The 288,358-nt window shown below is 32.9% G+C and overlaps 1 protein-coding gene across 1 annotated transcript; it reads right to left on the bottom strand.

Annotated features, from left to right (window-relative positions):
- Window positions 1-151,631: 151,631 nt before the first annotated feature.
- On the bottom strand, window positions 151,632-283,148 carry LOC148280131 (telomerase-binding protein EST1A-like). Its single transcript, XM_088228879.1, has 10 exons — window positions 283,004-283,148; window positions 250,965-251,152; window positions 234,718-234,791; window positions 215,074-215,171; window positions 194,249-194,520; window positions 192,057-192,269; window positions 173,193-173,349; window positions 156,359-156,589; window positions 155,048-155,238; window positions 151,632-154,339 (listed from the first exon to the last, which is right to left on the bottom strand). Exons 1-9 carry the CDS (start codon window positions 283,146-283,148, stop codon window positions 155,066-155,068), a joined length of 1,551 nt encoding a protein of 516 aa, XP_088085005.1. The 3' UTR covers window positions 151,632-154,339; window positions 155,048-155,065.
- Between the last annotated feature and the right edge of the window lie 5,210 nt (window positions 283,149-288,358).

The following is a 288,358-nucleotide window of genomic DNA, read 5'->3' as shown; positions in this document are numbered from 1 at the left end:
TACTCATTAATTACAAAACAGAGTGCAACTCACGCCCTTAGCTGCTTATTTTATAAGGTTTAATGCACATGATAGAATTTGATCAGACTGATTTTCTTACTTAAATACGAAATGACATCCGATTTAGCAACCAAAAAAACATACGGCAAAGCAAAATCGAAATTAAAACTTGGCATAATAAAAAAAGAGAAAAATATGTTTATAATATAACATTAATAGTTAGGTAAAAAAAATACGTTAAAAAAAATTATGATGAAAACTACAGGTTTTTTAATATTATCACATATTAAAATAAAAATGTTCTCCCAGAATGAGCTCTAAGTTTTATTTTTTTGTTAAAATCGTGGATCTTCGACTTTAAGAAATTTGTTAACCCACTGCTCCCAACGGCACAAATTTGTCCAAATGTAATTTAACTCATATGTTATCTCTTTTATGAGAATGCATTTGATGCAGGTAAACACTGTTGTTACATATTTGGACATTTTTTTGGTCGTTTCGGCTATTTTGAAGTAATAAGTTGCAAAAAATGACTCCTTGTGATCAGTTTTGCGAAGAGCTGTCACGTTTGGTTGTGTAAAATTACTACTCTTAATTATTACACACCTCAAAATTATAATTATGATACCTAGTTCTTTCTTTTTTTAATTTATAAATTGTCAATAGACATTATTAATAAAAATATTCTAACTTTAAGCATAGTTTTCTTTATTTGCTATAGAAATTTTAGTATGACTAATAATATCATAATGCAAAATATATTATTACTTTTTTTCATATTTCAATTTTTCACTTGTTGAAGGATCTATTTTAATTAAATTTTCGTAAAAAATGTGTATTTTTTACGATTCCAAAGTCTGGACAAAATATACCTATAAAGTTTGTAAATAAGTTAGGTTATTTACCAATTTAATCAGCGAGTACATACGTATTATTATGAATATTATATGATAATTTATTATCCAGAGAAATATATTGCAACAAACATAATATCGTAAAAAGTCAATAAAAAGTAAATTTTAGAACGTAATTTGTTCAATAACCATTATTTTTATTATTACCATTTTATAAAATCTCCGATGTGACCGGGTAAACAGGTAAATAGGAAATCTATTATTCATTACATTAAAAATGTTATTGAATTTAAAATAAATCATAAAAAGAGGCGTTTATAATATAGGTATTCATGTTATGGTTAGTTATAAAATCGGGTACCAATTATATAATCTGTTCAGTATTTTATTAATTTTTATTAAATTTACTTTAAACTGGATATTCTTATCTACGAGTTTTTTTTAAAAACACGTCGTAAAAATATTAATTCAAGACTAAATTTTAAGGATGTAGTAATGTGAAAAAAAAATACTTCGATTTTCCAAATATCGCTTCACTTAATTTCAAAATCATTTTCAATAAATAAAAAATAAATATAAAGTTTATATTTGAAGCACTAACTTTGTGGTTATTCATTATAATAAAATAAATAAAACAACTTTGTTTTTAACCACTAATTTTTATTTTCCACCGACCGGTTTCAAAGCAAACAAGCTTCTTTGTCAAGGTTTACGTAACTAATGAAGAAATCAATTCATTGGTTACGTAAACCTTGACAAGGAAGCTTGTTTGCTTTGAAACCGGTCGGTGAAAAATTAAAATTAGTGGTTAAAAACAAAGTTATTTTATTATAAAAAATAAAAAAAACTTACTAGGAAATGAAAACAAAGTATGCGGGACAACCACGGGACAACAACCCGGCCATAATTATTTTATTTCGATATAACAATAAATATGAATACAAAATCTTAATCAATATGACAATTAAATAATCAAAATGCTAATCAATATGACGAATAAAATACTATAAAATACAATATTGCATTCAATATAAAGGTCAATATGTAAATCAGTATGATCAGAGTTAATAATTTTTAATTTTAAAACAATATGAATTAATCAATATGATAGTCAATATGAATCTATATGATCATCAATACAATCAATATGACTAGCGGTAAGAAAAACGTGTCCAAAATGTTCCTTTTAAAGAGAATTGATATTTAATGTATAACAAATCATATTTTTTTGATAATTCAACTAGTTTTAAAAAGTGAAATCATTTTTCTATCTACCACAATTCATCAAGTAGTGTTATTATTCAAAATAACACTACTTGATGAATTGTGGTATGTAAGAACGTGTTACCACAAGCAAAAGACAGAATATTTGCAAGTTCAGACATTTGAAAAAAATAGCATGGAGACATATTATAAAATAATTATTTTTCTATAGTTTACAAAAATAAACAGAATCGTTGGCCCTGTTGTAGCGAAATAAATTATATTTCGCTCATTTCAGATGCGTGCGTCCCCCATCACTGTCAATAACCGACTGAATTTGTTCAACACAAACCCTGCCCACAGAACAGTTTCTTTGTCTTCCTTGTTTTGGGGTCTATCTTAGCATCAGAGTAATATTTCTACAAAAACGTTCCAAATTTTTGGTTTGGTTTTTAGTTTAATAGCAAACGTATAATGGACAGTTTCGGTTAGCGCTCGCAATTCTCAACCTTAGTATTTACGACCCGTTGTATTGCAGTAATGTGTAGCTTACTTCGTGGTCAATAATCGTAGAATGAGGTTTCTCCGTATGGGAAACTCTATTAGGTTATTACTCTAAGATCTTAGTGCTATTGTGTACAGATTAATTGCAGCATTAGCGGGCATTCGTTCTTCGCGTAGCAATGATAAATATTTTTTGTATTAAAATCCAGCGTAGTTATACAAAAATTAGTTTGCGAATCCGGTGCTAAAATGACCATTTGTAGATACCATTTTTTTTTAATTATTAAAAAATAAGAGAGATATATCAAGTATTATATCGTATGTAATGTAGGCTAGTGTGATATCACAACCACACTTAAAATTGGCACTTGGGACTTACATATTATAGGACGTAGGTATTGGAATGTCAGTTATTGAAAATGACTATTATTATTTCTGGGCTGTCGATATAAAATTAATGTATTTGCATTGTTAGCGAGTTAGAAACTGTAAGTTTTATTTCATTATACGCCCCTTTTCCCATGAGCTATGGATTTATTACATATGGGTTTGTGCAGTATCAGGAATAGACGTATCTACATCTCCATAGGGTCAAGTCGTGCTACTCTTTGATAATCTTCTTGACCAAGACCCATATTTCCATACTAACTTACAATATCCCTCACAGCTTCAAATTAAACATTATAAATTATGTGCCTACATTTGAGTAAACAGTCTTAAGCATTGCTCATACTTGCAACAGTGTTTCAATTGTTTATCCGTTTTATAAAATAAACAAAAAATACAACTGTATTTTTTACCTCAATTAAGTTTTTTCGCTTAATTTAAGAATACTTTTTATCAAATTGATACCTACGTTGGTAGTATTTTTTTACCATATTTTTTACTCTGTTGTCAGCTTTTGTGGTGTCGTGAAATATTATGCATTATGCATACATTTGTTTTTTTATTATTTATTTATTTATTAACCCTTACACATTACATTAATTCCATTAAATTATTTTTATTTTTCGAATTCACATTCTATTTTTAATGGCAGTATTTTTAACATATTTTGTAAAGATTGTCCAAGTCTTTTAAGTTTTGTCTGGTAGTTTATTGTAAAATTTCAGTCTCTGGTTTATTTTATTTTTAACAATGTTTGATTATGTCCAAATGCTTGCAGACTAGCTGGATTTCCTCCCTAGGGAGTTGTTCATATTTAAATTTATTTCAACAGAGAGGGAAAACATTTTTGAGAAGGGAATATGGAAGTCTAGGCATTTACAGGGCTTATGACCTAACATTGGCTGGTTTAAGTGGCCACTTTACACACTGTATAACATTCACTGTCAATGCCTTGACTTCCATATTCCCTTCTCAAAAAAGTTTTTCCTCTCTGTTGAAATAAATTTAAATATTTTATTTTTATTTATTTTATTTAGTGCACAAAACACACAATTTCATCATAGTGCACAATTTTATTTTTTTATGTCCCGACTTGTTAGAAAATTCTGTGTTAAGTCGGGACTCTTCTATATGTAAATCGATAGTTGGATTTAGGTTGTCACGTTTTAGTATATTGTGTATAATATTAATTTGATGTTCTCGTATTAAGTCCGTGTTTACTACACTCAGGCACTTCAGCCCTACGGGAAATTGGTGATGTCACGAGTTGTTCTCTATAAGTTGTGTTGCCTTTTAAAAGTAGATCCTTGTAGCGTCAAAATACACTGAACGTTAAAGAAAATGACTGCCTAGGCTTCTAGAAGCCAGAAATCTAACACAACACATAACAACGCTGTAATTGATGGGTTGATTCTTAAGAACTTATAAAGTAGTTAATTTTCTCGAGTATGCCTCTTCTGTTTGGTCTCCACAATATGTCACACATAAAGAAAGGTTCGAGAAAATTCAATGGACTTTTCTTAGACATCTTAACTGGAGATGCAGGACTACCGATCTCAATTATGTCTTCCTGCAAAAAGCACCACTCGATTAGTTTTGAAGATCGCCGTCTACTATTATACATAGGGGTCCTACATGACATACTCAGTGGACGCATTGATAGTACGGCTCTTATGTCAGAGTTATCATTAAATGTCCCCGGTTACCGCACCCGTCACATGTTGAGTTCTCTATTTCATGTGTCAGCAGTTAGTACGAACTATGCCCAGAACTCTCCACTTATACGTTTTGCTCGTGAATATAATTTGAATTTTCCCCTTATTGATCCATTTGATTGTAAAAAAATAACATTTAAAATGCTCGTCTTAAAACATACTTTTTTGTCTTATACTTAGTTTCAATAATAAAGTCTTATTTTATCACGTCTTATTTTATTTTATTTCTTATTCTTAAAATTTTGTATTTATTTATATTTTCCACACTTGTGCAATAATATTTACACACATTTCCACCCTCATTCCAATATAACACCCACTCACTCACCCTCTCACACACTTACACTCACACAAACACACTTGTATGTATTGAACGTGTATTTAATGTATTTCTGTGGATATCTGTCATTGGTTTTATTCTCTGTATATTTTTTTAGTTATATTTTTTTACATGTTTTACTGTTTATATCGCCAATAAATAAAAATTAAAATCAGAGATATTTCTCCAACGAGAATAGTCGGGACATCAATTAAACTTTGAAGTATTTTAAACATGCAAATTAAATCTGCATTGAATCGACGTTGTGAAAGACTGGATATATCCAGGAAAAGTTCCATGTCGGCATAGTTATAGTGATCTCTTGTGATTCCTAGTTTATTTTTTGATTGATCTGAATAACCAAAAAAAATCATTATGAGGTCCAAAGAGCCGAATTTTCTTGGTCTCCGAGACACTAATAAACTGAATCCCGTAGGGTTAATAAAAACCAAATTCTCTAGCATACAGCAATCGGTGATAGCCAACGTAACAATAATTTGTATTCTCGCAACAGGGCAATATACTGCTCTAAATATTCCTGTGCAAGATTGGAATTTTGACTTATTTTCTAGAAAGAGAAAGATAAAATAATGCTGCGGGTTTGCAAAGTGCGCGCCCCCTGAGGGTTGCGCGCCCGCCCGGCCAGCCCCTAGCTCCGACGCTTCGCTGACGCTACGAGCTAGATACTCCAATCACAGTGTATCTCAAAACATTTAAGTTTGTAAGTGAAAATTCTTGATGGAAGTTCATTGTAATTTATCATATAAATAAAACACGAGTGATACTTTAATCCACAAATTTTTTGGATTAAAGTATCACTCGTGTTTTTTTTAATTAAAATTTTTTTTGACTAAAATTTGTGGATTAAAGTATCACTCGTGTTTTATTTATGTAATAAAACAGTGTATCTCGATTATTACTTGTTATTTGAAAGCAAGGTGATCAGACTTACACTTCAAAGAGAAGTTGACTTGTCAAAAATAGATGGGTACATCTTTTCGTCATAGTACCGATATTTATTCAGCTAGGTAAATGAAACGTTTATAAAATATTCGTTAAATAATTTGAAAAGAAAACGATTTACAAATGTTTGTTGGAAACAAATTGTATTTTTCAATCCTTAACACTTCATGTTAATACAATATTATTTTTGGTATGTATATATATTAACATATTTATACACACACATAGATGGCGCTCCAAACGCGCTAGCGAAAGCTTTCCCTGTTTCATGACATATATACTAAAACCAAAAATGTCACCGATATGGATATTCGCTAATAAGCGGAATGGGGAATGTTGTAGAATTCTACATAAAAGTGGCCACTTGAACCCAACCTATGACAGGTCATAAGCCCTGTAAACGCTCGAATATCCATAATCTTGAAACAAAAATTCTACCCATCTCTGTAGTGATATAAATAATAATATACTTCATGTTAAGCTTGTCGAGAGTCGTACCTGATATCTCTTACATTTGCCTTGTAAATGCACCTACCACTAGACCGCAAGGTAGACAACGTTTATATTTTGATATCGTACCTAACTGCTTTATGCATTTAAACTGTACTTCTTTATTTTTCAATAAATTAATTCATACATTTTTCCATAATTCACTACGATTAATAATAAAAATAATGTGACCTCACAGAAGTTACCCGTACCGAGGACACTTAATTATGTAACATGTGTTTATATTTTATTTGTTTATCTAACTTTTTATTTTTAATATCTCATTTTTCTGTTTTACAGCTTCTTTATATTTTTCTATACCTACTGTATTTTTCAACCCTGTTCTTTCTTTTTATTTCTTTATACTCGATTTATTTATATACTCGTGTTATATGTTAAAGCCTTAAGGGCGTAAAAAGTTAATAAAATTAAATTAAAATAACTTGTGATAAAATAATCTCTAGAATAATACGTGGCTTTGCCCTTTTAAAGGGTCACAGCGTGAAGGATTAATTAAATATCATCTCATAATAAAGTCAATACATTTATCGTTGCACAACTTTTATTGTTTCGATAAGACTCTTAAATGAAGCGAAGGTGACTGCACTTGTGACGTCACGATTATGACTTCATACAAATGGAAAAGCCCTGTCTCATATTAATACTGCAATGAAAGGGGAGAATCAAAACAATTAATTTAAATTGAGTTTTATATTTTTCACTTTATTGACCTGTTATCAAACAATATTAAAAACAGTAAGTTAAATACACGAGTGAGACGTATGCTAAAATTATGGCTAACGAAAAAAAGTTTTTTGTTGTAAAATTAATGATAGTTTTTAATTAAAAAAATCGTAGGTAGTAAAATGTGGTATAATATGCAAGGTTTTTAAAATAGAATTGTGATTAATTTAGGTTAAGTGTGAAAAATCGAAACAATATATTGCAACAATACCAACAAATCAATGATTTATGATTTTTGCTATTTCGAATATACCGCGTTATCTTTATTTTTATTATTTTTCTACCTAAGTATGTTAAGTATTAAAATCTCGAAGTTATTATATAGAACATTTATAAAACAACTGTGTAATATGTATAGATATATTTATTTATTTATTTATTAACGGACATTGTCCTTGTATACAATTAATAAGGTTTAAATATTACAATAAAAGAATAGTTTAAAACATTTTTAAAAAAAGAAAGAAGCATTGACAAACTGGACAAGATTTGGACTATTTATTTAATGCTCGTTTAAATCGTTGTAAACTTAAACCAAAAAAGTCCAGATCTTGTCTTGAGTTAACAATACGACAAAGACGGGTCATTGGAGAATTTAGGCCATAGTTTGTTCTATGCTGATCGATGAACAGTACTTCATTGTTTCTAAATCTACGAGTCGGAATATTGAATTTTACTTGTCCCTGTAATGATGGAACACCGATTATACCATTTAGTATGCCGAACATATATATGGAGTCAATATTAGTTCTACGTTTTTGTAGACTAGAAATATTTAACATTGACTCTATTTCAGCATAAGAATAATTATCTCTCTCTAGTCTGAGCATCCACGCTATTTTTCGAAGCCAGTGATGTTGGACTGATTCAATGTGATTTATGCGATTGACATAGTATGGAGACCAGACCACGGAGACATATTCTAGAAGAGGGCGAACAGTTGAGCAATAAAGAGTTTTGATTGTACGGACATGAGTAAAATCAGAGGATATTCTGTTAATGAAGCCAAGTAATTTCAGTGATTTATTTACTGTATTATCTATATGCTCGTTGTATGTCAGTTTATAGTCCAAAACAACTCCTAAATCTCTGATGGACTTGACTACATCAGTTTTGGAGTTTTCTAATAGGTACTCGAATGAAATTGGTTGTTTTGTTCTATGAAATGACATTATTTAGCATTTTTTAATATTTAGTTCTAATTTATTGACTTTACACCATCGGTTAAAAGAGTTAATGTCTGATTGAAGAAGAAAGCAGTCTTGTAAAGTTTGAATTATTTTGAGAATTTTGTTGTCGTCCGCGAAGAGCCAAAAACGAGAGTAAGAGAATGATTTAGCAACATCATTAATAAACAAATTGAAAAGCAGGGGTGCCAAATGAGCACCCTGAGGTACACCCGATGTAACATCAATACTGGTTGATAAATAGTTATTTATCCGAACATTTTGTGTCCTACTAGTTAGATACGATTTAATAAATGAGAGTAATGGATCTCTTATTCCCAAGGCATGTAATTTATACTTGAGAATTTTATGATCTACTTTGTCAGATGCCTTAGAAAAATCTGTATAAAGAACGTCAATCTGCTGACCATTTTCGAGTGCTTTGACAATAACCTGGGTATAATCTACCAGGTTAGAGGTGGTTGATCTGGCAGATCTAAATCCATGCTGTTCATCGATCAGTATATTCTTAAACATGGGCGTGATTTTGCTAGCAATTAAAGCCTCAAACATTTTAGGGATACAAGATAAAGTTGAAATAGGCCTATAATTGCTAACATTAGATTTATCGCCTGATTTAAAAATAGGCCTTATATAACTTATCTTCCATAAGGATGGAAACTCGCCGGATAACAGAGAGAGATTAAACATGAATGAAATTGGTTTAGAGAGAGTGTAGCTACAATTTTTTAATAATAAATCTGGAATATTGTTATTATATTATTTCATAATTTTGTAATAGAACACTGTTTGTTAATTGTATTTATGATTATGTTTATAAAAGGCGTTTGTGCCGTGTATACACTAATAAATAAATAAGAACCTGCTGACGAATTGTATGCTTACAATTCAGCAGGACTTTATTTTTAAAACTATTGGGTAAATATTTTTGAAAAATAAACAAAAAATAAATCAATCATGCCATGTATTTCACTGTCTTCTTCTTTTTCTGCATCCATCAACATTCGAATAAAAGAATATTTTAGCCGTTCTTTCACTGTCCAAACGCTCTACATGTCCGAACCGGCGCAGCACTCTTTTTTTGATTTTGTCGATAATGCTAGTCTCAGCCTTACATAATGCACAGATCACAACTTTTCTGCATCTATCATACATTATTTTACTTCACAGAAAATTAATTACTGCAAACTGTAGCTAACTTCGTGATTAATAATACTAGAACGGATTTTGTCCGAATGGGCGACTCTATAAGCGGTAGCGCGTTATTACTCTGAGATTGTTTCTATTGATCTAGTTATTTACTGCCAGTTTAATGTTAATATTGTATGACTATGATGGTTTCATTAAATAAATAAATTTAAATTAAAAACTTTCCGCATCCGCCCGGACACAGTGACAAATTGAAATATACAATAACAATATTTAACAGAAAAGTCGTTAATTACATTTCTAACGTAATATTTTGTGTAAATCGTACAATTACGAAGGTATTTTATTACACACAATTGATGACCTTTGCGAAGCAACCGGAAATACAACCTTCAAACAAAATTTTGAAAAAAAATCCCAAAGTGCAAAATTTAGTCATGATTTAATAACTTTATTTCCTTGCCTATAGTCACGACTTTTTGGATAATGAGAATTTAAATTATAAAAATTATATTTATTTAATTCGACGTTTATGGATTTGAGCTCATCAACGAACTGTTTTGTAATCAAAATAATACGCACTTCGTAATAAATAGACCTGTTTTTTTTTAAATTTTACTTTTTTGATTTCAACCGTATTTTTAGTTCGCTTTAATTTGTTAGATTTTCGCCGCCATTTAAATGCGTAATTGAAAGCATCCACCACATACCCGAATCCGTTTTAAAAACAAAACTTATTTATTCGGATTCACTCATACAAGCAAGCAAACTTTTTTTTCATGACGAATTTTACAACTTCCAATATTCCTTTCATTTTCGCTCTAAACCATTCCTCATCAAAGGAAGGTAGGGACAAAGAAAGGTTTAAATAAAATAAATAAATAAATCCATCACCCAATTCAAACTCTCTATGTTAGTGATTGGAAATATTAGTACTCGTATCTACTCTCTGGAGCACCAGAACGCCCCCAATTTACCCTCAAGGCCAATCACCGGTGGCGTACCCAAAAGCAGTAGACTTACTCTAATACTAGTGGTTGCAAACCAACTTGTGCCATCACTCATACCTGCTCAAACTGTGATTATTGAAGAATATTACCTTTTCAATTGAAAGCAATAAAAGAGACGTATAATTCACGCTCAGGGAAGTCCTTAGCAAAAAATGTCCACTGACAGAGGTACCCGCAATCAAAAACCTTAGGCCCCAGACACGTCCGGTGACTCCTGTTTAGTAAAAGATTTTAAACCTCCACCATCTCTTAGATCGGAACAAAAACAGCACAGACATGAGTCCCGCACCTCATCCAGTATGGATCCATTTCTCCCTGTATCGGTTATCTACAGGTGCAATAAGCCAGGGGGTTACCTTGGTCAAGATCAAGGAGCTCCCAACAATTCCCACTTTTAAACCCACCCCTCCACAGATGCAGAAAAAACGCTCAAGATGCTCCTATTTGCCACTAGCTCGGTACACCAATCAGGTATTGGCACATTGCTCAGACTACGAAATATCATGTTCCTCTTCGTGTTCAGAAATGGGCAGTCCCATAGAATATGGGACGCTATTTGGCGGGGTTTATTAAGAGTAAGCGCTGCACAATGTGGCAGTCTTAAATCAAAAAGTTTTGTGCAAAAACTCGCCGTGTCTTGATAGCATATGAACCGTGTTCTGGTTCAAGCAACTCGTACCCAACTTTACTATAATCGAGATTTCTGGAAAAAACAAAAATGTCCACCTTGCCGTGATTACAGCGTCCCATCTATTCTGCCAGACCTCTATTATCCTCATCTTTATTCGTTAATTCAAGTATGTTAGTTTTTCTCCCTCTTAAAACTGTGAAGTTGTGTCAAAGTAATCCACCACCTCACCCTTTTTTAGTAATTTCACCACCGTTGACTCCATAACCTCAAAATCTGCGGGAAGTTTTTCAGCTAAAACTGGTACGGTATAATGAGTCGTTCGCGGTTGTTATGCTGTGTGCAACGAAAAACGCAAGGCATAAGTCTAAAAGCTAGATCAGAAATAAAGAAATCAGACGCCGGACCAAAGTTGTCGATATTTTAATAAATCTTATTGGTAAATTGAACTGATAATAGGCAGTAGCAGCCGACCGAAACAAAACAGAAACCAAGGCTTATTTAAATAAGTCAAAGTCTTTTCAAAACGCTTAAAATTAGGCGTTTTGTTCTTACAAGTTCATTAAAACAAGTGCTTAATAAAATACACAGTGAAGTTCGTTGTTGCAAGGAGTGCGGATTAATCACTATGGAGGGTTGGTACTTTACAACACAACACGAGCCTAACAAGATCCAAACTTTGAGTTTTTCTACTGACGTTTCTTGGTGGAACTGCATTTTAATTTTAAAAATACGGAAATAATTTTATTCCTCTTTTATTTATAGTTTTTACCAATGACCGGGTTGCAGGCCAGTCTGACTTTGTCGGTCACGACGAAACCCGGTTCCGGTTAAAAATATAAATAAAAGTGGAATAAAACTAGATACGTAGTTTTATTACTTTCATGGATCAGAGGTCCGAGGTTCGCACCCCGCTCTACGACAACTTGGTTCCCATTTTTAAATTTAATCTTACTCTTTAAATTAAATTTAATAATTTAACTCGTTAAAAATGACCCCCAAAAAAGAAGTATTTGGGTAAATCATAAGAACGCGAATATTCCTTTTTTTTAATTAAAAAAACGATAAGACCCAAACTGTTTGCCCAGCCAAATTGGGCCCGTGACAGTCGTGTTGTATGTTGTACATTATATTATATTATTTAATAAAAAGTTTACCTTGGCTCTAAATATGCTAAAAAGTATAATTTGTTCGTACTGAGCTACAACAAATCGATGCACGCACTATTAAATCGTCAGTTAAAGTTGTTCATAATTTACGGAAATACTCGCATATGTAATGAGATTAATTAATTTAAACGCATGTATGTACTTGTACTACAATAATTATAAACAAAAAATGTGTCAATCTTGGAAAATAAACACGTGAAAAAAAATAAGAATTTTTCGTAAATAAAAACAAACTTTTGAATGAAGTGTTTTAAAATATTGTAGTCAAATAAATAAATAAAAGGAATAAATTAATGTGTAAATTGTTTTTTTACGCTTTTGGTTCGTTGTTATGTAATATATATATATATATATATCAATGTACGCTATAGGAACTTAAACTTGTTAACTATAAGGAAATGATTTTTTTTTAAATATGTAAAATCTTATAGCGCACAATAACCTGATCACCTAATTATACAGACTTATCTAGTGAAGTAGTTAATTACAAAATCAATGTCTTATTGTAAGTATGAGAGTATTCAATCGAAACATATAAAAGTTTTAAAACTAAATAAACGAATTTAATACATCCTCGAATTGTAAATTCATATAAATGCGAGATAAAAACGTTCATCAAGATTAAATTACACCTAAGCAAATTACTTTTATTATAAGTAGGTAAGATATATTGAAGCTTAATTTGATGCGTATGTTCAAAATTTACGATACCGTAAATTTTAATTCTTTTAAAAGTGAAATTACAGCCAAGTATTGTTAAGTCTGTTGAGTTCGGTCAGTTGTTAGTTTTTTATATTCTTAACCTTGCTAGTTTTTTTATATTACGAGTATTATTCACTATAAAAAAGTTAATTACGTCATCATTATTTAAATACGATGAATATTTCTAGAACCGCCTCATCACAGCATAAATACACCGGATACATTCGAGTAAATTCAATTGAATTTTTTTTTATTTATTTAAAAAATTTACGTCGACTTACAAACATAACTCATATAAAATATGAATCCTTAAGCAACCTATTTTTTTTTAAAATACAACAGAAAGAAATAAATAAAGCAATGTACGTATTTAAAATACCCAATATAATAACGGAATAATAAATAAATATGAGAATCACAAATAATATAAGATAACAATAAATAATTATTAGAATAACTATGAATAAAGCCAGCATAACACCTAGTCTACTCTACGGATGCGAATCGCGGCACCTCACTAGTGAGGCCATAGGGCCCAAATCAGCAATTTAAAAAAAAAAAAAAACAGAGTTTCAAGAATAGATGTCTAAGAAAAATCTTGGGTGTGCGGTGGTTTGACTTTGTAAGGAATGAAGTTATAAGATAAAAGACGCAGCAAACTCTGGTGACAACTGTCATCAATCTGAGGCGATACGCCCGGCTTAGCCATGTACTGTGGATGTCTCATGAGAACCTCAACCACGCTTGCCTATTTTTCAAAGCATCGGGTTCTTGACGTCCTGAACGTCCACTGCTGACTGTTTGTCAGCAGTTCATGTTAGAACTACGGGACGTGAACCTGATTTTGGAGGATGCACAGAAGCTGGTAGCCTGGAGGATCTTCTTGGACACCATATGATCCAACTATAAAGCGGGCATAGAATGATACATTTAAAAATAGAGTATGAGCGAAAAATGCAGTCTAAAAAATACTTTAAAAATGCTTGATAAACAAATAAAATTGAAAGAAATGCAAACATATTTAATGTTGACTAATCGAATGTGATGGTTTTTAAAAGAGATGAATGTATGACTTAATATGAAAGCACTGTGAATGAGGTTATACTGAAATAGAAGTAGAGTAATTCATGCATCTGGGAATTATGTTTACTAGGGATGGAATAACAGAGAAAGTTATTAAAAGGATGGTGAATGCCGAGAACAGAGTGAAGGGCGCACTTAAATCAACCTTAATAATTAAATATTTGTGGCAGGAGGCAAAATTAGCTGTTCACAATGGAGCACTGTGGCCAACCCTCATTCATGGGAGCAAATGACGGAATTGGAAAAACAACGATGAAAGTATGCTGAATGCTGTTGCAATGTGATCTCTCTATGCACAATAGGTGCACAAATGTCGCGATCCGAATACTACTTAAAGACGAGATAAGCATTATTGACAAAATAAAAAGGGGTGCTTCGTTGGTTTGGACATGTAGAGCGAATAGACAGGCAAAGAAGGTACAAAAATCAAAGACCAAAAAAACAAATACCTGAAGATGGACGTGTCCAAAGTTGGACTAATTGGCGCGCGTGCATCAGAAGATGTATAAATGTAGAGGAAGCAAGATCTGTATTGAAAAACGGATTAATATGGCATTTTATCTTCTCTGCCTACTCTTACCGGGAAATCGCCTGATGGTTTGTTTGTTTATTTTGTATTTGCGTTGCATTTTTTAAAATAACTTATTGAGTACCTCTTCTGTTGTTATTGAACATATTGTTACTTACCATATTTGTATGGTGGACACGATCGTGCTTGTCTAAATCTGGTCATTTGACATCAGTTCTTCTGTTGGACCTTGGAGTAGGTACCTTATAAATATTAGTTCAATAACAGTATATGCAGTTCCATACACTTACCGGGAGATTTATGTACAGAAATTCAAATGTGCCACTCAATGATAATGAGATCGTATCTTATAAGATAAACGATTAAATACTAGTGGAAGTGAAAAAATGCATGTTTTACAAGCCACATTTTGTGCATTTATGTTTTCTTTCAGCTTTTAGCGGATGCGTGCATTTCGATGACTAAGGAAAACACGCCATTAATTTACTCTGGTGATAATTCATTCATATATGCTATTCATGATGGTTTTTTTTCAATAGACAAAACTGATTATGTTGGTAATCGGTATTTATATAAATGTTTTTTCACCTCAATCGGATAGATAAATTGAATGTTAACATAAGTTGTGTCTGTTTTTTTTCCAAATTAAGAAAACAAGAAGATACAACAAAAAAAATCACAACAAATTACTCAATAATGTATCCCGTTCATTATTTTACAACAAATAAATTAATAATTCATAGCATCTTCATTGTACACTGCGCAATTGTCGCGAGCAGTTTTATTCTCTCGATAGAATGCGAACAGAAGGTGTGAAAATGCTCACTTTTGTGTACTTGACATTTAATTTTCTTCAAATAATATTTTGTTCAACAATATTTTTTAATTTGGTCATTCGTTTGAAAATGCCCTAATAAGGCGAAACAATTGTCACGAAGTTTTTATTTTTATATGTTTATATTTGTAAAAATAAAATAAAGTGTTCAGTAGACTCAAATCAGTGTTTGATTTCTAATTATAAGTTTGAATATGGAGTTCTACAAAATAAAAACCAAATCAATCAATATATTTTTTTCATTTCAGATCATTTTTGTTACATGAAGGTAAGATGATCAGTCTTACGCTTCAGGTACCAGTCCAGGAACTATGAAGTATTTTAGTCTAAAAACACCCTTCTAAATTAATATTTAATATCGACCACGTCGGGAATCGAACCCGAGACCTCTTGCCTGGTAGCCAAACGCGCTGACCATCATTACGAGGCTGACTTTTTTTTAAAATTATGTTAATTACAAATTACCACACTTATTTATTAACAGGTTTTATACAAATTTTATTAATATTTTCAAAGACGTCATTTTTACATTTTTGTAAGAAACGGCCGATATTATAAAAATTAATGAAAATTGTAAAAAGTTTTACGTTTCACCGCGCGTTGATGTAATTTAGAAGCAGCGACGAAAAATCTACGATCATTTTAACGTGGACAGACAATATTGAATGTAAGGAGACACTCCTATTATTTTTTTATTTAAAAAAAATCTTTGTGTTCTCAAGAAAAAAAAATATATTGAAAATCGTTTAATCTCATAGCAAAAAATATAAAGTGTCAATTTTAAACGTCACGCAACTTGTAAAATGATCTCCTGAACAAGCTTAAGAAGAAATGCAAATCATCGCACGTTAGTGTTGGCTATTAACTGCATGTGTATTATATTTTTGTTCGACTTCTACTATGGTGAAGATGTATATTGGGATTCGCATGTTAGTGTAATTCATGTCCCGACGAAGAGACGGGTAGGTACGTCTCGAAACCGGTAGACATACGGTTAGTGTTTATGTACAGTTATTAACTAACATTAAACATAATGATTTGCCCAGTCTGTATGAGCCGCGCCACGGCGAATGTTTTATAGAAATTCTAGGTTTAAACACAATATTACTTAATTACTTCATGGAATAAATTTCCCCAGAGGGTGGAATACAAACTCTGTTGGTTTATGTATAGTCACTGCACAAGTTTACTCTAGAATATTTGAAAAATCTTTACATTCTACATCAACTAATTTATTTATTCTTTATTCTTTATTTGGATAACCAACAGCTACAATTATTTTATATAAAAAACAAATACGTCTTACGCTTAGATCAGGGCTTCGATTACAATGGGAAGTTAACTGAGTTATTTTCGACTGTCTATAAAGAAAAACCAATATTTGTGTATGAAAATAAGTATATTTGCATGAACATTTAAAGTTTCTTCGTCGGTAACCAATAATTGAACATGTTTAGAAGAAAAAAATATATGTCTATAAAGAAAAAGCGATATTTGTGTCAAGACGAAACCCAGTCACTGGTAAAAAAAATATAAAATAATTATAAATAAAAGTGGAATAAAACTAAAAAGTATTTTTAGAAAAAAAAAAGAAACATTAAAATACAAAAAATAATTCAAATGCAGTTCCACCAAGAAATGCAGTAGAAAAACTAAATATATTAAAATAGAGTTTATTTAAATAAACATTTTAAACATTTTTGTTGATAACCCATAATCAAATATGTTTGAAAGAAAACATTGTATGCATATTCTGCATTTCATACAGAAAACTTAATTTTACTTTGTAGAAATTTTTTAAAATTTGTGTAGTTAATGAATATGTGTATTTATGCATTATTATTGATAATCCTTTTAAATGGGATAAACATATTACCAAATTATGTAAAAGATGAAGGACAGTTTTTTGTCGGCCTCGTAGTGTAATGGTAAGCTCGTTTACCTACTATGCGAGAGGTCTTGGGTTCAATTCCTGACATGGTTGATATGAAATATTTATTTAAAAAGGTGTTTTCACACCAGAATATTGCGTAGTCCATAGACTGGTTACCTGAAGCGTAAAACTAATCATCTTACGTTCATGTAACAAAAAAAGTTTCGAGAAACGCTGCGGTTGGTTTAACAATGCAATGCCCTACGCACCATTAGGTGCGGAAAGGAAATGATGATGATGATGAGTTTGATAGTCTATTAAACAATAATAAAAAATAAAATAACCACTGAACTTCCTCGTTAAATAAATTCGTTGCACGTGATAACAAAACATTTTACTAATATGTTTAGTCAAATTAAAATTGATATTAAAATCACTTTGTAAAGCGCCCTTGAGGTATTATATAAGTTTTTCATAATAATTAGCAATTTGTTTGGACAAGTTCTCAGACACAGTTAAAATTTCCAAATCTCTATATTTATTTTTTTATTTTAGGGAGGAAATAGTATACAGCTGTTAAATAAAATACTATTTAAACACACATAGATTATTCGTTGTCTATCCTCGGTGACCTGTAAACATACAGGGTGTTAAATATAGACATTGCTAGTTTGTAATGTATACCATTTGTAAGTATGTGTTAGTGAGCGGATAAATCAATATGATTGCTCAATACATTGCGGCAGTTATTCCGCGCCAGATAATAAGTCATAGTACTGTACGCAGCATCTATGGCGCCATAGTCTCCTTGCAGATCCTGAGACATGCTCTTCAATCAAAACGAAGAAACAGCCAAACTAAAATAAAACAAAAAATCAAACTAAATTAAAATCGGGTTTTGGTCCTTTGATGAGTGTATCGGACTCACGAATCAAAGGTCCGTGGTTCGAATCCCACTCTACATCAACTTTATTCAAATTTTTTAATAGTTAATTATTCACAACTCGTTGAAAATGGTCCTCAGAATTAAATATTTGAGTAAATCATAAGAAAACGCAAATATTTGTTAAAAAATGTATATATTATCAATAATAATGAAAAAAATAACTTTGTTGTCAATTTTAGTCAATGTTATTAAATGTTTTTATTCAAGCACTTGCACACTTTTCCATTTCTACTAGTTTCGAGACGTGCTCGTCTCTTCGCCAAGACACTTATTAAACTAACATGAACACCAATTTTTTTTCTCTTAAAATCATAATGTATATCATCATCATTCTCTTTCCGCACCTAATGGTGCATAGGGCACTGCATTGGTACACCAAGCGCAGCGTATCTTGATCATTACAATGTGTATACTGCTTATTAAATTTTAGAAAGTCAAATATTTTAAATTGTTTAATCTGTTTTTTTTTAATTTATTTTTCATACTATTTCATACTTCGATTTTTTTTAAGTATCAAAAATCAAATAAATATACGTTCACTTTTAATATGTATTCAATACAATGTCTTATGAGTTATACACGTGCTATAAGCGTCTGTGACGCGTTTTATTATATTCAATTTTTGGTTTATTCAGTTAAGGAAAATATTTTATTTGAATCCATAGATTTTTTGTGGTTGTTACTTTGTTTTGATGCGGGGTTACCTATATTTATGATATACGAGTACATTGGTACAATACATTAACACAACGTAATCTTATAACCTAAGCTATATTATGCTCTCCCGGTCCGTCCTTGGAACAGGGTGGTTAATTGTAATGGCTGTAGTTATTAATTTGCAGGATACTTTATGTTAAAAGGTCACGTAAGATATTATTTACTTTTCCAGCTTTAGTCATTCATTTTTATAAATTATCTGCTAATGTGCAAACATTAATTATGAGATTTTGATGCAGGATCTTATCGCGAGATTATATCAAAAAGCGTTCAGTCAGTCTGGACTATGATTTATTTAAGTACTTTTTATGTATTGATTGATTTGGTGTTTATTTTGTAGAATTCCATATTTAAACTTATAATATAAGAAATCAAACACTGGTTTGAATCTTCTGAAAACTTTTTTTAAATTTTACAAATATAAAAGCTCTTATTATGTAAATAGAATAGTAAATCTACGACAAATATGTTTTTATTATATATTTTTGTTGTAAAATATGTACTATCAAGGTTTTGGGTGTTTTTCGTTTTTTTCTTAATAATGCATATTTTTATTGCGATTTTTGTTTTATTTCCAATTGTTGTAGTTCTAATTTTAAGATCTATTATGTTCCATGTATGTTAAAAATGTATAAGATTTATCTGTTTTTCTGTCTTGTCTGTAATATTGTTTTGCTCCCATTTAACACATGTAAACACTATTTGTTTCTAGCTAGTATTACCAAGAATGGTAAAGGCCATTAGAAGGAAAAAAAACTATATACATATATAAAAACAAAAATTTCGTGACAGTTGTTTGGCCTTGTTAGGGCAATTTTTTGTGCAACAACTATGGTATACATAGAAAAGTTAGTAAGTGTTTATATTTAAATATTTGATCATATTTGCAATATACTTTTAAAAATTACATTTTTGTGAGCACAGATAGTTATTTTAGCATCATACTTTCGGACACGCATAGTTCACAGACGTGTCATTATACTCGTATATATATAAACGCTCAATAACTTAGGAAGCTGTTAAAATACTTGGAAGGTTATTTTAATCATCGATAAATTAGTAATCACCTTATCTTTAATGGTTTTAATTGCTTGTTAGAAGGTAGATATTAGTATCATTATTACAAAGTTATTAATGTTTCGTTAGTCAGTCATTTAAATAAACTTTTAACAAAATAAATAACAAATGTTTATTACTTTTATCGTAGATAAAATATAATTTTATAGGTGCAAATTAAAAGCATTTTTAATTTGATAAAAAAACGTTTTTTAATATGTATACGAGCTGTAAGACTAGCAAAATACGAAATTTATCATCATCTTAATAATTATTTAATTATCCTACTTAATACTTCACAGGACACTGAATGAGGAACTTCATCCTTACGGGGAATTGAATACAATAAATATTATCTTGCACGCGGTAAAAATTGGAGCAAAAAATTGTACTTCCAAGTATCCTGTAAATGTACGAAAAAATTAATAAAAAAATATTTGAATTTAAACGGACTACTTTGAACGACGTCACTGGTTCATATGAATCAACCGATGATACGAAAGTTATGGAAGATATTACCTTCCTCATCTCTGTTGTAATATGTTAATATAAACAGCTCCCCAGGGAGTTGAATCCAGTCCTTGTCTACAAAAATTTGGACAAACTCAAAACATTTTTAGGTGTTACAATAACTCAATTCGGAACATAAATAATATTAACATTTAGAAATTAACACACAATGAGAGCAACAAAGAAACAAAGCAAGTTTAGCACCTTTATAACTAAATATAGTATCTTTCCTTATAATAATATCTCTCCTTTTTCCTCTTTCCTCTTTTTTCCTTTTTCCCATTGAGTAATAGTTTTGATTTAAGGTAATTTATAAACAAATACGTTTATTTCTATTTTTATATATTTTTAACTTTTTAATATTTTTTTTTCTATTGAATATTTTCTGTAACCTGAATTATAAAAATAAAACTTTTATTTTATTGGTTGGTTGGAAGAAATTGCCATTTGGCAATAAGCCCGCCAATATACAAATAACATTATGTACAAAAAGTTAAATAAATAAATATAGCACAACAGTATATACGCCAAAAACCTTTTCTTACACAAGCTGAATAAATATATTAAAAAAACGCTTTTAAGAATAAAAAAAATAGTGAATCTACTAAGGGAGATAAGGTCATTAACATCACATGTTATGCAGATGATGCTGCCATAGTGATGATGAGAACATATCCATCGCAGTTAGTAAACATCTGGATGCCTAAGAAATGTCGTATAGTACAATGAACACATGATTATTGAAAACATAATTCGGATATACAAAACATGTGTCAGACCAAATCATGGTGTATACAACAGAGGTGAGGATAGATAGAGAGAAAATGAAAAATACGAAAAACCAAGTAGACAAACTAAGTAGAAAAACTAAATAGAAAAACCAAATAAACGTTAGAGATGAAAATACTAAAGGCAATCCCAGGGAAACTCAAAAGAGGCAGAATTCACTACGACCTGTGAGGATCTATGGTAACGAATGTGAAGTTAACGTTTATCTCTAATATTATCTTCGAAGTAAAACTAGTTCGTATTCTTAATTGATAGAAAATATGTCAATCTAATTATTTTTATCTCATTAGAATACATAAGATAGGCGGGATCAGGACCCGTTTCACAAAGGAAAGTTAACATTTATTTTAAATTTTAATTATTTACATTTAAAAAAAATATTTTTTTTTTGTTTATCTTTATATATATAATTCCTCTGTATGTGTGATGTCACTGAACTCCTAAACGGCTAAACCGATTTACGTGCGGTTTTCAAAAAAATATAGATCTTTGCGCTGTGCGTGTTTGTAAATATTAAAATCTTCAATCTAATGTTTAAAAAAGAAGTAAAAAGCATAAATGTTTTATTTATCAACCGACCAGGGTTGCATTCGAGGAGAACGCATTGACAAAAAAATGGAAATATATTGTTTTTTTTGTGTTTAAAAAAAGTTTGTTTTTTAATGTTTACAAACAGCATTTGTTTTTTGAGGATCTCCATCAAATTTTCTCCTTAAATTCTTTATAATTTCAATCTATTTATTCCTTTTTACTGGATTTTCGGTAATACTAAAATAAAAATAAATTCCATACATTTTTAAAAACAGTATTCCCACATAAGTAAAAGAATTCCATATTTGAAAAACTTACGTTTTGGAATTCAACCATAAATAAGTACCTACTTAAATTTGATATTTTAATATTGTCAATTTTTAGTTTTGGAATTTAATCACAAACAAGTACCTAGGTACCTACTTATCAATAAAAAGTATTTTTCCAAGGTAAGCTAACGTTCGGGCAGGACAACGTCTGTCGGGTTAGCTAGTTCAAATACATATTGACTTTCAATAGCGTGTAAATTATATCTACATTGAATAAAACTTAAACAATAAAAAATAAATAATAATATCTATAAAGAAAAATTAAGTTTTCTCCGTGAAAAATAGAATACGCCTACATTTTTTTTTCTAAACATGTTCAATTACCGGTTAGCAACGAAGATACTTTCATTTTTCATACAAATATACACATTTTCGTCCATAAATATAAATTTGAATTTATACCGTCTCTATATGTACCGATGAAGATAGCGTTTATAATCGCGACCGCGGTTTAATTACCATATTTTGTTTTTCCTAATGTTTGTAGACAAAAGATTTGGTTTCTTCCCTAAAAAGACGCAATCAACGAACTACAACCGAGATGGATAAAGTTTAGCCCTTTAAATCACTTAAATCAACGGATGGAATAGTTGAGGAAATGTGGATATTTAAACATAGGTAGTATAGTGTCTAAAATATGGTCACTCAAACTGACCAACGACAGGTTGTAAGCCCTGAAAATGCCTAGACTTCCATATTTCAATCTTAAAAATGTTAACCCTCTCTGTCGTAATAAATTTCAATACAACACCGTTTTTGTATAAATCACCCTAAGGGCTTTTTTTAAACTTTTTTTGACAGCCGTTCCACTTGCAACATTATCAAACAATATTTTGTTTATAATATTGATTAATACCACAAAAAAGCGCCATGAAGTAATCAATAGAATCTTTAATTCAACATAAATTTATCATCAATGATACCGATAAATTTTTAATAAGTACAAATGCACACCGTTAATTTTTCCATTTGTTTCGCTTAATTATGTATTCGATACGTTTTTTTGAAGTAAAAAATGGCTCGCATGTATCTTACTCTTCTGGTTATTTTTAATTGGAAATGATTCATTGATAAAGATTCTCCCAAAGCAAATAATACAGTATGTCGCGTCGTGACAAACAGATTTATTTAATCATAAAATCATATATTGCTATTATTACATATTTTTCATATCAGTATATGTATTCCACAGGCAATTTGTGAAGAGTTTACACACGCTCATAAAATTCTGTAAATAGTCGCTTCGTCACAATATAGCTCGTTTTTTCAACTGTGAGACAGCCTGTTATCTGTCATGATGCCAAAAACATCTACGTAATGCAGTGTCCATGACTACGTGCAATTTTCAATCCCTATTCCAAGAATTTTTGTTAAAAAAACTTCCTAATATTTTCTGATCAATGCTCAAACCAGCTTCATTAAAAAATCATTTTTATAATTTAGTTTAATATTTCTTAAATAATTTGATTCTGAAATGACATCTTAATGTTATCTCTTTTTTTTAACATTGAGAACATTACAGAGTATCCAATTTATTATAATTACATCATCATCATTCCCTTTCCGCACCTAATGGTCTATACGCCACTGCATTGGTACACCAATCGCAGCGTATCTTAATCAATTTTGTTACATGAAGGTAAGATTATAAGTCTTGCGCTTCAGGTACCAGTACGGAGACTATGAAATATTCTAGTGTAAAAACACCCTTTTATATAAATATTTCATATCAATAATGTCGGGAATGGAATCAGAGACCTTTTGCACGGTAAGCAAACGCGCTGACTATTACACCACGAGGCTGACAAACTATACATAGACTACAAATGTACATAACAGATTGATTGAATAGGAAATAGAAAAAAAATCGTGTAAAATAAACATACATATTACAATTTAGAAATTGCCTTTCTAAAAGAAATCCGACTGTCATGAAATATATCAACATCCAAAGCGATACAATTGAATAACACGGTTACTTTACCTACCGGCATAACTATAGCAAGGTTCATTCTACATCGTGGTAGGTAGAACACCCTGCCTTGCTTTTGTCGAATCAGGGACAAATAGACCAATTTTTTTCAGAATATCGGAAATATGTATGCGACCACCAAAAAGGGAACACTCAAATGAATATCCCTTCTCCTCAACAATGATTGGTAGCCCAGCATTCCTAATAAGAAGTCAGTCGGGAAATGCCACGAGTAATATCCATACTCACTCAAGAAAAATGTGGTTTCATTTGGCGACCAAATAATTCCTAGTGACTTCTTACCAAGGAATTATACAATATTCTCAGAACCTGAATATTTGAAAAAAATCTTGGCATTTCTAAGAACAAATCTAAGCATTTTAAGGGAGTTACTGCACAATGATATTATATATATGTAGATTAAATAATAACTTAGCGTCAAACAGCACCCCGAGATCCCTGGGCATCGACGTTTGTTCAAGCTTCACTCCTTGCATGATATAACAGAAATAAATTGTTTTGCACACTCTTGACATGACAAAACATTTAGAGACATTGAAGAACAATTTGTTTAATTTACTCCATTGTATAATATTTTTAATGTCATTTCTGAGGCTTCAAACAATTCAAAGGAGTTCGTATTTCACAGGAAAAATTCAAATTGTCAGCAAATAATAAAAATTTGGAAAATTTTATTTTATTGCTAATGTCATTTATAAATATATTAAGAACAACATTGGTCCTAAATAAGATCCCTGCGATACTCCCGAGGAGATGTAAAAAACTGCAAAGTCCATATGGCAAATACTGCTTTTGGTCTATAAGATAGCTCGAGAAAAATCTCAGAAAGATGTCACTGAAACCAATATTATGAATAATAAAATTAAAGTATTCAATAAATAAACGCTTCTTTTCTGACAATACATAAGTTTGTATGAAAAACAAGAGACCTCACAAAAAGTAATACTAAAAAAATTTGCATAGCAATGTACATTTTTTCATAAAATTCATTGTTTCAAATAAAACTTTGTATCACGTTTCCTTTGAGAATGCCATATCGTTTGTATTTTGTTATTTAATTTTATGCCAAACCGGTTAGGAATCGAATTTAATACATAAAAAATAATAATGCACATTTTATATCATAATAACACAAAACACTATAAAATAATTTACTGTACTTATGGATAGAATTTCAGATTTTGGATCAAATAATACATGACGTAAATTTAAAATTTAATTTATGTAATTTGATTGTTACTTTGACTAACGTGACACTTTATTGTTAACTCGATAACAGTCGTGACATATGGGATAAAAACAAGAACTGACACACCCAGGATAAATAATCTGCTTAGAACATCAGAAATGAAAACTTTAAGGGCAATCAAAGGGAGAATACTAAGAAACTGAATCCGCAATGAAAAAAATAAGACAGATTTTAGAGAGACTATGTTAACTGAATGGACAACTTCAGAATTCCTTAAATTGGAGCTAAGAAAATTTCATCGGGTCATCGTTTTCCTAGTAGTTCGTTTAAAAGATGGAGAGACAGTTGGATCTAAACGTCCTAGCAGCTTTCTGCCAAAACAGATCAACAGATCTAAACAAAAGGGAAAACTTATTTTTGTGGACTCCCACCATCCTGGAAAACCATATATGACGATGTTTCATCAGTTTTTGGGGGGATGGAGTTGACGTGAGAGAAGGCGAGGGTACTGGCTGAGAATAAGGTCTTCTTAAAACATCTGTTAATGTTTCAGGTTCAATTTCCGTCAGTTGCAAAAAAAAAATTGATCTGGGTGTTATGGTATATTTTTTACAACTTCGTAAACTCTCTTTCTAACCTGCTGGCTAGCATATAAAATTAAGGCTTAGCTTGTTATTGTTTCTTTAAAAAATATATAAACAAACTTGCAAATAAGCTAGATACTACCTATATTGTGGATTACAGAATTATCACTGACAAATGCCTACAAAAGAGCACAAGACCGTTCCAGGTGGAGGGAGACTGTTCACAGGCGAGCCATGCCTGGAGTCAGGTTTAATCACCATCTTCAGACATGAGGCACGGATTTAAGAGAGAGATTGTGGATTATGATATATTATCCCAACATCCATGGTGTAGTGGTTAAAATACTTGACTCCTTCGTTATAGCGGTTCGTTTTGTTCGGCTTGTATGCCTTAAATAATAATTTTACGTTGCAACCAACAACTTCAATGAGAAACTTCATATTTTATAAAAAATCTCGCATACATCGTTTTGTTCTTGCATTTTCGTGTTTTTGTTTAGCGCATTTTGTTGACAGGAGATCCGTGCATTTTTTAAATGAACAAACGAGTATCAAACGGATGTAAGGTCAAAATGAGAATATCCTATGACGTCATAATTACAGTGTTTTTTACTGCTGTCTCATCTTAATATTTTGTTGCAAAAATTCATAGAATTTATGTTTGACAGATCTTTTATTCAAAAGATTATAAGGGTTTCTGATTGTACTAAATGTAATGATACATGTTTTTGTACGGCAATCTTCAAAACATTGATCACTATTCTATGTTCCTTTTTATTTATTTTTTACCACATCCGCTCCTAGGTGGAGTACGTAGACACCACCAGACGCTTCCTGAGATCCTATCCTTTATTCCGCGTCCCTTAAATCTGCCGAATGAAGCCAAAAGATCCTCATCAAAGCCCACAGGCTACAAAAGAGGCCACGTGTGTTTAAGTTCTCCTAGGACATGAGCAGCACGAGTCCAAGCCAGATCGCCGCGTCCTCAAATTCATACTCTACTAAGTAAGTTCATAACATCTTATGAACTGATCTTACATTATAATTATTATATTTAATGTATAACCTGTTGTTTATAATAAATCGTGACACGTATTCAAAGGGTCAAATTTTTGTATGATTTCTTCTAGTATTAGCTTTAATTTGCTGACACCTCTCCGGAATTTGACGTCGGCGTCGCTAAGATTTATTTTATTTTTATTTATTTATTTATTTATTTAGTATTTCACAGTTTTAAAATGTACAGAGTTTATTTGTTTCAGGTCCCGACTACCTAGGAAATTCCTGTGTTTAGGAAGGACCTTATTTTTTTCATGTGTTTTTTTTAAATTTCATTAAATGATGCTTAATACATTCAAAGAATAATAATAACATTAGAAAAAATCAATATAAATATAAATTAGAAAACATGCAAGTAATAATAATAAAAATTGAATCATAAAAATAAATTAGAAAATATGCCGTTAATAGTAAATAAATGAGACACAATTATTATAAATTATAAAACATACCGATAATAATAAAAATTGAACCACAAATACACATTATAAAATATAAAATTAGTAATAAAGAAATTGAACAAAAATATAAATTAGAAAACATACCGATAATAATAAAAATTGAAGCTTAAATACAAATTTGAAAATACATCGTTGGTAATTAAAAATTGAAGAACAAAAATAAATTACAGAATATACCATTTATATATTTTTTTTAAAATAAGATACGTGTAAAATATTAGTATTAAAAAGATAAAAAAACATATGTAAATAAATAAACATAGAAAGTAAAAATGAAATATACATAAAAACAATAAAAGATTTTTTCCAATTAAAAGCAACACAATTTTTAGTCATGAAAATAATTACAGGATATAAAAAGGTCTACCCCTAATCCACTTGCTCACCTTCTTCTTATAAACATTGTAACTGACAGACGCCTTATAAAGGATAATCATTTAGAGGTTTAAGAACTAAGCAATTAAATGTAACTAAACTTTTTCAAAATTCATAAAAATTATTCATAAATTAGCCACTGATACAATGACAAAGAACTAAAATTTGGAAAAAAAAGTAAACTCAGAAACAATATCACATATAACATTTTAAAAATAGACAAAAACAATTTAGACCGACAAACCTGGGACTGAAATTATACTACGAACTACCAGTCAAAACTTAACAATTATACTTTTTTGTTTAGTTTTGGCTGAAGAACCTTTTCAAAAGATGTTAAAAATATTAGTAATTCAACAGAGTATGAACTGAAAATTATTTTCTTGAATGAAAGCAAATAATCCGTCAGGATGTATAATTTTTTTTTTTTATAAAAAATACATATACTTATAAAGGATATACACAGATATATAAAACTTTGATCTCAAAGTTCGAAAGTCGTTATTATATTACATTTTATACCGTCGGCTTCGTGGTGTAATGGTCATGCAAGAGGTCTCGGGTAGGATTCCCAACATGGTTGACATGAAATATTTATTATAATTTTAGTTTCTACATTGGAATATTTCATAGTCTCTGGACTGACATCTGAAGCGTACGGCTGATCATCTTACCTTCATGTGACAAAAAAGATCAAGATACGCTGTGATTAGTGTGCCAATGCAATGCCCTGTGAACCATTAAGTGCAATAAAGGAAATGATGATAATATAAGAGTCTTTTTGATGATAATACATATTTCAAATTAACTCTGTATGAATTTATTCAAATAAAATATCAAGAATACAAAATTTCGAATAAATGCAGAGTAAACCTATTTTTATATATATATTACGTGTCTACTATATCGGGAATTGAACCTGAAATCTTTTGCAGGGTAAGCAAAACGGTCTTTTAAATATGTTGTTTAAACGTTAGAGTAGTTTTTGTTTAAAAACTTGCGTGAGACGCCCTTTTTTCACAGCTAAATCAAGTTTTGTTTTATATCAATGATGGTAGCATTTTTTACTGGATTAAATGCGCTGGAACATTAGAATCTACATAACAAGCTTCTAGAATATTCTTCGTCTCGTGATTCATCCTCGTGTTAGAAGATGATCTCATAGCTCAGTTATCCGATCCAAGTCCTGTTCCTCATATTACCTTCCCTTCGCCATGGCACATCACTAATCAGCCGCCACGAATCACCAGTCACCGTTCAAAGTCCTCCCAAATAGATCTTCCATCCGGGATCCCAAAGGGTCGCACGCGTTGCGGTTACATTGGATCATATTCCGTTCCCGTTAATTGATCCGATTGCGTAATCATTGAACGGGTCGTGAAAATCGGATCCGGATCAATCATAGGATTGTTTTAACTACGTAGTACATAAATTTAAATCGCACGCTAAAAATAATAATACGTTTGTATGTGTATAATCAATATATTGTTTGCATATTTTATTTTTAAATATCTACCCAGAATCAAGACGTATATTCGAAATTAACTCTGTAAAAATGTCCCTTTTGCATGGTAGGCAAACGCGCTGACCAATTACCTCACGAAGAGGACAAACGTATAAAGGTTCGATTCCTGACATGACAGACCTGAAATAATTAATTCTGAACTCCATACATCGGAAAATTGTGTATCTTTGAGAATATAATTATCTCATTTTAAGGAACCTGTTTGACAAAATAAAAATAATATGTGAATAAAACATAATACGAATAAATATATATAAAAATTAATGTAAAGCGGATTCCCTCTCTAAATATGAGTTTTCACTCTATCAGAGATGTAGAAACGTTATTAATAATTATTTATGTATGTACAAAACATTTGTTATTTTGTAAACAGTTTTTTCAATAAATAAAACTAATTTGAGTTTAAAACGGTGTTTTTACACTAGAATATTGCACAAATGATTGGTGTATCCCAATGCGGTACCCGGTGCACCATTAGGTGTAGAACGGGAATATTGATGATGGTAAAAAATATCCCTTACAAATACAGTATTCTCTATTAATTTTTATTTAAATATAAAAAAAACTAGCTTCTGAATTAAAGTGGCTATCTTTCATAAGAAAACTAATTAGAACATATGCCGCTATTATTATAATTTCTATATCTACACCTGATGTTGCAAAAGGCACTGCATTGCAATTCCTATTTCAGTATATATATATGAATATGTGTTGTTACAATTATTATAAACAGGTACATCGGCATATTTGTAAGTATATAATTTTAGACACTTTTTTATTTACTTGTTACTATTGTTATAGTTATGCAATTTTATCAATTTCATTATGTGTTTTAAATATACTTTTAATAGATTGACATTTCTACTGGCATTTCTTGGTGTAACTGCATTTTAATTATAATAATTAAAATACCCATATAGTTTTATTCCACTTTTATTCATAATTTTGACCGGTAAAAAATTTATTCTTTATGTACGTATTTTTATTATTATAATATATACTATTGTTATGAAAATACATATATATTTTTATTTTTCATATTTATGTTAAATTTATATGTTAAAGGCAATTTATGCCATTAACGTCAAATAAATAATTCATTTGTATTTGTATATCAAGTGTTAAAATAAATAAACATACTTTGTCGGCCCAGACACAGACAATAGTTTATTTTAAAGCCACAATATTTATTGTTTGATACCAATATAAAAAATGACAGCATATTTTTACTAGAGCCACAATTACATTGTGAAGTCTAAAAACTATTTTTTGTGTGCACTACTGAATAACTTAAAATACCTCTACATATATTTAACCGAGCTTCAGTCTAATTATAATGTCGCAGACTCGCGAATCAGAGGTCGAATTTTGCATTTATCTAACACAGTTTTGAACTACTTCAAAAATTGAAAATATTAAAGTAAATGACACATTTAATTTATTATCTTCTTCCGCTATAACAAAATCTACCACAGGTTTAACAATCCAAGAAATATAGGGATTTCTTACTCTCTCACGTGTGTAATAAATTAATACTAGCAATATTATTTAATATTAGTACATTTAAAAAATAGCTATCCGTCATAGCTTTAAACGCTTTCATTTTAAATGTACACTCACATACAAGTCATGCCTTTTGTCGTATTTATATGATAGGGTATTTTGTATTTGTAATATGTTTATTTATTTTTTAAATGGGAGTCGCAGTATGATTGACCTTGATTATAATGTAAAGGATGGTCCAAACATATTGCACGATGTTATTTGTAAATATAACAAAAAGTTTTCAAAGAATTATTATAATTGAAAAATCTATGACAATTATGTATGAAACAAAATACTGGCCAAATACTCGCCACGGCTTCAATGGCATAATTTTATCTGATGGTCCATATTTTCAAAGACGCTGAGGCATAATTGAGGTTCAATGTCGTTAATGAGCTGAATTATCTCATTCTTTAGCTCTTGAATTGTTCTTGGCTTAATGACGAACATTTTCTCTTTCAAACATCTCCAAAGAAAGAAGTCCAGCGGTGTCAAATCACATGATCGTGGCGGCCAATTGACATCGCTACGACGTGAGATAACACGGCCATTTAATTTCTCGAAAGAGCTATTGTTTCGTTGGCTGTGTGGCAAGTGGCACCGTCCTGTTGGAACCACATATTGTCTAGCTCCATATTCCATATATCGATTTTGTTTCCAGGCTATTTATATAAATATTTAAGAAGTTTTGGGAAAGGGGGGGAATTTCGGCTGCGGACCTTTACAGAACCTTCTCGGCATTTGCTTAAATGAAAAGAAAACCACACAAAACTCTTTCAAAAGAAGCCGGACTATTGCCAGACATCAGAAGGTTTTCCGTTTCATTTGAAGAGATCACAGCATTTAGTGTTCTGTTAACCTTTATTATTCTTATTACCTGTACCCTTCTAATCATGAAAGATACTACTTTTTGTCGTAAATTATTGTGACTTATTACGAAATAGATTTTCCATATTTTGACGATGAAAAGGGGGCAATACATAAACAAGTGGGGAACATCTTGAGAGGTTTTATCATCACATAGACAGCAGTTGATCGGAAAGTTGAAAACGGTGCTGGTAATTCATAAACCCGCCATGGCCCGTGATGATTTGTGTAAGTTCGAAGCTCATACATAACGTTTACCTGAAATCTAAATGAATATTTATTGTAAAAATCAACAAAAAAAGTGTTTTAACTAATTAAAAATAAAATTAGGATGTTGACAATAGTGTGATTGGCAAAAAAATGGACTGCGTTTTATAAAAATGAATATTTTCAGCTTTTTGTAAGGCTGGAAGTATTTGAGATAGAGGAAAGGAGCGCGGGAGTGGGCATATCTTTAATATTTAAACCAAGTTATGGTCCCGTGGCTAGATTCTCTGACTTAGGATCGGATGTCCGTAGTTCGAACCCCACTCTACGAGTTTCTACCCCACCCAACTCTATGAGTTATTTATAACTCGTTGAAAATGGCCCTCAAATTGAAATATTTCGGTATATTAATTATAAGAACGCAAATATTTCTTTTTGTCCAAAAATATAAAAACGATGCATTTTTTTTTCAGTTTATGCACTTGAGGATGATTTTTTTAAAAACATTTTTACATGTCGTTTTTGCGTAGGCAATATCTGTTTTATTTTTTTTACTATTTATGTCAACATTTTTTTGACAAGCGTTCTTAATTTCTCATTAAAATTACACAATTTCATGCCAGCAAAATAAACATAAATATATTCTTTCCGAATAAAATTGCCTATTTTTCCTTTTTTTTATTAAAAAAAAAATGTGTCAAAAAACTTTCATCAAAAGGTACATTGTTTAAATCATCTCCTTAGGATATTTTAAATATCACCTTACAGATATTGCCGGCACGACGACGATATATTAATTTTCACTACGATTTTTTTACTTCCACTATCAATGACGATTCCAAAAGTTCTGACATGTCAAATTTCGAATGCATTCCAAATCCAAAGTCATTTTTTTCTATCTAATTCTATCTAGATATAAAGGTGTACCATGAAGATGGATCAAGGGAAGGATCGGAACTGGCCAGGAATTGTATCAAAAAATTATGTTTTGTAGTAAACAGTGGATTCGAATATTTGTACAATTAATCTATCTTACATTATCCACAAGCTTTTTGATAATTTATCAAAATTGAAAAGAGGATGTAAAAAGTTTGTGATCATGGCGGGGTTTTTGATCATCTGAACACATTACCATATTGATGACCTCAGTAGAGAGAACGGTAAACTGTGTATGATTGATTACTATATGCAAAATAATTCAAGTGTTAAAAACAGTTTTCAGTAGATTGGGGTCAAGCTTACTTAATTACTATTTTTTAAACCCGATATTTCGTCAGAATACATAATAGTATTCTTATGTAGTACAGATAATCATATCGAAAGTGGTTATTATGATGCATATATTGGATAGCGCTATTTTTGTAATATCATTTGTAATACTTTAAGGGCTGTTTACAAAAGGGATTTTTTTGTCAATTTATAGTAAACTTTTGTACGTGGCTTAAGCTAGGGTTTCCTAGGACAGCGGCGCCCGTAGTTTAACGGCCGTAGTGAACGGTGATGCAGTGGACAGCCGTCGTAAAGGTGATTAGAGAGTGGTTTCCTAGGAAAACGGTGTTAAATGGTGTTGATAACACCGTTTTCCTAGAAAACCACACTCTAGTCACCTTTACGACGGCTGTCCATTGCATCACCGTTCACTACGGCCGTTAAAATACGGGCACCGCTGTCCTAGGAAACCCTAGCTTTACTGCCAAATGTCAAATTCTTCAATTTTTTTGTTTAATTTTAGTTCCAAACGTACGCTACAATAATAAATTCAATTTTTTTTAAACTAAATTTGTTAAAATATAGGTGGAAAACATCTTTGAGAAGGGAATATGGAAGTCTAGGCATTTACAAGGCTTACGATCTGTCGTTGGCTAGTTAAAGTGGCCATTAACACACTGGGTAACATTTTCGATTGAGGAATAATTTACCCACTAATATTAGAGAAGCCCTTTGTTTACTTACATTCAAATCAAGATTGAAATGTCACTATCTCAATATTTCAGATGTTTTTTTTTTCCTTCTTCTCTCCTCTTTTCATTTTTATAAAGGTGACAACTTTGGATGATTTTTATCTTCTCCAAGCAGATGTATCTAATATATGTGAATGGGGAAGGCGTAACAAACATAGGTTTAATTATTCCAAGTGTTTGGTCACGTATTTCACTAGAGCCCAAAAAACTCTATTTTTTCGCTACAAAATGAATGACCAGAATCTGATACGAACATCAAATGTTTAGGATCTGGGCGTTAGATTTGTGAGTACCCTGACATTTCATGAACACATAGAGACAATCAGTGGTAATGCATTGAAGATGTTAGGATTCGTTCTGCGTACTGCCAGGGTTTTTGAAAATACCCGCGTACTGAGAACTCTTTACAACTCCTCGGTGCGAAGTAGACTCGAGAGTGGCTCGATAATTTGGGGGCCACATGAACTGAAGAACTCTCTTATGATAGAGAAAATCCAAAAGAAGTTTCTGAAATATCTCTACATGAGAGAGTGCGGGTATTATCCTTGGTTCTATCAGACTGAGTTTCTCCAGGGTATGCTTGGCTACAACAGTTTAGAGACTAGAACGAATGTGTGACTACACATTTTTATCGATTGTTGCGCGGTATTGTCGATAATCCTGAGATTATGATAAGCATTGGTTTGTATATTCCTTATATGTATGTTCCATAATTACCTAAGACAGCGTCAGCAGAGATTGTTTCATATTCCGATATACAGGACCAACCTGCCGATGGTTATGCCTGTTGGAAAGGCTATCGCTATGTTGAAAGACATTGCTCTGGATATTGATCTGTTCCATGTATCCGAAGGGGTATGACATGAATCTCTTTCATGTATTTTTTTTTTCTTTTTTATATAATATGTACGTATTTAATATATGTTTGTATTGTATATGTTAGATTTAAATTAATTAATTGCATTGAATAGTGTTAATTTTTTAAATTTAATTTTTGTTTTTAATTTTGTATGAAATTATAAGATTCAGTATAATTCCTTGGAGTATGTCCATGCACTTGTTATTTTCTCAAACTGAACGGTTTGGGTAGGTAGGAAGAAATTGCCTTCAGGCAATATTCCCGCCCTTATACGTATATATATTGTTTATGTATATAAAGTGTTAAAATAAAAATAAATAATAATATCACTATTCTGTTTAAGTTTAAACATCCTAATTTCCTCAACTCTTCCATTTGTTGACTTTTACGAAGTAAAAGAGCTAAAACCTTTATCATGTAGGTGAGATTCATCCGGCTGAAACAATTCACCTACTAGGCAACGTCTGAAAATAATTTTCCTTTTTTTTTACCAGTTTAGAGGAAAAAAAACAGCCTGCTTGCAAACATTTGTTTATACTCAAAATATTTTTGATATTTTTATTTGTTTATTTAGGCATTAAAAACTTCAAAACCCTCCATAGGGAATCAAGAAAATAAAAGACATAATTGAGAATTGGAGATAAATGTAAGTTACGTATATTTAATTTGATATAGCGTTATACTAATAAATAAATTTACGTTATGATGTAAATTAACAAACTAAATTAATGAATACAAATAAATAAAGTAATAAAAATCAAGTTGTGATAGAGAAAAGAGTAAACTTCGTATTTTTTTGTTTAATACATTAATTCAACTAGAACATGCGAGTAGTCTTCTACAAAATTATAATCCAGTCATTACCTTATTGCAAACCAAATTCCACGATGCTGTGTGTATAGTTATATTTTTGTATTAATTAAAAAATGGTAGATTAATAAGCACTTACATGTCAATCGACAAAAGAAAATATTAATTAACCTTTATACCTATTCGAAATATATAATTAATATTTACTTAACTAACATTATAACAAATAATGAACTATAACCCGCCATGCTAATAAAATTCAATAAAAATATTCACCGATGAATGGTTTTAACTGAGGTGATTCCAATACAAAGCCTTCAAGGACGAGTACCTGCAAATGTTGGGAACATTTCGACACATTTTCCCTGATGATTCACGTTTACATCCTGCGTGAGTCACTTCCAAACGTAAATAATTGTAGCCAGACTGGTCGTTAATCCCGAATCAACTAAATATGTACATACAATTAACAATATTTTGAGTTTGTCCAAACTCCTGCAGACAAGGACTCGATTCAACCTCCGAGGGAGGCGTAAATATTATTTACATATTACAACTGATATGAAGGAAGGTAATATAGAATTCATGGCAACATCAGGGCTTATGACCTGTCATTGGCCACTTTACTCACTGTGTAACATTCACCATTCTGCCTTTATTTAAACATCTGTATTCCTTCAAATTTGAACAAACTCAATATATTGTTGATAAATCCACTTGGTCCAAAAAGAAGTATAACATTTTTAAAATGTTTTCAGGCATTGTCGAATCGTCGCTTCGGTTTGTTTTTAGCCAACAGACCAAAACACAAATCTGAAGAAATAGAGTTTTAATTTTTTTCAAAATAAAATAGGCATAAATAATGACCACAACTTAAGATAAAATTCGTTTAAAAAACCCGTGAAACAATTTTTTTTTAAATGATTTTTATTGGAATTTTATAACTAAAAGTTTTCTTCGAACTTCCGTACCACTTAACTCAATTTCGTTAAAAATGGTATGTTGGACAAAAACGAACTAAAGCGACGTAGTTTACAGGTTAAATAATTTAATCAGATAAATCTCACCCATATTTTCAGTGTACAATACAAAATTTAAAAATATAGATTACACAAACATCACTCTGTCAGATTTAAAATTTACACTAAAAATGCATTATGTAACTTAGCAGACATTATAATAATAAATATGTACATCTCCCTTCCCCTCCTTATCCTCTCTTCAAGCATTCTTGTCCTAATCCCACCCAATTTACAGTAACTTGATGTTCTTAAAATAAATATTAAAAATTCTTTGATTATTGAAAAATACTTACGAGTACATGAAAATAACATTTTTATATGTATAAATTATATGTATTTATTTGATATGTAATATATTTTTATTACTAACGTTGTATACTATGTGGAAATCTGTTATTAGTTCTAAGTTTATACACTATATCTGTTTGTTTACTATAAATATGTATGTAGAACTGTTGATTTCCCAAATAAAATAAAATAAAATATCAGTAAAGGTTTCAGCTTTTTAACTTCACAAACATCAACAGATGGAATAATTTTGTGTCTGTTTTCCACACTCCAAAATTGAACCGATTTGGTCATTTTTTCAAAGAAACAATTTATCAAAAACGCAAAACGACGGAGACACGTCAATGATAAATATCTATGGTGTGTAAAAAGAACACTTCTCTAGTGCCATAATTCTCGAAGAAAATAAGGGAATACGTTTGTATGAATAAAAGTGGGACCGCGATTGTTCCCAATACTCTGAGGACACAAATACATAATACATGTCAGTCCATTAGACATGCAGATAATACTCATACCAACATTTTTGTGATTTTGGGGTTGTGCAGTGATTGAAAGTTAAATTCAGTACCATAAATCCTACATGTTGTGTCCATAAATTGCCATTCCATTATCATAATTATTATTAGTATTTGGTACATCGGGCACTGTATTGGTGTTTTAATGGCAGCGTATCTCTATCTTTTTTACTAACGCTTCAACTGCCAGTCCAGGGACTACGGAATATTGCCCTGGATGAACACTTTTTTTAATTTTATTTTTTTTTCCGGTCAACCATACCGGGAATTGTATCTAAAACCTCTTGCATGGTAGGCAAACCCTCTGACCATTGTACTACTTGTCAATAATTATCTTTTATGGTACTTAAACAACATAGTACAAACATGTTATGTAAATTAGTCTAGTATTATGTTTCATTTATATGCATATCAAATATTTAATTTGTTTAAAAATGTGAATAAAATCTGTGGGAACATCTCGAATCAAAAATATAAATATTTTTGTTTATTGTTCAAGTCTATGGTCAGGATCAAAACATTTACGTCATGAGTCATATTTTCATAACTCTAAATCTCTTTGTCTGATTAGTGTGAAATAGTCAGAACCCTGGACGAGTCGACTTCTCTCAAGTAAAAATTCTGGATGAGGATTTGTTGATGCATTTTTTAATTTTTAGCTTAGAGCGAATGCAGCTAGAGGCGAAATGTAAAAGTCTGGATGAGGACCTAAAAGATATCGTAACAGGAATAAGTCATAAAGACTTATCGCGTGAGGTAATATCATACATGGCAAAAATATACATGGTAAATGTTGAAATAAATAAAAATAAAAATAAATATTTCTAAATGTATTTAAATATAAAATGTTTGATGTTTAACACTTACAAACGTTTTATCTCAAAACTTCGTTTGTTTTCATTCATCCTTTTTATATCCTGTATCGTTATATGATAACTTGTTACGCACACATAAGCAAAGGTCATTAAAGATTATAATACTAACATATTACAACAGAGATGAAGAACATTTTAGAGAAGATAATATAGAAACCTAGGCATCTACAGGGCTTATGACCTGTCATTAGACAAGTGCTTATGACAAGTGCTTATGACTTGTCTAATGACAGGTCATAAGCCCTGTGGATAACAAGTCATTAGCCCTGTGGATGCCTAGACTTATATATTATCTTCTCTAAAATGTTATTTATCTCTGTTGTAATATGTTAATATTGACAGCTTCTTAGGGAGTTGAATCCAGTCCTGTCTATTAAAATCTACAATATTTTGACAAACTCAAAATATTGTCGATTCCAATGGAATGTACGTTATGTGTTTTATAAAAGAATTTTAATGAAACTAAACTGTTTTTAATATATTTTTGATACGTTTATATTGAAACACCTTTTCGTAGTCAGTAAACAAGATTGCCAAGGACATTCAAGGTCGTTCAGGCTACTGCCCTGAACATCGTGCTGTAATCAACGTTCAAACCTACCTTGGCAAATAAAACTGATAGCTATTTCTAAATCTTCCTCAAGTAGAAAAGACCACAATTACATCCCACAATAATTATCAATATATAAGTACAAATCGGATGTTTTTACATGGTGCATCGATATAAAATGATGATTGGAAGGTGTATTTATTAAGTGTAGATATATTGTGGAAGTTATGACCAAGAGAATCAATTTTTTGCTTCTATCTATGTATCGCGTTTTACATAATATAAGCAGGTATCCAGCTAATACTAAACTTCTCGTAAACAAAATATTATTTTCATAAACCCACATACATACATATACATCTGTTTTTTTTTAATTATTGTTGTTGTCTTAATTTAAATAGAATTATCTGGGCCTTAATAACAATGAAAAATTAACAAAATTTATCATCAATATAAAAAGAAATATTTTATCGAAAAATTTTATATCTTCCAATAATTAAACATGTTTGGAAGAAAAAAATATTAAAATACTCACATTTTTGTACTGAAAAGTCGATTTTACTTAAGACAATTAAAGGTAACTCTGTTAACTTCCATTTAATTAAGTTTTTTAAATTATTTTTTTTCTTCAATTTTTTTTCCGTTCATTTTTTTTTATTCTTACATTATAACAGTACGTACGAGTATACAAAGAGTATTTTGAGCTTGTCCCATTTTTATAGACAAGAACTGGATTATAAACTGCCAATTGTATATAAAGTCAAATTGAATTTGATGTATGGAAATGTAAACGTCAATATCATCAAATGGAACATGTTTCTAAATAAAATTAAAAAATACATTTTCGAACAGAAAATCCAATTCTGCTCACAGGCAACTAAAGATAAATCTGTTACTTCACTTTATAACTGCCCCCGGGGCCCCGATTACAATGGTCAGATATTACTTCGCATCATTCCTACAGAAGCAATATTACTGATGATTGAACTGTTATTTCTATGCTATTAAAGATAACACTCCAAACCATAGGTTCTCAAACTGATTCGCCCACCGCCCACTTTAAGAATGAAAAACTATTTAGAGCATCCCAAAGAATTCAAAGCAATTATAATAATTTAAAAACGAGTTTTACCCCTTTTTTTCATGTTTAAAGTATTAATTTTGGGGTAAATTCTTTAAATTAATTTTTATAAATATTAGCAAATATCCGCATACTGACTTTTTATGTCTAATTATACTAACATGCAAATTTCACTATATAGTGAACGTGAACAGAGCATTTTTGTACGTGGTGGTGTTAGCATCCCCCTATGCATGTATTTTATGTATTTTTTCCTTAATACTGTATATACTACGGGGAAGGCGAATGTGTAATTTATTTTTTGCTTGTTGGTGTAATAATTTTCCGACGAAGAGACGGGGATCTCTCAAAACCGGTAGTCATAAAAATCCGGTGAAATACTAATATTCACTAACATTAATATCATACCCTAATTCTGCGTTCAAACTTACATTTTAAAGGAGCATTTTTTATAAGATCAATAAAACCGCATACTTAATCTTAATATTAAGAAGTGTTTTTATTTTTAATTTGTTTATTTATTCATTTAAAATAAAATTTGTGTACATATTCACCAACATACTATGGATTTTTAAAACAAAGCATTTGAAAACTTATCTTAGTAGGATGAAGAATGAATCGGATACACTTAAACGAGTTTGTCAATATCATTAACTTTAACGAGTTTTAGTCCCAACACTTATGTATGGAAGTGAAACGTGGAACTGGTAGAGGAAGGATGAAAACCGAGTGAACGCGGTTGAAATGCGATCTTTTAGACGAATGTGTGGGAAATCAATGTATGACAGGGTTACGAAAGATGAAATCAGGCGAGAGTGTAAATCTGAGTCAAGTATAATTGATAAGATTAATAAAGGGTTTCTGAGATGATTTGGTCACGTAGAACGAATGGACCACGAAAGAATGGTAAAATAAGTATATATGACGAAAATGAACGGCAACGTGAGACGGAGACGACCAAGGAAGACGTAGCATGATCAGATAAACCAAAATCTTAAGTCTGGTCATGTCAAAAGCAGACAGAACCGAAGGACATGTATGACAAGATGTATGAATGTGGAAGAAGCTCGGATTGTACGCCAGGATAGACGTGTGTGGCGGTCCATTCACTCTGCCAACCCTTACGGAAAAATGGCGTGATGGTGGTAGTAGTATTAGTAATTAACTTTAACAAAAACAGTTTTAAACTTTATTGCTATGAACACGGTACACGGACTAAGAAAGCCGTGATAAATAAAACGAAAACAGGGTAGGAATAAAAACTAAATTAATATTAGTTTTTAATTTCAGGAAAAAAATTCTTTTCGCCTTTTCTTGAAATCTTCTATCGCCCCCTAGACTGCCTCAACGCCCCCCAACTTTCTCTGGGCCTTCCACCACCCCTCTTTAAGATCTTCAGCGCCCACCGGGGGACGTTATCGCTTACATTAAGAAAGACTTCTCTAAACTGTTGTCTCAGCTTTGCACTCTGCACAAAAAGTGTCGTAATTTTTTTGTGATACTGAATGTTGAACGAACAGTATCTGATCACTAAATCCAACCTTGAAGTCTCTTAGCAAAAATGTTTTCCATCTTAGTTGCAATAGCAGTAATCAATGTTTTGATTTGTTTATAATTTATTCCTCATCGGGAAAACCGATACGAGAAACGTGTCTCGCAGATTTTTTCGACACATTATTTTTCTTAGAGAGTTTTTTATTTTATTATATTTTAATTTAGTTTATCAATTAAGTTTAACATATTTTTGTATGCAAATACAAACTACAATGTTATATTTAACGTTTTTACTTCTCTAATGGAGCAAGATACTCGAGTAACTGCGTTTAGAGAGGGAGTTTGTTTTACAATTATTTCTTTTATACACCTTTTTTGTAATATTTGTGTAAAAAAATCGATCTATACGGCATGAAAATTAGAATTAAGTGGGTTTCATATAACTCTTTAGTTTGGATATGAACAAAACACTTTTCATTTCTAAAGGTACTTTTTAATATATTTAATTTATCAATTTAAATTTTTAAAAAATGTTTATTTTATTTTATCTTTTATTTATATTTAAGTTTTAGGTTGCATTTATAAACACACACCATTTTTCTTTCTAAAAGCATTTAATCAAAATCAATTCGTATGTTAATTCTTTCATTTCACTGTATTTTTTTCCTCTCTTTTTTTATACTTATCATCAATTATTTTATCTTCTTTAGGTTGAGTTTTCATTTGTGTCTGAACTTTTTTATTTCAATTAACACTAACGTTTGAACACCCGCTTAAAACTTTAGTTCACAGCTTATCGGGACAATTCTTGTTGAATATTTTATATTTTACAATGTAAAATAATATTGTTGGTTACGCCACATTTCTCTTTGTGTGTATAGCACATTGACTAAGTTGAGGTGTTCAAATTTATTTGCTACCTACTGGGCCCTGGTTAAGATGTTGCAATGCCTACCATGGGTACCAATTATTGTCCCGGCTCCATAATAGCTGTCATCGTGTGTGCATTTGTATTTTATATTCCCACCGCGATCGCGATCAATAACTCATTTAATCCACTGTGTCGAGTAATCGTCAAGTGCCTCTCCTTTCTAACCACATATCTGATCTGATCCTGACTGTTGCGACAGAAAATCTAGACAATAAAGTGCGTAAACCCCAGTACAAAGTAGATAATTGCTTTCATTGTAGGTATTAGGGTTCAGTGGCAAAGTAAATAAGGATAACACATCCTGCAACCTAAACCATTTCGAGCTTTCATCTACCAAAAGGCAAGTAGCGCGATCAATTATTATAAAACATTTAAATTTTGTTTTAAATAAAGACTCAGGTTAAAATTATATTTCAAAGAATATGTAATATTATGTTTCTGAAATACTGCGCTTAGCTTAAAAAGTGTCATATTGCGCATTTGCTAAAAAGTTGAAAAAAAAATTACTAGTAATATTTTGAAAATAAGTTATTTAAGAAATACTATAGAATTATAAATTATTCTCATTTCTGGAAAATTACTTAAGGGTTATACGCAATGAATTGTGCAAATGACGTCATCGATATTTAAGAATCATCCGGTGAATTCTTGCGGTCAGTTGGTCAAAAGATTAACGAGCAAGGCATTTTTAATATCGATTTCACGTAATTTGTGGTTTGGCTTTCTTTGTTATCACTTCTGAGTATCGCTTATGAGACTCACCTCAGAAAGACGAGACGATTTTTAACAAGTGAAACCCTGATATGCAATTCAGGATTTCACTAGTTGTTAAGATTCATTTCTCAGTCTGGGGGCACAATGTTTTGTATTTTTTATGCAAATTATTACAAGGTCACGTAGATTTTTGCAGTGTTTTTGACTACAGGTGTCATGAGTGTTTTAAGCGAAATTGCACACAGCGGGTGAATCAAATTCACGGTCAAAAATTTATTTTTGTTCTTACTATATTATTTTACACTCTTTTTAATTTAGATGGCTGTTTCTACTTGTATTCGTATTTTTTTACACCACATCAGGTCAGAAAGCCCAATCGCAGTTCAGTTTTGTTCAGTGCCAAAAATCGTATTCGTAATCGGTCATTGTAGTAAATAATACAAGTATACAATATGATCTGTTTGAAAAACAGTAACAAAGGTATCTAATACAATTTTAAAAATAATTTGTTTACAAACGTATTAGACACTGTCTATCCTCACTATGTATTTATAAATACCTGTTCTGAGGTAGCAGCATTTACTTATTTTTAATATCTAAAGAAAAAGGTGTTTTTTTTTTAAATATATAAATCCTATGAAAAGGTGAATTACAAAAGAGAATACCCTGACAAGAGATTTTTTTTAAACGGGTGTCAAAGCTGGAACCTTCCGTGCTTGAGTCAAGTATCTGCGTCATTACACTTTAAGGGTCGCTTTAAATATTAATTTCAAATTGTGATTTTCATTGCAATATTTTATAGTTCCTGGACTGGATCTGGAGCGTAAGACTCTTTCATAATCATCATCTTATTCATGTCTTCAATGATCGAGATACGCTGCAATTGTAATTTACCAATATAATGCCCTATGCAGCACAAGTTATAACTAGTGAAATTATGATTAACCTCCAAAATTTGTGTAAGGTTCGACATACACAAAATTATATATGTCATACGCAGTGCGTAAACCAGTCACTCAAACCAACTAATAACGTAAATGTAAACGTAAATGTAAATACGAGAAGATTCATAATTGCTCCTCTGCGGTGCTTTTCTAAACCACTCTCGCAGCCGTAGACAACATTTTCTGCGTATTTACGCAAGATAAAAGCTTTTTCTACGGCCGCAAAAGCATTTGGCTAGGCTTTTATTTTCACTTTCATATGAATTTCTATATTTATGTTGAGATGTCTGTCTTATAAGACCCTTAATTTTCATTATGTCAAAAGTGTACTTTTGTTATACTGACGGAATCCAGTAAGCTTTTGTAAAGCAGGCTTTTATAAGTGACGCAGGCTTTTGAAAGTATCTTAAGCTTTTGTAAGTACCGCAGGCTTTTGTAAGTGTTTAGTTTAATTTAATATAATGTTATTTAATTTAATTGAATTTAATCTAATTTAATTTTATTTAATATAATTTTATTTTATTAAATTTTTTTGAATTTTTATTATTTTTTTATTATTATTCTTTTTTTTTTTTTTTTTACAACATATGTATAATATATACTACAAAACATACGATTTGATGATATTAGTAAATACAAGGTTTTTGTAAGTACTGAAGGCTGTTGTAAGTTCTGACGGTGTTTGTAAGTACCACAGACTTTTGTAAATACCACAGACTCATTTCAGACGGATCATTTACCAAAATAAACCCGCACAGCACGGTACAATTACCCTGCGTGGATTTATTTTTATTTTCTTATTTTGTGTAAATCTTTTTTTTGTGGAGGGCAAACGCTAAAACCACTTCACTATGTGGCCTACAAATATCCATTCGGTTTCCATTTGCAGGATGCAGATTACCTGAGAGTAGTCACTAAATAAATAAAAAATATAATAATGTTTAACAATAGCACAATAAAAATCGGTCCACCCTAATTTTACCGTGGCGTGTGGGTTTGTACCTTTATAATACTACCGACCGGTGTGAAATAAGCCTTTTTATATAGAATGGTTGTTAACAACAATATACAGTATGTAAAATTGCATTTATTTTAAGATTAAGTATTTCTGGAGGCGTCCGTAACGCTCACGCAACTATATTTGCAAATCGTGGGTAGTAAACAAAAGTAAAAGGAATGTTTCTTATATAAGATAAATATATTATTATACGAGTATAATCACGGGTCTAAGTCGTAGGTTTACTATCGAGAGATATCGTTTTTATTTTTTTCATTGTTTTTTTCAAGATTAACATGTCAACAGAAATGGAAAATATTTATTCTCATAAAGCTGCAGTCTTCTCAGACAAAATGGAAGTCTTGGAATTGACAAGGCTTATGACCTGTCATTGACTGGTTTAAGTGTCCATTTCACATACTGCGTAACATTACCATTATTGTCCCTATGTTTAAACACCCATATTTCTTCGTTAACTCGTAAGTTAAAAAGCTAAAATCGGACCCTAAAAAAAGAGAGTTTATCTGGCTGAATTATTCCACCTACTAGGCAATGCCTAAAACCACCTTTTAATTTTTATACTTCTTTATATACCAGTTAGTTCAATCAATAATGTTTTAAGTATGTCCAAATATTTGTAGACTGACTCAATTTCACGCCTTATAGAGTTATTCAGATCTAAATTTATTGTGACAGAGATGTAAAAAGGTTTTTGTGAAAGGGATATGGAAGTCTAGGTGTAAGTGATCACTTTACGCGCTATGTAACACTCACCATTCTGCCTATATTTAATCACCCGTATTGTTTTAATTCTTTCGTATGTTGATTTCTGTGACGTAAATGAGCTAAAACCTTTATTGATCCAGGTGAGATTCATCTGACCGGATTATTTCACCGTACTTATTCTCGGACTAGTTCATGAACGTTTTTTATATCTGTTGAATGACTAACATAAACATACAACGAGCATATTGATTTACGGTTGTGAGACATGATGCAATTCCAAAAGAGATAAAAATAGACGAGAAGCCTTTGAGATTTGGTGTTACAGAAGAATATTAGAAATTTCCTGGAGATACCATGAGACCGTAATGATGAGGTTCTCAGTAGAATTGAAGAAGGGAGGCACTTATCAAAATCTTTCGCTCTCATCTCAGAGACCAAGCCCAATGAATCGGACACATTAAGTCCCATGAGCGTTTCCTGCATGACATAACAGAGGAAATGGCTGAGGGGACAAATCACAGAGGGCGCCCCCGACGGGAATGTTTGAAGCAAGTGCGCGTGGATTTGAACTGCGCCTCATATGTTGAGCTGAAAAGGGCTGCAGTGAATAGAAAGCAGTGGAAGTTGAGATGCAGGACTTTACTGCAAAACCAATCCCCAGGGTTGAAACTGCAAAGACGAAGATCTATTGAATAATCTATTGAAAGCAAACCCGGAGCTTTCCGTTCGTGAGTCAAGCGTCTTCACCGTTATACCACGAAAGCGGCTAATTTTAATTAATAACTAAATACAGTGGAATCCCATCAAGGATTGTCAATTAATAGCAAAATGATTCATAAATGCGTGGGATGAATTTTAAACATAGCAAGGATGTTCGGAGATACAAATTTTCTGTTATTGCTTAACCTAGAGTCACATTAATCGTATGAAATAAACCGAATATTATGATCAAAACTCAAGGGAATCATTTACAAAATAAATTAACAGGTAATAATTTAATTTAATTAATAAGTTTAATTTTAATTTTTAAATTTAATTTTAATTCTTAATTTTAACTTTTAATTTAAACTTTTAACTTAATTTTAATTTAAACTTTTCATTTTAATTTTAACTTTTACTTTTAATTTTAATCATTTGATTTCAACTCTTAATTTATACTTACCTACATCTACTACCTGCATCGAATAATTTATTGTAAGTTGTGATTTTTTTTACAATTAAATTGAAATGTTCATGGAAGCAGAGAGAGAGATAGGAAAGTAGAGTAGCTTTACAATGTCTTCTCCTTTTTATGAACTTTTTATGTAATATTTTTATTTTTACTTTTTTAGAATTAAATTATTTTTCCCCTCTCCTCCTGCATTCATTAGTGTGAAATCTGTAATTGGTCTTACTTTTGAAAATTGTTCTTTGTACCTTGTTTTATATAAAGACTGTATGATTTCATTTATAAATAAATAAATCAATAATGAGTATCTTTACATCATAATTGATAGAAGTTATTGTAATTTGGCTATTATAGGCTTTAATCACGCAACAGCACATGAAACGAATATACAATCATTTCAGAAGGAATAATACAATGATAAAAAGTAATAACATAATATCTACGTGACTAATCCTTTGTCTATGCAAAGCAAAAGAAACTTCAAATTAAAAGTGTACTCAATAGCAAAACTATTTGTGACTCTGTATAAACTTCAATCTTAATTTGCCAACAAACAAGAATTCTGACTTGGCCAGTTTTCCTTGTATGCTCGTGGTATTGTATAGTTCCATTTTTGTAACTGGGGCCAGTGCCAAACAAGCTTCCGATTTCAATCAGATTTTTAGTCAGAGCTTTCTGCGAATATGTTGCCAGACGAATGTTTTGAAAGATTTATTAAATAATATTTCAATGGAAGAATCGGTTGGTTGCAAATATAATTTAAATCGGGTAGCTTATTTTAATTTACATTTTGTTAATCACTATTGATAAAGAGATGGTGAAATACCATCTTAGTCTTTGGAAAGCCGCAGCCCGGATATTGAACGGAGGATACTCAATACTCATATATATATTGCTCAATCACTTCCATCAAGCCTAAGTCCTTCGGTTTTGGGCTATTAGGTATAGTGCGAAGGCTCTCACATTATCAGGCGGACTAATGGTGCACGGAAGATGCGACTTATTTTGTGGTATAAAAATTAAGGTGTTTCATCATATTTCAACACACTGCAGAACCTACATCTAGAAATTTCAGAAAGATTTATTCTAGCAAGCTGTTTATTCAATCTTCGGTGCTTTTGTGATTACCCTCACTTTGTTTTAGCTTATTAATTTTAAAAAAAACTTATAAAACACATTAAAACAAAATGTGACTAATTATATTTTAGTAACCTTACTAAAAATGCAAACATAAAAGTGACAATAATTCTCAAAATAAAAAAAAGAACATTGTAACTTTTTCAAAAAAAAATTGTCCGTAAATCATATAATACGAAATGTTTTACAAAGTGTGGTTCCCATGAGTTAATATAACTCGATTCAGAACTTAAATATAGTTTGTTTTTCTTCAATTACGTGTTTTAGAACAACAAAGAAACAAAGCGAGTTGAACAGTTTTTCAATAAAAAAATTCACAACATATATAAACCAAAAAACTTTTCTTACACAAAGACAATACATAAATAAAAACGCATTGAAGAATGGAGTAAAAATAAGTCGCATGGAAAAAATAAATATCCCCAAATTAACCACACTCTAGGCCCTAGAGTCTAGGGGATAGAGGAGATTCATAATTGCACCCCTGGTGGTCTTCTGCTGTTAGGGTTTTCAGACTTAGTAATTTTAGCAAGCATCGTATCTTCCATGCGGTTCACATGGTCCCTCTAAAACAGCCTTCTGCTTCTTCCCTACCTCACCATGTCTTCAACACCACAGACATACCTGATCGTCTCATTCCTGATCCGATCTCTAAGAGTTCTGCCTGCGACGGAGCGTAGGGTTCTCATTTCCGCTTCTCTGGGAAGACTTTTTGTCCTGTTAGTGTCGGATGCCACTTCCATCCCCCGGGTCATGATGGGGTGGACTCTTATATATCGTATCCGTCTTATACATATAAATAATATTTTGAGTTTGTCCAAGGACTGGATTCACTCCCTGGGGAGCTGTTCATATCAACATATTACAACAGAGATGAAGAACATTAAGGAGAAGGTAATATAAAAGTCTAGGCATTTACAGGACTTATGACCTGCCAATGGCTGGTTTAAGTGGCCACTTTACACACTGTTTAACATTCACCATTCTGCCCATATTTGAACATATATATTCCTTCAATTCTTTCATCTGTTTATGCATGTGAAGTTAAAGAGCTGAAACCTTTATTTATGTGAGAAATTCATCTAATTGAATTATTTCACTTACATACTAGGCAATGCCTAAAAATGTTATTTCTATGTTATCTGTAGATGCCTAGACTTCAATATTACCTTCTCTCAAATGTTCTTCATCTCTGTTGTGATATGTAATACATGTAAATTTATTTATCTTGTATAATAAGGCCACACTGTAATTTCTTATTCAAAAAATGATAAAACATTTTTTTTTTAATGTTTGAAGCACTTACTTATAATAATAATGCCAAAAATAAATCTTCAATTTCTTTATTTTGGACGTTTATGTAAATTACAAAAATATTTTAAGACATACATAACACGAAAAAAATTATATTCAAATTTAAATATACAAAGATGGTAAAATAAAAATACCCAGCAATTAAAGAAAAAGATCTATCCTCTCTGAACTTTTTTTCACTAATATGAAAGATATCGATATCCGAAGAGATACGGTTGAGTAAAGACATTGCTCTTCCTACTGGCATTACCATCGGCAGGTTGGTTCTGCAAGCAGGAAGATAAAACAGCTTAAGCTGCCTATGTCTAAAGTAGTCATTGGGAATATCAAAAAAAATACTCTCGATTACGCCTTTGTTGGTCGTTATACCACGGATCTTATCGCTCTAAGTAGAATAAGATTCTATGTCGAAGTATTTGACAAATTGTTATTAATTTATTTTTAAAACTCCGTGGATTAGGTTGGTTCTGGTTAGGCACCCAAAACCAGGTAAAACCCGAAATAGTTTAAAATTAAGTTAAGCGGATAAAAACAAAAGAATTTGTTTTCGTGCAAGAATTCGCCGGGAGTCGAACGTAAACCAGGAAAATTGGAAGTCTGTGAAGAATCCGAACAAAAACTGTCGACTGAGAGTTCAATGATTCTGTCAAAATTTGAGGCAAATTACCTTTGGCGTAGTTTGAAATTTAATCCTAAATTTAAAAAATGAATCATTTGATTGTAAATAAGGTAAAAAGATTTCTCAACCGAAAAAAACACATTATGAGACAGGATTATATATAAATGTGAATTAACGCAGTTTTTGCTACCGTTAAAGTTATCTTTAAAAAAAAAGAGTTGCGTTATTGTTAGAGGGACTAAATCAATGGTTTTTTTTTTCATCCAGCCTTTTTTCAATTTCGTCCGTTTTGACGAAAACGAAACATTAAATTTACTCAACTTTTTAAAAATAGTCTTTAAATATTTGCAACAATGTTTTGAATTTGTCCAAATTTTTGTAGACAAGGACTGGATTCAACTCCCTGGGGAGCTGTTTATATTAACATTTTACAACAACACGCGATCTAGTGTATCTCTCTTTTTTTTTTTTTTTTTTTTTTTTTTTTTTTTTTTTTTTTTTTTTTTTATTTTTTTTTTTTTTTTTTTTTTGAAACCGATCCGCATATCAAATATATTTAGTGATTTTTTATAAAAAGTAAATGCATGTTTTATTATTTAAAATGGAAAATCACAAAGTTACTACTTTAATAATATTTTTATAATGAAATATGGAAGTCTAGGCACAAGGCTTATAGCCTGTCATGGACTAGTTTTAGGATGCTACTGTACATACTGTTACATACACCATTTTGCCTATGTATACACATTTCTTTTAATATTATATCAGTTATTTTTGCAAAGATAACGCTCATAAGAGCTGTAACCTATTTTTATTTGAGTTAGATTCATCTGGCTGAATTATTTCACCTAGGCAGCGTTTGAAAACGTCCTTCTCTACAAACATTTGAGCAAACCAAAAATATCGTCCTCCACCATAATATAAAGTTTCGGAAAGCACAAATCTTTTGTATATATACGCATATCTTCAAAGAATAACAATAAATTATGCATAAATAAGTTAGACATATAATAAATAATACCGTCATTCTTACTGTGAATAGTTTTCATACATTATACGTTTTCGTAACAATGACAAGATTGTTTAAACTAAAATATGATTAAACTAAAGAATGTCGTATTCTCTGAGGTTGATACTTTTCAATAAGGTTTTCCTCTCCACTAAGTTGAGTAATAAAATAACGATGAATACCCTTTTTCATTGCCATCTTCTTAGAATTTCACAAGTGCAAGGAATTTGCATGTAAATTCATATATTTATTTGCAAAGAAATAAACTCTTTTATTGCTTAGGATGACATGCTTTGCGTTTAAAAAAAGACCACTCCGGATTTTCAAAACATTTATTAGAAAATTATGGTTTAAATTTTTTTTAAACTATAATTACAACAATATTCAATTAGATGAATCTCACCCGCATAAATAAAGATTTCAGCTCTTTAACTTCACAAACATCAACAGATGAAAGAATTTAAAGGATACAGATGTTCAAATATGGGCAAATGGTGAATGTCACACAGTGTGTAAAGTGGCTACATAAACCAACCAATGAAAGGTCATAAGCATTATAGATGCTTAGACTTCTATATTATACTATAAAGTTTTCTTCATTCCTATTGTAATATATAAGAATCTCATATTAAGCATTTCAGCGTTTAATTATTTTTGAAATATTTTTTATATGGAGTTTATTAAATACAGATAAAAATTCACTACAGATGTATGTATATAATTTAGCAAATACAATTATCTTAAACAATGATTCGACTCTCATAAAATATACAAATTCTTCAAAATAAGGCGATGAGGATTATACTTAAAAGAAATATCTATTCTAATGAAGAAAGAATGCACAAATAAATTGGCTTACTTACAGTAAAGCAGCAAATTAAATATAATGTGACATTTTTTTTACATAAAATAATTAATGGAATAAATAAAATAAAAACAATAGTAAAATTTAACCAACAATGTCATACATATGAAACAAGGGGTAAAAAAAAGATAAGATTACCAATGAGGAGAAAAAGATAATCTCAAAACTCATTGCACAAGGGATTAAAGCTGTACAATGAGTTACCTGAAGAAATAAGGAATTAAAAAATAACGAAATATGTCGAATTAATTTGAAAAACAAATTAATTTGAAAAAATATGTTATTGAGAAATTTTGATAAAAAAATTGTAATATTATTAAAAGTTTATATTAGTTCTTAAGATGTTATGAACTAACTTAATAAAGCATAAATAAAATAAATAAATAAAAGAGTACTTATTTTGATGCGTCTACACACGCTAGGCATTCCAAACCAACATTTTTTGCTTAATAAAATTTAAAAATTTGCTTTTTTAAATTTATTTGTGAAAAAAATATTTTGAATATGCGAAACTGAAGAAAGAAACTAGAAACCCGAAGTTTCGGGAATTAGTAGGTGCGTATTACCCTCAGTTGTCCCTCAATTGTCCCTCAAATCTTATACCTATGAGTAAATAAGATATTTTTACTCTTTATTTTTATTCTCTTATTTACACCCTACCAAGATTTGAGACTGAAAGTATAATTATTAGCATATTACGACAGAGATGAAGAACATTTTAGAGAAGGTAAAATATAAGTCTAGGCATCTACAGGGCTTATGACCTGTCATTGGCTGGTTTAAGTGGCCGCTTTTCACACTGCGTAACATTCACCATTCTGCCCATATTAAATCATCTCATTCCTTCAATTCTTTCATCTGTTGATGTTTGTAAAGTTGAATTTTTTCACCTACATACTAGGCAACGCCTGAACATTTTATTTTTTCAATTTCTATACTTCTTCATGGACCAGGTGGATTTATCAATAATATTTTGAATTTGTCCAAATTTTTGTAGACAAGGACTGGATTCAACTCCCTGGGGAGCTGTTAATATTAAAATTTTGCGCGAATTCGTTCGCGCGTTAGCGAGATACTAGGCGCCAATACATCGCGTCCACAAGCATCGCGCGAATCCAAAATACGCGCGTAAATCGCGTGCACTTCGCCAGGCTCTCGACTCGCGCTTGTTTCGCGATTCCGTATTTACGCACGAGAGAATCGCGGCGAATACGCCCTTTCTAAACAAGCTCTAAGGAACCTCTGATTCCAGCCAATTATACCATTTTTCAAGTCAATATAAAATAATGAAGTAATCAATGTTTTTATCACGTAGTTATTAATAGACAAAAAATATAATAAACTGCATTTCAAAGTAGTCGTGTACACACGTAATGCAAAATACAACACGGCGCCACTTAGTTAAAAGTATTATTTATGATAACCTCTTGTTTGTATCAAAACATGTGTTTGCTGTAATTTTATAATAAGCCAGGTCCATTAAGATGATTGCAAACAGCGGATGACTGGCTGTCTTGAGTGGGTTAGAAGAGTTGAGTGAAGATGTTTACAAAGTCCATCAATGTGTTATAGAGGGAAGGACGAGTTGACATCCTCCTCTGGTGTTTGTGTGAAGTCTCGAGAGGTGTTTCGCTTGATGGTACTTCCATCTTCCATTTAAAGAAAAAAAAGTTTAGCATAGATCCATTGCCAAGCATAAGAAAATATCCTTAAATTTAAACACTTAATATATTGAGTTTTTCTACTGACATTTCTTGGTGAAACTGCATTTTAATTATAATAATAAAAATACGTTTATAGTTTCATTCCACTTTTATTTATAATTTTTTATCAGTGACCGGGTTTCGTCGTGACCGACATCGTCAGACTGGTGGGACACTAATTAAATTTCTATGTTATATACAAGTGCAAGTAGTTTTATATAATTATGGAAATAAAAGAATTTAAATTAAAATCAGTTAAGTATAAGGTAATAACCATTATATTAATATATGTTTTTTTTTATGTATATAATAAAAACTAGTGTAAAATGTATAATTTTATGAAGTTTTATAATTAAAATGTATTTGAATTACATGTATTTAAATTTAATTAAAACTATAACAGAGGCCGCTGGTTGGTAGTTCTATAGACAGCTATGTCTCCGGACCCGGGGGTAATTAAGTGATTCTCTGAAAGCAAAAATTCCCGGTGGTTAATTATTATCGATTGGTTTCATTGTTTGCATTTTAATGTATACAATAATGGAGAATGCACGTGTGTTACTTGATTGTATAATATTTTTTTATCAGGGCAATTCTTTAAGCGGTTTATTCCTAAAATTTCAAGTTATTTAATTTTTGGCCTTTGCTGCATGTGTGAAGGAATTGAACATTTGTATTTTTACCAAAAACATGATTTGACTCAATGACGATCTACAACCCCTGCTTACACTTTTATATAGCATAAAAATTCGTTTACTCTCCAACCAGCCTGACGATGTTGGTCACGACGAAACCCGGTCACTGGCAAAAAAATTATAAATAGAAGTGGAATTAAACTATTTATTATTATTATTATAATTAAACACTTAATATGTTTTATCCTTTTGGTACAAGATTAAAAAAGAAAATTGTTAGAAAAAAAATTGAAATAAATAGAATAAAAATTTCATTTGAATTTTCCAAATTATGTAGCTTCTTTAAAATTTCATAACCTTGATTCATTAGCACTCGAAAGAAATATTTTCGATCAGACCCGGCTTTACGAAATTAAAAATAATAAATTTGATTCCCCAGAACTAATTCATCTACTTGCTTACCGTGTCCTCTCCAGGCCAACTAGACTCTCTGATATTTTCTATATTCGTAATATTAAAACTAATCATCGGAATTATTCTACGACCCCTCGTATATGTGAAGCTTTTAACAAGAATTTTAATAGTCTTGATATATTTGACACTCTATATAATAGATACAGAAGAAAACAAATAGGCTTGATTCAGAATAACAGAGCATAGACGTTTTGTCTCTTGCTCTTAATCATTAAATCAAATGCAATTTTCCACTCCTACTTTCCTTTAATTATCCTTCACACTCCTTATCAATTTCCTTATTTTTCTTCCCACTATCTCCTTGTTTTGTATATATATATTTTATTTCAATATATCGAATATTTATTATTTGTATAGTTTAAACCGTCAGCGTCGTCGCTTTATTGTAGTATAATTAAGTGAATACATATTATTAGATGGCAGGCCCTACCATGTATACTTTTTTTAAATAGTTTTTATTTATATTCATTTAACCGGTACATCGGTTTGTATTCGAATAAAAAATTACTGGAAACACCAAATACTCGCAAATTAAATTACATTCGTTTAAATTTGTTGCAACAGAGAGAGAAAACAATTTTTGAGAAGGTAGTACGGAAGTCTAGGCATTTACAGGACTTATGATCTGTCGTTGGCTGGTTTAAGTGGCCACTTTACACACTGTATAACATTCACTATTCGCTTCTCGAAAATGTTTTCCCTCTCTGTTGCAACAAATTTAAATATGAATAACTCTCTAGGGAGAAAATCCAGCCAGTCTGCAAACATTTGGAGATACTCAAAAATATTGTTTAATTACTGTCAATTATACAAGATTAGCGTAATAAAAAAATTTCGACAGAAAATGTATTGTGATGTAAAGAGTATTATAAAATGATTTTTAAGACAATGATTATAATTTTGTTTTTTAAATGCTTACGAAACTTCAGAATAACATAATGTGATAAAAAAAATACTCACCAAATAATTATTATTTTATTTATTTCTTTACTCGAAATTCATTACAATTACTGATTACATTCATTTAACAAAATAATTTTTCCTTTTAACATCTTTTGTAAATGTTGTCTGAGTCTTCTGTTTAGTTTTGTCTGGTAGTTTATTGTATAATTTCAGTCCCTGGTTTACTTGTCTCGACTGTCCTTGTCTCGTTTTAGAATGTTGTAATTATATCGAGGCTTTACTGACAGAATACATTAAGTCATTAAAACCAGTTACGGGATAATCGCATTTAAAGCTTTTTGATTCTTTCAACGCAATATTTCTCGAACATATTTCTTTTTTTTTAAGCTTTTAACGATTAATCTTTAATATTGGCGTAGCATAAAATTTAGATTCAACATCTTGCACCTATATTTCAAAACATTTTAAATATGTTGAGGCTGACTGAATGCATTAAGTCAACATTTTTGGTGTTTAGTATATCTTTCTTGGAGAGCAGAAATTGTTAACGTGTGATATTCAGTAACTTTAGTTAATTTACTTCAGCGGAAGTAAATTTGATGGTGATTGCACTTTCATTGAGATATCGTTTTTTAGCTTTCTTGACAATTTTTTAATATGAAAATATGCATTTCTCATATGATTTTAGGCTTTCATTATTATGAAAAAAGCTTCATCAATCGTCAGCTGTTGTATTTTGCATTTTTCGTGGTCTGCAAATGATTTTTTGTTTTTCAATGCTTTTTTTGGAGAAACCTAATTTTTTAAAGCTATTTCGACACTTCAATTTACATACCAGAAGATTGAATACTCATTTATGTTGCAAATAACTAACTATTTTATTTTTAGACCTCCTCGATCGCTCACTGCTTTCAGAATAAGCAGTAGTCGTGCAGTTTATATTTTTCTGAATCTGAATTGCATACTTCGATTCAAAAACAAGAGAATTAGAATTCCTATTTTCTTTAAGAATTTGACAATTCAAATTTACATAGGGAATTAAAATGGTGACTTTCGTCGGAGATGTAACGTTCTGCATGTTTCGGGCAATCTGATAACTCAATGGAATATATCATTTAAAACTGGCATTGGCTATTACAGGTTCTATTAGCCAGTCTTCTTCACAATGTCATATTATAACTCATGTCTTATTAAAATCGAATCCTTCGCAGTGAATCCTGCAAAAAAATAAAAGTAAAATTTCTGCCAATCAAAGAAAAGATTAAAAAATAAACGTACTTTGAAAAGGTCAATTTATTTCTTAAACCGCAAAACTGCAATTTTTTTATGCATTCTTCTGTTATACGAATAGTTATACTATACAACCTGATTAAAATTGTAGGTGAGGCATGCTGAAGTAGACACTAAAAGTTTCGATGAATTTTTTTTTTAATAAATTTTTACCAGTTTCTAAATCTTTCTAGAAATATATAAAATGACAATAAAAAACATAGAAAAATATTTTTTACAAAAGTATATACCTGCAAGTATTGGATCCATTTGCCTTTTTTAAGAGAGCGTGTCTTAAACAATTTTATCACAAACTATCGCTTGATTTTACGGGAGCGATGAAAAAGATCGTGCAAACTCCACGGTTGGTAGTTTTAGATTGACCTTGTTCCGTGGCGCGTTAACAGAGAGGAAAACGGGGGATGGGAGTTTGTCCACTAATATATGTACTATCAGTAAATAATACCAAATTATTTCAAATTATTATTTTAGAATACGACTTTTGGCCAAGTTTGCTCATACCAGGACCCTTGTGTGCGCTGCATAAAAATTCATGCAAATAAAATACAGTAATTATGAACAATCAAAAAATAAAAGTATGTTAGAGCACAAAACAATTGTATTTCATTTAGTTAATTTTCATTATTTTACTGTTTTTATTTCACGTTCTATTTTGATATTAAACTTTATGAATTTATCACAATCCATAAAAATTAAGCATAAAAATATATTTCTTGTGTTGTTTTTATTCTACAGCAACCATAAATACATTTTCTATAAGTTCTGTCAAATAACTACATTACTCAACCCACCCTGAGCTGAGTAATCGGATTTGCAGATTTAATGAGCGGAACGGGAGAGTATTGACACTTGACAAGTTCAGATGTATTGCGTCTTCTGTGGGACAAAATCACTTAGATCAAAGCAAAGATCAAAGGACCGACAAAAAGTTCTCATTACGTAATGTTAATGTCGTACTTCTTGGAAAGATCACTTCGAATTATTAAATCATTCGAAATATTAGGTTATTGGTAGGATAGTGGGAAATGTGTTAAAAATAAATATCCGTTTTCAGAATTAATTTAAGATTACTTGTTGAAATCAAAGTTTTTAAATATTACGGTTTTAATGTCATAAAAATTGTCTTAAATTCAGTAATGACAAAAAGCAAACATTTTAATTCAAAGATTATTGCAACAGAGAGGAAAAACATTTTTGAGAAGGGAATCTGTGGCTATTTTACAGGGCTTATGACATTGGCCGCTTCAAATAACCACTTTGCACACACTATAATATTCAATATTCTGCCTATATTCAACATCCGTATTTCCTCAACTCAACTCGTTGACTTTTGTGAAATAAAAGAGCTGGTGGAGTGTGGACCATAATATGATCTTGCTAAAAATAAATGCGCCGATCGCTTTGTTCGAATTCTTGAAGTTTTAGTTTATAAATTGTAACTTTACAACGATTTACCTCATTACTGTATTAATAACTGGTATTATTATAATACGATTAAAATGGTGGCTAACTTTGTCTTAGCTAATAGTTAAAAAACAACGAACTTTAGATTGATAAGATAATTTGCAGAAACGAGACGTGAACGTTTTAGCGCTTCTTTTTATGATATCTGAATTCACTCTGAACATAGCCGCGAATTCGATGTGTCTAATACTAGAAAAACCAATAATAAATAAGTTCTTAAATTTTTAAATACTACGAGGGGAGGTGAAGGTTTTAGACTTCCCAAAACAAGAATCCAGGCAACTCAGAACAATATGTATCATGAAGGAATTAAGATGTTTAATGATTTGCCAAAAGAGATTAGGGACGCTGGGTCTATCGCATCGTTTCGTGGGATGGCGGTGGTTTTTGTTTAAAACAAACATATATGTAGACAAATATAATGTCATTGGCATATAATTATAAAAATCCAGAAACCGCTTACGCGCATCAAACTAAAGCGGACTAAACTACTCATTAATGAATATTTTTACGCTTCGGCCATTAGTAACTCTGTAGACGATGCTCAGTACGCAATTGCCAATTTAAATTCAATTATGCCGTTTTGTGTCATTTTTAATTCACAAATAGTTTTATTAAAGAATTCAATTGTTTTGCCGTCTGTCAGATTGTTAAATAAAACAAGGTAGACATTTAGTTCGTGTTACCAGGGTAGTCGATTCTTTTACCCGGCGTTCTATTTATAAACCTTAGTATTTTTATATTAAACGGTATTAATTTACTTAATCACCAATTATTTAATGTTTTTTTTACGTTTGTCTAATAAAAGTGTTTTTTTTTCATAGTCCAGTCAGAAAAATATTTTTCTGGTAAAACATAACGTTAAATTTCACAAAATTATCCTATTCAACGTTTTTTTTTTTCGCGGTCTGGTAACATTACGCGGTCACTTCACGCTTGCGCGCAGAACGGGATGTCAGGCTTTTGGACACAGTGCGATGTGTGCAAACATGATTATACGCGTCTTCTTTTGTTACACGAAGGTAAGGTACGTACGAACTATGCCCAGAACTCTCCACTTATACATTTAGCTCGTCAATATAATTTAAACTTTCCCCTCATTGATCCGTTTGATTGTCACAAATTAACATTTAAAATGCGCTTTTAAAAACAAACTGTTTTTTCTTATACTTAGATTCTAATGTACAATCTTATTTTATCTCTAAATCTTAATATTTTATATACTTTTAATTTGTTGACACTTGTGCAATAATATTTACACACATGTCCACCCTCATTCCATTATAACACCCATTCACCCGACCTCTCACACACTTACACTAACACAAACACACTAGCATGTATTGTACAAGTATTTAATGTATTCCTGTGGATATCTGTCATTGGTTTTATTCTTTGTATATTTTATTTGTCATATTTTTTTTACATGTATTACTGTTGATATCCCTAATAAATAAATAAAAAAAATAAAAAAAGATGATTAATCTTACGCTTCAGGCGCTAGTCCAGAGACTATAAAATATTATATACCTTTGTAAATATATATTGCGTGTCAACCATGTCCGCAATTGAACCCGAGACCTCTTGTTTGACAGGCAAATGCGCTGACCAACTGACCAGGAGGTGGGCAAAAGTATGATTTAGGACAATGTTATTTTTGTACTATTTAAACCCGGATGTTACACAGTGTGTAAAGTGGCCACTTAAGCCAGACAATGACAGGTCATATGCAATGTAAATACGTTGACTTCCGTATTCTCATCCCTAAAATGTTTTCCATGTCTGTTGTAATTTGTTAATCTTAATGACTCCCTAGGGGGTGAAATCCAGTCTTTTGTCTACAAAAATTCCGACAAACTCAACATTTTGTAATGAAAAAGTTCAGTCCTATGGGAAGTTGGATATAAAAAATGTTTTTTACGTGCAGTAAAAATTAGAGCATTAAATTTTACTGTGAAATTTATTGAAAATGTACGAATAAAATAATAAAAATCATTTTTATAAAAGCCAACTTCATTGAATTACGTCACTAATTCATATAAATCAACCAATGATAAGAGTTAAGATAGATTTCCGGTTTACTTTAAATCAACTGACGAATCAGCCGATCTCGTCGAGAAGAAAGGGAAAAGAACTTGAGACGTCACACGCGAAGTAGTTTTATAAATAAAAAACTTTAAAAATCATGGCGCTGATTATACGGTACTTTTGTTATTAGGTTATTAATTTATGACATAGGTATATTAACAAATAAAAAAACCAAAAAAAAAACCACTGAACTTCCTCATTATATAGCATTAACAAACACAATAAACGTATACTTAATAATATATTTTTTATTAAAAATATACTTACGTTATAAATTTTTTTAGGGTTGCCAGTTTTCTTCAAAGCGCCTGCACTTAAAAAGATCAATATTTTTCAAATTTAACGAAAATGTGAATATTTCACATACGTTTTGATTTTAGTGGGGATTGTTTGAATATCTTTCAATTTATAATAGTTAATCGCTACTTCAGCTTTAAATCACTTATCACCAAAATATCACAAATTGAATCATATTTTGTCTCCTAATTATTCTTTGATGTGAAATTTTGAACAGTTCGAATAATATGTGAGAAAAATTCCCATTGCTTACATGTGGAAGTTATTTGATACCTTAGAATATCCGCTCAGGGGCGGATTATAAAACTTATTTAGCCTGTGTAATTCGTTTTTAATAATGATTTAATCGGCACCCACTTCGTGACACTTATATTTACCAAATAAATAAAAAATAGTTTTCAGTGTCGCGAGCACTGGCATTTAATATTTTCTTTAAAAAACTAGGGAGCGCTTCTATCATCAATGAGTGTGACAAAACTCATTTGATAAATACAGAATAATGCTTGAAGTCAACATTTATCAAAAAGGCTGTTTTTATACTAGAATATTTCATAGACTATGGAACAACATTCATCATCTTACCTCAACAGGAGCTATTGTGTTATATGTAAATGCAGTTTTTGCTACCATTTGTTTTTGCAATATGGTCACGCGGTCATGGGCATATTGTAAAATCGACACATTTTCCCAGCACAAGTTATTCACGACTTTTAGGAAATCGACTGAAAATTTAAATATTTAAGTATTTACTTGTGATATAGACATTTTTAAAACGACAATTATCAATTTTAAAACGTTCTTAAATACACTGTTTGAAACTAATTATTAATGTCGTAATAAAACTTTCTTTTTCATACATTTTTTTCTCTGTTTTTGATGTGTATTATTATTTTTTTATATCCTGTAATTATTTTCATGACTAAAAATTGTGTTGCTTTTAATTGGAAAAAATCTCTTATTGTTTGTATGTATATTTCATTTTTACTTTTTATGTTAATTCATTTACATATGTTTTATTTTTCTTTTTAATACTAGTATTTTACACGTATCTTAATTTTTTTAAATTACAAATGGTATGTTCTGTAATTTATTTTTGTACTTCAATTTTTAATTACTAACGATATATTTTCAAATTTGTATTTATGCTTCAATTTTTATTATTATCTGTATGTTTTCCAATTTATATTTTTGTTTAATTTCTTTATTACTAATTTTATAATGTGCATTTACGGTTCAATTTTTATTATTATCGGTATGTTTTCTAATTTATAATAACTATGTCTCATTTATTTACTATTAATGGCATATTTTCTAATTTATTTTTATGATTCAATTTTTATTATTATTACTTGCATGTTTTCTAATTTATATTTATATTGATTTTTTCTAATGTTATTATTATTCTTTGAATGTATTAAGCATCATTTAATGAAATTTAAAAAAAAACACATGAAAAAAATAAGGTCCTTCCTAAACACAGGAATTTCCTAGCTAGTCGGGACCTGAAACAAATAAACTCTGTACATTTTAAAACTGTGAAATACATAAATAAATAAATAAATAATATTATCTTTTTCTGAAATAATTGTATCAAATATTTTTGTGTACCAGATATTATGTTATTATCTTATATATACTTACTGTAAACTAATTTTTATTATTTGTGTTTAACAATCATTTGTTAATACCATTTTTAAGTTCGTTAGACTCAAATCAGTGTTTGATTTCAAATATTATAAGTTTAAATATGAAATCTAATTAACTTAATGCTTTAAAATTTATTTATATAGGATACTATTTAATATTCACTTCTTAAATTATCGTATTGTCAAGTATTGTAACTTCTAAGAAGGTTTACATATTTGTGCAATTAATGTTAGATGATAAATGCCTTTTTTATTAAACAATTGACAATCGATTAAGCTTGATTTATAATATATAATAGTTTCTATTTTGCTTTTTTTTAAGGTTTAAAGACGTCTGCAAATGAATATTGTTATATGCATGTCCCTTAATGAGTTTTTTTCCAAAAACTCTTTAGTAATATTATATGAAATTAGGTATAATATCATTACGATCGTAGTACAACGACGGAAGTGAAGACTTTATGTCATAACTCAACAAGTACAGAGGTATATCCCTTGACACTTGAGTTATTTAGTTGTATATTTTTATGTTTTTTTTTCAAACCTGGAATATAAAGTCTTTATAAAACATATAACAGAAAGGGACCATCACAGAGAAATGGTACATGAGTAACACGAATGGATGACGAAATAATGGTAAAACAAGTATATATGGCGAAAATGAACGGTAACGTGAGACGTGGCATGATCAGATAAATCAATATCGTAAGTCTGGTCATGTCCAAAGCAGGCAGCACTGAAGGGCATGTATGACAAGATGTATGAATGTGGAAGAAGCTAGAAATATATGCCAGGATAGACGTCTGTGGCGGTCTATTCTATCTGCCTACCCCTAAGGGGATATGGCGTGATGGTAGTAGGAGTAAAAGTAAAAATTTAATATCGGGTTGTGGTCCTGTGGCTAGTGTCTCGGACTCACGTACCAAAGGTCTGTGGTTCGAATCCCACTCTACCCCAACTTGATTCCATTTTCTAATACTGAGTTATTTACAGCTCGTTGAAAATGGCCCTCAAAATGAAATATTTGGGTAAATCATAAGAACGCAAATATTTATTTTATTAAAAAAAAAAATTAATGTCCGCATTGTTTGCACATCCGCGGTTGTTCTACGATCACGACGATATGTTTTCTAAATATTTTTAATGTTTTATTTATTTATACTTTTACAATTTTTGTATTATTTTAGAGAATAATAATCCCTCACTGGGGGTGTCCCGTGTCGAGTGAAACATTTTACAATTAGTACAATGAAACACGTAATTAATCTAAGTAACCTAATTATTGTCGTAAATATAATAAGCAATTTAAACTAAAATTAGCATAAAAAACATAATAAATTCATATAGACTTGTGACAAAATTTCATGATCAGGGCACAAATTTGTACATATTTGGCTTGATCCACTCATCGATCCGTGCGCAACCCACCTCCACTTTCCATTTGTTAATAGCAATTTTATATTGTGAGTACTTACTAATTGCCCTTATGGACAATGGAAGTAGATTGCACACTTTAACCGAGTCGTAAGCTAATCCTCATTGACCGAAAGTTGTATTAATCTTACATTGTTTTTGCAGCATCAGGGTGGAGTATCAAGTAACTCTTGTATTTGTGAAATGAGTTATGGGAGGTAGAGAAAAATGTTTGTGTGCGTACAGCAACAGAGCTTTTACATAAAGTTGTTTTACAAATGTTACATTAAGATTTACAAATATACCAAGGGAGCTAGTTCTGATTGGGACTATTAAGATATGTTTTATTTCGATTTTTGTACAATGATTATTTGTTTGATCAATGTGTCATATGCACATCCCCATCCAATTATTCCATATTCCTATAATAATAAATGACTACTTAAGACGGAGAATAGGGTTTGCACACATGAAAGGATTTGTACTGACAGTTTACCAGTTCGTCCCTGATTGTCCATCGATGCAGATTGCCCCCGGCAGCTATTGCCGGATAATGGGACGTAATAGACCTTAATAGATGATAATTTGTTTCTAATTTGGAATTTAACGGCCATCTAGCGGACGGGTTTAGAACCGCCTCCATATTGCAAGACTATCGAAAATCTGTTATTTACGTCGTAAAAATACCCGTTACGTGCATTTCGACCAAAACTAATTTTATTTCGTGTACCAGAATAGGCAAGAAAGACATCATATTTAAGTGCAGCTAAACAACAAAGTTAAGTCATAATCTAAACTAATTAACGCGTTTCTAAGTAAATCTGTTTACCTGACATCATTTATTCAGGTTCAAATTTATATCTGTGTCCAGGCGGGTGAAGAATACAAATCTGCGTTTGAAATACAACCAGAATCCTGGACGAGCGTTTTGACTTGTTGGCTGTTCTCAGGTAAAAATTCTGTATGAAAAAATCGAGTGGAGATAAGTCCGCTTTCTTTTATAGTGGTTGACGCGTTTGCCTACCATCTTGAGATCCTGGGTTCGATTTCCGGTTGTTGTAGAGGAAATATTGATTTTAAAGGATTTTCGCAACTGCAATATTTCATTGTTTCTGGACTGGCACCTGAAGCGTTTGACTGATCACCTTACCTTCATGTAACATATTACAAAATTAAGCAGCATTTTTTTTATCAATGCAGTACCCTTTGCACCAATAGGTGCAGAAAAGACAATGATAATGATGAAATTTATTGAAAAAAATTCGGCGGATTTTGATCATCTGTTACACATTACACTTACTACTTATGTGATATACATATACTTCTAAAACAATTGTTATATATACTTTTGTGATTAAATATATTGTACCAAATAAAAAAATCCATCTTTCAAATAATCACACGCATATCGAAAACTCATTTCACATAACGTAACATAACTAAAAGTGACGCAAAAAAAAGATCTCTGTAATTGACACAAATTTATAGTACCACTTTATTTAAATGCCTTGAATTCATTGTGTTCACCCAGTATGAATTTTTTTTTAAAATAATTTTTGATTACAATATCGTCTTAATTTATTTTGATTATCACAAAAATAAATTAATTATTTACCGCAACATATCGGTTCCTTAGAACAGGCATTGCCCATATAGGAGATTTGTACATTTTTTTTTATACCACACCACTTCGTCTGTTTGACCTATTCTCGCCATAATGGCAGAAAGGATAGAATGCCACATCACTCTATCTTTGCATACAGATCTCGCTTCTTCTACATTCATACATCTTCTCATGCACGCGCGCCGATTATTCCGACTTTTGACATGTCCATCTTCAAGTATTTGTTGGATTTGATCATGCCATGTTTTTCTCTGTCTACTTCTTTTTCTGCATCCATCAATATTTGCATTGTAAATAACCTCTAGCCTCTTAGCCGTTCTTTCGCTGTCCATTCGTTCTACATGTCTAAACCAGCGCAAAGCTTCTTTCTTGATTTTGTCGATTATGCTTGTCTCAGCCTTACATACGGTACGAATCTCAACATTTGTGCATCTACTGTACATAGTTTTACCACACATTTGCCTGCGAGATCGCATTTCAACAGCATTCAGCCTACCCTGTTTTTTCAAGTCCATACTTCGCTCCCATACATCAGGGTCGGGACCTGGACTCCGTTGCGAACTGCGAATTTTGCCTCTTGCGACAAACATTTAATTGCCAAGGTTGATTTAAGTGCTCCGTTCACTATGTCCCCAGCACTCACCCCCCTTTCAATATCTTTCACAGTTATTCTATCCCTAGTAAACATACTTCCCAGATACACAAATTCCATAATATTCGGCGAATAATTGCCAATGCCAATAATGCTTAGGTTTTTCATAAAATTGTCCAAAGACCGTTCGGTTGATGTATTCCTACACCAAAGAGAGTTTTACAAAAGATAAATAATCAGCTCACTTTTCGAAAAATGAAATTTATCGACAGGACTATGTCTAGTCTCTAATAATTATTTATTTGTGTATTTTTTATTATATTATGTAGTTTATAATACGTAACGTTTGATGTTTTGAACACACTTTTTATCTATATAATTTAAAAGCACTGTTTATATACATATATATATATGAGGGTTTATCTTATAATCTGTCGATTGGTTTAAATAAAGAATAACATTACAGCAAACAATTTTTCAAAAATTATGTGCGTGTTTATGTTTTTGAAATAAATAATTAATAAATAAAAAAAATGAAGGTAAACTAATCAGTTCCACCCAAGAACAGTAGGAGAACGCGCAAACCACTACGCAATGATGGGGACTTATATCCACTGTTCAGTATTTTTACCTGAGAGAAGCCATAGAGTCCAAAATATTCGTCCAGGTTTTTTCTTTTATTTCGCACACAAAACCTCGGACCTCTGATTCGTGAGTCCGCAACACTCACCACGGGTCCACAACCCGATTCAAATAATATGGTAACACTTTATCAAAATCATTATTTAAATTTAGCGAGTACTCTCAGATATAAATCCTGCAAAAGGAAATCGACTGTAGATTAGTCGGTCTCATGGTGTACTGGTTATTGCATTTGCCAGGCATCAAATAAATAAATAATTGTAAAACAGTAAATATCGATCCATTGTATTGTATTTTATCATGCCGTGAAGATTTTGGCCGCGGTGTGAAATAGGCCAATATATCGATCAACGAGTGGGCTCGTGGTTTGCACGTGCACAGCGGTCCAGTCCCCGTGAACGGACGGTAGACAATTTGGATGAATATCTATTTGATTTTTTTTTTCTGACACCTTCTAGCAAATGCCTCCCTAATCATGTGAAAAAAATACAACTGAACGTCGGACTAATTTTGCCTATCTAAAATCGATAAAATATTTTAAAAAAAGTGTACGATTGCAGAATATTTGTATTCGTTACATCTTTGATCTTCGCAAATTTGACCACATAAACGAGTATCGCACGCAACTACACTGGCTTAGTATCAGGCATAGAAGAAACATTCACATTCTATCGCTTCTTCACAATATTTTAAATAATCCCACTTCTCCTGTTTATCTGAGAGAGCTCATCCAACCTCTTTCACAACACGGACTATCTCTTCGTTCTAGTAACGAGAGAACCCTTTTAATACCCTGTCATAGCTCTAATTTTTTCGCCTCCTCTTTCACAGTAGTAGCCGCTCGATTGTGGAACAACCTACCTATTAATGTTAGAAACGCCCCTTTTTTATTTACATTTCAGTCAAGATTGAACTGTCACTGACTAAATATTTAAAGGGTTCCTTTATCCTCTCCTCTCTTCAAAGTATAGTGTTATTTTTTTTAATATATTTTTATTTTGTTAATCTTTGTTTTTAATTTTTGTATAAAATTGTAAGATTCAATTTGTCCCTGTATTTGTAATTTTTTCAAACTAAACTATTTGGGTAGGTAGGAAAAAATTGGCTTAAGGCAATATGCTTACCCTTATATATATATATATATATATATTGTATATGTATATAAAGTGTTAAATAAATAAATTTGCTTAAATATGTATTTGAATTTTTTTTTCTGTCACCTTCTAGCAAATGCCTCCCCAATCATATGCAAACAAGACTGAACGTCGGACTGATTTTGCCTATCTAAAATCGATAAAATATTTTTAAAAATTTGTATCAGTATGAAATTTTGAAGCCGGTACGTTTTCCGTTTTTCAAAATTCTTTATCATATTTGTATACCGTAGGTCCGAAGACGGCAGATAAAACTAGGCGCTTTTTTTGGGTTTTGGATAGTCCCAGCTTCCATTAAAAACAATTTTTCAATGGAGACACGCCAATGGCAAATATCTCTAATGTGTGAAAAAATCATTACTCTAATACCATAATCCAATGAGAAAATACGTTTGTATCAAAGAAGCTTTTAAAGAGATGTAAAGTTTCTGTACTAAATTTCAATCTATGACTTAATTAGTTTATTATTTACAAATGACGTAATTCAATAATCACGTTAAAAGCTATCACGTGGTTCATAATGGCCATAAAATATAAACGGCCTATTATCTTAAAATAACGACCTTGGTTGACCTTCGCCATATTAAAATCATTAGCTACCTTTATTATTGAAATCAACACCAAGTGACGTATGAAACAGAAGGTTAAGAGATAAGGCTTACACGATTATACCTTTTGTTTTATTTATTTATTATTTTACAATGTTTGTTTTTTTTTTAACAATTTTCGCCCACGGGGTGTTCCTTACCGAGGGAAGCATTTTATATAATTTTGAAACATGCCTTATTAAACAAAATAAAATCGAAATTTCAAATGTATTTTTCCAAACAATATTTTGAGTTTGTCCAAATTTTTAGAGACAAGGACTGGATTCAACTCCCTGGGGAGCTGTTTGTATTAAAATATTACACAACTGAGATGAAGAACTTTTAAGAAAAGCTTAAACCAGCCATTGACAGGTCATAAGCCCTGTAGATGCCTAAACTTCTATATTACCTTTTCTTAAATGTTCTTTATCTCTGTTGTAATATTTTAGTATTTTTTTTGTAAATTTTATATTTGAAGCACTAACTTTGTAGTTATTCATTATAATAAAATTGTAGTATTTAGTAAACAGGAAAAAAATAAATAAGATAGAATTCATTTGTTACGTAAATCTTGACGAAAAAGCTTGTTTGCTTTGAAACCGTTGAGTGGAAACATAATTAGTGGTTAAAAACAAAGTTGTTTTATTTATTTTAGTTTTTTTTGTTTGTTTATTTCTTCAAGTACATCATTACAAATTTTTCACAATATAATATTATCAACAAAAAACAAACACATTACAAAAAATATATTTTAAAACCAATAAAGAGACCGCGATTTGGAAAAAATGCCCATAAAGACTTTTACGTCTGAGCGTGGGTCATTCACACAGCGACATCAAAGAAGATTTGAAGAAAATGCGTCTGGCTGTCCAGGGCATTTTAAGCATACGCCTCGAGCACCACATCTCGAAGGCATCTATCATATTGTGTAAATCTATAATATTTTCCATGTTTCCGCCCTATATAACAAATTTGAAAATACTTAAGTTATGATGACGTTGACTACGTAAGGCGAAATTGTTGCACCTTACGAAAATGATGTGTATTATTCTTTTTAACATTATAGGATACTGAATTTTTAGACAGAATATTTTTTACTTTACTTGTTTACAAATAAAACGTACGATAATTTGTACTAATATACGAGTACGTAAGTTTTGTTGCCTCTACAAACAATTTTGTGAACCATAGACAACAGCAAAAAAATACTAACTTTTAGATGTAAAAAACTGTTTTTATGCTTTATTCATATAAATACGAATTGTGTTTTAATAACTATCATTGATGATGCTTAGGGTTTTTATCACTATTGTAAATCATTCAATAGGACTTGAAATCGCATTATCGCGCTTAATTGGATGTTATGTTTAAATATTTTTATGATTCGTTATTTCGGCAACAGCGTTATCGTGTGTCTATCGTTCATTTAACTAAGTTTTGTCTTATTAAAGGCCATTAAACTTTTTTATAATTATTTCAAATATAAATTGAATTGTCTAAATTAACAAAGGTTTTGCTTTACACCTAATTTGTTTGTGGTATTCAAATTGTAGAATAAAGCACAGTGTTTCTTTTATTTATTTGTTAAATTTTTTGTACATAACGTTAATTGTTCATTGGCGAGCTTATAGCCAAATGGCAATTTCTTCCAACCAACCAACCAATAAAATAAAAGTTTTATTTTTATAATTCAAGTTACAAAACATGTTCAATGGAAAATAAAAATAAAAAAAGCGAAAGATATTTAAAAATATAAATAACTGCATATAAATTACCTTAAATCAATACTATTACTCCATGGAAACAAGGAAAAAGGAGGATATTGGAAAGGAGGTGAGATTAGGCAAGAGAAAGGAGATATTTCTTCAGACGTGATTTAAACAGAGATACTATAGTGACATCTTTGATGGTTGATGGGAGATGATTCCACGGTTGAGCCGTATGGACACTCTATGAGTTAGAGAAGAATGTAAAATACAAAGCGTCTTAAATGTCAAAAACTAAATAGACATATAACAAGACGTATTTTAAGGCGCTTTTCAAGCTTTCCAGATACTTAAATGTAAAGAAAATGTTTCAGAAATGTAAAGTTCCTTCTCACGGGTCTTTCCTAAAATGCAGAATTCGTAGATTTCAGTCGAGGGTCGGAAAAACAAGGAACCTCCTGATTCCAGCGGTGGGGGGTTGTCTTTTGAAACTTCAAGGGTCTATTATAAAACCATTTTTCTAGGCATCGTGTACGATGCAGCTGGCTGTTGAGCACACCGATGTGATTCGCAATATTTTTGGGGAATTATTTTAAGTGGACAAAAGCAACCTCTCCTGGCTCTTGCTGGAGCATATAAAACAAGCATGACGGATGCACTCCCAGCTCTAACAAGCTTGTCCTCTTTGCATCTGGAGGTCCAGCGACGATCCGTGAATTTGCATTTCAAAAGAAAGCGTTTCTCTATTATTGGTAGCGTCCGTCTACTCCTAACTGAATAAATGTCTTGATCGGATATAACATTTTTATAGTGCTGTTCTTGATGCTTGGCAATCGCAATGGGATTCTTCCCCTTCAGGAGGAGTACCTTTTATTCCCTTTAATCCGTCAGCGCTTAAAATCTTCTTGAGTTATTCCCGATCACTGGACTTCGCAGTTTTTATCAGGTAATGGTACATTTAATGACAAATGATTTTTTATGTTAAAAGTATTAACTTTGTGGTCAAACATTTAAAATAATGTTTGCATTAAAAAACACGTGAGATATAATTAAATAATAATATTTTTTTAGAGTTTGCTAATCATCTCATAAATTCAAATAATGATACAAGAGTTAAAATTTAACATTTAAATGATAAAAATGGACTTAAATGTAACAACATGGAGGTATTTTACATTGAAAAAGCTATAAAAAATAATATTCCCCTTGTAAATAATCAAATAGTTTTTCAATATGGAACGCTTTTTTTATTTAAAAATTTAACAATCGTGTAACGTTCAACCACGCCTCTCACCTTCCTAACTCCTCCCTCATAAATCCTGCGACATATCGCTAAGTATTATTAACCTAGTTTTAGTGCATGCGCTGACATGGTGGTGTTTGCATACCCTTTAACTCGGCATGATTTTATGTATTTTTTCGTAAATACTATACTACGGTGACGATTAAGGTAATGATTAAGGTGATGATTAAGGTGATTAAGTGATGTGTATTTGCATGTTGGTGTAGTGAGTGTCCTGGCGAAGAGACGAGTACGTCTCGAAACCGGTAGATATAAAAAGTCGGTAATTGGTTAAACACTAATATTAACTAATTTCGTGCTGCTACGGATATTCACTCTACACGTTCAAATTAATACTGCACTAATTTTTTGTCGATAATATTCATCATTATCATACATTTTGCATGGATCTTGACAAATGTGTATCTTTTATCGATAGTTGGACAACACGTTCACCCATCAATAAATAATATCGTATTTTCAACATCATATTTTTTTCCACATTAAAACGTTTTTATTTTACCAAATCAAAATCAACTTCTACCTATAAATACAGGTTAAAAATGCATATTATTTTCTCAAGACGCTAATGTATTATCAAAGCAACTATCAAAAGATCCGGCGGTATTATAAGATTATGATCAAACGCTAATCCAAAATTATGCTAATGCGTCCGTAATTATAGTAAATTTGCGTCAATTAAATTATGTAGAAACATTGGATTGGAGATTCTATTATTAGCTATAAGCAATAAGTTATAAATAATGTTTGACAGATTTGAAACGGAAACAGAAAAGAGTATGTATAAACTCTGAGCAGTAAACGCAACGCCCCCCACAGTTGGACAAACTGCGGAGTCCTTGGAAGGCCGAAGCTGGGGTGAAGGACGCGGCTGACTCACCTCTTGAGACCTACTCCTCCTACTGAGACCAGTGGCTCTCAAACAAAAAAAAATGTTTTACTTGTTTTATTTTTGTACAGCAAGTAAAAAAAAAATTGCATCTGGGAAGCATGTTGATGAACGCAGTCGAAAGGTGATCTCTTATACGAATGTGTGACAGGGTTATGAATGATGAAATCAGGCGAAAGTATAAATCTGAGACAGGTATAAAGAGCAAATTCAGTGCTACCTTCTACTAAATCAATAAAAAATAAACTACTATTGATTTCCGGTTTCCGGCTAGCCAATTGTTTTCAACATTTAGTATACTTTGACAGCTACGGGGCTGTACTTTTAAATTTAAGGAGAACTTGCCAATGAGAACTAGTGATTAACAAATTACAACAGGGATGGAGAATACTTAAAATAAGAGAATACGGAAGTCTAGGCATTTACAAGGCTTATGACCTGTCATTAGCTGGTTTAAGTGGCCACTTTACACACTGTGTAACATTCACAATTTTGCCTATGTTTGAACATCTATATTTCTTCAGTTCTTCCATTTGTTGATTTAAGTGAAGTTGAAGAGCTGAAGCATATTGTCTACGAACATTTAATTTTGGCTTAGTTTGATAAACTATTTTTCACTTAAAACTTTCTCATTACTAGGATTAAGAAAGGTTCACTGAGAGGGTTTGGCCATGTAGAACGAACGGGTGACCATAGAATGGTCGAACAAATATACATGGCGAGAATTAATAGTAACGTAGGACGATGACGACCAAGAAAGACGTGCATGATTAGTTGAGCCAATATCTCAATTCTAAAGGACATGTATCACAAGATGCATGAATGTGAAAGAAGCTTGGAATGTATATTAAGATAGTTGTGTGTAGCAATATATAATACATTGCTTCCACTGCATAAAAATGGCGTGATGGTAGTAGTAGTAGATTTTGATACCTTGATACTTTGAAGTAGACATAAAAATCTTAAAATAATGAAATTTTATTAATATTTAAAGCATTTCTTTTGGGGTCAAAACTGTTGTTAAATATTTTTATAAGACCACTTACCGACTTTTATATGTCTACCGGTTTTGAGACGCACCCGTCTCGTCGTCAGGACACCAATTAAACCTACATACAAAACATATTTCTCCGAACTCGTAGATCACCTAGTCAATTCTAATCAAGACTTTAATAAAGATACAGGAGTACAAACCTTACATACAAATAATAAATAATTAAAATTAAATAATATTGAAATATTTCACATTAAGAAGGCTTTAAAAAATAATATCCTTTCAATCAATAATCAAACCATAAAATTGAGAAAAGTCCAGAAGGAGAGCGCAGAATCATATTTAAATACATTGGACTGTGTTCGAAAATTCCCTCACATTCGTGAAATCGCCACGTTATGTTGTTAGATGGAAAAAAAATAATCATAACACAAATATAAGGTTTAAAAAAAGCAATTTGTTAATTTCCCTAAAATTTTATAGTACGCGCGGAAACATTGATTGACACAACAGAGTAGACAATTAAAGGGTCATTTAATAAGAGCAATTCAATAAATGAACTTTAAACATAAAATATATGAGAAATTTTATTTTACATAAAACAGATATTTTAATGTCATGTTAAATAATATTTGATGTTTTAAAGATAATGTCGGTCAAATTTCCACCACGGCGTTGTTTAATCCAAGGTCCAACTTTTACTAATTCTCTCATTAGATGAGCAAATAAGGGGAAAAAAAATACTACCCTGACAACACTAACAAAATGTCTATTCGGTTTTTTTTGACAATCTGACAGATGGAAAAATAGTTTAATTTTTAAGTAATGCATTTGCATTTGAAACGACACAACACGCCATATTTGAATTCAAATCGGGAATTGCGTACTGAGCGACATCTACAAAGAAAATAATGTTTAAGTTGTTCTGTTTAATGCGCGTATGCGGTTTCTGGACTATTCTTAATTCTAACAATCAGACAATCTTACTTTATATCCTATTTTACGATGTTTCAGTGTACTCTTCACCCCATACTTATTCAGCTCACACCCCTTTCGTCATCTAATCAGTGCATGTAAGGGTTGCCTAGTAAAACATGTGGTTTCAAAGCGGCTTGTTGGTTTTATACTTTTGTGCAACAACTATGGTAAAAGTGTATAGTTGGTTTTGCATGTTAGTTTAATTGGTGTCTTGAAGAAAAGACGGGTACGTCTTGAAACCAATAGATATAAAAAGTCAGTAAGTGTTTATTAAAATATTTAATGACATTTATTAATACAGTAAAATGTTGAGCATCATTTTAAAATAGCCAAGAGGTCACGATTTTTCTCATAGAGAAATATATTTATGATGCAAAAAAAAACATACCTAGCATAGAAATACCGCTTAAAAAGTATTTTTACAATACGTAATATTATACGCCAGTCTAATTTTAAAGTTTTGATATCACTGGCTTAAGGAATATTCAATACGTTTTTTGTGTTAGAATTCCTTGATATTATAACGCATAAAAAATGGAAATATGAAGAAGAGATGATTATACTTCTAACTAAAGAACTCCTACAGGAAAACATAGGAATAAAATATTTCAGCATAGTTGTCAGGATAAAAACAATTTTGCGCCTGAGCGATAATAGTGGCACAAGTCCGAAATTGACGTTTTTGAGTAGTGTACAGAAATGTCCCAAAATATTAGTAACAGTTAAAGCAAAAACAACAATATTATACCGTTATGTTTTACTCAAAGTCAAGAAATAATATTGCGACAATCATCATTAGGTATGCCGATCTTATTTCTTAACATTTTTTTATATTAAATTGTTTCCAAAATATGCATAAAATTAAAAATGCTTTGTTTATACATAATTAATAATAACGAATCTACCTTTCTAATAGTATGAAAACTCGTGTTTAGAGAGGGAGCTCGTTTTACATTTATTTTTCTCGAATATGTACTATATTTTATTTACAATTAAAACAAAATTGTACAAACAATTACTCCAGAGGTGCAACTGAGGATTTTGTGCGAAATGCGGGGAGTACGGCACCTTGAGTATCTTATTTTTATGATCATATTAATACAATTTCAATTTTATGAAATTTTGACATAATTTTATTATCATCTTCTCGTTTATTTTTCTGTAAATTTTTATCTTTCAGTTTCAATGCTTTATATGAGCACTTATTACAAATATGTTCAAATTCATTATATTGTTCTTAATAAATAAAAACCATACCGACCCTGTTAAGTTCAAAATGCATTAAACCGCAACTCTGGATAAATCGGTTTTACTATTTTGAATGTGTTTTAAACCAATTGCGTAGGTCTTATATACATTCTCGCAAATGGATTTGAACAGCATTATTCTATTGTCTTAAATTCTTTTATCAAAATATATATAAGAACTATCGAATTGGTTTGAAACATATTTCAAATAACTGAATCGCTTTTTACAGAATTGTGTTTTTTTTAAACCTGAACACGGTTGATATCTAAAAAATATTGTATTTGGTAAAAAAACTTTAATTACGACAGTAAATACACAATAATGATAAATAATGTTAAAATGAGTTTGGATGTAAATATTGAGTTGTATTTACTGTATTAGACTTAGTTATTAATGGAACTAAATAAAATAAATATTTTTAAAATCTGGTGAAAGAATCTTTATATTTTACAAATTGTTAACTGCGGAGCTTTATAAAGAAATGTCAGCAAAAAATATCATTATTGTTATTCGTAAATATCACATTTTTGCAAATCTATATTATCGGTTACCAATTTGCAATTATTGGTTTATTCATAGTGTAAAAAACGTACTGAAGAAATAAATTACCTTGTAGAATCAAACAAACTAAACATAGCCTATCCTTGCCTACTGATTGTTTTATATCCGAGCATGTCATAATCCATTTTTATTTTGTAATAAATATATTAACAAAGATATTTTATTATGTATGAACATTTTTTTGCTGAGAAAAGGGGAAAATTCATTTTTTCGTATTAAATATTCATGTTAACGAATTATTATACTCTCTACAACACTGAAAACTTCTATAGTTCGATATCGGCATTTGTTCGGAATTCAAAGAATGATACAATGCAGCTTGTCACGATTCTTATCTGAAATTTTAAAAATTGAGTCGAATGAATACCTGTCAAATATTAAAATCGAACCATTAGGGGTGGAGCCATGGCTAGAAACTCGTCCGAACTCATCGAAGCTGATGATTCCCGGCAACGCCCCTGTTTCTCAATGGCGGCAAGTTTAGGCGTAGAGTTTTACTTTCAACTAAGGTCGCCAGAAGTGTTTGCCAAGTTTTTGTCCGATTTCGTTTTCGTTCCTTCTCCTCGTGACGACCCCGCCACGTGATCTGAAAGAAAAAATCACACGTTTAAATGTGTTTGTTTTGTGCGCTTTGGGTTGTGAAAGCGTGTAAGAGTGTACACATATAATAATGACGCATCTACGGTAGTTTGTAGTGGACAAAAGCTTTTCTTATTGAGAAATATGTTATGAATGGAATATTTCTGTGGCATGAATCTAAAAGAGCCAATGTCAAATTTCATTTTTTCTTTCCATCTATATGTAGAGGGCCTATATCAATTAAAATATATCCGTATTTAATGATTTTTTGTGCACATATTTTTTCATTTTTTTATCTAAAACTTCAAGTACAAAGAATAAGTACTTTGGCGGACTTATTGCTAAAAGCAATATCTTCCAGCCAACCAAAAAACAGACTGGTCAAAATAAAAAAATAGTCAAAATTTTGTACTAAAAAACCATGAATTTATATTAATAGATACATACATATATTAAAATAAAATATTTTTAAAAACTCATTATTTAAAATAACAGCTGTTTTTAATTGGAAGATAAAGCTTGCACATATTAACATAATAATAAATATTCTTTTAAATTATGTCAAACAATAACGCACAAAATGGCTGATAAATTTAAGGATTGTTTTACAAAAACTGCGTAAATGAAATCGGAATGTTTTTTTTTTAACCGCAAATAACAATATTTATTCAATTATTGATTGAATCGGCATTAGCTTTGTGGAATAGCATAATTAAATAATTAAACTAATAAAACATTTTGTTTTTAGATCATTTGAGTTTATTTTAAAGCACTATTAGTTTCGGAAAGCACAGATCCTTCCATCTACAAGTGTGATATTAAACTAAACATAAATATACATAAGTTTGTGAAACGGTAACTGTTACTGCTCTCTCTCGCTCTCCGATGGCGCTACAGCCCAAATCGAGCTTTGGCCTCCTGCAACTTTGGCCTCCAACTCTGCCACTTGGAGAAACTGCTCTGCATCCTTTCTCATTTCATCCTCCCATCTTAGCCGAATCTTCCCACTAATATTAACAAACATAAATAAATTTAATTGAATCGGTTTTATAAAAATTATGTTTGGCAGCTACAATTTTTTATCGCAAAAAAAACCTTTTTTTTACAAAAGTTGACGCATTCTTGGGCGTAAGTATAGCCTGTGAGCTCGCCAATACATGACAGATGACATTAACATAACCATAGAAAAACAAAGCAGTTAAGCTCTCAGAAGTAAAGCAACGTGAATGCAGCAATGCTTGAACTACATGTCAATAATATTCTAATAATAAATAATATTATTTGGCCATACGGAACTTTAAAGCACACCTTGGTTTAATTACTAATAGTATTTTATCGGTTAGGTAGTGTATTAAAAAAAAATGTTGCGTACCTGAAAAAAGCACAAATAATTATGTTTTTGTAAATGATGTCAGTAGCGACACTCAGAGAGTGGCTTTGTGACGTTTTGACATTTTTTATAAGAAATTCATGGCGTAGCCGAAATACTGTTATAAAAACGAGGATGTTTTTGTTGATTGACGTTAGCAGGCGCTACCCAGGGCGACTTTGTGACGTGAGAAATTATTTAAAAAAAGAGATTCATGGCGTAGCCGAAATATTGTAATTAAAACGAGGATGTTTTTGTTGATTGACGTTAGCAGGCGCTACCCAGGGGCGACTTTGTGACGTGAGAAATTATTTAAAAAAAGAGATTTATGGCGTAGCCGAAATATTGTAATTAAAACGAGGATGTTTTTGTTGATTGACGTTAGCAGGCGCTACCCAGGGGCGACTTCATGACGTGATGAAATTATTAATTTAAATATTTTTTTTCATTTTACATAGCGTAGCCGAGATAAGAAATTGCGTGGTGTTTCGAAATTTAACCGTGTAGGTAGCCGCCTAGTTACAATATTATTTTTGTATTTGTATAAGTCCTGTTTTATAATGTTTATGTATTTATCGCTATAAGAATTAAACTAAAGATAGTTTTTACTTTTAATCGCTATCCGTTTTTTAAATTATGTTTGTAACACTCAGTAATATTTATTTTTCAAGTAATTAATGTTATTTTTGCATTTTAATTAATATTGTTAATATAAAGCGTATTTTTATTTATTCGAATTTACTAGACTGTTTTTATTACAAAAAATAAAAATGCATATTTCTCTATGTATTTTTCTGTTCTAAACAATCTATTAAAATAATACACATCAAATTTCCATTGTCTGTTGATTTTATTTGCAATCTTCTTTTTTTTCGATGGTTAAAACTCAAGGAAATTCAAAGACAATAAAATTTTTACTGTCATATATTGGCGAGCTCACACGCTATACATAGCCCCATTCTTGTAAAGCCGGATGAAATAATGATCTAAATTCTCACTAACTTCTGGTATTTCAATATTTTTTGCTGGTTTTTTTATGGTATTTTCAACAATAATAATGACTTAAATTAGATCTACATACGAGCATCATTTTTTGTATCTAACATACATTCTTTTGCCTTTATATATTACTCAAATAAGATACAGACTAACTTACTAAATATGGAGAGATTTCATATATCTGTTGTCTTATTCAAATCGAACTGCACGGCTTAAGAGTAAACGCTGTCTTACTTTTCTTCATACAAACGTAGTCTCGTATTTTCCCCCTGGATTATGGTACTAAAGCAATGATTTTTTACACACTATAGGTATTTATTATTAGCGTGTCTCTATGGTTTTGCTTTTTTGATAATTTGTTTCTTATCCAAAAGCCTAAGAATACATATTCGTCAAAATATTTACTTCCCTCATATCCTCTTAAGGCCGCACTGTGTCCACTGGTGGTCCTCCAGAACATCAAACTTTGCCATTAACCACATATGAATAACTTCAACCTACCTTTTAAGTGTCCTGACGTTTCTAATCTGTCGGTGCACAAAGTTAAAAATAAACTTTAACAAACAAAGTAATCCAAAGGGATATAATTTTAAAAAATACATAATTTTAAAAAATCCCCCTGAACTTCAGTTGACATATAATATAATTTATGAATACATCCAAGTAAACAATTCACAGCGAGTAAACAATTTAAATTTCTTATTGGTATCTTCGATCAAAATATTATTGTCACACAAAAGAGTGAACCTATTGTCATTGTTTGGACAGCTAAAATCAAACTACTATTGGTTGATAATTTACCATCGACAATATACAACCCATAGACCTATTACTAAAATAATCACAGACTGAAAAAAAATATAAGTTGTTAAAATAATAAACCATGAACTAACAAGCAATATCAAATAAATGTTAATTGGTTTTTAAAATATTATCAATATCGATTATACGTCAGCATCTAAGGAGTCATTTGATGGTATGAACTTAGTCAACGCAACTCAATAAATAAATAATAATGCTCTTATATACTTAAGAACCACAAAATACCAGCAGGTTAAGATACAATCGGAACTAATCGGTTTCCTGACTGCTACTAATATAATAACAGTTTCGATGGGCAAACTCGAAGGATCGCTTGAAGCACTAAAATTAAACAATACATCAGAATCAATTCCGATCTCTATCGTGACTTTTACAAATAACAACTAACAAAGCTCCAGCACTCCCAGCAAGACCAGCTGTATTTATTTTTTCAGAAGGCAAATCAATATCTTAAGCATTTTTTCCACGCTTAAAGAAATGTGCGTTAAACCCAATAGAGATAGGTATAAAAGTATCAGAAATCAAACAAATCAAAAGTGAAGGCATTTTAATTCACCCGAGTTCTCATGGGGAAGCTAAGAAACTAGCCAATAATATGAAATAATCGGGTGCTGAGCTGAAAGCAACAGTCGCGTCTACAGGAACTTGTACTCAAGAGTTCCTCCTCTGTGCGACATTACCTCATCTCTTTTACCAAATTAGCAATGGATTGACAATTACATACAGTTAGGGACTGAATCGACTATTTAAAGTGTGGTGACTGTCAACTATATAGTCACATTACTTCTCAGTGCACTGCTGACACGCCAATTAGTTCTTACGTTGCAGACCTGGACAGAATCGTGATCCCTGCGCAAACCCTGACAAATCTCCAGTGTGTGCAATTTGCGAATTCTTTAAAAACCCGTAACCCAGACTACCGGAGCTAGAGACTGTCCTGCATGCTAAGCTGTAAAATCTATTGACAAATATCACCCACCTCTCAATAAATCATTATTCTTTAAATCTTGATTCACAGAAACATCTCCTTTCTCTTTCTTAATCTCTCCTCCTTTCCTTTTCCTCTTTCCTCTTTTTTCCTTTTTCAATTGAGTAATAATTTTGATTTAAGGTAATTTATAAACAAATACGTTTATTTCGATTTTTATATATCTTTAGCTTTTTAATCTTTTTTTTCTATTGAATATGTTCTGTAACTTGAATTATAAAAATAAAACTTTTATTTTATTGGTTGGTTGGAAGAAATTGCCATTTGGCAATAAGCCCGCCAATGTACAAATAACATTATGTACAAAAAGTTATATAAATAAATAAAATTCACTCATACTTAACGAATCCGTTTACTTTAAATTCGATAATGGTAACTATTAGAGAATAAACGACAATGATGATAAATAAGTCCAATACTATGATTAATAAGTCCCTAAAACGTTAGTTTTTTTAAGCAGAACATCTAGTGACTTTACTTTTTTTAAATCACTCTCTCTATTGCTACTCTATTGCTCATACTCGTTCGTCTTCTTTTAGAATATGCCTTTGTGATCTAGTCTCATTTCTATGGAGTCCGGATAAATCATATTGAATTGGGGCAATATCGTCTGCTAAAAAAAGAAACATGGATAATTGGCCTCAAAGGGGAAGACTACACTTACGGAGAAATGGATTCAATGCTTAATATCTCAAGTCTACAAAAACGTACAAATAACATTGACTTCATATTTACGTTTAATTTACTGAATGGCTTAATTGATGTACCATTGTTACTAGGACATATGGCATTTAATGTTCCGATCCACCGGTTGCGAAAAAATAATGTGTTATTCCTTGATCAGCACAGCACAAACTATGACTTGCATGCATCGATGTCCCGATTGTGTTGCATTGTAAACTCAAGACAAAATCTGGATGTTTTTGTGTAAGTCTTTCACTAAATCACATTTTGTCCTGGCTTTAATTTTCTTTAGTTGTATTTTATTTCAATTGTACCTGTATATTTTTAAAAAAAATGTATTTACCGTTTGTTAAATAGATTGAATAAGTTAAAATAAACAAATATCGCTCGTTTTTATACCAAGATTTTTCACTAACAAAATTGCATAGATAGTGTGTTATGTGGCCCCTTAAATCAACCAATCATAGATCATAAGCCCTGTAAATGATAGAGAATTATGTATTCCTTAATAAAGATAGTTTCTATCTCTGTAGTTATATGTATTAATTAATTTAAGAAACTGTAATAAATTAAGTTCTTATAAATCATCGGTAATTATCGATTAATTATAATTAATTAATCAATGTAAAATTGCAGATATTTAATTTCTGATTAATACATTTAATCATTATAACTACTCGTACTTACATTGTTAAGTGATTACTTGCTTATGAGGATTTTAATCAGCAAAGCATTTAGCGAACATTTTATTGTATTTGTTCAGCTAACTTACGTCGCCATTGTATAGCAAATACATCGTGACTAGCATTGCTGTAATGATGTAATGATGTCATTGATCTTCTAAGTTCCGAAGTTAGGTAAAATGAATTCTTATCGAAAATACCAGAAGTTATGATAAATTCAATGACGTATAATTAAATGAATGCGTTATAAGCGCTTTCAAATGACATTTCTTCCCTGTCCAGGGTATGTACTAAAGTGGAATATTTTTGTGTAAAGAAGATTGTATTAAAATTGGACTTACCAGAAGTTTCATTGCATTTACTTTGCTTTTTGCCAAAGCTATCTATCATATTTTTTTTAATTTTTTTTTTTTATTTCATTTATTTCATTTATTTCATTTATTTCATTTATTTCATTTATTTCATTTATTTCATTTGTTTCATTTGTTTCATTTGTTTCATTTGTTTCATTTGTTTCATTTGTTTCATTTGTTTCATTTGTTTCATTTTTTTCATTTGTTTCATTTGTTTATTTTGTTTCATTTGTTTCATTTGGTTCTTTTGTTTCATTTGTTTTATTTGTTTTATTTGTTTTATTTGTTTTATTTGTTTTATTTGTTTTATTTGTTTTATTTGTTTTATTTGTTTTATTTTGTTTTATTTGTTTTATTTGTTTTATTTGTTTTATTTGTTTTATTTGTTTTATTGTTTTATTTGTTTTATTTGTTTTATTTGTTTATTTGTTTTATTTATTTTATTTATTTTTTTTATTTTATTTATTTTATTTATTTTATTTATTTTATTTATTTTATTTATTTTATTTATTTTATTTATTTTATTTATTTTATTTATTTTATATTATTTATTTATTTATTTTATTTTTTTATTAGGTAAACAAACAGTATGTACACATATATTGCCAGTTTCTTTGTATATTAGTGCACACACCAAAAAAATTGTTTACACTTGATACATCATATTGCAATTAAGCTTGGGTAGGATGCTCTCGTTTAGTCCTTGAACCAGTGAAAATAGCACAAAAATGAATCATTCTCAAAAAACCTTTTAGGTATCCAACTGAATATCTATTCGCTGAGTTAAAGATATTGGATGTAAGTCAATTGTTTGTGAGGTGCCTACTACTTAAATTGTATGATAAATTAAGTCAGGTCAAAAGAACCCAACAAAATATAAACACTCGTTCAGCAACACAAATTAACTGCATTGTCCCATTTGTATCAACCGCCTTTGGTAAAAAGCAATATAATGCCATTGCTCCAAAAATATTTAATGATTTATTGCCAAATATAAAAGACTTAAATATAAAACATTTTTTTTTTTAATAACTGTATTTACAAATAGTAAAGCGAAAGATATTTTTGAAAAATATGTTGTAAATCAAAAAATGTAGTACTTTATACAATTGGTACAAATTTCATTTATGTATTAATTACTTTATATTTGTTTTTTATTATATATTATACTTTATTATTGTTTAAGTAACATGTATTTTTGGCACATATATATACTTTTTATTTGTATAATAAGAATTTTTAATTTCTTACATTTGATGTGCTAGGCATTTATAATTAAGTAGTTGTAGGTTTTTTTTTTGTGTTATTGTTTTATTAGTATAGGACTACTTATGCTCTAAAGATAAAAAATCTCCACCTTAGAACAGGCTAAGCCATGTTATATGGAGACTATCATTAACGAAGAACACTCCGTTTTCATTTTACATTAATTAGTTTTATATAGATTCCCTGTTATTAAGTATGTTTACTAATTTTTTGCAATAAATTTATAAAATAGGTTACGTGTATTAAAATAAAAGATTCACTTACAGATTTTATAAATTAATTAACTTTAACAGTTGTTCAAATATAATAATAAGATAGAACAACACTTACTGTTTTTTTTTTTTTTAATTTCACTAATAAATTCGTAAAAACCAGATTTAACTTAAATTAAAGTAAATGAACTCCCGAAATCCCGCTATGATTCTATTATCATATATCTCTCTCCTTTCATTCTTCTGTTTCTTTCGTTCAATATTTTAAAACATAAATAGCAACGCGAGTAATTTTAAGTTGGTTCAAGTCCTGAAGATGATATAAGTATAGATCATAAAATGGTTAATACAAATTAAAAAATAAATAAGTGAATACTTACTGAATTAAGCCCTTACAATATACGAGTTGAATTAACGTTTTGTGTCGAGTGCCGATAACGATGATGCGTTACACATCTAATACCAGCGCTGATCGGCGATAGTTTAATTTCGATTTCCGTTTCGTTGCAGTTGGTGACGTGTTAGTTTAGTGTGTTGAAGGTCCTGGAACTTGGTGTTGCCCGTGCCCATAGATAAATCAGCTCTTAATAATTATTGTTTATTTTCCTTGCCTTGTCCCTCGTTCTTCAGTTTCGATACTATGTAATAATCATCATAAATTCCCTATCTTCACTCAGTAATGCATAGGGCACTAAAGGCACGGCCTGTTCGTGGGTATACAAGAAAATGTTAATGAATTTTTAATAACATATATTTCATGTCAATCCTGCCGGAAATCGTGCCTGGACTTTAGACATGGCAATCAAACGCACTAACCAGTGCACCTCGTGGCTTTCTCATCTCTATTCAATTTTAGTCTTCAAAGTGCCTATACAAAAATCAGTTTTAAAACATAATGTTAGGCTAGGCTGTCAAGGATAGAAAAACATTAATTTATTATTTATTTATTTCAAATACACTCTTGTTCGTTAGGCTCTCTCTTATACAATATTTTATACTCTTATATAAATCGTTTCTATATTAAGGCTTCGGGGTTGATATAAAATATGAAGTCAAGGTGAGAACTGTAAGATATTTCTATGTTAATTAATGCAGTCGGCATCCTTTTAAATAATATAAAACCTTTGCATATAGACAATAAGCAAACAGTAACAGGTAGATGACTCCATTAAAATAACAATTTACTGCATTTCATAAAGTCTATCGCATATTGCATAAAAGATAAACTTGGTATTCTTTAGACCATTATTTAACTTAGATGCCTATTTAAATTTACATATATTTTACTTAAGTTTTCTTAGACATCAGAATAATACTACAAAGTTTAGTTTTAAAAAAAAAAACTCTTATCATAACAGCGTTTTAAAAAATGAAAATATTTGTTGAAAAAACTGTAAAAAAAACTCCTATTCAAAATACACTATTTAAAAAAACATGGACGCACAGAAACAAGATATTATGCCTGTGTTAAGAAATATCCATGTAATTCAAATTGAAATGTTAAATAGATATTTTTATTGGTAATTATGGTGAATGTTACATTTTGTGTAAAGTGGCAACTTAAACCAGCCAATGATGGGTCATACGCCTTGTACATGCCTAGACTTTCATATTCCCTTTCAAAACTGTATTCCCTCTCAAATTTCAATATTTCTTAATTCTTTCATTTTATCGTTTTGATTTTGAATATTTTTACGTATTTTTTTTACGTATCTCATTTATTTTTTATTAGATTTTGTGGATTCATCAACAACGCGGCCCTTATAAATGTACAAAATCAATTCCATTCGCAATATTACGTTTACGAAAATTGAAAAGACAAGAAGTACGAAGAATTTAAATCAATCCGGTAAGTCTGGGTTGGGTTAGTTGAAAAATAAGTAATAAATAAAATACGTCTAAACGCCTTTACAATAAACCTTGAGGGCGATAAGACTCACCTGAAACTTTTTAATGTAACGGGCATTCCTGCAAAGTAAGAAAATTTAGAGAGCGAGCTTCACATTTGCAAAGAAATGGAGCTGGCTATATTTTGAATTGATCCACATAACTTACACTAAATACTTTAGAGAGATAAGGCGTAGGTAAAGCGTTGCAAATTTTTGGTTTAACAACAAACGTGTAAGGGGCGGTTTCGGTTTGCGCTTGCAATTTTTGACCTGAGTACTTACGGCCCATTGTTTTGCTGTAAACTATAGCTGACTTCGTGATTGAAGATTTTTGGCCGGAGGCTCTACAGCTGTGGCGCATTATTACTCTGAATTAAAGACTGACCTATTACTTCTTATAACAGACAACAATATGACTTAAATAATTGTCTACTTATTCTCCAGCCTCTGGAATTGGTTTGCGTCAAACTCTTGTTACCATTTCATTCACTCCGGTCTTCAGCAATATCTTTCAACTGGTCATTTGCCGCATAAATTCTAACCTTTTAAAAAAATTATTGGCGCACTCTTGGCGGGGTCATCTTTTGTAGTCCGTGCCTCCTTCTATTCCTTCAGAAATATATTTTAAATTGAAAAAAAAAAAAGAAATATTAGCGTTCTTATAATTTACTCCAATATTTCAATTTTGGTAGCCTTTTTCGAGTTGTAAATAAATCACTATTAGAAAATGGAAATCAAGTTGGGGTAGAGTAGGGTTTGAACCTCGGACCTCTGACCCGTGAGTTCGCAACACTAGACACGGGACCACAACCCGATTCCTATTATGCAGGAGAAAAGTAGTATCTGGACGTTCTTTTTGATATGATTTTTAGCAAGTACCGCTCCTCACCAATGAGAAAGTTCAGTGCTACGGAAAAAAAAGAGCACGCCCTCGGAACTGAGCATGGAGATTTAGCAAAATGTAAACTCTCGCCTTCCACACAACAGCCAGGCTCTATATAGATCTGGGCTTAGAGGGCGAGAACTATTTACGGGGACCTGTCTCAATAGACCTTCACAGGTCGCAGTGACGTCAGGGGCCTGCATAGCACTGATCCTTATCACTAAGAATAATAAGCTACAGGAAATTGTTTATGAAAAATGTTTTCTAATACGTGGTCAAAATTACAGCATTTTTTAGTGTGTTTTGTCAGCTCATTACCTTTTAGGTTTTGTCAGTGTACATAACAGAAGGGATTTTGTAGACCGTATATAAATTTTTACTCACTTTTTATTTCTTTATTTGTGTTTCTTTTTTATTAATAAAATGTGATGGACACCTAAAGTTTTAAGATGGAGGCCTTGGGAGAATAAGCGAGGCGTCGGAAAACCTCAAAAAAGATGATCCGACGACATTTGTAAAATGTTTCCCTCGGCACGGGACACCCAGTGAGGGAACATTATTTTGTATAAAAAAAAGAATACAAACAATGTAAAAGTATAAATAAATAAATAAATAGCTGCTGTAAGGGGTAGTAATTGGCTACAAGTAGCAACCGACCGAGAAAAATATAAGGATATGGAAGAGGCCTATATCCAGCAGTAAAGGACAGAAGTGTGAAGAAGAAGAAGAAGAAGATAAGATTTATTTGAATTATTTTATAGTGTTATACTAGCAAGTTAATTTATGTAAATTTGTAAGTTTTCTAACTAAATAAAAGGCACAGAAATTAATTAAAATGTGAGATACGGCTACGTATGTTTATTATTTTGAATCTCTGACAGCGAGGCGCCAGTTTCACAGAAATTATCTGAAAAGATAAAAAGGTGATTCACGGATCGTGATAGGAAACCTGTTTTTACTCTTAAACTTATCCTCGGTAAAAATAATGTTTACTGAATAAAGTTATGTGGCGAATTCGTAATACGATGACGTAACATTTGCATCCCTGCAACGCAATGATGCATTAAGCAATTATAATTACGATGCATCATAACAGATGAGGAAATTGCCACATACATGAACATATTTGTATAAAGATAGAATTGCTTGTTTTCTACGACCGTGCACGTTGTAAAACACATTTCATGATAATATTTTGTAGACACACATAATTGTATTTAGTTATCGTCATCATTATGTCCTTACATTATCCAGATATAAAAGTGCATAGGGCAATGCGTTGGTTCACCAATCGCAACGTATCTTAATATTTTATTTTTAGTGTTTTTTAAGAAAAAAAGTGTGCTTTTTAGTTACCCAAATATTTCAATTTTTACGAGTTGTAAAAAATTCACTATTAGAAAATGAAAATCATTTTGGGGTCTACGTGTGAGGTTTGAATCTCGGACTCTGATCCGTGAGTTCGCGACACTAGCCACGGAACCACAGCTCGATTTGTACATGATTTTTTATTGTACATATTTTTTTATTTTTCCAAAATACAGTACATTACATTTTTTTTACTTAATAATATTATAATAATGTAATATATTACAATATAGGAAATCATCATTAAAAATAAATCTTAAAACAAATGCAAAGACTGCAATTTGGAGAAAAATGCCCGCATAGACTTTAACGTCTGAGCGTAGGTCATTCCTTTATTTTGTTTTTAATTACTCTTTAGTTATAGTACAAAAATATAAAATGGTGCAACAAGCCATAATTTATACATTCATACCTACCATTTGTTTCATGAAGAAAAGATGATTACCCTTACGCTTAATCTACTAGTCCAAAGACTGCTAATCATTGCTGTTTAACCTGTTAAATGCCATAAGCGCGTAAACGCGCTCTCTTTTTCCGCGCTCAAGGGCTGCCCACACAAAAATAGGGCATAAAGATGCTTGCCTTTTTACGCGCTTTACGCGTCGAGGTGAAGTATTCAGAACGATTATGGATTTCATACACTCAAAAACTTCTGTTATAAGCTTGATGAAATACTGGGACATGGGGAATTATTAAAATTATCGTCACGACAGCGGTTCAAATGCTTTTAAAAATTGCCTAAAATTTCGCAGTCTACTGAGAACTGCCGTAATAATATACCTAGTGGCACAGAAAAGGTTAAAAACGCCTTAAAAAAATATATGCATATCAATATTACTTATATTTGCAATAATTTTGTATACCTTCACGTTTGTGTTAACTTCTAATATCATATGTCCTATCAGCAAGAGATTACGTCATTTTCTGTTTTATTTTTGTTTATTGCCATTGTGACTTATTGCGGAATGTATGTGCCTTAGATCCTCAGCAACGATTCTGCATCGCGCCTCCAAGTTATGTCTTTCGATGTTGAAAAGGGCGCAATGCATCTTCAAGTAAAGTGCACCTTGTAGGGTTTTTCCATCACATGGAATTCAATAAACAGTTCATGGTTTTAGAAGAGTGGAAACTTTTTTTTTAAAAGTATTTCGGAGCCATCTAAACATTATAATGAACATCGTGTCACACAATGCGTCGGGTCAGTTTTTGCATTTCAATGTATGAACGTCTCCTTTCTGAAGATTCGCTGATCCAAATAAGTTGGAAAAACCTTTTTAATTAAAGCCATGAAATTAAAAATATCACTGTCAATGTACGTTTATGTGTCAAGCATATTGTATAACGGTAATTTTGACAACAGGTATTTTGAATTCACGTTATAAATTAGCGTAAATTGAATAGTCATAGTATTAATTGAATGATTTCTGATATGTGCAAACCAAATAATGTAAAAAAAATAACCGCTTTAATAATTATATTAATTTTAATAGACGTCCAAAGATGTCGGAGAGATTAATCTAACTGAATAACTCAACCAACTAGGAAACGCCTAAAAATGCTTTTCAATTTTTATACTTCTATTCATACCAGTCGGCCTCGTGGTGTAATGGTCACCGTGGTTGGCTACCATGCAAGAGGTCTCGGGTTCGATTCCCGACATAGTTGGTATGAAATATTTATTTAAACGGGTGTTTTCACACTAGAATGTTTCGTAGTCCCTGGATTGGCACCCAAAGCGTAAGACTGATCATCTTACATTCATGTAACAAAAATTATCAAGATACGCTGCGATTTGTGCACCAAAGTAGTGCCCTATGCATAATAAGGTGGGAAAAGAGAGTGATGATGATGATAATAATTCATGCCAGTTAATTTAAACTAACAATATTTTGAGTGTGTCTAAATTTTTATAGACAAGGCTGAATTTAACTTTACGGGGAGTAAAAATTGATAATCATTGCAACACATAACAAAGAGGAAATCCATTATTCAATTTAATAAAGGTTTCAGCTCTTTTACTTCACAAAAGTCAACAGACGTAAGAGTTGGGGGTATGTGGCAGAATAGTCAATATTACACAGTGTGGCAACTTAAACCAGCCAATGACAGCTCATACGCACAGACTTACATAATTCCTTTTCTAAAACGTTTTTTCTTTGTGTTGTAATAAAAAAAATCTATATGAGGAGTCACGGAGGTGGAGAATAAAATATCGCCTCTTCTACAAACATTTTAAACAAGCAAACCACCACTTTTTTTATGGGAGTTGTATTATTTTTTACCTTGATTATAATATACAAGGTTTATATTTCAAAAGGGGGATTTTTCTGCTATTGTATTACATTACTTTAGTTAAACTGTTGGAATCAGGAAGGATATTCTAATGTGGGCCAATCAGGTACTTCTCAACATTTTCTCATGTGGAGAGGAAACCACTTAAAACTCTTCAGGAAAAGCCAGCCTGTTGACAGTTGTCAACTGGCCTTCCGTTTCACTAGAGGAGTGTTCGGCATTTTGTTTCCTACTTTGGTTTATTTTACCAATTGTCTGCACTTTATTTATCACGTATGATACTAAATCACGTCGTTTGCCTGTTGTGAGATAAGCACGAAGGATTAGGAGCTGTCCAGCCTCTGACTACGTATGCATCAAGTGTGTGGGTAGTTGCGGTAAAAAAAAAAAAATATAACCGAAAGAAATTTTACTCCATTCAAAGACAAATTGCCATCAAGTCTTGCAAGGGTTACAAAACAATCTCTTTGGTGTCTGCTTAGGTTTTTAGCGACTTTATGCCACTTGACCTTAGAATCAAGAAGCTTGCAGAGGGTTGTGAGGTCAAGAAGAGTCTTACTCTGCAAGACTAGTTGACTGATAGGGGTTTTATTAGGGAACCGGAATCTTTTTTTTCACTTCCTCATTCTGCGAAGCGATACCAGATGGACGATAAATTCAATGGCCAAACGCTGCCTGACATGAAACAAGTTGAATTCAGGATCTTCACTCATGGCAGTCTCTTAAATGGCAAATCAGGCGCAGCGTTTGAACCCTACGATGACGTAAGAGCACTGCCTGCCAGGAAGTTTATACTTGATTACATCTGCTCAGTATTTCAGGGCGAAATATACGCTTTTACAGAAACCAGATTTTGACAGACTGTAAATCGTGTATTAGTGCCATTGCGAATCGTGATTCGGTCAATCCCATTGTCGTGAATAAACGAAATTATATCCCGATATCAAAAAATCAATCACAAAATATGTACATAAGCTGGATACGATGACACTACGGAATCATCAGTAGTGAAAGAGTGGACGAAAAGGCTCGAGAAGCAACTCTCAAAAATACATTACATTAATTTTGCTGACTTTCCACCAAGTTTTGCCGAGAGGAAAATAAGAAGCAGAACTTTACAGCTCTGGAATGATCACTATTTAACAGAACCCACAAGAACGGTAACAAAAATGCTTTTTTCCATCTACTTATCATACCTGCATGAAACTACAGCGTGCAGGATGCGAACGTATACAAATTCTGACAGAACATAGTGGATTCATGAGCTACCAGCACACATTCAAGATATCGGAGATCAACACCTCCTCATGCGATGATGCTACTCCCCAATATGTCTCCCATCTGTTGAGGATTTACACGATGTTCATTTAGTGATAAGTCATGACGACTTGTTAAGAGAGGTAACATTATACATGATAGATATTGTAAAGGCAATAAAAGGTATAAACGATAGCAGCACACTAAATGCCGAACACTCTTCAAGTGGATCGGAAGGTTTGTTGACGAATAACAACAGTCCATCTTCTCCTGACGAGTTTTCCCTGTCGATATTCTTGTGACTAGAGCGAATGCGGAGAGACTTCTAAAACAGGCCACAGACGAAATATCCCAACCAATTCTTACATATTTATTTTAAACATATATCAATTAAAGTTTTTCATTTAAGTAAATTTAATGGAAGATAGGTTTTTGAAGTAAACAAATAAATAACTCATAAAATGTCATACCACAAAGTGAAAAATGTTTTTGATAACAATAAAATAAATAACTTGTTATAAATATTTAAAGCATTAACTTTGTGGTCAAACATTTAACTAAATGTTATTAAATATTTGTACATCACCACTTACCGACTTTTCTATGTCTACCGGTTTCGAGACGTACCTATCAATATAGACCGTTACACGATGTTCCATTGTAATGGTCACCCTATACCCATTTAACTCACGCCCCTCCTTTCATTCCTTTCATCTTCTCCCTCCTATTTCAACTTTTTCTCCCACAACATAAAATATTTTCATAACCGAATCGGTGTATGTAAAGGTTACTTATTAAAATGCATGTCGTGTTGGTTTTATATTTTTGTGCCACAACTATGGTGAAAGTGTATAGTGGGTTATGCATGTTGGTTTAGTTGGTGTCCTGACGAAAAGATGGGTACATTTCGAAACCGGTAGGCATAGAAAAGTCGGTAAGTGGTTATAGTATCTAAATATTTAATAACCATTAGTAAATAAGTAACTATTCCTTCGTAGTAAATATAAACCTTGTATTAAAATATTACAACAGAGATGAAGAACATTTTAAAGAAGGTAATATAGAAGTCTAGGCATCTATAGAGCTTATAACTTGACATTGGCTGGTTTAATTGGCCGCTTTACACACTGTGTAACATTCACCATTTTGCCTATGTTTGAACATCCATATTTCTTACATTCTTCCATATGTTAATTTTAGTGAAGTTAAAGAGCTGAAACCTTTATTTATGTTCTTCATCTTCATGTTTTAGTCTGTTAATATTAACTGCTCCCCAGGGTGTTGAATCCAGTCCTTGTCTAAAAAAATTTAGACAAACTCATAACATTGTTGATAAACCTTGTACATTAAAAGTAAGGTTTTTCAAAGCGCATACATTTCAAAGGTTGTTTTTGTTGCAAATTCTTTAAGCGTCAAAAAATTTATTTCACGGTTAATCGAGAGTCCGATCAATAGTCAAGTGGGTAGTTATTTACGAATATGTTTTTATTGTGTCGAGAAAAGGCCGCGACACACAAATTTTACCGTACATTATTTATTGAATTGGTGATTATTTACTTGTGGTCCCGGTTCGATTTATGTTTTTTCATGTTTTTGCCGCGATTTATAACTAAAAAATATATGTTATTTGAAACCTTCGGGATAAAAAATATAGCATAAAACATTTTGTCAAAAAATAAACAACCGATTCCATAACATATTGTTGGGTTGAAAACATATTTTCGTTTTAGAGTTTTTAGATATTAGCAAATTATTATTTTATGCTTAATCCATAGACATGTCATAACAATTTTAATATTAAAAATTCAATTTGAAGTTCTACAAAATAAACACCAAGTCAACAAACATATCACGACAATTTATGGGTACACGGTACAATAACCCTGATAAACATCGTCAATATTTTGTAATGTTAAAAGTTCCTATAAAGCACAAGAGTTAGTCTCTTTTTTGGAGAGTTACAGTGACAACATTTACTAGATGTATAAAAGTAGATCTGTGTAGAATTTTTAAAAAACGTGTACCTTTTATGAAATTTATTAATAAATATAAAAAAATAAAAAATAAAGGCATCCATGAAGAAGTTCAGTAGTTTTTTTTTTTTTACTTATTAATAAACTGTCAAACTCAACAATGTTTGAGTATGTTCAAATGCTTGTAGACTGAGAAAATCCAGACAGTTTTGATCCAGAAGATTTGCAAATCTATAAGAAAAAACCTGCACTCGGGTTAAGACATTCAAAATATAGTATACTTTTTTGCATGAAAAATTTAGCTGGAATAATCGGCTAGTTCTTTAGCTCACCGCGGACGCTGGGCACACTTTATTAATATTTATATTAGGATAAAAATACAAACGGTGGAAATGATTTAAAATAAATATTAATTATTTATTTGTTTTTCTGTAAATAAAGTTATAGTAAAACATTACTATGGTCAGTCGAATATAATAGTAAGCTGCGCATAATCGCTTCTATATACGGTTCGCCCCTGCAGGATAGACGTGTGTGGCGGTCCATCCTCTCTGCCGACCCCTACTGTTAATGGCGTGATGGTAGTAGTGGCAGTAGCATTTATTATCTCTGATTCTGTATGAATAGAATTGTTAATTAAATTGAATATACATTCGTTTTAGGTTATTACTACTCGTATTTTCATGTTTTTTTTTTCTATAAAATTATAATGTTTTTGATTTTCCCTTCATTGCATAAAAAAATTATCGACGAACAACTATACATCCGTGGCTATATTATATTAAATATAGGATCATCTTATATATTACTATTACTGTTGTATTTCTAATCCTATATAATATTTGTGATGATATACTCATGTGTCTGTGTCAACCAGGGGCGAATCGTCCATATAATCGATTATGCGCAGCTTATCATTATATTTGACTATCAACAATAATGTTTTATAGTAGTTTTAACTATGGTAAAATAAATAAAATAATTTATATTTATTTTAAATTAACGTCACCATTTATATATTCCTCAAAAAATAAATCTAAACGTCTCTAGGCGCACCCAGCACCTAGCCCGTTCCCAGTGGGAGAAAGAAACTGGCCAATTACTGACGTTCATTTCTTCATTCAAAATTTAAACTGTATTTTAACATTTCTAAACCCAGTAGGTATATTTTCCTTGCTGAGTTCACTCGCAGATTATAGATTTTGTTTGAAGCTTCTCTCTTTGGAGAACAGCATTTTGAACATTATTTCCTAAGAACCATTTTCCTCTGATAGTATTCTATTCACATGTGACACCAGATCTTTAGTCCGCCCGTAAGTTAGTGGCGCTCCGCTCGGTGCAGCGTTAATTTTTGGAGTTATTCATTTTTAGAAGGAAACGAGCCGTGTATATACTTTATTACTTATATATATGTGTGTATGTACATGCAGGTACAAATTATGAAAAAATATAAAACTTACCTGTTAAAAAAGTCACTGCTTGCCACTGGTGTCAACTAATTGCTCTTCCAAACTCACCACAGGACTTTTAGTCCCATAGAGTTGGGACTTATGTCTCAAATAATGCGTAATCAACTGTGTTTAAGTAAATAAATAAATAAAATATACATCTAAAAAATTATAGAAAATTAAAAATAACTATGTTAACTTCCCATTGTAATCGAGCCTTGAAGAAGTCAATGGTATGTTTCTTTCTAAGACCCTATTTCTCCTGTTTCCGTCTTCGGGGGCCTCTGATACGTTCTCAGGTCCGTCCAGCTTGACTCCTTCCGCGTACTAATGACATTAATCTTCTAATTACGAGTCCCCAGCATATTATTATATGGGTACTAGGAATGTGGATGAATCTTGAGATAACCGGAAGATGGCCGTCATTAAGTTCTTATGTAAGGTCGAATCTCCCCATCAGTGTACTGAACTTAATGCAATTCAAATATTATTACATTGTACAAACACTGTTAGGATGCACAGCTGTAATTTGCAATTGAGTTCAAATTGCATTGAGTGACCTGTAAACGTTAGAAATGCAACTTCTCGTTATGTGAATTAGATTAGTTAAGTTAAATGTAAGGCAAACATTGAAATTTACAGTGATTATTTATTTAAAATCATTCTGAAACCGCACACCGTTTCAGTGGACTTAAATCTCCTTGGCGATGCCCATACACAAGGAAAAACTGATCATTTAAACATTTCCACTTGAAGCTGCTAAAGCATACCTTATTATACTTTTCTAAAGAGAAAAAACGGTTTTTTTACTATATAACTAACCCAACATTTAAAATTTTGAAATTCCGCCAAAGTGCATGTTTTTTGTAGAGTTTAAAATAATTGAATGTAAATTACCCAGTAATAGTCAAATATTAATCAAAACAAATTCATGAAACATGTTGTAAATAAGAAAAAACTTCATGAAAATTAAACATCATTTTTGATCATAATAAAGAAGTTCGGTGCTACGAGAAATTAGATATGAAAAGTTTTTATGCACGCGGTAAAAATTAGAGCATTTAATTGTACAGCAAAATGTCTCTAAAATGTACAAAAAAAAATAATAAAAAGGATATCAATAAAACTTAACTCATTTAGGACAACACAAGTTCCGTGTTGTGATAGATTTCAGGTTTTCAAGAAGCCAATCCACCAATCAGTTGAACTCACGGAAGAGAACTATTGACGTCACGCGGGGAGTAATAAAAAAGACGTAGCAGTGATAACTCGATATTTAAAAATGTAAATATTTTTTTAGGCTTAGTTTGGTAGCCTATCATCAAATGAGACTAAATTTCCGCTAAAAAAGATACTATGGATTACTAAATTTTCTCATTATATAGGAATATTGCAATACATGTATTTTTTTAACTTTTTCATTACAAATAGACAATAGTGAATATCATTACTATTTTACTTAATATTTATAATTAAAGAAAAAAACTTTCAGAAAGTAAAAATAAAAAGCCTCTAGAAAGTAAAAATATTTTATTTGAAACGACTGTGACTGCGAGGGGTCATATTTTATAACATTATTAACAATATTCTGCGATAACTGTGCATTTTAATTGACTTGTTAACAATATCAGGTTTTTTATGGACTCAAAACAACTTCTATTCTTTCAATTAGTATTTTTAATAATTAACTGATATCGTTGCTTCGCAATTCTTATAAATCTCTGGAACCGGTAAAGTATTCGATGGTGTTTTAAAACAATACACGATGGCACAAAACACAAGGTATTTTAACAAATCAACAAAACGAATTAACCGGCTTCAATCAATTCAATGTGTTGAAGTTACTCACTGTATATCAATAAGAGAAATATATGCGTTAAAGAAATACACAACTTAACATTCCGTAAAAAATAAAATAAATTGAAGATAATGCCACCTCGTGGTTGGTACATTTTCCTGCCGTGCTACATAAATTTCTTACATTCAATCCCTCTCCTCCTCTGTGAGAAATGCGTGTGAATGTGAGTCCTCCTTAGGACTATTAAGTTTGGATAGGATATGACGATGATGAATTTTACTTTAGAAATATAATAATCAACAAAAACACACAGGGATCTTAATTATATGTATTCTTGAGAAATTCGCATTAAAAAAAGTGTTTTATGCAAATACAACTAAATTCCACATTTCGAAGAGCCATTTCAAGGTTCGTAAAGGCTAAGTATTTAACTAATGTGTCCTTCCCGTCCTTACCTACAGCGCAGAGACTATGACTGACCAAGTAGTCTGCTCATAATTTGTAAGTGTCACAGAAAAGTATGACACACTATTTGTTTAAAATAACAACACGAGAACCGGCGGTGTCTGGGAATTTCGGTGAATAAGTATTTTAATATTGTTTTTCTGTTACTCTCTCGCAAACGCCAGCCCCATACTGTATCGGACTGATTTTGTTAAACTAAAATCGATAACATCGATGTTTTGCTGTCCTACTTTTCGCACTCTAGAACCAAACCGATTTGGTTTTTTTTTAAAGAAAACGTGTCAAAATGAAATTTTCTGTATCATAACTTTTTCCGTTCTTCAAAATTCTTGTCAAATTTATATTACCGTATGTCCGAAGATGACAGATAAAACTAGGCGCTTTTTTGGTTGACCTAGTTCTTACAAGAAACAATTCATCAGAAATGCAAAACTGTAGTAAATATCCATAGCGTGAAAAAAAATCACTGGTCTAGTGCCAGGGAGAAAGTACCAAAATACGTCTAAAAGAATATAAGGCAGACTGTCTTTCCTCTTAAGAGATAGAAATAGGAGCAATTGGATCCGCAGTCAAACCAAATTATGGGATGTGATGGAAAGGATAAATTAGTTGAAGTGGAAATGGGCAGGCCCTATAGTTCGAATGTCAGATGACAGATAGACGAAGCGTGTTCTCGAATGGAGACCGAGGAATACGAGGCCTCAAGGGCGCTCACTGATGAAATGGTTTGATGATTTTCGGAGACAGTGGATGAGGACGGCGCAGAACCGGGAGGAGTGGAGGAGACACGGGGAGGTCTATGTCCTGCAGTGGACCAACACGGGCTGATCATTATGATGATAAGTGAAGAAAGTTGTAATGTGCCAATATAAAAAGTTTCTAGGTAATTTTAACGACTCTTAAAACAAAAGTAAGAGATTAGCCGTTTTAAAACGCTGTTTAAAATTTAAATAAATATGCATTAGATAAAAACAATATTTTATTTAAGTATTTCTCTTTAAAACATATGCTTAAAAGTTTTATGTAACTAAAATATAATTACTTTTCGACTGGCAGATTACACCTCTAAAAAATTTACACCAAGATTTGGTACATTGAATAAAAACATAGCATACTTAAATTTAATGATTTGGTTTGAAAATAATAAATTGACTATTAAACTGTGGCATCAAAATCTTAAATTATTGGTTTCAAAAAGAAATACAAGCATTTTAATTTACGTAAATTTTGTTGGTATTTTTATTTTATGGTGTATAAAATTATGCCTTCAATAATCGTTTTATAAAAATGAAACTGTTGAAATATTTTATTTCATACGATCATATGAATGGAATGGTTTGTTAGTATTAACAAATTACAACAGGGGATGGAAAATACCTTAAAGAAGGCAATACGGAAGTCTAGACATTAATTCAATAACGTAGCATTAATAAGGCACAAATTAACATTTGGACAAACTCAAAGTTTTGTTAGTAAATTTTTTTCATTTTTACGACACGTTTTGAGCAAATATTCATGCTCGTGTCGGCCGTCGAATAGCGTTCAAATTTTACTTAAAACATATGGCAGTGGACATATGTTTTGGTTCATCGTGCACTTAATTATTGCGAATAAAAGGACAACAATTTTTTAAAACATAAAATAGTTCTCATTATTTTTTATATCCAAAAACGATATTCACACTGCTGCGTTTGCGAAGAATTCTCAAATTGATTTTATTAACTCTTTAATTTGGCCATAAAGTATTGGAATCTCTTTCATTGGCAGAGAAACTGCTTCATTTAGTTTTTATTTATCTCGGATTAACGGTAGAACAAGAAAAAATAAGATTAATGTAAAAAATAAATTTGCCAACATTAATTTCTGCATTTTATAGCAAGTCGTTAAAATCTAATCAATTATACCACAAATAATATTTTTTTCACCATTAAAAATCATGTTGGCCTATTGATTAAAAACACATTTGACCTCGCAAATCATAAAATATTGTAGAATAAAATGGAGAAGCCAAGAATTCCATCTTGTATTATTAATACTTTGGCAGCTTGGCACACACAACAGGAAAATATTATAAAATGGGGAGATGCTAAATCTTCCCCTTTTTATTTAAAATGTGGAGTCCGACAAGGAGGCTGTCTGTCTGCGTTTTTAAATATTTATAAAGATGATTTTACCGTGCTCCTTTCAATTCAACCAAAGTCGGATGTCATGTACACGGCGTCTGTGCTAACAATATTGGTTGTGCAGATGATATGGTATTATTGACCCCATCTATTAATAGTATGAGATTGTTGCTCAATATTTGCGAAAAATGTGCAAACGATCACAGTATGCTATACAATGCCAAAAAATCTGCCGTACTTATATTTACACAATAGGTCATTTTTTGAATTCGTGCAATCATCACCACCTGTATTCTTGGACAACAACAGTTTAACGATAACAGCAAAAGTCAAGTATCTAGGGCACATACTGACTGATGGTTGCAAAGATGATCAGGACATAGAGAGACAAAGAAAGGCCATCAATGTCGGGGCCCCTATCCTAGCAAGACGCTTTATTCAATGTACTGACGAAGTAAAGAAAATCATATTTACATTGTATTTGACGTCCATGTATACAGCGGAGCTAAGGAACAATTATTCGCAAGCAGCATGGAATTAATTAAGGGTTACGTATAATAATTTATATAGGCAATTATTCGGACTGCCTAGGTACTGCAGTGCCTCCAAAATGTTCACAGCTGGACTGGTAAATACCTTCGCTGTCCCACTTCGCCAAAGAGCCGGGAGCCTATGGAAATGCCTGAAAAGCTCTAATAACGCGCTTCTCCAAGCCACTGCAAAATGGATTCACCATTGTTCGAGCGATGGAGGAATATGTTGAGACCACCATAAGTGCTTCAAATGTAAAATTTTGTTTTATTTTTATGGTAGAATTGACTCAGCACTTTGTATCAATAGAAATATTTTCTTTTTTAAAAATTAAAATAATAATAATAATAGTTATAATCATCATCGTCATTCCCCTTTCCGTACCCAGTGGTGCATAGGGTACTGCATTAATAAACCAAATGCAGCGTAGTTCGATCATCTGTTACATGAAGGTAAGATGATCAGTCTTGAGCTTTAGGTGATCAGTCTTAAGCTTTAGGTGACGGCCCGCACTGATAAACGCTGTTAAAACTCGTCAAATCATCCTGAAAAACCAACGACAGACCATCAAAGATGTTGTGGTCTGAAGTGACTTAGAGTTCGATGCAGTTAATTTTAAGTGAAGATTTGGGAATGAAAAGGATGGCTGCCAAATTTGCTCCTACACAGCCCTCTCTGTACACCAATTTTCAACCAGAAATACTTTAACAATTTCTCTTTATTTTTTATTGAAAAAAACATGGCAGGAAAGCGTTTTGCCGACGCTGCTGAGGTGAAGATAAAAACGATGGAGGCGCTGTCAAGCATCACGGAATACGAATTCAAAAAATGTTTCCAACGATGGGAAGCTTACAGTTTCGATTCCCGGTGAGAACACAAAAAAATTATGTGATTTTTCTCAAACCTGGGTGTTCTGTGATGTAATTCATCACTACCTTGCTTGTTGTGTAAAATATTGAAAAAAAATGTAAAATAATCAATTTTAAAAATGTTAGTTCGGTTTCTTTTAGGTAACCGCTCGTATATCTGCCTCGTGGTCTAATGATCTGCGCGTTTGCCTACCATGCAAGAGGTATCTTGTTCGATTCCCATGAAGCATTTTTTTCACCATCATTTAATTTCTTCTTATCCGCACCCGGTGGTGCAGAGAACACATTTTTTTTGATAACTTTCTTCGGAAAGGCTTCTCTAGTTATTTAAATCTACGGTAACAATAACTCAATGTTTCTATTTTGACGAAAACTATTATTTCTTTTTTTTTTTTAATCGATGCTACGGGCCCTAAGTATTAAAGATTGCTACAAAAAATGTGAATTGTTTGAAAAACAGTTATTAGATTATGTTGTGATCGAAAAGTGACCCAGATTACTTTCTCTGGTTTTGTTAGCGCGGAAACCCCGGAGTTTTTGTCACCTTGAGTGAGAAAAAGTCGAGGACAATAGGCCCACGAGGTAACGGGTAACAGGCCACTGTGCGACGCCCAAAATCCAATCATCTTCGCAGGTAGGAGGAAAGAAAAATATTATAATACGTTCATATCTCAATTAAGACGAATAAACGAGTATGGGAATTTCATACTAACTGTTGAAAATAAAATTTCATAAAATAGTAATACTATAAATTCAAATGCATTATATTATGTTATATCGATATCCTTTTTATATGTTTATACAAATGTTTTGTTTGTTTCTTGTTTTGTTTCTTATTCTTTTCATAAATATATATGTAAATAAATTGTTCTGAAAATGAAATGCCTTGGCTTAGAACGGGGTACGTACCCTTGTAAGGCGGGAAACGTTTCAAACAAAGATAGAAATAATCAAATGTACAAAAATAATGATGGAATCGGATTGTGGTCCCGTGGCTAGTGTCTCGGACTCGTGGCTCAAAGGTCCGTGGTTCGAATCCCACTCCCACTCTACCCCAACTTGATCCCCATTTTCTATTAGTGAGTTATTTACAACTTGTTGAAAATAGCCCTTAAAACTAAATGTTTGCGTTAATCTTAAGAACGCAAATACTTCTTTTAAAAAATATAAAAAAATCTTGGTGAATATATTTATCAAATAAGTTAGTTAACAACTCCCCGTATCATTTTTTGTTCTAGCAAACAAAGAATCAAGAAATGAACGAAAGAACAAACAAACAAACAGTAAAAAAAACAACAAACAAACCATCATGCCCTTTCCCCGTAGAGGTACGCCGATAAGATAGAAGGCCATATCACTCCGTCTTTATAAACAGAACTTGTTTCCTCCACATTCATACGTCTTCTCGTGCACTGACTTTTTGCACATCTATCTTCAAGTCAAGTATTTGTTGAATTTGGTCATACCATGTCTTTCTCGCTCTTCCCCGTTTTCTCCATCCTTTTAGACGTTCTTTCCCTGACCATTTGCTCTACATGTCCAAACCAATGCAGCATTCTTTCTTAATTATGTCGCTCAGCGTCTCAGCCTTACATAGCATAGATCTTTTTACACGTGTGTACATAAAAATACATAGTTTACCAATCATTCACCTGGGAGGTCGCATTTCGACAGCATATAATGTTCATATTAATATTTTTTTCTGAATTTAACGTTTAATTAGTAAGTACTTTTTTTACATAAGTGGCAAATATTTGAAAAAACGAAATACTATAACAAAAAAGGCAAGCTTTTCAAAAATTAATAGTATTCCAGAAAAACTTTAACTGGATTGATTTTTAATTTATATAATTTACGCAGTTTTCTTGTAAAATAAAATATAATAATTACCGATCAACGACAGGTCATGTTGTTTTGATTATGTGCATTAGGGTGTAATAAAAAAAACAACGGATATATTATTTCGTCGTCTCAAATCTGTAGATTTTATCATCTTTATTTTGCATAAAAACTAGACTCGTGAAAAAGACAAGTCCAGTTGAATATTAATTCGTTAAATCCTGTATTTGGTTGTCTATAAATAGGTATAATTATATTTTTATACATATTTTTTTATGTTAATTTAAAGCAATGAAAAAATAAATAAAAATGCAAATAAATGTACACATACAACATACATACATATACATACACACACACGTCCATATGTATACATACATGCATACATGTATACATACATACATACACAAACATACATACACATACATGCATACATACATATACACACATGAACATGCATATATATTTGGATATAATAATAAACGAGTAAATTCCTACAATTACAATTTTATAATATACAAAATACAACTGCACGTCGGACTCATTATACCTAACTAACATTGGAAAAATCGAGGTTTCCTTGTCCCGTTTTCCGCAACCCAAAACTGTACCAATTTGTACCCAAAACTGTAATAAATACCAGCTGAAAATCGTGCAGAAAAAAACCTAATTTCGTTTTAAAAAATAGTCAAAAAATTATTAAACAGCAAGTGAAACTTAAGTGTATAAATATATTTTATTCTTTAATTATTATTAAACTATGTACTTATTTATAAATTTAAAAAAAAAATGTAATGTAACCCGCAGACAAGCTTCGGCTTTGCGGGAACAAAAATACAATTATGTATGTTACTTATTTGTTAAAATGAATAAAACTTAAAAAAAAAAAAAAAACAATATTTTGAGTTTGTAATAATTTTTAAAAACAAGTACTGGATTCAACTCCCTGGGGAGCTGTTAATATTAACATATTACAACAGAGATGAAGAACATTTTAGAGAAGGTAATATAGAAGTCTAGGCATCTAAGTGAAATAATTTGTTTTGTTATATAAATATGAGATAATAATAGCTGTTGGTTATCCAAATAAATAAAATAAAATAAAATAAATAAATAAAATAATTCAATTAGATGAATCTCACACGCATAAATAAAGGTTTCAGCTCTTTAACTTTACAAACATCAACAGATGAAACAATTGAAGGAATATAGATGATCAAATATGGGCAGAATGGTGAATGTTACACGGTTGCCTAGACTTTTATATTACGTTCTCTAAAATGTTCTTCATCTCTGTTGTAATATGTTAATATTAACAGCTCTCCCGGAAGTTGAATCCAGTCCTTGTCTACAAAAATTTGGACAAACTCAAAATATTGTTGAATCATAATTTTGATTAACATCTGGACAATACCTTAATATTATATAAATCTATGCAATGTCTCGTAGCAGTCTCGTGCAATGGTTAGACAAAATCCAAACTTGAAATCCAAATTCAACAACTTGTATAATGTATTTTAAAACATGGATAGTATACTTTTTTTTTTAAAGTCTTAGGAACCTCATTATGGAAAAAGTTACATATCTAGGTTGTTATGTAAATCAATTTTGATAAACTTCCTGGGTAGTAAAAGCCAATATTTGTCTAGAAACATTTTGTCATATTGAAAATATTGTTGATCGTACGTTTTGCAAAAAATAGACTGCATAACTCATTAGATTTTTTGTACCTATTGTATTTAATTCAATTTTAATTGCATGCATAAATTCGAACAACAAATAAAATATTTTTATGATTTTTATCGAATTGAATATACTTTTTGCAGCAGAAAACATAATATGAAATAATTTTAGTTTAGTATCGTTGCCTAGTTTGTTCCAAAATACATTTTATCGATTAATTCCTCGCAAAAATTTACGGCCTTAATGATACGATCTAGTCGCAGTAAGACCTCTTCGTCTTGTCAGGTTTCGTAACAAAAAATCTCAATTAAATTCATTACAGAAACACTGATTAATATCATCAACTGGACCATCATCACACAGATATACGAAGAGAGCAAGATAACACGGCGTGGTAACAGATAAGCATCTCCGCGAGACAAAATGCGCCGACGGGAAGATCAAACAAGATATTATTCAAACAGTCATTCGAGTATTTTTATTTGATAATCAGATCTGTCCCCTGCGGCACTCCTGTGCTGGTGAGACGTGCTATTCAAAACTCTTGTTCGGTTTGATTGACAATCTTACTCTTCGGATGTCGATCGGCGGCTAATCAACTCTGGCATCCATCTACTACGAACTTCGGCAGAATACCCCCTTTTTTTATCTTAACAGAGCACTCGCTAAATATAAGTTTGTTTTCTAAAATGAACATTATATAAGTGAAATATGATCACGTTTTCGTGACACGTGATGCTTTATTTTAACAATTAATTTGTATTTATATCTATTGCAAGAGAGGGGAAAACATTTTTGAGAAGAGAATACAGAAGTCTAGGCATTTACAGGGCTTATGACATGTCATTGTCTAGTTAAATTTGTATCAACCTTTAGGAAGGGTTGCTATTATTTTTTTCCTTTAATCCGTCAGCGCTTAAAATCTTCTTGGGTTATCCCCGATCACTGGACTACGCAGTTTTTATCAGGTCATGGTAAATTTAACGACAAATTATTTGTTTTCAATGTTGATGATTACCCTTCGTGCTGCTGCGGATATCCTAATCAATCTTTTGAACACATTATGTGGTCTTGTTCCTTTCCCCCTCTCTATTATTACCGAATGGAGCTTCTCGCTACTATCCTTGGCCCTGTGATAGGTCCTGTTGGATTTACAGATCTGGTGGCTTCCAAAAAGAACTTCAAAGCTTTTAAAAAGTTTTTTAATCATTTCGGCGAATTGATTATGCCCACTCAATTTAATCCCAGTCAGTGAAAATTTTGTTTCCTTCTTTTCTCAATTCAATAAAGCGCACATTATGTACTTCTGGATTACCTCGTTTCAGCGCAAAGATACTAAGGCTTCCAGATTACAGAGAGTTCCTTCGGGTAGCTTTTCTCGTTCGGCAACAAGGAACTTTTCCGTGTGTGTGGGTACCGCCAAGTATACTTATGTCCTCAGATGCGGTGTGCGGTATGTAGTGGGCAAGCTTTCACTGGCTAGTTTAAATTATAACTGAAAACACTGTACAACAATCGTCATTTTGCTCATGTTGAAATATCTACGTTTCTTTAACTCTTCCATCTGTTGGCTTTTTTAATGTTCATTAATCATTTGAAATTAATCGATCAGTGACTCGGATGTAGCAGTATCACTTTGTAGGAAATTAGCAGCAGGATCTGTTCTCACCTTCTCGTGGGAAAATAAGTTTCTTGTGATGTTGTGTTTAGTGAGTTTTGTGTAGGTAATGTTTGGTAGTGCTGTGTACAGTTTGACTAGAGATTAAGATAATTGCTTGCTTATATCGCACTGATCAGAGCGCGTCAACATTTTATTTTTTAAATAGCCTTAAATTATTTTTTTAAAAAGGAAATAAAACAAGCAACGCAATACTTTGGCACAATATGAAAGCTTCGAACTGGTAACTTTTTGGGTTATACACCTTAAAGTCATTTACAAAAATTCAATATTAGGTTTGAAAATGAGCGCATGCAAAGCTGCTCGCAGTTGGCGCGGTAACGTAATACGTGTCGTTAGTTCCGAAGGGCGCGAATCTTCTCGTTTTAAGGTAATTCAAATATAAACTTTTAATATAAGAAATCAAACACTGATTTGAGTCTACTGAAAACTTTATTTTACTTTTACAAATACAAAAACAAAAATGTTGTGACAATTTAGCAGAAAAACAGAGAGTTCTACAAAATAAACACCAAATCAATCAATAATTCAAATTTACATATTTTAAACCATTGCGCATTGTAGTAAATTTACAACCCGTCCTTCTTTATTCAATGCAGTTCTTTTCTTGTAAATATTTGAGTTACGTTTATTGTATTAATTATGTTTGCTGACTTACTATAGTATTAAGTCATAACTTTGTAGATTTTTAAATGTGTAATTGTTTTTATTGAATAAAAAAACACAGGTATTGAGGGGATTATGAGGAGTGGGGACGACGTGTTGGCTTATGTCCATACAACCTTCTCCCCCCTCCTCAATCTTCATAGAGTTTGTATTCTTAGGAATATTTATAATAACTTTCCTATATGCGTAGCTGACAGTCTTTTTTTGACTTGTCCCACAGGACTGTATTACAGCTGCGGATGGATGGTGGGCTTAAGGGTCCCCCTCGATGTAGAAAATTTTTTGCTTTGCTATCGTAATTTTTATCTGATTAAAAAAAAAATAATTTTATAATCCGACAACACCCTTAAAGTGAATAGTAAAAACCACTTTGCATACTTCAATATGAAGCATAAATAATACTGGTGTCATACGTGCTAAAGGTAACCCAAATTACCAATCGTTGATTTAATTAATTTTAGTTTTAATTTAATTAAAGCCATATTAAAAATAAAAATAAACACCATTGCTTTCTGCGGTATATTTCTCGTTTTATTTTATGTCCAAAAATTTTTTACACAATTAATAGCTTTTGGGTTTCCTTTTTTCTATTAATTGGTCCCATCTTCATTATATCTCACAATGAGGAACTTCAGCCCTACGGGAAATTGGATACAAAAAATGTTTTCTTACGCGCGGTAAACATTAGAGCATCAAATTATACGCCAAAGTTTCTTAAAAATGTGCGAAAAAATAATAATAACGTACTACTTTGAACCGCGTCACTGATTTTTATAAATCAATCAATGATAAGAGTGCTGTAAAAGATTTCCGGTTAACTTACCGTTAACGGACCAATCGGCAGAACTGACCGAGAAGAAGCGGAAGAGAACTTGAGACGTCACACGGGGAGTGATTTCAGAAATACAAAACTTTAAAAAATCATAACGCTGATAATATGATACATAAATAAATTAAATAAAATAAAAAATGCTTTAGTTTGGTAGTCGATTAACAAATAAAAAAAGTTGAAAAAAACCACTGAAATTTCACATTGTGTGATTTTTATATTTAAGCATTTTTTCTCATTATTCTTTTGTTTAATTTACTTCTGGATCACTTAAACAGTGCGAGAATCGCATTATAGTATAACCAAGCTATAGGTAAAATTATTGGTCATCTGCGGGGGCATCATGGGGCTTTTGTTGCCTATGTTAATATCTCGGTACTATTTACTTAACGATATAAACAATATTTTAGTAGCCATTATTTTACCTAATATTTATTAATGTTCAAAATATACATTAAAAAATCAAATGAAACAATTCAAAAAAAAAAAAAAAAAGAAGTGTGGGGGTCTCAAAAAAATGGCGCGACCTGATTGTCATGTTTGTAACCCTCCTAGTAATTTGAAATAAATAAAATTAAATAATTCTCGATTCAAAAAATGCTGCAATTGAAAAGCTTTGAAGGAGTCAAATAATTTTTCTTTCTTAAAAGAGCGTTTGTCTGAAATAAAAAGACATTTCTTAACCATTTTTTTTTACCTTTCAAAATTTTTTAAAACATTTTTTTTTAAAATTTGTTATAGCTTTATGTAGTGCTTTCCTTTCGAGTATGTATAGAAAAGGCTCACACCAAATTTCAAGTAAAATTCGGTTCGGTAAATTTATTTATTTATTTTTATTTGGGAAAAAAACAACAGTTTTTACATATATTGTATACAGAAAATAAGAATACATATGAACGAAAATTGTGAAAACAGTCTATAAAAAGTTTCCACAGTGGTGTAAGATATTGATTAAGTACATTATCGGTATCAAAATAAAAGCAATTAACAATTGTTAGGCTCTTAGAAGTTGCAAATAAAATAAAAATACATGAACTTATATACAGTTATAAAAATAAAGTTAATAGAAACAAAATAAATTTAAATTTAAAGAATAAGAAAAGAAAAAAGTTATCTGAAAATAATATAAAAGGCAAAATAAAATAATAAACCTACGAGTACATACATAATTACTGACATCGTATAATTAAGCGGGTGTACTGTCCATAAGGAATCTTCTATATTTCATATTGGAGAGATGAAAAATGTCTGCGTGACCGGAGAGAACAGCATTATAATAATGACATGCTCTAAAGAAAAAGTCGTTCTTTCTTGAGTTAGTCCTAGCTACTGGCAAATAAATTTTGAGATATCATGAGTTTCGTTCCGAAACGGTTAAGATGCTGCGTCACTAAAAAAGCTATATCTCTGAAAATAGATTTAGTTTTGAAAAATCCTCTTAAGGACATATTTGTGAAGGTTCAAAATTAAAAAACATGAAGAAAAAAATGTTTTTTTTTCATTTTTTTAGACTAGAATACCCCTTAATCTTACACGTTGGTGAGCCCTGGTAATCTAACCAGCGTCACTGACCAACGGTAGTCCCGTTACTTTAACTGCATGTGTTAGTTAGCTGAGCAGTTTTTTTTCGTTCTCTACACATTTGCGTGGAGCCGTCGCCGGCTGAGGAATGCGCGAAGTGGCGCCTCGCTTTATAAAGTATTATAATACGCCTTGATAATAATAATCAATAATAAGTAATAATGATTGCCGAGCGTAAGATGCCCTTTAGACAAATGTAGACATAAGATCACGTATACATATTGAGGTTACGATAACAGTCCATTTTTCATTATTTTTACGAGCTTCTTTAGACTACCGTAGGTCAGTCAGAAGAATGAGTGGCCTACATTTTTTGTAATGAATAACAAGTTGACGAACAAAATCACATTTAGTGCGATTGATCGAAATATTTGAGCCTAAAACGGGGCTGAATGAAATCACATTAGAAAACACCATTAGTTAGTACATTGCTCATACATTATTTGCGACTTGATACATGAGAAATTCAATTTAATACTCGTATTTTAAGTACAAACTTTGTAATTGTATTTTTTAGTAATAATTGAACATCATTTTTCTTCTTTGCCGAATAAGTTAATTAAATTATCAATGCTTTTTGACAAAGGACATGCGCCTTTTTCATAACTTCCTTCCATGTATTAATATTATTATAAATTCACTCTTTAATCATGCCCAGGGCCCCCCGATTATAATGGGAAGTTAACATTTATCTTCAATTTTATCTGCAGAGTAAAGTTAAGTTTTTTGTATGAAAATCTGAATACGCATACAATTTTTTCTTCCAAACATGTTCACTGTTCACCTATAGGTTACCGACGAAGATACTTTAATTGTTCATGAAAATATACTCATTTTCGTACACACATTTCGGATTTTCTTAATAGACGTTCGAAGACAACTCTATTAATTTAGCATTGTAATCATTCCCCGACTTTGATATTAAAATCGAGTAGAATAAATATAAGTTTCTGAAGTGGTCAATATTATTTTTTTAAATAAATTAATTGCATAAATAAGCATACATATTTAATACCAGGGAATCTTATATAAAACTGGTCGATTAGAAAATGAATACGGAGCATCATTTTTATTTTATTTATTTATTTAATGCACAAAATACACAATTTTATCATCGAGCACATTTATAATTTTTTATGTCCCGACTTGTGAGAAAATTCCGTGTTAAATTGGGACGTCAGGTTTGGTTAGGCTAGTCTCCATTTAACATGGCTCAGCCTGTTCCAAGGTGGAGATTTTTTTATCTTTTAAAGTATAAGTAATTAAAAAAACTAAAACAACTTAATTATAAATGCACAGCTATTATTATTATTATTTTAGATAACTTCTTTTGGATAACTTTAAAAAGTGATTCTATGGATAATTAAATTTAATTGAAACTTTTAAATTAGTAATTAAAGTAAAACAATTTATTTTGTTAACACATGCTACGGATTTATTCAAATGATTTAGATTTTGTCATCTAAATCATTTGAACTCACTTGTGTGAGTTTTAAGTTTTTTCCGAAACATCACTTCACTCTCACAGTCTCGCACCTCTGCTGGGAGAGCATTCCATGCCATAGGGCCTGCGACCGCAAATGCGCGTTCACCGAATTTAGTGCGCTGTTGACGTAGAGGTATGATAACTTTTCCTCTCACCGTAGACGTAGCTGATTTAAGCGTAAGACGCTTGTCAGCTAGTTCATCTGGAATGCATAGTTACCTTAGATACTCCGGAGCAGAGTTGTGGAATAACTTATACATAAGCCAACGGAGTTTGTATTCCACCCTCTTTGGAAAACGTAGCCTGTGCAATTTCCGAATGAGGAAATTCAGTTGTTTTTTTTGTTTGTTAATAGACTAAGCAATTTTCTTTTTTAAATTTTTATATATCGTATTATCAGCGCTACGATTTTTTAAAGTTTCGTGTTGCTGAAATAACTCCGCGTGTAACGTCAGAAATTTATTTCCGCTTATTCTCATTCAGTTCTTCCCATTGGTCTAGAAACGGCAAGCAGACCGGAAATCGTCTCTCATATCATCGGTTGATTCATATGAACCAGTGACGTCATTAAAAGTAGTGCGTTTTCATTATTTTTTTCGTACATTTTCAAGAAACTTTGCGATACAATTTAATGCAATAATTTTTACCCCGCGCAAGAAAACATTTTTTGTATCCAATTTCCCGTAGGGCTGAAATTCTTTATTACTGATGTAAGAGTTTAATAATCTTCATTATATAAATATAAAGTATATATATGTATATACTAAGAACATATAATGTTACTTAAACATAAATAATATAGTAAAATATTATTAATAATTGTTGTTTGAGTGGATTTTTACGGAACCATAGAAAAAAAAAAAAAATATTTATATAATGGGCTTATATGTAGGTACAAATTAATGATAATTATTTGTAGATTACTTATACAATAAATCATGACTCGCCACTGCTTTATAGGGTGGATTGATTATTGTAGTATTTTTTAAATTATTTATTTACTAAATGGTATTCAATCGCATTTACTAGTACATTATGAGGGCGATCAATATCCAATCGATTATTGTTTTGCAGGGTGTTTGCTTAGTAGTAACTAAATAAATAAAATTCATATAATTAAAATCAATTCACTCTTTATTTACCGTGCAGTTTGGATTTGTTTGACCGGACCGGCGTGAAATTGACCTTCATCTTTCATTAATTTTATCGCAATATAAATTTATTGTTTATGCTTTTAATATTGTTTAGCGGCACATGTAGGAAAGTTGAGGAATCATATTGTAAAAATACTCGAATGGAGACTTTAATATTATTTCATTTGGATTTTTTAACGATCGAAAGTAAACACGCGAAATTCTTCGTGATCGGAAGATACGAGAAATCGTAAAACGAATACGTAAAATATTTTTTTTTACTGCTCCGTTCAATATATGTTTCCGGGAAAAAATACAATTTACAGACACAATATCTCGTGAAATAAAATATTACCTGTTATTTTTTAGGAAAATTGAATGAAAAACTTTTGCGTTATTTTGGCCATAGCATCTTACAAACAGTTTTTATGAGCATATCTTCGCTACAATCATTTTTATCCGTATTTGTTGCTTTTAAAAAAATAAAAAAAATCCATTTGGTTTTAAAACTTGTTAAAATTAAGTTGTATTCTTTATACTGACCGGACACGGAAAATACTTGCATATTTAAAGTTAAAAATATATTGAGTTACTCAACATGTTTTACATTGTCATATTATAACAGAAGTGTAGAACATTTTGAGAAACGGGATATGGAAGCTTAGGCATTTACTGGGCTTATGACCTGGCTGACATTGGCTGGTTTAAATGACCACCTTACGTAATGCGTAACATCATAAAAATCAACAAATGGAAGAATTTACGAAATACAGGTGCTAAAACATAGTAAGAATGGTGAATAAAATACATCGTATGAAGTTATTACGTAAAACATTCTGTGACTAGTCATAAGTCCTGTAAATGTCTAGACATAACATTATTTTTTAAGTTCTCCACCTTTGTCGAGACCCTTCTCTCACCAGTGGTCCCCCGAGGATGCGGTGTTTTTAATGATGTAGTAGTGAATCTGTTTTTGAGTAAAATAATAATCGTATAGAAGTTCAACTTACAATGTTGCTTACAAGGTTGCGTGTATAAAAGAAAAGAATTCAACTTACATTGTTGGAAATAAAACTCCCGATAAATATCGGGAGTTTTATTTCCAACTTGATTGACTATGCAACGTGGGACGAGACAAAATACTACTTTTTCTGATGATCTGCATAGTTCAAACTATGCTAAATACTCACTTATTCCACGACCTCACATGTTAGAAAACAAACATGGAAATTTAGATTTAAACTTTTAATATTAGAAATCAAACACTGATTTGAGTCTACTAAACACTTTATTTTATTTTTACAAATATATAAAATATATAAACAGAAATTTCGTGACAATTGTTTTGCCTTGTTAGGATATTTTCAAACGAACGTGAAGATTGGATGGATTGAAGGTCCTTTTATAGTTATATAATTCGAGGTTCTTAAGTAGAAAATAAAAATAATCTTATGAACAATAGCATGTACATTAATTATAATTGAGGGAAAAACCAATGGTTAAGGGCAAGGCTAAGTGTTTAATAGGTAATGGGGAATTTAGGTATTTATATTTGAATTTCGGAAAAAATATAACAAAGTAAGTATTTATTGACATACATGTATGTAATGCGAGAAAATCAATGAAGCTTTAGAGTTTTATAACTTTAGATAATTGTCGAAAATATATCAATAATATATAATAGGTTGCTGTTCATTTTAATTTTAAAACATGATTGAAATATTATGAAGAAATTTATATAAACATAAATGTATTTATACAATATTTCTATTTTTAAGAATTTCTTATCAAAATATATAAATGCATTGAGTTTTTCTACTGACATTTCTTGGTGGAACTGCATTTTAATTATAATAATAAAAATACTTTATAGTTTTATTCCACTTTTATTTATAATTATTTTTTATTTTTTTTACCAGTGACCGGGTTCGTCGTGACCGACATCGTCAGACTGGTCAGAAGATAAATTAAAGTGGAATAAAACTATAAAGTATTTTTATTATTATAATATATAAATGCAATTGTATTGCATGATTCATCTATTAATTACGCGTCATATAAGCGTGTACATAAAGGTACAAAGTGAAGAATAAAAGTTTATTTAAATATGTTTAATCGTGATTTATTATTTAAATAAAGCACGAGTGATACTTTAATCCACAAACTTAAATGTTTATTAGTGGTTTGTTTGGTTTGGTTGGTTTGTTCATCATCTCTATGTTGAACAATATCACTTTGGACATTGACATTTTTCACGTCTCTGAGGGAGTTTTTTGTTACAAGATTCTCTTACTTTTTTAACATATTATTCTTTGGATATTATGTATACTAATGTGTTTTTTTATATATACCTAATTTTACCTAATTATTTCTATATGTATGAATAAAGATATTTTATTTTGTAATGTACATATATATATGAATAAATAAATGATGATGATGAAATGATGATGATAATTTATTATTTTAAAATTAGGGTTATTTACATTTGTTAATTTCCAATTGTTTGAGTATATTAAGTTTACGCCCTTTGCTTTCAACATGTAATGGAATTGGTTTATTTGAGATATGAATTAATAAATTTAGATTTATTTCATTTATCTTTATACAACTTGAAATCATGACTTTTTAATCACTTCTTTTCTAATTTATAAAAAATGTACAACGTGTTCTTGTTTTACTGTTTATACTATACATCGCCTCTGTTACTTCAATAATTTTTATATTATGCTTTAATTTCTTGTTTTACTTTCCTTTGTTTTTTCTTTATTTTCTACTGATTTTTTGTATCTGTATTTTCTTCGCTTGTGTCCAGGTGTTTTGTATTTTGTTTCGCTATGATTGTTTTTATTAATATTTTATACTTTGTTAAAGGCGTAAGCCGTCGAATAAATAAATAAATTAATAACCAAATAAAATACAATTAAATGAATACCGAAAAAAAATTGTCGAACCTGTTCGTGATAATTGAAATTAATTTACGTTAAATGTTATTTGTTTGACAAATTGTAGTCCGCATTACTTTACGAGCTGTTTAACCCATTGCGTAATAAAAACTATGAATAAAAGTTAGAAGTTAATGAATAGAAATCAGATAGCTGCTAAACTGTCGATAAATAATTAACAACGTTGTTTCGAAGACAACCAGAATCAATGCTGGGCGGAGATAGTCTGAATTCAGTTTTTCAGTCGTTGGTGACGTGTTGCGTTTTCTGCGTTGGAAGGCCTGGCACCTGGAGTTGCAAGTGTCCATAATTTTCAGATTCATATTCACATTACATGTGTCGAGGTATTTCCTCATCCATATTCCCCTCTCTAAAATGTTCACCATCTCTGTTTTAATATGTTAATTATAGAATCACAAGTATTCATTAGTACTTTCACTAGGGTACGGGTTACGAACACGTTCACCGTTCTTTAAATTCAATAAGATTGGATGGAATGCTATGGTTAATCGGTTCTTAAGTATTTTCCATGTTTGGACATCGAGAGAGATTAACAGTTAGACGGCCGGTGCTTGGCCGCGAGGGAGAGGGGTTGTCAAGGAGGAGAGAGGTGCATGAGGGGCTGTAGGCGCCGGGACACAATTACCCCCTACCCTTCCCCGGTCCTGTCGCGGGTTCAAGGTCTCAACTTGGCAAGAAAAGCCATTAAATCCAATGGCAGTAGTAATGCCTCGAGGGTGAAAATCACACAAAATAGGTACGGCAATAGGGAAATATCAGATACTGAGAATACTGTTTAAAATATGTGAAATGGATTTTCAAAAATCAATTATATTTTCAAAATCAATTTGGATATTGTGGAGAAATGTTTTTGTTCGGACCAATTCTCAACCAAATCCATATCTACCTACCCGTCCTTCCCATTTCCTGGCGCAATCTATGTAACAATAATTCTACGTGTGAGTGCCGGGAAAACATTATACTATCAGTAAACAAATAACATCAACCGAGTGAAGTGCTTTTCTTTCATCAAAATCTATCATCAAGCGAGCTGTGCCAGCGTCCTTTTAGACCGCCAGCTTCATACAAACTGTGCCAGCGTCTCACGACTGCCAGCTTTACTAGGGTTCCAGCACTCATCACGCCTCATCATCAGCAGGTTAGTGGAGTTGCGCAATCTTCCTTCCTAAAGTCCACTTACAAATTTTCCTCCTCCTAGAACGAGGTATTTTTCACACCTCGTCCACTCCTGAACAGTTTTCATACATAACTTTTAAAATAAAATTGTTAAAAAGTGTGTCACTTTAAAATCGCGACATGTTTAGCCTTGATAATTGTTACGTCAAGATTCTTGAAGAGGTTCTATTTAAATTTAAATGGTCAAAAACAAAGTTAAAAAATAAACCAAATCGTGATGTATTAGGGGCGTGGACAATGCAATAAGCTGTTTTCGCGAAAATGAAAAATTATAAGTTTAAAAATATATTTTATGCCACTGATAAGTACAAAAAACTTTTCGAGAACAGAGTTCTCGGGTTCGATTCCAACATGGTTGACATGAAATATTTTATCTAAAAATTCGTTTTTACACTGTGATATTTCATAGTCCCTGGACTGACGCCTGAAGCGTGACACTGATCTTACCTGAATGCTACAAAAATATTGGTAGCCTCCATGGTGTAGTTGTTAAGATCCTTGACTTACGCACGGAAGGTTCAGTGTACGATTCGCGGTGATGACACCAAAATTATAAAATGGTTTCTCAAGTCTGGGTGTTTTGTGCTGTATTTGTGCTGCTTCGGCATGTTGTGGTGCAAATAAAAAATAAGTAAAAAGATACGCTATAATTGGTGTATCAATGCAGTGCCCTATGCTCCATAAAGTGTGGAAAGGGAATGATGGTGATGGTTTTACCCACAGGCAACGCCTGAAAACAGTGTTTCAATTTGTATAATTCTTATACCAGTTTGTTTAATCAACAAAGCTTTGAGTATGTCCAAATGTAATAGGGTAGATTTAGTAAAATGAAAACTCTCACCTTCCACACAGTAGCCAGGATCTTTTCAGACCTGGGTTTGGAGAGCGCGAACTATTCACGGGGACCCGTCACAATAGATCTTCACAGGTCGCGGTGACGTCAAGAGCTTACATTGCACTGACCCCCACCTCTAAGAGTAAGAATAAGAAAGTCCAAATGTTTGTAGACAGGCTGAATTATCTCCCTAGAGAGTCATTTAGATCTAAATCTGTTGCAGACTTCATATTCCCTTCTCAAAATGATTTTCCTCTGTTGGTACAAATGAAGATTGTTATATTTATTACAGATTTTTTTTTTTTTTTTTTTTATTTATTGGGGATATCAACAGTAATACATGTAACAAAAATACAACAAATTAAATATACAGAGAATAAAACCAATGACAGATATCCACAGAAATACATTAAATACACGTACAATACATACTAGTGTGTTTGTGTGAGTGTAAGTGAGTGAGAGGGTGGGTGAGTGGGTGTTATATTGGAATGAGGGTGGACATGTGTGTAAATATTGCACAAGTGTCAAGTGTCGAAAATATAAATATATATAAAATATTAAGAATTAGAGATAAAATATAATAAAATAAAATAAAATAAGATAAAATAAGACTTTAATATTGAACCTAAGTATAAGACAAAAAGTATGTTTTAAGACACGCATTTATTTAGGTTAATCTTCTTCGAAGGACTTTTGAACAACCAACATGAAGAGCATTTTATAATTCACCCCTCACACGCAATTATTTTCTAATAATAATATAATCATCCCGACATATTACCAACAAATATCTATTTCTGAGAGAATTGTGAATTGGCAATTATTACAAGGCTTCGTTTAATGGTGTGTTGCTTGAGCTTGACTGTGTCGAGAAACCGGTCATCAATTACCATGTGTAAATACTTGAAATACAATAATTAAATTCCTTTGGCTTATGTTGGAAATAAATCATTTCCTCTTGCAAAATACGAGAACACAGAAAACACGTTAAGAGGAAAAGAGAACATAAGAAATAGAGAGAAAGAAAGAGCTATGCTATCACTATCGCCATCTTATTTTATCAGTAGAATATTCACTTGATCATTGCAACACCAGGACCTGTATTACAATGAGATGATAACTTTTTTACCGAGGGTTATCGTTAACTAGAATTATCCTCACGTCTCTAATTTCTGCTGTCCATTAAGAATTATAGAATAATAGCGAAGATTTCAAAAACTCGAATTTACAACTCAATTTGTTGCAAAAAAGAAGGAAAACATTTCTGTGAAGGGAATATGGAAGTCCTGTATGACCTGTTATTGGCTAATTTAAGTGCCCACTTTACACACTGTGTAACATCTACATTTCCTCAATTCTTTCATCTTATGACTTTTGTGAAGTAAAAGAGTTAAAAGTTTTATTGATATGGGTGAGATTCATCTTACTGAATTATTTCACCTACCAGGAGACGCCTGAAAACTAGTTTTAATTTTATTTAACACTGTTTTGAGTGTGTCCGAATATTTTTGTAATTTGGACATACTCAGAATATTGACGAATTTAGAAGTTCAAAAAATTTGACTAATAATGTTATGCAAATGATGCGGCAATCGTGGTTGAACCTAAAGATGATTTTCGATGCATTTTATACAAATTTCATCTTGTATCACATGGTTTCAATCAAAATGTCTATTTCAGTTTCTGAAACAAAAATATTCGTTTTAGTTAAGAAGCCCAAAAGGTACAAACTGATTATTGACAATGAATCAATCGAACAAGTTGCAAGTTTCAGATATTTAAGAATTGATATATCCAGCCATAATGATTTGTACAGCAAAGTTCAAGATCGACTCAAGTCGACAAGGCCTCTGAAGTGTTAGGATGTCTAAAATAGATAATAAAGAAAAATAAAAACACGTGAATTAACAGCAAAGTTAAAATATATAGTACATGTGTGAGACATATTCTGTAGAAACACGGGGGGACAAGACGAGAACAAAGAACCTGCTAAGAACATCAAAGATGAGGGTCCTCAGACCGATTACCGGAAACCATAGAATTAAGAATAGTCCAGACGGAGCGTAGAATCATATTGAATACATCGGACTGTGTCCAATAATTCCCCCACTCCGGCTTACTTTCGCCGCGCGTATTCGTGAAGTCGCCGGGTAATGTTGCTTGATGGAAAAAAAAATCATGACACAAATGTAATGTAAAAAAAAAGAAATCGGTTAATTTCTCTAAAATATTATTGTGCACGCGGAAACATTGATTGACACAACAGAGTAGATAATTAAAGGGTCATTTAATAAGAGTAATTTAATTAATTAACTTTGAACTTAAAATATAAAACAAATTTTATTTGACATAAAACGGATATTTTTATATCATGTTAAATAATATTTTATGTTTTAAAGAAAATGTCGTTCAAATGTCTCCCACAGCGTTGTTTAATCTGAGGACTAATTTTCTTTAGTTCTTTTATTAGATGAGTAAAGTAGGGTAAAAAAAATTCGACCCTGGCAACACTAACGAAATTTTCATTTTGTTTCTTCGACAATCTGACAGAAGGAAAAAGAATTCAATTTTTAAGTAATGCATTTGTTATATACACATTCATTTGCAAATTACAGATGAAATGTGATTGCATCCTTCTTTAAGATCCTAGCAGTATTTCTAAACTTTTAAAGGACACAACACGGCATAGTTGAATTCAAATCAGGAGTTGTGTACTGAGCGACGTCTACAATGAAACTAATTGGTCAAAACGTAAACCTACTCTTCTGTTTGATGTGCGTATGTGGTTTCTGGACTATTCCTAATTCTATCCCGGAAGTATTGCGCGACCGTGTCAGAAATTACTTTAAAAGGGAGCCGGGCGAAATCTTATATATTATAATAGTACAATGAAGCAGATCCCGTAGAAGATTCTGGAAAAACCATATACACAGAATGAGCAGCGATAGACTAGTGTCCACAACAGCCAAATAATTGTTTCAGTGGTGTCCCCCTCGAAGACCCCTAAGCAATAGAAGGATTGTTATGTTTCATCACTGGAGGCTGAATAGTCTGTCAAAAACCGATCGGCAGATCTACAAGAAGACAAAAAACAAAAAAATGAATACCAGAATAAATGGATTAATGTTCTGAATTTCGATGACAATTGAATATGCGGCCTTTTGAATACTTGCCAAGGTATTTTGAAATGAAAAAAACCACGGTTTTCAAAATTGTTATGTCAGTTTGTTGGCACTTACAATTGAAAATTGACAACTCTTAACAGCGGTAACAAATTTAGCCAGCGACGGAACGAAAAATCGTTTACAAATATTTCAACTTAATCTTTTTTTGTTATTATTATCTTTAAATAAACATATAATTACGACGGTTGCTGTACTATTTATTCCGTGCGACGTCGAATATATTTTCTACAATGGTTTAAAGTGCGCATATTTTAGATTACCTAAATACGATACGTTTCGCAGCCTATGGGACAACGGCACGTATTACGTTACCGCGCCATACGTACGCGACGTTTGTTAGAAGCGAACTCAGTGAGCATAACGTGTAACGTCAAAGTGACATGATACCAACTGCGAGCCATTTTGTATGTACTCGTATTTAAACCCAAATATTATTAATAAAACATATTTTTTAATAATATATATTGCTAGTTATATCATTAGAATTATACAACCCTAAATATTTTATGTATTTTAACGTTATTCCCGATTTGTGAAAACACCCTATTCCGGGTAAGAATATTCGGGTTTGATATATCGACAAATATCAATAAATATATAAACGTCTCTTCGCAATCAAGGCCAGGCTATCGTTATAACGCCGTAGCGAGGTAAATACGTTAATGACTGTGAAACCAGTGTCACTAGATCGATCCCCGTCTTCTATTTTTGGCATCGTAATACATCAATAGCATCGTTATATAGATTGATCAGTCTTACGCTTCAGATTAATCTAAGTGATTCACATCACAGTATCACACATTACTTAAAAATATCACCCACTAATACTCTAAACACAGGGGTTCTGATTATTTTTTATTCACGGAAGGTCAGATGCCTGGACAGTGAAATATTGCAGTGTAGAACCACCCTTAGAAAAAAATGCCATCCACTACGCCAGGAGTTTGACCCAGGGACCTCAAGCATAGTACGCGAAAGCACCAACCAGAACAATACGAGATGGACTTATCTCCGCTCGATTTCCTTATTCAGGATTTTACTTAAGAGCAGTCATCTAGCCGAAACCACTTGTGCAGGATTTCATTTCACACAGTACTGGCAATTAATGTATCAATTTTTAAAAATAAAATACTTTTTTTTTAGCAAAAGTACTCTTTAGGACCCTAGAAGTATCCCTTCCAAAGTTTCCACCCCCTAGGTGTCCCCTCCTCTACCATCCCTCTAAATGCATCCCTGTCCGTGCTTTTTTTTAGTTTTGACAAAAACAGTTTGAACTCTTACAATTAAATTATAACCAAAATAATGCTTATTTAATTTTTAAAGGACTTTTAGATTCAGAAATTATACTGGTTGAAATTAAAAAAATTCTTTTTAAAAATATTTTTTAAAAAGACTTTTTAAAATCATTTGCACTCAATTTATTTTTTTAGTTTTATTTATTGAGGAAAGACAACAGTTGTTATTTAAGAATATAAGATATAAAAAATAGTTCATACATCCAGTTAAAGTTTTTCACAAATATAATGAGAGAACGTGTTACACAGTAGTAAGAGAAAAATAATATTTCATTTAAATTATTTATTGTCAATTCTTGATGGAATTCCATTGTAATGATGTTATAACTTATATCATATATGTAATAACATATAATAACTTATATATGTAAATATAAGTTATTACATCAGAAAAATAATATATTATAAAAGACATGAGAAAAAAAAGAGCTCTTAAGAAGGTTAAGGGATGAGGAAATAGAGTGGTCCTCCAGGAGGATTTTCATAATATAGTTTACAAATTCAAAATTTTCATATTATAATTAAATAAGCATAATTAAAGGAATATAAACTTATTACACACTGACAAATGTTTTATTTTACAGTGTTTCAAAAAGTTCTTTTTTGAAGTCACAAAATTTTGTACTAAAAATATCTAAATGGGGACAAAGTAAATTAAATTTGGTGCAGCTACGGTAAATAAACGAGTTTTAAACATATTTTTTTTTGGGCAATAAATATTTTTTGTAAAATAAAGTAGGGAAACAACCGAAGCTGAGACAAAATAATTCAATCATGAAATTATCTTAACACATTTTCGTACTATGTAATAATATATCCTTAAATACCTGTGCATTATTTTTTTTTAATTGATTATAAAATCAATCAAATTTTCTCGAGGTTCAAAAACGCATCGAGAATCAAGATTGTTTCCTTTTTTACCGAGCCTTTTCCTTACAACATGGCGAGATGATAACTCTAGCGAGGCGTGTTAAAGGGAACATTCTGTACAGCAATTATCGTCCATCTGGTATTGATTCTTAATCCAATCACCCGTTACAAGTGTTTACCAATTGCGTGTTCCATGTTTATTGACAATTTACGTCATGTTTAGGCGCCGAGTGGGCGCCCCATAAGTTCGAGGAGCGCTGCCTTCCGACGACTTCCTGTACTGTCCCAGTACTCCCGGGACAGGGCCGGAACATACATTAACTTTGAAGGAATGGGTTCACACTGACCCATGTACTAAATCAGTTTAAGGTAAAAGGATACATACTTGGGTACTAGCATTGGTTGTCTGAACTTAACTCTTGTCCGTCTGTGTTCTTCTTGTCCCATAGAAGGGAAATGGTAAATTACAAATCTAAATAGTAGACTAACTCAAGGGAACCACGCGCCGACCATGCTCTAGGACCCGTTTCGTCTGCTTTAAGGTCTGAGAGATTGTTAGGACGATTAAGGTCTTTGCATAGGATTTTTTCTACTGTTGGTATTAGGAAAGTGGTTTCTGCGAGGAATTCAGTACTATGACGAAAAGTAATTTCGCCTGAGTTCGATAGGGATTATGTTAGGATCTGTGTTAGGATTTTGCCGGTAGTGTCTTGATAATTTGATGTTCCTCTGTGATTTGGTATAGATACGTATTGTTTTTCTTCTGTTGCTTGAGTGCATGTTGTATAGGGCAAATTATTCTAATGTTTCATATATGTATTTGGGTTTCGTGTCGTTGATTGGTTTGTTTGTATTACTACGTTCTTATTCCTTTCCGAGGCGGGATCTGGAGCGTGCGGCCGCGGTCTCAATTTGGATCTAACACTGTATTCCTCCACTGTCATACTGGGAAATTAGAAAAAGGTGATTGTGCTGACCATGTGTATTTGATTGATCACAAACTGACAATACTGCAGTGAGGAGTACAATGAAAGTTTTTTAAGTTTATTTGTTTTATTATTTTCGCGGTTTGACAGTAAAGAAATATTAAATTTTCGTTTAGTTAGTTTAAAAAAAATTGCTATTGATATGCAAAACTGAAGAAAGACTCAAGTCTTTATAAACAGTTTCGGGAAATGGGTGGATGCTTTCATTGACCCATGTTATGAGACTGATAAGGAGTTATATCGAGAACTCGACCATTTTAGAGAGTATCCATTTTTATATCTCCGACAGCGTCAGCACAGACTGCTTTACCTCCCTTCTTCAAGAACCAACCTGCCTCTGGCTATATACGCCGATTGGAAGAGCAGCCAGGCTGCTTAACATGATCACTTTGGAGATCGACATCTTTCAGATCAGTGAAACTATGTTTAAGTGGCAAATACACTTGCTATTGGAATGTCATCCCTTCATAATATTGAACATTGCATATGGGTTCCTGGGCTGGAATTCTGAACGGAATTGCGCGCGAAGAGATCGCGTTAGCGTGTATTTAGTAAGTAAATACGCGTTAAAAATGCGTTTTCTATGTGCGCTTTTGCGTTCAGAATACCACCCCTTATCTGATATGTTCTTCCAATAAGAAAGTTCTGCCCTACGGGCGATCGGATATAAAAAATGTTTTCTTACGCGCTGTAAAAATTACAGCATTGAATTGTACGTCAAAGTTTCTTCAAAACGTATAAAAAATATTTTACTTAAAACGAACTACTTTGAACGACGTCACTAGTTCTTACGAATTAACCAATGATAAGAGCGTTATGAAAGATTTCCGATTTACAGTGAGTCAATGGACCAATCGCCAAAACTGACCTAGAAGAAGGGGAAGAGAACTTAAGACAGCACACGCGAAGAAATTTAAAAAACACAGAACTATTGAAAATTTTTTTTTGGCTTAGTTAACAAATTATAAAAACCATACAACATTTTCATTAAAAGCCTTAAATATTTAGTTTTATTATGTTTTTTTTGGTCTAGTAAATTAATTTGAATTTAAACAATCATTTTTCCCTTTCTTCACCTAATAGCAGCGTATCTTAAATACGTGTTTTTACACTAAAATATTTCATGGACCATAAGCATCAATCTGTTTTACAGTCTTACCGCCATGTACCAAAAGTTATGAAAATATGATTTGGTTGGTGTACCAATGCAGTGCCCTGTGCACCAGTAGGTGCGGAAAAAGGTTACGATAAATTCACTGTCCTTGGACTGGTACCTACACCCTAAGAGTGATCACTTTACCTTCATCATCGTTATTCGCCTCTTCGGACGAAATAGTAATTAGAGCACTGCATTGGCATGTCAATGGTGACGTATCTCGATCATTTTTTGTTACATGAAGATTAGATAATCAGTCTTACACACCAGTCCAGGGAATACATAATATTTTAATACGAAAATACTTTTTTTAATAAATATTTTATGTCTCTGAGAATCTACCCGAGACCTTTTGCGTGACAAACGTGCTGACCATTTGACCACGAGGCGGACATTGCCATGTAACAGATAATCGAAATACATTGCATTTCGTGCACCAATAAAGATCTCTAAGCACTATTTCATACGGGTGGGAGAATGATGATGATAAATAGTGTCCATAAACCCCCTCTAATGGTTTCTGCCAGCTGCCAACTTCTGTGCCTCCTCCCAACCCGAATTTGCGTCCGGTAGATCTGACATGAACTGCTGGCGACATATTAGCGTTAGACATCCAGATGTTATTATCCAGTCTGAAAATAATATTTTATTTATTAATTTCAATGTTTTTGCAATCAGCAGAGTTCAACAATATTTTGAGTTTGTCCAAATTTTTGTAGACAAGGACTAGATTCAACTCTCTGGGGAGCTGTTTATATTAACATATTACAACAGAGATGAAGAACATTTAAGAGAAGGTAATATAGAAGTCTAGGCATTTACAGGGCTTATGAACGGGCTAATGAGGGTGAAATAATTCAATTAGATGAATCTCACCCGCATAAACATAGGTTTCAGCTCTTTAACTTCACAAACATCAACAGATGAAAGAATTGAAGGAATATAGATGTTCAAATATGGGCAGAATGGTGAATGTTACACAGTGTGTAAAGTAGCCACTTAAACCAGCCATTGACAGGTCATAAGCCCTGTAGATGCCTAGACTTCTCTATTACCTTCTCTTAAATGTTCTTCATCTCTGCTGTAATATGTTAATCAGCAGAGTTTCTTTATTTTAGACCTCGACTAACTAAATATTTCCTTTACTTCCTTACGCAAGACGTTGTAACATGTATTTTTTTTAATTGAATGATGCTAAAACAATTCAAATCAATACCGTAAATACATGTTTCTTTGTGAAAAACCAACTTTTCTATGTCTACCATTTCTATTTCTTAAAAGCCTATTTAAAATATGAAAGAGAAGTAAGAAAATTTTAAAGACGAATTAAATTTTGACAACTGTCAGTTTTGAATACGAACGGCTAGATGCAGAGATAATGAGGCTAAACGCTGTCTTACTAACATACAGCAGCATCTAGCCGTAAAAATCTTGTCACTTTAAAAAATAAATTTAATTTTTATATTTTTTACAATCTTTCTGAGCGCACATATCGAGCTCTCGATAGAGCCTGCTTTGTAATACGTGGGTGGATATAATCAGATAAACCAAACTATTAAGTCAGCTCATGTCAAAAGCAGACAGAAACGAAGAGCATGTATGACAAGATGTATGAATGTGGAAGAAGCTTAGAATGTATGTCAGGATAGACGTGTGTGACAGTCCATCCTCTCTGCCCATCCTTACGGAGAAACGGAGTGATGGTAGTAGTAAAATAGCATTTTAATCAAAAATAAATGTTATATTATTTATTGCTATTTTTTTTTTATGATTGTGTAAATTTAAAAAATTGCAAAATAATGATCTAAAAAGATATCAGTAATCTTTACTCCACAACGGGTAATTGATTCAATCAATCTGATTCTCTCCGTCCAATGGCGTCCCCATCAAAATACAGGTAAATTAAAAAAAACGACATATAAAATGAGGTATGGTATAGGCATATAAGCTCATAAATTACGACTGCAAAAGTATAATACGTGATATTATTTGATATTCTGATCAGAGACGCGTATAAGAAACAGATTTTAATAATTATCTTTCAGAAAAATACTTCAATAAAGTTAGTTGGGGTTCAGGTGCTCAAAGTATTTTAAAAAAACATCACATATAATTATTTCTGCATTCTGACATGTTCCTTTCTTTACATAATGTATATACATTTTATATTAGATATAATTAAACATCCACATCCTCATCATTCTTATCATTATCATCACTATACATTCTCGTAATCTTCAATTCGTTTAGAGCGTGACTACAGCAAAAAATACGCTCAATTTCAAATACTGGGGAAGAGATGGTACATGTATTTTACTTTTTTTAATTAATCATAGAATATTTGTTCAAACTAACAAAATAAAATCGGTGAACTCTAAAGAGTTCTAAAGAACTATTTTCATAACTCAAGCAAAATTAAGTAGTTATTAATACCAACATAGGTATATTATATCTGGTTGAGAATTTTCACCGTCACAACTCAACATCCTTTTACCTACAACATCTGTTCACTTCTCACCTCAGTATCCTTTGATCATCCGCCACATTGAGACCTCGTGTAGTGAATCGCGTGTTTATTTTGTTGAACGTGTACCGCATCATAGACTTTGTTTTCACCAACCACCAGTGTTAAGCTCCAGATCGGGAGCCTGTCCTCGTATTGGAGCCACTCGCAAGTGACACTCGAACCCAAGCAATTCCATCAAGAACGAACCAGATTAGTGGTCTTCATTCCTGTTGGGGTTGTGACTGATTGACACTGCATACCGCATAAAACGATATTATATCAAATTTAAAATACAGTCCAATTATATTGTAGAAGCCCTAGGGCTTCGCTCCCCGTGCATTCTCTCTTATGGTGCATTGTGCACTGATTTACTGACAATATTTTAAGGGTATTTGTGACAAGTTTGAAGACAACACCTAAGTCTATTTTAGTAGTCGTAATTCACGTACTCGGCCTTATGTGCGTGGTTACTGTTGATACAATATCAAGATTAATGACCTCAAACTGAGACTTTCTGCATCGGACGATTTTATGAGTTAAAAAACGAATTAGAATCTCGGCGCTGTGTTCGCTTTATACCCCCATAAATAAATGTTAATAAAGGATATTTTTCTTTACCTCGTGATGCGAGCCTTCTAATTGGAAAACGGAGTCGGGAATCCAGTGAAATCACTCGAGCTTTACTGCGATCATAATTTACCGAGGTGATGACTCTTATATAAAGGGTTGGGGGAGATATTGAAGGGCGAGTGTTGCAATAGATAACCACTAATACCCGGCTTGTACGAGTATTAATATCCTTTAATTAGCTGTGCGGCAATAATCTGGCAAGAACAACAATTTAATTACCTGCTTTGAATACAATGAAAGCGCCAGCCCCTTTCTCAAAGTTGTTTATAGAGACTAGTGTCAGTTAGCATTGTAAGTTAACATTTTACACCTTTATGTGCGAAACCGTTGTTAATGTTTCGGATAATTCGAATATCAAATTTATTAAACTGCTTATTTTTTATTTATTTCTAATGAATTTATTTAGGGTCAACATTTCAGTTCGACCCTTAACTCTTCTGCAGATGTATTTACCTGCAGGGTCAAATTAGAACATTAATCTGTCTTATTTTTAGACATGCGGCACCTCCAGGTACAATATTGAAACCATTATTTAAACCTGTGTTTTTCATTTTAACCTTTTTAAACACGCGACCCCTCTGCGGGTAGAAAAATATCTGGTAACCCTTCCATCTTGGATCAATTTTACCGATCTTGAAAGGGGTTTGCTTTCACGAGCAAAGCTAAAGTTAAACAAAATTAAAATTAAGGTTCTGGGGGGGATCTTTGAAGATCTAGCAGTACCTCCCACCCTTAGGATGCAAGTTTTTATTTTTGATTATCTCGTGGCCGTGACCCACAGTTTGAGCAACGCTAATTTAGACCAATGTTCAAATCCGTAAATGCTACTTATTTTGTTGTTTTAACTGTGAAAGCTTCTTGCGAACTAATTATATTTAAAGACGTTATTTTCAATTTACTCTTTATACACCACATCTCAGCTTAGAGTACTTACTGGGTTCCAGATTTTTAAAAATGGGAATCGAGTTGTGGTAGAGTGGGATCCGAACCTCGGACCCAACTTGAACCGTGAGTCCGCGACACTTGCCATGGGAACACAACCCGGTTTTGTAATCGATAGATTATTCTCTATTACATTTCGATCGCTTACTAACCTAACCTTTTGTATAGTTACTGCGTGTGTGGAGAGACTTTCAGGTTTTTTTCCAATCCTCCAAAATAGTATTTATTTTTACAACATATAAAATATTATATTTTTAATTGAATCGGCATTCACTTCGTAACACTTTATTATAAATTATTATGAAAATAAAACTTTGTTATTAGTGTTACACAAATTTATTATTTTACAAGAATACAACTATAGTTTCGGGAGAGCACTCCTCCCATCGGCGGGTGATATAAAACTAATATAGTAAACACAGAATATTGTTCACAATGTCATAGAATACCAATAATAATTTCTCGGAATTCGCGAATCATATAATAGACAGTAACCACTCATTTCATAATCTCACCCTAAAACTCCCGCACCAAGTAAATAACAAAGGTAGTAATATGAATAATTTAGAAATAATAGAAATTCACAAAAATTTTAATTCTGAGAACAACCTAATTAATAATCGCACATTTAACCACCCCTCGCCTTTATTGACTATGTTCCCTTTGCGACCCCCCTCACCTCACTCACTCTCTTAGCCGAACGATGTCTTCCCACACATTAAATCTTAGACTTAATTATTGCAACTTCTACTTATGTGCTAAATTTTAAGAAATAAATTCGACCATTAGGTCATTAGTCCTTCCCTCGTCGATCGAGTTTTCATATCTGTACTTTAGATAACTATCCATTTATATGCTAACACCTTAGATAAGGGGGAAAAAAACCCCTAAAAAGTTTCACTGATTAATTTGTTTATTTTTTGTTTAAATTCTATGACATTGTGAACAATATTATGTGTTTACTATATTAGTTTTATATCACCCGTCGATGGGAAGAGTGCTCTCCCGAAACTATAGTTGTGTTCTTGTAAAACAATTAAATTGTGTAACACTATTGATAACTTTTTTAAGTGGAATATTCATATTATGAAAACATGCAAACGGTTAAGATCTGTAGTTAGTCAACTACACTAATTAAAGTTTTTAGTTCCTCTCTCCACACTTAGATTAGTATATTTGTCTCTGGGAGAATCCATAATAAGATCCGGGATCACCGCTTGGGGACATTCTTGTGCAACAAACATTAAATATGTACAAAATGTTCAAAATGCACTTGTCAAATTGATTGCACCCAATTATGTATACAATCAGAGGAATAATACCCCATTTATGTATAATAAATTAAATGTTTTACCAGTTAAGGGTATTTTAGGGAGCAAAATTATTATCCAACAGATGTTCAGCTCGATATATAAAAATAAATTAGAACACAGCTAACTTACAAGATTTACATCTGTTGATGGCCTAGTAGTACCAAAATTTCAAAATAAATATGGACAACGTACGTTGGATTATATTGTTCCAAAAGTATTTAATTTGTTGCCACTTGACATGAAAACATGTCATGGTAAAAATAAAATTAAGTTTCTTTTACGTAAGTGGTTAGTAGATAAAACGTTCCTATATTGATGTATTATTTATGTAATACATTATAATTTATTTTTTTTACATATATATATATATATATTTTTTTTTTTTTTTTATCCCTCATTGAATACATTTTTGTTATTTTCTTGGGTTAACCTTTTCTTTTCTTGTATTACTTTCTCATTTCATTTACATTTTTTAGATCTTAATTTCCATATGTACTTTTAATTTTCTTATAATTTTTTTTTTTCTGTAGATATGAATTGAATTTCTCGATTTACTTTACTTTGTTTAATTTATTTTTTATCTTGTTTTGATTACATTTATGAGCACACACTATTTATATATGTGTCTATTATTTTTTTTTCTTTCTTATATTTAAAAAATATTAAAGTAAATTACTATTCTTTAATTTTAATTGTATTATTTTACTCTATTTTCTTACTTAAAAAAAATTGAAAAAATCCTTAAACTATTTTAATGTTTATTATTTTATATGTATACAGTATTATGTCTGTACTCTTCTTATTTGATTATTAATTAAAACTAATGTCTGAGCACATGACAAACTATTATTGAATAGTTTATCGGGACAATATATATATCTTAATACTTTGTTTTCTTTATAATGTATTAATATTGAAGAAATTGCCATTTGGCAATAAGCCCGCCAATGTACAAATAACATTATGTACAAAAAGTTAAATAAATAAAAATATATATATATATATATATTGTAATAATATGTATATTTTATTGAATAAAGACTCTATAAACTAAACTAATAACAAAGTTTTATTTTCATAATAATTTATATAATATTAGTTGTGCGAATTAAACAACAGCGCTTTTGACAAAAAAAAAACACTTTTCCAGTCTCTGTGTATTATTATCAGGTGAAGTAATAAGTATATAGCAACAAAAAATACGTTGTGAGGGCTGAAGACCTGAAAATTTCTAAGCGTCCGAAATTTAAATCAACCGATGCCCGAATGGCAGATTAACTGAGGCTCAGAGCCGAGTTGATTACTAGTAAATGATAGTGCAATTGTATGTTTTACAATACGCAATATCCCTATAACAGGTGATAATGCTTTACAAGTGAGGTGAGTGCGGGGCTGCAGGCTCACAGGCCAATTCCCGGCTATCAACAAATGCCTGTTTACGATTCGCAGCCTTCCCGGAAGCTGGTAATAGTTAATGCTGGTAAATTGAGATCAGGTATGGGGTGGTTAGCTTCCATAGCGCAGAGGCTGGTCAAGAATTACGGGCAAATTGGATCACTTGCTTCCTGATTCCTCCAGTAATGATATTCCTAATGTCTTCTTGATCTGTCTATTTGGTTAAAGGCTAAGCAAATCCTTGCTTATCGTATCTCAGATCTATAAAATACCAACACAATTGCACCATTGTTACTTTAATAATATATTGATTCATTACATATTAAACAAAATTTTATTTACAACATTTATTTATTTATTCATTCAAAATTACACTAGTTTAAATAAAGGCTTTTTAGGCTATGCCCGTGTCAAGCCATAATAATTAACAATAAAAATACATAGTTAAATTAACTTCGATTAAATTATAATGACATGTAATGCAATAGAAAAACAATATAGAAAAAAGGGTATAAGTAATGAGTAATAAAATTCCCAAGAATACAATGCAAAAAAAATAATCTAAAATAATTTTAAAAATACAAATTATACATATACATGTATTTTTAAATCTTTTATATATTTTTTAATTTTTCTTTCCTAGATTGTATAATGTATACATCATTTTGAATTTATTTCTATACTTTGTTTTATGTTTATTTTGTTATTTTTAAATATTTTTCAAACCCTTTTAATTTGTAGTGTTTCATAATTTTTTTTCTGCTTTTGTAAATAATGTTATAGTTTAAAATATAAAAACGTCCTTAAATAAACATTGTTATCCTAGTATAAGTATAACCTAGTCCCTATCGATGTGCAGCAACCAATTGCAAACATTTTTTTAAAATACATTGGCACTTGTGGAGTACTTTATGGCTGCCGGAAGTTGGTTGAGGTTGATTGATTTATGTCAATATTTATTATGTTTATTTTTACTATTATAATATTCAGTATATTATTTATCAACTTCATATCTACGTTTTTCATATTATTATTTAAATTTATGCCGGGCAAACGTATCTCCAATATTAATCAATAATATTTGGATAACTATTCGTTATTGACTATACGGTAGCAGCACCTCTGTCGGAGGAATGGATAAAAATCAACAGACCACTTTTTTGTTTGTTTTTATTTACAAATCACAACTTAATTTACATAAACGTTCCAAATACTCATTGCATAACAGTTTACGATTTTTTTGCCTGTTTAATTAAGGTGTATTTTGCGAGCGGACCAGAATGACTGCATGAAAAAATACAGAAAGAAACTGGTATAGATGTGATGGAAGATAATAGCGAAGAAAATAATGCGCACGTTGAGATATATTGTACTCCGAAGACTATCGGTCGACTAATAAGTTGCTAGATAGTAATATGACCGCTTGAGAGCTTTCCTGAAGGCTCGAAATCCCGAAAAAGTAAATCGTGTGGAAATAGTCCGCGTATGCTTGTGTCTGTAGTGTATACTCGAAGTCTCGGGTTCGATTCTTGGCATGCTAGACATAAAATTCGTTTTTTTTCTTATTTATTTACACGGTTAAACGCCTTTTACAGTTACGCACCAGGATCGTGCCGTGGAGTTTATGATTAGGGAAGCAATTAATATTTAGGTAATTGGAACATAATAATTTACCCAGCCCTTAGAAATTAATGACAAACGAAATACTATACTCCTCCATATAATCCGAAATAATAACAATTATTTTACATATCTAGTTATAAATTGTAATATTAGATCAACCAACTTCACTAGATACCAAGTATTTTGTGGCGTTATATTTTAATTTATTAAAATGCAGCGAAACCAAACTTTTTGAAAAACATGACTTTCCAACGAAAAAGAATTGGTCATTATTTGAACGCGAAAAATCAATAACGTAGATTATGAGCTTCTTTCTTTGTGGAAAATAAACATTATAACATGATATTTTAATTAATTTCTACATTTTCTTTTGTATTCCTACTCCATCACAAAATAATTATTATAATATTATGTTATAATGCGGCCGCATCATATCAAAACTAAATGAAAATTAGGTGGGAAGGTTTCCACGGTCACTGTTATCAATATGTTATGATGGCTCCTGCAATGGTAGCCGAAACTTTGGAACAAATCCAACACACACGGTATCATTAAAAAAAGTAAACATATTTATACATAAAAATTTACGAAAAATAATTTATTTTATATTGGTATGCTTGGATTGCTTCCACAGCCAAGTGAGAATTTTAACGGATTGCGCATTCAATACGGCGCTGGAACGGAATGTCTATTTGGTTCCTTCGTTCTTTGCTTATGATCGATACGCAACCAGCCAGTAGCAAAATGCGCCGATAAGTATGCGCATGACAGTGCTGACAAATGGATGTGCGTCGGGGTAATGTTGCTTTTTATAATTTTCTTATACGGCGATACTAAAACTCCTCCACAATTTATTGCGATTATTAGTAAAATTATTATTACATTATTTGTTTATCGGAATCGAAATTTTATGTATTATAACTGATAATTAATTTATTAAACATTATCTTTATATGATTTACGTGCGGTTTTTAGAGAAACATAGATCTTTGCGCTGTGCGTGTTCATAGATATTAAAATTTTCAATCGAATAAGTAAAAAAATTGTTAGGAGTATAAATGTTTTATTCATCGATCTACCAGGGTTGCATTCGAGGAGAATGCATTTGTAAAAAAATGGAAAGATGTTGTTTTTTTGTGTATAAAAAAAGTTTGTTTTTGAATGTTTACAAACTGCATTTGTTTTTTGTGGATCTCAATCAGATTCTTTCCATAAATTCCTTATAATTTCTATCCATTTGTTCCTTTTTATTGGATTTTTGGTAACACTAAAATAATATTAAATTCAATACATTTAAAAAAATTGTATTCATACATAAGTACACCCCTTTGTTGGTGAGACGACCGGAGTTTGACGTTTTGCAAAAAGAATGCCATATTTGAAAAAACGTTTATTTTGTTTTGGAATTCAACCATAAACAAGTACCTAGGTACCTACTTAAATGAAATATTTTAATATTATCAATTTTAAGTTTTGGAATTTAATCACAAACGAGTAATTAGGTACCTACTTATCAATGAAACGTCTTTTTCCAAGCTAATAGCAGGGAAGCCAACGTTCAGGCAGGACAACGTCTGACGGGTCCGCTAGTATATTATAAAAATCATTTGGCTAAATTTAGGGAAAGCAATGGTTCTATGCGTTCTCTGAACGGACCGCGCATGGTGCACAGTAATATAAAATTTAATAAACTGGCACACGTGTACATCAACAAATTATCTTAATAAATCACATAAACGAAATACGATATGACTACGTATGAATGACAAAGACAACGGTATACTCGTACAAAGCAAATTAGGCAGGCACTATCTTTTTGTATGTTACCGTTCTTTTCTATTCGTTGATTTGACATCAAAATTTCTATAAACAAAAATTACTCTTATTTACTTTAAAAATAAGGCTGAAATTCATATGCGCGAGTTTGGTTGGTCATCACACCACAGCAAAAATCAGCGGGCAAAATAAAAGAACAATAAAGTGAACTTATAAATAATTATTTTCTTAAATTATTTTATTTATCACTATTTTCATACACGAAACAGTACACCATGAGGTCGACTAATCTCCACTCATTCATTCTCACTAATTTGTGTAAAAAATGTGTTTTTTTTTTTAATTTTGTGACAAAACGTCGTCATCCACATAAAAGGCATGACATGAGTCATGTATTATATTAGAACATACTTATATTACGGATTAACCAGATAAAATAGTTAAAATAATATGGAAATTCACACTTGTTTGAATGTTATATACTAATTTATGTAACTTTTTTAAAAAGAGAAATACTTAAGTTCTTATTATTTACTGCAATATTTAAATTTTTAGACAATTTTCCTAAAAGTCCATAAAACTTGTGCTGGAAAAATGGAAATTGAGTTGTGGTAGAGTGGGGTTCAAGCCTCGGACTTTTGGTCCGCGAATTTACAATACTACCACAGGACCACAACCCGGTTCGTTAATATTTGATACATTCAATAAATCATGATAAATTCCCAGACTTCCATATTCCCTGCTTAATGAGGTTCCCCTTTTGACGATCTTAAATCACTTAATCGAAAAACTGTTTTGCGTCTTAAAAGTTGCCTCAAACAATGTTTGTTCTAGGAAAATATGTCGTGCGCGCTAGCCCTTAGTATCGAATCAGGTTTCACAAAATAACGGAATATGCAAATTAATTAACTGAGTGATCATTAAATCCTGATATAAAGATCCTCAATATAAATATTTTTATTTATTTTCATGTCATTAAATAGAAAATAATTAATACTGTTTTTTTTCATATTTGGGATTAATGTCAATAATTGTTACAAATAGCCAAAATGCGAGCCGGTGAACTGAGAGAATTTTTCATTTTATTTAGTTCTATTATAAACATAGTTTCATATCTAATTTATATTTACAACACAATATTTACATCTATACTTATTCTAACATTATTTATCACACTTACTATAATATATAAAATTCAAACTATTCAATAAAACTGTTCACTATTTACAATATATATAATCTAGTGTTTAATATGTTTCTTTTTCGGATGATACCATGTGTGTTGGATTTGTTCCAAAGTTTCGGCTACCATTGCAGGAGCCATCTTCAGGATTTACCTTCAGGTTTTAAAAAATAACGTATTGATAACAGTGACCGTGAAAACCTTCGCACCTATTTAACCTAGTAATTTTACATATGTATATAAGGGTATGTCAGCCATGTGGTGAAATGGTCAGAGGGTTTGCCTGCCATGGAAGAGGTCTCGGGTTCGATTCCCGACATGGTTGATATGAAATATTCATTTGAAAGAGTGTTTTCACACTAGAATATTTCATAGTCCCTGGACTGGTACCTAATCGTAAGACTGATCATCTTACCTTCATGTAACAAAAATGATCAAGATACGCTGCTATTGGTGTACCAATGCAGTGCTCTATGCACCATTAGGTGTGGAAAGGGATTGGTGATGATGATATAAAAGTATTCTTTATATTCAATTCATCATTATCACCAGCACCACAAAACAGTAACTTTTTCTATTTATTTATACTTCATTCTCTAAATTAATTTTAAATTATTTTTTATAAGAAATTTATTTTGTCATTAAGAAAATTTTAATCCTTACCATTATATGTATGACGCGACTTCGATCTGTGTGAGCCATGAAGAACATTATTTTACAGAAGGGAATATAGAATTCACATTGACCATTTTGCCTATATTTTAACATTTATATTAAAGAGGTTAAAGAGCTGAAACCTTTATTGTTGTGAAACCAGCCAATGACAGGTCATAAGCCCTGTGGATGCATGAACTTCTATATTCCCTTCTTTAAGGTGTTCTTCTTGTCTGTTGTAATATTTAATTATAACAGCCCCCTATGGGGTTGAATCCAGTCCCTGTTTACAAAAATTTGGACAAACTCAAAACATTGTTGAAGTTTTTTATAATAAGAGAAGTTGGTAATTACAATAATAAAATTAATTAAGCTACGTCTTTCTGTTGGTTTTAGTATAAAAAATGTAGATCATTCTGTGATTTTATTAACATCTCAAAAGTTTAAAAATTACATTAGATTTATCTGTAATGTGACCACATTTGTAATGAAACAGTTATCAGACATATATATTTTTAACTGCGTAGAAAATGATCTACTCTGTATTTTTTATTAGAATTTATACTGGAATAAAACAAGATTTAAATTTGATGTTAATTTTAATCTAAATAGATTCAAAATTTGATTCAAAAAGGCTTTTATTAATATTAAAAAGAAGCCTTTTTGAAGCTTTGTAATAAATAATAGTTAAACGAAATTACTTTTCATGAAGGTTTGTTTCCGGCTCACCCGTACGTCTCACGTATCTATGTATGATATGAACATGCCAGCAACTCTTTTTGGTTTTTTCTATCTTAAAAAGTATATGTATTATTATTATTATCATTGTGGATAAATTATACAGCGCCATCTTTGTAATATGATACCTCAACGGCGCTTTACAAAGTGATACTATAGATAAATAAATTTAATTGAAGCTTTTAAGTTTAAAATTTTGTTATCACATGCCATAGGCCTGCGACCGCAATTGCGCGTTCACCGAACTTAATGCGCTGTTTGCGTAGAGGTATAATAACCTTTTCTCTCGCCGAAGACGTAACTAATCTTAGCGTAAGACGCCTGTCAGCTAGTTGTACAGTGATTTATGAAAAGTAGCCAGTGCAATTTCTGATGTAGTGGAGTACAGCAGATATAATATGTTTTCTATTACCGCAATTACCCATTTTAATACGATAAATACTTAATTAAACAATTCAAACTTTAAAAGTAATCTTATAGTTTTTATATATTGAAAATACCTAGATTATAACAAAAATAAAATGCTTTGTACTTACAGCCAATCTGCCAAACAAAATAGATTTTTTACCCTTGAAAATAGACGCACTGTATCGGAATTATGCTAAATAGCATAATTTACATATTTTTTTAAATAATAAAGTAGACTCTTTTAACCTACTCTCCAAAATTAATGTTAATGTCCCCTTTCGCGTGACAAGAAATAAGTATTTATTCCATCTGCCAGTATGTAGCACTAACTATGCACAACACTCTTTCCTCTATCGTTCTTACTCTAACTGTAATGCTTTTTTTCATCTATTGATATTGATTGATATTTTACATGACCCTTAATTTATTTAAAAATAAATTAAGACTCATCATTTCTGGCTGCGATACGATCCCACTTACTTTTTAATGATTCTCACACTCAAACACACCTGAACACTCACTCCCACACTAATACACATAAACACACATCTACACTTACTCTCATACAAATACACATAAACACACCCTTTTGTTGTAACACAATTTAATAATACATCTGCACGATTCTTATTTAGAAACTTCGCTGGTCTGTCTTTATTTAAACCGTATTTTTTAAAAATGTTATTATATCATTGTCGACTGTTTGTTTCTTTAAAAAATAAAATAAAATAAAAATATATTTTTTCGGAACCAGGTCACCACTGTTACTTTGAAACATTTTTGATCTGTATTTTCTGTTCAAATTTTTTACTAATTTATCGATAGTCCATACTTTCTGAAGCACGTTTCAATAAATTGTTCCATCAAATCAATACGACAGGTTTAATTTTTTTATAGTACGTTGCCCAAAAAATTATATTCAAAACTCATTTATTCATCGTACCTTCTCCAAAATAAACTTTCTTCGATCCCATTTAGATATTTTCGATACGAAACTTTATGTCAAAAAAAACTTTTTGAGACATTTCAAAATGAATGAAAATGATGTATGATAGATGCACAAATGTCGAGATCCGTGAAGTGTGTAAGGCTGAGACATGCATTATCGTCAGAATCAAGAAAGGGGTGCTGCGTTGGTTTGGACATGTAGAGCGAATGGACAGCGAAAGAACGGCTAAAATGATCTACGATACAAAATTGACGGATACGGAAAACGAGGAAGACCGAAAAACCGTATTTAAAAAAAATATCATTGTTGACTGTTTCTTTAAAATAAGGAATAATAAATAAAGACATGGCACGATCAAGTCCATCAAATACTTGAAGATGGACATGTCAAAAGTAGGAATAATCGGCGTGCGTGCATGAGAAGATGTATGAATGAAGAGAAAACAAGGTCTGTATGCCAAGATAGAGTGATATGGCGTTCTATCTTCTCTGCCTACCCCTACGAGGAAACAGCGTGATGGTTTGTTTATCAAAAAAAATATCTGTATTTAATTCATTTCTGTACTTTTAATATATTTTTAATCATATTGCATACTGACAGGCGTCTTACGCTAGATCAGCTACGTCTACGGCGAAAGAAGGGGTTATTATACCTCTACACAAACAGCGCACTAAGTTCGGTGAACGCGCATTTTTGCGGTCGCAGGCCCTATGGCATGGAATTCTCTCCCAGCAGAGGTGCGAGGCTGTGAGAGTGAAGTGATGTTTCAGAAAAAATGTAAAACCCACTTGTTCTCTAAATCATTTGAATAAATCCGTAGCATGTGATAACAAGATATTTTTAAAAATTTCAAATTTAAAAGCTTTAATTAAATTTATTTATCTAAAAAATCACTTTGTTAAGCGCCCTTGAGGTATTATATAACATAAATGGCGCTGTATAAGTTATCCATAATAATAATATAAAAGCCCATCTTCCTCTCCTCCGTTTTATTTCCTCGCCTTTAACCGTATTGCAATGCACTTATTTTCTTTTCTTATATTTCTTATATATCGAATTCATTCATTAGACGTACCTGTAGAAATTATAACGGACTCAGTATTGATGTAGACATTTTTAACTGCACGTTGCATTTGTACAAAAAATTTCTTCATGTGGTCGATTATTTGGGATAGTTGCTGAATGTACATCTTGAGTGGTTTATGCTATGTATATGTGCCACATGTAATGTATATGTTTGTGTATGTTTTATATGTGCGTTCATGTGTGTGCGTGGATGGCTCGGAGTGTACATTCGGTATTTTTATTTATTTTAATTTATTACCTCCATGGAAAACGCAAATGTCAACAATTATCCTTTTCTCACTTAAAATTCTTATTTATTTTTTTATTTTTTGTCACATTTAATGTTTATATCTTTTTAATTTATGAAAACTTAATTGGTCTTTTTATGTTAAAAAAATGTTGTTCTCAGTACTTATTTTGTATGACTGTATGTTTTCTAAATAAAATAAAATAAAATAAAATTAAAAAAAAATATTATATTTTATGTTTTCTTTTGTGTGTAACATCTTCTACTATATGGAAGGAATTTTTTTGACTGGGTGTATATACTGTTTTTTTTATAATTTCTGTTGTTATTCTTAATAAAAATAAGATAAAATAAAAATAGCCAGCGACCGTAGAGAAATGGAAATCGGAAGCTTAAAACAATTTTTATCAATTGATAAAATTTTAGGCTGCAATCATAAGCCGGTGTGACGAACGTTTTAGAGAATGTAATATAGAAGTCTAGCCATCTACAGGGCTTATGACCTGTCATTGGCTGGTTTAAGTGGCTACTTTACACACTATGTAACATTCATCATTCTGCTCATATTTGAACATCTATATTCCTTCAATTCTTTCATCTGTTGATGTTTGTGAAGTTAAAGAGCTGAAACCTTTATTTATGCGGGTGAGATTCGTGTAATTGAATTATTTCACCTACATACTAGGCAACGCCTGAATTTTTTTATTATTTTATATACTTCTTCGTGGACCAGGTGAATTTATCAACTTTAAATATGTTTATGCGTAAATAAAGGTTTCAGCTTTTTAACTTCACAAACATCAACAGATGAAAGAATTGAAAGAATACTGATGTTCAAATGAAATGATGTAGAGTGGCCACTTAAACCAGCCAATAACAGGTCATAAGCCCTGTAGATGGCTAGACTTCTATATTGCCTTCTCTAAAATGTTCTTCATCTCTGTTGTAATATGTTTATATTGATAGCTTGGAAGCTCCCTGGAGGGGAGTCTACAAAAAATTTGGACTTACTCAAAATATTGTTGGTTTATGATTCGGTATTTGCAATCTGTACCTATCATCCCTCGAATTCGTAATTCATATACATAATATTGTAATTCTTTTGTGTCTAATCTTGAGACCGATTTTATAAGGGCCCAGAGCATTTTAAGGGGGTGTAATGTTGCTGCTAATGATGCGTGGTGCTAAATGGCATTTTTGCATGCAATTTTAATATCTCTGGAGCCTTTGATGCCCATCAGCTCATAAATAACAATCCCCTCGCCGAAGCTCATCATTAAATGGCTAGGTGGGTTATTAAATACATTTTTTTACGATATTCCAGACATGTTTTAATAATATTTTATTCAACACATCAAAACACGCAGGGATATCATATTTTTGAGTTTACAAATATATAATTAATTAAGACTAGAATTTTAAAAATATATGTAATATGTCGCAATCTGCATTTTAAACAAACATATTATTTTGGCCTACCATGAAAGTAAGTTTCAGAGTACCTTACTACCGATAGATTACCAAAACAACGAAAACAATATTTTTCATAAGACAAGATCATCGGCTCAATCACAAATAACTATCGACGTGCTTTAAAACATGCAAAGCATTTGAGCGATCACAATGAACAATAATGAACATGCTTAAGTTATCGCAGTCATAAGTCAACGCGTGTGTAATCTCTAAGTCAAGTCAGTGTTGGTTTGTTTTTTGTTTTCCTCGTATTTACGATTAAATACAGTTTATTGGTGAAAAATCGGCGTTCACTATAAAATATAATATAATATATTGCATTTGCAAAATAATAAGGAGTATCTAATACAAAAAAGTGAAAATTAAATTACCATTACTATGGCGACTACTTTTTTTGACATTTGGCTTGCCAACCAAACAAGGCTAAATGCAATAAATAGCATGATAAATAATAAATAAAAATAGCAGTTTTGAAATATTTACACCGGTGAAATTCAAATACGTGATTGCGCAGCAGGATTATACGTCGCGAAAAGTTAATATTTTGACATTCAATATGAGGTGTTTACGGATGCTCCATTGTGATCGCGAATACGATAAACAACCGTAGTGAGAAATTGTTATCACGTCGCTTATTAGCACCTCGATAGTTATTTGTGATTGAGCTACAGATGAAGTTAGTTTAGCAGCTGTTTAAAAAATATTAACTTTCAAATAATTTACCCAAATATTTAAATTTTGGTGAACATTTTCAACGAGTTTAACTCACTTTTAGAAAATGGAAATCAAGTTGGGTAGAGTGGGGTTCAAACCTCGGACCTCCGATCCGCGAGTCCGCAACACCAGCCACGGGACTACAACCCGATTCATTTTCAACTACACTATCATAAAATGATGGTCTAGCATCGAGCAGATTTGTGATTTTGGTATCGCAAACACAAACATTTCGCTTCTGTTCTTATTATCATTGGTTATAAAATACAATAAATGCGTGAAAAAATATTCTAAAACTTTTCCATCAGTTTAGCATTCAGGACTCCATAAAGAGAGGCTCTATTAAAACATCGGCCTTTAAAACATCTCTTCAATCAGGTTCCACAACCATTACTTGGCGTTATTACTGGCGACCCCTGGCCTCGGGACTTACTTAAGAAGCTTTTATCACATCGCGAAACGGTATAATAATTTCATACATTTTAACTATTCATTTCCATATTTGCCAAAGTCAAGCTATTAATTTTTTTTTTTTAATACAAATTAGTTTTAAAATGTTGTTTCGCCATTAAAAAGACGTGGGAATACATGGGGCATTGAGTATAGTGCAAAAATAATTCATAATTAGTAAATTAAGCGTTTGGCTTTTGAAAGGTCTTGTATGGACTTGGACTTATCCAATCAGCTTATCTCTAATTATAATGTATCCCCCGTACGGCAGGAGTGCAGGAGACACGCGAGTAATTAGAACAAGCTGTTCCTTGTTCGTAGTACACCTGATCCCCGATAGTGCCCGTAGCTTGACCATTTCCGGACTAACGTCCAACTCCGGAGCATTCCTGACTCGACACACAACATTCTAATTTACCAGTAGCTCAATCAGAAATATCTATCGACGTGATAACAATTTCTCATCATGGTTGTTTATCGTATTCGCGATCACACAATGGAACATCCGTGAACACCTAATATTAAATGTCAAAATAGTTACGTTTCGCGACGTATAATCCTGCTGCGCATCACTACTACTGACGAGCGGTGATTTTTTTATAGGTAACCTACAAAAAATGCTCAAATCTTGTGCCTACATAATATATGAGTAATATACAAATGACAAATTTTTCTCTGATTCTGTGAAAATATTATTTTGTCAATATTACAAATACTCGTATTATTTATCCAGCTGTAAAAAAAAATATTATCAATAATCTAACAAATCAATTCAAACAACAATAATTATTAACTTCGCGTTATATACATCATGATCATCATATACATCATGATCATCATATACATCATGATCATCATACCCTTTCCAAAAATAATGAGTGCATAGGGCACTGCATTGGTACACCAATCGCAGCGTATCTTGATCATTTTATGTAACTTTTTTTATTTTTTATTTCTGTTGACGCCCATGGGGCTTTTAACATGAAGATAAGATGATCAGTCTTTCGCTTCGGGTACCATTCCAGGGACCATGAAGTATTTTAGTGTAAAAACATCCTTTTAGACAAATGTTTTTTTTTTTTTTTAAAGAAATATTTGCGTTCTTATGATTTACCCAAATATTTAATTTTGAGGGCCATTTTCAACGAGTTGTAAATAACTCACTATTAGAAAATGGGAATCAAGTTGGGGTAAAGTGGGATTCGAACCACAGACCTTTGGTCCGTGAGTCCGAGACACTAGCCACAGGACCACAACCCGTTTCATGTCAACCATGTCGGGAATCGGACCCGAGACCTCTTGCATGGTAAGTAAACGTGCTGACCACTACACCACGAGGCCGACATACATATGTAGCTATCAGGGGCGTGCGGTGGGGTTTTCGATTAGGGAAGCAACTAATATATTAGTAATTGGTACATAATAATATACACTGCCCTTAAGAAATTAAAGACACACTAAATATTATATACATATAATTAGAAATAGTAACAATAATTTTACATATCTAGTAATAAAATGTTATAACAAATCAACCAACTTCACTATAATATATACTTTAATAAATAACTGCGAAGTATTTTGTGGCATTATATTTTATTTGACTCAAATGCAGAGAAACCAAAATAGGTATTATATTATTGAAAAAGATGACTTTTCAACGAAAAAGAATTGGTCATTATTTGAACCGGAAAAATCAACATTTGCAGTAGATTATAAACTTTTTTCTTGTAACAAATCAACATTATATTGCTGTAATGTTTGAATTAAATTCTACACTTTATTTTGTATTCCTACTCCACTACAAAATAATAATAATAATATTTTGTTTAGCGCCAAAATAGTAATTTTGGTCTGCGCCGGCGCCCGGACGCGCCCTGCGTGTTCAGTACGGCGCTGGAATGGAATTTCGAATTTGCTTCCATCGCGATCGTTCTTTAAATCGATACCTAGCCAGCCAGTAGCAAGTACGCGCCGATCAGGCGATCAGTACGCGCATGACAGTGCTGGTAAATGGATGTGTCGGGAGGTCATATTGCTTTTTATCATTTTTAATAAGGCGATATTAAAATTCCTCCGCAATTTATCGCGATTATTAATAAAATAATTATTGCATTATTTGTTTATAGTTATCTAAATTTAAGATATTATGCCTGGTAATTAATTTATTTAACATGCTATTTTATAAACATTATTTGTCTAAATTTAGGGGAACCAATGGTTCCATGCGTTCGTGAACGGACCGCGCATGGTAGCTATATTCTACAATATACAAATACTTGTACAGAACTTTGATGTAGTACCTTTTTTATTGATAAAATACCACAATGACATTCAGAAAATATATTTCCATTATGATTGAAATGTCAACTCTAAGCTCTGGCCGATTCCTTCTAAAATGAATAATACCAAAAACGGGCATGTCGAGCGCAACATGTCAAAGGAAAATAGTCATTCGATAATAATTTTCGAAATACTATTTTTCTAATAGAGAACCTTCAAATAATATACAAGACGAGCTTTATTGATATTTATTTTCGAAGGAAGATATAAACGGCAGCGGTGATTTACGTATAATAAATAACAATTATTTGTTTTATTTTTCCATAAACTATGAAACATTATAATCGATAGTCAAATAAGATGGCAAGCTGTGCATATTCCGCTAATATGGACGATTCGCCTCTGATTACCACATATAATGTAGAACATTGATTAAATTAACGTATTCCATCGCTAAAAAATCGCTATCTGACTACAAAATTAACACATTTAAAAATATTCTTGAAATCTTTGTTTCATTACTGTCAATTATGTTCGAGAGGATTTTCAAATGATGGTCGCCAACCGCTGACAGGAGCAACACGAGAAGAAGAAGAATTATGTTTAACATGTGCTCATTCTTAAAGTCAAATTCGTTTCTTTTGACCTTAACATATTAATTTTTTAAACATTCCTATGTATGCACTAAAGATAAACTGGCGAAACTTGCTTTCTTTACTAACAATTTTAAACTGGCGTAATTTTCAAAACAATAGTCGTTTTTTTTATTTATTTAAGCCATATTTACTAAAAAGCTGTTCTTCGTGTTAAAAAATCAGAAGACGAAGAAAGAATATTCCATCTTTGGTCAGTTACCCCAATTACTAAAGGCAGGGCAGTCACCTCCAGAGGCGACCATAAAATCTCTGCCTGTAATTAAAAATGCCTCGCGTCAAACCCAAATTATGAGAAAATACGGCTGGTACGCATTCTCTGCTTACCTTACCTAGCTAGAGAGAGGTGAACCTCGGGGGTGTTCCTTTCGTTTTCCCTTTATTATTTACCAATATTTTAGTTAAGTCTTAGTGGGTGGTTTTTCAAATATTTTCATATGAGAGTTGCAGTCTTATTGACTTTGCTTATAATATCAACGCTTATATTTCACGAGCGAAGTTTGTTTCCTGAATTTCTATATGTTGGGAAAGAAAGAAAATTTCGGACCATTATATAAACTCCTCCGCATTTGCTAATGAAGTGAAACCACAGAAAACTAATTCAAGAGAAGCCTGACTATTGATAGACATCAGTAGGCCTTCCCTTTTACCTTAAGATATCACGTCATTTTGTGTCCTGTTATCATTTATTATCCTTATTACCTGTTCTATTCTTACCCTGCAAGATACTACTTGTGATAAATCATTATCTCTTATTGTAGAATGGGTGTGCCTTAGATCCTCACCAACGCTTCTGCATCTGCTGGCTTTATGGCCGATACTAGCATTACCTTGAGCGTATTAGTTACCTATTCATGTCAATGTGTAGGTAATTTCAATTTAGGGGAACAGGATAGGAACTTGATAATATTAACATAATTATATTTGATAGATTCTTAAGCAAGTTTCGTAAAATCTCTCAAGTATTTATAGTTTAAGATAGACATCAATGTGTTTTTTTGGATTTCCATCTAAATGAGGACGATTTTTCTAAATCATCATATTTAATAAAATCCTTATCTAAGTGTGAGACCTCTACCTATAGAAGTTGATAAAATAAAGAAATTTTCCGATATGGTGAATTATTTTCTAGTGTATTTTCGTTGACTGGATGCATTTTACTATTTTTTTTAGATGAGTAATTTAAAGTCAAATACATTTTTACTAAAATATATCTGCATAAATAAGAATTATCGATAAAATATTCTAAATACAACTTTTACACGGCATAAATAGTACGTTGAAGAACATAAAGAGGTACCTACATCATAAACGATTTTTTGTACTGCATCCAGCTAACGTTTTGATGAATCCTACTCGCGTGCCCTAAGTACCTACCTAACACAGCAGCAGGCTGCTGTCAGCAAGAAAACTCAACAGCCAAAATTATTTTGAATTGTTCCACAATATTCGACGTTCACTTGTTTTTTTTTCGCTCTTCTGTCAAAAATCTTCCCGTTAGTGCATCTGGTATATAAGTCTTTTTAATATGATTTATTTATAATCTGGGGTAATTAACCGCTACACTTTCGCCTTCGCCTTCGCTTTTTCATACGCGCACGTGTCAGTACGTAATCTACCGTCCTTCTGTGAAATAAAACTACTGCTTGCTTGACCCGAACCCCTATGACATAAGGGTAAGTATCACTTTTCGTTTTTTTCCATAAAAAATACAATGAACTCCACTAAGAATTTTCACAGACAAACTTGAATGTTCTAAACCACAGTAGATTTACCAATGACGTATGGTAAATCTACTGTGGACCTGTTACTCCTATACTAGCTACATCTTAAATAGAGCCAAAGTTGCTTTGTTTTTATCAGCGCATAAACTTTCTATCTCACACTTCTTTACAATATTTTCGCAACCCATGCGCTCCAAAATGTCTTGCTGAGAATTTTATTTGTATTTCTGATCATGGTCTTTCGCTTCGCTCTTCTCGGGAGAGATCGTTTTCGATTCCTCGTCATAGAACATTATTTTTCAGCAATTCGTTTTCTGTTCGAGGTGCTAGTCTTTGGAATCAGCCACCTCTTAATAAAAAAATGCAACTTCTCTGACCACCTTCAAGAAACACCTGAAACATTACTATGTCCTTAGAACCCTAACCGCACTTCATTTCATTGTTTTTATTTATAAATATTTATTTATTCCTTTTCTTTCCTAGTTCCTCTTTCACTTTCCTTCCAAACTCCCCCGATTCCTCATTTCTCATCCTTTAATATCTATAATACAATTTACTTTTTATTTAAGTGTATTAGTGCAAGCCTTAACTCCCTATTAAAAAACACCTGTTATTTGTGATTAATTAGATTTTTTCATGTACGTACCTTTTGATACATAAGTATTTTCTTTTTAGTGTAAATTTTTGACAAGTCTGTGTTTTGGTTGGCTAGAAGATATTGCTTTAAGCAATAAATTCGCCAAGTACTTGTTCTTTGTACTTGAATATTTAAATAAAATAAATAAATAAATATTGCGTTCTACTCAATATTTCTTTAAAAGAATGAGATATACATATTTCTTTAGTTCATTTTATTTTTGTATATTAAGTCCTTACCATAGAGACTCACTAGCTCACGTCTGTTAAAAACTTAAAATATAAATAATTATCTAGTTATTCCATGTTAATAATGCACACGCTTACAAATCCACACAAACACAATATCTTACATTTATATATAAAAAATATACGCACGCACACATTTAAGAATGTACCTACTACCGAAATTCACCACTGTAAAGAAGAAATTCGGTGTTTTTTTATTGGTCCGTTGACGGTGAGTAAACCAGAAATCTTCCACCACTCTCTTATCATTGATTGATTCATGTAAACTATTGACGTCGTTAAAATTAGTGTTTTTACTAAAATATTTTTCAACATTTTTTTCGTACATTTTCAAGAAAGTTTGCAGTTAATGCTCGAATTTTTACGTCGCGTAAGAAAACATTTTTTGCATCCAATTTCCTGTAGGGCTGAAGTTCCTCATATTTTTTGCGTCACATGACTGCATATTTCTGCAGAACATCACGTCTGATAATGATATTAAACCAAGCCAATTTTTCATTTTTTTTATGCGCCGTATTATCAGCGCTATGGTCATTTTAAAGTTTTGTATTTTTGAAATTACTTCGCGTGTAACGTCTCAAGTTCTCTTCCCCTTCTTCTCGATGAGTTCTGCTGATTGGTCAGTTAACTTACCGTAAAACAGAAATCTATTACAACTCTCTTATTATTGCTTGATTTGGAAGAACTGGTGACGTCATGAAGTGTTTTTATTAATATCATTTTTATTACTTTTTTCACGCATTTTCAAGAAACTTCGTGGTAAAATTCAATACTCTAATTTTTACCGCGCGTAAGAATACACTTTTTATATCCAATTTCCCGTAGGTATTATGTGCCGATGTGATCGCACACAGATAATAATTAATTATTCGAAGTCCACTAGATCAACTTACAAGACACGAAGATTTTATTTATTAATTTATTATTTAAAGACATTATAAAAACCCTTCATACTATTACACTTGAAAGCTACCGTATTTATTTAAACTAAGTATTTCGTCAGAGTGACGTAGTAACATCGTGAGGTTACATTTGCAATTGCCTTCCAAGGGATTTGGTATGGATTTATATTATGCAAATTTTGGTCCTATGGAGCGGTAAGTCAATAGAACAAATGGTTACATTTATTCTTCCCACCAGGCATCCTGAGATTTACGCAAAATTCTATGTCTCACACTAGAAATATGTGCTTTTCGGGTGAATACCATTAGCGACCCTTTTAAATAAAAATACACGATTTTGTATTGCGAAAGACATTAAAATTGGTGCATGGGGATTTTACCAGATGGCTAAGTGCTAAATGCATCAGAGCTCTAGGTACTTATATTACATCATGTGGAGAACGTAATTACTACCACCAGCTAACTAAATACAATATGTACTATGTAAGTGCATGATATAGGGCTAAACTTCCTTATTGTCTGGGAGTCCGACTCTGTTAGTTTTGAAATATTTACGAGGCATGCCGAAAACAGAGATTTAATAAAAGGTAAATAAGGTTTGCTTTACAGTTACTTCTTCAGCTACCGTGAATGTTTTGTTTGTGACTTCATAATTTTGTGTTGCACAAGATTACTTAGGGTATTGTGAAACAGCCGAAACGGACGGCGAGTTTACTCTGCGCCACCGACGTCACAAGCTGTACGTCACAATAAGCGTAAAACCTACTACAGTACAACCTTGGTACTGTTTTGTTGTATTTTTTAGTTAATTTTCTTTCTCCTGTTCATTAGTACAATGCATTAAGAAGAAGCGCGGTGGCTAAGACAACTGCACGTCGGACTGATTATGACTAAAATCTACATAACCGAAGTTTCGTCGTCCCGTTTTCCGCACCCCAAAACTGAACCGACTATTAATCAAATACAAAGTTAACAAATTACAACAGAGATGGAGAACATTTTTGAGAAGGAAATATGGCAGTTCGGGCATTTACAAGGCCTGAGACCTGTCATTAGCTGGTTTATGTGGCCACTTTACAAACTGTGGAACATTCACCATTTCGCCTACATTCGAACATCCATATTTTCCATCTGTTGATTTTTGGGAAGTTTGGGGGCTGAAGCGTTTATTGTTGTGAAGAGGTTCACACGCCCGGAAACAATTTTCCAATTTTTATCCTTGTTGGTTTAATAAAGAAGTTCAGTGTTTTTATATTTTTTTATTTGTTAATATAATATTAAAATAGGCCAAAAAGATTTTTTTAATTTTATGTGTCTATCAGCCTTAGGATTTCTTTATGTTTTTTATTTCTGAAATTACTCCGCGTGTGACGTCTCAAGTTCTCTTCCGCTTCTTCTTTGTCAGTTCTGCCGATTGGTCCGTTGACTTACCGTAAACTGGAAATCTTTCACAACTCTCATATCATTTTAATCCATATGAACTAGTGATGTCGTTAAAAGTAGTTCATTTTTATAAAAACATAATTTTTTCATACATTTTCAAAAACAATTGCCGTTCAATTTAATGCTCTAATTTTAACCACACGAAAGAAAACCTTTTTATATCCAATTTCCTTTAGAGCTGCATTTCCTCATCACAATATTTTGAGTTTGTCCAAATGTTTGTAGACAAGACTGGATTTACCCACCTGGGGAGTCATTAAAATTTTACAAAAAAGATGGAGGGTATTTTTGTGAAGGGAATATGGAGGTCTAGGCATGTAACCTTTTTTAAAAAAATAATTTTTTTTTAATAAAAAGAAATATTAGCGTTCTTATAATTTACCCTAAAATTTCAATTTTGGTGGCCATTTTCAACGAGTTGTAAATAACTCACTATTAGAAAATGGAAATCAAGTTGGGGTAGAGTGGGGTTTGAACCTCGAACCTCCGGCCCGTGAGTCCGCAGCACTAGCCACGGGACCACAACCCGACATATTGGTACAAAATATTCCTAATCAGCTAAAGTGGCTGGTATGAGGAGATGTAATAAAATATATTACGAGACTATTTAAATTAATTAACTTAGTAGATAAAATAACATTCACATACAGAACTAACTTTCACTAATTACTCGTCACATGGGCTGTAAGAACAGTTTAAGACATTAAATCCTGTAATAGACAAGAGTCCAATAGATATTTATTTATTTAAATCTTAAAGTAGGGCACACATATCATACATATTGTTATGTGTGTTCTAATAATAACATTGCAAATATATTTAATTTGTAAATTATTTATATTTTGAAACTAATATTGATATTACGTTGAAATTTTATGATGTTTTAAACTATCGAGTTTCTTAGGGTGTAACTCACTGTACGATCATCAATTCCAATAAATTTCAAAAATAGTTTTTTTGCATTTTTCTCTACTCATATTGGTAATATATCGCTGCTTAAATTCAGTAGAGCCAATCAAAGTTCTTAACACGAGTTTTTAATTTTTGTAATCTTACGCTTAATTGCGTTTTTTAAAGCTCTATCTATTTTATTATGGAGTTTCGTGTTTTCAACCAGAAACATAAAACAGATACCACCAAAACGCAAATGCCCAAGGGGCTGTTATGCGATTTGGGTTATTTATAATACAAAATCAAGGGTAGTAATTTTCCTTTACAAAAATATGACCGATTTAAATCTCATTTTTGCAATAAAACGAAATTTCGGGGTTTTCGATTTGTGAGCCTTTTGATTTTAAGCAACGATATGTAGGACTCACGGGGGAGAATAAAAAATGAAATAAGTAAAACTCACAGTATGAAAAAAAATATTTATTCCTTTGTTTCCTAATTCACAAAAAATCTCGGCAAGTATCTCTTCGTAGTGTGAAGAAAATTTAGAACAGGTCAAAAATCACAAAACCAAATGATACCTAAATAATCAAATTTGTTAGATAGTAAAATTAAACCCTTTTACAAAGTTTATAATTTGATAGTCAATTTAATATTTTCGTTAGTCTTAAACTTTAAATGAAGCAGTCAATCAAATTAAAAAAGGTAGTGCTACAAATTTATAAGTTGCTGTTTACAATTTAAACACAGCCAAATGCTTTTAACATTTTTTTTATCTTTCGAAAATTATCAAAATCGATTTTTTTACATACAGTCCTTAGAGAACGACCTTTATAGTAATTTTATTTTTACACAAGATTTTAATTTTAATTCATAAGTACATGAGGATATTTTTTAACTACTTGAAATTTTAAAACTAAGCGATGAGTAAATTTTACAAAAGCCAAAAGTTAAAATGAAAGTGTCGAATTAAACTACTTCCATCGATCCTTCAATGTACGCAGTACGCAGGCAAATGGCAAACGCGACACTTTGGTACAAATCATCATTTTGTAGTAAATCTTGTACCGCTTACTTACTATTTGCATTATTTGTGCTATGCTTTAAGTAAATGATTTTATTCATAAAAATTGCACAAAGCTATAAAAACATTATTTGTAATCCACGAATTTTGGTGACCAATTGAGACAACCAGATTTGTCACCTACAAATCTATTAAGATGGCACTGAGTGAACTGATTTATAATAAAACCAATGCATAATCATAACACTCTAAAATATAACAAATGTGGAAAATAGCGATGGGTTACTTCATACAGAAAAATAATTTTAGAATTATAATTAAATCTAAATCACTTTGTATATAGTAAAATTGAACTATTTTTTACGAAAAAATATACCTTAAATAACTAAATTCCATGCAATATTTGTAAAAAGGGTTCGGATTAATCGTAGCAAAAAATAATTGCCAATTCTGTTATAAATTACTCATTCCATGTTTACCTTTTTTATTACACAAATCAAGAAAAATCTTTAAAAATAGTTAGAAAGTAAAAGTATGTACCAAGCCGGCACACTGCTTTAGCTCCCTTTAATAAAAAATCCGAGCCTTATACAACAATAAATTGTATTTTACCCAAAAATAGTTTGAATATATTTTTTTAAATCAAACACAAACTCTCAAACATGATAATAATGACGTAATAACAGCTTAATTGAAAAGACTTGTTACGATTAATGAACACATAAAAATCACCTTTCAGAGAGTTGCTATTCGCATTCAAACAAACATGATGAAAATAATATTAAAATAGTGAAATTTCACGCGTCAAATTTTTATCGTTCGCGCTAATTTCAATTTCCTAATTTTGGTGTTTTTCATAGTCGATTCCAAAAATTAGTTTTTTTGGAGCAAATCCCAAAATATAGCTAATATCTTGATTTGCGCGATTATTAAAAATAATGAAATAAAAATTACTTTGAAAGTACATTTAAAATCTAGCCACAATGAATGAATAGCAAATATTTTTTAAAGTATATTAATTTTATAAAGCAGCCCTCTTAGTAAATATTTAAAATCATACGTTGAATGCAACATTAACCTGTGGCGTATAGAAACATTCATAGATAATTGAGACAATAAAATACAAATTTGATTAACTATGAAAATTAAAGAATTCTGCTGGGCGAACAAGTTAATTGATTGGGTATAATATTGTAAAGCACATCAAATGTAATAAGGAATATTAGTATAAAGTCTTATTAAACTTAAAATAGTATATGAATAATAATTGCCTAGAAAATATTGCTATTACCATACAGGTAGCGCATACTGAAAAAGCGGATACTCGCTTTGTAGTTCATTAAAAATAATAATATTACGTAAAATACAAACTATTATTACAAATCCATAATTTCATTAAAAGATGACATTACCTTCGGTTTCCAGAGGTCAGGTATAAAAATAAATCTTATAACGTAATAGAATAGCACCCTGATGTAGTTAGTATAATTCATTGCCTATAAAATATAATAAACGAAACCAATACAATTTGTCTTACCCATTGACAGAGTGATTTTAAAGTTCTATAACACTGTGCTTACTCGACTCGTCTCTTTAGAGTCAAGAATATGACAAGCGTGCTGATGAATTGCCACCTTCAGCAGAATAGTTGTTTCTGGGTAAGATAATTCATAAATCTAATAATTACAACTTAAAGTAAATATTTATACAGTTTTAAAAGGTGTCGAATGAGAATCAATTTTAAAACTTTAGAATTGAAATATTTACACATTCAGTTTTATGTTGAACACAATAAATGTAATAAAAAGTAAATAAAATAATATTATATAGGAAAAATATACATTTGAAGAGGGGGAACTAGCTTCTGACAATATAAAATAATGCTTGTAAATAAAATGATATAATTAAGGATTCAGTGGGTATAATATATAAAGTAACATGCTCAGTCATCGTTGACTGTAAATATCACCGACCCCTAACACGGGGGCTGGGTGTCAATTGACGGTTGTTAGTTAAAGCGAGTACAATTCAGCTCAAACCTCGAGCTTCGGTACCGGATATGAACACGAGGGGTTCTTTCTCCTTTCCTACTCCTGGACCAGGATTCGAATACCTCACGCAGAGGTGGGTTCACTGGAATTAGTTCACAATCTGGAATCGGTAAAAACATTCACTTAATGGGTATACAGGGAATTCAAATAATAAACACAAACAAACAAACAAACCACTACGCCGTTTCCCCGTAGGAGCAGGCAGAGAGGATAGAACGCCACTTAACCTCGTTTGCATACAGACCTCACTTCCTGTACACTCATACATCTCATGCACGCACGACGATCATTTCGGCATTCGACATGTCCGTCTTCGAGCATTTATTGAATTTAGTCATGTCATGTCTTCCTCGGTCTTCCTCGTTATCTGCATCCGTCAACATTTGCATCGTAAATCTTTTAGCTGTTTTTTCGCCGTCCATCTCGCTGCAACACGTTCAAACCGACGCAGAACTTCTTTCATGATTTTGTCGATGATGCCTTTACTCAATCTACTAATCTCAGCCTTACAAAATGTAAAAGGCCCTTTTAAAAACCATCAAATTAGCAACATTCATCAGCAAATCGTTCTTCTTGCATACATCATAGAACTTGTTACCGAGAATTGCAAGGCCACTTTGTCGCTAGAAGCACATAAACATCCATGAATTAAACTTTTTTTTTTAAAAGGGAATATTTGCGATCTTATTATTTATCCATTTATTTATCCAAATATTTAGATTTTTGGGAAGTTATTTAATATTGATTTATTTCAATATTTTTTTCATTCAATGCGTGAAATTAAATTGAATACGATTATGGTACAAACCTATTTCCATTGTCCCTTCTAGTCCAAAGCCGCCCAGCGCATGAACGCTGGAAGGTCCCTCACAGGTAGGTCTCTAGATAGTGCTTTAACCCTAAGGTTTCTGTCATCAGTCAGCAGCACCACTTCGCGGACTAGCCTTCTAACTCCATCGCTGCCCGTCACTGTGCTGGGAGTACTGGTTGAAGCACCTTCTAAACAAAACCCAGCATTTCACACATACATAAAAATGTAAGTAATGGATAATCATTATTTACAACGAAAAAGTTCAGTGTCTTTTTTTTAATTGTTAGACTATTAAACTAAGCCAAAAAAAATATTTTTATTTTTATACATCGTATGATTTTTTAAAGTTTTGTATTTCTGAAATAACTCCGCGTGTGACTTCAGAGGATGTTCTCTGTTAGTTCTTCCGATTGGTTCGTTTACAGTAAGCAGGATAAAGTAGTGCGTTTTTATTTTAAAAAAATTATTTTTTCGTACATTTTCAATAAACTTTTCCATACAATTTAATGCTCTAATTTTTACGCGCGCAAAAAAAAAACATTTTTTGTATCTAATTTCCCGTAGAGCTGAAGTTCCTCATTGCATAAAATTATTGCAGCATAGGGTCGGGTCACCTAATTTTAACAAAATAAATTATTGATACATTTATAGATTATTTTGTTGTTGGCGAATTCGGTGGAGTATCTGTGGGTGGTTTAATTGTAATAGTGACGGAATGCGTTTAATTATGTTGAAGCTGTTCTTTCTGCATTTTTATTGGTGTTATATTGTATTATTTAATATTTATATTTTTAGTGCCATCAATTTAAGATCAGTTATTGTCTACTATTTTTGTTTTTATGTGATGTGTTAATTTATTATTATTATTTTGTTCATTTATTTATTTACGAACTTATTTAATTAATTTAGTTACAATAAAATACATTTAATTTATTTATATACAAGCTGATTAAAATAAAATACAACTAAAACAATCGAAGCTAGGACAAAAGAAATAAGGAAAAAAAAAATGTTATTAATATTATTGATGTTAGGAATAAAGAAAATAAGGAAATGGTTCAAGTTGAATTAGGAGGAGAGGTGGATGTGATTATAGTTGAAAAAAAAACTAAGTAAGACAAGTTATCAAAAAAATGAAAGACATGCTATCGATCTTGTGTCTAAAACAAAAGATTGTTCGTTAAAAACCAAATCGATTGTTCGTTACATATATACAAGAAATTCGTCGGGACTACTTGTACGCGTATGTGAGCCTGCGTGATGAGCAAAAGTTAGAATAAGCTGGGGAAATTTCCCGGTGTTGCCTACCTTCGCCGGCCTGCGGGCGGCACAGGTTCAGGGACGCGAGCAGGATGCGGTCGTCGTTGTTGAGCTGCTCGTCCCCGTCGCACTCGGCGGTGAAGGTGGGCGAGGTCAGCAGGCTGCCGCGCGTGGTGGCGAAGCGCAGCGCGGGCCGGCGGAGGCGCAGCGCGCCGAGCGCGGCGCGCGCGTCGGCCGCCACGCGCGCGGCCCGCGTCAGCCCCTCCAGCTCGGACACCACTGCGGAAAAAACATGGAGAAACTTACAGAACACCGAAAGGCCGCCATCATTCCCGCAATCAGCGCCTCGTATTGATTTTGTCGGGAATTGAGCCTAGAACCTGACGAACTTTAACGAAAGAGAAAACCGTTACACTAAAATACGGACACTAAAAGAATTCAAAGAGAATTTATTTTGTCTATAGGTCTGCGCTTCCATAATTAGGAAAGTAAGTTTGCTACGCTTTTTTTACATTAAGTTTCCTTTTTTTTCTTTTTATTAATTTTAAACTAGTTTTTTTTAGCTTAAGGGCCCATTTCGCATGCATCGTGCCAATCTATCCGGCTCGGTAAAATTAGGGTGAACACTTATTGCACATTTCATTTTTTGTTTTATTTCTTTAATTTCTACTTTCTACTCGCGGGTGCAAATTTTGCTCAAGAAAATCGAGCCAAGATTAGTCTGCCTCGTGGTGTAGTCATTCGTACGTTTACCTGCCAATAAATAAATAAAATAATTTTAAAAAATCATAATTATACGATAAAAGTCAATCCACCCTATGTTATTTTATCGGGCCGGGTGGGTTTTTGCTGTGGTGTGAAAACGACCTTATTTATTTATTAATTTACTGTGTGTAACACATTGCATTCTGAGAACAGTTAAAAACTGACGGGTCAAGAAATATTTACACGTATGTAGCTATATCCAGTTATTTGTTATTGTTCCCTAATAAATACATTAAAATGACACCGCAAAAGAGAGAAATGATCGGAAGAAATTTAAAAAGCTGGGTGAGATAAAATATGCCAAAATCTAATTCAACATACGAAAAACAAATATCACGATCGGGCCAAAATTCGTGTAAGAAAAAAAGTTTTCATTGAATGTTATTGAATATTTGTACATGTTTGTCCTAATCAGCGCATGTGCTTATTAAAATGCATTTCGTGTTGGTTTTATATTTTTGTGCAACAACTATGGTAAAGGTTTATAGTGGGTTTTGCATGTTGGTTTAAATGGTGTCCTGACGAAGAGACGGGTACGAAACCGGTAGACATAGAAAAGTTAGTAAGTGGTTATATACAAATATTTAATAACATTTATTAAAATGTTTGACCACAAAGTTAATGCTATAAATGTTAATAATAAAAGTTTTCATGTTTAACGAACGTCCAAATGTGTATATTAGTCTAAAATCAAAATTATCAGCGTGTATTATTTAGCTTATGGGCGTTTTATAAAGAGTAATCCGATTTCCTAATACCATTCTTAAGATTGAAATAATATTCGTCAGTTAATTATCTTCTCATCGAAAAATGATTAATTTAATAAGATTATTTAAATTCTGTTAACTGTATTGCTCCTTCCGACCGGATACGGGAGATAATTTAGCCGCTTTAAAAATAACTGTTAGAAAATGAAATTATTGAATAAATGACCACAAGGACATTTAGTCCGACAACCGTAATGTTATATTTGACCAATGCTGAAGAATATTTGTTTTGCACTTTTTGTGAGCTACAGGAAATATGGCCTCAATGCATGGCTGACGAGGGTAAGCACCAAGCACTCAGCGCTCGTTGAATAAAGATCAATAATGTTTAGTGTTATTGCAAGTTAGATTGCACTATAAGACGTGCAATAAACATCGAATTAAGATAATTATGTTCTTACAAACGTAGAAAAATTAAATACAATTATTTTATTATATTTGATTATTCATAATTTTTAGCTAATCAACATGTCAGTGTCGGCATGTATTGACTTAGGTGCGGGCTAAATATTGAATAATTGACCATTGTGTAGTTGGCTATTTTTTCAAAGGTTTTATTGCATATTAAATATAATTATTTACACTCACACCGAGTAACATAAAGGCGTAAGTTTGAATTTACACTTCCAAAATGAATTATGTTTGTCTACTTCGGTGAATTGATTGTAATTTAATTTAAGTTGATAATGTACGTAAGGAAATATGAAAATATAAATTAGACAAAATCGCAAACGTGAACTGTAATCTGATAAAATACGTCAACCAATAAACTTACAAAAGCTCTAAGTTAATCCGAATCTAGTGCTAATGAATGCGAGAAGTAAGTAACAAATAATATACAATGACCCGAAGGTACACGCAAATAAGATTTAGGTTCTCGTCGCTGATAAAAGCTATCGGCATATATCTTCTCCGGCGCATGGCGGCGACACCGGTCTGTTAATAAGCTTATCTCGCGTACAATTGCCGGCCGAGATCCGCGGACTGCGGACTGCGGACTGCAGACTGCAGACTGCAAGCTACAAGTCCCGGTACGAGTGGGTACCTACATGCTCGCTTCATCCCGAACGGAGCTTTACCGATAGCAGATCATACTTCTTGCCATATGGCACTACGTGAACTCGGCCTGTCCACGCGTGCTTACTGCTTACCAACGGCAACCTAATAAGAAACGACTCGCATAAAACGGATATTACAAGTTGTGTTCTTGGGGAAACTAACAAACGACGTTTTCTTTGTTAATAAGAGTACATTCTTTAAGGCGAGGACAATTTCCGGCAGATGTAGAAACTCGGGTAAAACTTTTGGCATTTGAATTAGATACATATTGTTAAGGAGTCAACTCCGCGATCACCAATAATTGGCAAAGCTCTACATTCTAAATTCAATATAACCTGCGTAAATTAAAACTACACATTTCAATAAGTATAATTTTAAATTAAGATTAAAGATGTAAAAGTGCTTAGATTGCTTAATTATTACGATGATTTTTAAAGTTAGTGGCACAGGCTGATGAATTATTTTACTCTATAAATAAATAACCATAGATAACTCGGTAGTCAGATGGCAGAAGGGACCATCTGTAATTTGCAAAAATGTTCAGGAGAGCTGAAATACGACTCAATTTCAAGACTTCAATCCCCAAACTAATATATTTTAGTGTTGCTTTTCAATAATGAATTACCATTCTAAATTATAGTGTTTTTTTTCTAAGTGTATTTACTGAAATATTGATGAAAACTTTTGAAAACTAAAAAACAGAAAAACTAAACAACCGAGTATTTGAACATCAGAATATTGATTTGAGCATGTTTGCATTATTGTAGACAAACAGCGCATTCAAATCTTTAAGTAATTTTACCACAATGAATGGACACAAACCTTAAATCGAATATGGAGCTTCCAATGACATAAATCAAGTAAATACGTAGACTCCTCAAACGATGCTCTCTTTCACAGTTTAGATATACTAAATCGTTCAATTGACATAATTTATAATTTCACATTTTTTATTCAATCGTGGTTTCCTGTGCGTATTGTTTTGGTTTCCATTAAAAAGTGTTATAATTTCGATGTCAAAATAATAATTAATTAATGGATCGGTGAAAATAAATAATTACGAGCTTCCTTGAAAAGCGTATTTTAGATAAATATTATTTGATCGATGATTTATCTTTGATTTGATTCAGAGTCGTATTCCAACAGATGTATTTGGACAAGCGGGGCTAGAAGTCGGACGCTCGTGGGAAAGTAAACACCGAGGTGCGGGACGGTGCCCGGCGTTAATTGTATCCGTAAATACGACGCGACGGTCAGGGTGTTGGGCAAGCATTATTTGTGGGGGAGTTACAACGGAACAGCCGAGGAGAAAAACGCAGCAAGTTGAGACATTCGAAAAGTAAAATTGTAGACGTGTCTGTGACTTTCTTACAAAATACATATATTCATTTTGCAGTGCCAAACCGATAGATAAAAAATATTGTTTCAAACCTTTTGTTTTCAGGGATAGCAAATTCGATTCTTGAATTTCGAAACGTTGAATTTGAATATTCAATTTAATAGATCTTTACACTTATTTATTTACGACCTAAATCAATTTTACTGTTCAATCAAGGCCATCTTGCAAATGCAAATGAACTTGCCATCATGCAAAAATATATGACTTACTGCCGTCAGCCTTAGAGAATATGCTTTTGAATATTTTCAAATCTCCGTATACAAAAGTACCCGATTCAACCCTCGAGAGATATTTTTCAAGATAGATCTTAACAGGGATGGATAATTTTATTATAAAAAGATATAAAATTTTAGACGTTTAGAGATCTAACGGGCTTATTCCGCCGTAAGAAATATGGATGATCAAACACAGATAGGATGGTAAAGGTTACATTATGTGTGTAAAACGATAACTTAAACTAGCCAGAGCCGTCAACGATCAATGTGGGTTAGAAATTAGTTTTACAGCGATGCAAAATATTACATTGAAGCCTCAAGCCGGTGATTGGGTACCTAACGGATTTGAAACGTATTTCAATCCCACCTTAAAACATTAAGAGAGCTTTAATAATCATAAAGCCTCCGTAGCTAGCATTAAAACCTCGCTGAATATATTTGATGGGATCTTAAAGCACTGTTAATTTTACTAACAAAATTAATTGTACAAACTTTTATGTGTAATTGCTGTGTGAAGAATGCGGATTTATAAAGTGACCATTAACAATGTTTTACGTGAGTGTTAAAAGTTAAAACGTAGAGTGAATTTGTATATATTTCATTGTATTATTTGTGATAAATGACGATACTTGAGTTTACATCTATACATGAAAACAGAGTGAAAGTCTTTCTAACCAAATCTGGAAATATTTTCCCAATTTCGGCACTCCCCTTTTTACGCGTTATACTTTCACCATATTTGAGAAAGGGTAAGTGTAGTGAATAAAGGTCACAATAAGCTGAGAGATAACAGTTTCTGGGAGGAGGCACATAACACCCCGAACTCGTAACAAAAGGAAAAGGTTTCAACCCTTTAGTACTCGGTGGAGCGGGGGGGGGGATATGCGCTAAAGTTCAACAACCCCAACCTTTCGATGTGAACAAATTCAGTATTCGGGCAAGTTTGTTGGTGCGTTACGTGAAATATGTGAAAATATTTCTTCAAGTAATCGAAAAGCCATTTGATTGATGTACATTTTATAAAATTTATTTTCAATATTAATGGCGCTAAGATTTTTTTTTTTACTATTTATTAAAACATATATTAAATAACACATAAAATATTTAAATTAATTTCGATACGACTGTACATAATTATTGCTACATGCGGAAGGGTTTTAAGTTATTTAGACATTTTTCATTTCACCCTCAAGACACGTTATAATAACGCATTTATTCGGCAAATAAAAAACGTGAAAATATAATATATTCACCTACCTATTCAACCTGAACCTGAATCGTAGAAATATCACCTTATCTTCATGTGACAGATTATCGAAATACACTGCATTTGGTTTACCATTGCAGTGCGGATGGGTGCGGATAGTGGAATGTTTATAATAGCTCTTCAATCCCTTTGTCTTTGCGTAAAAAATCATTTAAATAAATGCCAAGGATGGAAGATTAATTTTACGTAGTTATGCAGAAGCAGCCATCCATAGAAAGGAGAAACTGAGATATTAGCACTTTTGTCAAAAGAGTAAATATCCAAATCCACACAACAGTTTGAATGTTTTTTACTTTGACAAATGATAAATAATATAAACGTTGGTTTTTCTTGTGATACAAATAAGAATCAAATTATGTGTTTGACCACTTATAAAGTCTGGCTGAACAGACAACAAAAGATTGCATTTTGCAGAAAACAGCCAGCCCTAGTAAAACTCTGGTGTATGTTGTGTCATTATGTATTGTGCAAATATATAAGAGTAATTGTAAATGATAACTTTATTAATTTGTTATAATAAGTTTAAAAATAATGTAATTATGTGCTAAAGGATTTATGGTGATTTTTTTCTTTAAGTCTGGCTAAACCTTTTTCGTCTCTTCAACACCGTCGAAATAAATCCGACCTTCTAGACCTATTTAAAATTCTCAACTCACTTTTTGATGCGCCTGAACTACTGAGCTCAATACAATTCAATATCCCAACTAGAAACTTCAGACAAAACTTACTCTTTCATACCGATAACTATAGAACTAACTATGGTTTTCATTCCCCTATGCCCGGAATTCTCAGGTCTGCCAACAAACATACCAGTCTCGATTTTTTTGATAAAAAGATGTCTTCTTTCATACGATCACTGAATCAAATTCAATTATAAACACCTCTATCCCGCTTTCACTCCCACCAAGTCTACTATATACCATGGTGTCTTTCTACTTTCTTTTGTAATAATTTTCTACGTGTAAATATGTCCTTAAAAATGCCCATTGGGCGTATATACAAATAAATAAATGAGAATATCCGAAAAGGGCCGTCCATATAATTTGCCAAATTCACGTTGAAAGCGCAGTGAAAGCAGTAGAAATGAATTTAAAATCATGAATAATTGAAAAGAATAATAATTAATAACCTAAAATATGCATTTTGCAGAAAACCGCCAGATCTAATATTGAATGATACCATTCAAACCTTGAATGTATGAAGGTATTCAAAACATTTTTATTAATTATTTTTACATTAATGAATTTATAAAATTAATATGCTTATGTTTAAGTGAACTAGATTTCTGGAGGCATAAATCTTCCCATCAGCATCTGTACAGTAAGATTTTTCTAGTGTTAAGAATGTTTTCTGCGAATTGAGAAATGTCGTTTTTGTGATTATCACGACGTGGTGATTATCACGACGTCGGCCTTGTGGTGTAATGGTCAGCGCGTTAGCCTGCCATGCAAGAGGTCTCGGGTCCGATTCCCGACACGGTCATATGAAATATTTATTTAAAGGAGTGTTTTCACACTAGAATATTTCATAGTACCTGGACTGGTACCTGAAGCGTAAGACTAATCATCTTACCTTCATGTAACAAAAATTATCAAAATCCGCTGCGATTGGTGTACCAATGCAGTGCCCTGTGCACCATTAAGTGCGGAAAGGGAATGATGATTATTATTACAGTTCTTTGTATGGAAGCGGCCTGGCTGTTTTTAGCAAAACACAGAATTGACCTTACCGCACCCTATAACACCGACATATTTTTTTTCAAAATTATGGACTGGCTTCTTTCTGCATCACTACGTTAAATTACTTAAGGCACCATGCTCGCATCGCGGCGCAGGGGTTACGAATCCATCGCACAAGGAAAGATCTTCGGTTAAATAAGGGGACAGTGATATGAGACGTTCCTAGTTCCTACCACCCGGAATAGGGGATAAAGCAAAGTCGGCACTGCCAGTAGCGCATTTTCAACTAGTAGAGGTAATCATCTCTAACTCCCAACGGAAGCCCTCACGATCCCCGTTTACCGCACATTTCCCACGATATTGCAATTCGCGAATCGCGTAGACGGGAAAAAAACCCAGTGCAGCTCCTATTACATCTCGCCTAGAGAGAAATTGAGCATTTTCTATGCGATGCCCATTCTCGGTGTGGGCGTGTTCGTTTTCGATTGTAAACTCGTTCATAAAACCTACCAACGCAACGGACCGTAGAAACCGGCAAAGACACGTATCTCTAATAAAATCGCGATTTAACCTAACCGACTTCTATGCCGAGAGCATAGAATTAAGAATAGTCCAGAAGGAGCGTAGAATCATATTTGGATACATCGGACTGTGTCCAAAAATCCCCCAACTATGCCCTACTTTCGCCGCGCGCATTCGTGATGTCGCCGCGTAATGTTGCTTGATGGGAAAAAACAGTAATCAAAACACAAATGTAAGGTTAAAAAAAAGCAATCCGTTAATTTCTCTAAAATTTTATTGTGCACGGTCATTTAATAAGAGTAATTGCATTAATGAACTTTGAACTTAAAATATAAAATAAATTTTATTTTACATAAAACGGATATTTTTATATCATGTTAAATAATATTTGATGTTTTAAATATAACGTCGTTTAAATTTCCCCCACGGCGTTGCTTAATCCGAGGTCTAATCTTCATTAGTTCTTTCATTAGATGAGCAAAGTAGGGTAAAAAAAAATTACTAACACTAAAGAAATTTCTATTTTGTTTCTTCGACAATCTGACAGAAGGAAAAATAATTCAATTTTTAAGTAATGCATTTGCTACTTAAACATTCGTTTGCTTATTACACATAAATTGTGATACCGTCCTGTTTCTTGTTGATCCTAGCAATATTTCTATACTTTAAAAGGACACAGCACGGCATAGTTGAATTCAAATCAGGAGTTGCGTACTAGGCAACGTCTACAAATAAACTAATGGGTCAAAACGTAAACCTACTCATTGATGAGTAGTTTAGTCACCTTCTGTTTAATGTGCGTATGCGGTCTTGGACTTTTCTTAATTCTATGTACACGAGGTTTCATAAAAAATACACTAAATATTATATTATTTGAATTTAGAATTTATATACCTAACTTTAGAATAACCTTTAGGTACACGTGTTTATACTTTCGTCAATTTTTGGCCATTTTGGATGCGTAGTTGGTTTTTGACAGACAAACTAGTAAGACGCGTTTTGGTTTGATTGGCGAATTTGTAAGATTATTATAGAGCGACAATGACGGAGCGCCCGATCACGCCTCGACGCTTGTTCGCGACTTTTTCATGTTTGGGAAAATAAAGAGGATTACGAAAGGACGACGTTTCGCGACCAAAGAGGAGATGAAGACCGAATCGCTGAAGAAACTTAACGTCAAATCAAAAAGTACGTTCCAGAAATATTTTGAGGATTGAAAAAAAAACACTGGCATAAGTGTGTTAAATCCGATGGTGGTTACTTTGAAGGCTCGACATATTTATACACATAGACGCGCCCTATAGAGTAAATATATTTTTTTAAATAGTGACACGAAAACGTACCCATACGCTACAAAAAAAAACTGAGGATACCCATATCAGTATATAAAAAAAGGTTTGTATTAAAACTGTTCGATACAACATGAGTTTTTTTATGGTTGAGGATCTTTTCACCGGATGTTGAGGAATGCTAAAGTAATATTAACTCACATTTATTATATTTTAAAAACCGTTTTCCTACATTTGCACCCCTGTTAGAAAAAAAGCTTTGTTTTTGTGGCGCTAGGCATAGTTTGACATTTAAAATAAATAATACCTATACTAAATATGAATTATTTTTAGCCCTGTTAATCGCTTAAAAACAAACACTTTTGAAAGAAAAGTTACACATCCTTTTTGCTATGTTTATTTAAAAGGTTTTTACACGCTTTCAGGACACAGGCAGGCATTTCGATTTCGATTCTAAACGTCAAGCTCACGTTACACCCGCTGGTGGCGGTCGAAGGACGACTAAATACGCGCTGGGCATCATTGACCGCTTGAGCATCAGTTAAGTGTCATCATTTTTTAAGGGCTCAGGGTGAATAAATAAAGTTTTTTTAAATATACACAAATTCCATGTATTTTTTTATCAAACGATGTATGTACATATTATGTAGATGTGTTGACGATATTTTCAATACATTTTTCAAGATCGTTAGATTCTAGAACACGGGGTAAGTGAACTAGCGTGTAATTAGGTTAATGGAAACAGTCGTACACGGCGTGCAATAAATCCGTGGGCCTTATCACATCGCCTGAAGGGAACACGATCCGTAACATCGCCAAAATCAATTAACAGATCGAAGATATCTTCTGATCTGAACGAAGATTTATTCAGATATATCGAACCATTTTTCACTCGTTAGTTATAGTAAAATATTATTGTTTCTTAGGAGATATTATCACTTGCGTACTTTGTGATGGGCCTCCAAGAGTAAAATATATTATGTATTTTTTTATTTTCTTGTGGCCTTTATAAAATAAAAACGGCAAGGCCCATTTCATACAATCGTAAAAAATCCACACGTAACGAAAATAAAACGAAAAAATTACATAGGGTGAATTGATTTTTAGTGTATCGTAATCATTTTTTATTATTTTAATTTATTCAATCGCAAGCAAACGCACTAACCATTTAACCATCAGGCTGACTTATCTCCACTTGATTTCCTTATAAAAGATTTGTACCTGAAAGTAGCCATCGAGTCGACAGCACTTGTCCTGGGCTTTAGTTCTAATGCACACTCATAACTGTATTCTTCATCCGCCCGGATACAGAATATTTAAAAAAATATAATCACGTATAATGATAAAAATAGAAGCCAGTAGTAACCAGCCGAAGTTTCGGTTTCGGTTTATGTCAGTTTCGGACAATAAAAAGAGTTTCGGCCAAAATCATTTGAAACTTCGGCTCAGCTGAAACATCTGGTCGGGATGTGTCGGTGCATCTTATGGCTAGTTCTCGTGAGTTTATAAAATCATTCATATTTATATTTTTAAAATTCCTTAAGTTAGTTATAAGTAAAAGTTCCAATTGCAAAAAATGAAGAACTGTTACATATAAGTTGTCTATGTATAACGTAACAAAAAACCAAAAAGCGCTAAAAATAAACAAATTTACACATTAAATGTATTTCAATGGTTTATTTTATTTCACTAAACCAAACTAGAACAGAAGCCGAAATTCAGTTCGTCAAAAATCTTGGCTTGTTTCGGTCGATTATTAGAAGCCAGTAAATAACATACACCAGTAAATAACGAGTGATGAAGGCGTTATGTCGCAAATTTCTAGAAGTGCACTTTTATACAGAAATTAAAATTTTATAAACAGCCCTTTCACATAAAGCCAACTACATCATCAACTATTTCGTTATTTTTCTAACAGTAAATTGTCCGGGGGTTCAAAACTTTAACTCCAGATATCTCTACTTTTTGTTTTTGTGTCATTTTTTACATTTTGATACATTTTTACATTTATACACATTTTTACATTTTGATACATTTTTTTCATTCATTAATTATTCCATGTCCACTCCCTAGTTGGAGCATATGGTGTCTACAAAGATCCTCCAAGCATCTCTGTCAGCTGCCAGCTCCTGTGCATCCTTCCAAGTCAGGTTCGCGTCCCGTAATCACAGCCAACAGTCAGCAGTGGACGTCCAGGACGTCGAGAACCTGATGTCTTGTAAAGTATGCAGGCGTGGTTAAGGCTCAGGAGGCATCCGCAGTATGTGGCCTATCCAACCGTATCGCCTCCGCTTGACGACAGTTGTCACCAGAGTTTGCTGCGTCCGTTCTCTTATTACTTCATTTCTCACAAAGTCAAACCACCGCCCACCCAAGATACTTCCGAGACACCTATTCTCAAAACTCTTTTGAATTTTGCTGCTTTGGGCCCTAGAGAGGTGCCACGATTCGCATTCGTAGAGGAGAATATGTATTATGCAGGCGTTATATAGGCGGCATTTGGTTTTCACTGAGTAAATATCCGATCTCCAGACAGCTTTCATACTATTGAATGTGGCGCCTGCTATTCCTAGCCGCACTCCCAGTTCTTTTTTTTAAAAATTACTATTAACAAAAATCCCACCAAGCCACTTTCTGTGGCTAATTTTAAATAATATTTAAACTAATTTGGTAAGTCAAAATTTTCATAGACTAATTTCTGATTTAACTTTTGATACACCTCAGCAGAGGTGAATTTTTTTATGGTTTATTTGTTTTGATCATTTAATTAATTTGAATGGGGAATCCATGGCGAATAAAATGTTGACCATTCCATCCGGACCAGAGGCATGCATAGACAGAGGTACCGTGTCGGGGCTTGACCATGTACGGAGTGCGGGCCGCCTAACGGACCGCGGGCCGCGTGACCCCCGACCCGAAGAGGGGGGGCTCCCGACACCCTGACCCCATACCGCAAACCAAACAATCGGATGAGAAGCTGAGGAGCGACCCTTTTCTCATTTTCTATCCTTCTATGTTAACAATATTAAGTAACCAAAAAATGCTGTTATGATAAATATAGATTTTATAAATAAAGAACTGAACCTGGAAATGCTTTGCTATTGCTAGATTTGAGTATCAGAATGATATTTTCTGTATCGGTGCGTTTTGCAAAAATAGTTATCATATTTGTGTAAAAAAGATGGTGTAACTTTTCATTGGTAAGTAGATACCTAGGTAATTGTTTATGATTGAATTCCAAAACTCAAAATAATTCATTTTCAAATATAGAATTCTTTTTGTAAATGTCAAACCCAGCTCTTCTTACCAACAGGGGTGCACATTATGTAGGAATACGATTTTCAAAAACGTATTAAATTTCAGTTAATATTATTTAAGTGTTACCAAAAACCTAAACAAAATAAATAAATGGGAAGATTATTAGGAATTACTATGGGAAATAAGGGAAAGAGGACAGTGAAAGTATTAGAGTTGCATTCAAATAAAAAATTAACATTTTAAGAGAATCTCGTCTATTGACAAAAAACATTGCTTTTTGTATAAGTGAAACCGACAGGTGAGACCCAGGGTCTATAAAATGGTTTCGGGTATTTGGAGGAAGTACTTACACCGCAATTTTTCACTGACCCTGGACTGGCACCTGAAGCGTAAGACTAATTACCTTACCATCATGTAACAGATGATCAAGATACGCTGCATTTAATTTACCAATGCAGTGGCCTATGCACCATCAGGTTGACTTGGTGTATTTTGTGTCTTCCGGCATTACGTCGTACATTTTTCGAATACACCATAAGGTACGGTTAATGTTTTGTCTACTTCAAAATGCCGTAAAGGTTATTTTACATACATGAAAATTACCGTTATAGGAAATCCATAAACTACGCGAAAGATTAAATCCGAAGAATTTCCATCACTCGACTATATTTGTGACCCGCGCCTGGTGAACAGAGGCCGGACAAATGACGCGCGTGGTGATGCCGCCTCGGCCAAGATCCGAGACGACCAATGCGCAATGGGCAATGCTCGGTGCGTACAGCTCTGCGCGCGCATCACGGGAACGAGATAGCCATCCGCTGACGGGCACAAGACGCCGCCAACTTCCTATATAAATTACCTCCGCAGAACACGCGGACAGTGTCCTGGAACTCGCTACATAAATTAAAGGACTCGCTGTCATAACTCCGGACTAAGCGCGGCTGTCAGATTGCCTACTCATCGCAACTTCAATCCGAAGCATTTTATGCATATTACACTAGTAGATGGCTCCTTCAGAAGATCATTGCAGTACCTCAAGCAATCCAGCTCCCATCGTTATTGATTAATGATGCTCGAATATACCGAGCCGCGATCGCTAAAACATCGTAACCGTCAAAAACAATAGTTTACAGCAAAGTGGTATGATACGAAGTGGCTTTTCACGGGTACCATTTTTTCTTATTTTTTGGCATTGTATTTTTTTTGCTTTAATTAGTCACTTATTTATTTTCTTTTAAAAACTTACAATGACATTGAAAGTTACGTAGAAATTTGCTTAATGTAATCGATAAATCAAAAATGCAGGCTTTGTAATCGGTAGATTTTATGTATTTATTTTCTTTTATTCAGGAAACATACAGTTCAATTACATATATATTAGAAAGTGCAGTCTCGATACATACCGATGAAAATAGCGTTTTTAATCAATCGCCCACCAGATACATATTGTTGTGATCGTAGAACAACGACGGATGTGCGAAAATGCGACATTGACTTTTTAGTTTTAAATAAAAAAGAAATATTCGCGTTCTTACGATTAACCCAAGTATTTCAGTTTTGGGGGCATTTTTTACGTATTGTAAATAAACTTAAATAATATAGTAATAACACGTATATGGTTAATAGAGTCGCCCATGTGGAGAAAAACCGTTCTATAATATAATTTATAAGTTAGTACATAGTTTAATAATAATTAAAGAATAAAATATATTTATACACTTAAGTTTCACTTGCTGTTTAATAATTTTTTGACTATTTTTTTTAATGAAATTAGGTTTTTTTCTTCACGATTTTCAGCTGGTATTAAATTGTACAGTTTTGGTACTACACTACCCATTGTTCTGTCACCATAGTAGTTTTTCTGTCGAGGTACCATCAGTTGCTGTGCCGATACTTGTCGGGTCATGATATGGTGGTTTATTTTGGATTTAAAATTGCAATCGAGGAAATGATCTGTCATTATCTTATACTGACACTGTTTGTTAATTGGCAAAACGTTAACAAAATCAAATAATATTTTATTGTTGTCTTTTGTCTCATTCTTTATTTTTACAGGTACGATAATTTTTAAAATTTGTACCTGTAAGTTCAAGACTCTATCCGTATAAGATTTAAAACTTAATCCCCATATTCTTAATCCATATTTAGTTCTGTATAGAAAACTATAATTGGCCTATAATTTTGGTCCATTTGTGAATATTGTATTTTTTCATTATAATAGCTGTTATTTTAATTTAATAAATAAAAATTTCAAAATTATTTTTGTTTTAATTATTGGGAAATATACATTGAGAACCAAATTTTTTTTGGAATATTTATTTTGTTGATACCAATAAAGTAAATATTCGAAGGAACTCAAAGTATATTCATTAATAAATAAGAAAAAATATTTTCCTGCAAAATCTGTTTTTGTCGGTTACGATGTTTCGGCGATCATGGCTCGATATTAAAAAAGGTTTTTTATTTGTTAATTAAAGTAATTCTTAAGTACATAATGACATCATGTATTATTTGATCTATTGGTCTAGAAGACAGTACAGCGAGGTATACTTTCAGTAATACTAACTAATTATAAACGTGTAATAAACATACGCAGCGGAAACCGTGTAGATATTCGTGGTTAATGCGGCCGAGTAGCCAATATATCACGGTGGCCAATTCCACGGCAATAATTATGCGGTATTCTCTGGGAAGTACACGGGAAGCAAATAAGTCGCCAGCGAGTTCCAGTGCCATGTAATGGATGAATCTATCGGCGTATGGCGTATGGTGTATGGTCTGTTAAACACGCGGACTGACGGCGCGCGAGTAATTGAAAGCTCTCATTTACCGTCCGCGTACAGACGGTCCGGTCCATCTGTATGCAACTGTCCCGAGAAACTTCCCGCAGTCGCCGACCTGTTGTTGTCCACGCGAACATAAAACTACATTGTTGCAGAACGTTGCGTCTAAATGCAGAATAGCGAGAGAATGGCCCAGCACCGGTACAACAGATCCTGCAGAATGCGCACTAAAGTTGCGCTTTGAATGCACAAAGTTAAGTGTCTGAACGTGAAAATGGGTTTAGAGCGAGTGCGATCTGTTGCCAATATCTTAAATTATGAAATATTATCTGTTTATTTACTTTAACGGGATTTTTAAAAATTAAATCAAGTCACACAGAAGCGTAAGTGAGTGTTCGCCAGGCTGTGTTACGAAAATTCAAACATTAATAAGTAATAATATTATAATATATATTAATATACATATTAAATCATATTTACACATATAGCAACATGGATAACTGTAATTATTTATGATATAATGTACTTGTTTTCAAAGTTTCACCAATGGCACATTTACAACTAGTAAAATTACTAGATAAAAACACAATCGTATAAAATAAATGGTTTCGTGTTTTTGCAGGCGACATTCCACGTAATGTTTAACTTTATGAATATTCATTTTAAATATACTGAATGCGAAAACCATGAAAATCATTAAGTATTTATTTGCTGTATAGATTTACGCATTTTCATTTTCCTAGATTTATGTTCTTGTCCATACGGAAATCAGGAATCGACACCAACCTGGAGGGAGACAATGGTGAGATGGTCGCTAGTGTTTTAGATTACGATAAATAAAGTGGCCGACATTAGACTGGACATGACTGCGAGCCTGTTGTTGGTCCATAAATGTCACAACTGCGCAGGATGGGGTGGTGCGGCGCGGTGGTGCGGCGCGGTGGTGGTGGTAGACAAGGGTAATAAACAATCAAAGTACAACTTTATGTCGATAAATCATATTACAGGGTCGATTCGAGAACATGCTAGAATTTTCTAAAAACGGTTGTTATTGGAAAGTTTTGACAATATTTTTTTTTTCAAATGCATCCCTGTTGGAAAAGCAAAAAACGCCTCCCATTTTTCATAATACGTAAGAATCGAATTTCATAATTATTTATTGCCAGAGGCCTCCGTGGTTAAGTGGTCAATATGCTTAACTCACACACGGAAAGTTTCGGGTTCTATTCTCGGTGAGAACACAAAAATTAAATGTGATTTTTCTCAAGCCTGGGTGTTCTGTGATGTAATCACCACTGTCGTTGAGCCTCCTGGCCTGTTGTGGTGCAAAAATAAAAAAAAATAAAAAAATTAAGGAATGTTTTTAACATCTTGGTTAAGAAGAAACACCAAAAAAATATTAGTTATCAAATTATCATCATCATTCCCATTCCGCACCTTATGGTGCATAGGGCACTGCATTGGTAAACAATCGCAGCGTATCTTGATCATTTTTGTTACATGAAGGTAAGATGATCAGTCTTACGTTTTAGGTACTAGTCCAGAGACTGAAATATTCTAGTGTGAAAACACCTTCTGCGGCCTCGTGGTGTAATGGTCAGCGGGACTGCCTACAATCCAAGAAGTCGCGGGTTCGATTCCCGACATGGTTGATAAGAAATATTTATTATCGAATTCTACACTGAAAATATGAGCAAGCATAATAATATAATGTCTAAATAGTGCATCGGTTGAATGAAAACTTAAACGGATGTAATACATTTAATGACAAATTAAACGAAACTACGGTATCATCATATTTTGTTTGGTTATGGGTTGCATTTACACGAGATTATTTATAAATTCGGGAATTTTACGAGATTAATTATAGAATACTCACCAATTAGAGGCACAACTAGGGTATAAGGCGAGTTCCCATCCATCGCTAGGATTTTCTGCAACCTCGGTAGATGGTCGATGAAACAATTGGTGTCCGGCACAAGGTACCGCGGGCGAACCTCCAGCTCCACAGATACCTGGCCTTGCTTCAGGAGTGACTGTAAAAAAACATATATTTTCAAATTAAACCAAATTTTGAAAAACCAGCGAAACCACTGCTAGTTTTTGCAAGTAAAACTTTTGAAACATAAATTAATTTTAAATTTCAGCAAAAAAATAAACAATAAGAATTCCATATCCGTTGATGGAAAATTGATTACATAGCTTATGGTAGAAAAGACATAACAATCTGAAAATAATTGCCTTGACCTAAGTCCTAAATTATCTATTAATATTCCACGGCGCACAAAACTCACCGTTAGAGAGTGTTAACTACTTTTGGAACACAGGTTTCTTTATTTTATGTTTTACACAATGAGCTAAAATTAAACGTCGCACAGAGGAGTATTTCTAGTCGAAAAGCGCGCGAAATTATTTATTGAGGTTTTATGGCACAATATGTTTTAAAAATAAATAAATAAATTGTTTTATTTATTTATTATTTTAACTAAACGCAAATATGACATACTTTAAAGAGTTAATTATGTACTTGGGTTCCATAATTTAAGTTTAAAAAAATGTAATTTTTAAGTATAATTTTGGTATTTATTTCAAAAGCGTAATTAATTATAATAATTTGTATGAGCATACAAGATACCTAACTAAATTATTAATTAGAAATTTGACTTAAAAATCAATAAAAAAAACAGAATCTGTTGAATTTTCAGTTTCAGAATCTTCTTTTCCACTATCTTCATTTGCTGATTCGGGCAAGAGTAAATTTATCTTGCCGTAGAAAAGCAAGGGTTCTGCTGCAGTTGTTTGGAGTCTTTTTTTTCTCTTTTTTTTCTTTTTTTTTTGCACCACAACAGGCCAGGAGGCCCAATTACAGTGGTGAATTACATTACAGAACAACCTGGCTTGAGAAAAATCACATTTTTAATTTTTGTGTTCTCACCGGGAACGAACCCGGAACCTTCCGTCCGTGAGTCAAGCGTCTTGACCATTACACCACGGAGGGCGCCTTGTAGAGACTGGTGGGCTTTGAAAAATATTTGAACTGTTGTTATTTGGATCCGTCACAACCCCATTTCGTAAGCAATTCAAGTTTTTCTAGTTCTTTTACAGGGAGTGCCTTAAAAACCTCTTGTATTTATTTATACTTTATTTGTACATTTAATAATTTCTCATTGTTTTCTGGTTAAATCAGCTTCTACAAATATTCCTAAAGCTTTAGATGGGGTGAGTTTGTGTGCAAATTTTTGGTTTGCAGAGTAAATATTTTTTTATACTTGATGCCCGTATTGGAGTAGCTGTGATGTCTTTGAACAGTTTTGAAACCTCATTGTGCCCGGCAGATTGTTAACTCATAATGATTGCATAGCTCAATTTATCAGTTGAAACATTTCCCCTCAAATCTTTCGTCTTTCGTCGCTTTCTACTTTCGCATAAATTTCCGAAAAATCTTTTGTGGTTCGGCCAAATTTAAATAATTTATTGGTAGGCAATGAGACACAATTCGAAAGGTATTTCTTTTTTTTTATGAAACGATCTTTCTTTGAGTTACAGCTGACTACTTTTTTTGTAAAATCGTATCTAGAATTTTGTAATGAACGCCTCAGAATCAAAAGATTTTCACTAAGACATTTTGTATGTTTTGTAAGTTCTTTTTCTAAATACTTCATCTTTGCATGATGTCAAATATGTATTTTTTTGTCACCTTTCTAATGTTTTCTATTCTCTCGTCTGTCTCTGTCAATAAAAGAAGAATAATAATGTAAAAAAAAAAAAAAAATCTTTGATAGACCATTTTATTTTTTGTTTTTTTTCGAAAAAGCGGAAACATGCGGAAGGTTTTTTTACTAATCCAGTACAAGTAAGAACTATATTTATCTCTGGTAAGGGTTTGGTTGCCCAGCACAGCCTAGCAAATAAACATATTCACCTGAAAAAAAAAAAAAAAAATACTGACTATTTTTCGTTTTTTTATTATCAAAACATTTAATATAACTGTACTATTAAAAATTTTTAAAAATATATTTAAAGAAAATATGCACGTTTAGGATCTTTTTCCATTAAAAAAAATGTGAAACAACAAAAAGTAAATGAAAGACAATATGTTACGTAACGCTCTGAATAAAAAATAAAAACTGACGGCGTATACGATCGCCACAACGCTCGGGTTATAACTAACGTGGCATGCAGAGATGGTAAGAGAGAGGGTTGTAGGTGACGATTCCATGCCATGATTTTAGTTGACTTCGTGATCAAATGGTGATTTTTTGTAATTAACGATTTTCATATTTTTTACTTTCGCCCGCTTTTCGCAAGGAAATACTCCTATGTGCGTCGATACTAAAAGCACAAAAAAAATAATAAAATAAAACGTAATTGATGAATGATACTAGAGACAAGTGAAATGTTTATTGAATACAGCACCTTGTATTACGTATGTTACTTTGTGTATAAATTTCGTCGAAGACAAATACATCGCGAGAAGTTACGAGAGCTACAAGTATATTTTTTTTTTTATAGAAACAATAATAATTACTGATCTTCCTATAGTAGATTTGAACATAGCTTACATCAATTGTTAGATTTTGATGAGAATTTTCTCATTCTCTCTGGACCTGGTCTCTACTGAGTGACTGATACCAAGTTACAACAACTAACTTGTTGTAAGAATATTATTTGAAATATTCATTCTTGTCGTGTAGCACTGTACCGTAAAGAAAATACAATGTATTTATGCATTCTCGGGACTGTAGCGACTGCAAGCAGCTTATGGTAAAATATTTACCGAAATTCCTGATAATTCAAGAAATCTATATTACCGGTAGGACATTGCAAGAACAGGAACAGGTCTCGAGCGCATACAAACTGCATCATTTCGGGTTTTCTTACTCCGTGGGGAAACCGAATCTTTTCGGGATAGTTGCAATCCTTTTGCGTCATGAACACCGATGGCTTAAGTATTATGTCAACATGACACATATTCAAGGACAATCTTATTTAACGCTTTATTTTTTTAATCAAACTAGATAAAAGACTTTAATCCGTTTTGTGAATAAAATCTACGGCTCTGCTTCAAAAGCTCCTTCAAAAACTAAACACCAAATATTAGCTTGTTAGAACTCCGTTTACCATATTATGCATATAACAAAGTGATTTTGAATCGACTTGTGGTCTTGTAGCCAGTGTCGCTGTCGCGGGCTCACACATCAAAGGTCCGAGGTTCGCACCCGGCTCTACAACTTGATTATCATTTTCTAATAGTGTGTTATTTACAACTCGTTCAAGATAGCCTAAAAAATTCAAATATTTGTGCGAATCATAAGAACGAAAATGATTCCTTTTGAAATAGGTGCAAAGGTTTTCACGGTCACTGTTATCAATATGTATCTTTTTGGGTGATCCCGTGTAAGTTGGATTCGTTCCGAAGTTTCGGCTACCATTGCAGGAGACATCTCCATTCAGCTTACCCTGAATTCATTTTTATAATTCCTTTTTACTTCTAAAAAAAGGTTTTAATTTCAATTTCTTCTTTATATTTTGGGCATATTTTAAGAATTTATTAAAAGTCAGGAAATAAAATTTAAAATAGGTACATATTGGCTCATTTCGTGACAAAACTAACAATCAATAGTTTTATTATTTGTCGTGATAAAGATTACGAAAATCGTGTGTAGCTGCAATTCTTAGTTTTTTAATTAGGGGGTTGATGCTATACACTGTAACGGGTTACATTTGCTGATTGTCACAGAGAATATTGCAAGCAATCTTTGTGATTTTGTCTGTGCCGAACGCATCTACCAATGCGGTTCTTTTCTAAGCTTTCTTCCATAACGCAATGTGAACCGAATCGGGTGCAATTTTTTAAGAAGGAGCTACCTTGAGTGTAAGTGCTTTAAATTACTTTTATTCATGCAGATCCAGTGTCTCTAGACATCCCATTAATGGAAAATTTCGACTGAAATTCACAGAATCCCTTTTTCTTATATTTTAACAAACTATTTATATTTTTTTTATAACCTATTTTCTATGCGAAAATGACATACGGCCAGCGTCACGTTTTTGTTAGTCAGTTCGATTTAGTTCGAATAGTTCGGGAATCAAGATAACAATCTAATCCATAAATTTACAATCGCACATTATAAAAAGGCAACAAATGGATTTTGTCGAATGGAAAATTAAATTAATCAAGAAACTCTCACGTATGTGTCTTTTGAGTACATTCTGGGGATAAGCTTATGGCTGGGAATGGAAGCTTGAATCAATCGATCACTGAATCTAATGACACGCCCAACCAGAAATGACCAGGACTTTAAATGGAACACCTCAGTCTATGGAAGAAACCGGCCAAGACCACCCTTTTTAAGATAACAAAGTCCATGCTTCGCCATACTTTTTATTTGCATGATTTCGGTTAAATCAATAATTTAATAATATTTTAAACAAAGAATAGCTCAATTAGCATTATAAATTAATTAAATTAGTAACTTAGAATATTTCAACCAAAATTAGTTTAATTAGCGTTTTAAATGATTCTAGAATCAGGTCGTAAACTTAAATTAAAATAAATGAATGTACAAGTTTTAGTATAATAAATTCACATGCTGTAAAAAAATTAACAAAGATGTTATCGTTTAAAATATTTGGGTATTTTACATTTCTGAATTTTATGTAGTAAACTTCGAGCCTAGTGATCCTGTCATGCTCTAGCGTTGTAGCCAGCCGGTGGCGATTGGTTCTGTGACTGGAGGACCGCGGGTTTGAGAATGCATTTTCGGATAAACGCGACCGATTTTTAATTAAACGTGTATATTTGGATCCTCCACGAACAAGCCGTTGCAACATATCAATCACGTAAACACAATCGTATAATGATAAGCTTAAAAATAATGTATAAATTATATATTAATTATACGCGATTTCTCGTTGGGCATAAAATGGGAGATTCTCAGAAAAAATAAACATTCAAGATTTAATGTAGGTAAGCTAATATTTATTTGAAAACTTACAAGGACATGTCCACTGTACAATTAACAGTGGTGTGTTATGAATTTTGAGTTGCATAAAATTTTATTGCAGTTTGTGATATTAGGTCATCGAGAATCTCAACAGCATTACTAAGTCAATTAATATCAACTTATGTTGTACGGATATTAGTTAATTATATCCATGATTTTAATATTCGACTTTCATAGTTTAAAAAAAAAACTATGTACTCCGTCAAAAACTGTTTGACTATGAAGAAAAACAAATAGCGTGTTTTAACACGAAAATCAAATATTCGTTTAACTAAGAAGCATTAGAGTAAAAATTAAGATGCATGTTTTAATACAGCGTGAAAAAAATATATGGCACTGTTTTAACAACAACTGATTTTAAAGAAGAAAAAAAGCAATATAAAAATAATTGAACGTGCTCTGTTTTCCCATTTTAATGTATGATTAAAACTTACTCTAATGGAATATCAGCTATGAGTTAAATCTGAATTATTATTATATTTTTAAGATACTCATCAGGTATAAAAAAATATCAACTAAGAATTTGTGTTTAACAAAATAAATCAAGATAAATAATGAACGCAACGCATTAACACATTCTGGTAACTGACAGCAAACAGTTTAATTTCCAAGGATTCCAGCAAGTGAGATTTTGCACGCGAAACATTGGGGAATTTCTGATTAGAAAAGAGGAGAATGGAAACTAGATCGCGAAAACAATGTAAAGAAGTTCTTACAGTTTTATATTCTGGTATCGAAATCAACCGAAAAATATGACAGTGTAATAATTTAATAAAAGAAAATGAAAAATCAGCGGTAGTGGGCGTTTCTATTTCTCATTAAAGTTAACATGTTGCATTGCATAAAAGCAGAGTCGTTCTGGGGAAAATAAAACTAAGGGTAAAAGTAAAGCGGACTGGTAAGTCTCGTTTGCGGCAACTAAATCGGGCATCACAAGAGATGGAATAAATTTGTGTTTGAAAAGGGATCCGAGAATAAACAGGTGCGTAATAAAGGGACGTAGCTAGTTTTTCTACATGATCCATTCATCGGCCAAGAATGTTAACACGCGAATTCATTTAGTATTTTAATCAAGATGCAGTCGAACAGCGGGCGACGTCCGCGATAATATCGCGATGAATTAAATAAAACAGGATTATCACAGGATCGAAAAACAAACCCAGTATTTTTTTGTACTTAATGAACAAAGGTAAATAGGAGATTCGTCGTGCGTCACTTCTAATATGTTCAAACTGAGGCCGAGGAAAAGAAACGTCTTCATCCCGAGTCGTACATGCGGGACTCGGAGCGTGTAAACCGATACACCGCGAAAACGCGACAGACATCACTATCAAGAATCGCGACTAGTATCTATGGCCAGGCATCTTCTGGCTGGACAGGAGAGGAATCCTTAATACTCGCGGCTCAGCTATCTAACCTCTCGCTGCGCAGTTACAGGCGCAGGATGTACAAACGGCATAATTATACATTTATCGCCTATCCGTGACGAGAACTGCTAATAATGTTAATCGCGGAATGGCTATTTCGATAATTAATTTAACAAGAATATAAATAGTATACGTTTATAAATTAAATCAATCAAATAAATTATTGCCGACGAAAACGCACAAAGGGTAATATTTTACGAAAATAGTAAGATGGGTTATCCACAATGATAAAAAGGAAGAAATAGTTAATAAAAACCTTTTTTAACATTTATTAATGGAAGAATATTTGTCGTGATTAGTAAAAAACGAACTTGTTGTAAATATTTTAAATACTTTCTGAAACGTTAACATGTCCGGCTAAATAAAACCATCAGGTGTAAAGTGTTAAAATATATGAACAATAAAGCGTGTGTGCGACTATGCGCGCACACGATGGCAAAGATTTTTATGCCCTGCAATAATGAAGCGTGCGTAAAATTCTAAACAGAAGCGCTAGTACTCGGTAGTTATATCAATCGTAACGAACGTTAGTGCACATTTTCCACGAAATCAACGGGAATCATATTTTCCAGCAACGTTATTATAGTCCTGGAAGGGTAATACATAAACTTGGACGATTTGGCGCATTTGTGTGATTGTTGGTAATCGAATAAGACTCGATCCGAGGAACGCGGCGGGGGCAGTGGCCGGACATTGATTTATCACCCCCGCCGGAGATAGATTCGAGCTGAATGCAAAAATGCTCAGAGCTAACGGAGCCCAACGTAGAAGGATAGGCAGGCGATAGATCAAGGGCCGGGGGAGCATATGGCAAGGTGATTATGTCGGATCGCTGCCAACTCCATCCATCTCCCAATAAGGAAATGGAGCGAGCCCGGGAGACCACTAATACGTTTTCCATCATATCTCGAGAAAATCGTATCGGATCACTCCTTTCAAAATATTTACTACGAGTCGTGCGTGAAAAATCAGTAAATATTTTACACTCCAGTATTGGACAACGGTAAGCCAAAAAGGAAATCTTGTGTAGGTGCTACATAATAAAAAATAGTCATCATCGGAGGCTATTGTTTTGTGGTCATCGCCGTCGGAAGAAACGTAGTCGATATAAAAGGTAAAAGAGTTTCACGTGTATTATTTAGAGATCATAATCCCAAAGTTTGCCGCTGAGACGGATATCAGTACAAGGTTTATGTACTTACAGACACATTTGTTTGGAAATTGCACATTAACAAGCAACGTGTGATTTTAATAAACCTTTCGAGTTCCGAATAACTTTTTTTCCCTATAAAATAAATCTTTCACACACGAAACGTTATACTAAGCGGATTTTTTATCTAATTCACTTTACATATACGATGATTTAATCGATTCTATTTTAAATTAATACCAGAAAACTCACAGAGTTAACATTGATAACGTAGTACCGATTATGTAAAAATGAGTGAATAAATAAATGTATCGCAACAAATGAGTGCGGAATATGCGCATTCATTGTCGTGTGGTCGAGTGGTATCGAGTGGTAGATCTGAGACAGAACACGAAGGGTTGGGTTTGGCCCACGCCGCGTGGGAGCCACGCGCGGGGATAGCATCTGACACGGGCCTATTTAGTGCTGCCATGACGCAGCCACTCGCGCCTCGCGCCTCGCGCCGCCGGCCTCCGTCAGGACACGTACGGACAATTATGTTCGGATGCAGATACCGAAACACATGAAGATTCCTAATATGGCCTCGCGGGAAAATACACTTCAGCAGAGGACCTGAAAAGGGTGCTGGGTGGCTGAAAGCCATGACTGGAACCACCAACAAGACAATTAATTTACTTATTTACAATCGTTTATATAGCGCCATTTTTGTGTAAATCACCTCAAGGGTTCTGTACAATAATCTACCCAACACGCCTGGCAGCTACAGAGCGGATAGGCGGCTGGGATTCTAGTTCTTCATTTCCAATAGAAGCTAGATTACAACACGCCTTGCAGCTACATAAATCTATCCCCCATTTACTCTGTACAAAAAAATAACTAAGAAGTATTTTTAATTTATAAATAATCGTTTCCAAATATAATCTAGATGACATGTCATGAAGCTACAGAGCGCATAGGCGCTTAAAAATCTAGACCATATTTAAAGTTGAAGTTTAAACTAGAAATAATTATACGTTAATTTGATTTGCATAATATGGAAGCTCATATCACCAAAAGTCTTGCAGCTACAAAGCCCATCAACGAGTGCAGGTGATTTTACAAAAAATAAATACAATGATAAATTGTTTAACAAGGAAACCACAAAGTTTGTGATTTTAATGTTCATTTTAATAACATTGTATAAGGAAGCAATAACACTGATTTTCAGATTATACCTAAATAAATCACAGTCTGTTTTAATAAACTTAATTTATTTTACTTGGAAAAAATGATTTATTTTATTTCATAATCAGTTTATCGCTAAATCGTATTTTCAAAGAAATTCTTGCGTTCTTATGATTTACCCAAATATTCCAATTTTTCCCATTTGCAACAAGCTGTGAATAACTCTTTTTAACTTTTAAAATAAACTCAAAAATTAATACGCAGTATGAACATAAAAAAAAAGTGTAATTAGTAGGTAAATTAATAATCAAATTTACTTATTAAAGGTTTCTATGTGTTTGGTTTTATTAAATTCTGTTAACACAATCGTAACAAAATAAACGATGATTATAGCGTTTTTGTTATGCAAGTAAATATTAAATCTCTTGGCTCTTGAATACATAACGACTCGGTATGTATGGACGGAAAATCAAGATAGATGATATATGAATATTGTAATGGGTAGGTGTACCAAATTGATTGTAGTTAAATACATAGGTGCACTTGAAAGCAATTTATTTACGCCATGTAAATCATCCGACGGTGTTACAGTGCCGTAATATTTACGTTATTATTACCTACACTATTTATAGCCGAGATGAAGTTTCACATCTTGATTCGATGGCATACCCGCAATGAATCTAGATGAAGCTCACTCACTCTGCCCCGTGCATAGGAAAACTAGCTTATAACTTCGAGCACGCTCAACGAGATCTTAATGGAACGTGATACAAGATCTAAAATTATGAAGTCAACATTGACATTATTTTTATACAGAGAAAAACCGTGTTTTGCCGTATATAAATCAAATTTAATAATTGGAATTAAACATTTAACCATAACATGAACATAAAAATAAACAACGAAACTCTTAAAGAACTAGAACATGTGACTTACCTAGGACTCACAATGGACAGACAATTAAAATGGACAAAACACATAGACGGACTCACTAAAATAATGGCATCACTACATAGCCTCTTCTACAAAATTGAAGATTTTATACCAAGAAAGGAAAAAATTATGATGCACGAAGCCTATGTCAAAAGTAAATTGAGTTACATGATCGCCCTCTGGGGAACTGGCAACAAGACAGACATAACAAGAATACAAAGACAACAAAATAAAATTCTTAAACTAACATACAACCTACCCTACCTGACCTCTACGACTGAACTGTACAAAAAACACACCAGTTTGACATAAACTACTTGACTAAAATTGAGACCTTAAAAATTGTGCACAAAATAACACTGGGAAACATACAAGACGACGACATAATATTAGTCAAAAATGCTGACATACACAAATATAACACCAGACAACAACAACACTATCATATTGAAAAAGTAAAGACAAACACAGGACAGTCAAAAATACTACATAATGGACTTAAACACTACAACGACTTACCTTACTACTTGAAAACTTTTACTGGAGACAAATTTAAAATCAATCTGAAAAAGCACATGATGACTGAACTAACTAGACTAGACGAGACATAAAATGACTAGACAATATAAAATTTCTAATGTAACCCTAACGGGTTTTTTAAAATTGTAAATATTTTTTTTTTAAATATATATTTTAATATTGCATTTTTTTAATTAACGGCAAATTGCGTCTTATTATACGCAGTGGCAAAAAGCAATGACGATGTAAATAATAAATTTGAAAATAAAACGTTTAATAATAATTATAAATATTTTATTCAGGAAGAAAAATAGGGTAGTGCAATACTATGTTTCTCTTATCCCGTATGGTTTAACGCTCTCTATGGTATAGTGGGCTGGGGAGGTTGCACAGCGTCTACCACGAACCTTAATTATTTCTTAAAGTGATGCTTCGATGTCCCCCAACTTTCTCATCTGAGACATTGTTTTAATTTATGAAGGTACTAGACGTTACAATTTTTTAAATAATCATTGTCACATTTCTGGTCATGCGGTTACAAGAGGAGATCTCAGCAGAATGCTCGTACGAGGTTTTTCTGTAATTTGTATGATTTAATACCAGCGGTGCTATTCTGAACCGCTCTCGCGGCCGTATAAAACACTTTTATCTCGTGTATTTACGTACAAAATACGCGAGATAAGGGTGTTTTCTACGGCCGCGAGAACCTTTGGAATATCACCCCAGGAGAGGTGTAGAAGTTTGGATTTTGTCTAAGGAAAGAGACTATTGCAGGAGACCGCTACGAGACATTGCATATGTTTATTATACTATTAAGCGTGTTGTCCAGATGTTTATTGAAATATATATTTATGTAGTAATTTTTATTTTTAGTATTCTTTAATAACTTCCTCTTTCCATTATGTTGTATCCCAACTCAACACAGGGTTCTTGGCCTCATAGAGTAAGGGATTCGTTTTTTTTTAAATGTAATTTATCTAAATATAAAATCTTGAAATCCGTAAACACTGTAAACATTTATCTAGTCAATGTAATTGAAAATATATGATAATAAAGACTGAAAGTAAAAATATTTATTTATAGATTAAGGCCAATTATTATCATATTTAAAAATTATCGAGTACCCGTTGTCGGGTTCGTGGAAAATCAAACTGCAAAGGAAATGATAAGGAAAAAATAGATCTATTTGCAGATTTCAATCTACATACATCAAAATAAAGTAATTACTGCCCCTAGTTTTGAAAATGAGACGGATGTAAAAAAAAACGAATTTAATTAATAATTTGATTTCCGCTCTTGTGTTATTTTAATTTTTGTTTTTGCATAATCATTTTGGTAAACTCGATTGACAAACGAACTATTGTAATTTGTTAGTAATATTTAAAGCATTAACTTTGTGGTCAAACATTTGACTAAATGTTATTAAATATTTGTATATAACCACTTACCGACTTTTCTATGTCTACCGGTTTCTTATCCATTCACTGTGAAAAGTCGGAATGAAAGCTTTGTAGTATCATATATATACTAGTCACAGAAAAAATCATTATTTCAACCTTTAACCTGTGTACTTTTGATGTAGTAAATGTTATAAAGAAATGGGCGTTTTCCTTTTGTTTCAGTAGAGTAATAATATGAATGGGTCGTAATTCACTGCGGCGGTGTCAGATTCGCAGCCCGAGGGCGGATGTTTATGTCCGATAGACCGTCCGATACATCATAATCGGCTCGGCTACTGTTCCTGCACCAGCTAACAAGAGCCGATCGCTACAGATACCTGAATTCATTACGGGCTCACGCTGCACTCGGTTATTAGAGAGATGTCGATAGTGCGGCGGCGGCTACTGGCGACTGGCAGCGGGCAACGGGCAACGGGCAACAGGCACCGGCGCGGGCACAAGCGCGTGCACGCTATATTGGATATCGGGGCGTGATGTTATTCATTCTTGAAATAATAGTGACCGCAGTAAATTGCATCATGGGCAAATCTTATTTACCGAGTTGCGGTCTCTGCCACCGTAAATGAAAGCGTAATAGTTAATTAATTAGAAATTGAGTAAATTAATAATGTCAATATGTCTTGAAATTTCAGATGAATATAGAATTTTAACCAAAAAAGTTAACATTATTTCTTACCAGTCGCGGCTTTCCCTAATGTACATAGGGTCAATGACTCCCCAAAATTTGCCACTGATTAAAACAATTCCTAAAATACATCAAAAAGAAAGTATATAATATAATGCATTTAGTGGATCGTGAAGATTTATCTTCATGTTTTTATAAATGTTATCTAGAATACTATTAAGCACGTGCGCCGCCAAATATTCATGTTATGTCGAATGCACGGGTCATTTTTGTAACTGTTCCAAAGCTAATGTCTTATCTCTAGATTTTCTTATGAGAAAGAAAGAGATAAAACGTCCCGTGCGTACATGAACATCATAACATTTCTCCCAAAATCAGTCCGATCGCGGGCATTGTCCCGGGAGATAACAATATAAAACAAGGAAGATAAGAATAAGATTGATAATAATAATATGATATTGGCATTGGTCTAGACTGGAAGAGATACGATGATAAATGAATTACTATATATTTTACATACCTTCGCGTAAATGACGAATTCTTAATGGAAAGGAAAAACGTAAGATTATATTTTCTCGTCCCTTTTTACAAGATTGAAATGAGCTTTGTGAATTAATATTATTATAATATATTGTTTCTTGCACGTGTTCAAGTACCTAGTGCTTGTAAGGGTCCTGTTTCGTATGCACTAAACTCATATTGACTGGTAAAATTTAAATCTTGTATATTTTTTGTAATTTATTTGTGTTTTAAAAGTTAAATGTACTTACTAGTAATTTTTATTTGTGGAATCACGATGACGGCAGTTGAGAGTTGAGGATGTTTTTCGACGCTAAAGCGAATTAAGACCCTTTTAAGAAACTCTCTAAGCCAAGATAAAGTGCACTTGCTATGTTAGGTATTTTGTTAATTTGTGTATCATAGATATATTAATGTATTTTTACAACAAAAAAAAATGTGTGAAATTTGTTGTGAAATACACATGTACCTATTTTGTAAAAGAAATGACCCCCCATTTTAACCCCTTCAGCCCCCACTCTTTCTTACGTCAAAAAAAGATTAAAAGTAAAACAATTGTAGAGATTAAACTACGATAAATAGATTGTATTAGATTTCAACGACCGGAACCCTTAGCTTACACCATCATGACTTCTTTTCGTAAGTTAGTTCGTTCGTATCCCATTCGTCTATCGTGAGATAACGCTATCGAAACCGTATTTCGCTCTTGCGCTAACTACTCAGTAATTCAAAACAGACTTTCAACAAAACATTCCGCTCGTATTAAAATTAGTAAAGTGACATTAACTTTAATTGTGAAAATTAATCATGTACATTTTGTAATGAAAACTTAAAACCGCAATAAACAATAAGAAAGCACCCCTTTGGGTACTTACTAATCGTGTTAGAGAAAGGACATCAACAAGAAAGTAGCGAGTCAAGTCTGGTGACTTTACACGGGGTATTATTAGATGTGAGGCAATAAATAAAGCTTATCGAAACAAGCATATCTTATTATAATAAATTTCATCTAAAGGCGTACTTGGATTATAGAGATTAACACGAGAGCCTCATTGCATGAGCCGGAATATGGTCATGCGCTCGGTACAGTGATGTACCTACAACTTATACGTTTGTTCCAGTTAGGAATAATTAACCAACTACGTACCTTATAAAAATGACTTTTTTGATTCTCTACAATTGAAAATGATACGAACAGAAACAAAAAATAATATAATAGCCTAAAACATAAAAATCTAATTGCACCCGCAGTGAGCTATACGTTAATCGGGTACCTAGTAACCTTACCCGAAAACCGTTTTAACGACCGTGGGTCTTTCTATCGGTTTCGCTCATACTAAAATCAGTGTTTTTTGTCAGTAAACGACTACCTAGTAACCTACATGAGTATGTTTTCTGAACCTAATATTAAAACGCGAGATTCGTGAAAGGAAGAGTTTATGATCTTACATAATACAATACCAAGCCGAGCGTGAATTACATGTGGTCAATACGACAGATATGACAAAATTATCTTGTTCCAGCTCCGTGCACAGCCAAGACCGAGCGGGACAGAACGCTGGGACAATACGAAAATTCGGCCGCAGTTCACACGCGAGCGCTGCGAAAATGAACACACGACGGCGTTTATTACGAGCGAGTTCATTAAAATACTATTTATTTTATACTAAGATGTATTGGAATTTTTAAAGAACGAACTTGATGGTAAAAAGTATTTTTTCTGCCTCCATTTTCCGGAAAAAATATATAATTGCTGTTTACACGTGAACGATGGTAGAGTCCTGGGACAGGACAATACCGTACTGTCCAAGTGTAAACGCCTTTTAAATCTCGAAAAGTAAGCATCGATCTACTTCTAAATTATCTTTGGAGCCCATCATGTAACGGCTAAGATTTATAAACATGCCTATCTCAACAGATTTATTTGTACTTATATTTACAAAGTGAGTGAGACAAAGCATTTATTGACGCTCGTTCGATATTTTACTATCCCATCGATCTTGACCCGATCCTGCATTGTTAGGTGACCCCGTATCGAACCGCTTTGGACCAGCACCGATAGAAGTCCGGGCGTCTATAGCAGCACTTGCTCCGACAGTTTTTTGCAGGTTGTCTATCGCGATCTGGTTGTGAGTGTGAGGGAATAAGGTCAACGGGGCGAGTCGAGAGAAGCTGGCGCCGAGAGAATGACCCACTTCACAATGGAGGGCTAACGAACAACAGCGAAACGAGATAAATAAACGGACACGCGACACGACGGAACATTCGGACTTCGTTTAGAACATGAGCAGAATAAACAGTAATCTGGACAAGAAGGTATTCGGTAAAACGACCGATGAAGAGACAAATTTCGCAGCAATTGAAAAATTGAGTACAAACAGCTAAATTCTTTCAGGCGAGGATTTTATAAAAAGTGACGAAAATTACCGTAACAGTTAACAGCAGCGGTAATAAAACATCGAATAAATATAATAGGTATCATAAAATTTATCAAACATTTACAGTAATAAGGCCTAGCGAAAAAAACGTCTTTAATTGATAAAAATAATAATAAATGCCTTCCACACCGGGTCGCCGTTCTCTATCCAGGAAACAATGGAGTACTCGGAACAGGTTGAGTAGATGAGTAGCTGCCACGGGTGTTAGTGTTTAACATATTATTCTAAACGAATGAGAGATGTTCACGGACATAAACCGACTACGGAGCGCGGTATCGATGACTGTCAATTGGCCAATGAGTAATTTCATTCCCCAGAGAACAGGGTGACTGCAGAGGTTGGCTCTCGGCCGTTAATCTCACATTGTGTGTATTGAGATACCACCTAGCTCGTTAAGTGCGACCATCCATTATGGCGAATGGTTTAAGACCTTATATAGATGCTGCGAAGAATCCAAATGCTTTTGGAAAGCAAAAATAGGATGGAAAAGAATGTATCGAATTAAGCATTATCGAAGTCCGCGGTGAACCCTGTACCCTGCGCCGTGCACCCGGTACTATGACCTAGAAAGGGCTCGGTTGGAGGCCAGTACTATAGCGCGCTCACGATTTGTGTGTTAAGTCCAATTAAATTATGCCATACATCGTTATTTCCGCGTGATCCGCAGACAGAACCCATGGGAGAAGGATGGCCGCTAGGCGTCTGCACCATTGGCGGTCGTTGCTCAAATATGCCTACAGAGAAGGAAGCAAAGCTACCATACCCAGTCCCGACAAATTATAATAGTTACGAAGGCGTTTTCGTACAGCGCAGTGTTCAATTGAAATTCGTATCTACTTTTGGTGCATTTAAATTAGCCATTCTGAGTTGCATGTACCCAAAAGCGTACTTGTTGGGATGCGAAATAACATTCTATACATGATTTAGAAAGACAAACAATAACATTAATCCGAAATAATACAGTGGTGGAATACTGAATTCGAACAATAAAATATTGTTTCGCGTAAAATCAATAAAAACATGTACTGAATAAAGAATATTCATAAGGTACATTATATATATTTTACATTGCAATAGTAACACCATCCAAATCCCGCGGTTAACAAACGATAGCTACAGAATGGGAAAGGTACTCGAAGATGTTCAGAGCTCCTTGGGAGTTACACGAAATAGCTACCGAGAGATAACTGTTGCGGTGGATTATATCCCCCTATAGCTTTTATTATGCAGATATTTATTTATATGTACGCCCAAAGGACATATTTATACATATAAAATTATAATAAAGGAAAGTAGAAAGACACAATGGTATATAGTAGACTTTGTGGGAGTGGAAGCGGAAGAGAGTTGTTTATAATTGAATTTGATTCAGTGATCGTTTGAAAGAAGACAACTTGTTATCAAAAAAATCAAGACTGGTTGTTGGCAGACCTAAGAATTCTGGGCATAGGGGAATGAAAACAATATAAGAGTATATCTAATTCGTATCAATGCGCGTTAAAATAGGAATATATATTTGTATATACCTACGAGTACGCGGAGGTAAGCGAACAAATTTTAATACAATGAGGAAATTCAGTGGTTTTAAAAAAAATATTATTTGTTAGTAGACTATTTAAACTAAGCCTAAAAACTGTTTTTTTTTTATTTTATGAATGGCATTATCAGCGCTATGATTTTTTTTTGGTTTGTATTTCTGAAATTACTCCGCGTGTGACATCTTAAGTTCTCTTCCGCTTCTTCTTGGTCAGTTCTGCCGATTGGTTCGTTTTCTTACCGTAAACCGGAAATCTTTCACAACTCTCTTATCGTTGGTTGATTCATATGAACTAGTGACATCGTTCAAAGTAGTTTGTTTTTATTGAAATGTTTTTTTTTTCATACATTTTCAAGAAAGTTTGCCATACAATTTAATGTTCCGATTTTTATCGCGCGTAAAAAAACATTTTTTGTATCCAATTTCACGTAGGGCTGAAGTTCCTAAATTTATACTTCACTAGACTTGTCAAAAGCTATTTGGAAATGATATTATAGAGCGGAATAATCCTGATGGTAGTAGTTAAGTAGTAATAAAAACTTCGTTTTTACTTTAAACATTTTTTTTTCGTTTTAGAGGAAAGTCATAAAAAATAGGACAACACGCAACGTTGAACTCGTTAGGAAAGATCGCTCGTGATAGTCAAGACGGGGATTTGCGGCTCTAGAAACTTGAGACATTTCTCATACTTTTAATCCAGTCAGGACTTTCTTTCGTCCTCTGGAATCCGTGACTGGCCCTCCTGATGAGACGGGCGACCGGTTTGACTTTGGCAGTGAAAGCGAAATGGGACATGACTCGATGCTCGGTACGTGCTTCCTCGACAATTATTCCAAGGGATGGAAAAAACCACCACATAAGGAGATACGCCGGATATTTTGTCCAAGAAGCAGACAAACAACTGGTAATGAAAGTAAATTATTTATTAATCGAGTTTCGTAATGCCCAAAGAACATTATAAATGATTCATTACTTTCAATTAAATTACTTACGAAATATAAAGGTTTGTTACCATTGCATGGGTATATAGTACAACACCAAAATTCTTGAAAATACAATAATAATAATAATATTTTATGCCAGTGATTTTAACGACGACATATTTAATTTTATTTTTATCAAGACCATATTATTATTTATAATTGAGAAATCATAATTTGCAAGGTAGAAACATCAGCATGATCTATGAGATTCATACGGCGAGCCTAACATGGAAAGGAATTCCCATAAGATTGACGTTTTCTGGATAAAATTAGAAGAATTTCCAGAGCCGGCAAGGGATGTTTTGGAATTATAAGCGTCATTCGCCACATCCTACCTTGTGAACTAACGTTCTCTTCAAGGATGGACATAAAAACTTAAAAGAGAAATACGCTTAAATTAGTTTTTTTTTTGTTATTTGCGTCTCGAAAATAGATCCATGATTCGAAAAATCATTAAAAGATGAACAGGCACAGCCTTCTCACGGAATGATTGCATTATTGTTGTAGTGTAGGACATAAAACCCGCGACCCACGGGTTGAAGACAACTGCTCTAGACTATGAAATATTGCGATGAAAAACCGCGAATTGAATAAATATTCCTCGTCTGCCGTACCGGAAATCAAACAAATCAAAGAAAAACAAATTGGTACCACTCATAGTATTCGGACGACATGAGCATATTCTCCTCTTGGGAATAAATTTCAGTTAATAACACAGGTTTCAGTACACAGGTACAACTTATGCTTCATTGTGTTGTATATTGTATAAGAAATGTTAAAAAATATATACATTTAAAAAATATTAAAAAATGCGATTTTATCTATTTTGTGTAATTCTATAATAATTGAAGATTAATATGCATGTGAAATTTTATGGACGAATACCTTCAAATTGTATGTTTTCTAGCATGTATCTTTGTTGAATTACCTTATAAAATTAAATTTAAAAAAATTTAAAGCATGTAACAAGTGGTTCCTTACCTGCATCTTCTGCCTTCTCTTCTCCAGGTCCCTGCGCCTAGTCTCCAGCTCGCCCCTGCGCTCCAGAAGCCGCCTCGTGGCCTCGTCCTCCCCCGCCGCCCCCGCCGCCGCCTCCACGCACGCCGCCCAGTCCACTACGGCGGGGGGCGCCTCCTCCCCCGAGCCCTCCTCTTCGCTTAGGCTGGCTTCCATCACGTCCGACTCTCCGCTTGACTGGATGACAAACTTTATTTTAGAATACTATCTACAAGTATTTTCATTACACATTTTGACAGAGATAAAAAAATATAAATATACATACGCAGACTTTTACAATTAACATTATAATACATGTTTACATAATTCTTTCAAGTTGATGAGTCGCTTGCCAAACACAAAAGCCTAACTCTTTTATTGCAAGTTGTTTTGTGGTTTTTGTTAAATAAAGGTTTTTAATAGAGAATATTATTTTAAAACTTAAATAAATTTAGATTTATAACCGAAGGTTGAGTCAAAAAATTATAACTAAGCAAATAATTTTATAAAATAATGGATATAAAAAACAATAAATAGATTTCTAAATAATAATTTATTACAATTTAACAATATAATTTAGTTTTGAAAGGTATACTGTGGCGGGCAAACACCAACAGCCGTGAAGTTGGCAGGTCCGAACTCTACTTTGGCCCGCAACGCGTAGTCCGCTGCAACGTCAGCCTGGATGAGGCTACTAAACACCGGTCATCAAAAGTACTCGACACATTTCATCTTGACAGTTCGTGTTGTCTGGCCACAAGCTCTCCGCCAGTGCTCGCTATTGTAAATTCCTTGTGTACAAAATAATAGGATGTAACCCGTGTGTAACTACGTGATAAATAACTTAAATTGTAATCCATCTCTCTCATTTAACCTCAAATCAACTCACGCGCACCCATCCTATTGTACTATTATTTGCAGCGAATTTCAACATAATGATTGTTTAACTAACTAATAAAAGAGTAGGTACAAGCCCTGTCAATGCATAATATTCCCTTCTAAAAACTATCTTATCATTCCCTTACTGCACTTTGTGGTGCATAGGACACTGCACTGATACATCAACTGCAGCGTATATATATATATTTATTTTACTTGAAGGTAAGATGATCAGTGTTACGCTCAAGGGGCCAGTCCAGGGACTATGAAAATATTCCAATGGAGAAACAACTTTTTAAATAAATATTTCATGTTGACGATGTCGGGAATCCATTCCGAGTTCTCTTGCATGGTGGGCAAACGTGCTGACCATTAACCACGAGGCGGACATACATCTATCAAGAAATTTCATTGTTTCATTGTGTCGGTGAGGTTGAAGTTCAACAGAAATAAAATTAGTATGATTAGAATTTATCGAAGAAATTTTTTTTGAATTAATTGAAAAGTTTTGGATTATCTGCAAATGTTTAAGAGCGCCTGAGCGGAGTCCTCGGAATGGCCGACAACAATTTGCCTCCAGACCAGAAACCATGACAGAATTGCGAAGTCGTAAACATGAGCAGTTTTGTGGGATCGCTCAGCCGACCGCAATAGGTTTTTAAAAGACATAACCCGGCCGTGTGGCGGTACCATCAATGCTCACGCAATGCTTTATTGGTTTACCACTGCGGACCGAAGGTCAGCAGTGAGCCCGCTGGAGCAGCGGGAAAAAATCGAGATAAATTATCGTCAAACGTCCGGATTGTACTAGCAAATGTTGGAGAAGACGATGTTTGTCAAAAATTGAGATACACAAGGTGAAGATCCGCACTGATAAACACAACTTTATTATCTCAAAATGTCTAGTCTGTAGAGTAAAAATACTATGATTGTTACTAACCCAGAAAAACTTATTGTGCGATATGACTTCTAATCAACAAAAAAAAACACTGAATACAACTGGTTATTTATCGTTCTGTTTGTAGAGATAAACATAAAATCAGTAATACCACCTTTTACAAGATACACATTCTGACATCTTTTACATCACCTTAGCTGAAGTGAAAGCTTAAAAAAGAAGTATTTTTAAATAAATTGAATTACATTCATTCGCATTCTTCTGCGTTTGAAGCAATGTTCCACTGCTATTAAACTCGGGACTTCTTTCTTTCTTTTTTCATCCCTGCCCTAGGTACATTCCACACAAATCGTTCAAATCTGCTTATTACGGATTCTAAAATAAAAACTCTGCCACTCACGTTTGTCCTTTCCCTGACGCCTCCGGGTTGCGCCTGCACGACGCTAACGTACTCGGGCACGCCGCCAGCGGAGAGCCGGCTCTCCAGCGCGGGCGGGTCCGTGCCGCACAGGAACTGCGTGCCCAGGAACAGCAGCGCGCGCGCCCGCACGGCCAGCTGCGCGGCCTCGGGTTCCAGTGAGCGCGGCGCGTACCAGCACACGGGCGCGCCGTACATCAGGGGAGTGAAGCCGGACAGTTGGGTGTCTTCCGGCAAGCGAACTAGTTCGTGATCTAGAAAAAAAATAAACATTAATAAAAGGCTTTTGATAAACATCAGTGGTGGCGAGGAAATAAATACCTTATTCAAATGAATTATTATTAAATGGTTTATAAAGTGCACAACGAAGTTTTAGTCCTAACACTTGTATTTGGAAGTGAAACATGAAACTGGCGGAGTAAGGATGAAAGCAGAGTGAACGCGGTCGAAATGCGATCTCTTAGACGAATGTGTGGAAAATCAATGTGTGACAGAGTTATGAATGATGAAATCAGGCGAAAGTGCAAATCTGAAACAGGTATAATTGTTGTTCGTATTAATAATTATTTTTAAGTATTCTTCATATTTTCTTTCCCTCGGTACACGTATTGATAAATTATATACTTCAACAATATTTTGAGTTTCTCCAAATTTTGTAGACAAGGACTGGATTGAACAACTCCCTAGGAAGCTGTTAACATTAACATATTACAACGGAGGCAGAATGGTGAATGTTAGACAGTGTGTAAAGTGGCCACTTAAACTAGCCAATGATAGGTCGTAAGCCCTGAAGATGCCTAGACTTCTTTATTTACTTCTCTTAAATGTACTTCATCTCTGCTGTAATATTATAATATTAACAGCTCCCTGTGGAGTTAAATCCAGTCCTCGTATACAAAAATTTGGACAAACTCAAAATATTGTTGATTAATCCACCTAGTCCGTATAGAAATTGAAAAGATTTTCGGGCGTTGCCTAGTATGTAGGCGAAATAATTCAATCTCACCCGCACAAAAAAAGGTTTCAGCCTTTTAGCTTTACAATCATCAACATTGAAAGCATCCACCACATACCCGAATCCGTTTTAAATACTAAATGTCTTTCTTCGGATTCACTCATACAATTGATTATATTTCATCCTTTACTAACCAAATTCAGTGAGGCAAAGCGCGAACAAATATTTACATTTACAACTTTCAATGCCCCTTTCACTGTCGCTATAAAACCTCCCCTTATCGTCTACAAGGGAGAGACAAACAATCATCAACAGACAAAAGAACTGATGGAATATAGATGTCAAAATATGGGCAGAGTGGTGAATGTTAGACAGTGTGTAAAGTAGCCACATAAACCAGCCAATGGCAGGTCATAAGCCCTGTAGATGCCTAGACTTCTATATTCCCTTCTCTGAAATATTATTTTTCTGTTATAATATGTTAAATAAATAGACACTTATTTATTTATAATAATTGTTACTGATGTATATATTATTAATGTTTAAGCGATATTATGTATTTTTAGTATTAATTTATGATTATCAATACTTTATATTTATCTAATAATTATTATTTTATTCTTATATTGTTTACCAAAATATTTACGTCTTAAAAATAAAGTCCCGCTGAATTGTAAGCATACAATTCGTCAGCCGGTTTTAATTTGTTTCAATGTTTATTCTTAACCTACATTAATAATAATCATATTTAAAAATCATTACTTATTTTACCATATTTTGTCAAAAATTTAAACTATTATTAATATACAATTTTAAAAATCCATTAGCCATAATTTAAGCAAACGTCTTACTCCTCTGTGTTTAACTCACTATTCTTAATATTGTTAGGAAGTTAAGTCGTTTTATTTTTCTTAATAACTGTCTATCAATATTGGTAGAACTATGTACTTATGTATGTAATTTCCAACACAACAAAAATCCATCTTAAAGGCTGAGCCATGCTAAAGCCAGAGGACACTCCATATTTATGTTAAAACGCTCTATATTGTATTCCCATCGTATATTTTTTTATTGCATTAACGGCAAAATGTTTGTACGAGGTTTTCCCAGGGCACGAATTATGTTATACCCAAAACTCGTACGACTTTTAAACAGAGGCACCTCTGCTCTATCGCACCGAGTGTTCAATATTTTGGAAGAGCATATTAAGCTCTTAAAGACTAAAACTATTTTCAAGAGAGGAGTTAGAGACTGGATTTTCTTTAGCGGGGGAATTCGAGAGGAAAACTCCGTGACGAATTTTTTAATACATGACCTCCTGTCTTTTTTAAAAAAAAAAGAATAATTTAAAAAATACAAATGGCAATCATGAAGTTTCGCATATATTAAATAAATTGTCTATCTTTTACGTATGTATGTGTATGTATGCGCATGGGTATAAGTATGTTTGTATGTTTGTTTACATATATATATATATATATGTGTATGTATATACAGGGTGTTCTTTAAACCCTGTCACATCCGAAACCACAATGATCAGTATAGGCAAGAAGACATATTAGCATATTTGAAAAAAAAATAGAATGAAGAAAATTAAAAAAAAATATATTGAAAAAAAACAAATGGTTGCTGACTTCTGCAGGGGAGAAGCGAAGGAGGCGTGACCGCGCGGTTGACAGTGTATCCAGACTCCCCCCCTTCCCCTTCCTCATTTTTCCCCTGCAGAAGTAAGAAACCAGTTGTTTTATTTGATATTTTATTTTTGTATTTTTTATTTGTTCTAAAAAAAAATTTTAATGTGCCAATATGTATTCTTGCTCATACTGATCATCGTGGTTTCGGATGTAACAGGGTTCAAAGAACACCTGTATATATGTGTATGTATATATGTATATGCGTATATATATGTATCAATATGTGTAGACGAGTAAGTTTATATTTTGTTTGATTATTTTCTGTTCTTTCTATTAACTTGTAAATTATTATAATGTATTAAAATGAAATTTCCTAGCTTGGAACGGGGTATGTTAGCTGGGCAAAGTGAACAAAAATTGTATGTATGATAAAATATATAAATAAATAAATAAACTCGTGCTGGAAAATGGGATAGTTGTTATGGAGTGCGATTTGAACCTCGGAACTTTGATCCGTAAATACACAACACTATCACGGGACCACTATCAGGTTCGCTTGCAATTTTTCCGTTCCAAGATTTCAAATTTCGGGCGACTATAAAATCGAGGCTTTACTGACAGAATGCATTAAGTCATTAAAACAAGGTCTGAGATAATTGGATTAAAAGCTTTTTTATTATTTCAAAGTATTATTTCTCCCCCATTTTTTTAAAGCTTTGAAACAGTAATCTTTATTCTAGGCATAGCATGAAATTTGAAAACAACATCTTGCACCTGTATTAAAAAATATTTGAAATATATAAAGACTGTTGACGTAATGCATTCTGTCAGTATAGCCTCGATATGTAAAACAATACAAAAATAAATAAAGAGAATGTGGATGAACGATTGATATCATATTATTAAAAAATAATTGAAAAATAAATAGAAAATAAATTCCATTGTTTTGTTCGGTTTAAACCGCAAAAACACATAAAGTTTATGCACTTCTATACAGACGGGGCTGGACGGGACGCCTTGTCTCTTTATAATTCGTATATACGTAAAGACAGCATCCATTACAATGTACAGTCGAGTAGATTTGTTGTATTTTAAGCTAGCAACGCGCATTTGACTAGAATGCGTTAATGAAAGTACCCACATAACGGTAGAGTTATTATTTTTGATAAAAAATACGGGTATTGTTAAATAATTCGAAGCCAATGTCCATAAAACATAGACAATAATTACACGCACATTCCTCAAGAGTCAAGTTTAACGCCGAAGATATTTCACAACGAAGTGTAATTTGTTAGACGGAGGAGGGCCGACACCTCCACTGGCGCTGGGCGCTGGGCGCAGCGAGGTTCTCCCGTCTCTCGTCTCGCGACGCGGTAATGTGACGAATGGAATGCCCGAAATGTAACGGCCGCGGCCGTATCGCGGACACCTCGTGCCCTAGGGCGCAATTTTTTATGCAACATTAAATGGCTCTGCGTACATTGGATTGTTTATGGGCGACTGGCCGGCCCGTGTTATGACATACAAACCGCGAGAGTATATCATGCGCAGACACGCATCCGACGTGAGCCGAGCGCTGGATGGGCAAACAAAACGTCACCCTGCCGCGCCGCGTGGGAGCGAATGGCCCTTCTATCCGTCCAACCACACATTATCGTTAAAGGCGTTGTAAATTTTCAAATTGCTCACGTGCGTGAGCTTTACCCCACTGCGAAGTTTCAGAACAGAACAGAACTTCTAATATCAGTTCATTTTAAAGTCAAATATCTATACCGCAATATGTTTTAAGTTTAATTGTCTCGATAAAAATGGTTAGTTCGTACTTCTCGGTCTGGTTATAGAAACGAAAAAACAACGCAAGAACAATGAATGCTAATTTCTTTCTCAATAAAACTTAATATTATTTGTGCTAGCGAAGCACGTAATTTTTAAAAACTTTAGATACTGTATTAAGAAGTTAATAGCACCGAAAATAAACACCGAGTATCTGAGAAAATGATATAATGTCATGAGTCACATCTGTTAAAAGAAATTATGGACAAAAGCATCTTGCGCAGTCGTGTTACATCAATTTATAATTTGCATTTCGTGCACCAAAACAAATATGGCCGAGACCTTGGGTCGGTATAGTGAGTTTTCAATCCGTTATTTGAACATGCAAAATCGATAAAGTAAAACATAAACAATTATTATTACTACCGCGAACTAGTGATCGCAAGAGCACTTTAATGGTTCCGCAGAAAACTTACTGCCAGGAAATGCAAATAGGTAATGTGAGCGATGCATCATATAATCATCAAGTGGCTCCGCGAAAACGGGGAATCGAAACTCTATTTCTAACTGGATACATTTCCAAAAGGTCCATGCTCCATGGTTCAATAGAAGAACGGATGCTCGCTTGTGTTAGCTAAAACAATACATCGTAAGAACCGCTGCCGTCCATAAATTACTTTGCGAAAGATCGAAAATAATTGATCAGCAGTCGCGGTCAGCAACCACCTGATAGTAACGATTCAATACATGAAAGGTTTAGATTCGCATAATAATTAATTTTAGAAAAGGTTTACGAGATCCTGCCATAAATAACGTTCCAACACAATTCTTGTCCCTAAACATAAAACGAAGTTCGAATGCGGATCGGTAAGAGCTTTTTGACGACGAAATAACTCATATTTATGTGTGGCCCTCCAGGCTCGACGCAATAAAGATGGGATTTGTGAATTACCTTTTAAGATTTATCAATCACAAGTTCGCCAGACTTCGAACGAGCCAACTTGGAAAAATAAACTGTCTCGAATCGAATTGATAAATAAAACAATTTATAAATTTTATTAAAATCAAAATAAAACCCAGAGACAGTTTATCGAGCTCAAGAGGCAGTGGTACAACAAGGCCTGAAGAGAATACGCGAGGGTTAGGTACAGTAACAAAGGAGGCTGTTCTCAGCTCGTGATGGGACTCACCTTTGCAGGGGTCACTGGGTGCGCAATAACTATATGCAAGAATAATAGATAGTCATATTAACTGACGGGTATGGCAAACCAACGTTCAATATTTTTACCGAGCGAATACTTGACACGAATATTCTTACTACGGATCGCAAACAATCATTCGGTATTACAATATAAACGTTTAAAGCAAATTAGTTACGAAAATAAAATTAATTTAACGTTTAAAAAAAAACGTTCAGAGATCAAAGGATGATTTATTGGGGTTCAGTCTTCAGTCGAGTTAATTTACATCGCCCACAGTTTAAGGTGCCGAAACGCTTTAAGTATTTATATTACACGGTGCAGTAGAATCTCTGTCTCAAATTTACTCGTGAATATAATAATTTTACTGGACGGCTAATTTTAGAATTTTCCGCCAATATCGTCGAATTTTGACAAAGCTTTTTTTAATATTTAGATTAACAAAGCCAATAATAATCGTAGCAATACAAATCATTATACGTATGTGTGAAACGAAACAATAAAAACAGTGTATAGTAAAACATAGATTGCCATTATTTACCTACCCAAATATGTCAAATTGCTTTTAAAAAGAACTCTGGAAACAAATTAGAAAATTCGGATTGTGGTCCCGTGCCTAGTGCTGATGACGCACGGATCAGAGGTCCGAGGTTGAACCCCACTCTACTCCAGCTTAATTCCTATTTTATATTAGTGAAATATTTACAACTCGAAGAAATTGGCCACAAATATTAAATATATGGGTAAATCATGAGAACGCAAAAAATATTTTTTTTACATTAAAAAAAGAAAAATAATGGTGACAAAAGAGATATAATATTTATGTAGAGTAAAATGTTTACAGCGACTTCCTAACATTAGCATTGTAGGAACGAGTATACACATTATAGGTGATTGGCTAGGCATGGTCCGAACAGTCTGCAGTCTGCAGAGGTAGCTTCAGCCCATATCCGCTGATAGTTTCGGCCTACTTCTGGTACCAGCACACGCCAATCAACACATTCCAGAGTTCAGAGTGTCTGAGTGGATGGAACACACAACTAGGACTCTCCCACGCGAACAGACTGTGACCGATGATGGCCAAACGTTCTATGAACACAACACTCATTATGACAAAAAATATTACAAACCAGCTTGAATAATATAACTGTAAGCTCTAAACTTGACATGTCCAAATCTACATCACGAAATTTAGGACGTTTAATGGGACTCTTACAAAATTCAATCAATTGCGTTAGGCTACGGTAAGAAAACAAAAAAATATTTACACACCTGTTTACTCGAAATTAAATCATCTAGCCTGAGGAAATAATACTGATAAAAAAATATGTTTTGAGCAATTAAAGTATCTACGCATTTGTGTTGCTACGGGTACTTAATTTATTTTCTATAATTTGATATCCCTAACTAAACTTCGGTACTACTTACCTTTATCTAGTATTTATTTATTATTTTTAAAAAAACACAATATTTACATATTAGTAAAAATATATATAGGAATACATAGAATACATACACCCATAGACAAAAAAAGTTCGCACTTGTAATAAAATTCTTAATTTAAAATAATAAATATTCTCAATTGCTTGGATTTTCTTAAATATATATTTTTGTAGATTTGATGACTAAGTAATGTTTTCAAGTAAAATATAAAAATAAAAGCTTAATATATATTTATAAATAGGGTTTTTTCCAGGTAGCAGCTCCGTTACCATTGTTCTTGTACCCGACATAATTGATTTATGGCACTGTGTCTTTATTGGCAATCGCAAATAATTACATTTGGTTAATAGATTTGTGTGAAGGGTAAACAGACCGATATTTTAAACAAAAGAATATAAAAATAAAAGTAATTTTTCGGGTTCGATAGTGTTTTGATATTTTGTAATATCGCCTTTGCTCTTAATCACTAAAGAAATTCTGTTTGACATCGACAAATATAAATTATTTATAATATCTAAAGATATTTCATGTTCCCAAACATGGTTAATGATTTTAATCAATTTCTGGGTATTTTTGGCCCGTTTCTTCGCAATTTTTTGTTTCATTATTGCCCATAAATTTTCTATCGGGTTAAGGTCCGGACTGTTTCCAGGCCAACTCAGTGATGTAACTCCAAAAGACTCTTTGAATTCAGTTACCTGTAAGAAAGATATGATATAACAAACCAAGTTACAACAATTTAAATTTATAAAATAAAGTTATATACTCACAGATCGAGCTCGATGGCAAGGCGCAGAATCATCTTGGAATATAGGATTTGAACTAAATTGTGTAATGTCTTTAACTGTAGGAAACAAATGATTTTCCAAAATAGATTTGTATTGTATGGCATTCATAGTGCCTTGGACTATCTGTAGTGGACCCAAACCATGAGCTGTCATGCACCCCCATATCATGACATAGGGTGAATGCTTTACTGTTCGGGTAATACATTTAGGGTGAAATCTTTCGCCAGGTTTTCGCCGGACTATCGTCTTGCCATCTGGACCAAACACATTAAATTTAGATTCATCGGAAAAAATGACTTGTTGCCAATCGTCTATTGTCCAATTTTGGTGCATTTTGGCCCAATCTAGACGAGCCTTCTTCATTTTCTCCGTTAAAAAGGGTTTTTTGCGGGACTTTTTGCTTGGAATCCCTGCTCCAATAATCTCCTGGAAACCGTCCTTACCGAGAACGTGGTTTGGCACGTAGACTGGATCTCTCCGTGTATTTCTGCAGCAGTTAGAAAACGATTTTGGTTGATAAGCTTGGCAACCAGCCGATCTTCTCTAGGAGTTGTCTTGCGCTGCCGACCACTTCCCTTTTTTCGCTCCAGAGAGCCGGTTTCAAAACTGTTTTTAAAAAAACTTTCTCACAGAAAACTCCGAGAAACCGATTCTACGAGAAATTTCACGATTCGACATATTTTCCTGCGAGAGAGTAATAATTTTCGATTTTACCGCGATAGACATTTGACCCGAACTCTCCATATTTTCGTAGCGATGTTTCTTCAGACGTAGTTTTTAAAAGACTGATAAAGCTTTTAAAAATGTAATTACTTTAAATGTGTAGTTAATATATTCCTTAACAATAAACAAAAGCAATTATTAAATAATAAAATCGTTTCTAAGAAATAGAGTCAGGTAAACTGGGAATTACGGATAGCGGGGTAAGTGCGAACTTTTTTTTGTCCATAGGTGTACATATATTGCAGTGGAGGGAACAACATTGCAGTTTTTCCCATCAATTATATTAAAAGAATCTTAAAATTGGAAGTTATAATCAAAAAGAAAAAATAATAATGAAGAATCATCTGTATTCTTTAGTTAATAAAAGGTATCACCGTAGTAGTATTTGGGTGTTTTTTGATAATGAATTGATACACTTCTGCCTTTTAAAATTCAAAAGTGTTATATAAAATATATCTTTATCTAAAGTTTATATTTGAAGCACTAACTTTGTGGTTATTCATTATAATAAAATAAATAAAACAACTTTGTTTTTAATCACTAATTTTTATTTTCCACCGACCGGTTTCAAAGCAAACAAGCTTCTTTGTCAAGGTTTACGTTTCTAATGAATTGATTCCTTAATCTTTATCATTTGCGTATTCATTTTCAAACGCATGAATTCCCCTTATTGGCGAGTGTGCACTGTAGTTTGTTGTAGATATATTTACGTAGAAGAGTTTATTAAATCGGGTAACCCGACTAGGCACTCGCGAGTTAATTAGTTGTAATAGTTGGGAACAATCAAATATGAAATGTAATATTTTCAATAAAAATAACAAATCATTTAGTTTTGTTATATTTTCCGATATTTGTACATTTAACTATTTATTTAAGTGAGTTTTTAATTGTAATACCTAATTTAAAATTAATGAAACGTAAATATTTATGTTGAACTCATTCGATATTATTTATATGCACTTCATAATTTGGTGACCATATAACCGAGTTGTATTCGAGTTGGCCAAGCATTAGAGCGACATATAAAATTTTCATTTCATAGACTGAGTCAAAATCTCTGAACGTTCGCAACAGAAATTCCAGAGTTTTTATGCTCTGTATATGCTTATAATTTAATTTAATATTTCATCAAACATAATATTAAGGTAGGTCATTTCGAACATTGATCAAAGTATACTAATTGTTGTATTTGAAGCAGGAATCAATGTGGTACATAATAGAGAAATATCACATACTACGAATACTGATAAAAGTATATGAAATGAATTTAGAATAATTAATTGTATTTTCAAAATCAATATGGATATTGTGGAGAAATGTTTTCATATTAAACTTTAAAAAATAAATTGTTTTAAAAATATGTGACTAGAAAAACGCGATATGTTTGGCATTGACAATTGTGACGACAAGATTCGTGACGATGTTCTATAAAAATTTAAACGGTTAGGAACCAAATTGAAAAATCTAACATGAATCGTGACGTATTAGGGGCGCGGGCGTGGCAAATGCAATGACCGTTTTTGCGGGAATACAAAATTTTAATTTAAAAAAATAAATTATGTTACTAATAAAAGTCGGAATTTTTTTTTCCGACAGTATTTATAGATTCTTTATACTTTAAAATGTAAAAAAGGTGATATTTGCCTACTTGGATATCATAATTTTAAAATATATTTTTAAAAAACACCTTTATCTAACTAGTGTAGACAACGTTTTCTGCTTCATTTATCCGAGCATCTATGTTTAAATAAAGAGTGAAAATATTTTTAAAGACTGGTTAGATAATATATATATATATCACCGCAAGAAGGTGGGGGGATACGGGTAGTATGATGTTATGCGAGCAAGTAGTTGTGGAGAATCGCTAACGGTCCCGCCCTCGCCTACTTCCCAAGAGGGCCGCAGCCGCCTTCAATAGGGCCGCGCGTGACAACTGCCATCCCGGCTGATGTTCCGACACTTGGAATGGCCCGATCGCGTAAGATCATGCAGATAGCCTTTATTATACATATTAGACATGCCGATAATGCGATGTTTCACGAATTGCTAGTTTCCCGTACATCTAAATCATTATACAAATCTTTTCATCCACGCTATACCCGAGTACCTCGGGACCAAACTTTTTTTGAAAATCATGAAGAATGGATGTAAATTAATCTAATACTATTTTTATAATGATTAACATTTATTTTTAAATCTGTTTTAAAAAAAAAATCATGTGATCAATAACATTACTGTTAAACAGTGGCGTGAGTTACATATAGGCACATAAGCAGTGCCGACAATACTAGAATTTCATAAAAACAATAACAAACAATTATATAAAATATGCGAGCAACTATTTGTAAAATTTAAAAAATGCACCATATAAAATTCAGTTAAGTATTTAATATACGTTAAGTGTATATATTAAAGTTATTCTGTGTCGTACCGACCAAATCGGCTAAGGCGCAATCTACAAATGCTTATTTTATTCGTAATGCAGCTGCTGTTTCCATGAACAAAACGTGTGTGTGGGTTTGTTTTCAGTTGTAATTACGCGTGTTTGGGTAACTTTTTAATTTTTTTTTATATGGGAGTTGCTTATTTTTTGCCTCGCTTATTATGTACAAGCCTTAGATTAACTGCAAAAGGTATGTTCTTTCTAATTACTCTGACAATAGTGGAAGGATCCGGTGGGATAATCGGCTGTGGCCTTGTTAAGGAACTTCTCCGCATTTGCTTTTAGAAGAGGAAACCACAGAAAACTCATTCATGAGAAGCCGGACTATTGACAGACATCAACAGACCTTCCGTTCCACTTTGAGAGCGTTTATTTATTTATTTATTTGACACTTTATATACATATACATATAAGGGCGGGCATATTGCCTTAAGGCAATTTCTTCCTACCTACCCAAACCGCTCAGTTTGAGAAAATTATAAATACATGGACATATTGAATCTTACAATTTTATACAAAAATTAAAAGCAAAGATTAACAAAAATAAATATACATATTTAAAAAAATAACACTATACTATGAAGAGAAGAGAGGGGATGGGAAGGAAAGAAGAAGGATAAAGGAACAATTTAAATATTTAGATAGTGACATTTCAATCTTGACTTAAATGTAAATAAAGAAGGGGCGTCTCTAAAATTAGTGGGTAGATTATTCCACAATCGAGCGGCTATTACTGTGAAAGAGGAGGCAAAAAAATTAGAGCGATGACAGGGTATTAAAAGGGTTCTCTCGTTACTAGAACGAAGAGATAGTCCGTGTTGTGAAAGAGGTCGGATGAGCTCTCTCAGATAAACAGGCAAAGTAGGATTATTTAAAATATTGTGAAGAAGCGTTCGGCATTTTGTGTCCTATTTTCATATATTTCAACAATTACCTTTACTATTTTTACCATGTATGATATTACCTCATGCGATAAGTCCTTATGACTTATTACTGTAACGATATCTCTTTGGGTAACTTTGAAGGCAGTGCTTTTCATGAACAAACGTATATGTTAATGACATCTAGCGTTTTTATTATTGTTATTATTTTATAAAAGACGGTCAAAGATCAAATGTCAAATACATAACCCCAAACGCCTCAAATCAATTACTCGCGTATAATCGAGAATATGGTCCACGTTTATTTTGGCAATAAAACAATTAAATGGAGTTCTGTGAAACTTGTGATGGTAACGGAAATATGTGTTTAACCGTTTTAAGAAACAACGCGTTTTCTCGGTTATCATTTATAAACAAAAAACTAATGTGACGAGTAAAGAAAACTATTCGGTAAGATTTATTACTTATATTATGTAAAACGTACTTTTTTTTCTACTACGTCCCCTAGTTAAAAACTCTGTGCACGCGACTGCTGTTAAGGAAATAAAGATATTAAATTATTAATGCAAGGGTAACCCCAGTGAGGTCACATTATTTTTATTATTTATTGCTTATGTGAAAAAAAAAATATCGAGGAAAATATTGGGAGAACTGATAAACCGGTCAAAACGTTAATCTCTTTTTAAATTATGCACAGAGTAAGATAATGTAATTATATTCGAAGTGTACGGCATTCAATACACACGTCAGAATAACTGCTAGGTAGTCACTCGTGACAAATTAGTTTGTAATGGTGATTGTGGCAATAAAAATAGGTTTAATATGTAGTATTTTGTCGGAGTACAAAATCAAATTAATCTAGTTAATAAAATCTACAGCTACGCGACCGTTACTACAAGATAACATAAAAATGACTTCATATAGATAATATTAGGTCAATGTAAAGCGTTTACGAAAAGCGAGCTTAACAATTTAATAAATGAACAATAAATAATGTTATACAATAAACCCTTAAACAAGAAGGGCATCGATATTGCCAATAGAGGCAAATTTAACGATATGGAAGTTTGCGCGAAGTGACAAAGCAGCTTCTAGGCACGCTGGCGCCAAAAGTAGCGGTAGTTGACACTTCCCTAGTTGATTTCCACTCCAAGTTCATTGTTGGGTAGGTTCTTCCACATCCCATAGTAAACGGGACGATCGCATTTCGCATTTCCGCACAGCTGGGTATGGTGAGAACTGCATCCTCGCTACTCCGTGGCATGAACGAATTTCGCGAACTAATAAATCGACATGGCGACTTAAGCTCTCTCAAAGTAAACAGCACGTGAGAAATATATTGCGCAATCTATGGCTGGACGAAGCTGGAATACGTAATGGGGATAAAATTCTATCAGGATTTGAATGTCAGTGAAGTGTGTGCAGATAAATGAACAACACAACCGTTTTGCGGAACTAGCGGGTTTGCGACTTGCTCGGACGTTGAATTTTGAAAAATCATTCAATATTTTCAATGTTTTCCCAGTCTAAGCCTTTAACTAAGAATTACAATTATTTATTTTTTAAAACGTATAAACAAACACTTAGTGTTTTACGTTGACAGGTTCATTTCTCGTATATCTTAAAACATTCCGCAAGCGACGAATTCACGCAAAATTTAATACGTGTATTAATAAATCAAATATGTATAATTATTGTAAGTTCAAAATTTAACCGAATCGTGACGTATTAGGGGCGTGGCCAATGCAATGGACCGTTTGCGCGGAAATTCAAAATTATACATTTGAAAACATTTATTATGTTATTAATAAATAGAAAAATTTTTTTTTAGTAGACAAAATTTTATATACCCTTATTATTTTAAATTGTAAAAAAAACTAATGCCCGTATGAAGAGACAAAACTTAAGGTGAGGAAAGTACATTCTAATTTCAAATGCAAAGAATAACCCGAAGGTGAAGACAATAGAATGTACTTTCCTCACCTTAAGGTTTGTCTCTGCATACGGGTATAAGTAATAAAATAAAAAGTTCCTTACGTTAATAAAGTTAAATTAACTGGTAAGCTTAATTATTTTAATAAGTAGATAACTTCGTAGTATTGATAGCATTTAATCATGCTTGTCCATTTCAAAAAATAATTTTAAACTTTTACTTTACTTATTTGTGCATATTGTGTTCACATGTAATTGATAAACAATATCTAAACGTTACAAATTGTTATAATTAAACTAATATATGTACTGTTTATTGTTTGTGAACCATATAAAAAAACATTATTTTTTGGTAAAAGGTGGTAATGGAAAAAAACTTGTTTTAAGATATTTCCTGTGACAGATTTTATTCAGAAATATAAACCATTGCATATACAGAAATATAAACCATCGTATGCGTATGGATACTACCCATTGCAGTACCCATCATTGTTCCTTTTAAGTATGCTCGGAATCACAAACTTGCGGGCCAGAAGGAGCATCGCCTCGCTTATGATGGCCTTTAACGGGTTAATTTATAATCCTAACATTTTGGAGCGCATAAAATTATATAAACCGAGCAACTATTTAAGAGCTAGGCAACACAGACCAATTGCTCTTCCTGAATGAAGGACAAATTTACCGTTGATGATGCCCGTGGGGAGGAATGATTGGTCTGTTGAACAGCCTACCGAAAAAAGTGGATGTTTTCCATGCTGTGATTGCCAGTTTTATACTTTTCCTCTCTAACTATGTATTAAAATGTGTCTTTTTTTTATACTGTTTTTTTTTATGGACTATATGATGGACCATAATAATATATTATGCATTTTTTTAAAACATGTTTTTGGAATTACCTAATAATATACTATACGTACATTGTAATTATTGGCAGTAGTGCTATATAATTAAATAAATAAGTCTCATCCTTCCAAAATTTTATAGACTAAAAATTTTCAAGGAGGGTAAACGATATAGAGATAAACATATGAATTCTAAGGCGGCCTCCGTGAAAGGTCCCGGGTTGGATTCCCGGTGAGAACACAAAAATTTTATGTGATTTTTTTCGAGCATAGGTGTTCTGTGCAATTAACTACAGTAATCGGGCCCCCTGGCTTGTTGCGGTGCAAAAAAAAACCTGCATCAAAGATTAAATAAACAAATAATATGATAAAAGCTGTGAACAAACGCAGGGTGACAAAAGCAAAAAGATGATGTTTTCATAGCGGGAGTATTTCATGAGGAATGGAAGCCCCTGGAAAGTCTTATCAACGTGTTATCAGTGTGGCGAGCATTAAGACCGTCGCGGCATTATAGATTGGCACTATCCGTTCACACCGCTCATATAAAAGGTAATAAATTGGCTACATCACAGCGACAATGGACTCTCGAGGATAGCAGCCAGCTCCGAATACATGTCAGGATAGAACTGATTAGAATGCAGATTCGCTGTGCAGAGAGACGTCGCGTCGTGTCGTAAATTCCGTTTATTCACTAGTCTCATCCGCCAGCCGCGGCCGCATCAATTAGGGAATACTTCGGATTACGTGAATGCTCGTTTAACTATCGCTGAGGGGAATTTGTTCCCGTGACTATTATTTCAATTTATGACGGACAATAATGATAATAAACAGGTAAACTTAACGACGCCAGTAGCCGTAGGTACGAGAACTTTGCTATTTCTTCTAAAATATTCCATATAAAACCTACGTTAGTTCTTAGTATGAAAACGAATGGAAAAAATCCAAGCCGTTGTCTAAGTAGTATATTCGAATATATAAATTTATAATAATTACTTAGCTCAAGAACAGCTAAGCTCAAACCACAAAATCGGTGACCAAAACGGCTACAGCTATTTCTATAAAGAGTCTAAAAAATATTATCTGTTATTGTCTGCCTCGCGTTGTACTACCGTCATAAGCAAAGGGACAGTTTTTTAAACAATAACACAATATCAAGATATACATAAGAAAAAACTCAAGTCAATATAATATGACACACACAGGTTTTAGGCTTAAGAAAGAATTGACATACTGCTCTAATGTTTATTTTTTTTATTTTTTTTTTATTTGAATAAAGTTGATAAATACTAAAAAGTGCTTAGAGTAATAATACACCTATGACTAATAGAATCACCCATACGGAGAAAAACGATTCTATGATTATTAACAACGAACTTAGCTACAGATTACAACGATATGAAATATATATCTATGGCAGGCCGTATGTATTCGGGTCGAGAATTGCAAGAGCAAACCGAAACAGTCCGTTACACGTTTTTTGTTAAAATAAAAACCAAACCAAAAATTGGGAACGCTTTGTTCCATGCAACAGAGCTTGAGGGCTTCTCTAGATAATAATTACTTAGAGAAAAGGTGTCATATCTCAAAATGTGCCTTTGCGAAAATAACTGCGTTTTTTCTTTGTGAATAAAGCGGATGACCGCTATATTCACAAAAAATAAAATCAAATCGCCAGTAGATGTACAACTGACAATCAAGGATTGCCCCGCAACCCGTGAGACAAAAAAATGTAATTCCCTTCCGTCACTTTTTGCATGAGTTTGACTTAGCAACCCTAATACTATTATTCTGAAAAATAGAGGTCAGTGCTATATATGTTCCCGACGTTCCTGCGACCAGTGTAGATCTATTGTAACGGGTCGTCATAAATTAGTTCACGGCTTTCAAGCCCAAATCTTTAAAGAGGCTGGCTACTGAGTGGAAGTCGAGTGTTCTTATACTGCTAAGCAACTCTAAGGGCCGGTAACACCACAAAAAATAAATTAGAAAAGTTTGAACATAAATAATAATTGCGTTTTGCCAAAATGGATTGTTTTATCTTACTTTTTTGCGTAACCAATTTTGACAAAACGTAACAATTATTTTAACCACAATTTTTTTAAAACTTTATTTTCTTAATGCAACTAGCCACAAAAAAAAACTCACAAATATTTAAAGAATTAACTTTGTGGTCAAACATGTTAGTAAATATTTGTATATAAAGTTTCGAGACATACTCGTCTCTTGGTCAGTTTATGTATTTTTATACATTTTTGTGCAACTACTGTGGTGGAGGCGTATAGTTAGATTTGCATCTTAGGTGTCCTGACGAAGAGATGGGTATGTCTCGAAACCGGTTGACAAAGAAAATACGGTAAATGGTTATATACAAATATTTACTAATGTAAAAAAACAACTGTTTTACTATACGAGTATACGCTAATTAGGTAGAGGAAAGTACTTATATTTCGTATAGTGTCTTATTTCGGAGAGCGTGATTACACTTAAACCATTACCTAGATGGCACTGTTGACCACTGTCGGTAATAGATGTGGCCGCCATATTGCATCTGCGTTGGCGCTGTGAGCATTGAAGCTGCGTGGACGAAAAATATTGAAAAACTAGTTTTAGACTATATCGGGTTCGATCCCAGTTGAACAGCAAGTGGTAAGCATCAATACTTTATTGTATAACTTAATATGAAGATGTCATAGTATATTTACTGTGTCAAGTCAATTATACGACATAGTTTATGAAATTATGTTTACACGCAAGGTGTAAAATATATTTGGTAGTATCCTCTTTTCGAATACACAACCGCACCTAATTTCGGATACCCGAAATCAGTCACCGCTTGAAAAACGATGAAAAGGGTAAGTTCTTTAAGTTTTTTAGATGAAGGGCCCTTTCTCACTAATCGAAATGTTATTTTGAAGATCCTGAAGATGCTGAGAATAGTGTAGCAAAGGGAAATCAAGGCGAAAATAATAGTATACAACATATTAACGATCAACATGTAAGACTTCGAGCTAACCCATGCCAATCCGTCTTCATACTACATTAATGTTTTCCCGGAATTAGGCACCCATTGTATCCCAAATCAAAACCCTATTTTCCTCACCCTAAAAATAGCTAGGTTCTGCAAAACTTTTTTGCATGAATTTTTTCCATTGGGATAGGTTTTATTTTTTTTTGGATCAATTAAATATTTAATGAAGTATCTAATAAATAATGCCAAATCGTAAATCATTGAACAACATGAACATCAAACTAATAAATTGGGAGCAGCTTCTAGAGGAGACTGGATCTGTTTGTTTGTATAATAAAATATACGAAAATTTTGAAAAAGTTTATTCCAAAAGTATAGTAATTAGAAATATAGAAAATACGGTCAAAAACTGTGGAAGAAAAATATGGGCGAATTCTAATTTACTAATAAAAATAAAAATTATAGATGCACTTTGGAACAGATGGAAAAGATCACCTAAAAACTTAACTTTTGAAACGGAATTCAAAGCATATAGAAATAAATCAAACAAATATGTGCTCAAAACAAAGAAAAACTATTATAATAACAGGTTCTACGGTTGCGGCTCTGACATTTAATCTACTTGGAATGAAATTAATAAAGTATTAGGAAGAAATAATAAAACTGATTGTGACACAGTTATTGAAAAATATTTCTTACTGAAAAATTCAATAGAAGACACGACAGAAAAATTTGGATCTTTTTTTGAGGTTGGAGTGAAAGACTTGCTGCACAAATGCACTATTAAAACCAGTGAAATCACGTTTACACCAAAACAGCATTCAATGTATTTGCCTAGAGCTAAAACTTCTCAAATAACAACAATTATAAGCTCAATGAAAAATTCTAAAACAACCGGTATTGACAATATAAGAATGTGCGATATCAAAAAACATGCCTCGGTGTTAGGTCCTATAATTACACACCTTATAAATATTATTTTGCTGACTGGTGTGATTCCGGAGATGTTTAAACATAGCATAGTTAGACCAATTTACAAAGGGGGGTTCATTCAATTGTTAATAATTATAGACCAATTTAACTTTTACCTGCAATTGAAACAAATTTAGAAAAATATGTCTGCATTGATTTAGATATTTATTTAAAAAAGTTCAACATCATTGATCCTTTTCAATATGGTTGCGATGACTTGCTGCAGGATTTCGCAGATTTCATCAATAACAAATTAAATATTTTGCATCATGTCACTGTACTTTTCATCGATTTCTCAAAAGCTTTTGACACTTTGTGTCATTCTAAATTAATATGTATTTTAGAGTCAATTGGCATAAGGGGTAATTTATTAACTTTTTTTCAAATTATTTAGTGGGGAGGAAAATGAGTATGAAAATAAAGAATTCGTCTAGCTAGGGAATGTTTATCAGGGGTGCCACAAGGGTCTATCTTGGATCCTAAATTGTGTATAATTTATGTGTCAGTGATTTGCAACGTTTTTAAAGAAGTAAGGAGATTTATTTTTGTAGATGACACCGCACTAGTTATTTCCAATAAAAACCCATTAGAATCACAAGAGATATTGCAAAGTGATTTCAATAAATTGTTAAAATGGGCTCATGACTATGGTCTCATTATAAATGCAAAAAAGACTAAATGCTTATACATAAAATCTCCTCATGCCAAAAAATATGTTTTGCCTAATATTATTGCTCATTGCACAAATTGCTTGCATGTTGGTATTTCTAACACATGTAATTGTGAACTCATAGAATTTGTGGAGGAGTATAAGTATTTGGGTATTTTTATTGATCATAATTTTAAATGGGATCGTCATATATTTAAACTTTGAGATCGATTGCGGACTCTTGTGAGTACTTTTTATAAATTATCTTTTATTTTGCCTAATATCACTCTTAAAATTATTTATTTTTCTTTAGTAGAATCAATAATAAGATATGGTATAAAGTCGTGGGGACATTCGACTAAAACTAATATTTAAATGATCCAGGGTCTACAGTATTCTATAGTTAAGCGAATTGTACCTGCAGAGATTTACGAACAAAGAAGTAATAATGATCTCCTGTACAAAACAATCAAAACTCTGCCTGTTCGAGGACTACTGTGGCTTTGCATCATTTTGGAACAATTTAATAGTAATACATTCAAGTTTCCTCTCAAACATAACCATAATACACGCTTCACGTCTAATGAAGTCTTGGTAGTACAAAAAGTATGTAATAAATATGGAAATAGAACTCTAAAATATTTAGTACCTAGAATTTTTAATTTATTACCAAAAGAACTTAAATTCAACTCACATTGATTGTATCAAGAGCAAAATAAGAGAGTGGCTACTCGATCAAGAGTTTATATTTGAATAGTAGCTTAGGTGTAAATATTTTAATTTTTCATATATTTTCTTGTATTTAAAAAATAAATTTATATATTATTATTTGTATAAACATGTTTATTCTGATCTTTCCGGCTGTTAATTTTTATCTGTTTTTCATTGTTTCTATAAATGTAAATAATATTATTAAGTTAGTATAAATATAATCTTCACCAACAAGCTACAAAAAGTGGCTTGGTGGGATTTCAGTTTTAGTAAAAATATAACAAGTTATTTTTTTTTAAATTGTAAAAATGAATAATTATACTATTAAAATAAAAAAATTGTTTTATATTTTGAATTCTGCATCACGAAAACAAAGCGATATCCGAAATATGGGTACCATTGCACTAGTACATTTTATGATTAATATTTTATATTTATAGAGGCGTTTGACATTACACGAGTTAAACAAGTCAGGAATCCGGCGATCATACATACGACGACATAACTGACCTAAGGCAGACTTCAATAATTTGTGGTTCATCATTGAAATGCTAAACCCATTAAACCATATAAACCTATATTTGTTTATCAGAGAAACTGCAAGTTATCTTAATTCCCCTTCATGCAGAAAGCAGTAGACCGATTCCTGTTTAGTTTCGAATCGACTGAAGCGGATTTTATCCTTCGCCCACGGGACGCGGGAGCGGGCGAGTGAGAGACCACCAAGGAAGCTGTCTAGGAGCGCGTGAGGTCCTCGGAGTACTGAGGATAAAGGGTTCTAAACTTTCAACACATCGAGGGATATTAACAGACAACACTTTATAATGGTCGCACGAGAGAAGAGTGATTATTCAACGTGGAAGATATAAATATCAGATGTAAGGATAAACGTACCTTCAGCCGGTTCTAGTCGAAGCAGATCACCTTGCAAGTCTAACGGCTCCAGTAAATTCATCAACTTCGCAAGCTTCTCCCAAGGGTCTGATTCGCCACTGAAATAAAAAAAAAGTGAATTACATGTTAGGAAAGCTGTAGCAGAATATGACAGATCATCCACGCGTGATGATAGATATTAATGCCCTCACAATCTATTAATTAAATTATTTTTAAAAGCAAAATAACACATTGGATATTACCAAACCTATTTATGCATTTTTAAAAAAACATATTGACTAATACTTTTTAGGAGTAAAATAATAACATTATGTGCAATAGTATGATGGATGCGTATAGTTCTCCTGCACATTGCGTGTCGGTACGAAGGTACTAGAACTAGGAAGTAATACTGCCAGTAAAGGGCACGTCGTTAACCTTGCCCCGCCATCGGTGATTGACTATTAGAGTTATTGTCTATTTATAATATTGCCGGGAAAGCTATAAATAAACATTTTGACAAGGTAACCTTATTCCTTTATACCCCACAAGCTGTTACATTAAATCTGTGATTTTTATTTTTGCAGAATTTTATTTGTAAATATATTTGTGAGCTTTTTTTTTTTTAGTTGTCGATGTGATGTTAACTATTAATATATTATAACAGAGATGGAGAACATTTTAGATATGGTAATATGAAAGTCTAGGCATTTATAGGGCGTATGACTTGTAATTGGTAGGTGAAAGTGGGCCACCATTCACTATTATGTCTATCGTCGACGTGTTGTTTTTTCAGTGTCCGCGCAAAAAAAACTAAACTCAAGGTACGTCATGAAATTTTGTCAAATATTAGATGTATTGTAAAATTATATAAGGAAAGTCTAGATGGAGAATGCACATAGGAAGAATATTTAATATGGATGTAATTGACGATGACATCAGTGGGTAGTTGGGGGTACAAGCGGACAGGGTGAATCCGGATACCCAACCATTGATTCAACATTATGATAATAAAGACTTTTTTTATTTCAAGAAAGCCAAGATGTTGATGTGAAATAACGTGAAAAAATCTAATACGATTTTTCGGGTCAGAGTTGGATATGAAACTGGCAATTCGCTGCAACGTGCCAAAATCTTCTCACGAAGATCGAATCAAAATGTAAGAAAGCGAGCATCAAAGTACGCTGGTTTTTAGAAATGCCAAAATACATTAAAATGTGTATTTTCAGAAGAAGAATTAGGAAATCTTATGCCTACGTTTGAACATCCATTCTTCCATGTTTGTTGATGACCTAAAATTGTTTCTGGAGATTTTTACCTTGGCTGACTGCCGCCTTCTCGAGTCCGACATGAATAATATATTAGATTGGGGAACTCAGAACCAATTCAACTTAATGATTATAAATGTTTCATTTTGTTATACACCAGGGCATAAAAACTATCTTCAAACGGTACTGCATGGGAGAGTGTTTACTCGAGCGAATTTCTACTGACAAAGACCTGGAAGTTATGTTTGAAACTAAACTAAAAGTGCATACTCACATGGGCACTGTTTGTGAGAATGCGCGCAAAATATCAGGATTTGTTCTCCGAAGTGCTTAAGTGTTCTTAAATACCCGTGTTCTTAGGCTTCTTTATAATTCATCGGTGCGAAGCAGACTTGAGTTTGGATCTCTGAGCTGGGCACCCTATGCGTTGAAGTACTCTGTTATACTGGAAATGGTTCAGAACAAATTTCTGAGGTACTTAAGGGAGTACGGACACTATCCGTGGATGAACCCGTCACACTTAATACCGGGAATGCTTGGCTGCAGTAGTTTGGAGAAAAGAAGAAATTCATATTTGTTTATGTATTTCTTCCGATTGATCCGTTGTATTAGGATCAACTTAGGTGTAATGGAGAGTATTCTTAACGTTCCTAATAACTTCCTTAGACATAGGCAGCTTAAGCTGTTTTATCTTCCTGCTTGCAGAACCAGCCTTTAATGGTAATAATGCCAGTAGGAAGAGCAATGTCTTTACTCAACCGCATCTCTTCGGATATCGGCATCTTTCGTATTACTAAAATAAAGTTCAGAGAGGATAGCTTCATTTTACTCTGATTACTTGCTTTTTTTATTTTACCATTTTATCACATTTAAAATCGTATCGCTAGTTTTTTATTCGTGTTATGTATGCCTTGAATATAATCTGTAATGTACATAAACGTATTACATAAATACATTGAAATTGAAATCAGTTGATTTTTGTGAAGTTAAAGAGCTGAAGCCTTTATTGGTGCGAACGAGACGCATCAATATGACCGATAGTCCGCGGCACTACCACGGGACCGCGATCCGTCTCTCCGTTTAGTAGTAAGATTTATAGTGTGATCAAGACTGATCATAATCATTAGGAACATTAACAAGGTGGACACTTTAAAATAAATATAATGTGTCTGCATTAGCACGTTATAAAAGGTCAAAAGTAATAAATTCGGGCGATTAAAATAGATTTTTAGCGGTGATAAACGTTGGCAGCTTTGAACTCTTCAACACGTTGATGGGGAAAACAGGGGTAAAAAAGGTGAGCAAGATTGATTCTAAATGAAACTTGCTGACTTTTATTATGGTACCGTTATATGCGGGATTCGTGGAGCCAAAAGATTTACTGAAACCATTAAATAAATTTACAGACGTATCTGAGTCCAGATGTGGCTTAATCGATAACGAGTTCACCGACTTAGGAATGTAAAGACTAAGTTTCAATTCCCTAGTTTTCCGGATCTTCGTTCGAGGTCCTGGGCCCCAATTACAATGGGAAGTTAACATAGTTATCTTCGACTGTCTATAAAGAAAAACGAGATTTGTGTACGAAAATGAGTGTATTTACATGAACATTTAAAGTATTTTCGTCGGTAACCTATAATTGAACATTTTTAGAAGAAAAAAAATTGTGCATATTCCACTTTTCATACAGAAAACATAATTTTACTTTGTAGATAAAATTGAGGATGATTGTTAACTTCCTATTGTAATCGGGGCCCGGAGTTGAATGCCCGTTTTTATGGAGAAATTTATATCCCAAATTCGACAAAAATATAATTCCGGCGGCCTCCGTGGTGTAGTGGTCAAGACGCTTGACTCACGCACGGAAGGTTCCGGGTTCGATTCCCGGTGAGAACACAAAAATTAAAAAATGTGATTTTTCTCAAGCCTGGGTGCTCTGTGATGTAATTCACCACTGTAATTAGGCCTCCTGGCCTGTTGTGGTGCAAAAAAAAATGTATTGTATTGTATATAATTAATGTCAAATCACCGACAATTATTCTGTTGTTTTTTAACAATTGCTAAAAACGTACAGTTTGTGCCATTTAACTGATTGAAACAACGAAAAAACTAATATAAAGTATTATCATAAATGCTACGATATTAAAATAATTATATAATATATTAAATACTAATGATAGTTGATACATATATAGAAGTTCACTGATAAAAGGTTAGTGGAACCTAAATAATTGTCATGTTTTTTTAAAAATAAATAAACTTAACTGCATGGCACTGAACTTAAATTTTAAAATTTAAAAAAGTACGTAGGTACGGTTTTTTGTATCTTTGTTTTTCTAAAATTTGTGAAAGTTTGGTAAGTAATTTGTAAATACGCAAAACATGGAAAACTATTTGTGATAAACACTGAATGGGAGTTTTTTTTTTATTATTTTACAAAAAAACATTTTAAAAATTTCGTTCCGATAAACTATCAACTCATAGTTTGTCATCAGTGTGCACAGACATTTGTGTGTTAGTTAGGAAGTTATTCTGTAGAAAGGTATTTAAATTGTTCGTCAAAATAAAAACGAAAAATACAACATTTTCCTTCGTTACGCATTCGAACAAGATAGCGACAAGTGTAATTTGGAGTTCTGGGAATAGTTGGCCATTTGCCTTTGACAATGCCAGACCGAGCACTGTATACGATGATAATATAAAACCTCCGGCGGAATTGTAACGGTCAGGGCATTTACAGAATATCGGATGGAACTCGCAGCAATAATGGCCGCGCGGATTAGGCGAGATGGGCCACAAAAAATGGGCGAGATTGGAGATACATTTCTAACCGCACTGCCAGCACTCAGGTGAAGGTCGCTCGGAGGTAATAACGCTTCTTCTATATTATGCAATATATTTTTTCCTTCCTCTACGTGCCGGTATGTGTGTGCTGAATCGGACCGCTGAGTCCACCGACGACTGGGGAGATTAAATTTCGATGTTATAAATTATTTACAAGGCGGAGATACACACAATTTTCTACGAGGCTTTCAGTGCATCGATAAATGTGCGTTAAATAAAATGTATTTATGTCGCGAACTTTATTATGATACAGATTAAATAATACGCTGCACTTAATTTCAATATTAGTATGTTTTATAAATTATTGCAATCTAATCAATCATAAAACAAACTGTAGCTCGATAACAAATAAATATCGACGTGCTAAAAACTTTCTAAGCATTTAAGCGATCACAATGAACAATTATGAACATCCTTAAGTTATCGCAGTCATAAGTCGACGCGTGTGAATTCTCTAATTCAACGCTCGTGTCGGTATGTTTTTTGTTTTCCTCGTAAATAAATACAGTCCACTGGCGAAAAATCGGCGTTTACTATGAAAAAAAAAAACACAATATATTGCATTTGCAAAATAGTAAGGAGTTTCTAATACTAAAAAAGTGAAAATTTAATTACAATTACTATGGCGACTGCTTTTGTTGGCATTTGGCTTGCCAACCGCCGGCTTAATGCAATAGTATGATAAATAATAAATAAGTAAATAAAAATAGCAGTTTTGGAATATTTTCCATATTTACATTGGTGAAATTCAAATATATATATGCGTAGCAGGATTATACGTCGTGAAACGTTAATATTTTGACATTTAATATGAGGTGTTCACGGATGTTCCATTGTGATCGCGAATACGATAAACTATATACGCTTATTAGCACGTCGATAGTTATTTGTGATTGAGCTACTGATGTAATTCTAATAACAAATAAAAATATAGATAGCTTAGCAAAATGGTATAATTCATACAAAGAAATGTAAACAATTATATTTCGCAGCGAGGTTCATAGTTTGGTATATTTGGATGCAGTCAATAGCGCAATGAATCTTTTATTTTATTTTTATTTATTTGGATAACCAATCACAGAAACAATTCCGAAATATCTAAATGATGTCCGTCAATTCGTCGTAGTGGTGAAATTGATGGAGATATTTCCGCCTCCCGGGCCCAGGTTCCCAGAGATCACTATTATTACACGGACTGTTTTGACACTGGCTCCTAACGTTTTATATTGTTAATGCGGACGGATACAGTTAATGCGTAAAATATTACTTTTTGATGGACGAGCGGCCGCGGCCGGTACCGCGGGCGCGGGCGGCGATAGGGCAACAAATGTCGGAACTCCTTACATTGCGCTGACTCTGAGACTTTCGAAAAATTCATCGGTTACGTATGAATAAATTATAAAATTTAAAAAGTAACGAGTAAAACTTATACGGCATAAAAATTCATAAAAACCGGTGAACCAGAAAGTATAAAACGATTCCCAAAGACCGCAGACTGCGGAGTTACAATGTGTGCCGCGCAACGGGAGACTGTCCATCGTGTGTTCTGTAGGCTGTCGGTATATTCTCGTTGCGACCGCAACGCGCCCAGCACTAATTGCTAGATTTATCTTCAGTATACCAGAGCAGAACATGCGCAATATCTTCAGCGACCGATCCCTGAAATAATCATATATGCCAGTCCACGGGCTCTCGTCGCGATGACAAATGGAATCGGACCAGTCCGAGACCTCCGGTAATCGATTTGTTAATGAAAAGGGTTCTATTTCAAAGCGTAGATATGATCTGTGTGGATATGATCCACACAATTGAAAGACGATGCGAAATGAAATAGCGTCATAATCATATTCATTCTTAACGTAATATAAAATTAAATAATTTTATTATATTACTATATAGAAACCGATTTCATATTATTTATTTATGTAAAAACAATTAATCAAGCGTGGAGAGATATTTTTATTTGAAATTACTACCCCAATCAGATAATTTAGATACGAAAAATAGTGTGGTAAGGATAGGAAATGTGATAGTATTTATCTAAAAAATCCCTGACGAAAACACGTGTCATTTCACGAAATATAATTAAACGCGAAGTGTAGAAAAAGTACCGCAAACACAAGTTGCCCAATATACAAAAAGAGAACATAATACCTTTATAAAAACGCGTTGTTGAATTCCACGGCGATAATGATATACACAAACACTACCGATGTGCTCAAACATGTAAGGCATAAATATTTATGGGCTAGCCCTCGTGCGATTGATCTGACCAATTGTCTCTCGGGTTAGTGCAATAAAAGCGGAATCCGAACCCAACACCATTAAGTTGGAGATGGTAATAATATCAAATCTTCGGCAGATATAGAAAGCCGTATTGCCTCGAGTCACAAAAGAAACCGTACTTTGCAGAACACATCGGAGGCATTGAATAAACTCTCTTACGAAATCGTAATAAGTACAAGTTTTTAAAAATCATCATTTTACTAATGAATGAGTTAATTGCCCATTAGGCTTCAACTCGCGGATGGGAGGTAGTCGAATCAAACGCGAATCAACAGACGCAGACAGTGCGGGCAGCTTTGTGACCTGTGGGAACGGACACCCGGTATTACAAAACGGCTTAAACTCTCGCCGCGGAAATGGCTACTCAAAGCTTAGACAAACTTAACAAACATCGGCCCACACGAACGCATTCGGAGGAAGTCCGTAACACGAGAAGAGGCTGCCACGACGCGGACAAATTACCAATTCAGGTAAAAGTAATGAAGCATTACCGGTACTCTGCACACATACGAAAGGCAATTGCCTAATTGCACGCTATAAAAATTACATCATATTTGGAAAATAGCTGCAAGGGCGCGTGACTGCGAGCAATTGCAATTTCAGCTAACTACCAACTTACTACGACCGAGCGCAGCGGACACAGGCGCAGGTGGCGTTATTTTATTTATTTATTTTATAAACATAAACGGCAAATCTGCCTTTTACAAACATTTATAATGTCATTTTTGGCTTAATATTTATATATATTTTTCTAAAACATGAATTACCTTATACCCAAGATTTATAAAATAAAAAAATTAAACCAAAAATTTTACAAGATTTATATTTAAAAAATTAACCTAAAAATTATACAGCATATTCAGTAGAAAGTTTAAATAATAAAACATTCTACAGTAAAACAACAAAAAATTAATAAGTACTGTTTCACACAACTAGGCAAAGTGAACAAAAAACTGTATGTATATATATTATGAAATGCATGAATAAATAAATATAATTACCATTCACCATCTTTGAAAAAGTTTAAAAGGTTTGTTCTATAGGAACAATACCCTACACTAAATATATCAGATACGTGGGAATAACTATTGCCCAGTTCATGAAGTCTATTTAATACGGCATTACAAGTATACACTGTCCGTGAATTGTTGCTACAAAACGGTGGCACCTGTCTAGTCATTCTTCCAGGCACCCTGAAGTTGATGAGAGATAAAAGTTCAGGGCAATCCCATATTGAATTTACAATTTTGAATAAATTTAAAAGGTCTATAATTTTTCTTCTATCGTTAAGTTTTAAAAAATTTAATGTTTTTAGTAAAAAAATCGTAATTTAAAAATTAATGACTGATTCTAAGTTTAAAATGTATATCCCGTAAGATTTTTTTTGGAATCTTTCAAGAGAATTTTTTTGTCACTAAATACACATCGTTCGTTCATAATAATATTGATTTATTCAGATAATTGAAATTAAATACATGTTTTTGTTATTGAGGAAATAATTGTGACATATAAGCTAATTAGGGCAAAAATGCGGTATTTTGGATAAAATATCAAATCGGAGTTTCTTTAAAACTAGAAATCGAAACGATGTTTATTTGGTGTCTGCTTAGCAGTTGGAAATCGAATACCGAGAAGATTTAATAAAATATGTAGCTGCACTGCTGAATCGCAGCAGTCGCGTGTCATTTTTGCAAACATATTATAAAGTGAAGTACGTGACTATAGAGAGAAGGAAACTCGCGAAGGTCACAATTTTCGTTAAACGGTTAGTTTAATTTGGGTGATGAAAGAAATCGCCAACTCATCCTTCCTTAGGAATCATCCGAATCATTCGCTGAAAAGGAGATGGAACAGCGAGCGGAACGTGTGGCGGATGAGGCCAGTAGCGGCTAGCGGCTAGCGGCTAGCGGCTAGCGGTACCCGGCGCTCGGCACTTGACACACCGCACACCACTTCACTGTTAACCGTGAGATGGATTCGATTTCCTTCCTTGACCGTCAATGTAAAAATTAATTTAAACTACAGACTGAAGTTTAATTACATTTTTAAATACTTCTTAACACACTTACTTCAATTCTCGTCTTTAAATAGAAAAAAATCTTAAGATAAAAAATATTTTTACATGACAATTGTCATCATTCCATTATTCGTTCCCACTGGTGCAAAGGCCACTGCATCGGTACTCCAATTGTAATGTGTCTTGACCATTTTTGTTACATGGAAGGTGATCACTCTTGCACTTTGGGTGCAAGTCCAGGAATAATAAAATATTGCAGTGCAGAACTTGCAATACAGCTGCACAACTCGAACAAAAACACATGTAAAACGAGGAATAAAATAAGGAGACAGTAGCCTAAACTATTCACTCTGGCACTGGAAGATGTTTTCCGAAAGTTAGACAGGACTAATTGCGGCATTAGCGTGGATGGAGAGATTGACAAACCTTCGATTTGCTGATGACATTGTCCTCTTTGCCAATACGGAGGAAGAAAAAACATGAATATTGACAGATCTCAAAAACCGATGCAATAAAGTGGGACTGAAAATGAACGTAGATAAGACATGTCTACAACAAGTTCAGTACAGAGTCGAATCATATGTGTACTTCGGACACACCGTTAGACTAGGAAGAGATAATTTGGAAGCTGAATCAGAAACAAGAAGAGGACTAGGATGAGCCGCATTCGGCAAATTATCAAATATTCTGAAATCTAGAAGCATCCCGATACACCTTGAGAAAAAAGTTTTCGACGCATGCGTACTCCCTGTGCTTACCTATGGGTCTGAAACATCACCCATTAATAAAAGAATCCTACATGAGCTTTGGGTGACGCAAAAAGAGATGGAAAGAGGAATGTTAAAAATTTCGCTCGGGAATCGCAAGACGAATCAGTTGATCGGGAAAAGTACCAAAATAACGGGTGTGGGAAGAAGAATTGCAGGGCTGAAGTGGAATTGGGCGGGTCATGTTTCTCGGATGTCGGACGGCAGATGGACAAAAAAGTGATGGCCGAGAACAGGACGCAGAAGCGCGGGGAGGCCCCAGACCAGATGTTCCGACGACATCAGAATAAATGCTGTTCCAAAGTGTGAAAGGGTGGCAGCTAGCAGGGAATTGTGGAGGTCCAAACGGGAGACCTTTGTTTAACACTGTACTCAAGAATAAGGAAACTTAGCTGGGCGACTAAGTATGTAAAAACCACATTCGAAACCAATATTTTACGTCCACCCTTCATGTCAGAAATCGAGTCCCTCAAGCGTGAAAGGCGAACGCCCCAACTGCTACACTACGAGGAGGACTTATCTCCGCTCAAGTTTCTTTTTTGGTATTTTTACCTCAGAGTAACCGTTGAATTATTTTTTTAATGAATACAAAATAATATAATATATTTGTCCAGCCTAATGTTATCGTGCCGTGTGGATTTGGACAATACGTGTGAAATGAGCTATTCTCCGTCGGATATCGCGCGGCTAGTTTATTTTTAAATTCTAGTTATAATGAACATACAGTAGTTAGTAAGAAAGGAGTAACTTAATTTACAAAATTCAAAAAAAAATTATTTCAATGTGACTGCGAAGTATTCACCTATGGAGCCTCTTTAATCTTTTTTTTTACTAAAAAACATATTTTAACGTACAGTTAACAATGTGCAATCGTTTATTTATTTACAATTTATAAACCCATTAGTTATTTAAAAAATAAAAAGTACTAAACTATGTATGTACAAAACATGCAGACGTTTTTAAAGAAAAAAATACATTTCTTTGGTTTATATCAAATATACGAACCTGTTATTTACTATTTGCCTCTTGTGTGGATACATATATAGAAATGGAAGTGAGGCACTCGGCTTAATTTTTGCTAAATATTGATATTCGCAGTTTTTCCTCATTGGGCAAATATGCGTGTGTCTAACGCCCTAATCGTTTTGCTGGTTTTAATTTAGAGGGCAAGTATCTAATGAAGTAATTGACACGACAGCAGAGTCGCATTACAGGCCCAAGAGTGAACCAGCGATTAACTGAAAAATAAACATTCAATTTAAAGAATCGTGAGAATTATCTATCAGCGAAATCTCGTCTAGCCAACTTGGAATTAATTTCGCCGACTACTCTCACGGGCTTATGAAAACTTGACCGTGGCTTTAGTTTGCCATGTACCTCTATTATTTTAATGAGAATGCCGCATATAATAAAAAAAAGTAACAAGCACCCAAAAACATGGTACAAAAAAATAACGGTTCAAAGTGCAATATTCCATTTTTAATGTAAATGTTTTAAAAGGTTCTAGAAAATTCATCACCAACATAAAAATACTCAAAAAGTACCACTAACCACCAAAACATTTGTGAAAAGGGTATAATCGACACTTTTATCACCATGTCCCTATCCGCACCCTATGGTGCATATGGCACTACATTAGTACACCAAATGTAGCTTATATTGATAATCCATTACACGAAGGTAAGTTTCCAGTTACCAGTCAAGGAACAATGAAATTACAGTGTAAAACCACCTTTTAAATAAATATTTCATGTCCATATTCCCAGGAATCGAACCCGGGATCTTAAGCATAGTAGACGAACGCAACAAACACTACACTACGGAGCGGACTTATCTTTACTCAATTTCCTTATTCAAGATTTACATCTAAGAGTAGCCGTCGTGCTATTGTAGTCAGATTTATTTTGTAACCTGGTGTTATTGCTCGGTTTCAGAAGTTTTTGCTTGTACGTGCGTCTCGAAGATGCAAGTCAAATCGCGATAAACCAAACACCGCAATCTTTTCAGATTGGGAAGAATCGAAGGATACCACCGTGAGGGCAACAGTGTGCGATAGAAGTGCCTGGAACAGTCATCCTCGAGAAATAATGTCAAACTAAGACCGGTATTGGCCGGTCAGGGCAACGGACTCGCAATAAGCGGCGGATAATATATGTACACTATAAATAGAACAAACAGGAGGAACGGTGGCTATAATAAGAAGTAGGAAGACGGGTAGTGGAATGCGCAAAGTGTACCCCGTGCTTCTTGACGACTTTCGTGCTAGGAATGCGGTGTTACCTACGCGCAGTGGCGGACTCCCTACCCATTCTTCATATCGCGATGATCGAGAACCCCGGGAAACTATTTTTTTCCGTCGAAGGTTTCACACGCGGGCCATGAACATGAAGCGATGTCAAGATTGGCTACTGAGCAAAATATATCGAGGAATACCGAAACAAAGCTTTTGAAAGAAGGTGTAAACACGAATAACTCTTACGATTAGCAGAAGAGGAAAAAGAAAAGTACTAAAAAGTAGAATGTATCAAATCAAGATTGCAACAATCAGTAACATCAACACTCCGTGTAGCCAAGTCAAGATACATCTACGGCAAAATAATATTCCGACAGACTTTTTTCTTATCGTGCTTGTCAAATATGTATTTCGTTAAGCTCCATTTGTTTTTTTACTAAACTCACATCATACGACCAAGAAAGCTATAGAAGTATTTTTTATTTCTGCTTATAGACAGATATATGTTTACAAAAATATGTATTCCCTAATATAAAACTAGAAAAGCTCCTTCGCTTCGTGCAATGTTCGACGGCAGATGCAAATTGAATAACAAGTCTGATCGAAGTTCTGTCTATTGTTTGCGAAAACTGGGTAGCTCGGAGATATTGTTCAGCCTATCAAGACTTGAGCGCTCTAAATAGTCTTAAAGATGGTGTATGTAGTATTCCACAAACGTAGTTTTAGAAACAACTTTCGAAGCTTATCTTTTAAGTCAAAGTACACGATTCGACAGGCAACCTTTTTTTTCAGCACTGTTTATGTATTGCCTTTTCATCCAAGTTCATCTCTAACTTCAAATCCATCTCGGTCCAAAATTATTACAAAATAATAAAATTATTCCTCGTGTTATTTCAAAAGGTTTGATCAATCAGAATACTTTACAAACAAATTGAATAATACTTTACGGGGGGGTGAAAAAGCTTTTACGTCATATACAAACGGAATACTTGATGGCGGACCATTTTCACCGAAAACATTATTTAATATTTTTTTAATATGTAATGCTATAAAGCCGTATCCGCATTTTTGTCAAGTGTATTATAAGCAGATTATACCGACTTTCTAATATCTTGGTATTGTATGGTTACAATACAATATATTGTTCATAAGTTAGCATTATGTCATAATATTACGTATATTAGTAGCTTTTTTATGTATGAGATTTTTTTTACATTTAAAAAAAAAAAGAATTTCTCAAACAACCACATCATTAATATGGACTGATTTGTCACAGAAGTTATCAAATCCCGAAAAATTATGTAAGAATTTGGGTATAGGTATCTCTGATCTCAGTACCTATATCATAGAACAGGATTTTTACAACTTTTTTATGGACTATTTCAAAAACCAAACTGTTTCTCAAGCATCAACTTTTCAACAGATCAGATTTTTATTCACACAAATCACGATGTTTTCAATATGCCCATTAGCTATATCATTGCCTCATTATTCATACATCGATACCGATTTTAGTGCTACTGCTTCCGAAAGCAACTTACGGCATACATTATCGGGGAATTTCGATATTTATAAAGTATTTAATAATAACTAACACGATAAAATCTGTGAGAAAAGCAGAAGCCATTAAATGAAACGAAATCATTTTTATCTCCGGGTAAGAAAGATATGTAAAGAATTCTTTGGTTCATTACTAATGAAACTGATTTTTAAAAACAAGCCTTTTTTTTAACTGAGTACTTTATAAATATATAAATATCCAGAATTAATTAATCGAATAAAATTAAAAATATAAATACATTATAAAACTGCATTTATAAGAAAGAACTATTAATTAATATAAATTTTTATTTTAATTATTAATACTTACTGCAAAGTTTTTTTTAGTGAGTTATTTGGCATAGTTATAATTTTTTACCTCAGATAATATTGAAAATGGAAAGGGTTTTAAATACACAATTTATAAATAAAGCTTAATCATATCTCAATTATGGTTTCGATTTTTTAAAAATTAATTTCAATGATACTATTGTTTTAGATTATCTATGTAACTCAATTTGTATAATTTATTTATTAATATGTATATCTGATTATTTGTTTATGATATTTTCTTTGGAATTTTATTATTTACACTTTGTTTTTCTGGATTGTTATTCTATCGCATCACATGTTATTATAATTTAATTCATTTTACTACGTATTTTTTGTTGTTACTTATTATGACTTAGCACGGGCACAGCCTAAAAAGCCTTAATAAGTTCATGAATATGTAAACGAGTGTAATATAAATAAATATATTTGACAGGCCATGAAAATAGTGGAGTCCAAGAAAATGTCTACAACATGCCTGCGGCCTTCGTGGTGTAATGGCTAAGACGCTTGACTCACAAACAGAAGGTTCCGGGTTCAATTCCCGGTGTAAAAAAATGATTTTTCTAAAGCCTGGATATTCTGTGCTGTAATTTACCACTGTAATTGGGGCTCTTGGCCTCTTGAGGTGCAAAAAAATGCCTTCATTTTTTTTAAGATAAAAGAAGATCCGTTTTATAAAGTTTACTCTCGCATGTAAATTGACCCCGAATATCCTTTTTGGCCAGTGTTTTTGGCCACTGCACCTTCGAGACATCGATACATATCGTCGTCGGTGAAACTGCAATACCGCGGATTATGTTCTCTTTACGAAAATGTTTTACTGAAATAAATTCGTTACAAGGTCTAAGAGCCATTAGTTTTTAATTATTGCAAATTTTATTTTAAATAGTGGTAGTTTTTCTGATACTCCAGCTGTATTTTCGGTTGATCAAAATCGTAAGTAATATAATGACAGAACGCTTTTTCGGATCCCCTGCCAAAACATTCAATCGATAGTTACGCGGAATTACAGTATCTCCGACGATATCATTATCACGATAACAACGCCGGAAAGTAGGCACTTCTAGCGCCATCTATAATCTAACGAAGAAAGTACGAGATACGAAACAACAACCCGAAGTATAAGATTTTATAAAAAAAATTAAAATAACAGAAAAAAACGAAAATTTCTACATTTCATGAAAAAAAAAATCTTTTTTTTTTTAGCATTTTAAATTCAACATGCATCAACATTTCAGCCATTTTATTATGATAAGTGGGTACCTATTTATAAATCAAATAATAAATACCCTTAAGTATTTTTGTATTATCTAATTTGGACAAGAAAAAACATTCTTGAAGTAAAAATTCATGATTATTAGTCAAAAATACACATTTAAAATAATTGCGTGAGTAAAAATCTGAAATAAATCATAATGTTTAAATTATTTTTGTGTCTAACACAACAAATTAATATCATCACCACGGTTACCTTTCAGCGTATAATGGTGCATAGGGCACTGCATTGGTACACCAATCGCAGCCTTGATCTCGATCCTTTTTGTTACATAAAGGTAAGATGATCAGTCTTACGGTTCAGGTGCCAGTCCAGGGACTATGAAATTAATATTCAAGTGTAAAAACACATTTCAAATCAATATTTCATGTCAACCGTGTCGGGAATCAAGCCCTAGACTCTGGCATGGTAGGCAAACGCGCTGACCACTACAACTCGAGGTTACATCATTTTTAGTTTTTTTAAAATTTATTTGACTTGATTGTCGCTCGGTATAATTTTTGAAATGTCTTTAGTATACCAGAACCCTAGACGAGTGTTTTCGACTTGATGGCAACTCTCAGATAAATATCCTGATAAAGGAAATCGAATAGGGAAAGTCGGCCTCGCAGTGGTTGGCGCATCCGCCCACCATGCTTGAGGTCCCGGGGTTCGACTCGACGGGGTCGACGAGAAATATTTGTTTGAAGGGTGGTTTAACGCTGCAATATTTTACTGTCCCTGGCCTGGTACCTGAAGCTTAAAACTGATCGCCTTACATTCATGCAACAGGTGACCGTGGTACGCTGCATTCAGTTTGTTGATGCAGTGCCCTGTGCACAACTGGGCGTGGATAAGAAAACGGTGATGATAATTCTCTTTAGTATAAAACCCTTATTCTTTTATTTGAAAAAAGAACAAAACATCTAATCGCAATATAAGAATACACATTATAAAACCTTAAAGACGTTATAGATGACAATATCAATATTTAAAGCATCACCATTGTGGTGTTTTGTTTCGTTCTTACCGTGAAGCTGTATAGTGAGATAAGCGTGTTAGTGTAATTAATGTCCTGACGAAGAGACGGATGCGTCTCGACCCGTAGACGGAAAAGTCGGTAAATGGTTATACACGTGCTTCGGGACCAGACCGCGAAACTTTAAAGGAAAATTCCTGTGGTACACTTTTTAAAAAATCCTAATATTTTTTTCCAAAAAATTATCTTTTAATGAAATATATTAATTTTTATAATTTGAAAACGGATAATATCTATAATGTGACTGACTAGCATTCCTTCCACAAACCCATACCTACCCCCTTACCAAGCCCCTTACTAGTACGCGACCGGTGCGAAGAGCATTTAAAAAATAAAATAAAATGCTGTTTTTCTTAAGATTAAGATATTTTTAAAAGTACATTATAAAAAAATTTCCTCCGAAGTTTCGCGGTATGGCCCTGAGATGCCGTGTATAATTATTTACTAATATTTAATTTAATAGACCGTCCGATTACAGTTATGCATGGAAATTAAATGATAGAGAAATTCCCTGGCGCGGCGTACGGAAATAATCGGTTGTTTGTACGTCCTATGATGCCGCAAGAATCGGCTTAAAAAACGAGTGTCAACAAAGAAGGAAAAACACGTGATGGAATTAGACGAATTCACGCGCTGGCGAGCAATGGAGACAAGGGCAAAGGCACCCCTCCGGCGAGGAGAGAACAGTCAGCGAGGAGTAGTCAGTAGTCAGCCGTCAGTTGAACGAACTGCCTCATGGCGTAACGGTGCTGTGTTTCCTTACAACCGCCAAATCCGCATCGGATCCTCACGCGGTGTCAATGCTCCAGCGCCGACGGGAGGCTGAGGGCAGGCAGGGCAGGGCAGGGCGGGGCAGGGCGGGGCAGGGCGGGGCCATCAGTGGAAATGGAACGTTGAATATTTCAATTCAAATCTTCTTCATTCGCACCGTTATTGTTGAGAAGGAACCGGCAATATTTTGACGAATCAAATTTAATTTTTGTTCATTTTTTTATCGCCCAAATAAGACCGTTTTCACAAAGCGAAATATCTATGAAAAGTTAAATTTCAGGTTTTTTTATGAACAAAAAATACTATTTATAGAAATTCTACATCTTTAATCATATTTTTTTATCATTTTATTCTGAATTCAGCTTATATTACAATACACATAGTATATAAACTAATATTTACACTTATTTTACTTACATATCTATTTACATCATTTTACAGTACACATAATATTTCTTTTTAAATTCATTCAAATTTTGTTTTATTCTTCATACATTCAGGCATCTCTTCATACATTTTCAAACTTTTGTACATTATCAATTTTGAGATTCTGTTTTTTTTTATGGCAGCCTTATTCTATCTTTATTTCTAGTAATATAATGATGAAAATTTTTATTTAGTTTTATATATGAGTTCTGCAGTATTTCCATCTAATTTATTTCTCAATCTACCTAGAAAGAATTTTTTTTTTAAAACCATGCTTAAAGTTAGCATTCATAGTTAATTTTGAGTCTAATATTATACCTTCATACTTAATTTCATCCACTTTCTCAATAGTTTCACCATCTATATATACATTCATCTTTATACTGAATATCAATATTATAGAAGTGAAACTATTCATTGACAAAAAACAAACTGTCTGAATTTTCACAAAAACGATATTGTATCTACATATTCTATGAAAGGAATGTCAAGAAAAGTTGATTTGTGTTAGGATTTAACATACAAGTTTACTTTTGCACCAAGTATTAATTAACTGGTTTTTGGTTATATTTTATTTGCTTTCATGAATGTTATTTTTAATGTTTTATAGTATTACACAATTGAATGAGAATTCAATCCAATTCGACTCGCTACAACTTCGCACATAGGGTTAAAGCACCAGTAAATGACCACCCCCCAGTAAATGACCATTGGTTAATAAAACACAATATAATAAGAATAGCTACATGTGTCACGTCAAAAAACTTTTAACTCTAGAAACTATGACAAAAGCAGTAGGCGGACACATATTTTGAAAAGAAACAAATCTATCAGTTTTGAACTATAAGTTGTCAAAGGTTAATAGTGCGTCTTACCATTATTGTTCTGAGATTGATAGAGTTTTTATAAGGAAAGGTGTGATAAAAGTTTTATTTTATGCTATTTCTTATGCAATTCTTTGAATATATCCATATTCTAATGTGTTAGAGTGTTTTATAATGTTATAATGTAACTAAATCTGAGTATTATTTTTACCGGGGTAGTAGTGGTCATTTACTGGTGATTCTGCTATTTTTTTAGGGTAATATTAATTATAATTATAGTACTCGTATTTCAATAAAAAAGTAAAAGTACTTAAAAAAATTAATGTGTATTTTATTGTTCCCTTTGATTTTGTACGCTTAAATAATAAAATTTATACTTTTAATGTGGATTTCACTACGAGCAGAACCTTTAACGGTCATTCATTGGTGCTTTGACCCTATACCATTTTTTTTAAATTTAATTTCATCAATTAATAGATCTCATATAGAAGAATCGATTTCCGTCGTTTATATATATATTTGTACCAATTAGTTTAGTTGGTCGAATGAGCTCATTTTTAGTGCACTGGTTTTGCCAGTGAAATTCTGGATGTAATTTTATCAATAAACATCATTTTGATTATGCACAACGCCGAAGTAGCTAATGAATTCGTATTATGTTAGCACTATACATCATGAATCAAATTACAAGGGGGTGGTTTAAATATGCGAGCAAATCAGCTGTAACGGTCTCTTATCTGCATAATGGTCAAAATTGAATCTAATCTAGTTCTATTCATTAAATTTATGCGAGAAGTGAGACTTGGCACAGCCTACTGTAGATAGTGGCCGACACCAGCCGACAGCTGGCGTCTCGGCGGATAATTAACCCGCGACAGTGGCGCCGCGCCGCGCCGCGCCGAGGGTCCCATTCTGAGTACCTAGCGACCACATTGAAATTATTCGCACAAACTTAGATTCGTCGAGAGAAATTTCGGGAAACGCAAATTGTATAATTGATTAAAACGGCCGCCGGGATGTTGTGTTCTCATCAAAATTTGTGCGCATAATTAAGATTGACATTTTACATTTTTCTCGTGCGAATTAGGGACGATCAATGACTTCGACCCATCTGACTTTGGGCTAAAATACCAAAAAGGTGAGTGTTCGAAGAATAACATACCTACATTAATTAATTATAAGAGTCGAGACACTTATGACTTATCATTATTATTATTTCCCGTTCCGCAACCAGTAGTGCATAGGGCACTGCATCACTAAATAAAATGCAGCGTACCTCGATCATCTGTTACAGGAAGGTAAGATGATCAGTTTTACCCAGTGATAATTAAATACTTCATTGAGGGGATCCTTGAGCCCAACATCCACCCGCAGCTGTTATAGAGATTGGAGACCTGGAGGACTCTCAGTCAGCTGCGCAGAGGAAAGTTATTTTAAATATTCCTAAGGAATACAAACTCTATGCAGATTAAGAAGGGAGGATGAGACTGTATGGACAGAGGCGTCGTCCCCACCCCTCAGGATCCTCTCAATGCCACTAGTTTTTTATTTATTCAAAAATTAAACGAAACAATTTGACTTAAAACTATAGTACAATATAGAACACGGTAAACATATTTTTTCTTAAAAATAATTTCTAAAAAATATACAAAAATAAACAAATGAGATCTGTACTGCTATAAAACAGATAAATAAATTTTCAGTGTTCACTACTTCAGTGGTGAACACTGCATCACTTTTAAATAAAATGTTTCATTTCAACCTTCCCGAGAATCGAACCTGAGACCTCAAGCATTATAGGAGAACGCGCCAACCACTACACTACGAGGCGGAAGTGTATCCACTCGATTTCCTTTATCTGGATTTTTACCTACGAGCAGGTATCGAGTCAAAAACACACGTCCAAGATGCTGGTTCTATTTCACACACACATGACTGTATTCTTCATCCGCCCGGACAAAGATACACGTCAAGATATGTGCAATGTACAGACTTCACATTCTTAAGTGTTAACAATACATAAAAGAACATCTTAAAATTCAAGTAAAAAAATTGAGACATACCCAACGTCAAAATCATCACACGGCGGTGGAGGGTTCCACACGGAGCTATGATAGAGCATCCAATCAGACCAGACCTGAAACAAAGAAGCGATAAATAAATATGTCAGTCGTGTTTTAGTATTGTTCGTAGTGAAATGAACCTGCCCGGCCCCGGGGCTCCTAATGTTCTAATCAAGGATAGTGAATCGCAAATCTCATGAGGACATTATCATAAATATTACAACATGTTCCATTTTACCGTTACAAACCGAATCAAAATTTAACATTAGCGATTAATTAATGATTTTGAAGGGTTTCGTTTTCTTAATTGGCAGAAAATATGTTTATTCGATAATTTTATTATCATTAGAATACATAAGATGGACAGGATCATGGCCCCGATTACAATGGTAAGTTGACAGAGTTATCTTCGACTGTCTATAAATAAAAACTGATATTTGTGTACGAAAATGAGTATATTAACATGAACATTTAAGGTATCTTCATCGGTAACCTAAAATTGAACAAGTTTGGAAGAAAAAAAATTATGCATATTCTGCTTTTCATACAAAAAACTTAATTTTACTTTGTAGATAAAATTGAAGATAAATGTTAACTTCCTATTGTAATCGGGGCCCGGGGCTCGTATTACAACGAGAAGTTGACATTTATCTTCAATTTTATCTACAAAATAAAATTAAGTTTTCTAAATGAAGAATGGAATACGCATACTTTCTTACGCTTCAGATACCAGTTCAGCCAAAACACCCGTTTAAATAAATATTTCATATCAACCATGTCGGGAATCGAACCCGAGACCTTGCATGGTAGGCAAACGCACTGACCATTACACCACGAGGCCTACAAACATTACATAACACACCATTATTTACAAAACTCTCCTCAGACCGGTCATTGCATATGGTGGCGAATACTGGGTTATGACCAAAAGATATGAAAATACAGTTTTAGTATTTGATAGAAAAATATCAAGGAAGATATTTGGCGCTTTCAACCAAAACGGAGCTGGGGGAGACAGTTTAATCATGAATTGAAGGCACTGTATGGCGAACCCAACATTGCTCAATTCATTGAAATAAGATTACAATGGTTAAACCATGTGCTCAGAATGAATGATAATCGTACCCCACAGAAGATTCTTTATACCACTCCAGAAGGCAGACGAAGCAGAGAAAGTGAAATTAGAGCGATTGGCCTGACGAACTGGAGGAGAGCCGCGGGGTGCAGGGAGGAATGGCGACAGATTCCGGAGGAGGCCAGAGCCCACAACGGGTTGTAGCGCCACTGATGACATTACACATTGCAGGTTACCGGCGAAGATATTGTAAATTTTCATACGAATATACACATTTTCGAACATAAATATTGATTTTACTTTATACCGTCTCAATTTGTACCGTATAAGATCAGGTGGTACACGGGGTACACTATAACAGTAATAATATTTCTTTTATTTTACTTCATTCCTTTTCTGCAGTTTTTTACTCTCTCAGCTTTTGCGAATAATCTCTTAGGGATAAATCTTATTCAATAAGTACACACGTACAACTTATTTTTTATTGCATTGTATCCTGTATAAAATAATATTCAAAAATATGTATTACATCTTAATATATAAATCTATTTTGTGTAATTCTATAATTGAAGATATATATGCATGTAAAATTGTATCGACGAATGCTTTCAAATTGTATGTTTTCTAGTATGTATCTTTGTTGAATTACCTAATAAAATAAAATAAAATAAATAAATGTACTGAATGTGAGCCCTTTAATACATCTAACAACCTTGCCGAAAATTCTAATATACCTTTTTGAAATTGAAAACATATAATCTTAATACTCTCTGTAGGCCCCCCAGATCTTGGGTACAGGGTAAAAAGTAAGTGACTTCAGAAAATCGTATGTATTATCATTCACAAGTATATTTTCTATTTATTCATTAAATAAATAAATATTTATTTTAAATTAAATAAAAACATTTTTGCTAAACTGTTCCCTATCTGACCCTAAATAGAAAAACGATTGGTTGAATTTTAGTGTGACATGCATAAAAATTGTATTTTTAATACTTTTATAATAACAATATCTTATTAATTATTATCTTAAGCATTAACTTTGTGGTAACATTTTATTAAATGTTTGTGTGCCTTTCGAGACGTACCCGTATCTTCGTCAGGACACCAATTAAATTAATATCCAAATCCTACTATACACCTTCACTATAGTTGTTGCACAAAAATATAAAACCAACATACTGATTTAAAACCACGTGCTTTATGCATGTTATTTTAATTGGTGTCCTGACGAAAAGACGGGTACGCCTCGAAACCGATAGACATATAAAAGTCGGTAAGTAATTATATACGAGAGTACACGGGCTGTGCAAGCATATTTCCCGTTATGTATCTGACTCTTCCAAAGAAAGATTTATAATATGTAACATTAGAAGCCTGTCTGTCTTTTACTACTTTCCTTACTATATATTTTGTTTTTACTTTGTATTTTACTGTGTTTTTTAATATGTTTTTGACTGTGTCTTTTATTATGTTTCTAACTATGTATTATGTTTTTACTATATATTTTACTAGGTTTTTAAATACGTTTTTTAATATATTTTTTACTGGAATTTTGACTATGTTTTTTCAACTATGTATTTTACTAGGTTTTTACTATATTTTTACTATGTCTACTACCTTTATTTTTTTTTATGTATTGATTACTGCTTTTTTTTACTGGTTTGGAACGGGGTAAATAACCCTAGTTAGATAGTCAAAGCAACTTCAAATAAATGTATAATATTATGTATATAATGTGATAATAAAATTAAAATAAATCATTTCATCATCATACAACATATTTTAGCTACCCAAACTTTTGTATAAATTATATCTCTACATATTCTTAAGTTTTTCGTAGGATTTAATAATAAATTACAATAGCCTACAGTCACACCACAACTTGAACATAATGTGTTGAGCAATTTAAGATACAAACTTAATAGATTACATGATCTCTAAACATGTTATTTGGCATGTCGAATCGAAGTCTGCGTTATCAGAACGCAATCGAAATGACTAGAATCATAGACGTCATTAACAAAAATGATCATTATTTTAGATCGTGACCCGGGATGAGTTAGCCAAGGTTCAGCTGAGGCGACCTTCACCCGGGCAGCCTGATGCCTGATCACTGATCACGCGTTCCGCAACTTCCTCGAAACATCGAATCACATCGTGTGAACAAATCGATCGATCAATGAAGTGACGATTCCTAAATAAAAACATGCATATATCATATATATGTACGAGTTGAACGGAAAGAAAACAACGTAATCATTACGAGAAATATTTTAATTAACTGAATTTTAATTGTCTGTTTAATGGATATCTTAACTTCCTCGAATAAGAAACACACGAAACACATTTATTCATAAATCAGTTGTTCGACAGAGGTATTCATTAATAATGTTAGTTAATTAACTGTTATAGCTCGCATTGTCCGAGTTATAAATAAGCAAGTCACTTAAACCGATTTTAGCCACCTTGCTTTATTAAAAAGCCTTCCAGATATTAAAAAATGCATCAGAAGGAAAAAGTTAACAATAGATTTTATTAAAAAGACATAAATGAATTATATTATGTGCATAGAAAACCTCCAAAACATAAATATCTGATTTTCCCTCGGTTTCGCAACTTTCAAATTGTGATTTCTCAAAATATTTTTTTTTAGGTATGTGACTTTTGTCAAAACGGCGAAGATTTATTATTTTATACACTACAACAAACAACATTATTAAAGAAATTGTACTAATTTAATTCGTGGTCATTTGTAAAAGTCTTTGAATTTTAATTGTGTTTCTCTGAACAGGCGAATTCAGAAAACTGACAACTGACAATCAGCAAATCAGCTTGCCATGTAAGTATGAAAAAAAATGCGTATTTTTATGTGATGTTAATCAAAGAATTTTTTTTAAAAAAAAAACAGCTGTAAAAAAAATTTAGAAGGTATAAAATCTTCTTCTTCAGCCTTATTCTCTCCACTGCTGGATAAAGGCCTCTTCCAAACGACCCATCTTTTGTGTGGCCTTTCAACACTTTTTTTGTTTGCCCATGGTCCCACTTAATTATGTTGGGTGTCCACCTGCTATCATTTTGCCTCTCCAAGTGTCCTGCACACTGCCATTTTTATTCTGCTGCAAGACCCATGATATCCACGACCCCGGTTCGACGCCTTATTTCTTAATTTCTTATTCTTAGTCTCTTAGAAATACACCGAGCATCCGTCATTCCACGGATCGATGCGTGCATTTTGGTTTCTGGCTGTTTTTTGTGCTACAGACATGGTTTCTAGTCCGTACGTCGTCACTGGCAATATACACGATTCATTAACTTGTCTTTTTAAGCATTCAGAGACTTTTTTATTTTTAAAAATATATTTTAGTTTGCCAAAAGCAACCGAATTGAGCCCTATTTTTCTTGGCAACTCCGCTGTCAGGTTATCTTTACCAAGTTTGACTTTGTGTCCTAGATACAATTCGGGATTATTTCTAAATTTAATAGAAAATTGTAATTACAATTGAAACATAATTTAATAAATTTGTAATTTTAAACAAATAGCGCTATCATCTTCTTAAAGGCATATTAAAAAATCAATAAATAAGTTACAGTGACACACTGATCACCATAATGTGTCACGTTACGTAAATTGGGATACCTGATGGAATCCGGGGCTCCGAATCCAGCACTCATTGTCTGCGGGAAGGACGCGTAATGGTCGCGATACAGTCGCAAGGTAGGTAATCTAGAGATGGTCCCGAGATGGACAAGACACCTCTGGCACTCATAATTACACATCATCTTCCACCATTAGCGGACCACGTTATCTATTGCGGTATGGGCGGTATCGGAATTATTCAGCGATGGAAGAAATCACAAAGGCCGAGCAAATTAAATAAAATTTACAGGAAATTACATACGGTGAAACCACTCGAGGGGCGGCATTACGTTTATCTAACAGTATAATAAATTCGATGTTATCAATATTCGCTGCCTTATTATGTAAGATTACCTAAATTACAAACTATTTATAGAAATCATTATCACAATAATAATTTTAACGGCTCAATATTTTAGAATTTTAACGTGTATAAAAAAAAAAAAACTTATCTATCCCGTCGAGAATTTAAAAAATTGAATTATTTTGTAGCTTAAAAATATTATTTTATCGCGCGGCGTTTTGAGCATTATCAACCTTTTTTAATCTGCCGCTAATATTATTATGATGACAATTGAATAACATTGAACAATGCAGTTGATAATAAATAACACTGTTACTACATTGATATATTATAAAAATATTTGATTAATGCGCAGTTTTTGCTAATAAACGAGATGTAAAAACAAGACAATTTATTGCTTACACGTCGATACATCGATTAGACGATAAACGATAAACGATGGGGCATTTCGCTCGCGTATCCGAACTTTTTTTTTATCGATTTATACCGCATTCTGCACATCGCCATCGCGCCCATTACCGTCAGATCAGCGTCATTTCAGGAGAAGGAATGGCAAAAGAGGAAAGGAAAGGAAACTGCATTCTTAGCAGTCGCCTGATGTTTATTGTTATTGGTCAGAGGTGATATAGAGCAGGTTGGTCGACAGAAGGAAAATATATAAAATACTGATTTTTTTTGATCAAATAATTTTTTTCCCGGCTAACGCAAATAAATAATTTGTAATCGTTATATTTATATTCAATTTGTGCGCGCGTAGAAATAATATTCTTGTCATTTTTTATTTTTATTTAATCGAATCCGAAAGCGTCTTCTACATTAGTTACACCACGAAAGCCACCATTTTAGTCATTGAAGACGACTGAAAATACATTAAATTTTAAATTATGATAATTATGCGTACATTTTAATCTAAATGTGTTGCAACAGAGGGGGAAAACATTTCAATGACAGGTATACATAAGCCCTGTAAATGCCTAAACTTCCATATTCCCTTTTCAAAAATATTTTTTCCTCCCTACCTCCCTTTTCCCTACCCACTCTGGTACAACAAACTTAGATCTAAATAACTCACTAGAGAGGTAACCCAGCCAGTCTGCAAACATTTGGACATACTCAAAACATTGTTGCATATATTTTAATTTTGTCAGCTTATTTTAAACTTACAAAGTCTTTATTGAGCTAGAACAGGGAACACCAGTGTTCCACGGAGCCTGAACAGGTATTTCGCAAAAAATGGGAGTAATTCTATACAAAAACTACTCTTTCGAAAAAATTTCCTATAACTAGTAACGACGATTCCTGGGTTCGGAATCCATTTTCCGTGACAGATAAAGAAGGCTTAAGCGCATGTGGTTATGAAAGTCTAATTGATTTAATCGGTGACTCTGGTTTCAATCAAAAATACAAAGATCAAACGATATCAGGACGAGTATGTTCGAAAATTTCACACATGTGTCAAAACAAAGCTAAAACTTATTTATGCAAAGTGGGATTTTCTAATTATGCTGAAAATAATGAATAAAATAAGTGAAGGAACAGGCTCGATGCCACATCAAATAATATATGTAAGAATTCAACTCACCAAGTACCAGATTTGCGATTCAAAAACTCAAGATCATGCGAGTCATCGAGAGTTTTATTCACTCATATTTTTATGTGAATTGTATAATTACTAAATAAAAATTAAATGCTTTAATAACATTTTTTATTTTTACTATTATGAACAACCTAACCTAAAAATAAGCTACATATTCCGTTAAAATTCGTGCAAAAACTTTGGGAAACCCTGAGCTAGAAAATAGGAATTAAGTTGTAAAGTAAGGATCAATTTTGGATTTCAAATATGAAACGGATTTATAAATGTAATTTATATTTGAGCATTAACTCCAACAGAGACGGAAAACATCTCAGAAAAATAATATGGAAGTCTGGGCATTCACAGGGCTTATGACCAATTCATATTTCTTCAAATCATCTATTTGTCGATTTTTGTGAAGTAAAAGAGCTGAAACCTTTATTGATGTGGGTGAGATTCACCTAGCTGAATTATTTATTTTACCTACATACTAGGACAAAGCATGAAAATATTTTTTAATTTTTATATTTCATGGACCAATTAGTTTTATTGTTGATTAACTTTGTGGTCAATCATTTCAAATAATCTAAGTAAAAAAAATTGTACAACCCACATATCGAATGTCTCATGTATGTAATGTACGAGACGCACGAGTCGCGTTGTCAGGGCTCTCACTACATCAACGTGTAAATAATACACGAATAGAGTAGAGCATTGAGTCCTGACGAAGAGACAGGTACATCTAAAAAACCGGTATACATTAAAAAGTTGGTAAGTGGTTTTATACAAATATTTTACAACAGTGCACTTCAGTATATATATTTACGGTTTATCAAAAGACTAAAGATAGATTATTGACGTTTTTTGTTGATATTTCTTGATAAAACTGCATAGTTAATGATTTTGATAAAATTATAAATAAAGCTATCATTGGTTCGTCATTCATCTATAGGTATGTAAACTTCCCTGTCAAAAATCAAGTATTGTGCCACTGTTAAAATGTGTATTTTCCACTCTGTTGTATTTCGCCACTTTTTCTTTTCCCACCTTTTAAATAATAAATGCTTAATCCCAATTTCGGTCCAATAACTCCCAAAAATTACTGTTTAGCAAACTAGTTGTAAATATTTATGTTTTCTGTCCCCTGTTAAAATACTTGTTTGATCTTCTTATCTCCAAAATATGTCTAAATCACTCAAATTACATACATTAATATTATTATTATAAATTAAATTTCTCTTTTGAAATTTTGTATTACTACTAAAATCGCTTTAACGAAATTTTATCGACTTCTCTCGGTTTAAAATGTTCTCCTTATATTGCTTTTTCAAATTTTAAAGATTACTTGCTATACTTGTTATTCCTTCTTTATTTTTTCTTTTTTCTCTGCTGCCATTGGCATGTTTTTATACTTTTAAACTACTTTTAATTACTTATATTATATATGTTAATAAAATCAATATATTGCTGCTCTTACTATAATGTGTCATTAATTTTGAAGATGTTTTTTAAATTGACCTAAATTTAAATTTACTGTCTTATATTTCACTTAAAAATACTTCTCATCGTTTCTTTGAATCCCTTAAAATAAATATGTGTTTATGTATTTCCTTTTTTAAAAAAAATGTTATTACTTTTTTATTTTATTTTTACATCTGAGCATGTTTTTCATTCTTTATTTCCATTCTTAATTCTTAATTACTCTTACAAATTTTCTTCACTTTTAATATTATTTCCATTTGTAAATACTCACTACAAACTACAAACCTTAAAATATATTTTTTTCACTTAAATTTTAATTTTTAAACAACTTTCATTTATGTTTTCTTTTTCCTTCTCTTTTTTATACTTTCATAATTAACCTTTAATTGCTTTTTAATATGGAAACTTCACTGGTCCATTAGAATTAAGTTCAATTGTGTAAAATATTAAACTTTGTAACTGTACTGTATGTTTCCTGAATAAAAGAAAATAAAAAAATAAAATAAAAATAAAAAAAATAAAAAAATGACAGAAATAGTATAAAAACTATAAACGTTGTAAACAATTCACCAGTCTTGAAAATTCCTACTGGGGCGAAAGCGCTCGTTAGTCAAAATAATATAAAGTAAAACTAAACCAAGAAGTTTTTTTTATAACTTTATTTATAATTTCATCAAAATGATGTATTTATAGATAGATTGGCAACCTCCGTGGTTTAATGGCTAAAATACTTGACCCACACTCGGCAGGTTCCGGATTCGATTCCCGGTGAGAACACATTCTTTTTTCTTTCTCAAGCTGGGTATTCTGTGCTGTAATTCGCCACTGTAATTGAACGTAGCTATGCAGAAAGCAGCCAGCCATAGAAAAGTGAAACTGAGATAATAGCGCCTTTATGAAACGAGCGAACGATCAAATCTTCACGACAGTTGGAATGTTTTTGATTTTGACAAATGATAAACAATGAATACATTAGTTTTTTTACATTACAAACAAGAATCTAAGTATGTATTTAACCAGTTTTAATGATTTTTAGAGTACCGTCAGATTTTTCTAATACAGTAGGTGTTTTTTGCAAATGCCGTTTTTGTGAGCGACACATTTTTCAGAAGGTGATTATGACAATTTAACTGTATTTAAACGGTCTGGCTGTTTTAGCAGAACATAGAATTGACCTTACTGCACCCGAAAACTTCTGTAAGAAGATGATCTGTCGGCTACCCGACGCTCGATTACCCCACCTGCGGTAAACCAAGAGTCACCAGTATTGCACAACACAGTTGAGGTAAACAATGCAGTGAAGATGCTAAAAAGTGGCCGCCTGTTATGATAAACAATTTAACCACTTTTACTGGATGTAATGGAAACTTCATCACAAAAACCGGCTTACAGCCAATATTGGAGCGATGAACCGTGGCGTAATGTAGATACATCACTATTATATTGTTTAAATAACTCTCGAGGGGTTCTGTTAAATCATCATCGTCATCATCGTCATCATCATTCCCTTTCCGCACTTAATGGTGCATGGGGTACTGCATCGGTACACCGATTGCAGCGTATCTTCATCACTTTTGTTACATTAAGGTAAGATGATCAGTCTTACGCTTCAGGTACCGGTCCAGGGACTATGAAATTTTCTAGTGTAAAAACAAACTTTTAAATAAATATCAACTATGCCGGGAATCGAACCCGAGACGTATTGCATGGTAGGCGAACGTGCTGACCACTACACCACGAGGTTACATCATTTTTAGTTTTTTTTTTTTATTCGACTTGATTGTCGCTCGGTATAATATTTGAATTGTCTTTAGTATACCAGAACCCTAGACGAGTGTTTTCGACCTGATGGCGACTCTCAGATAAATATCCTGATAAAGGAAATCGAATAGGGAAAGTCGGGCTCGCGGTGGTTGGCGCACCCGCCCACCATGGCCGACAAATACTATATTCATATTAATATACAGGTATTGTTTATCGAAAGTACCCATCTAAATACTTAAAAGAAAATTTTAGATTTTAAGTTAATTCTTGGTTCCGTGGTTTTCCACTATAGTGCATTTATTTATTTTGACAAAAATCTGCCGAACCAACGTCAATTACAATAACGTTATTAATAGGTTGGCAATTATTGCTAATAAATTTGGGAATATTGTTGATATTTTTAGCACGATTAATTAAAAAATGACTAGAATTTCACTTTTTACTTTAAATTTACGTTAATTGTATTTAGTTTTCTCTTCATATTTATTTATTTACACATTTTATCAAAATTCCAATTTTACGTTCACTTTGCCCAGCTAACAAGGGTACATACCCCGTTCCAAGCTAAGCAATTACATTCTAATATATGAGAATAGTTAACAAATTGATAGAGCACACAGACTAATAAAATATAAACTTACTCGTATACACATTTTACAGATACATATACATACACACATACACATTTATACACATTTATACACATACACATATATACACATATATATAGATAAACACATATATACACATGTACATACACACACACACACACATATATACACATGTACATACACACACACACACACGTACATACACCCATGCGCATACACGTACATACATTCATAAAACAGACAATTTATTCATGATAATTATATTTATTTATTCATGCATTTCATAATATATATATTTACAGTTTTTTGTTCACTTTGCCTTGCTGTGTGAAACAGTACTTATGATTTTCTTGTTGTTTTACTGTAGAATGTTTTATTATTTAAACTTTCTACTGAATATACTGTATAATTATTAGGTTATTTTTTTTTACTATAAATCTTGTATAATTTTTGGTTTATTTTTTTTAAATATAAATCTTGGGTATAAGGTAATTCGTGTTTTAAAAAAAATAATATTAAGCCAAATATGTTAATATTATAAATGTTTGTAAAAGGCAGATTTGCCGTTTATGTTTATAAAATAAAATAAAATAATGCAAAACTTCATAGTTACCATCTGTATAAATATATTTTTTAAATTATTCTTTATTTTCATATTTTATTTTCGACATCCAGTAAGAATCTCCAATCCGTGGCATGCATCAAATTTTCTGACTCCCTACGACCAATGTCATGAAAGAGCGAGGTCAACACCTTCCGCAACTTGACAACACTCCTGTCTTTCCACGATTCTGGCAAAAGGTTATGGACCTTTTTGCCTACGAAATAGTATTGTCTCGATGCCAGAACAGTGTTGACCCCTTCGCTTAGTATCAGATCTCCAATAGAGTATCTTGTATTATGGTTGTGGTTGACGCTTGGGTAAATGTCTCTATTGATGTGTGTAACCACTACCGATCTCAATATATACTGTTGAATAATATTTAGTACCTACTCTGAATTCTTTGAAGAGCAACATATACAAGTGTACTTTGTAACTTAACTTTGCTTTTGTTGTGTATTTTAATTTTTTCTCCAATTGTATTTGGTTTGTATAATTTATAATTAACTTTTTTTCACTTTAATTTTATCATTACGTGTACCAATGTAGTAGATATATTAAATTTTGTATTACTGTGTACAATGAGAAGGCGGTTAACCGTGTAAAATAATGTTTTTTTTTTAAATCCGTATTTAGAGTACAAAACTAAAAAAAACTCGCGAATACGGTTCCCCTTATTTTGTAGTAAGTACATAATTTACACAGCTGTTGAAAACAGTCATTAATGATTTCGTAAGCGAACAATTTTAATAGGTTTATCCGCAAATGCATCATAATGATTTTCAGAAGCTCCGTAAGTCAACAAAGATATTTTAAGGGGGCTACAAAAAAACTATTTACGGACTTATTTGCTGTATGGAAACGTTTACTTTTCTTATTATTATTCCATAAAAAAGAATGCGCATTATTATTTTATTAAAAATTTAGACAGTCAAGAAAAAAATATATTTAAGAATATATATAATCTGAAGCGGCTTGCCTTGTGTGGCATTTAGTTAACGACTTATGAGATTCCTTAAAAGTGAGGAGGTTCAATGTTTTTTTTTTTTGTTAATAGACTATCAAAATAAACATTTTTTTATTTATTGTTATGTATCGTATTATCAGCGCTATGATTTTTTAATGTTTTGTAATTTTGAAATTACTCCGTCTGCGACATCACAAGTTCTAGTTATTGAGTTCTGCTTGTAAGAACTTGTGACTGTTCAAATTGGTTTCGCCTTACTTTCAAATGCTCTAATTTTTACAGCGTGTAAGAAAACTTTTTTTTATGTCCTATTTCCCGTAGCACAAAACTTCCTCATTCAAATACAAGCGTAGAGCCGACATATTGAATTGAAACCACAGTTTTATGCGCTAGTGAACAATAATTCCTAGTATAGATATTAATAAACTAGTCGCTTATTTTGATCGGAAGAAAGCGACTTAAAATATCGAAAGGAAAGTACAAAGATTAAAAATAAATTCATCTTAACCACAAAAGTTCATGGAAATTCGATGCAAGTAGGTACCTTTAATATTTGCTATTACATTTCATGTGGTCTAGATTTCGAGAAATGCCGCATATTAGCAATAATACCCCTAGATAAGTGCACAACTAAGTCATTATCCACGTATTTATATTAATGGTACCCTTAATAATAACGAAAGCACATTGTGCTAGCTATCTGCGAAGCGTGTAGCTGCAGAGTTCACGGGCCCATTAAGAAATTCAAAGAAAGAATCGAAGAACACGTGAGTTTTAATTTCGAAGAATCATACGTACAAAAAATGTTCAATTTATTCGCAATATCCTTATAGTGGCAAGCTTAAATAATTCCACGATAGTTTGTGTGTATTTACTTAGAAGACAGTAAATATAAATCTTTTTTGTCAAATTAAATAAGGATTTAATATATCGCTAGCCCAAAGTAACAGTGAGATAAACCCGAAATTTCCGATTTTGAGATACACATGCAGATATGGTAATAACTTAAATAAATTAATGTTTTCAAATAATAAAATAATGAAGTTAGATAGTTGACCTATGTGAAAATATAGATTTAATAATCCTCTTTAAATAATTTAATTCCGTTAGACCCTTCCACATCTCAAAGTCCAATTATATGAGAATAGGTTCTTTAGGGATATTTCACTGTAGCTTTGGGCTAACGATATTTATTTCCGTAACAAGAACCGATTATTTGAGCAAATTTCGTTTAACATTGATTAAAAATGGAACTTTTTAAACCCCTTGATTGATAATGCGGGGACAACACCAAAATAGGTTAAAAAAAATTTTTTTTTTAATGTTTGTAGCACTAACTTTGTAGTTCATTGTTATATTTCAAAGGTATAAATAAAATTACTTTGTTTTATGAACAACTTTTTTTTACTGTCATAACCGACTAGTTTCTCTTCAGGGTTATATAATAACCCTGAAGAGGGCAATGTGAGTTGCCAAAACTAGTCGGTTGTGACAATAAAAAAAAGTGGTTCATAAAACAAAGTAATTTTATGTATACTTTAAAAAAAAACAAAAAAATAATTCGCTAATAAGCGGAATGGGGAATGTTGTAATACTTAAAGTGGCCACTTAACCCAGCCAATGACAGGTCATAAGCCCTGTAAACGCTCGAATATCCATAATCCTGAATTTGAAAAAATTCTACTTCATCTCTGTAGGGATATAAATAAAAAATAAATAATAATCAATCAATTAAAGCATCGTCATTACAGTTTTTGTTCTAAGCCTCCTTGTCCTCTACTAAATTAATTGGTCGATGGGTTGGCAAATATAAGCTTTGCTGGACAGTACCTTCATGAAATGGCTCCAAGATACCTATCGGACTTCTGTGTTAGGGATAATACACGCCAAAGAAAATCTATTCTTAGGTCAAAATTTAATTCAGGAAAAGGAAAATTTGTCGAAATCTGGCGCTGCCCATAGACTAGGTTCGAAGATCGTGCTTTTGCCGTTGCCGGCCTCCCAGTCTGGTACCGATTGCCTTCTCACTTGCGAATCATCAACAGCCCCATTCAGTTCAGATCTCAACTGAAATCTCCCTTCTTCGTTTATCATACCCACAATTTTAAGATCAGAAAATATAGTTAGAATGTAAGTTTACGCATATAATTGTAAAGCTCCTTTGAGGTGATTTTTCAGAAAAATGGCGCTTCATAAATAGGCCAAATATAATTATTAATGCATCAAAAATGACTAGTCCCGTATAACTAGCAGAAAACTTCTGTGCTAAATGTGAATGTTACTAATTCACGGAATATAATTTACAAGTGAACATTGTTGTATTTTATGTATTTATCTCCCAGAGTAATAATTATCTAGAGAAGCCCTTAAACTCTATTGCATGGAACAGTGGTCAGCAAACCACGGCTCGCGAGCCGCATGCGACTCTTTGGCCACTCGAGTGCGGCTCATTCAGCGCAAGTTTCGCTTTTGGTTCGATTTATTTCGTCTACGGGTTCTAAAGAAGAAATTCTAGGACTATTGCATTTTGGATTATTGGGGATATGCAAATGCTTTCATTAAATGCATGGAGAAGCATAGTATTAAATTCGATAAAATTGTTTCTATTTCAACATATGTGGCTGAAAGTATGACTGAAGTGAGAAGGTTTTGTTTCTATTTTCAAGACAAAAATGAATCTAGAGATACTTATTTATCATGGTATCATTCATCAGAAAGCGCTTTGTGCAAATAAATGTTCAACGTTATGGATTTGTGGATCAAGATTGTTAACACAATTGTAGCTAGCGCTCTTTTTCATCGCCGATTCAAGGACTTTTTACTTGAAAAAAGTCAATACGGAGACCCTCGCTCCATAATGTGGTTCGTTGGCTTTCAAGAGGAAACAGCTTAAAATTAAAATAAATTATATCATACAAATTTATAAAAAAAAAAATATTTGTCTGTCAACCTCCTTAATAAATTAAATGTTGCTTTTAAACTTTTAAGTCATATTTTAGTTTACCTTTAAAGATTTATGAAATACGGAAAGTCTTTATAAAATATTTAAGGTACAGTACACACTATCAAGGTTCGTAGGTTTTCACGGCCTTCAGAATACAGATAGTGTTTTTCTGGGTTATTAACTGGGTTATTCAGCCCTGAAGATGGACACTGCAATGTGCTCCGAAACGTCGGCAATACAAAGCCCACAAACACGGCATAATAACCCAGAAAAACACTATCTGTACAGTAGACACTCTTTATAAAATAAATTCTTTTTTACAAATTTATTAAGAAAAAAAAAAGAATTTGAGATGAATAAGTCACTCAGATACCATACCAGATAACATAATATTCAAATTCCTAAATTCCATACAAGTCATGGTCAAAATAGCTATGTCTTTAAAGGTGTAAAAAAACTATAATAATATTCCCAATGAACTAAAAACTATTAAAAATAATATATCATTAAATAAATTTAAAGTTAATCTAAAGAAATTTTTTGAACACATGTAAAAATAACATTAAATGTTAATTAGTTTTGTTTTATGTTTTTTCTTTATATATCCTATGTTTTTTTTTTCTTTCTCATGTACTCGTATTTAAAATTATATAAACTCTTATAAATAAACAATTAAAACAGTGTAAGTCACTCTCCAAGCACAAGAGTTAGTCTCTTTTTTTTGGGGAGTTACAGTGATAACATTTACTAGATGTGTAAAAGTAGATATGTTTAGAATTTTGCAAAAACATGTACTCTTTATGAAATTTATTCATTTAAAAAAAAAAAATTTTTTTTTTAAAAATAGCTCTTAAAATAAATTTTAATTGTTGTACTGCTGCTTAATCTTTGGCTCTTTTGACTAATAAGTTTGCTAACAACTGTCATAGAACAAAAGCGTTCCAAATTTTCGGTTTGGTTTTTAATCAAACAACAAACATATAATGGACGGTTTCGGATTGCGATTGCAATTCTCGACTTGCGTAACTACGGCCCGTTATATTGCTGTAATCTGCAGCTAACTTTGTGATTAATAATCATAAAAATGTTTTTCTCCGTAAGGGCGATTCTATTAGACGTAGGCGTGTTATTATAATTATTTATTATTTATAATAAAAAAAAAATGCATTTTACAATAGGTATACTTAAGTTATAAATACAAAAAAAAAACATTAAATTAACACAAAAAAACTTCATTACAAAAAAAATACTCTGATAGTTCTCCTTATTTTAATCAATTTTACCTTGAGAGCTGGCAAGATGACTAACACGTCTTCGTGGACCGGCAGGGGCTGGTTCTGCGCAGGCGGAGCCGCCAGGAGGGTGCAGCAGCGCCCCAGGAGCGCCCCGAACATGCGGAGGGACACGGCTAAGGCCCTCTCTTGAAGTTCGCTTCGACACCCTCCACCGCCCACCAAGCGGTGCGTGGCATCTGAAAAGAAACGTTTATTACAGAAAAAAGACAAATAAAACAAAAACACAAGTATTTTTTATATTATTTTATTGGTTGTTTTTATACGGGTGGTGCTCGTTTTTATACCCCTAAAAAAATACGCTTTTCTGTTTGTTTCGTTTATTTTAGATTGTTTTTAGCTACATTTTTTATTCATAATTACAATAAGATAATTATAATGAAAAATGAGGAAGTTCGGTGTTTTTTTTTATTATTTGTTAATAGACTATTAAACTAAGCCTTTTTTTTCGTATTTTTGTTTTTATATATCGTATTATCAGCGGTATGATTTTTTTAATTTCGTATTTCTGAAATCACTTCGTGTGTGACGTCTCAAGTTCCCTTCCGCTTCGTTTCGGGTAGTTCTGCCGATTGTTACGTTGACAGTATGTAAACCGGATTTTTTTCAAAGCTTATCTTATCATTTTTATTTTTTAAAGAAAGAAATATTTGCGTTCTTATGATTTACTCAAATATTTCATTTTGAGGGCCATTTTCAACGAGTTGTAAATAACTCACTATTAGAAAATGGAATCAAGTTGAAGTAGAGTGGGATTCGAACCACATACCTTTGGTCCGTGAGTCCGAGACACTAGCCACATGACCACAACCCGATTGGTTGATTCATATTGACTAGTGACGTCGTTCAAAGTAGTTTTTTTTTAAAACTAAACTTAGCTTTACATTTTAATGCTTTATTTTTGTATCCTATTTTCCGTAGAACTGAAGTTCCTCGCTCAGTAAATTTTTTTTATAATTGTTTTTAAATATTTCAAATAAGAAACTGTTGAAAATGCTATATGGATACTACATATTGTTTGTTAAACATTAAAAATAATTACTTATAAAATATAAAGCCTCCGGCGCCTCCAGCCCAAGGCGGCCTCCGTGGTGTAGTGGTCAAGACGCTTGACTCACGCACGGAAGGTTCCGGGTTCGATTCCCGGTGAGAACACAAAAATTAAAATGTGATTTTTCTCAAGCCTGGGTGTTCTGTGATGTAATTCACCACTGTAATTAGGCCTCCTGGCCTGTTGTGGTGCAAAAAAAAAATGTAAAAAATACATGCGTTGATAAAAAAATAAAATAAATAAATACACCGTATGGCCAATTCTCAATCTACATATAAAGGTGCAAGAAAAATAAAAATCATGAAAACTAAAATATACAAAATTGCCATTTTAAATAGAAACCCTTTATTTCATGAACTTGTTTAAAGTAATAATTGAGAATGGCAGAAGAGGAACGCAAAACGTAAATCAGATATTTTACTAGGCGAGTGTTATAAACGGTACTGGACGACATTGTCGTTTAAAAAACCTAATCATACAAACACAATCTGAATGAGTTCGTATTTTCACTAGACTCGTCTTAGCAACAATGTGAACGAAATAACATACCGTCAAATAAGCTTCCAGCCTTTACTAGGAAAATCATTTTAAAAAATACTTCTTTACACTGTAGGAAACAGATTCTTCAAAACGTGACGAGCAAATTGGATATGTAAGGACATCAATAGAAACGTTAGTTCTTATGAAGAGCGAATATTTGAGTGCCGAGCGATCGATATACTTACTCGTAATAAGGAAGCATGTGAATTTATTGAAAATGAAGAAAAAATTCATTGTAATACGTGCCATGCAGTATGAACGGACACCGGGCACCGTAGCTATAGATTTATGAGTGGAAAATAATTTTAATAATTTCGTATCACAAAATGTGAAATTTCCTCTTTTTTATGCAATTTTCCATTGATTACCAATAACTACGAAACAATTCATATAAAAAAAACATAAATACATTTTTTAAATTAAGTGCAGAAAAAAATAGTAGTTTTAGCGGTAATCTATCGTATTAAATACTCATTGTTTTCAATTAAAGCCAATTCAATTTCTAAAACTAATTCTAAAACCATCCTAAAATAAAATAAATAGGACATACGTACATGCGTTTTAGCACCAAAAAGAAAAAAAAATCAGAGTTCAATCAGAAAATCAGTTCATTGAAATTAATGTTTATGTCATAATTTTTATTTCAGCGCGCAAACTGGCGTGAAATGGCAGTAATTAGTCTAGGGAGTCACTGACCACGAAGGATTTAAAATTTAAAAAAATGTTTATAAGAACACAAGTTTACGATACAAAACAAAAAATACATGAGTAAATATAAAGATCGGATAGTTTTTTAAAAAAAATGACGATTGGATAAAATGTCTATTTCGCACAATTGAAAGATGCTGGGCCATGGACACGTGTGAAATCGTGAATTTTTCAAACGCCCATTCATTTATTACCCTCTTAGTTGTATAAATCTACTGACGATTGCGTTTGTTATTGACGTTTGGACGGTTTCTGAAAATAAATCGCCTAAGAGGTCAGTAGTTTGTTATCACCTATAAGTTTGACGACTAGGTTTGTTATTGTGTCGCCGAATGGAAAAACAAATCGACAACCTGAATTGAAGAAAAACTGGACGAAATCACACGGCGTCAATCCATCCACTTCGTCAGGGCGACGTCCGACGGCCGGATTACCAACTTCTAATGTACGTGAACTTTTTCTACTTCATTTCCGCGCAGTCTTTTTAGGAATTCGATCCGCCGATAAGTGGGCATAATTGAAAACGAAACGGTCCGATCTGTCACGGTCGGTGGATGTTACGATAGTGCTGGGTGCTCGAAACCCAAGCACTTTTCATAGGGCAAGCTATATTGATTTATATTAAAATAAATATAACACAACTATTTTTTCTACCGCTCTGAGAACACTTAAGTTGCTAAAATATTTTTTTTAAATCTGAATTCGCAAATCATCATAATTTTTACAAAGACACTAGAATTAAAGTTCTTTATGTTGAAAATGAAACATTAAAATTAGACAACTTGGAAATCTTAGAAATTAAAATAACGATTCATAATAAGAAAAAAAAACAAATAAACAATATTTTCTTTAGTCCACTCCTGTCTAGTTTCAAAGATCGTATCCATCTCACTTCACACATTCCATCTTTAAAAGAACAACATGACAAAAAGACTTGACTTATTAGTTCCGTATGTATCAATGTAATATTTAGTAATCACTGCAAAAATAAAAAAGGATAGAATTCATTAGTTAAGTATACCTTGATAAAGAAGCATGTGTAGGCTTGAAACCGGTCGGTAGAAAAAATAAGTGGTTAAAAAAAGTTGTTTTACATTTAATTTAACATTATGAATAAGCACAAAGTTAGTGCTTTATACTGATTTTTTTCACTGTTTACGCAATGTTCCTTGTTTCAGGTCCCGACTAGCTAGGAAATTACTGTATTTAGACAGGACCTTTTTTGTTTCACGTGTTTTTTCATTGGGTGATATAAAATAAATTATACAATTAAAATCAATAGCAATGAGTTACAATAAAAAATCACTATTAATAACAATAATTAAAACATAAATTACAAAAGTTAAAACATACATATAAATACAATGTAATAAAAATAACGAGATGTAATTCAAGCAGGAAAAATATTATGGCAAAGGAAAATAATTCACAAAATATTAAAAGGTCTACATTTTATCCACCTAATCACCATCTATATGCTCTACGCATTGTAACTGACAGACGTCTTCAAGTTTAAAATATTGCAACTTGTTATTTTCGTAAAAAGTTATTTTTTTTACTTCTATGTCGAATACATAATTGAAGATTTTTTTAAACAATTTATTAATAATGCTGTATTATCTATTATCAGTAAACTATTTTTTATTTAATTTGGTTTACCGGTTTTGGTACAATCCAAAGAATACATTTTCAAAACCCACAGCATATAGAGACAGTGTTTAAATATATTGATTATAAATATACTATTTAATTATCTATGTTTATAGTTGTTTTCAAGTGGGTAATTAATAATGGTATATAGCAGGAATAACTACCTCCCGCTGTGAGCAAAATTCGTATTCCTAGATGAAACGAGCAATCAGTCATTGGCGCTTAAAGAAATAGCAAAAGAAAAGAACCGACTTATTCGATTTCCATTTTTTATTTAAAATACTAAATAGAAAGACCGGCATTACTTTAACTTATAAATTTCAGAATACTAACCCGGAACACTAGTTAACAATATACTACTTTTCAGTGAAATTATTCCGAAAGTAATTCAAAATGTTAAGGAGCGGTAAAAAATATGGACGTATTTGAATACATCCAAAATATTTGGCTTAAATTAAATGGCATGTTAAAGCGAACTCGTAAACTTATGATTTATTTATTTCACATAAAACTTTGTATTTTTTATTTTCTATGTGAACACCTCACTGGGCATAACCCATGTCGAGGCATCGATTGCTATAATTTAAACAATGAACCTTAAATTGCATAATATAAAGACAGAAAAAGAGTTCATTTTAACGTGCTCAATTATGGTAGTAACAATTTTTAAAGAAAAACTTGTTCTCTTTTTTAAAAAAAATTAAAAGCTGAAAAGATAAGAAATTAATTAGGTTTAAATAAAATATTACAGCATCTCTAAAATGTTTTAGAAAAAGAAACTAATAATATTTATAATAATAAATTTGAGAAATTGGTATACGTTACGTTAATGTTTTAGAATTTACATACTAATATGGCAAACTTGTTTTATACAATAGTAAAAATTAGTCGAGACAAAAGTTTAAAACAATTTATTACATAATACGATGTGATTGAAAGACAGAGACGTGTAAAAGACATTTGCGCAATAGTTCCTCCCTGGGAACGGTCCTTGAACTTGGGGGCTACGACCTCCCCCGGACAAGGCTGGCCCAAGGCTGCTCCAAGGCCGCCACCCCCGCCACCCCCAACCCGGCCGCAATGCCTAGGGTATGATTAGGGTTGCCAACTAGTCACGGAACTATTACTAGACAAGTCCTAAATTCTCACATTTTCAAATTATCAACTAAAATATTAGTACTATAAATATATTTCGGCCTAGAAAATATCTTTAATTCTAAAGTAGTTAAATTTAGATATACTCGTTTTACAACTCACATAAAACAAAATAACAGCGAACTAAATAAATTGGAACTATCATTGTCTCTTTTGAAAAATGTTCCTCAAACCTGTTTAATATATATTCATATCTATAGTTGTTTTTTTTATGGATTACTATATTATTGAAACCGGGATGGGGTCCCGTGGTAGTATTGTGAACTCACGGGCCAAAGGTCCGAGGTTCAAACCCCACTCTACCAGAACTTGATTTCTATTTTTCTAGCACAAGTAATCTAAAAATAAAATATTTAAGTAAATAAAAAGAAATCAAGTAATCTGTAAAAAATAAATAAATAAACTTAATAATCGTTGTTATATGGAGACATTTGAAAGTTAAATAAATTAATAGCAATGCTTTCAAAACTCTAGTCAATAAATGTAAAGCACTAGAAAAGAAGCTAAGGAATATTTCTCATGCGTCAGAGTATAATTATGCATTGAAAGTATTTACATGTTTGTAAAAAAAAATATGATATCATTACTAAAACAACATTGTAATTATAATGAGATGAATGAGAACCCTTATTAACAAAATAACACATTTGAAACTCTGGAACGTGCCAATGACGAAGTTCAGTGTTTTTAAATATTTTTTTTATTTTTTAATAGACTATTAAACTAAGCCAAAATAAATATTTTTTTTATAGGTATATCGTATATCAGCGCTATGACTTTTTAAATTTTTGTATTTCTGAAATAACCCCGCGTGAGACGTCAGAAGTTCTTCTCCGTCAGTTCTCCCGATTGGTTTGTTTACGGTCAGCAAACCGGATATACTTTACAGCTCTCATATCATGTTCAAAGTAAGAAACTTTGCCATACAATTTAATGCTCTTTTTTTACCGCGCGCAAGAAATTCTTTTTTGTATTCAATTTCCCGTAGGGTTGAAGTTCCTCATTGAAACGCACGTTATATTGGTTAGTGGAAGCTCCCTTCGCACACCGAAACCGTTGTAAGGACCGAAGGCCTTCCTATCATTTTCGCTAATACTTATTTTTTTTAATAGGAATTGGCGATGTTGGCAAGCTACCTCCCGTAAATTCCTCTCATAATCTCATACCTACCTAGCGTTGGCAACCCTGGGCAGTCCCTAATGTCGTGACACCGGCTAAATGCAACCAACGGCGAATAAAAAGATACACAGTCTAGATAGCTTTTGTAAACAAGCCAGATTGGAATCCGCGATGTTTCCCTTGCATTACGGGCTCTAGAACAGATGTTTAGCTTGCCAGTTTTTACATAACATCACGATACAACTTCTTTACTTTATTTACACGGCTTCGAAACTTACAAATAAATCAATTATAATCTACACAAGAAAATGATAAATGGGTTGAACAATGAACTGCTTAGTTGCCACGCACTGCAGGTGACTTGACTTGGTGGTACATAAATTCATAGAGTTATTAGAAAATACTTTAAATCTATTAATTATTATAATGCACATCATTTTCAAATTAAAACTAAGTGAATTATTAATTTTAATAGTGATTCATTGAAAATCAACCTTAGTACCTACATTTTTATTGTATTATCTGTGGAATAAAAATTAAGTACATAACGTCATTATTTATACGTGAAAAAGTTTTTTAAAAAAGCTGGATAACCTGTGTAAATTAAAAAGTCACTGAAGTCAATTTAGACATCAATACAAAAAACTACAGTTACCATTGCATCTAGAAAGTTTCATACGAGATGTAGTAACAAGTGCGATTTTTAATAAAAATAATAAACGATGAAATAAAAAATATTATAATTAATTATTTGAAGGTATAGAATGCCGTAAAAATATTAATTACAAAGCTTTTTTGAATATTTTTCATTTGAGTCTAAGCGAGGAACACCGACGTGCGAGTATACCAAGGTGGCAAAGGAATGCAAAAACTACATATCATGCGGTGTATTCTAACACCATTTTTTTTAATATACTGTGTGATGAATTGCATCGTTACAAAATACTCTCAAGTATCATCAATAAACCTGCAAATAAAAAAAAATCACGTTCCAAAGTATGTTTTCATTGGTTACTTGAGGATAATTAGAAACCATCCAAAGACTGACAAGAATTCCGATAGGAATAATTGTTGAAGTAATGGAATGATAGAACCCCGGGAATCGGTATAATAATCGTAGCAATAAGAATACCGAGGGTGAAATTCCGCAAGGATTACGATAGTGGAAACGAGTCTCCTTCCTACAACACATGTTGAATTTTTATTGCTTTTTTTAAGATTTGTAAAATATTACAAAACTGTTTTTATAAAAGCCGCGCGTACAATCATTTCATTCTCCTTTAGAAGTTTATAGTACTCAGACATCAAACTATGATGTTAAATTGAATAAACCACGTTGTAATCCAGTAATGACGTCGTGGATTTGGATTCAAATAGCCTAGATTTGGTTTCCTAATTTACCGCATGAATCCTTTATTTAAAACAGTAGAAAATAGCCGTATTTGAAGTCTACCGGATAAACGCTTTCAGCATCTGAATGTTTGTTAAATAACTAAGAAAGAGTACAAAAATCGACCGAAATTTCAAAGAAAACATTTTAAAGTGATTAAGAAAATGTAAACAAAGGTAAAACAGAAACCTATTATTGTAAAGGTTGTTTAATAAAGGTTCCTTCCATTCTGCCAATGATAAAAATGTAATTTCTCGAGGCGAACTATCGGCCATGATCCTGGATACTGGATACCACATTAATGAAGCGCAATAAATCAAAATGAAGAAAATAAGCAATCGCATTCCGGCTACTGTGCCGCGATACAACGACCCTCGCGAGCGCATCAGCAACTTATATAATGAGCGAAACAATCGCGTAATTACTTCATAAACAAGCTTTTAGATCGAGAGTTCATTCGGACCATCAGCGGCCTCGTAAACATTTATTTTATTGTTTTATTTTCAAATCCAGGCTTCATTTAAACCTGCGTATTTATTTGTTCGAATTATTCTGTACAATGATGGGCAGTAAACATTTACAATGACGAACGCAGGTATTAAATATATATATATACATTTATTATCCTTATCCTGAATTAAACTCATGAAATAAATTGACGTTTTATGCCACACAAAGAATTTTTAGAAAATGCATAAAAATTAATCAATTTTATAAATCATTCGTTTATAATGCGCGCCGTGACAGTTTCACTAGTCGGAGTACAGGACCATTCCGCTATCCGCTGGCGCTGTTCTGAGCTGAACGCATGATCGGCATGATTCACCGCTTGATATTATTTATGACCTTGATAATGGCAAATACATCCATGGCATCCTTGCTGCACTCCCTTAGTTTTACGATAAGAGTTAAAGGGATTATGTATTGGATAAGGACATTCTACTATCACGTTCTGAAGCAAATTTCCATACGCGTGTAATCTCTATTTAATTATTTACTTATGCAAATATATACATCGAAACATGGAGTAAATGTGGTAAGTAGCTTTGTAATTGTTATTAATTACCTTTTCTAAGTACCAACTTGAACGCATAAAATTTAAAGAATAATCGAATCAAAAGCGAGAGTGATATAACCGGTTGAATGAAATCGTTAAAATATGTATCGATATACTGCATGACAGCGAGGGTACCCTCGGTGTACATCGGATGTCCAATTGCATTAAACTCGGAGAAAATATAATACATTATCTCTGATATAAAACTAAATTCTCTCGAGCTATCTGATACAATTATTTTGTGAACTATTTATTTACGTTCATAGACTGGCCCATTTCAGAAGAATCGTACAGATCTAAACGGCACGAAAGAATACCTAGGGAGGATTATTCTTTATTGTTTTATTTTATTTATATATTTAGTAGCAGGCAAACACACCATGAGGCCGGCTTATCTCCACTCTATTCACTTTCGCGGGATTTTTACATGAGATGATTCACTAAATAAAAAAATACATAATAAAAATCAATCCGCCCTAATCTTATCCGTGTCGTGTGGATTTGTGCGACAAACCAGTGTAAAATCGGCCATACAAAACACAGTGCAGGAAGGTTAAACAACCAAACCGAGTCCAGAAGATGCGTCACCTAAGTACATAGAAGATGCGTGCCAGAGCATTGAAGAAAAAATGTTTTTAATTAGTGGTCTATAATATTTTTACTTAGCAGGCGAAATGTAACATTTACAAATATATTAGTTTACACATGCAGTATAGTTCGTTTCGTTTCAAATTATATATATATTTTTGTATGTCCATGCTTTTGAATATAAAATAAAATTAAGTGGGTATTATTTAATACTTTTTTACTAAGGAGATTAAGAGTTCAACGACTGCTGCATATGCAATCAACGGACAATCGAATTATAAACAATAAAACAATTAATTTTCTTTAACTATTAAATCATTTCGAAATATTTCCGATAGCATCTAAAATTCCGCCCAGAGAAAAGAATGCTAAAATCGCAATCACCAATTAGCCGATCGGAGATCAGCGGAGGAGATTCAGTCAGGAATGCTCGCGGGCCTACCGAGAAAATGGAGGCTGGAGACTTGGGACTGGAGACTGGAAACTGGCACCGGATACTGGATACAGCCACAACCTACACTAACACTTGCCAAACACGCGATGGAGTACCAGAATATGCACTACCCTATATTTAACCTAGGTGAATTTTAACTGAAGAACTGAAATAGAAAAGTCAATAGGATATTCTGAAGTCGTAACTGACTAAGTATAAGCAAAATATACACTAAGTTTGCTCAATAGAAATCAAGACTAAGATTTACTATTATCATTATTAATAGCTAATATAGCGCTATTTTCATAATATAATACCTCAAGGGCGCTTTACAGAGCGACTATTTATATACTATTTCACATATTTCTACGCAGTACCTATACTGACTGAATAATAACGTAGGAGCCTCTTACCTGGATAGTGATCAAAGCTGAAATTCGCAAGTTTTATTTATTTATTATATACGCTCAAAGGGCTTTTACATAACAGGTACGCTCAAGCGTTTCATGGTATAACGAGTCAACATGTAGGTGTAATAAATATGTATCTAAAATACTGTTGTTTTTTTTTAAAGTATCGAACTACATAATGCTTTACAGATAAAGGTACATAAATTAATATAAAATATTACATAAAAGCAGGTAGATACACAATTAAATGTTTTTGAAAAAATGCAAGAGTTTTAGGCAAACACATTAAGTATGCAGTCGGTATTATTTAGGTGTAGGTAAGTAAAGTGCAAAAAGTGTTTTTGCAGCAATCGAATGTTTTTTTTTGTATTTTATTTTGTAGCCGTAAGCATTTTTAATCTAAAAACTGACAATGACAAACGAAACACATAAATTTCTCTATACTCGTTTCCAAACCGGTGTAGTCTGACGATTGGAGAAGTTACAAAATAATTATGCCTACCAGACGCCACAACAAAGGTAGACTGGAATATTGTACGTCTATTTGGTTTTTAGTTGTAGTATTTAGTGATTTATTTATGTAGGTAGTAATTTCCTGGATAAATTGAAGTGCGTACCTGATTAATACATCATTGCGTTATCATATTTCTAATTATTATATGAACATATTGCATATGACAACAGAGGTGGAAAACATTTTAGAAAATGGTCAAAAGTCTATTTTACACAGTGTGTAACATTTACCACTATGTTTAAACATCCATATTACTACAACTGTTCAATTTATTGATTGTCGTGAAGTTGAAGGGCTGAAACCTTTATTAGTACCGAAATCCAGCCTTTTGTCTGCAAACATTTGAACAAACTCAAAATATTGCCGTAAACTTAACACGTTATTTATAAGAGAATTTGCGTCGACCGTAAATAAATTAATATTAGGGAAATATCACAAACTACGAATACCGATAAAAATATATTAAATGGATTTAGAATAATTAATTATATTTTCAAAATTAATATGGATATTGTGGAGAAATGTTTTCATACATAAATGTAAAAAAGAAATTCAATAAAAATACGTGTTTAGGAAAACGCGACGTGTTTGGCCTTGGTTGTTGTGGCGTCAAGATTCGTATTCTGAACAAATTTCAATGGCCAGGAACAAATAAACACGAATCGTGACGTATTAGGGGCGTGGCCAATGGAATGACCGTTTTTGCGGGAAATCAAAATTACAAATTGGAAAGTATTTTTTATGCTACTAATAATTAGAAGAAAAAAAATCTACTGGACAGTATTCCATAGACCTTTATTACATATTTTTTTTTTTAAACGTGATATTTCCCTATTCACCAAATTCCTGCTTCCATGCAATGTTACAACGAAGTGCAACAAAATTTTCGAGATTTTTTCCTTCCTGAAAATCCTTCAGCATCGTCTAAATTTTGTTTTAGTCAAAGCTTACTCCTTCCGTTCGTTTTATTGTTTCCTCTATGTTAGTTGAAGACATCAATTACTTTTATCGAATCGGTTAAATCGCGATATGCATTTAATTGGAAATCATCATCTCGTCTGGCGCCACTGCGCGCCGCTCCAGCGCCCGAGTCCAGTACACGGGATTATCCGGACTTCAGACCCAGACACGGGTACTGGGACTAGGGACAAATCAGGCACCTTAGCGACTGATTAAACGCGAAATATATGTAATATGTTTATGCCTTTCGTAGATCTATTCGCCACTAAAACAGTGTGGGATGAAGATGAGTTGGCATGGTTTAGTTCGAAGTCTTATATGTTTATCGTGTTTATGAATATATTAAATACCATTTTTTTTAATGCCCTTGTTTGTCTTTGCTACATAGTTTTATATTCTCTCTGTTCAGTTTCTTGTGTTTATGTTTCTTCATGTACTGTTGGAATTGGCTTAGGCCGTATATATAATAAATTTTTTAAAAAATATGTATTCGTTGAAAATATAAACGCATCTGTGCACGCAAAAAGCGATTATGACATTTTATAAAACAAATTCAGAAATGAATTCGCAATCTGCAAACAAAACCTATCTCTTTTTTATGCAATGTTCCAATATCCTTATGTATAAATCTGTGAATGTTTTGTCCGTCAAGGCTTTGTTATGGTCTACGCTGGTTTCTCCGCATGCGTCTCTATCTGAATATAAAAATAAATTAAAGCATGTAAATAATATTTGATGGACCAGTTCTCCTAAAATTCATCAATAAATTCGTGAAAAAACATTAAAGTACACTATACCTAAATGTATAATATGCTCCCATTCAAAATAAAAACACATCAAAATGTATCGAAAAAGAGACTGATTATGCTGAAAATATGGCTTTTAGAATGCATTTTTCAGTAATATGTCTTTTGTGTTTTAATCACATTTTTATTTTTACCATTTTGAGGTCCTGAGTTCGATTCCTGTCATGGTGGACGTGAAACATTAAAGATTTTTGAACTGCAATATTTCATTGTTCCTTGACTGGCACCTAAAGCGCAAGACTAATCACCTTACCTTCAGGTAATAGATAATCGAACTACGCTTCATTTGGTTAGCAAATTCAATTAAAAAAATTAGACCAAAATAACATTACAAATACAATAAAATGTTTAAGCTGTTAAAGAGTGGCTTTTCACGGGCACGCTTTTTTCCTTATATTTTGGCGTTGTATTTAGTTATATACAGAAAACTATTATTGTTTATTTGTAAATATCGCTTTTTTTTTGTTACAAAGACGGTTGTTTTCTTTTAATAGATTAATCAATTGGGACGACAAATCAGGCCGGGAACCATATAGCAATGGTTTGATACTCTGAGGATATAATACTCTCCAATAGCAAGAGTATTTGCCTCTTAAACATAGTTTCACTGATGTGAAAGATGTCGACCTCCAAAATGATAATGTCCAGCTGCCTGACTGCGCTCCAATCGGCATAACCAGAGGCAGGTTGGTTCTGAAAGCCGGGAGGTAAAACAGTATGTGCTGACACTGTCGGAGATAACAATAAGGAACATAAAAATTGATACTCTCAAAAAATTGCTGAGTTCTCGATATAACCAGTCATAATCAGTCTAAAAAAATGGGTCATTGTGAACCCATCCCTTCTAGGTTGCAAACTATTGGTTCCCAGCATGCCCATGAGGAATGCAGTGGGATAAAGCACCGGACAACTCCCTCATGTAGAGATGCCTCAGATTTTTTTTCTAACGAGGAAATATCTCGCCTCGTACGGATTCCATATCATTGGGGCACTTTCCAGCTTGCTCCGGGCCAACGGATTCTACAGGGTTCTGAGTGGGCAGGAATTCTCGAAAACCCTGCCAGTTCGGAGAATAAAACCCGGATTCTACAGGGTTCTGAGTGGGCAGGAAGATCTCGAAAACCCTGCCAGTTCGGAGAATAAAACCCAACACCTTCGGTGCAAGGTCACATGTTCTCTCAATGCGAGCATGAAAAGTCAATCCGCTTTCACAGATGACCCCAAGATCCTTCATTGTCAAAACATGCACGAGTCGATGGTTATCCATTGTGTATTTGTGATATACAGTACGCAATGCTTTAGCGACAGATAAAATTACGCATTTTGAAATACATAGTTTATTTCGGATTGAAGGAGCAAGCAGTCGACTGGGTTTTCTATTTCAAGGAATAATTTCAAGTCATCGGCAAATAAAAGAAATCGCGAGAAGTTGATAACCTCGCGATATTATTTATGAAGATGGAATGAAAGAAATTTCTCTTTTGTGATACCAAGAATGTTCAATGTCCTGGATGAACATATTAAGTTCTCCAAAAGAAAGGCCATTTTCAAGAGAGGTGTTCAAGTTTGGATTTTGTCTAAGGGAAGAGACCATTGCAGGAGACTGCTGCGAGACTTTGCATAGACTTATATGCTATATTTTTATAAATAAATCAATATAAAAATGCAGTGCCCTATGCACTACGGTGCGGAAAGAGAGAAGATGATGATGAATCTTTTCTTGACGGAATTTATGTAAATATTTTTTATTAAATATATATCACATGCAAACACGCCCGCCATTGCGTGAACGGATCACTCTGCCTCAAATGACAGTTTTCATGATGCGCATCGATGTTTTCAGTTCCTGTCACTTTAATCTCGGAGTCCACGCGGAAATGACGGTTCAAAAAATAAATGATTGGATACTTTAGCGGTGTTTATCTCGTGGATAATGATATCGGCAATGCGCCAATACCGGCGTCCGAGAATAGGGTATTATTCACAAACAGTATAAACCAGTCGTGTTTACTGTCGTATCGCGCTTCTTACATAACTCCGATGCTCCCCTCGGGCGGCGTAAATAAAATCATAATTATTGGTGAGATGGGTTGTCACAGCCACCTGGGGGGACTCACCGCTAGGGGGTGAGATCGCATAAAAACATCACATTTACGGTGAGCGTTGTCACACCACCTACGTAACTCGGTTGATTTATCGCAATGCTACTCATCCTTAAACCGATTTAAGACGATTGATTTATATTCTAATAAATATTTCTAGAAGCCATTGAGGGTCCTAGCCGCCTCCGGGGCTCCGATTAGAATGTGAACTTAACAGAGTTATCTTCAGTGGTCTAATACAGAAAAACCAAACTTTCTGACTTTCCGCTCGAAAATGTGCGTACACAGTTTTTCAGGGCCATACCGCGAAACTTCAGAGCAACATTTTCTTATGATGTGCTTTTAAAAACATCCTAGGGATTTTTTTGAAAATTGCACTTTTATACTTGATATTAAAAACGTATTTAACCAACGCAACGATACGAACTGGACGCGGACTAGGAAAGCGGTCGGATAGGGGAGAGGTAAGGGTTTTCAGAAGCGATGTCAGTCCAAGACATTAAGGATTTTCTACATTTTCAAATTATAATAAATAAAGAGTTTTTGAATAAAAATTATAAGGATTTAAAAAAAGTTTAACCGTGAGGAATATTCCTCTGAAGTTTCGCGGTCTGGCTCTGAAGCAGGGAGTATGTATGAAAAAATCTTCGTTGATTAAACATCTCAGCATCTAAGCTTGCCTACAATCATAAAGTAAACTCATAAAATATGTTTTCATGTTAGCCGTAGGCAAGGTTAAGTGGCGAGGTAAGTGGTCTGTAGTTTAACATGTGAAGGAAAAAAAGATATCAATATTCAGTTTTTCATACAGAAAATTCGATTTTACTTTATAGACAATCAAAGATAACTGGATTAACTTCCCATTGTGGTACGGGCTTAGGGAAGCAATTACAATCGAAAGCGATCCTCGACTGCCTATAGAGTAAAACCGACATTTGCACGAAAATGAGTAAATTTGATTGGAAATTAAAAGTATCTTCGTCGGTAACCTGTATTTGTTCTCATTGTCAAACCATCACGCTGTTTTACTTACGGTTAGGCAGAGAGGATAGAACGCAACTTTAATCTGTATTTGCAAACAGAGTTCTCATGCGCGCACGGTTGTTCAAACTTTTGACATTTACATCTTTAAGTATGTGTTGAATTTGGTCATGCCGTCTTTTATGGTTTTCTTCGTTTTCTATATCCATCAACATTCACATAGTAAATCCTTCGAGACGTTCTTTAGCTGTCCATTCGCTCTAGACGTCCAAACGAACGAAGCACTCCTTTCTTGATTTTATCAGGCTTTTATACATAATGCACGGATCTCTATAATATAAAATTAAAACGCGTAATTTACACAGTTATTAGAAATACGCTTAAGCCTTTTTTCGAGGGTACCGTGAACTAATATCGTATTTTGGTAAAATAAAAATGAGGTTATCTAAGGAACTTTTTTCAGTGATTTTTCACAAACGCGGATTACATAAAACTATATAATTAACGTAGTTCCGTTGTCTTTCGATTATCCCTCTCTCTATTCGATCCACGTGCCTGATAAAAGCGGTGCATGAATCTCAGCCGCGGGGAGTAGATGCATAAATTAATTAAATCCATACAACATCACGAGATACTCGGTGGCATCCTGTACCGGTGGGGACTGGGGACTGGGGGCTGGGTACTCGGCACTCGGCACTCGGCACCGAGGACCGGTGAGCGGTAGCCAGAGGTCGTATGGCGCCATGGAGGACGATGCTAGAGAAATACTCCCTCCTCTTCCTATAACTAGTTCTGATAACGTTGTCTGTACCCGGCGCACTCGCGAAGCTCCGCTTAAAGCTCACATGCATCAAGTTATTATCGAGTTATGGCGTCATAAATATGGCGCGTAATAAAAGTATATCATTTTAAATACTGGTTAAATGCGTCGGCCACAGAATGCCTACCTGGTCAGGAGACTAGGAGATTCCCTTGGGTAAATATAGAATGTAACGGAAATAGCTTGTAGCTAATATCCGCACGCTTGCTAACTGAAATGTTCAACACAAGAAAATAATCATTTTATGTTTTGAAATTATATACAATTATGTTTAAGATTTTTTTTTAAATACATCAGTATTTCAAAAACCAAAGCTTTAATGAGTACTCCCATCCGGATTCACATTTGACCGTTGAACCCTAACTATAAGATACGTTCGTTTTTAATTTTAAAATAAACTTAAAACTAATTTGAAAAAAACATTTTTTTTTTTCGGAAATTCTTAAATAGTTCACTAATTTGGCACATGATATCAATAATGTTCATAAATCTTCTAGAGCTAAAAGATTGTCCCGAAAGACTTTGAAAAATAATGAAGAACTTTATCATAAATAGAAACATATCTAAATTTATTGCAACAGAGAGGGAAAACCTTTTTGAGAAGAGAATATGGAAGTCTAGTACAGGGCTTATGACCTGTCATTGGCTGGTTTAAGTGGCCACTTTACACACTGTGTAACATTCACCATTCTGCCCATGTTAAAACATCCACATTTCTTATGTGAAGTAAAGGAGCTGAAACCTTCATCACGCGGGTAAGATTCATCCGGCTGGACCAAATCACCTACTAGGCAACGCCTGAAAACAATTTTCCAATTTGTATACTTCTTCTTTTACCAGGTAATTAATTCAACAATGATTGAGTGTGTCCATATGCTTGCAGACTAGCTGGATTTCTTCCTTAGGGAGTTATTCATATCTAAATTTATTGCAACAGAGAGGGAAAACATTTTTGAGAAGGGAATATGGAAGTCTACGCATTTACAGGGCTTATGACATGTCATTGGCTTGTTTAAGCTTTCGGTTGCAATACATTTAGATATAAATAACTCCCTAGGGAGGAAATCCAGCCAGACTGCTTGTGTTAAACAACTTATAAATGACATATATTACGTACATTGTTATTATTAGAGAACACATCAGAATATTTCAATTTTTCAATTTCAATTTTCAATTTCAATTTATTTATTTTAAATATAACATATACATTACAAAAATATATTCAATACGTACATATTATAAAAAAGAAAAAAAAATACACGAAAGAGACTCATGTCAAAGTAGTTGAAGAATCCTGTTCCGGAAAACCCCTTCGGATACATGGAACAGATAAATATCCAGAGCGATGTTGTTCAGCATAGCAGTAGCCTTTCTAACAAGCATAACCATAGGCAGGTTGGTCCTGAATATCGGAATATGAAACAATCTATGCTGACGCTGTCTTAGGTAATTATCAGGAACATAAAAACCAATGCTCATCATAATTTCAGAATTATCGATCATACCGCGCAACAATCGATAAAAATGTGTAGTCAAATACACATTCCTTCTAGTCTCTAAACTGTTGTAGCCAAGCATACCTTGGAGAAACTCGGTCGGGTAGAGCCAAGGATATACCTTCACTCTCTCATGTAGAGATATCCCAGAAACTTATTTTGGATTTTCTCTATCATAAGAGAGTACTTCAGTTCATGTGGCCCCCAAATCATCGAGCCACTCTCGAGTCTACTTCGCACCAAGGAGTTGTAAAGAGTTCTCAGTACGCGGGTATTTTCGAAAACCCTGGCAGTACGCAGAACAAATCCTAACATCTTCAATGCATTACCACTGATTGTCTCTATGTGTTCATGAAATGTCAGAGTGCTTACAAATCTAACGCCCAGATCCTTAACATTCGATGTTCGTATTAGATTCTGGTCATTCATTTTGTAGCGAAAAAAAAGAGTTTTTTGGGCCCTAGTGAAGGACGTGACCGAACACTTGGAAACATTAAACCCAAGTTTGTTTCGCCTTCCCCATTCAGATATATTAGATATATCCGCTTGGAGAAGACGAAAATCGTCAGAAGTTGTCACCTTTAAGAACAGTTTTAAGTCATCCGCAAAACAACAGAAAACGCGAGTTCAAAATTACATTTTTAATATTATTAATGAAAATTGAGAACAACAATGGACCCAGGTTAGAGCCTTGCGGGACACCCGAGAAAGTATGGAAACACTCTGACGCGAATAGACCGTAGGAGACGTATTGGTTTCTGTTTTGGAGGTAACTCGCCATTAATTTTAACATACCATCCGAGAAACCGATCTCATACAGCTTATTTAATAAGACATCATGGTCGACAGTATCAAAGGCCTTGGCGAAGTCATTATATGAACAGTCTACCTGATGTCCTGCATCCAGAGCTTCCGTGACGTAGTTTGTAAAAACCATTAGATTGGTTTCAACCGAGCGGCCTTTCCTGAACCCATGTTGTTCATCAATAATAAATAGCTCTACTCGGGAAGTGACGATTCTACATATGATATATAATATGTTCATGTGTGCCCTATTTCAAGATTGAAAATAAATCAAATAAACGTGTGTAATTTTTTCAACATTTTTAATTTATATTTCGATAATCGAAACACAATCGCGAGGGGTGAAGACAAATAAACATTTTTTGAGAAATCATAATAACATCGTGAAAATAACCCACCTAGTATGCAGGTGCACGCGGGATATGCCAAATCGGATTTATTTCAATGTTGCTTACTAGTAAGTTATAATAAATCACTGAACTTAATATGAGGTGGCAGATGGTGTTCCCAAGTAAAGCGGGCAAATCAGAACAGCGAGAGTGAAAGTGGGCGACATCAAACATCATATTATATGGTATATTCTATGCAGAAATTATTATTAGAATTGTCGATTCCTTCCGTGGGCGTATGAGCGTATCTTTATATTAATTTTATGTAGGTTGGAGCGGGTTAAATGTAGGTTGTAAAAAATGTGGAGCGGTTGTTGGCACACTATATCGATATCTATGTAGTCCTAGCTTTAATTAGTCGTCGCGTTGGGGGAACGAGGTTCTATCGACAATATTAATAAAAAATGTTAGATAAAATAACGTCTTCATTTCAAATTTTCATGTGGCAAAAGAACCATGTTTCTCCAATGCGACGTAGTGTCTAGAATTTGTATCGTTAACAAGTGTGAATAAAAAGTCATACATTAAAAAAAAAAAAAAAAAATCGTCACGCTAAATCTATATTCGCATAAATTATCTAGTGTACGTTATTACGATACTCTCGTGCCATAAGACGTATCGATGGTCCCTACGTATTACTATCAAATCTGCATTTCGCAAGGTTTACAGGAGAGCAAAAACAAAGATTAATATTTGTTTTAATAACCTATGTAGAATAGGGAAATTTCAAGTTTTTTTAAACATTTTTAAAGTAATAAAGGTCTATGAAATGCTGTCTAGTAAAAAAAACATTTTTTTGCTAATTATTAGTAGCATGAAAAATACTTTTAAATTTGTAATTTGAATTCCCGCAAAAACGGTGATTCCATTGGCCACGCCTATAATAGTCCGATTTATGTTTGTTTGATCCTTGCCATTGAACTTTGTGTAGAACAATATCACGAATCTTGACGTCACAACAACCAAGGCCAAACACGTCGCGTTTTCCTAAGAACGTATTTTTATTGAATTTCTTTATTACATTTATGTATGAAAACATTTCTCCACAATATCCATCTTGATTTATTTTTTTTTTTTTTTTAAAGAAATATAAGCGTTATTATAATTTACCCAAATAATTCAATTTTGGTGCCCATTTTCAACGAGTTGTAAATAACTCACTATTAGAAAATGGAAATGAAGTTGGGGCAGAGTGGGGTTTGAACCTTGAACCACGGTGAGTCCGCAACACGTAGCCACGGGACCACAACCCGATTCTAAATAATTAATTATTCTAAATCCATTTCATATATTTTTATCGGTATTCGTAGTATGTAATATTTCCCTATTGCTAAACATGTATCTGTTGTATTTCTATAGACACATGTTTTGAAATTAATGTTTGGCAATTTAATATCCGATAGCTTCTTTAAAAATATATCAGGATTACTTTTGCTCTGTGAACCTCGCAAAATGCAGATGCAGACTGTCGTTATTATTAATGCGAAATATTAGAAAATGAAAACCTCAATTCAGGTGGTATATTTATGTACAACTTTTTTCTAGGTGTTCTCTATAAAAGGTAAAGGGAGGAATTTACAGAAACAGCAAGATAACAAAACCAAAGGGAGAAAAAATTAAACGATTTAAAAAAAACACAAATTGACATGGTACAATAATATCAGAGTGCGGTAAAACTCCCTTATTTATCGGTTACCGATTGAATAATGATTTTCTAGAATGCGTAACAGGACCGTGTAATAATAATGATTACAAGCATCGCGCATCGAAGGTATCGGCGCAAGTTCTGCTTGTTAACCAGTCCTTACATAAATATGGCATTATGATTACGCTGTCGCATGTTCCGCGCGCGCTAATCAAATCCCTTACGTATGCGCCACATTACGAAAATAAGATCGTAAATGAAGGCCGTTCTGGACACAACACGGCCACTTCGTAGATAGGCTATGTACTAAACAATACGTGCATAACATGAAATTTCATTCTCATTCCTAATATATTCATCAATTTAATAATTCATTTTGAATATCGCGAGATTTCTCTAAACAGCCCACATTACGCACGATCTTTGTGTCAGCGTCTGATGTTCACGGGGGTGACCCGTTTAAGAGTCATTTATGCGAATTGAAAAGTGTTCAGTAAAATAATTTCGCGACGCCATTTTAGAGGCTATCGTAATGATACGAGGGTGGGAGTGAGAAAAACATTACAATATTTGATCGGGAAATAAGGTTCTCCGGGCGAGGTCATATCTATTGTAATTGAAGGACATCGAGTTTATGAACTAAATAAGTTGAGATTTTGATGAGAATCTCTCGACAAGACGACACTGAATTTGTGTTATATTGTAAAGAAAAATGCTTTAATCTGACTTTACATTAAACATGAACAATTTTACAGGACAAAATAACTTCTTTGCAGAACCATTTTAAGCTCGTAAAATGTAGAAGGTTTTCATTGCACATATTATGCGTGTACTTATGTTTACCTAGTGGATAATTTATATTGACTATTTTATATACTACAAGTTCCCGAGTCTGTCATTAATATTTTAAATACAAAAAGCAACAGCATCAAGATGAACTAACTGATAAATTTAATTTTAACAACATAACACAGAAATAGTACAAATTGGTATCATGACATTACCATGAATAAAAGCAAGCATCCGTCCTTTTTAAAATAGTAACAGGGAATTTACATATTATTTTTGATTGTCTATATATAAATTAATTATATAAATAATTCTATCGGAATAAGACTTGAAATCAGCTGCTTATACATATACACTGGAACTTCTTTTTACACGAGGGATATGTTCCACACAGCATTGTGTTTTAAAAAATCCGGATATGTTTGCTTGTAAAATAGTCAGTTCGTTTTAAAAATATATTATTACTATTGAACCTTGAGTATATATACGCCAAGTACAAGAGCGATGTAGGGCATTCCGACAGCGAATAGTATAACTATATTACTATTATGCATTGTTAAATTAATGTTCAAAATATGTTTTATGAAATTCATGAACCGTGTTAATTCGAAACCGGGTAAAACGAGGTTCCAATGTAATATATCTACTTAGATCACGATGAGGAAAAAAAATTCCCCAGTGATAGGCGGTTCCAGCCGGAAAATATTCCACGCATCTGCACATAAATATAAACAAACACTCGGTAATTTTTAACAATAAACAACCCTATAACGTGCAATAAATCTGTGTAATGGTAGGAACTTTACGATGCGAGTTCGTCAAATTAAAATAATATACAAGGTAATGCGTTTATTTTCCACATTTGCTAAATTACCGTGGCACGTTAATAGCAAATTAGTACATTCAATGTCAGTACTGGCATTAAACGAATCTCGTAGATTACATCGCGGTACGGGCGGGGTATATTTTTTATTAATAGAAAAGGATTTTGCAAATGGCGTAATACTGGAAAGGGCTTTCTGCCTCTTCCCTGCCCGGGGCGGGGCGGGTCGGTCTATAAATAGCGAGGCAGACAGCCTCCGACGTCACACAGCGTGTCTCGACGTCTCGGGCAAATCACGACGTTCTCGGAGAACCACATGACCTGCCGTTCTTTGTTCCTCGTCAGGTTAAGATATTTTTCTAAGTCTTCGGGTAGCTGTCAGCCACCACGTCATATCAAACGTCGTTCGCGGATTTAAATAATCGTAAATACTGATTATATTTTATGGACTAACGATTTTAAATACATTAAGACAAAAATTATATTACTATAATACGAATTCATTACATTTTATCCGGGAAAATATTTAACAACTTTTATTTTACCGTTTAACCGATTAGTCCAGTCAAATAAGACAAATTGAGGGAAAAAATCCTAGTTTTGGAAATGGTATTGAACGCTTCCTTTAGACTTGGGTTAATGTGTGTCAAAAATAGTATAAATAAAAATATAATAAACATGCATATTATTATATAATAATATTTATAAAATATATACTTAATCGCCTTTAGACATTAATTCAATCATTATTATACAATAAACCTGCTATTTTTATTGTAAATTTTCATCGAAGGTTCATTAAGTTTAATATCAATCAGGGCCGGGCGTAGGGGTTGTCTTAAATAATATAAATACACCTACACGGATCAACTTAATGCCCCGTAGTAAAAACTAAACAGTGTATTTATGCCATTAAATCCGTGTGGCAGTTACACCATTATGCCGAACATGATCCATAATGGGGCCGGTATTTGCGCTAAAACAGTGCAGTGCAAATTATCTCCGCTGAATTAAGTCGGCTAGACCCAACCCGATACCGTCATTCGGTCAGTGGTTACAAGGGTATTAAAATGGCATTACAGAACACATATGTATGGCGCAGCGCACTGTACTCGGGACCATCCGCACGCAGAACTGGCCCTAATCGTTGGGAAAATAAAAATAAAACATTCCGAGTTTCCACCTTGCTCGTGCATTGAATGAAAAAAACCTTTTTGCCGAACAAAATCGCAAACCGATCAAAACCAAAGATTAAATATATTTATATATATTTCCAATTTTGTTAATTAATTTAACTTTTAAATAATTGGTTGATAGAGCACTTACTTGCGAACAATATAATTCGAATATGTCGCGATTAATTTTATTCAACTGTTTATTTTATACTGCGTAGGAGCATAAAATAATACCTCATGAGAGCTTTAGACTATGGCTTCACCTCTTTTAGTTTATTTTATAAATGTGAACACAATGAGGAACTTCAGCCCTACGGGAAATTGGATACAAAAAATGTTTTCTTACGCGGGGTAAAAATTAGAGCATTAAATTGTACTACAAAGTTTCTTGAAAATGTACAGAAAAAATAATAAAAAATACTTTGATAAAAACGCACTACTTTAAATGACGTCACTGGTTCATGTGAATCAACCTATGATCTGAGAGCTATGGAAGATTTCGGTCTGCTTGTCGCTTCTGGACCAATAGAAAGAACTGAATGAGAATAAGCGGAAATGAACCTCTGACGTTACACGCGGAGTTATTTCAGAAATACAAAACTTTGAAAAATCGTAGCACCGATAATACGATATATAAACATTAAAAAAAAAAAATTTTTTACTTAGTTTAACAGTCTATTAACAAAATTTTTTTTTTTAAAAAAACACTGAACTTCCTCATTGTCAATTCTACTAATAAATGAGGAACTTCAGCCCTACTGGAAATTTAAAATAAAAAATGTTTTCTTACGCGCGGTAAACATTAGAGAATTCAAGTATACGACAAAGTTTCTTCAAAATGTACGAAAAAAATGTGAAAAAATTATTATAATAAAAACGAACAATTTTGAACGACGCCACTAGTTCATATGAATCAACCAATGATAAGAGAGTTGTGGAAGATTTTCGGTTTACTTACCGTCAACGGACCAATCGGCAGAACTGACCGAGAAGAAGCTGAAGAGAACTTGAGACGTCACACGCAAAGTAATTTCAGAAATACAAAACTTGAGAAAATCATAGCGTCGATAATAAGATACATAAAACTTTAATAAATAATTTTGGCTTAATTTAATATTCTATTAAGAAATAAATAAAAACACTGAACTTCCTCATTTAACGACATTATTTATCCTTCTGATTTAATTTGTTAGAGCAACCAAGTCGGTTTTGGCCCCGTAATTATTAATAATTAAAAATCAGATGTGATAACAATATAGTTGAAAAGGCATTTTGTTAATAACACAAAAATACATTTTCGAAATTATTATTAATTGCAACAATAATTTTATTACTACTTTGACTAGTAAAAAAAAAACGGCCCTTACTGACGTCAATTAAAACACATAATTATTTAAAAGGCTCTGAGTGGCTAGATTTTATCGATCAATAATGTAAACAAAACCTAATACATACATTTTTATATATTATGCTTACAATAAAGTCCGAGATTTTTTAATACTGTTCACATTCATTTATAGTCTTAAGATGCTACACATTTTTTTTTATACTCTCATTTCTGCGTGACATTTGTCTCTGATTTCTCGTGCACATATTTAAATATTTATGCGAGACATCCATCCGGTCTTCTACCCAAGAGACGTTTCCGTTTCTAACTTATAATGATAAAAATAAAAAACAAGGCTTCGTCCTGCAAATATTATCGGCGTCTCCTAATTACAGATCAGTAAGCAGTGTCCGCAATATAAGTAATGTTGTCCTGGTAAATTCAGAAAGGGAAAGAGCAACGTCCAGTGCAAGTACTGTTCCATAATGTTCCAGGGCCGCGATTATAAAGGCTATCTTTATCGGTACATTCCAAGACAGTATACTTAACTTCTGTAATATCTCTATCTATCTCGGTATGTTCTTCCAACTTGTCATGTCGACATCATATGATCGAATCCAACCAATGAATGACCCCGAAAATGTAATAGAAAACCTAATGAACATTAAAAATCGTTCGCAATTACATTTTAAATGGGCTACTGTGATAAAAAGTGACCACTTCAAAGCAATTATAAACTCCAATAAATCCTAATCCAAGCAAAAAATGCTCGCTTGAACATGATTTTATATGACTTTTGACAATTACCAAGACGGTATTTTATTTTATTTTGGAAACCAACAGTACGCTTAACTATCTTCTGTATTTATCTACCGGGCAATTACAAACCCGGCTCTTTTAACGTCTCGATACGTACACTCAGGAAGATAGTAAAAAATATTATTACTCGATTTCTTTTTTACAGTGGCATTATTTTTACGCCTAGATGCTCATATAAGTTAATAGGGCATAATCTAGCTACATTATCTAAGTATCTAGCCTTTCGTTTCCAAAATGAACAGTTTTGTCAGAATTTAATTCGACTTAAAAATTTACTTATTTTTCTCTCATTTATTTATTTATTATATATACGGCCTAAGCCAATTACAACAGTTACATGAAGAAACATAAATGCAAGAAACTGAACAAAAATGACATAAAACTATTTAGCAAACACAAACAAGGGCAAAACAATAATTGCATACAATATATTCATAAAAACGAAAGACCTAAGACTTCGAGCTAAACCATGCCAATCCAACTTCATCCCACACTGTTTAGTCGCGAAGAGATCTACGAAAAGCCGGAAGATCTATCCCAAAGAATTCCAAGTCGTGTGATGAATTGACTAATCTACACAATCTGGACATTGGGGCATAAAAACCAAAGTTGCTCTTAGAAGATTTTATAAATAGCAGATTTTGACAGAGGTGGGACATCACTTAAAGCATTAAGTATTTTAAAATGCATATAAGGTCCATTTCAGTTCTACATCTCTCCAATGAAGACAGATTAAGAGATTGCTCTATTTCAAAATAGGAATAATTACCCCTTTGTAATCCGAGCAACCATGCCACTTTTCTTAGAAAACGGTGTTGGACAGACTCGATATGGTCAATATGAGTCCTGTAGAATGGAGACCAAATAAGAGAAGCGTATTCTAGATGGGGTCAAACTAGTGAGCAACAAAGAGTTTTGATGGTATTAATATTTTTGAAGTCCGCCGTCAATCTATTGATAAAACCGAGAAGTTTGAGAAATTTGTTTACAATATTATCAATGTGTTCATGTTTGAAATTGGCTTTTAAGAAAAAACTGGCCACTTCAGATCGATTAAAAAATTAAACGAATTGTAATTAAAGCAAAAACTGCTGGGCGGAACCAAATTTTTGACACTTTTAATGAGTTGATATGTGTACCGTGAGGTACTAAACGCGTCGTAACAAACCGATGTACTTACATCAAAACTTGAAGGCGGGGTCGGTAGTGTATCTTCGTAATCACTCGGGATAATTTATCTTCAGCTTAAACATCATAATGGGGGTATGTCACTTCAGTGGGTAGATATTTGTACCGTGGGGTACGCTTCCCCTTGTTACATATCGATGTACCTACACAAAACTTGAAGGAGAGGGATCGGTAGTGTATCTTCATAATCGCTCGGGAGAATTTATCTTCAACTATACCGTCACGGTGAAGGTATGACGACCTCCGCTTCCCATTGTTATCGCGGCCCTGGACATAGGACTTCCCTACGAAGTAAACGACAGCAGAACTAAAGGAATGGAAAACTGGAGGAAGGATAAGTGACGTAATTATTATCACACGCTTCATGTTCGTAGAGTATCAAATTGCAGCATTTAGATGCAGAGCATTATATGGGTAGAAATGAGAACGTTTTTTAGTAGTCACGCAAGATTTTAATCTTAATCGCTTTATTATGAAACCAAACATCCTTATTTATGATTTAATTTTATGATTCATAATACTTAAACATTGAATTAAATTAACAAATTACAACAGGGATGGAGAATACCTTAAATAAGGGAATATGGAAGTCAAGGCATTTACAGGGCTTATGACCTGTCATTGGCTGGTTAAGCCCTGTAAATGCCTTGACTTCCATATTCCCTTATTTAAGGTATTTTCCATCCCTGCTGTAATTTGTTAATCTTAATGACCCCCGAGGGGGTGAAATCCAGTCTTTTGTCTATGAACATTTGGACAAACTCAAATATTGTATTGAATTAAATTATGTCAATTTCCATATTTATCAGGCTGTTTGTTTCTCATTCGCGAAAATTGCTGTTTATACTTGTTGAACTGTAAAAACAAGGGACAGAATGGTCAATCTTATACAGTGTATAAAGTGGCCACATAAACCAGCCAATGACAGGTCACAAGCCCTGTAAATGGCTAGACATCCATATTGGAATTATACAGACAACATTGTCATCTTAGCGATTATAAATAAAAAATAAAAAAATGTAAATACGCATTGTATTAATATTATTTTTTATATGTAAGTGTTTTTGTTCTTAATGCCCAATAAATATTATTATTATGATTCCTTTCTCAATTATTTTCCATCTCTGTTGCAACAAATTTAGATAAAAAAAACACATTTATATGACAAACAAGACGTAAAAAAAAAATTTGATGTGTTTAAAGATTCCTAAATAAGGAAACATGGTATGCATCATAATCATCTTACCTTTATCCGCACATGATGGTGCATAAAGCACTGCATTTGTTGAATAATGCATCTTATCTAGATAACCTATTCCAGAAAGGTAAGGTGACCAGTCTTACGCTTCAGGTACCAGTCCAGGGACAGTGAAATATTGCAGTGTAAAACCATAAACAAATATTTCATGTCAACCCTTCCAGGAATCGAACCCAAAACCTCGAGCATGGTAGGCGTACACGCCAACCACTGCACTACGAGGCGAACTTTTCTCCACTCGGCTTTCATTTTGAGGATTTTACTGTCCGAGAGTAGCCATCGAGTAGCCACACGAGTCTTTATCCGCCCAGCACAGACTCGTGTTATTCAGTTTGTACAATGATAATACAGTTAGTTCTTCTTTTATAACGGCCGTTTGCCGATTAATAAATTACTTCCGTTAAAAAAATAAGAACTTACAAAATTACAATCTATACTAATATTATAATGCAAAAGTGTGTTTGTCTGCATGTTTATATTTCCTTCACGTCGCAACGGAGCGACCAATTGACATAGAAATAGGAGTGTAGCCGAAGAAATGAGTAGTAAAATAGGCTACTTAATTATCATCTCGATATTTAAAAAGTACAATAAAAATATACAAATATAGCAGCAATTAGTAACATTGTATGAAAATGAGTAGGCGGTAAGGTAAATAATCAATTTTTCAGAACATAATTTTAAACCATCGTTCTATGAAGCATCATCTCTATTTAATTATATCCCAGTGTCCAAAAGAAATCCAGCCTGTCTGCAAACATTTGGACATACTTAAAACATTGTTGAATCAACTAACTGGTAAAAGAAAAAGTATACAAATTGGAAAATTGTTTTCAGGCATTGCCTAGTAGGTGAATCGGTTCAGCCGGATAAATCTCACCCACACGATAAAGGTTTCAGCTCTTTTACATCGCAAAAGTCAACAGATGGAAGAGTTGAGGAAATGTGGATGTATAAACATAGGCAGAATGGTGAATGTAACACAGTTTGTAAAGTGGCCACTTAAACCAGTCAATGACAGGTCATAAGCCCTGTACTAGACTTCCATATTCTCTTCTCAAAAATGTTTTCTCTCTCTGTTGTATCAAATTTATACCTCAGAGTTTAAATTGTATATTCCTTTAAGATATCTTTATTTTAAAACTTACATGGTTTCAATTATTGAATTTAATTCGTTTAATGAAAGTAGTACGTATTTAATAATAGATTTTATATGACAAGCGGGATATTATTTTCATTTAAAAAAAAGCGTTTATTTTTCAATACCAAAAAGGTATACGAGCAATTTTCGTAGAATTTATGAAACGATTCTCAAACTCTTCGGTGCCAGCTGTTTCGTCTCAAGCCCGTCAAGTGGTTATAACGTTGTCAAGGGGCTCGCGATGTCGGCAGGACGAAACCGGATTCGCTCGCGTACTTTCCCGCTCTGACCACAAAAAGCGGACCCACTTTCCTTATTGCAGTCAGCCCTGCCAAATAATAATAAAGAAACGTCCATCGAAACCCGTGGGATCTCATCTCGCGAGCTTCGGTAGGGGCAAGGACCCGACACCCGCACCCGCCTGCAACTCGTTATTATGGAAACGCACCTAAGGGAAATATAATATGTTTGTATTTACAATGTATGGACGCGCACAGTGTGCGGCGGATGGGCACGCACGGACATGCGCTAATGCCGATAACGAAGAGATAATACGATAGTAAGAATTCGTCTGAAATTTATGTGTATTTATTTATTCGGCGCATTGGGCGCACCATCGGGCAAATTAACATGCAAATATGATCGGTACATAATAACAGATGAAGAAATTAACATACAGAGGACCGCGTAAAAATGTCTATTTATTTATCTCAAAAAATTGCGTATCACGTTGCGGTTCCGTTGCTAGTGTCTCAGACTCACGGCTCGAACGTCCGTGGTTCGAATTCCACTGTACCTCAACTTGATTCCCTTTTTTTAATAGTGAGTTATTTACAACTCGTTAAAAATGATCCTCAAAATTAAACATTCGGGTAAATTATAAGAACGCAAATAGCATGTTCGGAATTGGTTCGAGTTAAGTTCCTTGATATCATATTCGGACTACAAATCATTCTTAACGTTAGCATAAATGTTGTTAGCATAAATGTCCATTTAATTTGCCAGTACCTAGACTAACTCAAGGAAAAACGACTTTTTCTTTAGAGCATGTCATTTTTATAATACTGTTCTCTCCGGTCACGCAGACAATTTTCATCTCTCCTATATGAAATATAGAAAATTCCTTATAGATAGTACACCCGTTTAGTTTTACGATGTCAGTAATTATGTATGTATTCGTATGTTCATTGTTATATTTTTGTACCTTTGACGTTATTTTTATACAACTTTTTTCTTTTCTTATTCTTTAAATTTAAATTTATCTTGTTTCCATTAACTTTATTTTTATAACTGTATATAAGTATAAGCATTTTTATTTTATTTGCAACTTCTAAGTGCCTAACAATTGTTAATTTTTATTGACTGTTTTCACAATTTTTGTTCATATATCGGGGGCTTAGGGTCATAAGGGCGAAACTACAAAAAATGCTGTTTTGTGTTAAGTACTAATCTAATATCCAAACAAAATATCCTGTTAGTGACAAAAAGATGAAACTCATCCGATAAGTAGTTACCTAGATAAATTTGTGTGAAACTACAAATGAAGCGTTTTGTTTAAAGTCAGAAGAATAAAACACCTCTTACATCATTTTGTTAATTTACTAATGTAAGCGCAAGTTAGGGTCATATAGACGAAAGCGTAGTTTCATATTTTTGTATCTAAAACATTTTATGCTCTTTTAGCTGTACTTTTTATTTTCTTTATTTGTTACCCTTAAAAGACAGTATTATTTTTTGAAAACTGTTTTATCATTTATCTCAAAACTGTGTTTTTGTAGTTTCGCCCTTATGACCCTTAACCCCCAATATTTTTTTTATTTGCTGTATACAATGTATGTAAAAACTGTTGTTTTTTTCCCAAATAAAAAAAAATATAAAAAAATGTTCCACTTTTATTACAAATCCTCGAGAAGCAATAACACACGCCATGTGTATCCATAAAGCATAAGACAAAGGTCGTCGCTGAATGGCGCAAGGATAGAATCTAAAGACGAGGGGAAAGGTTTGAAAGCAAACGCAGAGAAGAATAGAACTGGTAATGTCATAGTCATTTCTTTATTCCAAACCTAATTCCTTTCAAAACAAAACACAAACAAACACCATCACGCCGTTTCCCCGTAAGGCTAGGCAGATCGCATAGACATCACTATATGTTTGCATACAGATCTCTCTTCCTCTACATTCATACATATTTTCATGCATGCACGCACGCCGATTATTCCGACTTTTAACATGTTTGTTGGATTTGGTCATGCCACGTCTTTCTCGGCTTCCTCTATTTTTGCATCCATCAACATTCGCATTGTAAATATGATTAGCCGTTCTTTCGCAGTCCATTCGCTCTACCTGTCCAAACCAGCGCAGAGCTCCTTTCTTGATTATGTCGATAATGCTTATCTCAGCCTTGCATAATGTACGGATCTCTACATCTGTGCATCTATCGTACAAAGTTTTCACCTGAGAGATCGCATTTCGACAGCAGCCACAGTTTTAAAATGTACAGAGGTTCATTGTTTCAGGTCCCGACTAACTAGGAAATGTATGTGTATAGGCAGGACCTTTTTTGTACATGTATTTTTTTTTTGGTTAACTGATGCTTAAAAATAAAAAATAAAATAATACATAAGTTGTGCTTGTTTTTTCCCAAATTAAAAAATAAGTATCAAAAGTAAAACAAAATGGTAAGGGTTACACGTCATTACGAAGAAAATTTTCTGCTCTACGAGATATTGTATTTGCTTTTACGTTACATAATATTATTTTATTTGATTACAACCCTTCAAGCGGAATATCGACTAGACAAAAGTGAGCATTTTCGACACCTGATTTTTTTCACCAAATAAATAATAATAATAGCGGATTCACGATGAAAAATTATAATGTGCACCCTACCTTTCAAGTGTGCGGAGTCGATGGCGAACATGTTGAGGGCGGTGAGTTGCAGCAAGCGGCCGCAGTTGATGGGGACCGGAGAGTGACGCAACAGGGCGCGGAACTGGCGCAGCATCACCCCGGCGCTGGACGAGAACGTCTCCATTCTGTGAGGGCAGACCATCATCAGTAATACACTCGGTAAACTAGACATACGTACGATTAATACCCTGGAAAAATCACCAGCACATGTGTAGCGTGTGATTTTCTTCAACTTTACATGAAAGCGGTTTTATGTCACAACTCGGTAAATACAAAAGTGTATAATTTTATACTTGGGTTAGTTATATGAGGGGCGTTTGATATATTCTCGGTATTGACATGAAGGACTGCAACTATGAATAAATGGTTAATTACCTTCGTTATATTGCACTCATTAGTAGTATAAGTACCGAGTTTCATAACAAACGGATCATTAGTCGTTAAGTAGCTGTCCCCGAAACATAAGCAAGATGAGTCATTTCGCAAAGTTAAACAAGCTCGAGTACTGTGCCGTTATAAAATTCCTCACCAAACAAGGAAAATATCAGAAAACCATCCACACAGAGGTGTCAGAAGTTTACGGGAAGTCTGTTCCTTCATTATCGACAGTTCAAGAAGTGGTCCAGTGAATTTAAGAGGGGCAGAGAGAGCATAGAAGACGACGAGCGATCCGGTCGGCCAATCGAGGCCAGCAATGAAGAAAATGTGGAGAAAATAAAAAATTTAATATTGGCGGATGCCAGAACGAAGGTGAAAAGGATAGCCGAGATTACTAGCCTAGCCACTGGTACCATTGTTTCTATTTTACACGACCGCCTACACATGTCAAAAGTCAGTGCAAGATGGGTGCCGAGATTCCTAACGCCACTCCAAAACTCACACCGCGAACAAAGCTGCAAAGGGTTTTTGGAGCTCTGTCGTGAAAATTCTAAAGAAACTATCGACAAAATTGTTACTGGGGATGAAACTTGGGTTCATCATTATGATCCTGAGAGTAAACAGGAGTCCATGCAGTGGCACCGAAAAGGTACAGAGCACCCAAAGGAGTTCAAGGTGACACAATCCGCAGGGAAGGTTATGGCTACAGTTTTCTGGGATTCCCGGGGAATTTTTCTGATAAATTACAAGAAAAAGGGCATCAATATCATTGGAGAATACTACTCTAGCATCTTTCATCAATCGAAGGAGGCAATCAAAGAGAAAAGGTGGGGAAAATTGGCCAGAGGGATCCTGCTCCTCCACGACAATGCACCGGTGCACAAGGCTCAAGTTGCAAAGGCTGCAGTTCGTGAATGTGGTTTCGCAGAAATCAATCACCTACCGTATAGTCCAGACCTGGGACTAAGTGATTTTTTTCTGTTTCCAAATCTAAAGAAAGACGTTCGTGGGAAACGAGTTGACGACGACGACTCGTTAAAAGCGGTGATTAATGAGCATTTTGATAGCAAACCGGAATCATATTTTTTTGAGGGTTTGAATAAATTGATTGCTAGAAGTAAGAAGTGCATAGATATTAAGGGTGACTATATCGAGAAATAAAAAAATAATTATTAATCTAAGTCTTTTCCTTCATACCCATACCGAGAATATATTAAACGCCCCTCGTACATAACTTTTTTTCAAACCTAGAATATAAAACCGTTTTAAGATCAAATATAAAAGAAAGTCAGTGTCGCATTTTCCGCACATCCGTCGTTGTTCTACGATAGCGACTATATGAATACTGACTTTAATTGGAATTCTAATGTTTAATTTAAAGCAAACTTTTTAGTAAATAATTTATTGTACCTTCATTTTTCAAAGGATTTATTAAAATATTTTTCAGCTAATCAGCGACCACTCTGTGTTATATTATATTTCCCACGCGCATAGAACTTTAAGCGCCATAAACAACAAAATAAATCAAAAGATCGGATTTCGTATTTATATGACAAAACGATCGTGCAGTATCGGAATCGTTTGAATGGTAATATCACTTAAATAGAATTGCCGATATAAATCCCGTTCTTGGGGTGGCTTAATCTATAAAGGTAGAGGTAACACGGGACACCTACTCCCACAGGCGCCGGGTGCCCATCGGACAGGGAGACATCAATAATTCTAAATGGGTGTCGTTCAATGGACGGGGACATGACAGGTTATGTGCATTCGTAATAACTGCACGAGCAACTGTGATACGAACAGAAAGACGATAGTCAATAATACCAAACGATCGAGTAAGTCACTCGATAGATGGGGGCGATGCGCGATGGGAATAAACGCAAATCACTTTTAATTTTATTATAAATAAAAAAACTATTTTTAGCTTGTATTATAACCGACTATAGAAAAAAATCAATTGAAATTGGATGTCAGTCAGGATTGTAAATTTGATTTGCAGGATTGAAAAAGGTCACCGGAGTAAATGACATGCCATATTGCACGGATAGCTGATGATGGACGGACAAAGTTATGCCTAGTCAGATGACTAGCAACCATACTTAACTTTTTTTATATTACATATTTTTTATTTTAAATTTATTTATAAACCCTTACGGATTACATACATTTATCACATTACATACATGGATCACAACTTGATTTATCAGACTACGAGAATATTGATATTCCAGAACAATATTGTTTTTATTATTAAATACTTAATATGCAGAGAAGGCGGATGTATTATGTATCTACATTTTAAAGAATTTCTTAGTTAATAATATATTATTAAATTTTTCAATTTATAGTACTTAATTTACTCCGTTTTTACGGATGTTTTCTCAAAAATATTATCTATCTTTGTTGTTATATCTATCAATCTTGATAAACTCCCCGGGGGTTGGAATCCAATGCTTGTCTACAAACATTTGAACGTGCTCGAAATATTGTTGATCTAAATATTCTTCCATTCTTTTTAGTGGCACACTATTAACCAATTCAGCGTTTTCCTCAACGAACTTGATTATAGAGCAGCTTCAAATACGTGAGATCAACATTTTGAAAACAAATCAAAATTTAATTTAAATATTTTTACAAACCCGCGATCTTCCTCGAGGCCTGATGAGTCAAAATTATCCGCAGGAACGAGAGTTGAGTGCACTCGTGGGCCGAAGCACGTAGATTCCCCATTGTCAAAACTTCGAAGATACTGTGTAGTAATTCGACCCTTGAAAAACTAAGTGCCCGAGTAATTGTACGACGCTTCTCCACCGCCATTATCGAGATTGCTGCAGAGCGCATCTTGTGTGCCGCGGTGCAGCATTTCGGTGGCATAAATAATACGCGCGGGTAATTATAGGCCCCGCACTGAGGTGTAATTAATCTGCAGCAAATGCGGGACCAAAACAATGTGCAAAAAATAATTGCATTGCATAAGGTTTGTTCGATAGTGTAAGGTTCTGCAAAGTCTTCGCTTCTAGGGCCGAAGCATTGGTTATCAATCGTGCTAAGTGTTTAGAGTAAAAGTTTTGATTTTATTTTATGTTATTTTCTACAATACTTTATGTACTTTTAACTGTATATTGTACGAGCCCTCTGGGCGTTTATTAAATAAATAAACATCAGTTTGATGAATAGGTATTTGAGTTTAGTTTTTCTGTCACTCTCTTGCATATACCTCCCCGAATACGAAAAAGACGATGCACGTCAGTGGCGAACGGTGATTTATTTACAGATAAGCTATGAAAAAATATCATAAATTTGAACCTACATAGTGCATAATATAATATAAGTAACATACCTTTCCTACAAATTGCTATTTTTTCTGTGGTTTGTGTGATACAATATCTTTCATCTATGAAACTAACTCAAACGACGATTATTATTAACTTCGTGATACGAGGTATATCCAGAAAGTAAGAGTACTATTTGGCTCTCGTGCTGTGAGATTTTTTTTTCCAAAAGTTGGCAAAACTGATTGATAGTAGGGGGGTCTCTCCTGAACACAACGAGCACCGGCGACCCTCGTTAGTATCAAAACTTGCCTCGCAGTGTTCGTTTCTGTGAAAGATGTCAATAAGAAATCCCGCCAAGAGCAAAGTGCGCGCTGTCATGAGGTTCCTTCTCGCGGAAGGAAAAACTCCGACTGAAATTTTTGCACGGATCAAAACTGTTTATGTGATTCTCCATTGTGACTGACGATGAAACATGGGTGGCTCATTAGACCCCTGAGACAAAAAGACAGTCATCACAGTGGCGGCACACTAGTCCCCATCTGCCAAAAAAAAATCTCAATTTCGGCCATGAAAATCATGGCATCCGTGTTTTGGGACCGAAAAGGGATAATTTTTATTTATTTTTTGCCTCAGGGGGAGACGATTACTGCAGCACGATACTGTGAGACCCTACAAAAGCTCAATAATTTAGTTTTGTTAATACAAAAATTGAGTACTCTTACTTTCTGGATATGCCTCGTATATTATTTTTATTTATTTATTTATTTTATTTTCTATTATGTAGCTATATTATCCATTGCTTTCAATACATAACGTTTTATTCTTTTTTATTCAGATAACAAATATAAGTATACATTATAACATAACTACAAAATACAATTTTTATATTAATTCAATACATATATTTACATAAACGTTTCCCATTACGTAAAAGAAAAAAAAACATTCTTGTGTACATAATGGGGAGTGACGTCTTACAATAGTTTGTTTATTTTCATTTTAATTATTAATATTTTTAGGATAACATATAAATTACAAAAAATTAATAAACGGTGTTTTTAATCAGTGCTACACAAAAAAGAATTATAAATATAACTTTTCACTTCTTTCTTAAATATGTTGTATTCCTGACTGCACTTTTTATTTTCTTTGTTCATTTCACTAAAGAAATAAATAAATAAATATTCCACTGTCAGTATAATGATGTTGTGCTATAGTTGTTTTTAATTTGGGAATTCAGATGTTCTTACTTGTTTTTACAACTAATATTAAAAGTTTATAAAAAATAGCACAGTGAATTTAGTAGGTATTAAGTACTCCCATAACGATTGAAATGTCCACTGGCCAATTTGTTCTAGAAATGAATAATTCCAAAGACAGTCTTGCGATATAACAGCATGAAAGTAATGGTGGTCATATGCCAACTGTATCATCTCAAAGAAAAATAACCCGTAAAAAAGGTTCGAAATACTGTTTTTCAAATCGAGAATCTTCAAATAATTTGTGTAATCTGTAAGCTTACCTCTGGAAGAAAAAACATAGACTGGATTTAAGATGATAAAAATATAGTATATTTATTTGCAGTGGCTTGCGTTCCATATAGGCACAAAAGCAGTACCTACCCTACTAGAATTTTATTAAAACAATAACAAAAAATAATATAAAATATACGCTAACT

Source organism: Micrasema longulum, unplaced genomic scaffold, assembly GCF_059751315.1.
Source record: "Micrasema longulum isolate JH-2025_06_02 unplaced genomic scaffold, ASM5975131v1 h1tg000612l, whole genome shotgun sequence".
Lineage (NCBI taxonomy): Eukaryota > Metazoa > Arthropoda > Insecta > Trichoptera > Brachycentridae > Micrasema > Micrasema longulum.
Note: the sequence above shows the minus strand (reverse complement) of the source record. Positions and strands in the feature narration are given on the sequence as shown.

Excerpts from the sequence above, each read along its gene's own strand:
- LOC148280131 (XM_088228879.1), bottom strand. The coding sequence starts at position 283,148 with ATGGAGACGTTCTCGTCCAGCGCCGGGGTGATGCTGCGCCAGTTCCGC. Across the intron at positions 251,153-283,003 it reads CGACTCCGCACACTTGAAAG|ATGCCACGCACCGCTTGGTG; the intron begins GTAGGGTGCACA and ends GTTTCTTTTCAG. Across the intron at positions 155,239-156,358 it reads CCGCCCGCAGGCCGGCGAAG|AAGGTGCTTCAACCAGTACT; the intron begins GTAGGCAACACC and ends GGTTTTGTTTAG.